Source organism: Candoia aspera, chromosome 6, assembly GCF_035149785.1.
Source record: "Candoia aspera isolate rCanAsp1 chromosome 6, rCanAsp1.hap2, whole genome shotgun sequence".
Lineage (NCBI taxonomy): Eukaryota > Metazoa > Chordata > Lepidosauria > Squamata > Boidae > Candoia > Candoia aspera.
The window spans coordinates 97,740,955-98,029,312 of NC_086158.1; the positions used below are offsets into that span (position 1 = coordinate 97,740,955).

The 288,358-nt window shown below is 42.8% G+C and overlaps 2 protein-coding genes across 8 annotated transcripts in view; one reads left to right on the forward strand and one right to left on the reverse strand.

The window, feature by feature from the left end:
- Positions 1–25,317, reverse strand: part of LDB3 (LIM domain binding 3) — a 128,914-nt gene extending 103,597 nt beyond the window's left edge. For 2 of the 4 annotated variants that reach the window (XM_063307742.1, XM_063307740.1), the window contains exon 1: positions 10,268–10,512. In XM_063307742.1, coding sequence (XP_063163812.1) covers positions 10,268–10,360 — 93 coding nt within the window. In that variant the 5' untranslated portion in view covers positions 10,361–10,512. Of the gene's footprint in view, positions 1–10,267; positions 10,513–25,239 lie in introns of those variants that run through there. The other 2 variants (XM_063307741.1, XM_063307743.1) reach the window with 2 other exon arrangements.
- A 52,478-nt stretch (positions 25,318–77,795) lies between these two features.
- WAPL (WAPL cohesin release factor) lies at positions 77,796–225,962 on the forward strand. 4 transcript variants are annotated; one of them, XR_010068243.1, is made up of 21 exons: positions 79,327–79,427; positions 80,730–81,250; positions 87,735–88,775; positions 93,884–93,952; positions 95,990–96,108; positions 97,352–97,447; positions 99,571–99,720; positions 99,880–100,016; positions 103,448–103,559; positions 104,996–105,220; positions 106,136–106,247; positions 106,453–106,550; positions 107,253–107,329; positions 108,276–108,451; positions 109,110–109,225; positions 109,716–109,877; positions 112,638–112,845; positions 113,673–113,761; positions 115,099–115,194; positions 116,259–118,165; positions 225,949–225,962. XR_010068243.1 is itself a non-coding variant. In XM_063307746.1 (20 exons), the coding sequence occupies exons 2-20, from the start codon at positions 80,752–80,754 to the stop codon at positions 116,322–116,324; spliced, it is 3,648 nt and encodes a 1,215-aa protein (XP_063163816.1). In that variant the 5' UTR covers positions 77,796–78,019; positions 80,730–80,751; the 3' UTR covers positions 116,325–118,680. The 4 variants fall into 4 exon arrangements, 3 of the variants coding, with proteins under 3 accessions (XP_063163816.1, XP_063163814.1, XP_063163815.1); XM_063307746.1 differs by lacking the exons at positions 79,327–79,427; positions 225,949–225,962 and adding an exon at positions 77,796–78,019 and having other exon boundaries at positions 116,259–118,680; XM_063307744.1 differs by lacking the exon at positions 225,949–225,962 and having other exon boundaries at positions 116,259–118,680.
- The last annotated feature ends 62,396 nt before the right edge of the window (positions 225,963–288,358 follow it).

Genomic DNA, 288,358 nt, shown 5'->3' on the forward strand with positions numbered 1-288,358 from the left:
GAGAGACAGAACAAATTGAAAAGCCTGAAGGCAGTGAACCAGCATGTCTCATTGGTAAGGCTGCAATGTGTAATTCATCAGTAGATAGTTCAGTTATATATACTTTTACTGCATAATCCTATTTAGGGCTGAGGAGGGCTGAAGATTCAATCTCTAAAGGTGCTTCAAAGCACACCAGAATGCAAAATTAGCAGCTCTCTGCAGCAGCTTACAGTAGCTGCACATTTTCCTGGGGTATATAAAATTGCAGCGTAACAATGGAAAATGGTGCACCTTCTACTCAGAAGTAAGTCCACAAAGTTAGTCCATGGAAACCAAGACCCAGAATTGCAGTCTTCATCTGTTACCATTTTGGAAATCAACTGATCTCAGAACTTCAAAAATTGAAAATGGCAAAGCTGTATCATGACATCTCCCTTCTAAGGAGGTCCCTGATACACATGCAATATCTGAAAATAAATACTAACTGGACTAGGGGTGGTTTAAATTAGGGGCAGCCTCAATTATCAATTGCCAATTCCATCCTTGGTTAACCTGTGAGTTTTCTAAGGTACAATAGGAAGATGTTTCTTCCCTTTTTTCCATATATGGGACAGCAGAAAAGGTATTTCAAGTCACAAAAAAATGACTTTGTTTTGAGGCCATTGACTTTATAATATTTTTTTCTTTAATTAGAAGCTAGTCAAAGGAATCTATTTGAATAACTGAGCTATATCATCAATAACCTATAATTTATTTTGTACTGCTTTTATTTAGTTATTTATTAGATTTATATCCCAACTTTTCTTCAGGAATTCAAGGCAGTTTAATGGGAGTTTAATTAATCTCCCTTCATTTTACCTCCACAGCAACCACCTTCTCAGGCTGGCTGCGCTGAAAGAAGAATTGGAGCAAAGTTATCCAGCAAATTTTGGAGACTGTGGGTGGACTTAAATCTGAATGGTCCCATTTCAAAACTTCAATTGCTCTATCACCCTGGCCTTCACCCAGGTTTGGTGAAGTACTTGAAAACCTTTTTGCAGTTCCAAACAACTTGATATTATACCTTCAAAATAATATTATAACTTCAAAATCTGAGCATATACAGTAGACTCTCAGTTAACCGGCACCCATGGGGATTGGTAGATGCCGGATAACCTGTATATTGCAGGGGTCAAAAGGAGGGGGGAGAAGATACCTGCAGACCCTTTGCATCCTGGACATAAACAGTTTCAACTTCTACCATCAGGACGGCGCTACAGAATGCCATATGTCAAAACATCTAGACATCGAAACAGTTTTTTCCCTCGTGCCATTGCTCTGTTGAACTCCTATTAATGTAGCCTGATATAATGATTGACAATGTATGGTAAGACACGACTGCTGAGATGTGACCAGTAATGCTCTGTTGGATGTGAACGTACGTTGGACAACAGATGCAGTATGCTGTCCCTTAATTCTCCCTTTAAAGATGAGTGGGTGTTGGTTGACAGCTGTAGTGTTATTTCCTTCAATTTTTTTCTTTCTTGATCGTATGGTTTTAGTACTATACATTATTACTTTACTATTGTTTATTTTTGATATTATGTAAATATATTGAGAGCTCTTCCACCAAAGTCAAATTCCTTGTATGTCCAATCATACTTGGCCAATAAAGCTATTCCATTCCGTTCCGTTCCATTCCATTCCGTTCTATTCTATTCTACATTCCGTTCCATTCCATTCCATTCCATTCCATTCCATTCCATTCCATTCCATTCCATTCTATTCTATTCTATTCTATTCTATTCTAAATGTAGTTTCTGGTTGCTTGAGAGCTACTATTAAACCTTAATGCCCACTAGATGGCAGCAGGGAGATACAGATTTTTTTGCCCCTTGCTTGAGAGTACCGGTTGTTTGAGTTCCAGTTAACTGAGTGTCTACGGTACATCTTAGATTATATAAATAAAAAACTTAAAATGGTATGGTGGGGCAGGGCAAGGTTACCAGCTGCATGGGGCTAAACTACTCTGAGTTCACTTTGGAGAGTGCTAACCATGTCTATATTCTATGGAATGCCAGGACTGGGGGCAGGGGTGAGTGGGATGTACGGTATTGCTGACCATTCATGCCAGGGTTGCCTGGCTCTGCAGTTAATATAAAACTCAGCAAATAAGCCTTTGAAACAACTGTAGCTTAACTATGTGCTCAGCCTGGCTGCAGGTGTAACTTGGCTGATCTTGAAGAAGCTGAACAGGGACAGACCAGATGGGAACCGCACCAGGAAATCTGATGGCTGTAGGCCAGACAGAAAGTTGGAGAAACTTATTGGAAGAAGACAAGGGCTGCAATAAAGGAGGATGTCAGACTTCACACTGTGGACAGGGCAGTAAGCAAGAGCTCTCTAAAAACCCCACCCTGATTTCAGCAGAAGCCGTACACAGTTAATTCAGCCAGATAAGTTGTTTTATGGTGGATGACAAAGATGTCACCTATACGTAGAAAGACCTGCTTACTGCAGAAAACAGGAATCAAGCCAACAGTAATTCTGAGAATTTTTGGTTTCTGCCTCACCAGGTTCAGCCCTTACAAAGGACAACTTCCATGCAATTTACACAAGTTCAAACCATGAAAAATTATTTAGGATCCATAGGTATTCCTCAAACCAGAAGGGGGAAAAAAATGAGAAAACAGATTCCTTTTTCCACTTCTCTTCTGTGTTTGGACTGTTCAGTGCAGAATCACAACCCTCCAAAGAAAGACCGACATTCTAATCTTCTGGCGCAGATTCCAAATGTGGCACACCAGCTCCAGCAAGAATTTCCAGAACATTCAATTAAGTAAATATATATTTGGCCAGAGGTCATAAATAGCCTCTTTTCATTCTCATAACTTACATGCTTCCGGCATATCCAGGACCTTTTCAAAAACAATTGTATTAATGTAAATTGAAACTATTTTCTTCCTATAACTTCCTCAGAAATCCCTTGGGTCATCGTTCACCACTGCTGTTAAAAACATCCGTATTTCATTTTATTCTCACAAAGATCAGAGCCCTTGGAGCTATCTAGTAATAGCTGTAGAGGGAGCATAACATAAGATCAAGCTGCCAGGCCTTTACTCTGGTGTGAAGCCACCGCAAATGCCTCACTGTTCCGACATGATTTTCCCTAGTCCTTCAGGCTTTTCTGCATCAGACAGTACAGTACAGTTTGTGCTGGACTGAGTGACCATAAGTCACTGGCATGAACACCGAAGTGGCCATATCAGCAGGATAGCTTTGCATCCCTCTCTAGTTAAAGGGTATCGCTGTAACTGTGCTCTGCACTTGGCGGCCTGGGGTCAGCTCCCCAGATGTCTACTTAGAAAAGCTCAAGTTGCAAGGTCAGGGGAGCCTGTTGTCAGGCAAAGTGTCTCTTTGTTCTGAGTCTGTATGAAATCGCTGCTTTGTACATAAATTGGACGTGACCGGGAAGTGGAGAGCCTGAAGAACTCGTCATACATGTAACAACAGTTGAAACACCCAGCGTTGTCTCCTGCTTTCAGTCCATCACGGGGCAACTCTTCACCAGCCCCACCCTCAGTTTTATTGCAAGGATAAAATGAATGTAGCCAGGGTGGTACGGACTATACAGTTCTGAGCTCAGCAGAAAAAGGCTGTGAGGAATATAATACATGCACAGATGCTGCCATGAAGCTCATTGGGATAAAGTCTCTCTTGGGTCAGGCAACTCCTGATGACTAGATCAACATACCCCTGTTGTTTTTCTTGCAACAATATCAAAGTGGTTTGACACTGTCTTCTCCCAGCAGAGAGAGAGAGAGAGAGAAAGAGAGAGATTTTCCCCAGTCTTCAGAAAAGAAAAGGGAAAAAGTGTCCATCTGGGACATATCTCTCACTGTCTCACTAAGGGGTGACTCCCCAGTGCCCGTGGATACCTGCAAGGAAACAGGAAACTTTGAATTGTGTGCAATGTATCTGAGGAGAGTCAGGAGCTTCCTTATCATCAGATAAGGTTTATAACAGCTGAAATGTCTCTCCAAAGCCAACTGAGGTGTCAAGAAACTAACTTCTAGATAAGCAGAAGATCTGTTGCATAAGAAACCTCCCAAACACAACTTTAGGCTCATCAGAAACATAAAGGTTATATCTGAAATCATTCCTTGCACTCAAGTGGTTGGTTTTAAAGATCAAATCATTGTTACAATTCACTTCTAAGGGCAAAGCTAATCTCAGAATCATCTTCGCCTTCCAACAGATCTTTGACAGCACTACCTAAGCAGCTTACGATCAAACTGTATCACATTATACCACCCTAAACTCCAAAAAGGCAGGAAGGAGAAACCTCATAGGTCAGCCTGATATCCGTGTTCATCCCTCTTCCTCAAAGGCATCCAAAAGTCCTTACTAAAGAGAACATTTTAATAAGACAGGAATGAAGCAATTGGTAAATACCAGACTGGAGAATAATCTTGTTACCTATATTTAATTTTAAAAGAGGTGCGGGGGGGGGGGGGCGTGAATGCTGTGTTTGTGGCCATGTGTCAAAAGCACTGGGCAAAAGCAAGCATTGAAACTATTTTTCACACCTGCTTGCCATAAGGAAATCTGGAATTCCAGACATAGAAACTGAAGGGTGACCTTAAAAACTTAGCCGCCTGCTTACTTTCCTTACAGCCATTGCTGGTCACTTATTTTTAGATAAATGACAGGGCGTTAAGCACGAAGTTCAGCTTCATGGGAACAGGCAGATGTGCTTTCACCTGTCACCCTCTTGATTGACTGGGGCTCCTGTGCTGGACTTTCTCAGGACCCAGCACAGACATGATCACCTGGACCTCCCAGAAGGGAAGAACCCAAAAGGTCTTCCAGCCTACTTAAACAAAACCAAGAAGTTCATTGTTCTTAGCTTGCTGTGTACTAGGTAATCACAAGTACGCTTTATTCTATTGTAATAAACTTGACAAACTTCCATAAGCTGGGTTTTAAATAAAACTTTGACTGATTACATGTATATATACTGGTTCATTACTAGTATTTTTCAATATTAAGGGAGCATAGAAATGGATCATGTGGTGACAGAAGGGATGCTTATTTTCTGCTTTCTCTCGCTCCTACTCTGTTTCAAAGTCTGCCCTTTAAAAGCAGGTTGAAGAGGGTTTTAAATGTGATGCTACTTAAATGGGTGAGATTTGATTGCTGCCTGACATTTCAGATTTGGTTTCATTCCTTTCTCCACCTCTGTCCTTAAAAGTTTGCTTTCCAGAAAAAGAAAGTAAGAAGATTAAGGGTAAATGGATAAATAGCATACCTCTGGCCTCTGTTTATGTATGTGTGCAGAAGGGGGCAAGTGTGTGGATGGTGGTTACATATTGATTTGCTAATATTTGCAACCACGTTCAAATTCCAAAGCTAGCAGGGAGCCAGGCTAATACCCCAAGTGAAAAACTCAGCTTTGAAGTCATTCTAGCATTGCTTATTTCTCTTACTTCATTGTTCCACAGTTTTGGGGAGATTAAAAGTAGCAAACACCTATCAGAGGCTTTCCTTCTGATAAGAAAAATGGAAACAAGATTTCCCATACTCATCCTTTGTTCGCTCATACACGTTTTCATAACCTGACCATTTGTAATCAAATGTGGAAACATCTCTGTTGAAAAAGCAGTTGACTTCCAGAGTAACAGAAAAGTCCAGCTCTTATTTATATGTGCCCATTCATGGAGGCTCTTTTAGCAGTCCAAACAATGTCCATGAAAATCAGACATCTTTGTGGAGTGAATAAGTGACTTTTTTAATGGTTTAAAATAAAACAGGGCCCTCATCCGAGTCAGAGACATGGCAGAAAGAAGAGAAGAAGGCTGTGCCTCCTTTTTTTTGCCCATGTCACCACGATGCACACCCACAAGGGATGGAAAAAAGGTGAAAATATGGTACAACTGGAACAGTTTCCTTTAGAACTAACATTTTAGTTCCTGGTCTGGAGGCTGGAAGGAAGAGTTGACTGTAACTGATCCAGAGAAGAAGGCACTTAGCTGCAGTTCAAGTGTTACCCATCGACAATCCCTGAGTAAAAAGTATAGCCCTTTTGACCCAAGATACGGTTTCAGACGACATGCTAGGGCTTATCATGACTGGATAGTATGCTGCGCAAAGGAGGCAGAGATTTAAAGCCTTGCCTGGATGCAGTAAGATTGGAATAGTGATATCTAAACAAAGCTGGAACTCATTTGTTCCTCCTTGATTCCTCCTGTAGCCTGTAAGTAGATGGAAACTTTTGCGTTGGTGGTGATTGTTATTAAACTAGCAACAGCTTATGACATTACATTCAACCCATTAGCATTTAGGATCGGCCCTGGGTCAGTGAAGGAAACAGCAACATCCGAAGATGCCTCCAAATGCGAATTCATAGTTCAACAATACTGTGAATAAGACCAGCAAGGGTCTCACTTAAGCCTCTTCTACAAAGGCAGAATGATACAAACCAGTGGCCAAAAGGGAATCCACGTGTACCTGATGGCAAAGGGTCTTCCTAGGACAACACATCCATTGTCTAGATCAGGAGTCAGTAACCTGGTGGCCCCCAAACATTTTAGGATTCAGCTCCCAACATCCCTGAAGGTTGGCCATGCTGGCTAGGGCTACAGAGAAGTTTAATATACCCACAGGACCCTATGTTACATATTCCTGGTTTAGGTGCTACCTTTACTGAGTATGATATAACAAGGAGTTCATAAAACCTCATTCTGGATAAAATTGGTACTGTCTATTTTATGACCATTGTACAGGAAAAATAGAGTGAGATCTGATAAGACTGAAAATTATAGCTCTCTCTGGTATCACCTAAATTCAGAGACAGTAATTTCTGAGCATCTCTCTTCCCTTTTAAGAAAAAAGTCCGTTTTCATGAACAGAGAGGACGATGGGAAAGAAACACTTCCCCAAAGCGCTCAGGAATGTAAGATCATAAAAAAGACACTCTGTTAAACATTTGCTACACAATTTCTTCGTAAAACTGTACAAAAAATTAATTTAAAAAATGACATTATGGATGATTTCATGTATAGTAAGTTCAGCCCTTCTTCTGACATTAGCTTGTCTTGATGCAAATATTGACATTAGCTTAAAGTGCAATTTTTCCCTGATACCAATGCAGCACACTTTCAAATTCTGCCAAGGATTAATTACAAAACTTCAAGGAGGGGTTTCAGAAGTTCATTACTTTGCTTTCTGTCTTGCATAGACTCATATGGCCTGTCACTGATGGCCTCTTTACATAGTAAGAAGCCCCATACTCTGTCAAATATTTGCCAGTGTGGGAGAGCTCTTGTGCCTCATTGCTGGCATATCCATGGTAACCTATATTAATGATGAATGCTTGGCAGATCAAGAACAGATGCCTGACAGATCTGCAAATTATGACATCCTAATAGGAAATCCACAGGCATTTCAACAGCCAGGTGTTCGATGCAGATGCTCATGGAGAAGAAACTTCAGCATGACATGTCTGAGCTGCACAGTAATTGGACGGATTACTGGCCTGTTTCATTCCAAGCAGAGTTGGGAGGAATGTGTTTCAATGTTCTTCTGCTGTGCTGATGTTTGTGTTATTCTCTAATGCATGAACTATAGCATATCAGGGAGAAAGAGCCTAACGTAGCTTGCTCCCTGATATTCCATCTATGGGCAGGAAATACCCCTATCTCTACCTCCTTCTCCTCCTCCTTAAAGAATCATCTGATTACATAAAGACTCCTTCCCCCAACTTCTGGTTTTGCTTATTTGTTCTGCTACTTCCTTCTCCAGCAACTGACTTCGGGGATCCCAAATGGAGAACTCATAATTTAGGTTAGATAGGCATGCTACATCCCTGATCTGACCCCCATGACCTTTCCCCCCGTAAATCAATTCCTTCACTTTTTTCCCTTAATGGAATAAAGCCAGTGGAGGAATGTGGCACAGAAATAATCATCTTACTTTGGAATGAAATTTTTTTGTGAACACAGCACAAGAAAGTCATCAGCATGTTTGGAATCCAAGCTCTTTCCTTCAGATCTTCTGCAAACTGACCTCACAGGTTTTGAATTCCAATGTGAAGTTTCTTGGGCACAATTTCTCCATGGGCATCTGTCAACGTCATTGGGTAAATCAGCACAAGCATTTGAAACCGTCAGAATTAGCAGAAAGGAAAAATGTGACATGATGGGTGAAAGTGTAGCCTGAAAGACTGAAAAGTCACTAAGCGCATTAGAGGAGAAGATATAAGAAGACATTCTCATAGGATGGATATTAGATTACTTTGGGCTAATTTACTGCACCTTTTGTATTCAGAATGATGCGAAATCTTTTGTGACTTCTTAAGAACGGACCCAGGTCCTTTTCAACTCACAGTTTTGGAGAAGGTATTTAAAATTCCACGTAGCTGCACTTACCCAAATTACATTGCCCCTTCTATTTTGACCTCCATTTTCCCATCCTCATGAAGCTTAAGCTCATACTGCCTTATATGCACACAACAGAAAGATCAGCAGGCAAGGCAACCTTTAAGTGTGATGAGGTTAAGAAAGAATTAAGAGATTATTGGGAGAGTAAAGGAAAATAGCCTTGTAGGAACTCCATGGCAGAGAAAATTGCAGGAGTGCAAAGTGGGGGGGGAATTGACAATGATGAGGAAGGAAACACACAGAGAAGCTGGGAGAGGTATCTGCAGAATTGGTAAAGAAAATCAAGATGGTGGCCACGATGGTGCAATCAAAGCTCTGCCTGCTTTTTATTTGTGCTGTGCAACATAGGCATTAAAAACAAGCACAGCATTGATTGTTTGCATTGTGACTATCATCTTGACTTTTTTGACCATAGTCTGCAGACACTCAAGAAGTTGGAGTTGGAAGTTGGAAAAAGAGGCTGAGACCCAACAATATACAAAGATACACACACACACACACACACACACCCCATCTGATTGCCTGGATAGTCATTTTCTGGTCCAGCCTCTAAAGCTGATTTAAAACTTCTCCAAGGACTGGGATGAGAGTTGCGACAGACATAAACCAAGAAGTCAAAAGACTGAATGCAGCTGGACTGTGGCACATGCCCTGATCCCAAAGTTGAGGGAAAGGACTCCCAAAAATGCTTTTGTGCAAGATTCGATTTTATTCTGGATATCTAGCATGCAGTAGAAAGAAAGTTCAGCATCCAGGGCTTCACAGCAGGACAGAGGGGGAAGAGCACATATAAATTTGAAGCCCACCGCCCATCTCACACCCCCTTAGCTAGAAAATCAGCTTGTCAGCCTAACACCCTGATGGTTACAGATAAAGAGTCTACGGCTTCCTCAACCTGATTCTCCTTGACTCTCTTATCTATTTTTGCTTCTCACTGATGCAGCAAAAGTATCCCAAGTGCCCAACAGCAGGAAAGAAGAAAAGGATCCTGTGGGTTGTAGGGACAAAGTTTGGGGTTGATATTTACAACACAGTCTTGTAAGGGTCTTGCAACATCTTCCTTTCAGGAATTCTAGAAAGAAATGAACTACAGAAGCTGGAAAAATGGAAAAGCAATAAAGCAATCGAAGCTAACGACATGGATTCAGTAATTATTACATAATGTATTATTTGAAGCTTAATGCAAACATATTCCAAAATCCAGTCCATTTGCAGGATTTTTCAAATTTCCATTTGAAGGCCAACCAGCATCTTTCTTACATACTGATAATCAAAATTATTTCTGAATAACTTTGGGGCCAGTCACTGCAAAACCCACTTGTAATTGGCTGACCCCAGGAAGAAGAAGGAGGCCTTTCACCTGGGATGTTGAGAGCCTATTGATCAAATGTGGGCAAATGAACACGAATGATCATGATCATCCTGCCCATCACATCCATTTCCTTCCTTTCTCATTCTAGACAAGTCTGTGCTAAGATGGAATTAAGGTTGCACAATATGCAGATGAGAGAGAGGAGAGATCATTTTATTTTTTATTACAGTCATAGACCAGCAAAACTCATACAGATTCCAGCCACTCGATCAAGCTCTCATTCACTTGAGCAGGCAGAAATGTTGGGAGAAGGAGCAAGAGAAGGCATTTCAACCAGCTGCCATAAAGATGAATCCCACTGTCACAACATATATACGTGAGCTGTCCTTTTTTCCTATGAATTAGAGAAGGCAGAAAGACAGCATGTGGCTTCCCTTCCTTGTTCCATAATACTACTTTTCACTCTGCAGTGCTCTGCCCCGTCCTTCCAACACGCACAACTGAGTCAGAAAACCCAAATCTCAAGAAAAACATCTGAATATCTTGCACTTACTCTGGAGATGGTCAAAGGCATGTTGAAGTCCTTCCCCCCTTGCAGGCGGAACCCCCACGGTCCGGCTCCATTGAGAGTGACACTGTAGGACATTTTATCTCTCCTTCACGCCAGGAAGCCCACGGGCTCTGCGAAACAGAGGGGTGGGATACAGGTGGGTATTTCTTGTTTTAAAAAGGAGCACTCTTTTTCCCCCCTTCTCTCAGATCAAAGCCCAAAATAATACTCTTTTTTGTCTCTTGCCTGATCAGTCCAGCCGAAGTGTCATCTAAGAATAGATAGCCCTTATAATACAGATACTGATATCCTTGACGAAGAGGCCATACATGGTTTGCAACCAAACACCAGCTATGCAAAACCACTGTGACTCAGAGGTCTAATATAGGCCCCTGGGAGCTTTGCAGACCTTTCCAAGAGCCTCAGTTCCCCTGTTCAGGCTCAAAGCCACTTTTCTAAGATAAAAGAACAGTTTATTTTAAGGGCAAGCTAACCGTTAAAAATAAGAGTTTAAAGGATCTTTCATTCTCAGATTCTGACTTGTTCGTTGCCTACTCACTCAAGAGGCACTGATGCGTTCTCCTTATATACATCAAGCTTATTTGCACTCAGTACAATTTTATGCAATTTGGATTGGTGTAAGTAAGTTTTTCTTCTACAGTCTGAACTCTCTTTGGAAAAAAAATAATAGGAAGGAAGGCAGGAAGGCAGGAAGGCAGGAAGGCAGGAAGGCAGGAAGGCAGGAAGGAAGGAAGGAAGGAAGGAAGGAAGGAAGGAAGGAAGGAGAAATGTTTGCTAGTTTAAAGCATAACTAGCTTGAATTGGTAAATTACATCACTATATCAATGTGATTAAACCAATTGATTAATGTGTTCTAATTCAGTGACTTCCCTAAGTTTGCAAAGAGGATGAGTAGACACTTAGACTTCGAGATAATCAGGGAAGGCTCCTGTCTTTTCAGAGCTAAGGCTCTGCACACCACATGGGGACGTTCCACAGAGATTTCTTTGATATTGAAAAAGATGAGTTCACTTTTTCTAATACAACTTTATAGGAATACATTTTGATTTGATATAGGCATAAAGGTTATCACCTTTAAAGCCCTACATGGCATGGGGCCAGGCTACCTGAGGGACCGTCTCATCCCCATCACATTGACCTGTCTCACCCGGTCTTGCGGAGAGGGCATGTTATGGACCCCTTCCATAAAGGAATTCCATCTGGCGGGGCCCAGGAAGCGGGCCTTCTCTGCAGCGACGCCCACCCTCTGGAACATTCTTTGCCCAGAGGTGAGGCAAGCCCCCTCTCTCCTGGACTTCCATAAAAAACTGAAGGCCTGATTTTGCCATTGCGCCTGGGGCAGGGAGGGGAATAGTCATTCTTGGAGATGGCTGGCGCCTTAGAATGGCCCCTTATATATTCACGCACTGAAGTAGAACCTTACTGCCATCTGGATTTTATTGCGTTTTATATTTTTATCTTTTATTTATATCTATAGTTACTGTATTATTTATAGTTTGTATCGAATTTCAAATTTTATTTCTATTGTAAATGGCCCAGAGTCCCTCCTTAGGGGGGAGCTGGGCAGTGATAAAAATTTGACAAATAAATTATATAGAGAGAGAGAGAGAGGGAGAGCATGCACCAGTTTTGTCTAGTGCTTAAGGGCTGGAAGCCAGGAGGCCGTGAGTTCTAGTCCCGCCTGAGGCACGAAAGCCGGCTGGGTGACCTTGGGCCAGTCACTCTCTCTCAGCCCAACCCACTCACAGGGCTGTTGTTGTGGGGAAAATAGGAGAAGGAAGGAGCATTAGGTATGTTCACCACCTTGAGTTATTTATAAAAATAATAAAGGTGGGACAATAAATAAATAAATGTGCATATTTTTCTCCCAACACCCTTAACTATGCCTTAAGTGTGCCAGTTGAGGTGGGGTGGAGTTATATTTAGCCTTAACAGATCCAGTTTTGTAAAGGTTAAACTATCTCCTTTGGTCAACTATATTGTGGGCATGGATGATTGTTGACAAACCCTTTCATGTCCAGAGATCGAATGACTCCATAGAGGGGGCTCTGTGGTGGCTTCAGCTTTCACAGTCAGCTGTACCCCCAAAGAGTGGGAGTGAAGTACAAGTATGAGACCCCTCTAATGCAGAGAGGGGAGGGGGGGAGGGAGGGAGGGAGGAAGGAAGGAAGGAAGGAAGGAAGGAAGGAAGGAAGGAAGGAAGGAAGGAAGGAAGGAAGGAAGGGTTCTACTCAGAAGACTAGAAGGTGGCTAGCGTGAAGAGACTCAGCCTCATTCATCCCAAATGAAATTTACTACCACGGGATGTGATGATGGCCACGGATGGCTCTAGGGCAGTGTTTCTCAACCTTGGCCACTTTAAAATGTGTGGACTTCAACTCCCGGAATTCTCTAGCCAGCCAAGGTTGAGAAACACTGACTTAGAATGTAAAAACCAGCTTGTAACTTTTTTAATTTGCAGATTTGGAAGACAGTGAAAATGCATCACTATCCCTCCCATCTTAAGGACATTTGGGGTGTCTTGGTGGGAACTAAGTTTAGTTGTCAGTGTGAGTGGTGGCCCTAAAGATAGCGTGATGTCTACTTCAGCCCTGACGATGTTCATAAAATTTCTATACTTTTTTACATCTTCCAGTGGCCTTTTGAGAAGCCATTACTAAAGTCATAAAACGACTTGAGAAAGCAAGTGAAAAAATAATAATTTGCCCTTTGAATTATAAATTCAGCATAACTAAGAGGAAAATTTTCAATTATTATCTAATGCTGGTTTTTTTTTTAATTTTATGCGAATGTGAATGACCAAAGTAAATCATGACAACTTGGTGATGCTGTGTGTATCATGTAGCAAAGTTTCCTGACCTTCTGAATCTTGAAATGAAAAGGAAAGTTGATAGAAAATTTATTTATTTATCAAATTATTATACGCTTATACACTGAAAGATAGGATTACTGAATTCAGTATTTTACCTACTTGTTCTAGCTATATTAGTATATTTTGCTAAGTTTGTTATTAGAAGTGGATTCGTATTAATCTGATTTTTGCAGAATGTCAGCTAGTTAGGAAACAACTGCTCTTTTGTATTTTATTTGCCAAATTATACATCACAATTTTGTGTTCCTAAAATGACATTGGGATTGCAGATTGGGAAAAGGGGTAAAGTGTGCTTCAAAAACACTACATTTTTTATTCCAGATATTTTCCCCCAAAGTGTCAGTATGCTTCTTGCTTGTTTGTTTTCAAGGAACACGATTTTTCCTAATGGTTTTAAATCCAAACTATTAAAATGACTTGGTTCTTTTGGCAAAGACTAACTAAAACGTTAAAGTTAAATGGACTTTTATTGCAAATGGACTTTTATTTCCCGCAGAAAATAAATAGATACAGCAACAGACAAATGAGACAAACACATGATGAGTTTGGCTGCTTAGCTGTGAAAATATTCACTAACTCGTGAACAGTCACTGAAAATATAAATGGTTGATGGAGCAAGGTTAGAACTTGTTATTTGAGAATGAGAAACTGGCTAGATACAGGAAATAGAAACCGAGAGGGAGAGATCCAAATAGCGAAGATCTTGGCATGTACATTTTATATATATTTTTAGTATGCCTTCTCATACTCAGGATGACTTTCAGTGCTTAAGCATGCAACATTATAACAAAATTATAAGAAACCATTTTTTAAGAAGCCACTACAACCATACCAAAACAGAAGGGGAACAATTAAAAAATGGTAATATGAAAGGCCAACACATGTCTAAAGAGAGATGTGTTTAACTGGCAAAGATGATTACATGCTTCTTGGAAGGCAAAAGAGTTCTACATTCTTGATGGTGCAGTAAAGTTCACAACCACCTCCAAAACATAGAGCTGATTTTTTAAGAGGAAGTCTTGAACCATCAACCAGTTGTTCTAATCATTTGTGTAATTCTGCATTTTCTAAGCTATGTTTGTAGATATATTGACCACACTTGGGAATGACCCCAGATCTCCAGAAAACATCCTCCAGTGGTTTCATGAAGATGTTAAGGAAAAAGGAAGAACTATATAAAGCAATACCTCTCTATTTCAATTCAGTGAGGCAATCCAAAAAGACAATCAAAACTTGTTAAGAGGTCCATTAGAGGGGATGGCTATCATAAATGCAAAATAGCATAAACCCGCCGTGGTAGTCCCAATGGTTATCAGCACACTGGGTGCCATTCCAAAAAACCTTGGGCAGCACTTAGAAAATCAGCACATTGATAAAATTTCCATCTGTCAATTACGAAAGGCCACACTGTTGGATCCACATATATACTACACCCATACATTATGACAGGGTTTCTCAACCAGAGTTCCGTGGCACCCTAGGTTCCGCAAAAGGTCACTAGGGGTTCCCTGGGAGATCATGATTTATTTAAAAAATTACTTCAAATTCGGGCAACTTCACCTTAAAGAGGAAAGTTTCATTCTTTATTTTTAGTTTAAGAACCCTGTGAATGCATATAAACAGGGGTATGCATGAAACAAATATAATAATTTTGTAACTTCTGGCCTCTATTTGAGCCTGAATGTGCAGGGGTTCCCCGAGGCCTGGAAAATGTTTCAAGGGTTCCTCCAGGGTCAGAAGGTTGAGCAAGGCTGCATTATGACTTCCTAGGTTCTTGGGAAGAACACGATGCAAATGAAGACCAACATTAGCTAAAGAACTGGCAGCTCTGATATCATATTGCTGTAAATAACAACAACAACAACAACAACAATAATAATAATAATAGAACCTAATGAGATGTATTCTTCCTCTGCTGTTTTCAGTATGCATCATCAGGCAGAGCAACCAGGGACATTGGCCCTAAACCATTCAAACACACATTGGAATTGCCATTGTTCAATATGAGATTCTGATGAGGGCAGTGCCAGCGAGGTCACATCAGTATAGATTTTATGTAGGCTGGACCTTCTCCTGTTTTATACATTTACCATCCTCACTACTAATTCAGCCTACTCATCTCCTGCTGCTTTTGTCAGGTTGGACACCTTCACAAATTTTGTCTGAATATTCATACTACACAAACTAGCAAGTATTCCAAAGGGACTTGTGATTCTCCCCAAAGTTGATTCAAGGCTGCAATGAACACAAGTTACTTTATGTACAAAAAGTCTTCTAAATAGAAGGTACTGAGAAAAAACTAACCTCGTTCTGCGGGTGGGTCCTGGTATAATAGTCAACCACAGAAAAGATTTAATCAACCATCTCTAAGTGGGGTGCAACAGCACAGTCACCCATTTCCATTGAGAAGTTTTAAAATAGACTCTAATTTAGGTTTGGCCAGGTCTCAAGCTTTCTTCCACTGTGGCTCTAACTGCTTCCTTATTGTTTCATCTCCATTTTATAGCTCCTCACCCACTCAGTCCCATAAACCAAAAATTTAATTTAATTCTCACCAGTCAAAGAATCTTGACAACCATGGCAACTAGATAATCCCCCACCACCTTCAGAAATCCATTTGGATCCAAAAGCCTCTGGAGGTGGATCATCTTACTAAGTCTTCTTATTTCAACAGAGATTAAAAACTTGGCGTATATCCCACCAGGAAGTGCTATTTCCATCCTGTCCAGAACATCCTATCAAATCAAAACTATGTCCAACACAGTGAAGTAGAAGTTCATCTTGCCCATCATTTCCATTGTGAATCTTAATTGTAAAGGAAGGAACTTAACCTATTTATTTCAGTTTAGCTTCTGATGTTTCATAATGCTATATACCCTAATGCTTACGATGTTGTGGAAATGGTAATATTGAATTTATGGGCCTGGATGACCGCAGCTTGCCTAAGAGCCTTCGTTTATAGCCGTGATATTTCATCATGTGTGATGAGCCCTCAGAAGACACTGCGGCACAGGGTAAAATTCTAGCTCTTCCACAATTACCATTTCCTTCACAGTTTCAGATTTTCGTGAAACAGATGATCACTCCCTCTTCCTTTTAAGAGCAACCACACTAAGCCAAGGGAAAAAGAATAAAACAAAATTGGAAGCAGCATTTGTTGAAATAGTTTCAGGAGATGGGATGAGATGCTCTTTCCCAGACAGACACACACCAAACCCACCAAAGTTCTCCATGTTCCAGTGAATTTTACTCTTTGGGCAATGACTAAAAATGGTCCGCTGAAGAAAAAGGTCTCTGGAATGTTAATAGCAGCATTCCCCCAGTGCCAGGACTGGAATGTGCAGGAAGGAATGACCAGCTCAAGGTAACGTCTTAGAATAGAAACATCATCATGCTCTGAAAACTTCGTTTGTCGCCAAACTGGAAACACTTCAGAGCTGAGAAGGTCTGGGGTTGTACCCTTGCTTATGTTAGCTAGACCTTTCCTTGAACCAGTCAGTGCTGAATTATGAGATGTGGGAGCACTGTTGTAAGGCTGTGTGTATGCTACTTCTGCACAAAATTATGGGGAAGGAGTGTATGTGGAGGAAGTGTAGAGAGAGGTAATAATGGGAGCAAAGCATTGCTGTCTAAATCAGTGTTTCTCAACCTTGGCAACTTGAAGACTGTGGACTTCAACTCCCAGAATTCCCCAGCCAGCCATGCTGCTCTTCTCAACCTTTCTCTAGGCTTTCTAGCAAACTTAGTCCTTTTTCTGGGTTAGAATACAAACAGCTGTAATTGAAGTAGCAGTATAAATGGAAGTTAGGTGAAGCTTCTAAAGACCAAGAGGCCTAATGGCAACTCTTTCAACTTGTGGCTGACTTTGAAGATCATGTGGTGGGAAAAATGCCCACTTTAAATAAGGAACCACAATGTTTGGAGATAGATGCGATAAAGTACCTTTTATTGGCACACGTAATACAATGATCTCTGGGCTTTCGGCCACAAGAATGCAAAGAGCCCTGAATTAAGCAAGGTTATGGGTTATATGCCCCCAGAACTGTTTCATAGGAGGAATATAAACCATACTATGACCTTTACTGCCAGAAGGTAACATCTGATAATTCTATAGGATGACCTTACTATGGGCTGACCCAGTGCCTCTAAATTCCACTCTCCTACAAAGGCTACAAGCCCACCCTCTTCTACTGATACTAGTACCTCCTAACATAGACAATGTCCTTTATGGTACCCATGTAGTGTCTTTTCCACACTAGGGAAAGGGCAGCAGTCTGCTTTCTGTTATCTATCTCCTTCCCCTTCAGTGTAATCAGACTGTTTCAGTTTGTCTGCCCTGTCTAATATACATTTCAGAACCATAAGAAAAGGGTGGAATATTATTTGTCTCCCACAATTATCTAGAAAGCAGCTGGAACAGAATGCAGCTGCCTGTTTGATGGGGCTGGGGGAAGAACTTTTTCCAGGAGTATAAGTTCTATTTTATGATACAATTCAAATACCTCTGAAACTCTTCATGACTTACTCCCAGTTATGTCCAGAACTGTTATCTGCTTTGGATATCTCCCCACTCAAGAAATGAGGAAATGGGACCTGGAGTCTCCTGTTCTACTTAACATCTCCATGAAGCCATTGGATAAGGTCATTTGATCACTGATGTCTCTAGTCCATGGATGACCCAGAATCCTTTCTTGTCCATCATATTCCAAAGAGACTGCTGTGATCCTAAGCTGTTGCCTAGATAGCCTGGATGTGAGTTAATAAACTGAGACTGAATTCTGAAAAGTTAGAGAGCTATTGGTAAGTAGACTTTATCTTGGAATTGGGATTCAACTTGTGTTGAATAATATAGCAGTCTCCTTGAAAACATAGGGCAATCCTTTACCCTAGATGTTCAGGTCTTAAAAGTGATAAGTCAGACTGGTCCAACTACATCAATTCATGAATAATGTAGATCTGACCATGGCAGAACCTTTCAGTTATATAACATCTGTTTTATTGCAATGCATTCAACACAGGACTGCCTTCAATGTGTATTCTTAAATTACAACTGACCCAGAATACAACAACCCATTTCTTAACAGGAAACTGCAAGGAAGGAAGCATGTGGCTATTCTGCTGAAAAAGCTGAACAAGTTTTCCACATTCCTGGATACAATTCAAAGTGCCCTTAATGACCTTTACCATGAGATATGCTGCTGGCTACCAGCTTGGTTGGCTTCCAAAAAGGATTGGACCATTTCATCAAAGTCATGGGGATCAGTGGCTATTAGACTTGATGGCAGTGCAATTGCCTCCTAAGGCCATCTGCTGAGGGACTAGTGGGCCTCCATGTGCAGTTGGTTGGCCACTGTGAGAACAGACTGCTGGACTAGATGGGCCAGAGGTCTGATCCAAGAGGGCACTGTTCATGTTCTTATGACTTTAAAACCATTAATTAAGATAAATGAAAAAGCAACAGCTTTGGTATCAGATTTCCTAGTTCCTTGGATCATCAACCACTGTCCCTTCCTTCCATAAGTTGCACATGTAATGATCTGAATCCAACACTATGCCTGGGGAGTGGGACACTGGGCTAGACATGCTCCGTATTCCATGTGCTAAGCACAGATACCCAAGGGGAGCCCTGATGCATATAAGTATACATACTCACGCACTGGAATTGCTCTTCAGATATCTGCACTCAATACATGGAAGCCATCAGGGGTTGGAATGACCCCAAATATGGGCCAGCAGCAATGCCATAATCATTGTATAAATTCCATTCACCTATTTGATCTTTTTATATGCAGCAGAAGGCATGTCATCTAATCACCTTGGTGGATTGGTACAAAATAGTTTCCTGGCCTGGTCTACTGGGTTGTTGGTATCCTCATGAGTTTATTACCAGACTGCGACACCAGTTGAAATTAGTAGAATATTACTTACTTGCCTGCCTTTTCTTATATCACTACTGATTCACAAGGGCCAAGGGCTTAAGAAAGGAAGAATTAACACTGTTGAACATGCAAAGTACAAGGTTAGAATGTCCTTTGAACTTTCCATCATCTCTGAAAACAGGAGACATGTCTGAAAGCTAAGCACTACTAAATAGGAAACCTACCATGTATAGGAACATCCTTATAGTTCTATATTTTCTACAATGAATCTTCTTAGCTGATGCAGAGAATAAAAATAAGGATTCCTCCAAGTTGAGCTCAACTCTTGATAACTACATAAACATACCAAATTTATCAAATTTCTTGGCAAGTGCCTCTTTGTCCTGCCTTCTCCTAGAAGGCATCTTTTTTAAATGTCCCAATCTAGTTTTCAGTGCTGACATTTCCTGGTATTTTGTCCTGAAATATCTACCAGACCTCACCCTGCTAACCTGTTGCCAGATCAGCCCAGCGATTGTATCCAGGGAAATGGTTAGGCAAAACATACGGTCTCCCACTGATGCTAGGGAGAGTGGAGGGCAAAAGGAAGAGGGGCCGACCAAGGGCAAGGTGGATGGATGGTATTCTAGAGGTGACGGACTCGTCCCTGGGGGAGCTGGGGGTGCTGACGACCGACAGGAAGCTCTGGCGTGGGCTGGTCCATGAAGTCACGAAGAGTCGGAAGCGACTAAACGAATAAATAATAAACGGTCTCCCACTGCACATATGGCTGTTCCCTATAATCCTGCATATTATGAGATCTAATGATATAGTTTAATTAGATAAAAATAATAACTGGTCATAAACTGCACTAGTAGACATGCACATTCAGCTGGAAAAAAGGGAGGAAAATGTGGCTAGTTTATTCTTATATTATTAACAAGACTGGACTATGTACAATAGAATAAATCTTATCAATTTTCCTATTATTTCATTTGAGAAATCTCCATTATGGCTTATAAATATTCTTGTATAGCATTTGATGTTTTACTTTTATGGTTAGTTATAATGAAGACTTAGATATAGGAAGACTTAAAAATGCCTTTCTTTTCTATAGAGATTTCTCCAACTAAGCCTTCCAGATGTGGATTGCAAAAATCCTGCTGACCACCAGATGGCAGCAAAGAATGAGCAATTCCTGTAACGACACCCCATCCACCCCCGCCATTAAAAACAGGTCAGAAATTATCAGTCCTGTCCACTGTGCATATATGGAAAAGCTAAAGGGGTTCCACAACCATCAGCAAAAGCTATGGACATTTCAAAATATCAGAAACACAACAATTTACAAGGTCATTTCCTAGCATTTATCTGTAGGCTAGAGATGGGGCAGCATGGTATCATCAAAGGATCTGGCATCACCCATGCAGCAAATGTGGCTCAGTTGTTCCTCTGAGTAAGAGGAGCCCAGTGACTTAGAGGTCCTTGGGAATGCAAGAGCCAATGCCTAAGAGCAGGTGGAAGTGGTGGACTTTAGTATCCCCTTCATTAGATTTCCATGCTTTGAGTTACTTTTAGTATTTACTGTATATTCAGTAGCATCCCTCTGAAGAAGCCATCAGTGTGATGTATATATCAAAATAAAATACCATACAGCAAATAATAACTATTTCATAAAACATTAAGCTACTAAAAACCATTTAAGAGTCCAGATAAAAATGAACAATGCAGCTTTTCTAAAAACTGAGAAAGTGGAAGTCAAACGTAACTATGAAAGGAGTGCACCCCAGAGTTTGGGAAGAAAGCCCTTCACATGTTCATCTCCCATGCATTGAGCTCTGTATAAACAATGAAATCTCCACTTATCTTAGAGAAATACAGGAAGTGTAAATGCTTACCAAATGCTGGAGATGTATAGTTTGGATAAAAATGAAGAACATAAATGAATCTCACACTTAACATAGGTGTGAACACAACCTAGATAGTCTACTTTTCTCCACACCTACATTAATGTAGGACCTTTACTAGTTTACCAGTCATGCATCATCTAGAGATCCATTGGAATTGTAGTAAGACAGTAGATCCAAGAAAGTTCTAGTAGTGATTGTTCTCCTATCCCCATAAAATGACAGTCCCCAAGATATCCGAAGGAGAAGAAAAATTATTATACCAATATGTGGAGTGATGACATGCCCATGATGTATTCTACTAAGAAGCTCAGCATCACCCAAAGGAAAACTCAGCCTTGACAGTCACAAATTTTCCCACTATAAGGCAAGTTTTTGTCATCCTCTACTACATATCCTTAGTATCAGGACAGAACACTTTCCTCAGACCCTAAGATCACTATCTCAGTTTCTGCTGTCCCTCAGATAGGTCCATGAGGCTCTGGAAACAGCCATAGATCCTTCAAGAACTGAACACTACCAAAATTCTGAGTTGCCTGTAGTCCCTTGTTGGACTCATAGTTCTTTTATACAAGGGAACAGGACCTTGGTCATTGTCCAAGGTCCTGAAAGCTCTGAGTGGTGGGACAGCTTTACCAGATGTGGTACAGAACCACCAATGAGCATTTGTGCCATAAACTATTTCCTCTCAAACAAGCCAAAAAATGCCCAGAGAAAGATCAGAAATTAAATCAGATCATTGTTCTGGCTGTAGCTTCAGGTTGCACAACATTTAGGGTGACTAGATTAAGCGATATGACTCAATGAAGCTGACTTGTTTGGGATCAACACAGCCCCATCTACCATTTACTGTAATAAGCAAGGAAGACAAGTAGCCCAGACAGGGAACCAAATTATCTTCAATACATGGAAGTGTTGAATACATTGTTACAGGGGTTCGTTTTAAGGGGTAATATACATTTCTGCTCCTAAAAGCCTTCAGATCACTTCTTAATAGTTTAAGAGAGCCAGTTTGGTCTAGTGGTTAAGGTGTTGGACTAAAAACCAGGAGTCTGTGAGTTCTAGTCCCACCTTAGGCATGAAAGCTGGCTGGGTGACCTTGGGCCAGTCCCTCCCTCTCAGCCCAACTCACCTCACAGGGTTGTTGTTGTGGGGAAAATAGGAGGAGGAAGGAGTATTAGATATGTTTGCCGCCTTGAGTTATTTATAAAAATAATAAAGGTGGGGTAGAAAATAAAATAAATAAATAGTAATTTGGTTTTGATTTAATAATTGTATAACTTTTACAGAGTTGACTTTTATTGTTACATTGCAAAGTGATAGGAAAATAGGAGTAGGGGAAAGGTTTAAATATTAAATAAATCATAGACTTTGATTTCAGTTATCTGGAAATAAGGAACCTCAGCTGCACATATCAGATGACCTTAAATAATTCATTCTCTTTCCATCTCTGGACAGGACTATTTTGAGGAAGGAAATCTATATAATTGATGCAATAATTAAGAAGTCATCCTGGGAAGCCATATTTGGACCCAGCCAATTTTAACTACTATCGGCTGGTGTCCAGTATTCCACATTTGGCCTAGCTGGTGGAGAAGGTGATGGTCCTGCAGGACCAGGAAGTCTTGGATGAAACAAATTATTTTGATCCCTTCCAACTGGATCGAGATCTAGATGTGGTAGAGAAACATCTTGATCATGAGGTGGGGGAGAATGACAGGTGGAGGGTTGCCCTGATGATGCTTCTGGATCCCTTGATATCATAACCATGTTATCTTGGAGCAACTGGTACATCTGGGGTGGAGGTACAGTTTTATCATGGCGCTACTCCTACATTTCCAGGCACTAATAAAAGGTGGTGGTTGAAGACTTCTGCTTGACCTCCTGGGAATTATTTGGGTCAATTGTTCTAGGTCCCTATGTTAATCCACTGGAAATGATTATTCACAGGTGCAGGACTACTTGAACTTGACTTGACTTCTGATGAGACTTTATCTATATCGCTCCTTCCTTGCTTGCTCAGGATTGGTTATCTCCCAGACTTCCATGTCTCCTGACCATAAGATAGCAAAGTTTTGGAGAATAAACCAGTAACCTCACCAGAGAATTACTGTAATGCACTGTTTGTGGGACAGAAATTGAAAATGATCCAGAAATCATCTAGTCCAGAAACCATCATTACTGAATGAGGAATCTCTGAGGTTCCATATTACTTCTGTGCTAAACGGCTTCAGGGGAATTTAGAAGATATTTATTTATCCAGCCCTTCAACTGTTATAGTTGTTATTTTTATTTTAAAAATGGTTTTATGGATATTTTAAAGGATTGTGGTTAGCCACCCAAAGCCACAAAGGGGGTGGGTGGAACGTAAAGCTTTTAAATAAAATAAAAGTAAGTCGCCAGTCCTCTTATATTAAAGGGCTTTTAAATACCACATCCTCCCTCAAAGAATCCTGGGACTTGTAGTTTAGAGAGGTTGCTGAGAGTATCATTAAAAGATTATCTCTAGAGCACCCAGGAATGGATTGTGTAGATAAACAATTATCTAGCAAGTTTAAGAATAACTTGAAATATAGTCATCCTACCTTGAAAAGCTGTTTCTCTTTGTTTTCAGCTGAATTATGAGTTTTGGAGGAAAGCTGCCAAATTAAAAATATAATGCTCCACTGGGGGTGAGGGTGAGGGTGGGGTGGAAATCCAGCAGCAGATGCTTATGGGGTCAGAAATTCTGAGTTTGCTAAATTGAGACTTGTGTTACAATAATGGAAAGCATTTCTCCATGATGCCAGCAAGTCCCTTAAATTACTAAAGAGACACGGTTTAGTTGGATCTGATCCCTTGGCTCTAGTGTATGGAGCTGTTCTCAGCTAAAAAGACAAATAAAAATAGTGTCTGACTTAATCACAGCTGATAATTTCCCTCTTCCTACTCCTCCTTTACACTTTGCATAGTAAGGCTAGCTTACTTGCATCAAGAGCTGGTGCAATACTTCCTATGAGAGTCCAGAGTGAAAGTTGGCAGTCTTAATACCTCCACTTTGATTAAATATGCTCTCAGGCATAGTATTAGGTATTATCAGCTCTTTATAAGGTTATATTTGCTCTTGAGGCATAGAATTATGTTGCACACAAGCCTGCCAAAAGATCTAATTGAGCACAGAATATATATTGCTTGCAATTTAAACAAACAAAAACCTTAAATCTTTGTACGAGGTTATGCAGAAATGGCTTAAGATACTTTTACTGAAAGCTGAGAAATTATTTTGAGGATCAGGTATTTTGGTTTAAAGATCAGGAGTGTACTTGAAGATCTGCCTGTTTGGATAGAAGTCTGGATTTCACTTGGTTCCTATTAAAAAGTTTGTAGAAGCATGGCTTTAAAGTTTGTGATATGGCATGTGCAATTTAAAGTGTATAACACTCTGGTGTAGTGACAGAACACAACCCTTGGTTGTTTGTTTGAGTCTGATCTAGATGGTTTCAAAGAAATGGGGATAAAGCTATTTTGTTAATAACAAAAAATGTTAAAAATGAAGTCTACCATATCTGGGCTGCAAAAACCTGCCACTCTCTCTGCTATTTGGAATTTTGCAGCCCAGATATGGCAGCCCTACTAAACTGTGATTCTCTGCCAGTGAAACAAATTCTACATGTTTATTTTAGACTAAAGATGGAGAAAAATTGGACTGCACATGGACCATCTACACGTCCAGTCGCAAAGGTGAGGGCTGAATCATCCATTCTGGAAAGCTTCTGCTAATGAATATTTTATCGCCTACTTCCAGCTGAACAAAAGCTGTGCCATGATACAGCTGTGCCTTCTTCACTGAAAGGAGGAGAAGAAAAAAGTGCCAAAGAATGGGTCCAAATCATCCCCATCCTCATCTCTTAACCAACCAGTGGGTTTGGGAAGGTTGTGGGAAAGGGGGTTGTAAATATAAAAGTAGTTTTAGGTGCCTGGGAGCAGAGGAGAAGCAGGAGGTGAATGATCTGAGCTGGCTGAAAAGTGGGAGAGGGAAAGAGGATGAAGAGCTGAGCTGGCGGGATTAGTTAGCCAAGGGTCTGCAGTCAACCCCACCGGCCTCAACTGGGTGAGCCCTTTCTCCAAAGCAGGCAAGAAACCCAAGCAGTTTGGGAGGCATTGCGAGAAACACAACCAGCAGTCAGGGACAAGTGGCAAGAAGGGGAGAGGCATCAGCAGATCAATTATTATGCAGTCAGTGCAAAGTAAGTCAGATGGAAAAAGAAGCCATGGGCTCTTAGGAGGAAGGGGGTTAGTGCAGCAGATGGCAATGACATACAGCCGCTGGTCCTCTACCTGGGAGCAGCTCGGGAGATGCACTGCGCTGCACGGACTTGGTCTGCCTTCCTCTGGAGCTCTTCTTGCACATTTACTTGACCTCTGTTATCCCGGTGACGCTGCCCATTCAGGGCAAGGGAGGGGAAGGGCAGGCATTTCCTTAAGGTGGATCTCTTAAAGCCACCGCTGCCCGCTGGCTTTCCTCTGCATCCACAGCCCTGCAGAAAATAGTTGCTCCCCCAAGTCAAGCGTAGTGATAAGGAGGAACTCATCTGATGCAGAAGTTTTAGGACGAATGAGCAAGACTGAAAAAAAGAAGCGAGAGAGGTTGCAAATGGAGAGCAAGTGAAGGATACTGTATTGACCTGAATTTTGAATTGTTTAAAGAAGTAAAGGCAGTCAGTCTCCAGGTTAGTTGCTTTCCAATGGGAGATTGAAAGAGGGACCATTCAGCACAGAAAAGGAATGGCACCCATACAAATTGCAGCAGGGAATGTTTTGCAAACTCGCCCATGGACATTTTCACTGAAAACTCAGGGGTTGATTTTCTGCTTTCAGGCTGTTTCGCGTGGCATCTTGGAGCATCTGTTGAGACAATGGTGGTCAAGATGACCAGAGAGGATCCATAAGGGAATCTCAAATATACCTCCATGGCAAGACAAGCCCATAAAATGTTCACTCAAGACGGTGTGAGGGAACATCTGTGTTTTCCTCCACGTCTGCATAAAGCAATCAGGTTTGCAGTGATGCAAATGGCAGCGCACAAACCTTAAAAAAGCATGTATGCAACTGCAAACGAGAATCCAGATAAACATCCAGATAATCAGAATATGGATTATTTGACAAAAGGACAGAAAATAGAGCCGGGGTTCTTCCATCCTTACTAAAAATGGGTGTATTTACCCAGTGTGGGTAATGTCCCAGATACACAATAGGGTCTAGAATAATGCCCGATGGGCTGAGAAAGTACTTTTCTTTATAACTTGCACTAGTGCTTATCAAATACTGCATCCTTACCATTTTCTGCAGTCACAAATGCACTTGAGGCTGAACATATTGGTGATTTTATTAGATTAGGCATTAAAGCTGTTAGGGATGAGTTCTTCCAATGGAAACAGAGTGCATTAAAGATACAGGGACACACAAATCTCTTTCCTGCTACCTAGCAGATGCCTAGATTTTTGCAGCATGGATGTAGCAGCCCTAATTAAATAAGTGCCTGTACTCCAAAATCCCAATGAATTCAACAGTGTTCACTCCTGGATAAGTGAATACAGACTAACCATGCACTTTTTTGCACATAAGTCTCATAAGACGTAAGTCAGTGGCATTGCCTTCATCTCATCTACATCCCAGGAGTGAGACAGGCTTAGGACATCCTTAGAGGAATCTGTGTCAGACTACCTTCTTTTCTTCCCAGTTCCAAGGCCATCCAAGAGCAGCCACAAGGTGTGTTAAAAAGGTGGAGCTTTGCCACCATGACCTTGGGGGGGACTGCCGTGACTAGGAGAAGGCAAGAAAGGGGGCAGCCAATTCCATGCCAGAATAATTTCCCACCAGCTCACGGATAGGTAGCTAGCCCTTCAGCTCAGCAGGGGGACAGAATAAAAGAAGGGGGAGTGGAAAGGCTGTCTGACACTTTTTTATTGTTATGTGTTGTGTTGTGTTGTTGTGTTGTGGGTGCCTTCAAGTCATTCTTGACTCCTGGTGACTGCCTGAATAGTCCCTGCAGTTGTTGTTTTTTAACTTTCAGAAGTGGTTGGCCCTGGCCTTCTTCTTTCTAGGACTAAGAGAGAGGGACTGGCCCAAGGTCACCCAGCTGGCTTTGTGCCTAAGGCAGGACTAGAACTCATGGTCTTCTTCTAGCCTGGTGCTTTAAGCACTACACAAAACTGGCCCTCAACGCACACTATTGCACAGGACTAAACTCTTGAGTGGGTATACGATAATGGAAGTGCATTGTTGAATCTATATTTATATGATGAGCAAGTGTGTCCTGCGTATCTGAGAAGGTTAATCCATAGGGAGTAGACCAGAGTTGGCATTCTCAGATGTTGTGATAAATTTATAACCATGTGATATTTCTGTAGGGAAAAAGTGTTGAGATAAGCCAGTTTATTCACTGAAGCCCCTCTTTAACAGCAGGTATGGAACCAAGCCTATTAAGAGTCCTTCCGAAATGGATGCTTATGGTCCAAAGCACTTTCTGATTTTTGAGTTGTGTGCCAGGATTGCTCCTGGGGGGAGGACAAATGCATAGTGGATTTCACAACATTTGCATTTAATTAAAATACTTACAGTTTGAATAACATCAGCTATCATGGTCTTTCTCACAGCCCTGTAAGGAAAGACACTGTTGTTGTATTGCCATTTGGAAAAGATGGGGTTCTCCACAAAGTCTTTTTTTTTTCACTCTGTTCTGCTTGTGCATTTGAAAGCAATGTAAATGTGGCTTTCATTCACAAGGAAACTCTAGTGCTTAGCACTCTCTTTCACAAGGAAACTAAAAATGGGGAACTGCTTCTGTGATGCAGACAACCCATACCAGCTGCATGAGGTTGGAAGCCCCCAGCAGCCCCTGCAGTCTCCAAGGTCAAATTACTGCCCTATTAGTTTTGATGCTGCCAGATTTGGAATGTGATATTTGGGATGGTCACTTGACAGCAACAAAGAGATTTGGTAAACTCTTAATTTTGTTGCCATCTAGAGATCCTCTAGATTTCTGCAGCCCAGATAGTGTAGCCCTAATTTGTGTTACCGAGATTTGATTTTGTCTTTTATCAGATGGTGCCTATTAGAAGAGAAGATTGATGGGGTAGGGCTATAAGTGGCAGCAAAAGGACACCAAAACTCTTAGGAGTGGTTGTTCTCTAGTGATTTTCCAGAATTTTGCAGCCCAGATATGGTTGCATTAACTGACATTGAGAGCTGGCATTTCGCTAATACGTATAAAGTTAATCATATTTTTCTTCAAAACCTAGTTAGTCGTTCTAAATTATTTGATTACTCAATTTGTTCTCTTCAGCTGATTGGAAGACAGGTGAAATTCTGCATGCAGGTTTCAGTCTCCAATCCACAACTATCTGTCACCATTGCAGTGTTCCCTTGTCCTTTTGGCACCACCAAATGTCCCAAATTGTAACAGATGCCAGGTGGTTTCTTCTACTTGGGGAAAGACATTTTCACTTCAGCGACCCAGATTGCAGTTTGAACTCAGGGTCTCCAGAGGTGAAAATCCCATATCTTAACTCACTATATCACTTATTAGGAGTCTTCCCCATAGATCGTATCTTGGAAGGACAACTATTTTAGTGCAGAACGACAAGAGGGAGCGTCTAAAGTCATACTCTCTTGTGCCAGAAAACATCCTTTGGGCACAGCAGCAAACTCTCAGCCTCTTATTTGGTCCTGGGGCTCAAGATAGGCCCTGGCTGGGGAATTCTGGAAGTCGAAGTCCACACATCTAAAGGTTGCCAGGGTTAAGAAACACTGGCTCAGACAGTGTTTCTCAACCTTGGCAACTTTAAGGTGTGTGGGTTGATGATGTAGGAAGACCTTCAGGCAGCAGAAAAGGCATATGGAGAGACATAAAAATAATCTCATGGCTGGATTATTGACTGAGCGACCCATGAACTATGTTGAACTCCTCTTCGAGACCATTCAGAAATGGCAACTGATGCCCGTCTTAAATAGGGTGGCAAAATGGGACCCCAACAAGACCACAACAGTCTTGAATGGTTGTACACAGAAGCAAATAAATAAAAATAACCTGAGTAGCTTATATACCCCTGCTGGGCCCAATTCTTGAGCTAACAGCATTTAGAAAGCTGTATATGCTTTTTGCATCAAATGCACAAAACTGGTTTGTGAGAAGGGTTCTCTATGTTGAATTTTAACTGGAATCAGTTTGTCTCAGGCTGAAACCCTGTTCTGTGGAAACACCCCACAGAGAGTGAAGAGGGGAGCTGGGGCTATACGTTGCGCACATGTTTGGAAGAACAAGCTATTTGCTAGTTAATGCCCACATTTCAGCCCTCTTGTAAGCAGACATATTCCAACAGCTGCCCTTCTTTTTATAGTGTCAGAATCTTACCCAGCACACACTGAACATTTCATGCTGGAAACAGAAGGCATTTCTATGGGGGGAAGTATTTCCTCGGTACTTGTAGCAAGAAGTGTGGTAAGAAAATTAAATACGTCAAAATGTTAGAGACAGCAACGAAACGCCTAGTAGGAAGCAGCTACTCGATATCAATTATGCAACTAAGAAGGCACATCTCTCTCACTGCAAGGCACAGACTAGATTAAGCAGTTTCCTTCACAGAATAACGTATTTTCACTTTGCCATTTGCCATTTCTCTACTCTAATGGCCAGAGGATAGTATTATCTCTTGGTGGGAGCCAAGGGAATTATAAAAGATCTCATTCGGCTGTTTTAATTTTGTTACAAGAACTGATCCAGGTTCTTGTAACAACGGATTGTCTCCATTCTTTATTGACCTCGTAGTTTTCTTTTCAGTCTCAGAGTTGTTTATGATTTTATTATGTGGCTTTTAAGTATTGTCGGCTGCCCAGACTCATGAATCTGAGATGGGTGTCCATACAAATTGAATGAATGAATGAATGAATGAATGAATAAATGTCGGCGAGCAGTTGTGTCAGAAACAAACCGACGATCTTAAATAAAATTAACTAGGTGGAATATTGCCACCTATATTCCACAGAGAGCCCCTTCAGGTAGAACATTGCTACTGGGTACATTTGCCATCCCGGTAAATGGAGTACAACAGGTAGGTATTGGGTGATGCAAGCGGGAAACAGATCAGGAATAACCCTCTTTTCCCCCTCATTTTCTTTATTTGAGGAACAGTGTCAGAAGAGGTCCCTCTGGGTCAAAAGACAGCCAGTCTGGTGTAGTGGTTATGGGACTGGCCTAGAAACAGGAGACCGTGCTTTCTAGTCCCACCTTAGGCATGAAGCCAACTGGATAACCTTTGGCCAGCCCCTCTCTCTCAGCCCAAACCAACCCACCTCACAGGATGGTTGTTGTGGAGAAAATAAGAGACAGGACTATTAGGTATGTTTGCTGACTTGAGTATATATATTGGCCCTCCATCTAGCTCTGGAATTTACCAACCGCACTGATAGAACAACAGCCTAGTAATGGAGGTGAGTGACTATACCATCTCTCTGAGGTGACTATACCATGTCATGTAATTTGGGCAACACAGAGATCCCACTAAGAAATTACGTTTTTCATGACAAGTTCATCATCACCACCATCATCCTCAACATCACCATCATCCATGCCTTGAACTTGAGATGAATGTAATATTCTATCTATAAATCACCAAAAACAGAGAAGACAGAGAGCACTAATTTCCAAAACTGCCCTAGGAATTTGGAACAAGTTTGCCCATGTGCTACAGGTGGCAAAATACAGGAAGGAGTCTTGACTCTGCATCTTTCACACTATACATTAAGATGAAGAATGATGCAATGCCATGCAGATGCCTGAAAGCCTTTCCAATGAATTTCATCCCAGCTGAGATAAAAACTAATGATAGGAACAGACTGAGCTTGTCTTAGAAACCTCTCACTAATCCAAAAGCAAGGAAAGAGCACAGTTCTCTTCAAAAGTGCAGGAGAATCTGGGGAAACTCCTGACTCCAGCCAGATCTGCCAAGTCAAACACTACCCAGTGAATAAATCCTATTATGGTACTATCCACATAAGAATTGTCCTTTAATCCCATATCACCAAAGCAAGAGAACAAGAATCCCAGATTAGCATGTATGCCACTCAAGATGCAGGGATGGACATTATAAAAGTTACTATGCTGTAAACAGAAATACAGAATATCTCACTGCAAGGTAATCTATGTCCCTGCTTAATCTGCAGTTTAGGTTCTAATGGTAGGAAAAACTCATCCTCTTTCATTTTTATAATTCTTTCTTTTTAAACTAGACTTGAATTGAGTCATCCTTTCAACAGAGGATGCCTTCAGTTAGAGCTTGTCCTGGGCAAAATAGCACAAAAATCGACATTCTAACTCTACCCCAAAACTGCAGGTTCTCTTCCATTCTGGAGAGCCAGTCCCCTGTTGCTCAAGCCTTCACCCATTTGAGGGATTTTCTGCTATGCAAAATGGTTAAGACAGACCAAACAACCCCTTCCAGATGGCCATGCTGGTTGGAGAGTTTTCGTTCAATGTAGCAGGATGATGAAGGCCATATGTGGGTATCTAGGCTGATTCTTTGCCTCTTGCCTCTCCAAATGCTCTTTGGGTGGCTAGACATGACCCAACAGCATAGACCAGTGTTTCTCCACCTTGGCAACTTTAAGACATGTCGACGTCAACTCCCAGAATTCCCCAGCCAGCCATAGACTGTCCACTGGCATAGACTGTCCTCATAAATATCACACCTGAATCAACTTTCAGGGGAAAAAAATCTGATAACTATCTGTCTTACACATGCCTGTTGAGAAGGAATGTTACGGAGAAAGGGTTAAGTGTGGGCCAAGAAAATAAGAACTACATGGATATGAACAACCAGGGAGTAGAAATGTTCCTCTATTTGCTCATATCTTCAGTTGGTTTTAGATCTATCCCAGCAGTCAAAACAGCAGGAATAGAACTGATCCATGTTTGACAGAAGTTAGAAAGCCCTTCTGCACACTACCACTCAACACAAACCCTTCTGTTTGGCAACTTATTTTTATAGGATCTTTCTCTTTATCTCTCTCTTATCTATATCTATATCTATCTATCATCTATCATCTATCATCATCATCATCATCATCATCATCATCATCTATCTTTTTATCTGAGGAAGGGGTTGCTTGGCCCCCCAGGATTTTAGTCTCCTCTTTCTCAGCCTGAAAAACAACAGTTTTTTCTTATAAACATCTTTGACCCCCATTTGCATGCCAGTCTCTTGGTTCCTGCAGAAATCCTCTCTGTAGGTTTGAATAGGTTGGCTATAGGGCAAAGTAGGGTTGTCCCTTCAGGCAGTAGATACCGGCAGGCAAGAAGTGGCAGCAACTGAAGTACCAAACCCTGTTGTCCATTTCATGTACCTTGTCTGGTAGCCATAAGTTCCCCTGTTTTCCTCAGGGGTAGCTGAGAATCCAGCATCCTCAGTCCAAGCTAAAGTAAAAAGAATCATTGCCAAAGGTGTTGGCTTCTCTACATGGAATTGGTGCATGTGAGAGAGAATAAACAGGTAAATTTTGCTTATCTTTCATCTCAGACAGGATGAAGGATAACCAAAGATCCATTGATCAGACTGCAGATGCTTGTAATCTGATCGTGAGAATAAGATTATAGAACTCCATAAAGTGATAATTATCTTTGTGATTCATAATTCATACCCTGGTGTCTGCTAGTCCTCCATGGTTTCTGCGATCCACACATGCACAATCTCTATGATGAACTGCCACCAAATTGAGTTGTTTCATCAACTATTCCCCTACAGGACTATTACTAAGAGCAGCCAATGAATGTAATCTAGTAATGGCAATCCACGTACATGTGTAACTGAGCAGCCGGATCATGACGCTCATCTGAGCCAAACTGAAATGTTTCAGTTTGCTTTGAATGCAAAGAGGACCAGTTGCCTGAATCCATTATCAGCTGTCCAAAGGACAGGACTGCATTGAACAAATGAAGCCATGCTTGATGGCCCTCTGTGTTCTCTTTCTCTGTCCTCTGTCTTTCTTGGTTTGTGGCTTCACTGAATATCCATACAACAAACTCTGGCCAAGGGGAGCTGTAAGGCTCCCTAATACGATAGGCTCTCTTCAGCAACATAAACACCAAAGGATAAGTCAGATGCAGAAAATAAAATGGAAGCAATAACTGTGTAATCCTACAGTCAGATGAACAGGTTCCTCCACTGATCTTGAGTTTATTAAATGGAATAGTTATTTTAATCAGATATATGTAAAACAAAGACAGTGTGGTGTATTGGTTAAGGGGCTGGACTAGGACAAGGGAGCCCCAGGTTCAGCCTTCTCTCAGCCACAAAAGCTCTCTGCATGACTTGGGCCAGTTCCTCCCTCTCAGCCCCTAGAGCCATTGAGATGTAGTAGTGAAAGAGTTGGATCTGGAGCAGATGGCCCAGGTCCTAGGTCACTCTTAGCCACGGAAGGTCCTGGGTGACTTTGGGCTGGTCTCTCTCGCTTAGCCTCAGGCTGGAAGGCTGAAAAAAAATCTGTCTACCAAACTGCACTGGATCAACGTGATAGAGGATGGTCCATAACCTTCAATGAAGAGGCCTCCATCCTGCGGTGGATTGATTAGGCCTGATAATCATTGTTAACCTATATTAAACAACCAGTCTATTCAGAAAAATTACTACAGGTAGTCCTCGTTTAGTGGTCACAACTGGGACCAGCAACTCAGTCGTTAAGTGAAGTGGTTGCTAAGTGAAACTGCAATGGTACTTAGTCTTACTTCAGCTTTCCTTTGCGCAACAGACCTGCGAAGGACTGGTCACAAAGTTATTTTTTCATCACTGTTGTAACTGTGAACGGTCGCTAAATGAGGCAGTCGCTAAACAAGGACTACCTGCATGTAAGTCCTGAAAGAGATGTAACTTTCAGACCCACTCCTGTACGTATTCAGATACAGTGTGAAAGAGGATGCAACTGTTGTTACATGCAAATATTATACAAACTGAGGCTGATCTGCAAGCAGGATTATTCTTATTTGAAGGGTGTGAAAAGTGACTCTGGAAGAGGGGCTTGTGCTAAGCTTGCAACTTTGCACTTGCTACTCAGCAATTCCAACTATGTGGAATGGAAACTGATCACCAAGGAACAGAGAAAGACAGAGAGTAACTGAAGTTAAGGAGACGAGGAAACCACGGCTCTAATTATGGGAGAACAAAGGGTCAAATTCCTATGCTTCTGTTTCCAATAAAATATTCAGAATGGTGCAACCTACACAGGACTTTTATTTTACACCAAGATGGAAATTCTGAGCTGTGAGTCAGAATAACACAAGGTGATGTACTACATGGCCCTGTATCAGAAACCAGTCTGACGTTCGATCTGCTGTACGGCCACCTCATTCCTCAAAACATCACAGGAACAATTTCATTCTACGGAAAGAAAAGAGGAGCGTTATCCTCTTTCACTGAAACGTCATCTGTATCCAGTGAAGCGTGTAAAAAGGAGGGGGATCAAATCTATTTGTCCTACTCCTTCATCGCATGAGAATAACTGTTCTCTGAGTGCAGGATTCGGCATTCTGTAGACGCAACACAGGTTGCACTCTGCGGGCTCCAACCTTAGGCGCTTCCAGGTGGGGGATTAGATCTCGCAAAGTGAACTGACTCCCCCCCCCCGCCCGCTGATACAGTTGGCTCTCTAGTGGGTGCTATGCCATCAGCTAGCTTGGGTGTTCTTCTCCCTCAAGTCCTAAGTGTTTTTGCAAATAGGGAACATCCCATTGCAAGTTAAGAGGGAGTATTGCTGCTGAAGAATTTGTTTGGGTCTCCATTACAAGGTGACAGCTGAGCCCTGTTTGGCTGCAACCTTTTGTATTTATCTGTTACCCAGGAAAGACACACTCTGACTTGTTATATTTTCTCTACAAGTGCTGTGTTGTGTAGGCAGAGGTAGTCTTAACATCCTGGGAATGATACAGGTCAGTCTCAAATGTGAGAATCAGAAGATTGGGGCTGGAAAGTCTCACCTGGATGCAATTTACCTCCGGCAAGATGCAGCTAAGTTGGGCATTGCATGAAGAGGTGAGACTGCAAGGAAGATCTAGAAGATGTTAGTGCCTGTAATGGGGGCAGTTCTACAGGGGAGGCATGAACACCAAGGGTGTCTGCAGGGAGTGGCTAAAACGAAGTCAGGATGGGGGCTACAGTGGTGCCATTGAAGCTCTGCCCGATTTTTACACACACTCTAAAAATACGCAGAGCTTTGATGACACCACAGTAGCCCCATCTTGACCTTTCCAACATACTCTGCAGACATGCCTATAAATACCAAAGGAGAAGTCTCGCTTCTTCGTCTCCATGGTATCCACACAAACAGGCCAGCATTTATGAAGCCTTTTAACTGATATTATTTTGAAATTTTAACCGTTTACTTTTTCTTTTTAACTCTCTAGCCCAGTGTCTCTCAACCCTGGGAACTTTAAGATGTGTGGACTTCAACTTCCAGAATTCCTCAGCCAGCGTGGGAGTTGAAGTCCACACATCTTAAAGTTCCCAGGGTTGAGAAACACTGGGCTAGCCACTTAGAGAGTCATAAAGCAGAAAGACAAGATAAATGTCTTAAAGATATATCCTTGGGGCCAGTTCCACAGATCAACCTCCCCTACAGCTCTGAGTTGGAAGATAGGAAGGAGACCATTGGTGTCTCTAAGACGCCACAATGACAACACATGTTGTGATGGCCATGTGCAAACATGACCTTCCACTTGATGCTGGACTATATCTCCCAGCCTCTCTTAATTACAAAAAAATTATCCCAGCACATGCACCCGCTTCCCTCAGGAGTTGCTTCTTGTGGCCACTCATGGAGAACACCTAACAAGGGGAAGCAACACTGAGAAAATGCATCACAAAATGGGCAGCACTGTCCACATGGCTCATCTCCGACACGCTCAGCTCATAGCTCAGCTCACAAAGGGAAAAGGAGCAGAACTCACAATTGTGGGATAGGAGAGAGAGAGCTCAAAGCAGCTGCATAAACAGAAGCACCCAATTTGGGGGGGGGAGGAGAATGTAATGTGTATTTTGCATATCGGGTGAGTGAGGGGGGAGAAACAAAGCTGAGGCTGGCTAACAAGTCTGCTTTGTTCCCCGGAGTCACCATTTATAGCAATGCATTATTTATGGGAGACAACTGCAGCGACAGGGAAGAGAAACGGGGCTGTGGATTTTCCAAAACAAAAGCCTCTGTGTGAAATGAAAACACAAGAGGGAAACTGAACAATTAGAACAATTATACCCAGTGTAAACTCTGTCTCTCTCTGTCTTGCTCGTGAGTGCACACACACACACACAAACAGATGAAGCTGCCCTTGTGAAAAGTCCTGGGGAACAGCTACAGTACCGGCAGCTTGAAACCCAACGCTGATTTGCTATCTTTTCTGCATGCCTTTCGGCGTGCAATAATAAGGAGAGGGGCGAGTAAGTTGTGGGAAGAGCCGGCAAAGGTCAGGCTCCTATCCAAAGCACAGGGCTATAAAAAGGTAGCTGCTTAAACATTGGTTATGTCTTTTTTTCTTCTTTTTTAATCTATTCAATTGTGCCCAATTCTCGGAGAGTGCCTGGACTAGTCCCTGCAGTTTTCTTGCAAGGTTTTCGGAAGTGGTTTGCCATTGCCTGCTTCTTCCTAGGGCTGAGAGAGAGTGACTGGCCCAAGGTCCCCCAGCTGGCTTCGTGCCCAAGGCGGGACTAGAACTCATGGCCTCCCGGTTTCTAGCCCAGCACCTTAACCACTTCACCAGACTGGCTTCCTGGTTAAGTCTAATTCCAGTTTAATGTATTTATTATAATTATTCTTTTTATTTATTTATTTTCTGTCCTACCTTTATTATTTTTATAAATAACTCAATGCAGGGAACATACCTAAGACTCCTTCCTCCTCCTATTTTCCCCACAACAGCAACCCTGTGAGGTGGGTTGGGCTGAGTGGGAGGGACTGGCCCAAGGTCACCCAGCCGGTTTTCGTGCCTCAGGCGGGACTAGAACTCACAGCCTCCTGGTTCCTAGCCTGTTGCCTTAACCACTAGCCCAAGATGTGGAACTACAGTATTTATGACAGACCTATAAGCCTGGCTTCCCTGTCTTCCATCACTTGTGTTCACAGATATGTCCATACAGATGATCTTATTTCGGGTTCCTTCTACTGATTCCACCTATAAGATGTTTGGATAATAAGGAGTGTGTTAGGCAGGAGAATATTGTAGAGGAACATGGAGTTCCTCTGCTCTCTGAAAAGCATCATGGTCTGAGGTGTGGGAGCATGTAAGCCCTAATTCCTGTCAAACTCCAGAAACGTAAATGCTCTGATCAGCAATGAATTCCTTACACTTTTGGTCTGTTTTTATATTCAGTGTTTTTTTTTTTAAATTAAGGCTAGAGGAAACCCTGCCTTAATAGTGAAGGAGAAGTGGTCCTTTGGGCTACAAAACTGACCAGAGTAGATGTAAAAAAGTTAAATCACAGTTTTCTCCAACTTTGTATTCTACGGATCTTCCAACTTTGAAGCAAGTACAACTCTTGAAGTTCTGCCTCTCTCCTCCAAGCATCACTTCTTTCCTGGGGACTGGAAAGCCTTAACTGGAACCAAGGTCATATCCACTGGTTCTCCACGCTCCTGTTGTGTGCAAGTCCCCTGGTTCATAAGGGGCCTGAGGCTGGAAATTTTAGCCTCTGTGGATTCCAGTTCAAGAAATCTCAGTTTCAGATGTTCTTGGTTTGGAGGCTCAGACTCTGTGCTGTGTTCTAGCCTCCTTCTCCTAAGTCTGCACTTCTGTACCCGTAACCAGGTTTTATTGGAAGGAAAGAGGAGACCAGCAGTAAGGCGGATGGGCTCAATTACAGTGGAAATGGTGTACCATTGGAAAGCCTGAAGAACAGGTTGGGGACAGATGGTCCTGAAGACAATCTGTTTATGTGATCACGATGAGTAGGCATCAACTCAATGGCACATAAGCAATCACAACAACCAGGTTTTAAATCAGGGTCATAGCACCCTTCTTTCAAGGAGGACGGAATTCCTGAGCATTTACATAACTGCAATGTTTTAGCCCTTTTTTCCCATTTGTACTTGCATTCCCCCAAACACTGTTGCCTTACTTTCTCTCATGGGAGTGAATTGCAACCATACAACGAATAACATGTCTAGCAGGACCATCCCTGTTGAATAGCAATGTCGATCCATGAGATAAATGGAGAAGTAAGTACTTGTTGGTTTTATGGAACACTTACTTCGTCCCACCGAAATTGACGGAACCAGGTATGTAGTCTCATTCACATACGTATGTATGTCCAAGCTCCCTCTTATCTGCGTGATTGCACTGCTATTCATCCCTGAGTACAGGAAAGGGCTAGAGATACCTACCTTGGTAGGAAGAGCCAATTCCGAAAAGCTACAGGGAGCTCTGAAAACAATTCACGAAGCACTGAAATATTCAAGTTCATCTCGTAAACGTTTTTGTTATATGGAAGTGACCTCTCCAAGCTGATTTGTTTTAACTTGATCCGCTTGGGTGGATTATAAATCAGGGATATAAAATATACAGCATTCAGAGCCATCACAGCTGAAAGCACCTATAAGAATTTAAAGCATGCCAGCCTTCCCTAAAAGCACATTAGCTGAAAAACAAGCGGCTTAGAGGACAATAGCATTGTTGAGTGTTTAGACCTTGCCTTTGAAAAAGCTGGAAAACTCCCACATGAATGCGCCTTAATAGCTCAGAGGAACAATCTCAGGTTCCAGAGGGTAGGACACCTCCTGCACAAGAAGCATCTGGCAGTTTTTGGCAGGAAACAGCCATTGGGTCAGAGCTTTGGAGGGAAAGCTGATGATGCTTCCATGGATTTGCCAATTTGTCTGAAACTGCCAGCAAATCCTTGTCTAAAGGCTTCCTTCTTTATCTGCCCTCCATTTAGAAATGTATGCCCTTCTAAACTTGGGTGAGACCTACATGCCACATGGTTGGCAGATTGCTGGGAAAGCCTTTGGCCCAGGAGAGATCAGAAAAGTCACACACCAGGCATTTCTATAAAAATAATTTTATTTACAGAAAGCAAAACAAAAGCAAAACATATTTAAAAGTCTTGGGCTCTCAGTGAGAGCAGCTTGACTCTCTACATGTCTGCACAGAAGAGAAACAGAAACTAAAACAAGTCCAGGCATGTTTCTCCCCCCCAGGTGATGCAACCATTAACACGTGAAAAGGAGACAATTAAATTCAATCTCTTCACCCGGCCAAAATGATTAGTTACCATAGCAACCTTAATCTGTGGTAGGAAACATTAACAGAGACCTACATGCCACATTACCACTGAAGTTAAGAGATGTGCTACTCAATGAAGGCAGCCCTGAAAACATCCAAAAATGAAACTGTGAATTAGAATTGTAAATCTTATATGGAAAAGGTCCAGAGAAAGGGTTTCCAGATCTGAATTAAAACAGTCTGGACAACTGCTAGATGGTGGAGGAGAGCGAGAAATCCTTATTTCTTTGCTCCCGTCTGGTGCTCATCCAACTGGGCAGCCATGCAAGATACAGGAGTGCTGCTGCTGTTCCAGTGCTATGTTCACATTGTTGAAATCAGCCCATTTCAACTATTGTTGGTAACACTTACGCTTCAGACCCAGAGACTTGATTCTAAACTGAGATTACAAGTTGCTTTGCCAGGGGAGGAAGCTTTCTCAGCACAGCCATTATGTTCCATATTGATCTGGCTTACATCTACTGTAACACTGAACGTTCTTTTATAATTGGAATGAATGAAATGCATTTTTTCCCAGTTTTTCATGGTTGCTTCAGGAGAAGAGGGAGGTAAAAAAAGAATACACATCACTTCCAGCTTTCCTTCCCTTCTGTTTATCTCATGCATCAGCATAGCTCTTTCCAGCTCCTACTGAGCCCAAGTTATGTGCTTGAAATCCTAGAAGCCTCCTGCGAGATGAAGCAGAGTGTGCTCTATTTCCCTTCCCCTGGTTTACTGCACACCCCTTGGTTTACCTTGTGTGTTAAGGCAAGCCGGATGAAGAATTCCCTGCAGATTGCATCTGAGGCAGAGGACAGCCTTCCGTTTCGTCCTCTCGTAGCCCATCTATGGGTCTGTCAGGAACAGTGGGGTTCTGATAGAAGGGAACTTTGAGATCTGTTTATCGGAAACCCTTAGCAGGATTCTCATGAAGAGCAGACGAAATTCTGCAGTTGCCATTCCAAGAAAATGAAAGAAGAAATGGAATCCACTGGTTTCTCCTACCCAGCGTCTCCAAAGAATTGCACACTGACATTCAAAATACTCATTTCTACCCTATATAAGCCAAAGAACTGTACAACATTCGTTCCTGGGAGAAAGAGGCAAGTGACCATACAGGTAGTCCCCACTTAATGACCACAATTGGGACTGGAATTTTGGTTGCTAAGCAAAGTTGTCATTAAGTGAATTGGACTTTTTTGCAGCGGTTGTTAAGTGAATCACTGCAGGCGTTAAGTGACCCACATGGTCGTTAAGCGAATCACACAATTCCCCATTAGTTTTGCTTGCAGGAAGCCATTTGGGAAAATCGAAAATGGCAATCATGTGACCACAGGATGCTGCAATGGTTGTAAGTGTGAGTACCGGTCATAAGTCAGTTTTTTCAGCACCATCGTAAGTCCGAACCGTCACTAAATGAATGGTTGTTAATTGAGGACTACCTGTAATGCTTTAGCATTATAAAAGGAAAGTGCAGGAAGATTTGACTAACTCTTATCTAATCTGCTCAACCCTAGAAAACAATTGCAACAATTTAACAAGCTTGCATCTTTCTATTTACCTGTCTTAGCCGTTTAAGAATCAAAATATTTTTGGCTAGTAATGCCCCATGTATATACTTTTCAATGTATGTTTCACCATTAGGTGTGCCCTCGTTTTCATTTCTGGCTGCCATCAGAGCTAGTCTCCCAATCCTCAATTTCTTCTGTGGCCTAACATTTAAAGTGTAGGTTTAGGGTAGGACCACAACCTTTCTCAGTTCAGCCTGCCACAAGGTTCCCGTCAGAATGCCACAACCAACAAGGTGAGAAAACGGCTGGGTTTTCCAATCCTGAAATGAGCACAGCTGCATTTACCTCTGTATGTTGGATTCTGTTTCATGGGTCTCACCACATGGACAGCAAGAAACACAGGACTGAAGGTGTGCATTCCCAAGAATACACAGGAAAGCTGAAAATATATTCACACAGACTGGATTCAGTTGCACCTCCTTCTCAGAGTTAGGATCCTGAAATACTGAAGAAGACTGTAAGACTGTGCCCGTTCCTTTTTCTGCAATAAATTGCACTTCTGCCTATTTCTCCACAAACTTCTTTCCAGCACTGGGAATCCCAAGGGGGTTCAGGTGGGCAAAATCTTCTCTGTGGTGCATTCCCACAGCAAAGCCGCATTATGTAGAAGTCCTCACTGAATGGGCTTTTACTGAGCTGCGTGACAGCGCAATACCCTAAACCCCGCCATTCTTCTCAAACATCCCGGTGAAACGATACTGCTGTTCAGACTGCAAAATTTTAAAAACATTACCAACAATTTAAAACAAAACAAAGAAAAAAGAGCTAACAAAGTCACTTCAACCATGATGATAAGACCAGAGCCTGGAGAATCAAGCTGATCCATGCTGAGAATACTTAGAAAGCCCACGAAAGCCTTCATCTGCTAGGCAAAAAGTCTAGCGCTGAAGATGTTGCCTTGTCAGGCAATGAAATGTCTGCAAGCAAACAACCAGAGAGCATCAAGGACTCCATAAAGTACAGCCTGGTTGGGAAAGAGTTCCCTTTGATGCCATAAGAAAGTGAAGATGGTTCTGCCCTGACCCAGCTGAACTTGGACAAGAGATGAAGCCTATGCAATCCTTCAGGTCTCAAGGGAAGGAGATAGGAAGGCACAAATGAAAGCAGAGATTCACCAAGGGTTTTTGGAACACCAAAGTATGGCCAAAGAATCTAACATCTCTTCAGCACATGGGATCTTCCTTCCTTCCTTCCTTCCTTCCTTCCTTCCTTCCTTCCTTCCTTCCTGTTGGAAGTCCTGGCAAATCCAGCATGCCTCATTAGCATGTGCATTAACATGTAAATTGAGTTCATCCCAGGATGCAACCCTCCTGCTGTTGAGGAAGCTGTTTGTTGCCACTCCCACTTCCTCTTTCTCTCTTTCCCCTTCTTCCACCCAGGGGGAAGCAAGCATGCTGCTCTGCTCTCCATTCATCAGGGCCGTGTGCTCAGGCCTTGATGAAGTATTCTGCCCCTTTCTTCCACACAGCCCTTGGCAGCAAAATAGGGCTGAGGGTTTAGGGCAAAACTAAGTATTTAGAAAGGAAAGAAGAACAATGAACTTCATCTTTTCCACCAAGATGGATGTAACAGAAGCAACAATAAAGTCAGCATGATATTCTTTTACTTATCTTAACCTAATGTGTCTAAGCATGTGATTCTTTATGCTTGGGAGGGCTGAATGTGTAAAATCAATAACCTGTGTTTCTCTGGAGTGCTCATTAAAACTATTTTAAGATAATATTCTTTTTCTGTGGACAGCTTCTAAGCTGTGTTAAGCTCTGCTCCATTTCAGTGGTTCTAGCAGGCCACTAAAATGGCTTCCCTCCCTCCCTCCCTCCTTCCTTTCTTCTTTCCTTCCTTCCTTCCTCTCTGCAGCTCCCAAGCTCTCCAACAGCCCCCACCCAAAGGCGTCTTCCTGAATAGGAAGGGTGAAGAGAATTAGGTGAAACACCTCCCCCACATCACACACATAAGTAAAGGAAAGAGACTTCTGCTTTAGAAAGTGCATGTTACTATTTATTACCTTTCTATTTCTACCTTCCTTTCAGGAGTTCACAGAAGGGTTAGGGTCAACGTCCCCAGCACTGCCCATGATGATAACAATTCCCCTAGGACTTCATGGGATGTGGCCAGTGGCGAGGATTGTAGGAGGCACATTGCAGCATTTCTGGAGGCTATCTGATGGCCTGCTCTACCCCTTGCTCATTACCACCTCCGGGAAGTAGGGTAATTTATCTGAGGGTCTCTGATGAATGATAAATTTCTCCCAACTTATTTCCTAGATGTTATACTTGTTATGAGCAAGTATGAAATGAAATACATTATTAAAGCATTCAGTGAAGCTGCTGGCAGAAGAGTAATTAATTGCATATATATAATTAAGTGTGTGGTTAAATAAATGCATTTTTTTTAAAAAGAAAAAGATGGTCCAAATAGCAATATGCTCTTGAAGGATGGGGCATAGGAATAAAATTAGCTGATGGTGTTGAACTGTTTTTCATTTCAGTAATTGCCAAACTGACTACTGATAAACTCTGCTTTAATAATAATAATAATAATAAGAAGAAGAAGAAGAACACAGCAGATGTTAAGCCCGGCTTTCCCTACTGGTCCTGGGACTACAAGAATATGCATTATGGGTAGAGTGAGAATCTAATTATAACCCAGTAATTCTAACATTTTGTAAATAATTATTTTGCCTCATCCGATTATCTCGTTTTCTCTGTGAAGAGCTTTTTTTTTTGCTCTCTGAAGCACCTCACTAAACCAAAATACATTTTTACAGCATACTACTACTAATAATAATAATAATAATACCCATGCTTCCCACAGTGAGTCTCAGGCTTCTCTGACCATGTAAGAATAATGCTTAGGGTAGATCCAGTGCAGCTGCTCAGATTAGAGCACCCCCATAAAGCAGAGGGCTCCCCCCTCCCACATTACTTCACTCTCCCTGCTTTGCTGGCTTCCTTTGGAAGCTGCATAAAGCTTTTTCTGGTGATTGTGAAGGCGAAACGCAGCCGCCTTACACAGACTGAAATTAGCATCGCATGAGCTGAAGTCCCCAGTATTGGGGAGCTGGTGAGCGTATCTGGAATTCTGAGAACATGTTGGATGGGCTCTCACAAAATGCATACGAGGGGGTCTTGCCCCTTCAGAAAATGTCCAACAGACAGGACATAATCACTTATGAAATAGAGCAGCGTTTCTCAACCTTGACAACTTGAAGAGGTGTGGACTTCAACTCCCAGAATTCCCCAGCCAGGGGAATTCTGGGAGTTGATGTCTAAACCTCTTCAAGTTGTCAAGGTTGAGGAAGATGGTAAAGCAAAATTATTCTGAAGGAAGGCCATAGCCAACCACTTTGTTAAGAAGACTGCTTGGAGATGTCCATGAAGGTGAACTCAGCTTGGGGGAGATGTTCCCTTTTTATACTACAACAATAGAGCCAGGAAAGGCCACTGGAAAGACAAAGAGTATATAAACCTCTACTTCAGTGTTTCTCAACCATGAAAACTTGAAGAGGTGTAGACATCAACTCCCAGAATTGAGCACCGAAATAGAGGTTCACCATCTGGCCAACAACTCTAGTATTCCCTAACAATCATCTCTCAAAGTGCTAACCAGGCCTGACCTTACTTAGCTTCCAAGCCTAGACAAAGTTGGCCAGAAGGCTACCACTTCCTAATACTCTGGTGTCTTCAGATGTGTTGGGGCTATGATGGGCCAAGTTTCTAGTCAGCATGGCCCCTGCTCACTATGAGTTCAGGGAGTCATGGTCCCAAAGCATCTGGAGATCATCAAACTGCTCCAAATTTTTCTGCACCCTGAAGACCTCTGGCTTATTTGAGATGGTAAAGCCCCATCTGGACTGAACACTTCGGACTGCAGATGGGTCCAGATTCGCTTGGTTGAATGTTTCTCCAGGTAAGAACTTAAGGAAAAATGGCTAAGTGAGCACGCTTCTCCCTGAAGTTTGTTTTTTGAAAGTGGAGGCTGTATTACAGTGGAAGATTTTTGTTTGTTTCATTTCAGACAATATGATAATCTGAAAAGATACAGTGCAGAACCAAACTGAATACTTAGTGAAAGTCAGACCTCCGATGCTCCCATATCTAAAAAGCAATAATTTAAACATCTAATCTCTGAAATCTCTCTCACACACACATGCTATATACAGAAAGAGAGGGCGTGCACTTGGATTATTTTTCTCTAGTATGCGCTTCATGGCTTTCTGAGTGTAATGCACCATTTCACAGTTATCACCCAAACACCTATTTTCAGGAGCTGAGAGCCTGGTTCCTTAGTGCTTTCTTAACTGTTTCTCTTTAAAGAAATGCAGCTACAAAGTGTTCCTAAGACCTTATGATAGATAGGTAGATACTTTATTGATTTAGTCTTTTGACCATATCAAATATGAAAAAAAATAAAATAAAAGCCATTATAAACACACGTAAAAATGAATAGATACAAATAAAACTGTAATACAAGTTCATATCAATCCAACACCCCTACAGTCAACTCCAATCTGATCTAAGTAATCTGTCCTCTTTAAGACTGCCTTGGATATGAAGAGCGCAGTCTTGCTGGTAATGAGCTGGTTCTTACCCTGTAAAAAATAAGAATGTTTCTGCTGGCGACTCCAGTAGTTTTCGTTTTTTAAATATAAATCTAAGTGGTCAGTCCTTTCTACCGAGTATAATTTGCAATCAAATAAGATATGTGCAGTATCTTCAACAGCTGGGGCACCACAAATATATAATCTTATGATGCATAACAGTTCAATAAAATACAATAAAAATGAAGTATGGCCTAGAGAATTAGATTATGTTGACTTAACAAAATGCACAAAATGCTTTACAAACCCTTTGAAACAATTATGTTTTTTTCCAATACAGCCAGTGTGGAAAATCTGTCCTCAGGGATATCTGCAATGGCAATTTAAGCCTCAGCCAGAGGACAAAATAAAGTCATCTTCAAAGTATAATCTATAAAGACACATCTGGGTGGCTTTCTTGGCAGTGGCGAAAGTGGTTTGACTTCACCTTCTCCTGCGATATTTATTTTTTCCAACTTTCCGCTCTAGTCCAAGCCCTGGGACTTCTGGTAATTTTCTAAGTAGTCACAATCCTGTTCAGCTTTTGGGGGTTAGGCAAGGTCACCTAGGTGCTGGAACCTAGCTAGGATACCAAAGAAGAAGAAATGCACAGCCATTATTTATTTTTATTTATTTTCTATCCCACCTTTATTATTGTTTTTAATAAATAACTCAAGGCGCCAAACACACCTAATATGCCTTCCTCCTCCTCTTTTCCCTACACCAACAACCCTGTGAGGTGAGCTGGGCTGAGAGAGAGGGACTGGCCCCAGGTCACCCAGCCGGCTTTCAGGCCTAAGGCGGAACTAGAACTCACAGTCTCCTGGTTCCTAGCCTGGTGCCTTAACCACTAGATCATTAAAAGAGGACATTAGATGGTACAAATCTCCATCAAATTTTCTTGTGCTAAATCATATGCTAGAAACTGATTTGGAATTCATGGCTATAATTTAAAAAGAAATGGGATGCAGGTCACTTTAATGGGAGTGGTTGCAACAAGGTGGGATATTGTTAAATCTGCCCTCCTAAATCATACTTCCAGACCTGAAGTATGGAAACTTCCAGGTGATGTTGTCCTTCGTCCGGTTCTTGATCCTTCAGTCAAACTTGAAATACTTCTAGACATTAGGCTCCATTAGAAGAGAAAACTACGTACAACCCAGGCCCCATTCTTTAGACTAAGCTGTTAAAAGCACTGTTTCATCCCCATATTGATATAAAATTAACCCAGCTATGTTTCACACTGCCCTTTTCTAGCCTCCCATTTAGTTGATATCTGATTTTTAATTGCAAAACAAATAAATGAATAAAGTTGTAGAACACAGTACTTAGCTGTGATGTGTAAGCAACATGCCTAGTTTTTCTTCAAAACATCCTTTTTACAGACAAAAATGAATAAATACATTATGACAATCTCCCAAGTCATAACTTCTACTGATCTCAAAATGCTAAGCAGGGTTGGACCTGGCTAGTACTTGGATGGGGGACAACTCAGAAATATCATGAGAACAGAAGAATTCATCCAGGAAGAAGCCAATGGCAAACCACTTCTGCATTACTGTTGAAAAAAAAGTGGGGGGGGCATATTTATAAAGTCACCAGGACCAGAGCTTGACTTGAAGGAGACGGCCTTATTCCCTCAAATTGATTGATTTTGTGCTGTCATTTTGGTCTCAACTCATAAATAGATTTTGTCCATGATGATCTGCCCCCAGTCCTTCAGGTCTTCCATTGGTGCATCCAATGCCATTTTAACTGAATGAATGAATGACTGGATGAATGAATGAATAACTTTATTGATTAGTCAAATGACCATATCAGAAAGTTGGGCATCAGCCACTATAAGATATAAAATATAAAATATGATACCATAAAACAGCTGAAATACAGTAAGATTGGATAAAATATACTATGGTGAGATAAAATACAGTAGGGTAAAATAGGGATAAAATTGTAAGATAAAAAGGCAAGATATAATAAAACGAGTAATAAAATACAGAAACAATGTGAGTTTAAATAAATTCATCCCCTTTACATGCCCCCCTCCCAATGTGTTCTATAAATTGCGTTCCAGGCGCAATGGCTCAGCGGGTAAGACGCCAGGCTTGTCCACCGGAAGGTCACAAGTTTGGCGGTTTGAGACCTGAGCACCACGTGATGGAGTATGCTCCCACGCTCGCCCTGGCTCTTGCCAACCTAGCAATCCAAAAGCACGCAAAGGCGAGTGGATAAATAGGCGCCGCTTCGGCGGGAAGGTAACAGCGTTCTGTGCCTGTCATGCCGGCCACTTCGGACAGCACTGGCTCTTTGGCCATTTTAATGGAGTCTATCCACTTTGCTGCTGGTCATCCTCTTCTTCTTTTTTCCTCCACCTTTCCCAACATTGGAACCTTTGCCATAAAATACCCTTTGGCTCAGAAACTCAAAATGCCTCTTCCAGGCAATGGCAAGCCCTTAACAGCCATTTAGCACCAAGAAAACAAGACTGTCCTAATAGCCAGATTTATTAAAAGTGAAAAGGAGGGTTAGATAACAGAGATCTTAGCAACAGGCTATGTTTACCATTAGCACCCTGTTTATCTTTAGGGTGGGGATACTTTGTTCCTCTTGCTAACCATCTGCTGAGGCGGTGGGGCGGTGACTACCTCTTCTCCTGATAAAGGAGGGATGTGCAGATGCTCCAAACTAGTAATAGAGCCACCACTCCACTACAGATGCCTTGTTCCAATTTCCCATTCCATTTCTATCACAAAAAACTTAAACAAAGAAACCAAACAGAGAACGGAAATTGCCCCAGGCCCTTCCTGGGAATCAACCCCTTTCAAGGGGTGCCTCATACAGCTCTCCGGCTGGTTAAGGAAGCAAGATTTGGCCTTGGAAAGTCTTCACCCTGCTCAGCATGAAGGTCAGTGAACTTCACAAAAGACCTGCAAAATGAATAACATTGTCTGCATCAGAGCTTCCAACCACTTGGTGCCAGTATATCTTCACTATATCGATCAGAAGTTCCACCGCTTCAGCGTACAAATCCAAATTCACCTTTTGCTGTCACAGAAAACAAATGGATATGTTTTTCTGTTCAGAAACCCTGACATACTGTATTTCAGAAGACTCGTGACAACGAAGAGAAAATGTGGACAAATTCCTTTTTCTATAGAATGGTCTTGGGATTCTGACTCTTGCAGGGAGGAGATTTTTTTATCAAGACAGAAGTCTTTTGCTGAGTTCACAGGCAGGTAGACAGAGAAGCACCTTAGCAGAGCTTCAGTGCCTTTATAGAAATGCCCTAACACCATGGTCGCTAAAGAGACTTGGAGGCAGGAAGCAGATGACAGAAAAAAAATCTCAGACTTCCTATCTTATTTAATCAGTCTCCCACGGGAACAGATTAGCAATGCAAATAGAAGCCAGCACTTTGCCTTGTGTCCACGAAGCACAGAGGTCATGTGGCCTTCATTTCTGGTCATCTCATGGACATATCAACAGTACAAAAGTGCATCGCCCCTGTCTTCTTCCAGTTTAGCCTACCGTTCTGGACTCTCATCTGAGGACTAACCAGGATGGATTTCTGCTTAGCTTCCTGAGGTTGGTTGGATGGATTTCTGCTTAGCTCCCTGAGGTTGATAAAGGTCAGGTGGGTTCTACAAAGAAATGCTCCTGTCTCCTGGGTCACCATAAAGCAGTGTTTCTCAACCTTGGCAACTTGAAGATGTGTGGACTTCAACTCCCAGAATTCCCCAGCCAGCATGGGGAACTGACATAAAGGGAGCAGTCTTTTGACTGGCTTCTTAGCAGGAAGCCCCACTGAAACCAGTGGGCCTTACTTCTAAATAGACATGGGGCCACTCTACCTTTTTATCCCCATATGGAGATGTCCAGCTCAATCACATAGCCACAACATGTTCCTCAGCCAATTCTTCTGATTGTTTCTTGTTCAGCTTTGTTTTTCACAGATTACTTTTATGACTTCCTTTTTAAGGATTATTCTTTCCATGGACATCAAGTATGTGTACATTTAGCAAGAGTTCCTAACTCTTCTCTCTTTTTTTCTGAAATACATCTCAGTCCGGTATGGATTTTTCTTCAGAAAACCTGGGCATCTATGTTCTGTAAAATCCTCTTTCTGTCCGTAAGGCAGAAAGCAAAAGAAGGCAGCCTTAAAATAGTTTTGCATTTAAATGTAACAGCCTGTCCATTTTGCACAGGCCCAGAAAGATCCTGTCTATTGATGGCTGATTTGCCTGAATGCCAAGTTTCCAGAAATTCCCTAGCATTTTTGGATTTAGCTTGAGCTAGGATGCTCACAGTTTCCCGGTTGAAACTATGGCTTTCTGCCTTTCCCTCAATCTTGATTGAAGCAGGATAATGTCACCAGAGAAATTGTCTAGAATGTATAAAGGCACTTCAAATTTATGTTGGAAATGTGCACAACAAGAAGTGACATTTTATCACGCTTGGAGGATATATAAAAAAGCTAGAAAATTCTGGATTCAAATACATACACTGATTCAGAGATTTTAAAGATTAATATACAGTTGAGACCAGAGGTCTTTCTTTTGGGATTGATGGACAAGCAGTTGGAAAAAAGTCATGGAACTTTGTTTTTGCACATGATAACTGCAGCGAGATTATTGCATGCTCAAAAGTGGAAAGATTCAGCATTACCCACCACTGAGGAATGGTTGGTGAAGATGGTGGAACTTGCTGAGATGACTAATTTGACTTTTTTGATTAGGGAAAAGACAATATCTATGTTTATTGTTGACTGGAAACCCCCTATGGATTTTTTGTGTAAAACAGAAAAAAAAATAAACTTATGATTTGCGGTTTTGATGATTAGACAGGATAGATTATAGAAAGAAGAGAGTTATGTTAGAACCATAGAGTAAGAGGTAAACTTATAATTGTATTTATAACTGCCGTAAAGAAGATTGGAACCCTAATTCTTTGTATCTTTCCTATTGTTTCATTTTTTCTTGCACTTTTATCTTTCTTTTCCATTTTTTTTTCTTTTCTTGTTCTTACTTTATATTAGTTTGTATTAGATTTTATCTTCCTTTTTAAAAACCTTTAATAAAAATTACCTTAAAGAAAGGAAGAATAACAAGAAGCCTCTCCTCCTAGCAGAGAGCTGTTAAATCTTAGCCTGATCCTGGTCCTAAAAAAGGAAGGACTTTAGAGGCAATTAATGTTTGAGAGTAAAAGCTGGAGCAGGTCTGTCTTGGCTGATTAAGCAGGCAGCAGCTGAGGGAAACATCAAGATTGGTAGATACTGCATAAGCTTTCTTCATTGGCTGCTCTGTGGACTGGTTGGCCTTTGATCAACTTATCTTGCCTGTCGGTTAGACTCAGGTCTGGGGAGGAGAAGACGTTTGAAGAGCCCAGGCTACACAGGTGTAAGTTCTGACTTACCTTCGGTTCCTTGGTTTATGTTTACTAGTGGCTTCTCTTAGCTAACTTCCGTGCTAAGGAATTTACAGCTCTCCCAGCTCTAAAATAGGATGGCGATTTGCTTCATGGTAGATGCCAGGGGAGATGGCTAGGAAAATAATGGTGCATCTAATTCAGAGCAAGGTCTGGTAAATACATTTTGCTTCCTAATGCGAAGCCCCAAATGCTTGACCACTCAAGTGAAAGTGAATGATATCTAAAGGCCCTCGTGTTATTCTGGCAATGAGAGGGAGAGCTAAACACTAGACCTTTTGTTTTGATCAGTGACCAGCCTAAAACAAGATATGAGAGAATCCAGACATAGAAACGTAATGTACTTACGTGTAAGCAAAATGTTAATGCTGGGGCTACAAGCTAAAATGAATGCCTCAAGCTAGACAAGAAAAAACTATAGAATTATATATAAATTGTTCAGTCTATAGTGTAGTAAATTAACAATATGTACATAAATTGTACGGTATAATCTAAGATATTAATGGCAAATGACAATGGATATTCATTCATGCATGACCAAAGATTGATGGAGCCAATGTGGAGATGTTACTCATGTAGACCAGAAGTCAATTGTTTGTGCACATTCACAGCTGCTTTGCAAAATTATACCACATTATGTTTAATAAGGCTTTTCTTATCTGATAAAAGGAAATTAACAGATTCCTCAGGCTGGCCTGGAGCATGTCACAACAAGGGGAGATGAGTCTTTGTCTATCATTACAGAAAGAACAGTGTTAGACCACAAGATGGTTCAGCCAATCCACCCTCCGTGGCTGGTTCAACTAGCTGTGGGAACTTTATTAAATCTCCATTAAAAAGTGCTGAAGGCAAACTCTTGCACCTGGTTCTGAAGAAAAGCCTTTCTTAAAAAGGGGAGATGAGTAAATTGATGGTTTGGGGTGGTGGTTGAATCCCATACTTGGATGGACTTGTAGATGAGAATTCTTGTTCTGAGATTCAGTATCTAAGATCCTTTCTCTGATAAGCCTCTTAGCTTCAGTAAATTCAAGGGAATGTGGGAAATCAAGGAAGAGGGTGCTAGATGAAAACTCTCCAAAAAATGTTTGAGTCCAGGAGGACTGAAAATTATCAGAGAAAAGAAATGGGATCAACCCAGCTGGAGAATAATGACATTGAAGCCTGTACTTGAAAATTAATAACTAGGCTGTTACCTCAGTCCTTACCTGAGGGAGACAGGAAATTTCTCCAGTACCACGAACTAAGGGTGCAGTGGATATTCTACAGGAAGATCTGCTGACCCTGAAGAGGGATCTCCCAACTTTGAAAGAGGTTCTTCAAATGTTGTTGAAGTTCAAAAGAGGAATTCAGTGCCTGGAACACCTGGAATGACCCATTTTGAGGTCAGAATGTTTGGTTATGGGCATGGGTTGACTTTAAGAGGATTATGTGTCATCTAAGACTTTCTTCTTTTCTCCAGCTGCTTCTAGAATGCAGATTACTCAAAAGCACATAGTCAAAATTAGGTTGAAAAGACTTCAATAGAAAGGGACTGACTGGGGGAGAAAAAGGACAACATTGGAGGCCACAAGAGTGTGCAGGGAATTCCCTCTCTGTTCAATCCTTCTTTTGCAAATGCTATTCTATTACTCTAAACTTTCTCCTCATTTGATTGCTTGCCTCAAACTTGATTTTACTTGATGCTTTGCTTATTGTATGCTATTCATTCCAGCACTGAGCATTTCAATTTTAAAGTACATTGGGATTTAAGCTAAAAAGTGAGATATGATTCAGTAAAATAGGGGCTTTTGAGGATATTTCCTGGGGGGGTGGAGTGGAACCAAACAAATACATTGCTACATGTATTTAGCCTTATTGCATTTTGCAAGAAAAAAGTATCACCTGGGGGGAAAAATCCAGGTGATTAACAGAAAAGTTTATGGACTATTGATGCTGGATTCCCCCCCCTCCCAATTTTGGTGAATTAATAACTTTGGAGGATTTATTTGAAAGCTGATGCGCCAAACTATATTGCTGCAGTTCTTGTATCTACTGAGTCACTGCCGAGATACGCAAGAAAATAATAATATTGGTTCAGGGCCAAACCTAATCAGGGCAAAATGATGACTGCCCAGAAAACTATTAACCTGCTTTCATCTTGGATAGAACAAGCCATTAATAGATCAAAGGCTGTCTAAACCACAAGGGCTCCAAGCAAATTAGCAAGAGGAGACCCTAATTATTCTGTCCACAAAGGTTGCAGCTATTTTTATTAAGTGTGACCCTTTTCACAACCTATATTTCATTTGCCAAAAATTGCAGAGTGGTGATATCTTCAGCCAAAATATCCTCTGACCTTTAGATATGGGCTGACAGCCTCAGGTACCTCAAACCCCCATTTCCCCAGTACTAGAGGGTTTAGCATGCTTTCTGTGAAATTCAGGGGAAACCGATAACACCCTTATTTATAATGTGCATAAACAGCTCTTAGAATGCAGTAAATGTTTAGCGTGTGCAACATGTTCAAGAATGGAAGAAGTCATTGAGAAACCCATTGGACTATCCAGCACACAGATTTGGTGCAGAAACATTTTGGCATCTACAGAGTCAAGAAATCCTTTTTTCTTATTCTAAAATAAACTCTCTTCAGTGCCAATAATTATAGAACATGCTTTGAACGTATATAAGGGTCCTTTGTTTTCTACCTAAGGGATAATTGATAATTGTGATTTGTGGGTTCTTTTTCTGGCAGCAAAGCTTTCCCCCCCTTAAATTAATATATTTTCGCGCAGTCATGGAGGAAAAAAAACTGGGTGGTGTTGCTGAAAAAATAAAAATCCAATTGCAGTCTTTTCTGGATTGCATTCTCTTTGCTTTTGAAGTACTGTTGGATAATAATAGCATTGGCACAACTGCAGCATAATCCTCTACAGGGTACGATCAGGCATCTACTGGTTTAGCTTCAGCAAGATGGACCTGTCCTGTCCCTCCCTCTGCCCCGGCGTAACGGCCATGGTCAGCGGCATTGCATAGTCCGGCAGTTACTGAACCCAGTGGGAAGCCGCTAAGAGCAACTACTCCGGATAGCCACAGAGTCCTGAAGTGTAGAATTGGAGCTGCGGCTGAAAACCAGTTCAGACCCAGATGCTTTGCAGTAGTTCCCTCATCCCAGCCACACCAAAGGACACCTCCCCTGTGAGCATTACAAGAAATAATTCATAGGCATCTGTAGCTTTCCTGCAATCACTGAAGAACTCTCTTCGGGTTCTCTCAAATTGTGCTTTTTCTGATTAGGACAATAAGAAGAGAAGCTTTCTGCTCCTAGGAGCAAGGAATGAGTCATCCTAAACACAGCTATATACACCGGGCAATCGTGTCTTTGTACAAGGTCACATATTTTGGGGTCCATGGGTGTAGGATCAGGCTGGACAGAGTTGATTCCAGGAGACTGTAAAGTTGTCAATTAAGTAACAATTCTGGTGAAATATTGTTGGCACTTGACCATCTGGAGAGGCAAGAGACGTTTTGAAGCAAGGGAGATGGAAGAGGACTGGATTCCTTTCCCATCAGTCTCTCTTCTAACTGGCCCAGGAGTTCTCTCTTCACTTATCATTTAGAAGGACCCCAAGACCCATTCTTCACACTCCACCTTTGGGCTGAGTTGAGTTGATCATTCTCAGTTAGATTTTTGGGTTTTTTTTAGATTCATGGACTCTAATGTCTTACTTTGTTAGGTTATGTTGCACTTTTTCTTTTTAATTTTGGAAGGAGTGAACATGGACTGATTTGGAAGACAGTCCATCACTTGTTCTAAATTTGCTTAGGGACAGGTATCACTGGCAGGACCCCAAAATGATGAACTGGAGAACTTACAAGCATGAAGCTACATTAACATGGTTGCCTCCTCCTTTTTGTGGCCATGGTGTGTGCATTGCTATAGCTTGTAATTTACACATGGGTCACATTCTTATCAAACTCTATTAGTTAAAGATTTAAATTATTGTATTGTATCATCAGAGAAAATAGAGGCTCTATAATAAATTTGCTTGATTACAGAACGACTCTTTACCTTTTCAGAAAAGGCTACTGATGTCTGTTTTTAAATTTCTTTTTGCCTTGTGTGACTGTTAAAGACTCTCTTCTTGTATCTTCCCCTCATTCTCTAAATTCCCCAAGATTTCCACCTACTTATCTCACAGTGCCTAATTAATCCTTTAGCCAGCTGGGGAATTCTGGGAGTTGAAGTCCATACATCTTAAAGTTGCCAAAGTTGAGAAACACTGAGTTAAGGCATACTGTACAGATCTGGGCTGAAAAGTGTTGGACAACCATTAGATGGCAGCAAACTCTTATCAGGGTCTTTTAACTGCCATCTGTTAGACATGCAGGGAATTGCAGCGCTACTATCCAACTGCAGTCTAACAGAATGCCAAATAATTACAGGTAGTCCTCACTTAACAACCACTTGGACTTACAACAGTGCTGAAAAAACTGACTTACCACCAGTACTCACATGACCACTGCAGTGTCCCCACGGTCACATGATCATGATTTGGACAATTGGCAACTGGTTCCCATTTATGACCATCGCAGCTTCACATGGTCACATTATCACTATTTTCAACTTTCCCGGCCAGCTTCTGGCAACAAAATCAATGGGGAACCATATGATTCACTTAACGACCACTGCAATAAAGGTAATAAAATCAGGTCAGATTCACTTAATGACTGTTTCACCTAGCAACCAAAATTCTGGTCCCAAGTGTGGTCGTTAAGCAAGGACTACCTGTATTCTATTGCACAGGGATTTGAAATTCTTACAATGAAGATGCTAGGTTTTGCAACCCTGAAACCAAAACCCATGTCCTCTAGAGTCCCCTTCCTAAAGATAATAAGTAAGTAGCATATTTGTTATATATTTCCTTTCCTAAGTCACAAACACTGTAAATTGAGGATGGAGAGATGTGTCTATTTAATGGATTAATGACTTACTTTTAAAATACTTTTGTTGATTGTGTTTTATTATGCTTCTCAAGAGCCCTGAGCAGATTTAAACACACACACAGACTTCGCACCTTCCATCATTTTTATATAACAATCAGAAGGCCCTTATAAGTGAAGATTGTTCAAAGCCTGGCTTTTAAAACAACAAACAGAACATTATGTTCCCATCAGAGTGTCAATATTTTCTTTATCCATGAATGAGCATTTCAAATCCTTAAATTGAAGTTGGTGGTACAAAAATGTCCTCCTCTTTTGCTAAGAGAAGAAGCACACACAAAATGCAAAGTCCAAGTAAGGCAGGAGTTTTCTGCTTAAATGAGAGCAGCAATGTCCCATCCGATCTTGACGATTTACTTCCTGTGAATCCATTAAATTCACCTTCCATAAATAACCAGTTGGAAAAGGAAAACAGATTTAATCAAAGAAAAACAGACAATATTTCCACGGCTTGGAGCAGACAGATGGGGAAAAAAGCATCTACCTTTGGTAACTTATTCTGTTTTATTTCCCTATAATTGTCAGAATAGCAAAATGGAGGACTTTATCTAAAATTATAGATAGATTTTTAATAAAATGTCTCAGCAAGCAAAGAGTTTATCAATAACCCTAGCTTGCCAGTTTGGTTTTTATGATACGCACAACCACACACACTTAGGTTCAGGAAATTAACTCCAGGTAAATAATATATTGCATCCAATTTTCTTCCTTGCTAGAATTCACGCTTAGTCAGTGACAAAGAGGGCTTGTAATAGCTGCTAAATAGCTAGCTGAACATGAGCACATTCCATCCATCTATGTAGCCAAATGCTCCAGCATTCCAGAACACCATTTTTTAAGGCATGTGCCAGCAAATGCTTGAAAAAGGTATCACTGGGGAGTAGACCATAAGCTTTACGTGGAATGGAATTCAGGGGCAGTCACTGAAAATTGTTAATTAAAGTAGGACTTTAAAAACGAACAGCAAGGAGAAAAAAGTGTAACAGTAGAGGCATGGATGTCCACAGGGAATGGCCAAAAAGGTCAAGATGTGTCTTCAAAGGTCCATTTGTTTTTTGTGTGTGTTGCACATGTGATATGCATAAAAACAGACAGAGTTTCAGTTGCATGTCGGGGTTGATAGACCTTCAAACCACTTTTGGTAAATGGCTGTGTGTGAGTGAAGGTGGTTGCAGCATGGAAGAGCTTATACCCCTTTCCTTCAGGATGACACACTTATGCGTACAGACAAACATGCCTGGTGATGTCTATCCCAGAGTTTAGCCAAGATCTGGCTTTTTTTTTTTTTTTTACAGATTTTGGGACTGCTGGTCCATTGAAACCTTGCTTGAAGGAGAGATGGGCACAGCCGATGGAGCACCTGCCTCCTGAAGGGGTTCAGTCCACATCACTCTACAGAATGCAGTTCTCCCCTCTCCCCACCCCCCCAATTCTGTTCTGAACCAGTCTAAAGATGCCACAATGGGTGAAGGATTTTAAGTGGATTCTGAAGTGCACCGTCTATAATATTGCAGAGCATTTAAAGTCCCTGGCCATGATTTACAAGGGCAGAATTAAATTCATCTCGTATGTAGGTTGGTCACATCTACCATTTATTTGCATAAATCCACCAGGAAGAAGGGTGAAAGTGTCAGCACCTGATCATTCGAGCATTCACACAATCACAGGAGGCTGGGTCTCCTTTAACTGTTTTAATGAAGAGTACAGAAGGCAAGCTGTGAATAAAGATTTCCCACTCAAACCTAACTTAAAAACTACATTCCCTTAGTTAGTCCCCTTTCCCATGAAACCATGTCACCCCCCCTCCCATCCAGGTGGTATTCCTGGCATATCTCAACCCCGTGTCCTTGATGTGCTCCATAGCCACAATAAAGCACCTCACCCTCCAACTTCACACCCCCTCCCATCTGGCGACACGGACTCTGTTCCTTGGAGAAGGAAATGATGGGAGATGCTCCAATAAGGGTTTCTGTAAAATCTTTGATCGGGGGGATCTGACAGAAAGAATGCTGTTTTGTTTGACCATGGATCTCAAAGCATTTTTGAATAGATTCATTTCGCATCTGTGTTGCCCTGAATAGCAAAACGTTTTTCCTTTCTGGTTCTCAGTGCAAACATTTACTCCACGGTGTTCTGTCTGCATGTTCAGAAATATAGCCCATCTATTTTTTTTTTTTGGAGGGGGGGAAGACATCTAATGTGCAGGATGGTAGCACGCAGTCTACATCTTAATCACTCTTCCCTTCTAAAGTCTGTCAAATTGTAAAATCTTCTAAGATCTAAAGCATTAATATAATGGAAGAAAGATCAATGTCTGTATCCTATGAAGAAAAATCAATGCATCCATCTATCCATCCATTTTTCTATTCATCTTATTGATCTGCTGAGGAGAATATAGCTAGCCAGGGTATACCCATTGGAGTAGGGAGATATTTGGTGAAACTTCAGGATATGAAGCAAATGTCAGTAGAAATCTTAAAGTAGAATTACTCCAGAATAAAGACCTCATCGCCCAAAGTTGCAAAGAACTTAGGCTCTTTTCTGTGAGTACACTAACACATATTTCACACCCAATGCAATGCGGCTATAGCAGTCTTCAACTGTACATATATATTCGGAAAAAAGTTCAAAGGAAACTATTTCCAAGGAAACACTGTATGTGCAGGATTGCAATGTATTTATTTGCCAACTGTTTGTTTTGCTAATTAAAATGGTGTGTATTTTAATTTATTTGCAAATAAGGGTAAGGAATGCCTCTGGGGAAGCTTGAAATTATTCCCCACCCTCCCCGCTTCGCTCCTGATTGTGGAAACGTCAGACCATCTAATTGAGTTAAATGCTTTCATTTAAGCAGTGGTTGGAGACATGTTTATACCCCACATTTTGCTGGTGGAAGTTTGTGAACATTGCTAGTTTTCAAGTGAAAAGGACTGCAAGAGATTGGAAGTGCATCGTGCAAATCACTCCTTTGAAGCTGCTTCACAAGGGAACTTTGTTTTGCACTGTGCTGCTCCAAATGCCTCTTCTATACATACTCTTCCAACTTTTCCAGCCAGCTCTTAGAAGCACCAGGAGATTCTTCTGCACATGCTCAACACATGCACCAACATCCCTTCTGGCTAAGTGTGTGTGTATGTGTGTGAGAAGCACCTACCAAGGCGACTTTGTGTTGAAAGGATTTTCTGGTGATGTCACCATTGCCCGGGGGATGCCTGAGGGGACTCCTTTCATGTCCCTGTTATTTTCCCACTGAAGTGGTACCTATTTATCTACTTGCATTTGCATGCTTTCAAACTGCTAGGCTAGCAGGAGCTGGGACAAGTTGACGGGAGCTTACTCCGTCACGCGGCTCCTGCTCTTGGGTCTCGAACTGCCGAGCTGCCGACCTTAATGGTCCTCCGACTCAGCATCTTAACCACTGAGCCACCACAACCCCCTTTCTGGCTAATTAAACTGTTGGAAAGCCTTGAGGTGGCCCAGGGCATCTTAGGGTGGGAAACTGCATTGCACCCACCCCTGGAGCAAAGAATTATAATGTGTCTGTGGCATGAAGCACCATTTTGTACCTTCTCCTTAGACTCAGTTGCAGATAAGGCCCGGAGAACGTGGACAGTATATGTGGCTTTCATATTTTTATCATCAAGCGGCAGATGTACCTATTTTAATTCTAGGTTCACCCAGTTCATAGAGGATTTAGGATGAACTTTGCTAACTTGACATTTCTGAGAAATCTCTTCGCAGGGCTCACTTTAACCTCAGTGTAAAATTTTAGCGCAATGCCATCTCAGTATTTATAAAACTCATATTGCAGGCTGACCCAGCTTGCTTCCCTAACCAGCTGGAGGGGCCTCTGGGAAGCAAATTCTCCCCATTTTCATCGTTACAGTCTTTGTTTCTCCTCCTACCCCAAAAGCCCCACATGGTATCACTGAAATTCAGCAGCAAAAACGGCAGTTGATGGGGAAAAACTTGTGTGCTTTGCTCCACACTGCAATTAGCTATGCACAAGGGCAGAACCTGAATGTACCTTGTGTTCTGGGGGGCCTGGTCTATTAGTAATTTTAATAAAACGGGGAAAATAAGAATGCTATTTTGCATGTTTCCTTTAATCAATTTTTCTGAGCCCTTAAAAGCATTCAGTGACTGTGATCAAACATAAAAGCCTTAGTTTGACTGTTATGAAGAAATGTGGAATTGTCCCTTGAAGATACATACAATTGCCTTTTAGACTCCTGGACGTGATGCAGAGGCGTATTTTAGTCCTGTAAACACTTTTCAAAAGCGGGCTTGGGACACTCCCACCGTGCTGATGGCATTCATTAATAATGTGCCCCTTTTGCCTTCCCTCTTTGCTGAGTCTTCTGGTTCACCCTCACATCCTTTGTGGACTGGTGGCCACGCATGACGTCTGGACCCTACAGTAGTACAAACTCCACCACATCCATTTTAGGATCACCAGCCATCCTTTCTCAGCACTAAAGTGCATGGTCCATCTTCAACAGTCACCAGAGGTGTCGAAGTCCGTTTCAGCCATTTGAGCTGCCAGAGGTCCTGTCCATTTCCAACTTCCCCTTCCCATCAACCCCCTGGATGTTTTAAAGCTTGCCCCTTTGTCACCTCCATATCTGCAGCTGTTTCTCCTCCTACCAGCACCACGTCCCACAGGAATCTAAGCTGTCTTCTGCCTCCAGCTCCTTATCAGTACAGCTTTGCAGAGTTAGTACAGAGTGTGCGTTTGGGTGTCTTCATGTATGCACATCATGTAGTCTACCCACTCGTGTTTGCCTTAAGCGATCCAGCCTTCACATCAGGTACCTTCCCTTTTAAGGAGGTTGTGAGACAAGGGGAAAGAAATTAGCATTTCTGTGAGCTGCATTCAATCCCCTGGATCTTTTGTGTTGTCCTTAGGGCTAAATCAAAATGTATTTGGGAGTTGGGAACTGTGGAAATACAAGAGAACCCTTTTACAAAAGCTCAGCATTAAAGACAGTTACGTGTCATGAGTTACACACAATTTTAGAGGAGCAAGGGAAGTAAGACAAGGCAAAACACCCAGATTCTGTAACAAGAAAATATCGGTGGCATTGACTGTACTGCAGCTGCAGAACTAAGGTGGCCACCAGATGGCAGCAAAGAGCGAGTGTCTTCTGTATCTCTTGGCTGTCTAGATTTTCAAGGCCCAGATCGGATAAACCGTTTGGCCCATGTTTGTCAATGGAATGTGAGTTAGCAGGTTCAGAGAAATTCAAACTGCTTATCATGAGCCGTATATTGGCTGCTGTAGTGTAGCCCAGTCCTTGTCAAAGCCAATTTAAAGAATTATTTTGGGGAATCTGTACGAATAGAGTCACGGTAGTCTGTTAAATGGCATGCCAGGATGATTGACATTCGGAGCAACTGCGGTTTATCACGTCAAGCTTAATCTGAACATTTTCTAGATCACAGAATTAGCCACTTAAGATATGTGTGAGTAGCAAAAATATTTTTTGGTAAAGCTTTCGAGAGGGCTAATTACCACAAATAGATTCTGCTGGGTTTTGCATACTGTACTGGATTTTATGGACCGGATTCAGTAGATTTCAGATGGGATGGACAAAATCTCAGTTGGGACTTTCCCTAAACAATGTCCTTTATTTGGGGGGACAATCTGGATGATGGTTGCTTTTGCTGCATGTGCCTAAGCAAGTTCCTTCTGTACACGTGTAAATGAGCACTGTTTCTTAGGGATACTCTGCTCTTTTCCTAACCAGTAGCTGTGATGCTACCACATTCAACCTTTTGACTGAAGAAGCTCATTTTCTTAACGCACACATTACGCAGAACCAAAAGCAAGCCAAATGCATCTAATACATTCAACTCCCCCTTACAAAATCCCAACCCAAATTAGCAGTAGCCAAACGTAGCCGGCCAGATTACTGCATCTGATAGAACTTTACTTTCCATTGTTAAGCACATTAGAGGATCATAGTCTGGGTCTGTCCTCCTCCTGGTCTCCGTATGACCCCAGCCTGTGAATGATGCTGTGGAGAAAGAGCCAATTCATCTTTCTGCATCAGTCCTCAATTTATTCATAGAGCATTTGGGAGCTCCTTGGCACTGCTGGTTCCCATTTATGCAGGTACTTAGTCCAGAGGTCCAGATTCCAGGGCTCGGTGATGAGACACCAATCCTGTTGTGTTGTGGCCTGGACTCTTTGCAGAGACACAGTTCATTTCCTTTTGACAACCCTTGGTTGCCCCACAACTCTTAAGTCTCTAAACTCTTCCAGGCTACTCTTAGCTTTGCCTGGGCAATCTTCACTTGGAGATTACCAGCCACCAGGAGTGTTGCTCCTGCATGTGAGAGATTGCACAGCAATACCTCTCCTATCCCTTTTCCTTCCCCAAATTTCCAGACAACCTAAGACCCAGCATCGTAAATCTTATATCATGGAGATTTTCCCTCCCCTCTCTTAGAGTACTGGAAGCCATAGTCATCCGATGAAGCCAAATGGCAGAAGGTTTAGGAGAGGAGACACTTCTTCAAGGTGTATAATGAGAGAGCTACCACCCTATGAGATACTGAGAAGGGGATTAAAGGCATTCATGGTAGGAAAGTCATTAAGGCTACAGGAATTACTCCCTCGAAATCAGAGGCTGTGTAAGAAGTGATAGAGAACAACATTAAGAGTTAGAAGATCTGGCCATCATAACCTGCTTATAAGATTCCCAAGTAGCACCTGGTTCCCTATGAAACAGCATGCTAGATTTTCTAAGACTTTAGTCAGGTCCAACAAAGCTCTTATGTTCTTAAACCTCACTATCATTTTCTAGAAATCTTATCCAAAAAAGTAATCTCTGACGTCTGTGTGTGTGTGCGTGCGTGTCTGTCTCTCTTTTTCTTTGTTCATCCAACAAGTCAAGGGCATGCTCCTATTTCCAAGAATAATCTAGCAATTTCCAACAATTTATTACCTGCAACAATCCACAATGTTTCCTTTCCCTCCATTAGCACAGAAAACGGCACCTCCATAGCCCCAAATCTTACACGTGGGCTCACCGCTGTGTATAAATAACAAATGTTTAACAGAGACCTTTAAAAGGAACCTGCTTCAAAAATCAATGGCCCAAATGTTTTATTCATGTTTCAAAGACAGCCATTTGTATAATCATTGTCCTTGGCGTTATGTCATTTTGGGCTGATGAAAGGCTTGTTATGTAGAACATGACTCCGCAGCATCCTTCATCCACTCAGCTCTGTCAGGTGAGCGGCTGGGTGGCCTCTGAAAGCAAAGATCTGATCATCACAGAAGGTTTCTATGGATGAAGTTCAACTCTAATCTGAATCCAGCCTTGGACGAGGGAAAAGGAAAAATGTTTTGTAGACAGAAGGTTCCTGAGAGAATAATTGGCATCTAACTTGCCCTCTGATCCATCGGATGGGACTACAACACCCATGCCTGAAACTATAACTATGCTGGCTGGGGATTATGAGGACTGTTGTCCAACTCTATTTGGAGAGCCACAGATTCTCACACCTGCCTTAAAGATCTCAAATTGTTGGGGGGTAGGGGAGAGAAAAGATTTTTGCCTGCGATATCCAGAGGTATGGATCATCTCAACAACAATGGGGCAAATTGAGCAGAAATTTAACTGCTTCATATAACTAAGAGGGGTAACTTGTGTATAACACTTCTGTGCTTATATATTATTTTTTCCTATCTTGTTTGGTCCTATAACTGCAGCAAATCCTAGGGCTGGAAAGGGCAATTTAGGCCATGGAGTTCAGCTGAATGAAAGACTATTCCCACAAGCCTAACCCTTATTTTTGGAGGTTTAATTTATCTAAGCCATCATCATGATGTTAACAGCTTCTAGTTTATATTGCATAAATACTCGGTGCTCATCTCCATTTCAAAGCCGAAGAGCTGGCGTTTGTCCGTAGACACTTCCGTGGTCATGTGGCCGGCATGACTACATGGAATGCCGTTACCTGCCCGCTGAAGCGGTACCTATTAATCTACTCACATTGGCATGTTTTCGAACTGCTAGGTTGGCAGGAGCTGGGACTAGCAACGGGAGCTCACCCCGTCACGCGGATTCGAACCGCCGACCTTCCGATCGGCAAGGTCAACAGCTCAGCGGTTTAAGCCGCAGCTCCACTGCATCCCTATTATTATATGCATATTATAATGCAATAAAACAATTATTTGGGGAAAAAAGGTTCCTCCCAGTTGAAAGAAGGAAGGAAGGAAGGAAGGAAGGAAGGAAGGAAGGAAGGAAGGAAGGAAGGAAGGAAGGAAGGAAGGAAGGAAGGAAGGAAGGAAGGAAGGAAGGAAGGAAGGAAGGAAGGAAGGAAGGAAGGAAGGAAGGAAGGAAGGAAGGAAGGAAGGAAGGAAGGAAGGAAGGAAGGAAGGAAGGAAGGAAGGAAGGAAGGAAGGAAGGAAGGAAGGAAGGAAGGAAGGCCATGCCCCCAAGCTCTCCAGAGATATGAGCCAATGGTGGTACTCAGGTACTCCCAACAGAGAGAGATGAGTTTCTTGTCAAATGTTGCTGTTATTTCAGTAGGGTCCAATTCCTCTTCTATTATCGTACTATTTTCTCAAATCTGTAGTTCACATTCACTGAGAAGGCCAACAGAGGGCTGTAGGATTTCCTATTATGTCTAATTAAGCAAAATACTAATTCATGCACTGCTTTTGTGTGCTAAATTGCATTATGGTTTTGTAATTGGCCTGACTGCTAATTCTAGTTGCTATTGATTTTTTTTTAACCACTGCCTTAGGAAGAAGGAAGGAAAGAAATACTCTTGGAAAGGATTGACTTTAAAAACTCAGACACATGATGAAAGACGAAGACCCGGAGCCGTTGAGGGATCTGGGTTAGGGCCCAAGAAGAGTTGCTGCATGGCTGTGAATCAGGTGGACCGGCCCTGGGCCAGTTGCAGTCATTTTCTTTTAATTTAATCAACCTCGCAGATCTTTTTTCAGATTAATTTGGAAGAGAAGGGAGGATCAGGAGCATATGCACCAGCTTTCCCTGATCTGGTCGTTCTCCAGATGGATTTGAATTCCAAAATAACTTAGGGAGGAAGGAAAGGGTTGCATTTTTGCTTCTTTCACTCCAAACCAAACATTCAACTATAGTGCATTTGCCCACATTGGGGGGTGAGGGCATAGATTTATGCCAGCATACTATAGTTTAATGTTTGGTTTATTACCTTTGAATTGCATTGTGTTTGGCTCTAACTTTCAGTGTCATCTTTGTTCTTATGCTGTTGGGAAATTGCTTCTTGCCTTACATAATTTCATGGGGCTTTTTCCAAACCCACGATCCAAATGCCACAATCAACGTTGGAACAGCGAGCTTGCCGCTTTGCCTTAGCTCTAATTCAGGCACTGGGATCAAGGCATCGCCCTGTATTACCGTAACTTCCTTGTTCATGAACCAAAGGAGAGTGGTGCAAGTTCACATCCCAGCCTTTCTTGGCAGGGTTGTGTTGCTCCCTAGTTCCCGTTCGGTGTCAGTGAAGTTTTGCACAGAGCGAGCGGAAGAAATATGATTCTGGCCTACTTTGTTTATTTTTTAATCGTATGGCACAGCAGTTCTGTGTTCATGCTGCTTTTTCTTGCTGGGAAATCCTGGTGAGGTCCAGCAGCCAGATGTGTAGACTATTTAGCCGTGATGAGTCAGGTTGCCCCGGGTGCACCACGAGGAGGCTAGTCTACATTGCGCCGAGTTGGGCTGAGAGAGAGGGACTGGCCCAAGGTCACCCAGCTGGCTTTCGTGCCTAAGGCGGGACTAGAACTCACAGACTCCTGGTTTCTAGCCCAGCACCTCAACCACTAGGCCAAACTGGCTCTCAGCCTGCTTTATAAAAGGACACCACACAGCTAAGTGTGTTGTACATGAAGATGAGCTGAGCCTATATAATGCAGGTGTTCCATAATGCAAGCTACATCTTCTGTTTGCTGGACTTCAACTTCTGGGAGTTGGAGTCCACACATCTTAAAGTCCCTAAGGTTGAGAAACATGGCTGGAAATCATTCTCAGGGACACGTCAGCAGACCGAAGGTCCAGATCAAGGTTTCGCCCCTCTAAACCTGGGTGTGTCTGTCTACCCTTTCTTATGTTTGTGATTAAAAGCTCTGTTTGGTAATACTCATGGGGTGGGAGTAAGCCTGGACAGCTGCCTCAATAAATTGGTCCTCAGAAATCCATTTATTTTGTTTCATGGAACTAAGCTGGATCCATGGAGCACTGGACTCTCTCTTCTCTTCCATCTTTTTGCCTGGGATCCTTGGTCCCACCACAGCAGAATCCCCTAAAGGGGAAATCCATTTCCACAAATCCAGTTGACATGGACAAAAGCTGTAACGACTGGAGCTTCCAGGAGCCAAAATGCATTCCATGGGGAAGGCTGCTCTGGGGCAAGATTTGGACATCTGTTCATTTATGATCCCCTTATGGTTTAACTTGTAGGAAAAATGAGTAAGTAAAAATGTCCCAATGAATGTTGGGTCCTCTCAAACAGTATGAGGCAGGGTGAATTCCAGGAAAGCTTGAGGTTCCATGGAAACTGGCCAGTAGGTCTTCAGGAGGTCAAAAAGGCTGGATAAGTGCTTTGGGAAACCAGTTTGGTCATTATTAATTTTTACCAGCAACGTGCAGGGATAGTACAGTGTGCAACCTGTTCCAGAAACCTTCTCTAACTAACATCTCTGACTAGTCTATCTCAGCTGAGTATATGTGTGCCAACGCATGAGATAGAGAGACAGACAGACAGACCCCTATGTGTTGGTATAGCACAAAAGTGACATCTAAAATATCTGATCAATCAATCTTATGCCGAGAAGCCTGGATCACATTTCCGTTTTTCCCCTCAGAAAACTCCTCCTACACAAGCCTTTTTATACAACTGGTGGAAATTCATCAATGCTTCTGTCATTTAGCTGGAAAGTTGTTAAGGAGGCTTGTCCATCTGGCTAAACCTACAATACCAGAAATGGAACGCATTGCTTGTCTGAAGAAGCTTCCATTCTGTTTTTCTCAGAACTGGACAGAGAAGCTACAAGGACCAATAATTCCTCAGCTAGTGTCATGCGCTGCCTACTACTGAGTAAGACACAGACACTAATTTAAGGAAAATCAGGTTCTGGTTTATTTCAGCATAGTGCATAGCTAGAAAAAGCTGAGAGTGAAGGGAGCGTGCCGGTACGGGGTTTAAATAGCCCGCGCCGGTCAGCGCCCCCCCACCTCGGGTTGTGTCATCCTCCCCAGCCCTGTATGCTTCGTTGCCGGTAGGTGAGGGGTCGCGGGGCTCCTGCTGGTGCCCCGGGCTTCTCTCGTAATCGTCTTCTTCCTCCGGCCGGTGATTGCTTTCAGCTGGGCGATATCCTTTGCGTTCCTGCTGACAGCTCCAGGCGTGCCTCGTGATCCGCCCTGTCTTTGTCGCTCTTTCTTCCCCCTTTGCGTTCTTTTGACTGGACTTTCCGGCTGGGGTCGTTCCCTTCTCCTCGGGGTCGGTGTCTGTTGTTGTGCGTCGCTTTGCTTATCTTTTAATCCCTTGCTCATGGTTCCGTGGCATTGTTATGTGTGCCGTTGTGCTGACGCATTCAGCTCAACGGTGCTCATGACAGCTAGAGAGTCTAGGAGTGTTAAATTAACTCCCTTCTGACAGAAGGAACCATGGCAAGTCCAGCAAATGTTTCAGAAGTCAACAGATTTCCTGCAAGTATGAAGTCTGAGGACTCTACAACACATGGCTTTTTCTTCTTTCACTCCAAGGCAAGAAAGGTAGAAATCCCTTTAATGAAAAGCTACTGAGAAGGAAGTTCTCCTGTAATTGGCACATTGGCCTGTGCAGGTGGAGCAGCTGAGAAGGAAATCTGGAGCTTGTCATTGTGGAACAGGAAAATAACAATTGGTGAAGGGTGAGTAAATGTCTCACTGTTGACCTGTGGTTGTCTTTGTTCCTAAAAACAAAGAAGGCAAATACACTGACATGTGAGCCAGCTTCCTTTGATGAACAGGTCAACCGCAATTAACTTAGAATAAGCAAGATGGGAGTAAAGCCAAGAAATTATTGAAATGATAGGAACTGCCCTTTGTCAGAAGGATGACCATCCTGAATGGTCTAGCTTCTGGAGTGCCTTTCTCAGAGAGATGAAGAAGAATGTTAACCTTTCCAGATCATTCACCAGTTGAGCTGGAAGATGGGTTAGGCAAGGTAGCTGTCCCTGTTGCCCTTCAAGCACCATTACATTTCTTCGTTGCTCTGCAATCATGTGTGTGTTTTGACTTTCCACACTGACACATATCTGACCTTCTGTTGATGACTGATCTCAAAGATTAACCAAATCTTTAATCTCAAAGATTAACCAACCTTTGAACGATTGTGTAGTTCTTGAATGATTATGAGTTCCATGCATGGAATATGGATGGGATTGATGGACCAGTGGAATGACTTGCTATAGGGCAGCATCCTACAGAAGGCATTTAGATAATGCCTTTCCTGAAATCCAAACTAAGCCAAAACTATGGTAAATGGGAGGAAGAGAAAACAGAAAATAAGAGACAAGGGAAGAAAACTGGCTAAATAGGGGATAGCTGCTCCCTGCAAAAATGAGATTCCTGGTTTGGGATGCTAACAAGCTTTAGCACAGTGCTCTACCTTCTTAGCTCAAAGAAGACTCTGCTATTAGGTATCTCTGGGGGAAATTCTAAGCAAAGGGTCTGATTTTTTTTTCCTCAGAAATCTCCAAATCTCTGAAAGGAGAGTTTCATTCTTGACATCAACCTGCTTGTCTGCCATTCCCCCTCTCCATCCGGCTTTATGTTTACCAAATTGGAGGTTGGGAGGTGGCCAGGCAGGTGATGGAGCAGTCTCCAAGAGATGGAAGGTCTCCCTTGATTTCTAGCTACAAAGCCTTCTCCTGAAGAGTCTAGTTTTTTTTTTTTTTTTAAAAACCCTCCTGTCTAGCAAGTAAGAAGAAATAAAGGCCAATGGCCTCTAAATGCAGGTTTGAGCATGTTAAAAACTTTGGTTGAAGAATGATGTTCTTTGTAGAAACACCTTCCAATCCCCTTTTTCTCCACTCACAGTTACTAAGTTGGGGGAAAGGGGAGGACCACACCCTAGAATTTTATCAGAGTTCCTGCTGGTTAGGAAAGTTTCCTTTGAGTTGAGCTCAGCCTACAGAACACTGGCTTGAAAACAACCTTGTTTTCCCTTCCTCCTCCTGCCACAAACCAAGTCTGCAAAGAAGAGGAAATTGGGGAAAGGAGCAAAATTGGCAGGCTGGGGCTGGGAAGTGGAAAGATTGCAAGCCTGTTCAGTTTTCAGAAGGGGATTTCTCTTTGATTCCAAGGTACTTCTCCATGCCTGTTGTCTACCCATGAATCCAGACAAAAAGTACTACCTTCCCCTTTCATGGGACTTCAGTGCTTTCTTTCCTGGGCTGAAGTCCCTCCTCCTTGAACTTTGCTTATTTCAGGAGAAATGTATTAATTCATGACATCTGTGACATCTTTGGTATGACTCAACAGTCTTACTCAGTGTTTCTCAACCTTGGCAACTTGAAGATGTGTGGACTTCAACTCCTAGAATTCCACAGCCAGCAATTCTGGAAGTTGAAGTCCGCACATCTTCAAGCTGCCAAGGTTGAGAAACAGTGGTACCTAAAATTTTTGGTGAGTTGCTAAGAGGCCAGCATAGATGGAAATCAGCTTTTGTTTTCCCCAACTTTTCCCCTTCAAGGTAGACCAGAGAAGGAAACCAAATATGAATGATATTACTAGTTTTATTATAGGGTTGCAGCAACAGAATCTTGCAAGTCTGAATGTGCCTCCCTCCTTCCAGCCTTTATCCTCAAGAGAACTAGGGAGGGTCAGGTCTGAGATGCCTTCTCAATTCCATTCCTGCTTTGGACTCAGATTTCTCTTATCTGACCATTGACTTGGCTGCGTCTCTTCCTCCTGCTACTCAAGGTTATTCTCACAGCCCATTACAATGAGGGGCATAACTGGGGAAATGACATTGTGCCTTTATCATTCTACTAAGGATCCTCAGAAAGGTGAGTTTAGCTGCTAGATGTATGGATGTGTGCATGCACCCTGCTTGGTCCTTGGGGAGAAAGTCTGCCTCAGTCCATTGCTCAGAAAAAGCAGGGGGAGGGGGAAAATGCCTTCCATGCCCATGGTAATTCCAGATGTCTTGCTCTGCAGGCTTTCCAACCTTGTTTCATTGACAGGAGATGTCTTAGGATCACCCTGCCATCAGTCAGGGTTCAGTGTCGGTCTTCAAAGGACAAGGAGAGGGAAGGGGACATGCAGGAAACCATAAGCACCTCTAGTCTCTCTCATGTCCTGTTCCTGCCCATGTTGATGACTAGCCAATCTATTAGGGCCTATAGTTTGCATCTGGCTTCCTATCAGGCAAATCCTAAAACAGTCTGGTTGGTCTGGCTTACTGCCAGGTGTGTGTATCCAGACTTTGAGATTTCGCCTCTGTGATTCTTGGTTTAGCCTGTACTGTAAACCCAGGGCACTCAATAAACTATGATGGAACCAGCCACAAAACACATTAGCACAATTTTAGAGTGAGACTCCTTAGAACTATTTTTCCAGCAAAGGTTTTCACAGGCAGCCAACATCTCAGTCTTGAAATAACAGTCTTCCTTCTTTTCCTCCCTCTTCGCAATGAATGGCAATACATAATTTCTTTTATTGTGTCTAAATATTGTTGTCGGGTTGTGAAGTCTTTGTTTCAGATGTCCTGATGTTTAATCAATAGTCATATTATTTCACTGGGCTGGTCAACTTTTTACCGTCCCTTTCAAACAGAAGGGTTGCTATCGAGAGCTTCTTCATGGACATTTATCTGGCATATAGGATGATCTTTGATTGCTTAGTCAGCCACTGGCACATACTGGAATCTTGTTAGATTCAAAGTGACCCTGTGCTTAAAAGTCAGTTGCAAAAAATTGCAATTAGCCACCAGATGGCAGCAGAGGGGGTTCTGTGTCCATTCTGCCACCTAGTGGTCATCTGAATTTTTGCACTCTTGACCTGAATAGCTGGGATTTCAAATGCAATGCTCAGCAAAGGTTACAGCTTTCTGGCGATATAATCGAACTGCCTTAGGCGCAAAGCCAGCTAGGTGACCTTGGGCCAGTCACTCTCTCTCAGCCCCAGGAAGCAGGCAAGGGCAAACCACTTCTGAAATCTTGCCAAGAAAACTACAGTGACTTTTCTGGCAGTCGTCAGGAGTCAACGCGGACTCGAAGATGCACACCCACCCACACCTTTTTATGAGTCAGACAGATAATTTATCCACAGCAAATTTTTATCAGGGCTCTAATGAATGGACTGATATTTTTGCAATGCTCTGTCATCTCTTGGTGACAAAATCTAGGGGATCTTTATTCCAACCTACATGCTAGCTGGTTCATTACTCCAGTCCTCTGCTGGGGGGAAATTCTACTCATCCACCCTGAAACCATTAAAAACAGTGGGTTATCAATTGCCTGGCCACTGCAACCCAACATTAACCTGCTTTGTCATCTATTGTGCAGAGGAAAAGAATAGATCAGTGGTTTAAGCTTTTGTGCACGCTGATTGCTTCCTTAATAGCCCACATGGCAGTAAATACTTTCTTATTTCACAAGGTGTTTTGAGTTAACAGGCTGAGCTGCTTTAATTATCTTGATAAAGGTTGGGGACCATTATCTAGTGCTTCTAGGTGTGCTTCTTAGTGTGTCTGTGGTGTTGTGATATCTTTATTTTCAGATTCAATTGTTTAGGCCTCCTTGAAGAGCCTGAATTTAAGCTGAACAAGTACAATAAATCCTTATAGTCAGCTAGGTTGTCTAAACGCTTAAGGATTTGTTGTTGTTGTTGTTGAAAACGTCCCCTTTTTATGATGCGCACAGGGAATGGTCGACCCTGCAGACATGATTCCTAGCATTTAAGCCCTGATTTACTTGAATATTTTTTACTCCACAAATCAGTTGGTTGGATTTGCACAGTGTGCTAGTCAGAATCTGATACCTTTCATTCTTGCTTAGCCTAATGTATGAACCAGGGTTACTCTGGTTTGTAAACCATGGTTTTAATGTTTAGTGTACTTAGGGAATGCTGCCAGTTTATCAGCCTATTACGGTTTAGCACAATGTGTTGCGTATTAGGGCTGAGTCCCAGGTAGCCATGAGAAGAAAAGCTGGCTTAAAGATGAATAAATCGATACACAATTAAACCAATCTCCTTTCTCTTGAGGTTTCATGGCAGCAACATGGAAATGCTTTGCTCGTGATTGTTGTGAGATGTTGCTGGACTTCCCAATCCAGCCTCCAGCTCCAAGATTTCCTTGTAGTCTCCCATCCAATGTCCAACCCCCACCCCCGTCCCCTTGGGGGATCAGCCAAGATCCATTTGGTGCTGCCACCTGCTGTAGACAAGACTGAGCAAATCAGGAGTGCGTGCGTGTGCGTGTGCGTACAGAATATAAAACACCAAGAATTATATACAGTGCCAAGATTTATCATCCTTAACAAAATAACTCTGCTCTGGTTTAGTCTGAAGAAGCTGCTTATGGTTACAGACGGGAACTGGAGCAAACGCCTGGCTTCCCCTTCAATATTTCCCTGCCCACCAACCCCCTTTTCTTAGACTTGGACCTTGCCATATTTGCTTAAAGAGGAAAGTGCTTCAGATACGTGTTAAATGCTCTGTTGGATGTGAACGTATGTTGGACAACAGATGCAGTATGCTGTCCCTTAATTCTCCCTTTAAATATGAGTGGGTGTTGGTTGATAGCTGTAGTGCTATTTCCTTCAATTTTTTTTTCTTTCTTGATTGTATGGTTTTAGTAAATAACATTATTACTTTACTATTGTTTATTTTTGATATTATGTAAATATATTGAGAGCTCTTCCACCGAAGTCCAATTCCTTGTATGTCCAATCATACTTGGCCAATAAAGCTATCCTGTCCTGTCCTATCCTAGGGCCGCAGAGCTGGCTTGATGGGCAATGGCCCCCCTCTACCCCCCGCCCCCCGCATCCTTGTTTCTCTCTGCACCAACAGCCATGGGAGGGCCCTGCTTGCTGGGGCATTTCCTCGTTGAGCTTCCCCTTTTCCCATCTCTCAGGGAAAGATTGCCTAATATCCTTCCGGAGAAGGAACCCACAAATCTGCTTACGTGTGGGTTGGGGAAACAGGGTACTCAGCACATCCCTGATCTGGGCTGTTACCAGGCCTGCAGATTTCCCCTCCAGCAGGGTCCTGGCTGCGGATGTTGTGCGTTGGGAGTCCACCCACCCTGGCTGCAAATTTCCTTTGCCCACGTCCTCCCTGCAGAGAAACGCAACCGGCTTTTTTTAGCTTGCGTCTGCCTGGCATTCCTCCTCCTTGTCCAGGCAAGCGGCGGGGGCAGAGCAGTTTGCACGGCACACCTACCACTGAGGAACTGCTGGGCAGATCCCTGACAGTCCTTGTTGCTTCATCCCGCAGAACCAGATTTTCCAGCCCCATCACTTGCAGGGAGGCTCCTGAAGCTGACCTGATTATAGCAGATGGGAGGGCAGACCTGCCACCCAGAAAGGTCAGGAGGTCTGTGGCTGCTTCCTCTGACTCAGTGCAGAGAGGGAGGGGGGGAGAGGGGGAGAGAGAGAGAGAGAGATGCTCCCTGGTTATCCCAGGATGTTCACATATCGCTTGCAAGATGTGAAATATTCTCCTCCCCCAGTTTTGCAGGCCCTTGTCGTTTTTAGCTTTAGGAAGCTCGATGTCCTCTATCATCAAAGTCTAACCAGCAGGACCAGTTGGGGAAGACTTGCAGATGTCTAGTTAAACAGTGTGCTCCCCAGCAGATTTTGGAAAGCAAGCATATTTCTCAAGAAAGGAGATTGGCTCGGGTTGGTTTCTGCTCTCTGCCACCCGCTTGATCAGGACTGACCTGCATTAGGAGCCCGCAGATTTTATCAAAGGAAATGCAGGGCAGAAAGTCCAGCCGTTGTTTTTCTAGGGGCAGCCATTCATAAAAACTCCGAGGGCGGGCATCCAAGCATTTGGAGCTTAATTAGCCCGCATGGAATAGTTTTTTAAAAATCTCAAGCTGGAGGTGACAAGATGGGACTTCTGCAGTGTTCTTAGAAGGTTTTGTGAGGTTTTTGTTGTTGCTGTTGTTTTGGTCCAGGGATAAATTATTTCCGAAGTGGCAGTGCTTCTCCATCATGTCCTGGACATGAGCACTTTGTGGTGTCCCTTCCTTATCTTGAGCCTTATCTTGGTTGTTTGCCCAGCAACCTTCTCCAACCTGGCATCAAAGCCCATAATCCTCAGTCAAGGTTCCAGCTGGAGAAGATCTCAAAGGAAGGGGAAGGGCTGGTAGAAGGCATTTATAGCCAGCCAAACAAATGAAGCCAATGATGAGAAACCACATCCCCACGGAAAGGTGGAGCCTGCCATATCTCAACTGCAAAACTCTAAAAGACCGATAGTTGGCAGGAGAGAGGCAAGAAACCTAATGCTGCCATCTGGTGATCACCTGCATGTTTGCAGCCCAGCTAGGGCAGCTCTAAAAAGGGAATGAATAATAAGAAATACAGTGGAACTTGGTCACTGCCTGAACAGTGGCATTCATACATTCTTTTGAGGCCGGGTGGCTGAAACCATGGTTTTGCAAACAAGCTATAATGTCCTGGTTAAATATAATGGTAACCGTGTGTGCGCTTGTATAGACAGGGAGGCAGGGCGAGGAGGAAATTGGATACAACAAAGGCTGAGTTCACATACTTTATTCTAACAAGCCAGATCCAAGATCCTCTAGACCAGTGTTTCTCAACCTTGGCAACTTTAATTGAATTTAATAGAATTCCCTAGCATGGCTGGCTAGGGAATTCTGGGAGTTGAAGCTCACGCGTCTTAAAGTTGCCAAGATTGAGAAATACTGTTCTAGACAGTGGGTGGACTAAAAAAAAAGTTAAATACGTACATGAAATAACTCCCTATCCATACTGGACTCACCTTTTCTCTAAGCTCAGTCTCTGATGTAGCCTTTCCTCATTGATAGGAGAGACGCAGCTTCCTCGGATCCTGAACTACATGCCCAGCTAGACCTTCAAGAACAGTTGCAGTAAGAAGCTGGTTTTGCTTCACATCCTCTGTTCAAATCTCAGCTCAGAAATAAACTTGCTAGGCATATCACTCTGTTTCTTCCATTGACAGTACAGTGGTAATAACACTGACTTATTTTACAGAGCTGATGTGAAAACAGCAGCAGTTTAAACATCTGACATGTGCCATATAAATGCAAAGTATTTTTGTTACCATTAAAGCTGCATTTTTGCATTTGTTTTTAGAAATCTCCTGATGCTCAGAAGCACAGCACGTGACCAAGCTTTATTCCCATTTCATCACCAGTCCTCTAAACATGCTACCTTTTAATTAGCTTTGATAGCTCAAGTCCGTTTATTCAGTGTTCTTTATGGCGATATAAAGCCACTTTGAAAAATAAAACAGCTTCTAAATGTAAGCTACTGGATAGGACGGAACAAAGGTTCAAACACAGAGAAAAAAATGAATCCGTAGGAAGAAGAAATTTGCCCTGAATGAACTGCATGATTACCTCCACCTCATTTGATACCAGAATAAAGACACTATTAATTAATTAATTAAATTTCTCGGCTGCCCATCTTGCACACAATGATTCTGGGCTGTCTGGATGGGGAAAAAGAGAAAAACAGGCTTTGTGCAGAATTGGAAGACAATCTAGTTATAAGCTGGCTATACGAACATCCATGCATTGTTCACTTGGCAATCCAATCATTGTTCACTTGGTATGTATTTATTTTGTGCTATTTAATTGTTTTTAATTATTTTAACTGGTTTTCATGACTGTAAGCCACCCAGAGTCACTTGTTGTGATGGGTGGCTATAGAAATTGGATAAATTAATATTATAAATAAATAAGTTATAATAAGACAATGTGAGAGACATAAAACAGGATTTTGGAAAGGTTGATGCCCCATATGTTGATGAACTTCCCTGTTGGCCAAGCTGGGTAGGGCTGATGGGATCTGGAATCAAATGACAGTGTGGTATAGTGGTTACAGAGCACCAGGGAGATCTCGGGTTGAAGTCAACCCTCAATTTAATTATCTGCCAAGACCATTTCTATCCCAAAACCACAAATGAAAGCAGTTTGCAATGAATCCAAGTAATACTTATTCAGGGCTGGTGGAGTTAAGAGGCCACGTGCTCCAAATCCTTCCCTGAAAGAGGTTGATTTATCAGTGGGAGACAACGATCATTAAGCTGGTCGACCTACCACTAAAGGAACTGGAAACCAGCGTCCTTCAAGAGCTCCAGATCCCCAAGTGAGCCCTGGCAGATTTCACAAGGGACTGGAGATGAGAAGACCAAACAAAGCAAGTGGCTTCTATGTTCCAAACAATAAACAAGGAATCTGGGGGTACCTTTTCTGACTAACACGTTTTATTAAAAGGCGTAAGCTTTTGTTTGCTCGTGAAAGCTTATGCCTCTACAAGTAAGTTGGGAGACTCCTGATTTTTTTGCCTCCGTAGACTAACCCGTCTCTCTTCTCTTATCTTCAAAGCAAGCCACCCCCATCCCAAGTCTTCAGGAGCTCTGCAGGTGGTTTGGTTCCACAGATATGCTTGTTGTTTCAGTACACTCTACGGTGGGGTGGTGTTCTTTTTGAGAGTGACAATAAATGAAGCCAGCACCGTGTTGTCTGATTCCAGCCTTCTCAGCCCTTGTCAAAATAATGACGCACATGTCGGCAGAGGAACAAAAACCGATATGCAAATCAGCCATAGGGGCCTTGTGCCATCCCAGGACCCTTGTTACTTGTTTTTTTTTTAATAATTGTTTTTATATATTATTGTACACCGCCCAGAGTCACTTTCTCATGAGATGGGCGGCCATATAAATTTGACGAATAAAGAAAGAAAGAAAATGGTGCACTAGCTAGCCTAATGCCACCCTGGCAGAGAAGCAGGGCTTTGCTGCCAGCAAAGAACACCACAAGTCATTTGCCATATGTTGCCATCAACTCTGCGGGTGACCAAGAGCCTGACCCAATGTTGGGATGCGATTGTGTGGAGATCCAGAAGAGATCAAGGCTTTGTGGACATTGCACTCCTGGGCAGAAGGTCATTTGTTCCCCTTCAACCTTGAAGGCCCCACGAGGCTGTTCAAGGAAGGGTCTGACTCCATCAGAGGAGCTGTTTGCAGGTCAGCAGGGTGGGACCTGGGTTGGGACCTTGGATGGGAGACCACCAGGAAACCCAGAGGAGGAGGCTAGATCCAGAAGGGATGCACCATGCCATAGGGCAGCAATGGCAAGTTGCCCTAGCAAGAAAGGTGGCAATATAAATCAAATCAAGAGAGGTCTAGGGCGCTGTCCAGAAAACTCCAGGCAGAAAATCCAAGATTTGCCTGAGCAGCTCACGCGTCAGCCACAGCTCAAAAGATAAAATAGGTTAGGGTGAACCCCTTTCATGGCCAATCTGAATGCGAGTCTTTGTGAATATTCTCGGTGCTGTTGCTTTGGTCTTTTTTTTAAAAAATGGTTGTTTTATCCCGTTTTTATCTTGTTTTTAATGGCTAAGCACCCAGAGTCATGTATAGGAGACGGGCGGCCATATAAGCTTAAGAAAGCAAGCGGTCTGGGCCCGGGTGGTGATTGGGTGGGAGACCACGAGGAAATCCTAGCGGCGTCGGCTAGTCTGAGGGGTCAAGAATGCTTCCGAAAAGGAGGCCCCGCCGATCAGACCGCCTCGCCGTGCTGCGAAGCCCGACGGGCGCCGCGGAGGAGGGAAAAGCCCCTGCCAAGTCAGCCGCCCCAGCGGCTCGGGGCGCTGAGTCAGCGCGGCTTTGGCCGCCGGGCCGCCCACTACAACTCCCAGCAGCCCCCGGGGCGCGCCTGCGCGCTGGGCCTAGGCCGCGCCCCGCCGCGAGGCGTTGCGCAGGCGCGGCGCGGGCCCGGCGGGCGGGTTGAGTAAGGCGCGCGCGGATTGGCGGCGGCCGGGCCGGGGGGCGGCGCTCCGTGACGGAAGCAGCGGGGGCAAATGGCGGCGCGATGGTCCAGGGCCCTGCTCGCAGCGCCGCCGCCATCGTAGTCGTCCTCCCCCCGGCGCGCAGGAAGCGGCGGCGGCGACGGCGCAGGGGGCGGCGGCGCCGCGTCCTCCCGCCCTAGTCCGGCCGCGGAGGGTCGCTCGGCCCCGGCGGCGGAGGCGGCTCTTCCCGCCGCTCCTCCGGGCCTCCTGAGGTAAGCAGGCGGCGCGGCCCCCTCGGGCCCGGGCTCGGCCTCGGCCGCGCCGCCGTCCCCGGGCCGCCGCAGGAGCGCGGCCGGGCTGCCTTCCCGCGGCCCGGAGGGGACGGGGCGCCGCCGCCCGGGCAGGAGAGAGGCGACGGGGCCGGAAGAGCGCGCCGTCCGCGACAGCCACGCAGGCGCTCCGTGCGGAAATGGCCGGGCTGCGGGCTCGCCCCGGTGGCGGTTCGGCCGTCAGGCGGGGATTTCCTGGTGGCCTCCTCTCCCGAACGCCCCTCCCTGCGCGGCCCCCCCCGCGCTAGAGTCCCCCCCGGCGGGGAGGCGGCCTGGCCGCTGATAAGGCTTCGGAGGGAGGGACGCCCTTGATCTCGGCGCCTTTTCCTGAGACAGCAGCGGGGGGGAGGGGAGGGGAGGGGGGACGGGCTTCTTAGCTGCGGGGAGGAGGGGGGGCTCTCCCGGCCACCATTAGCCGTCTCCTGCTCTCCCCCCGCAACTAAGAGAAAGACACGAGTGCGATGACGGATGTGCCTTTCACGGTTTGATCCGCTGAGATTGTTCTCAGGTCGGGCAGGATTCAGAGGGCACTTCCTGCGGACAACTTTCTTTTCTGTGTGGAGGTTGTTTCCCATGGTGTCTCACTGGCCAGGACTAGACGTGGTGGGCAAAGACAAACTGCAAGTGTCCCGGGCGTGAAAGAGCCGGAAAGAAGAAGTCCCTTTGGGTGCTCGCAGCTTCTCCTAATGGTGGGGAAGGTAGTGATTTCAGACCAGGCTTGTCTAATTTAAGGCTTCGGCTGATCTCCTTGGGAGTGTAAAACTTCCAGCCTAATTAGACATAATTGTAGGGAGAGGAAAGTATAGATAATAAGGCGCTCTATTCCTTAATTCAAAGTCTGCAGAGGCAGTATCTTTCTTTGTTAGGCCAACCAAAGTTTTGCAAGGGCAGGATCTGGGGTTTCTTAGAATCATTCATGCCAAGGAAAAACTGGGAGGGTGGGGTTCTTAGGATTAGGCGTAGTGAGGGAATGCCTCTGGACCTGCGACCCGGATCGTAATCAGGTACGGGATCTGACTGTGTGATGGCTGCCTCACAGCTTGCTGGGAAGAAGGAGCAGATAAATGATTCAGAGCCCTCCCCCTTTTTTAAAAAAAAATGTAAATACTAGTTGTTAGTCAAAATGTCATATCCCATGTGAGATACGTGGCTTCCTTAGCTGTGACAGCAGCCTCTGGTTCACTCTGTCTTGGTGTTTTTTCCCAGAAATACTACACTTGAACTTGTGTCCTGCACTGACTGTAGACTTCCTTTGCAAGTAAAAGCATTTGGCAGCCATCGCTAAAATCTGTTGATGAATGTCACCAGAGTTCCTTTATGCCAGTGGAAGATACGTGAGTGCAGATCACCCGTGAGTTGTCAGTTCTGTTAGCATTTTTTGGGTACAGAACATCTGCCCTAACCCGGTGCTCTCCAGATCACTGGACTACCACTACCTTAACGTCTAGAAAGCTTCCATATATTCCAGTGCATCTGGAGCATTCGGGTTTAGATAAGCTGCTCGTGAACAAGTGGGCGTGTTTGTAGGTGGAAAGATGGTGGACTAACTGGATCTTCTGTATTGTAATATACTGTAATCTGGTAAACATTCAACTATCTAAACGTGCCTGTAGGTTAGGCTTGTTAATATTTGTACTCCTTAGTCAACTATCAGTCGTGGAGTGCTCTCAGGGTGGGTTCTATGCATAGACTGTTTCTGAAGTTGAGACTGGTGAAAAAGTGTGATTCTCTTTGTAGTCTGGCAACAGTCAGTCATAAGTATTGTCTAGACAATTGACTATTATAAGATGCTCTACTTTGGAGATGCCTTGGAGCGTCTGTACGTGATAATGCATTGGCAAATACAGGCTACGTTCACAGGATTTGCTTACCGCAGTTTATCACGTAACAGATTTCCCTGGGTTCACATTACAAGCTGAAGTATACATTATATGGCCTGAATTCATCGAGTATGCTAGGCTAAAATGATGTTAGCTAGTTTATGAGGACATGAGAATAGCCTTCCGGGATCAGGCCTAGTTATTATAAACCTAGCCATAAACTGTTGTCCATGTTGTTTTATCTGTGAAAATATGCTGAATGAAGAGCCAAATTCACCTGTTTTATGTAACACTGTTTACCAAATTCCTCACTGACATCCACAATGTTTGAGGGGCATGTTTTTTTTATCTGTGTACCAGGGCAGATGAAATTTGACAGATAGCACTGGCTTATATTCACTATAAAAAAATTCCACCTGTAAGAGACATTAAAATGTGGAGCACTTCCTTCATCTTCAGCTGTTTTTTCCTCTTCATCTTACAAGATTGCTTTATGTATAAGGTGTGGTTAAAGTTTTCAGCCATAGGTAAAATGATTTTAAGTAAACAAAAAATCATTTACAGTGTTTTCCTAATATCTCATGTCATACTGTTTGTGGGGAAAAAATGCATATGAAGCAAACTTTTTCAAAACAACTCTTGGCATTTTCTGTTTGTGCATGCAACATGTAAAGAATTGTACCTTTATTTTAGGTGGTTTCATCAACCCTTGAGTTGTTTTAGGCGCAGCTTTAAAATACCAGGGATTTTGTTCACTATTTTTAAATACGAAATATACTGATGTCTTTTTATAAAATCAAAATTGTATTTTAAAGCATTTTTTCTTTCCACAGAGAATATGAAACAAGGGTCAAAATGACATCCAGATTTGGGAAGACATATAGCAGGAAAGGTGGTAACGGCAATTCAAAATTCGATGAAGTTTTTTCAAACAAACGGACCACTCTTAGTACAAAATGGGGAGAAACGACCTTTATGGCCAAGCTAGGCCAGAAGCGGCCCAACATCAAGCCAGATATTTCTGAGATCCCTAAGAAACCCAGAGTAGAAGAGGAAGCAATAGAAGATCCGTTTGGATTTGACAGCGATGAAGAATCTTTGCCAGTTTCTTCAAAAAATGTGTCACAGGCTAAAGGTTCCACTCAGCTGGAGTTTGTTGAAGCTTCTCAGCCTGGAGACTTCTCTTCTGTACTTGAGCCTAGTAGCAAAATTCCTCCATCAGTTGGTGAAGATAGTTTGTTCGGGAAATGTGTGTCTTTTGATAATGCAGTGTATGACTTGAAAGAGAAGGATTCAGCCAGAAACACTGCGGATGGAGACTTCAAAAGTAGCAGTGCTAACCCTGTAGCTGCAGGTACGTTGTGCAATATGGTTGTCTTCAGCGCTAACTGTTAGCTCAGGGTTCCAAGCTAGCCATTGTCTTAGCCAAATTGTGGTTTCTTCTCATTCGAATCGCCCCACTTGGCATGCGTTTGGGAGTGGTGGTAGGGAAGGAGGAGGCCGTGGACACTCCTCATATTTTGAAAGTTGAAATCAAAGAGGCAACTGATATTTTGTAACATATGCCTTTGTTTCTGAGAGCTGTAAATACCCAAACATGGACATGCAATTATTTGTAGAACTCTGGAATGGTTATATGATTTGCAGAGGTACAGATGAGTAAAAAAAAACCAAACATTTCCAGCGTAAAATCATTTTTCCAGTTGAAGGATCCCCATAGGTTTCATACACACAGTGATTAGAGAAAGTAATTTTTAGGCCAATTATTTCTTTGTAGAATTGGAAGAGCTAATGCGGCGTAGAGGTATGAGCAACACCTGAATATGCTCACCTGTCTTTTAATCTTATCGTTCTGATGTTGCTGCTATAGGGAATCAGAATCCATCTTCAGAAATAGGTACTTTGCTCCCATGTACGATTTGGTTGTTTGGAGATTTAGCCTAGCTGTTTCTACATCCGTTAAAGCTGGTTTAAAAACAAACAAAACTGATGTCAAATTGTGTTTAGGAAAGGGGAATTGCATTTTATTCAGTGTCGGTCATTTTGCAGACTAGTTTTTCCCTAAGTGTTGGTAAGCTGAACTTTTGTTGAATATGAATATGATTTTTGGAGTGCTGTAGTTCCCACAATAGTCTGAAGTGGCCTGTTTCTGAAGTACACCGGAAGTAGATGAGGATCTTTGCAATTTTCAGCAAGTTAGTCTTCCCAGTCTGTTTCTTACTAACAAAGCGTAAAACCGTTTGTCAAGGCATCAATACAGAATCCTTTTAAAGGTTCTTAAAGGAGAAAAGATAGTACAGTCAAGTGAATACAAGTTACCACTCATAAAAAAAAGCCACATTATCAACCTTACCTCATTTCCTATCATAGTAATGTAACCGAATCAGTGACATCTCCCTATCTTAAACATCCTGTGTTACTTAGAAATATCCATGCTTCCAGTACTGTACTTGATCTGTCAGTTAAGAATTACAGTCGTAGTACAATATCCAAGGATACAATTCTTCATTAATGTGGCAAGCAACTTGGGATGTGCAAAACTGCGGTTGGAACACAACATCCCAGTGAATGCCAGAGTGTTCTCTTTCTCCTCTGGATTGTGCCAGTCTGGTTTCTGGTGGGGAGGGTTGACCGCTAGAAAGCGGAATGGCTAGATCGTCATGGTCTGGGTAAGAAACAAAATATAAGGGGCATCCCTGGCATCTTTAGTTCCTGGAACAGCAAGGTGTAGATACTTATAAACAGTCTGCTGTATTAGTTTATATAGGGGAACACCGGAAGGTCGTTGGATTGACATTAAGCAAGAATAGTTAAGATATTGGCATATTTTTCTCTCACATCTTAAAGAAAGATTCCTTTAAATAGAATAATACATACTGAACAGTGGTAGCTGCAGTACCTCTAAATAATTATTATAATTTCTGTCGGATTATGGCATTTTATCTGTCCATTGTTGTTTATTTCCCAGTCACTTTACTAATCCAAGCCATTGAACCCTCTTCTATAACCTCTAGTACAGTGACTGTTTTTGGAACCATTACCTGCAATGATTTGGGTATGTAGATGATTTCTTTGAAACAGTAATATTCCTATGGATCAATCTGGATCTCTGATCTGAATTATCATAATTCCTTTCAGGAAGTTGCAAGAGGTGCTAGTTAGTCATGCTCTTTTCTACAATGCTTTAATCCATTTCCTATCCTGCTTGCCAGGCTTTTTGCAACTAGAAATACACTCATCAAACTTCATTGCATTCATATGTTAAAGAATTTAAGTGTTGGCATTTGTATAACATTTTCAACAAATCCAAAGCACTTTGCTAAACTTAGCAATCTTTATAAAACTTTATGGTGGTACCTGATTACAAGTTAATGTCTTTCAACACTGCAGTTTGTCGACTTTTCAATCTTGGAACAGTTATCAATCCAATTACTTGTGATCTCTATTTAAATAGTGTTTTAATTCTAAATCTGGCACAATATTGTTTTACTTTTTTTCTCCCTTGATTTCTTATTTTTTAAAGCACCTTTATAAATTCAGATTTTTTAAAAAATAACTGTGTGTGTTATAGAAATGTAATTGAAAAGGCCTTCTGCTGCAACTTGTAAGTGGGAACTTTTCTACCCATGGGGTAGGATAGGAATATAACAAGTACTAAAACCTGTAAATCTCACCTGCATATAAAAGCGTGTTAATGCAGGAATAAGTGAAAAAAAGAAAGCGGCATGCTTTGTTCTCTTGCCATAATGTCCAACTGTTTTAAATTTCATATGAAGTGTTATTGTACAACTGTGGTGCAGTGTGTGTACGTGTGTGTGTGTGTGTGTGTGTATGAAGAAGTAGTTGCTTTCTGAAAATACTGAGCTTTTAAAAATGGATACAAAATTGAAGGTTTTAATAGGACTCAAGCTTCGGGTGAAAATCATAGGGTAATAATACTATTCATTAGCCAAATCCACCTGCTCAAGAATTGAAAGAAAAACATATGGTGTTTACTTACTCAGATGAAATCCCACAGAGTAATAGTCATCTGGATTCCTGAAATCCTTGGTAAAATAACAACTCTTTATTCACTAGGCATGTGCCTGCATATATAGTACAATTACGGTAACATACACATATATTTATATAATTAAAGTTCAGATTTGGTATTTTACAGCTGTGAATGAAGAAACTGTTGTCTTGGTTTCTTTCTAGGTTTTGCATTCTGACTCATTGAAAGCAAAATTGTGTCCTCATCAATTTACATTTCAACTAGTGATCCTAATACCATTTGAGTATTAAGAATTTTATTGGCAGGCTTTTACTGGATTTTCTTTATCTTCAGCATTGAGTCGTTTTGTGAGAGTTAAAGGAATTTTGCTTGACTGTCAGATTGGATGTATCTGTATGTTGTATTAGACCATAGTTTATTGCCACACAAATGAGCCACAGTGAACTTCAAGGTTGGCTGCCTCTCCCTTCTGTGCTGCTGGGAGATTAAAAGCTTAAATTATGGTCAGTGTCTGTACAGATAAAAGATTAACATGTTAAGTATGTGTTATTTAGTTTGTTAATCCAAACAAGTTGAAAAATTACTAAAGCTTTTAAGATGAACTATAGCTAACTTTGCACAAAATAACGATCTGTAATTTAATTTTAAAAAAGAAGCAAAACCTACTGAAGAAAATGGATGATGCAGAATTTGTGGCTTATCCAAGTGATGTGTAGATTCTGCTATGTGTATCAGTCTTTTTATCATGCAAATGATGCAGCTATTATAATTTGCAATACTGTACTGTACTGTATTGATGGCCAGCACTGCCAGATATATCATTTTATCTATCCATGGCAGATATTCCTCCTTAAAAAGTATTTTTTAAAGTCGAGGTTGTGGTCTGCTCTGTCTCTAAGTTCTGGAGATATCTAATGTTTAAAGACATCAAAGTTATATCATGCCTTCTGTCTTTATTGATAGTACTCTAGTGCATGTAGTCTGGAGTTGTAGTTGGGAGGTGTTTACTTAATGTTTCTCTTCTGATAGAAATATAAGTTCTATCAGTACAATAACATGCTGCCATAAATAATGTAGTTGTAATATTTGAATTGCCTTCTGTATTTTCCTACTCTCCAAATCTGGGGTTAAACATGAAAAATGTTAGGAAGGAGCTATACTGGGCCCAGTATTTTTTAACTTACTCATAAGTGACCTGGAGTTATAAGTGAGAAGTGAAACAGATATCAAATGATTTACTGTAGTTAAGCCCCCCCCCCTCAAAAAAAAAGGAATCAAGAACTTCAGCAGGAATTTTCAGACTTGGAAAATTGAGATTATAATGGCAAATGCAGCTCAATATAAGCAAAAGTAAGTTAGAACTGTTGGGGCAAAAAACAGTCCAAACTAGATGTATTTGCTGATAGGATCAGTGTTGGTAGTGACTTACCACCAGGAAAAGACTTCAGAGTAATAGTAGACAGCTTAATGAAAATACTTTTCCATTGCATGGTTCTTGATAAAAAGAAAGAAGAAATTGCATGTTGAGGATCATTAGAAAAGGAATTGGAAATAAAAATACAACTGCTAGTAACATACAGCCATTATGTTGATCTCTTCAATACATCATACAGTTCAGGTCACTACATCTCAAAAAGAATGTTATGAAATTACAGAAAGGGCACAAAAGGGGAACATGCCTCCAAATATGTTACATTAGCGCCTTGAAGAGGCTCCCATGAATTAAATGAATTTAACCTAAGAGCTTTTTAACATCTCTTATCTTGGATTTTATATTTATATTGTTATTTAAGAATATTGTTTTTATTGTATTTTAATATTTATTTATTCCAGTTTTATTGTAAACTGCCCAGAGTCGCTCTTTGATTGAGATGGGTGGTGACACAATTTAACAAACAAATAAATAAAACCCAGAGAATGTTCTTGCATTCGGGTCTTTTGTGCAGTCTTAAGATTGGCTTCTATAGGAAAAGAAAGCAGAACTAGGTTTAATCTTGATTCAGGATTCCCAACCTTACTTTATTATAAAGCTTGTGTCCTCCATACCCAGCTGAAATGGAATTATATAAATGGCATATCAAATTAAGAGGCATGAAAGGGGAGCAATCTAGGTTTATCTTTGCCTCTTTTCAGAACATGGGGTTTCTGCAAGGAATGATTAGATCAAACTCTTAAAAATCAGAGAATTAGCCAACTCTCATCAGTGCCAGACCTGATGGTGTGAACTTTTGAAATAGAATAAACGTTAGGCAAGTCCATTAGTTAAGATAAGATTTAGCTTGCAATTGTATCTACTCAGAAGCAGATTCCACTGAATTCAGTATGAATCACATTAATAAATTGGATCTGTTGTTTCAAAAGTGTGCTTTGAAAAGGAGGCTTATGGGAAGTCTTTTTCCTTAAATAAAAAGTTACCATTTGTAGTGTTTCTCTGGTAACTGCTGCAAGTGACACTTTCAACAAATCATTAAATAGTTGTTGCTGTACAATTTTTTCTCAAACCTACATATAATCAGAAAGAGGACACTAGAAGGCAGTGTTTAAATAGGGCCATGCAGCACTCTGAATCTAAGAGCTTGGGTACACACACAGCATCTCTGTGCGGCTCTTTAAAGCAGTTGCCTCTTTTCCCAACATGATAAGGAGGCCGCCTGCGTCTGTAGTGTAACTTCAGGAAAAGGTGCATTTGTTTAGGAGTTGCTGGCGAGCACAAGTACATGCTGCTGAGCAATCCGAAGCCACAGATGCAGCCCTAATAGAAAACATCTTGGGAAAATAAGAGGCAGCAACGTATAAGCATCTGTGCTTGCTCCATTCGTTATTCTAGGATGTTTCATCTCTGTATTCCACTCCCTAAGTTGCGACCGATTTCGCAGCTAATGTTTATGCATGTAGAGCTGCTTCAGGTTTTTATCCACTCATGAAATGACCCACAGGTAGTTCTTAGTTTCCCTCTCTTTCAAAAGGAAACATGGTGAAACTGAAATAAAATGCCTCCTGCTACTGGCTTCTCCCAAACGCATACAAGAATTCCTCCTCCCTGTTTCTGCTGTTTCTGTGTACTTCCCTTTGTGCCACCCCGGTTAATTAATTTGTGTTTTTATGGTGCATCACCCTCAGAGCTGTTAGCTGTACAGTGGTTAATTAATCTTAGAAATAAGCGAATGGATAAAATAGCTGTTAGATTCCAATATATCACAAAATATAGTGGGCCACAGTGATTGTAATTATTTCTTATATACCTAATTAAGCTTGTTTACAGGAACTAGGCTGCTGTTAGTTTGTCTAGTAGTCAGATTATATTTGTATTTAAATATTGAAGGGAGCAATATCTAGTGTGAAGCAGGAGAAACCCCTGTGTTGCTTTCAGTGAGATATGAACTGACACATTGGATGGCTCACAAATCTACACTGTTGGTATTAGTACTTTTATGTGGTATGTACTTATATCTAGGAGCGGTCCAACAATCTCCCACAGCCACTATCCTGTGAGGTAGGCTGAGCTGAGACAGGGTGATTGCGTGGCCCCTGTTCCTAGTCCAGCATCAACCTTTGCTGGCTCATACACAGAAGTTAGAGTAATTTTATTCAGGTACTTTTCCCTAAATTTCCCTCTTGCATGGGCAGAAGTGTTTTTCTTCCTTGATCTGACTGTTTCCTTCACTGAAGGATACAGAAAACACTGTAAACAAGATACTTAGTATTTCAGTCAAACATGCCAAAATAGGGAAGATGCTATTTATCGAAAACATCTGCTTTCATGATCTGTTGATGAAAAATACAGTTAAACTAATTTCAGTTTGTGGTGTCAGGTATATTCATTTCACTGGTGTTTGTTTTGTAGATACTGAACTGAATTATCCTGAGGACAATGAGAACAGCCATTTCTTCTACAAGAATGCTGAAGACAACACAGTTAATGCTCAGATAGCAGAAATTCCTGGATACAACATTGAAATCAAGGACTCTCATGATTCTTGGGATTCCCATCTTGCAAATAGAGACTCTCCATCAGATGTATCCCATACTAAAGGATCACTTATAACTGGCTTATATGATTGGGAAGATGAAAATGAGGACGCCCAAAGAGGAGAATATGTGTTAGGATTTAATGATGAACCACTTTCAGAGATAAAAAACAAGGATGAAGATCTATTCAGAGAAGAAATGGAAAGTCCAAAGGAAGCCATTAATGAAGAACTGATGCAAACTGTTCTCAGGCCGAGTAATTGTCGGACATACTGTAGATCAAACAAAACAAAATTGCAGGGAATGACAAATTTTGATAAGTTACTGGACGGCACGCTTCAACCTCTAGCCAAAGCCAACAGTGATTCAAATACTGATGGTGTGAACCCAATAAGAAAAGTTGCTTTAAGTAGCGGGACCAGTTTTAAAGGGACAGTGGGAAGGACTAGAGACTACACTGTTCTCCACCCATCATGCTTATCAGTTTGTAACGTTACCATTCAAGATACCATGGACCGTATCGATGAATTTGCCACAGCGACGCCTACTGATCTGGGGGAGGCGGGGCGTCTGAGAAAGAAGGCCGACATAGCCACAGCCAAGACCACAACCAGATTCCGGCCTAGCAATACCAAATCCAAGAAAGATGTCAAGTTAGAATTCTTTGGCTTTGATGACCACGATGAAGGAGGGGGTGGTGAAGGTGGATCTAGAACCTCTGGAAGCTCCAATTACAAAATTAAATACTTTGGTTTTGATGACTTAAGTGAAAGTGAGGATGACGATGAAGAACGACTGTTGGAAAGGAAAGTCAATAAAAAAAGAAGTCAAATGACAGCCACCTCTTCCTCGCAGCAATCCACTTCTGAAGGAAATGAGAGCTATTCCCAGGACAGCCAGTCGAGCGCCAATTCAGGTAAGTTAACATCTCCGCAGACGTTTAAAAAATGTGGTTTGCTCACTCGGGTATAGTGAACTAACTCATTAAACTCTGGTTTACTTATGCTGAGAATAAGCAGCAGATTTTCATCTTTATTTTTTTGAAGAAAATCTGGAGAAGTAGAATAAATTATTACTGAACAGAGATCCGTTGAGTTTTCTTTATGAGTAATTTAAATCATGAGTTTTATCATTTAAATTGAGACAGTCTGACTACCATCTTAAATTATAATATAAATCTAATCTATTTTAGTAGAATCAACCTTGTAGGGAGAAATTTGCTCCTGTGGTCCAATAGACCATGATGTAATCTGTTTATTTTTTAAAGTTTCTGCTTGTTAACACAAATTTGACTGTAACTTCACATCCTAATAAATAATACTGAGACCTTGCTATATCAAGATGTCTTGAAAATAGATCAGTAAATTCTCAACTGCCCCTTCTTGTCCCCTCCCGAAAGCAAACTTTGTCGAAAAACTGAATATCTGAATCTTTAGAAGCACTTTTCCATTCTGACATGTTTAATGTTGAAAGTGTAGAATGACACTAATTTTGAATATGCAGAATTATATTATTTTAGAACTCTTCCAACACAAAGATATAACGAAAAAAGGAATAGTAAACTGAAAGCATCCTTGGATTCTGTGTAAGTGTTGAAGTGATTCAGGTAATAGGAAACTGAAGCAGCCTGAAGAATTTCTAACGATGTCGTGATTATCTGTCCTGCATCTTGTTTAACTTGATATTTGATAGAGGAGAAGTAGCTTGGAACTTTATAAAGGTAATGAGTGGGTCTAAACAATGGCAGGTAACATATATTTGATTCTAGAATCTTTATTTGTGAAAATTTGTTAAAGTGGTACAATGAATTGCTTGGGAAACAATTGGAAGTACATGCTGTAATTTATTTCATCTGTTGAAAAGATGCACAATCCACAGAAAAGAAACTTTCATCAACTTACCAAGGAAGTTAAACTATTTAAGTAAAATGCTTGAAATATTTCAGTAACAAGACAGACTGGCTAAACGTTTAAAGGTTGTAAAAATGGATGATTTAGCTGCAGTGTAAATAATTTAATCACAGAGTAGGAGAGAGTTACATTTGAGCTGGGTAGTGAAGAAATTCTTCTATTAAAAATAAATATTTAAAAAAATTACAGAACTCTCCAGTACAAAGATAATTTCTTTTCTTTGCATATATTTCAAAAGACACTCCTCTGATACTTAATTGGGTCTCTAAATTAGCTTAAAAAGAACTAGAAAGAATCTAATTTCAATCAGATAGCTATTCATAATGTGCCAGAATAAATACTGTTTTATGATCTCATACTATGTAAGATTGGTTGGATTTCTTCAATGAAAATTGTGTTTAATTTCTTTGGCCAGTTGATATACTTTATTTATTTATACATGCATGCATATTTATATAGCCGCCCATCTCACAGATTTGTGACTCTGGGCAGTGTACAGTAAAAAAGGCAGTCATAAAAACTAACAATTAAAAATTCAACAATTAAAACACAATCCAAGTTACATTAGAAAGTGGCTTGCTTGTGTTTCAGTAAGGATGGGGAAGGGGTTGGGGCAGAGGGTTGGCCGTGAGAGCATACTTTTCAGATGACCGTAGAATATCTGAGTTGACGTTGCTATGAAGCTGCTACTTATCCTTGGAAGGAGCTGCCACAGAGCAACAGAAATGGAAGTACGTATTCATTTAGACCAGCGTTTCTCAAACGTGGCAACTTTAAGACCTTCCACCCCTCTGCTTCATGTAGGAATCTGATTTAGGGCATTCACAACGGGTGCAATGATTCGGTCCCTACAAAGAGGTTTGAAGGAACCTGGCAACCAAATCAGTAGATCACTATTACTCCATCTATATTATATTCTGTGGAAACACACCTAAAGGTACTGCTAGTGGAGGTCTTTCTCCATTTGTCCCCACTTTAGTCAAATGGGTGTATCCTTGCCCCCCTTTTATTAAATATTTATGTTACTTCCATGCTACAGGCTCTACCCTAGGGCATAATCCTCTTTCCACATCCCTTTGGGTTGACAATGCTTTCATTCTAGATTGGCTGATGTCGGAGGCTTCAGGCTCAGGCAACGTTCTGCCGTGGCAGTCAATTGCAACTTAATTACTCTAAAGTGAAGGAAGTCTTGTTCACCAAGAGACTTGCCAACTGCCACCATATTTGGGAAATCAATGGTATCCAGCTTGAGCAGACAAGATTTACAAATACTTAGGAATCTGTTTTCAGTCTTTCATAATCTGATAATGACAAGACTGAGAAATGGCAATACGTGTCCACAAGCCCTCCAGTGCTGGTTGAAGTGTAATAAATAATTTGGAGCCAGGGCGCTAAGACTTTCTGTGCACGGCACACAAAAGCTACGTTTTTCGCTCTATGCCAAACACCCTTCTTTTGCTGGAACGCAGTGGGGCTTCTGTGGTGGGCCGTGGGAGAATTTGTCATTTGAAATACCGGTCGAAACCACTTTTCAGGGATGGGTCCCTAACTCAGTCTATCCTCACTAACACCTTTATTTCATCTTGAAAAAAGACGTAGCCTTTGACTTGTTCTGTTGCAGCCTTTCAGCCCCTCCCTTGTTAACATTTGGAGCAGAGAAAGCTGTGTTAGAGGTGAACAAAAGTTACTAAATTCTGCCCATTGCCATTAGAAGGTGCTGGGTGTGAATTATGTTTGGGCAATTTGAATGGTTTGGTTACATATTTCACCCTCAGGAGATTTATGATGCTTAATATTGGCAACAGTCTCCTTCTGTCTAAACTGTTAATTTATCACTTTAATTTATATTGTATATGTATTCTCTTTTGGTCTTTGTTTGCTTCCAATCTCCTTCTCCCCAATATCTTTCTTCCCCACCTTGGCTTGTTGATCCATACTGTATCTGTGCTTTTAAAGAAAAGTCCAGCTTCTGTTTAACCATATTCAGTGAAGAGGAGTCTAGTATCTCTCTGGCTAATTGGTGCCACTGTCAAATTGCTATCTATCTATCTATCTATCTATCTATCTATCTATCTATCTATCTATCTATCTATCTATCTATCTATCTATCTATCTATCTATTTTCTATCCTGCCTTTATTATTTTTGGGATTTTTTCCCTAACGTTCGAACAGAATTAGTCTTCCTGTTTTGCCTTCTACATTATTAACCACAAGAGTTGCTTTAAAAACAAATATTGTTTTGCTGTTCAACTTTATTGTTATTTCTCATTACATTTTATAAAATATTCCTTTGTGCAAGTGGTGCTAGTTTCTGTTTATCTACTTGGAAGGGCCTGTCTGTTAGGAATGGATCCATGCAGCTTTTTTTCAGTAGCAGGCCTCCTGCTTTGCAGCCAGCCCCACATTGAAGCAATATGGCCTAGTGTTTTTACTGCCCTTACACTAAAGCTGGAGGCTGTGAAGATGAATAATCACAATAGTGATTTATGTATAATTATATTTATAATTCTAAAGTGTTGAACGATGTTTAGTAATTAGCATAACATCCTGGTTTTTGTCCTCTCCTGGCTAATTTGACTTATTGGTTATCAAATGTCAGAATCTTTAAAGGTACAAGTAGCTACATGTGGTCTATTTGCAGATGTGTATTTTAACTTCCACTCTTAAAAAGACGTACCGATCTTAATCTTAAGGCCTCCAGATGGAGGTGCTGCCAGTGAATGATACTTGTCCTTCCATATAAGAACAGTATTTCTGAATCCATGGCAAGAGGAATGCGTTGGGGGGTGTTGCGTGGGGTGAACTCAGATACCAACCTTGTGATCCTTTCTTGGTAAGGCTGTTTTCAAGTTAAACATTTTAGCAAACATGTAGTTCCTGTTTCTAATTTCTTGCAAAGTGGAAGTGTGGGAAAGGATGAAAGTTATTAAGAGCCAGATTACTTGGAGGAAGCACACGCCTTTTAAAAAGCCGTATAATCAAAACTACAGATGCATTAAATATTAAAATAGAGTCAGTTTCTATAGGGAAATGAAAAGAGTTATCAAAGCATCTTTATGACTGCGGCTTCAAATCCTCATCTATGTTTGAATGGGGGGGTTGCAGTTAAGCTCCTTTCTAGGTAGTAATTAAAGAACCAGTGTTGTTATATGGAACGAGATTTCAGCTCATCAGGAAGTTTCATTGGGATTTTGAGGCTATTCTTAATTTTTTAAATTTTACTTTGTGTTACTATTTTTTGATTGTCCCTTGCTTCCATAGAAGTCTGGTAGTTTTATTGATTAGTAAGCTGTAGACAGTTATGTTGGATATTAATTCTGAACTTCTTATTAGTTGAGGAAAGAGTATTTTTCTAAATACATAAGCTTTTGGGGTAGATAGATGTTGAAACAGTTCTGCCTGTTTCTATATAGGCATGCATATGGTGACAGTTTCTATTGTGTTTTGCATTAATTAATTCAGCTTTTATGTCCATGAAGCCATTTTGAAGCTGATGTTAATTGGACTCACCATTTAGCTAGTGTTAAATTAAGTAGCAGGTTACATCAACACTGTAGTTGTTCTAAAGAACTGTTAATTCTGATGAAATACCAGTTAAGGATAGTCTACTGACCCATGTAGATTTTCCTTTTAAACAGATAGATATCAAGGTTAAGGCAGAATATATTTCTTGAAACAGACATGTATATTAGTAGTGGGCAAGAAATACTTTCTTTTTATTAGCTTATGAGAAGAAACTGAAAATTGCTTGATAGAACTGTTACCTGTTGCATGGGTATTTGCTATTCACCAGCATTTTATTTAGCATGCATCTAAAGCTCTTCTTTTCACAGTAGGATGGTTTGTGAAGTTCCTCTCAGCCTCATCAAACACACTGCTACTTCAAAAGAAAGTTTCCAGCCTTCAAAAAAATTGAAAGATGTAGTAGTTTATTTCCTCTTTAGTTGTATTTTATGTATTCCCCCCCCCCCGCGCGCATCCCTCAGTGGATCCTTTTTACATGACTGATTTTCACAACGCTTCCTTCCCTTTTTATTTTTATCATTGTGGGGAATGTTAAATACCCACCTATAGTTGTAATCTGGAGTCCTCTGTTCCTCTTTTAAAATACAGAAGAGCCTAAAGCTACTGTGATTTTAAGTCAAAAGAAGGTGGCTGTACGTTTTTCTGGAGATAAAATAGGTAAATTTTGCTGCCACTTTTTTGTTTAGCACACTTGTCTCAAAGCTACTGCTGCTTTTTCAAGCAGATTTTCTTAGTATATGTTTAATCTTTTCACCTTTGAAACAAATTCCTCTCTTTTGAGTGAGGTTTGTTATTTGTTAACCATATGATCTTTATTCTTGTAGGAATAACTTTATTGATCAGTCAAAAGTTGGGCATCAGCCATTATAAAATATAAAATGTGATACCATAAAACAGCTAAAAACAGTAAAATTAACTAGAATATACTATGGTGAGATAAAATATGATAAAATATGGTAAGATAAAATAGAGATAAAATTGTAAGATAAAAATGCAGGATGTGATAAAACAAGTGATAAAATACAGAAACAATGTGAGTTTAAATGAATTTGTCACCTTTACATGCCACCCCAATGTGTTCTATAAATTGTGTTCTCAGTTGGACAGCCCTGGCTATAAACTTAACAGTTCTATTGACCACATACGTATTTGTGCCTGGAGGAAGTAACATAGTCTTTTGTTGCGGTCCCAGTATGTGGTTCTGTCAATTAGTGTCTGAAGGTACTGAGCCCTTGCTGGGGCATATAGTTGGCAGTTAAACAGGACACGTGCAATGTCTTCTACTTCGGGTGCTCCACAAACACATGTCCGCTCAAGGTAAGGCACTTGGTGAAATCGTCCGTATTTGACCATAGAATCTAGTTGCTCAAATCTTGCTCTAGTAAGAGCTATCCTGTGGTATTGCGTCAGACCCATTGTCAGGTACTTTTCTATTTGAAAGGACAATTTATTCTTGGCCAGCTATTTCGACGACCTATGGTGTGCAAGTGACTCAGTGTCTGTTTGGGCATTAACACCCAAGACTCTTTGTTTGAATATTGCCTTGGCCTGGTCTCCGGCTGAAAGTAAGTATTGTGATGAAAAGCCGAGGAATGCGATAGTTTGGAGGAGTTGGTTGATCCATGTGGAGAGTTGAGGTGTGCCCATCTGTTCTTCAAGGCACATTTTTGGTAGTCTATCATGTTCCATTGGGAGAATCCTCCACCCATAGTTGAAGACTTTGATTACGGATAGACTGTAAATAGAATGGGTGCCTGTTTCAGCTCTTACTGCTGCTGCAGGTGTATTCCTGTCGGTCCCCGGAATAGTTCTTAAGAAGCGTGCTTGATTTTGTTCAAGTAAGGAGGCCTTTGATAGGCCTCAGAGTTCGGCACCATATGTTAGCACGGGTACAACTTTTGCCTTATGGACCTTCAGAATGGAGAGCAGAGAGCAAGGATGGTTGTAACTAAGTAGTTTAATTAGTGTTTTAGAACTTGCTGTGGCCTTTGCAGAACTTTGCTTGTAATGATTAGCCCAAGGCCCTGTATCTGTGAAAACCACCCCTAGATATGAAAAAGAGTCTATTTGTTTTATAGGCTCTCCATCCAAGTGCCAATTGTATTTGGCCCATCTTTTCCCAAAAACCACCACTTTGGATTTGGACTTGTTAATGTTTAAGAAGTTTGCAGCGCAGTAAGCACCAAATTTCCCCATCAGTCTTCTCAGACCTACTTGGGAATGTGCCATCAAAACCATGTCATCTGCATACAAGAGGATATTGATATGTCTGTTGAGGATCTTTGGCATGTGGACATCCGTAGAACGGAGAAATCCTGGGATGTCGTTAACATAGAGATTAAACAACATCAGGGCCAAGATACATCCTTGTCTGACACCTTTGTGGGTGGGTATGCTCTGTGTAAAAGAGAGCCATTGACTCCAGTACGGACTTTCAAGCATGTATTTGTGTAGAGGGCCTTTATCAAATATAAAAGTCTAGGTTCCATATTTAACTTGGCCAGCTTTTTCCATAAGATATCTCTATTTATGGAGTCAAATGCCGCGCTAAGATCAATAAAAGATGTAAACAGGTGCCTTCCATCAGTTGTATATTTAGTGATGAGATAGTGTAAAACAAAGCAGTTGTCTATTGTGGAGTGCCCATGTCTAAACCTGGCCTGTTCTTCCTCTAGTATATTTTTATTCTTGTAGAGCTGCTGGAGTTTGCAGAAGATTCATCCAGTGTTCCTGAAAGCAATAAGAAATCTACCAATCCACAAGGTGATAAGTCTAAAGAAAATACACGAAAGATATTTAGCGGACCAAAGAGGGTAAGTAGTAACACTGAAATTAGCATCATAAATTAATTGCCTTTTTAGAGGTAGTGTTAAGACATAGCGGAGTCTCTTTAACCATAATATGTAAGTCCATAAAGAATATGATATGAGCATGAAATCCCTCTCTGTACTTCATAGTACATCACAAACGCAGAGGTAGTCCTTGCTTAACAATGGTAATTGGGTCTGGAATTTCCGTCGCTAAGCAACGTGGTTGTAAAGCATGACGTCACATGACCGCACTGCTTAGTGACAGTAGTTCTGGCAGTCCCCAGTTACTGTTGTTAAGTGAGGACCTCACATGACTGTGACTTCCTGCCAGCTTCCCCATTGACTTTGCTTGTGGGAAGTCTGCAGGGAAGGTTGCAAAATGCAATCACATGACCAAAGGGACTCTGTGACAGCCCGAACTTCGAGGACTGGCCGTAAGTACACTCAGCACCATCACAGGTTCAAGCAGTCGCTGAACGAGTGGTCGTTAAGCGAGACCCACCTGTACTGGATACAATTCACATTCTTTACACTTTAGCATGATGTCATCTTCTCTTGAACATACTCAATTTTTTTGTATAGTATAATGCAGGTTTGGTCATCCCATGGATTACGTGCAGCTCCCCAACACTGTTTTCTCTTCCCCAGCGTTATGTCCAGATTGCACTGTCAAAATTGGATTAAGATTTGTGTTTATTGCATTCATCAACCTAGCTAACTGTCATTATTTGGGATCTGATAGGCGCTCAGAAGTTTTGTTTCATCTGTGTGACACTGTATGGCTACGTAAAACTGGAGAGCTATAAAGTGTGTTTAATTAATAGAAGGACTTGCATGTTCAGTGATTTTGTAGTTCTCATATATTGTGTTGTGGCTGGTTATATTAATTTAAAAGTGTAAGCTGTGGGACTTTTAAAAATTGCTTTAAACATTTACTCTCTGTTGGAATAATTTTGAAAATACTTCCCTATCTCTCTAACACCGTTTTCACTAGAGTCTAAAAAACAAATGACGTATTCTCAGAACTTGAAGCAGTGAAATGGGATTTCAGTTTTGATGTTGGAGGATTATCTTTAAAACTAAAATTAAAAAATAGAAAATATTTTAAGGAAATATTCCTTAATATATTTTAAGGAAAGAAGCCTGTCCGTTACAAAGTCTCTTATTAACCGGTCACTTTAACATGCGGTATTACAAAGCACGAACTGGCTACTTTCGGATCCTAATGCTCTGTTCTGGTTTTCAGTCACCAACGAAGGCTGTGTACAATGCTAGACATTGGAATCAGCCAGAATCTGAGGTTCTCCCAGCACCACAAGGGCTGAGCAATCCAAGTGTTCCAGTGAGTATGGTGTTTTTTATGCCACCTTCCTTTAAAAATGCTAGGGCTAAGATCATCCACGTTCACCAGTAGAAATATTCTGAACAATTGTTGCAGATTCTAGTGGTTAAGTTCTGGGACAGAATTTCCGATTCCACAACACAGAAGAGTTATTTAAAAATGCAGAGTTGTGTCATACATACTTTGTGCAGAAGGAGAGGTATAGCTGCCTTGAATTTAATTAGAAACCATAATACCTTAAGTTGATTTTTTGGGGATGACTTTTCAAGATTGCACAAAGTACTGTCAGTTGACATTTGCTTCTTAGCTTTGCCTGTTTTGTACCTTGCTATGCAGTTGGACCCAAACATTAATTTAAACATCTTTATATCTGCATTGGTTATGTGATTTAACCTAAGCGACACTGTGCGTCACATGAATCATGTATTGCTTTAAAATTAATTTCAAATATTGCTGATCCATAAAAAAACATGAGGGTAGGGAATTAAGTATCATGCAACTCATCAGAACTTTCCTTTCTGTCTGTCCTACTGCCAGGGTCAAGTTTTATAAATATCCATTCCTCGGCCATTCTGAGGAAAAGCTTTTACAGGTCAGATAGGAGGACACACAAAACAGAAAATGTGTTTTGTTTCACGTTTGAAATAAAACAAACCCACTCAAAATGTTCTAAATAGGCTGGGTTCCATTGGAACAAAACTTCGAATGCTTTGAGTATTCTGGCCAACAGAACAGCAGGAAAATGTTAGCTGCTGTTCCCAGCACCAAAGGAGTAGGTGGGCGGTAGTCCATGTTGAATGCTACCTTCTACTTAAATTGCAGAAAATTTGGGCAAGGGCGTGATTTAAAAAAAAAATAAAATGAAAACAAATGAATTCCTGTGGGAAACAATGGAATAGACCTCTGCTCTTACCAAAGATTAGCATTTTTTACCCTTAAAAAAGCCCCTGCCCCACAGAAGGTGTAGAAGCCTTTTCAGTTTTTTTTAAATAAAATTTTGTGGTCTCTTAGAATAAAGAGAGTGGCTAAACTCTTTAATACGCCTTCCAGTTATAACATGTATTTCAAGTATATCTCCTTTTTGAGATTTTCTTAATAGTTTTTTTCCCCTGACCAATTTCTGCCAAGCTCAAAAATAGCAATTATGTGAAGGAAATTAGTGTATACCCCCCTTTGTATTACCTGTGTGCAAGATAAAATACTGCTCAACACTCATCCATCCATCCAAGTAATTGATTTAAAGTATCTATTCCTGATTCCTCCCATAGTTTCTAATGGAATGCTTTGCTGCCAATTTTTAAAGAATTCTTCCATAATGTTAAACATCAAAATCCAGTCTACAACCCAACGGAGTTCAGATGGGTCTAGCTGATCCCAATCCTAGAAATGAATCATCCTTTTACATATAATAATATTGACCCAAATATTTTCTAAGACCTTAGTAGAGATAAATAAAAACCTTCCAATGAAGCCCAGAATGGTTGGTAATCTGTTAAATTTTCTTTCCACATAAATATGGCCAATAGAATATAAGCCCAGTACTATTTTTGAAAATCTGGTAAATTAAAACCAACGTCCTCAAAATATAAATCTCAATCAATGAAATCCTTGTTTTCTTCAATAATTTGTCTATCTGAAGAAAATACCTATGCAGGATTAACGTTGGAGTACCTCTTAAAATGCAGATAAATTGTGGAGCAATATTCATTTTAATAACATTACTTTCACCCCACAGTTTAATGGAACTTGGAGCCCGAAACTGTTCCGTTAAATACCAACAAAAGTACAGAAAGTGTGTGATTTCTTTTTGAAAGATCAGCACTGCAGTTTTCTTAGTGTGGAGTAAACATACTGAAACCATTAGGACTTCCTTCTGAGTTGAGCTATATAGGACTGCAAATGTGAGATGTAAATGTGACTGCATTACTTTGGACAGGAAGAAAGTTTGCTTCAGTCAGGACCTGTCAGAATGACCAGTTCAAAAGCATAACATTATCTTGCTTAGGCAATCTGTTTGTGTTGGGCCTCTTTGAATGGTTGAAATCACTTCTCCCAAAGTCTTGTGGAAAGGGGTTGTGTATCCCGCCTTGTGCTTCAACATCTCCTGTACTTTTCATCAATAGGCGAGGTCTTCAAAAGAGGCAATTCCTAAAGATGATGGGGTGTTCAAAGCTCCAGCACCACCTCCCAAAGTAATAAAAACTGTGACTCTACCAACTCAGCCCTATCAGGAGATAGTAACTGCCTTGAAATGTAGGAAAGAAGACAAAGAAGTAAGTGGAACAACTAACATCTGATTTTTCCATAATATACTTCTTTTTTAAGATAAGCATCTGGGTATATTCAATCATAGTAGAGAAACCTCTGTTAAAAATGAGTGAACTGAGCTAGCTGTTTAACCTCTGATCACATATTGTCTGCTTGTTTTCCAGCTATATACTGTTGTGCAACATGTGAAACACTTCAATGATGTAGTAGAATTTGGAGAAAATCAAGAATTCACAGATGATATTGAGTATTTATTAAGTGGACTGAAGAGCAGTCAGCCCCTAAACACCCGTTGCCTTAGGTAAGCTATTTCTCTTTGGATATTTTCCTCCTTACCTCCGCAGATGGTTGCTTCGTGGTGGGGTGGCACCAGGAGGTAAGGTCAGGAAGGCAGCTGCTGGTTAATTGAAACAGGCAACTTTGAGACCGGGAGAAGTTTTATATTGGTGCAGTTGTGCAGAAGTCCTACTGGTGTTACATCAAACTGGTTTTGGTTAAGAGGCATAGCTGGCTCTACCTTTAGGCAGAATCAAGCAACTGTCAGCCCTTCCGGTAAACCAGGCAGGAAACACGACTAGATGAGCTAAATCTACCTTATTGTAAGGCTCCATTAACAGAATCTTGCAAGTCTGAAAGTACAAATCTCCCGCCCTCTCTATTTATCGCTTGAGTGGTCAGGGTGGGTCTTTCCTAAGTTTCTTCTTCAGACCATCACCCTCTCTTGGACTCCCTTTCCTTTCATCTGATCTTCCCCTAGGCAGCACCTCTTTCCTCTGTTCCCCAAGATCACCCTCACTTCCCTCTCAGCTACGGACCTGCCACCTTTCTGACCTACTTCCCACAGCAGCTCCTTCCTTGGGCCTCGCGTTCCTCCTGTCTGGTGTGGCTTGCTGTTCCTGCTATTTTTACTGTGCCACTCTGGGGGGACCCTCCAGAGTTGTAAGCCATGATCCTGTAAGTGTCAGGGAAGGAAAGGAGCCACCGTGTCTTCTTTCCTTCCCAAGCCATAGGCTCTCCCTAATGGGGCTGATAGTTGGGAACAATAATTTTATGTAGATTGTCACTCATCTCCATCGCAGTCACCCGAAGAAACGTGATTTCCAACGGCAGTGAATGCTGGAGCAGAGAGAACGGCTGTTCCTTGTATTCAGTTCCTCTCTGCTTTTCAACCCTTCAGAGCTACCTAATTCCACTGTAGTCTTGTTCATCCTCACTATGTGAAGTTTTGTGAGTGACTTGGCATGCAGGGGTGCCTCCAAAAATGTCCCGTGCTTTGGTTCTTTCAGGGAGTAAGCTGCATATGACACTAGGGTTGTGATGTCGCTCAGTGGACAAATCTTGCTAAACCAGAAGGTAGTTGATTTGGCCTTGGCTTAGTTTGATGGTTGAAGCTAGACACTAGGGCTTGTGAAATCAACCATGATTAACACAAGCCATGGCTTAGCATGATAGGTGGGAGCAGTTTGTGTGTGTGAAGAACTTGCTTTACTGAAGCTGACATTCTTCCTTTCATTAAAGAAGCAGTAATGATCATTTCCATAAATGTCTTCTGTTTCCCTTGTACTGCTCTTAACTAGTCATAATGGACATGAAATTATGCTCCATGTGATTGTCAGGATCTTCCTGCTGCTTTACAGCCCCTGATCTGATTAGCTAATTGAGCACGCAGCTGCCTTGGGAGGCTCTTGTGATCTTGCTGATGTCTGTCTGTGAGCCTCTCAGCTCCACTCTACATCAGGGGACAGAAAATGAAGGGAAATGGATGGCGGGTGGGAAGCGATGCTGAAGATGGGAGAGGTAGCCAGGGAATAGGAGGCCAGCTGCTTCCAAATGTCTGTAAGCTGGCCCAGCTACAGTTTGGAAGGTCTGTCCTGGCGTTCCCCAGCCTGGTCCCGTCCAGGTGAATTGGAACTGCAGTTCCCAGAATTCGGTATTGCCAAACACCACGAGAGCTGAAAACCGCAAGTCGCAGTCCCAGCATATTTGGGGGAACGCTGGGATGTATGATCCAAGAGTGTAGCTATCCATTTGTGTTTCTGGTCTCATTCCTGGCTCACCTACTGCCTGCTAAAAGAGGGGAGTTGAAGGTAAGTGGCCAGTCCTGGCCATAGGATTGTGTGGTAAGAATGGCGTTCTCCTCAGACTGCTTCCTAAGATGCATTTGACTAAGGATCGTGCTAATTTTCTTTTTTCTTTTTAATAAAACTTTATTAAGTTTCGACAAGGGATAAAATACAAAGAAACAGGGGGCAAAAAAAGAATCAAGATCAGAAAAAGCAAAATTAAGAGTGTAGAAAAGAAAGAGAATAGAATAAGAATAAGGATAGCTTCTGACTTTCTTTGGTACAGATACAGATATAAGATATACATTAACCTCTTACTCTAAAATTAACAATAGTACACAATATTTCTGTAATCATAAACAATTCTAACCATCAAATCCCAAAATGAAGTTTCATTACTTTCAGTTTCAAACATAAAGGTCCAAAAGTGGTTTCCAAGTGGAGACATAGCTAGACAAAGTCTCTTCTTTAATCAAAGTAGTCAGTTTCGCCATCTTGGCCAACTCCGTTAACTTTACCATCTGTTCTTCCATGGTAGGAATCTGTAAGTCCTTCCACCTCTGTGCGTATAGAAGTCTTGCTGCTGTTATCATATATGGAAACAAAGTCCCACGTTTTCTTTCAGTCTGTTTATCCATCACACCTAAAAGGAAAACCTCAAAGGATAATATAGCCCAAACTACTAGGAGAAGGCGCAATTGATGGCACCTTCCTTGTAGACGCGTTTTCTCTTTTGTACCATTCCAGTACAGTTAACTGCCTTTCATATTTATAGGTAAATTATAGAATAAAAAGTATGATTCCTTTTCTTGCAGTGTATATTTTAGCAGGTTAAAATGTTTTCATAGCATCAGCTTCCTGGGATGGGAATGGCAGTCGTTCTTCCTAGGGGGTGGCTGGCGCCGTAGCGCCCTCCCTATTGAATGACATCTTATCACTCCTTGGCTTTTATATCTATTCTTTATTGATTGATTGTTTGCATTATAATTTATGTGTTTATGGTTTTAACTGTTAATTTTATGGTAAACTGCCCAGAGTCCCCCATTTGGGGGAGATGGGTGGTGATAGAAATTTGAAAAAATGAATGAATGAATGAATGAATGAATGAATGAATGAGAACATTGAACCCAAGATACTTTGAAACCAACTGAGAAAATCCAAAGACTAAGCAAGGTGCCCATTAGCCTCTCTGGACGGTCTCCCTTGTTTCAGTAGAACATGGTGCCTTTGAAGGTTGCATGTTAGCAGAGAAACCGGACCTTCTGCTTTTGCCATAGGTGTGCTAAACGATGTGGAGTCATTGCCATCCCTGCTGCTGATCTTGCTATAGTCCTCCAGTTTTCTGCACTGTGTGGGAAGGAAAGATCTTTGTCCTTTCCAAGTTACTTGTACCACAAAAACATTTTGTGCTATGGCCCCATTCCCACAGTACTCCCATTTCCTTTGACCAAACTGGGGAAACGTTGCCCTATGATCCTCATCTCGTTCTCTGAGTTAGAAGTTGTTTGGTGCAAAGACATTCTGCTGTTTTCTGTGCTGTATCCATCTTTGGTTACCGAGTGTCCCATGTTCCGTTTGGGCTGTGAAGCTTGGGCATTCATTCATTCATCTGTTCATTCTGTGGCAGACTTGGTTTACCAGACTTGTTTTTCCTGCCTTGTTTTTTTAGTGTTATCAGTCTGGCGACCAAGTGCGCCATGCCCAGTTTCCGAATGCATTTGAGAGCACATGGAATGGTTGCAATGGTCTTCAAAACACTGGATGACTCACAGCATCACCAGGTATATCTGCCTTACGGCGTTGGCGATAGTTCGAAACTATGTTTTATGTTGTCTGTAGTTCGAAGGAAAATGTTTCTGCGTGTATTACGGGACTATAACTAGAAGCTTAAAATACAGTTTTATTTTGCTTTTTACCCATTTCTGCTGCTGATGTCATCACTCTTAAAATATACGAAGATACTGCTTGCAGAGTTTCCTGACTTTTAACGCTGCATGATTTAATAATAATTTAATGCTGCCTGACTCTCAGTGACTCTGGGCAATTTACAAATTGTTAAAAACATTTAAAAATAAAAAAGAAACGCACACGCACACACCACACCTTCCCCCAAAAACAGGACAACAAAAGAAACGAAGATGCAGAGAAAACAAACTCAGATGAAACAAAGAAAAAGAAGAAAATGGGCCTCTATCACTCTTGCTAAAGGCCTGGGTGAAGAGCTACACTTTCAGGGCTCTTTGAAATACCAATAGGGTGGGGGCCGTTCAAGTCTCAAACCTTTTGAGCAAAGTAGGAAAGCAAAATATTTCCTCCCCAAGGAAATGCTAGGCTTTGTCGTTATATGTTACCAAGAACAGCACAGTTGGAAGCTTTCTATCTCTAAATTCCATAGTGACTGTTTGGAAACTGTTTATATCATAGTGGTTGAAAGAATTGGCCTGCTAGCAATGTGGACCTCTAGGGGTGTACAAAGGATTCGAGCTACTCTGAATTCTGAGTGCCTGGCCTCAAGTCCAGAACAGTCGTTTTGAGTACAAAACAGCTGTTTTGCATGGGGAACTGGGCACTTCGATCATATTGGAAGTGTTTCAGATGTCCAGATGATTGAAACCACCAGTTTTGAATTCAAGACCTTTCAAATTAGAAATGTTTGGCATACCACTGTTGAACAGTTTGATTTGAATTTTTGAAGGGGAAGAAAGGATGCCACTTTCAGTATATGCTCCATGCTTCAAATGCAGTGTTATGGCGTTAAACTGAGCATAAAAAGATCCATGGTGTAGATTTTTTTTTCTTTTTTGTAATATTGCTGTTATCTATACACATTTGGACCAAAGGCAAATATAGACTATTGACCTTTAGTTTGTATGTCTGTGTACACAATCATGTGCTATAATAGACACATGCCCACGCACACACATATATGCATGCATATCTATGACAGAGTCCAAGTCACCTCTGCTGTGCTTGCTAAACATAAGGAGAAGTTGTGTATTTTAAGTGAAATGTATTTTAAGTGAAATAGAACAATTTAATTGTAAAGTTCCCTAGTCAGTAAAACTAGCCTTCATTTTGAGTTGTGAATTTACTACAATGAATTGCAACCATTTCTAACCATATCCGGCTCTTCTAAAGCTCAAACGTGAAGCCTTGTTTCAGTTTCTACCACTGAAATTTTTACTCCTTTTTCCTGTTCTTTTCTTTTTTGCTGAAGAACTTATCGCTTTGTACAGCAGCTTTAATGTATATCTTGAGCAGAGACCGCTTAAACATGGATCTAGATAGAGCCAGCTTAGATTTAATGATTCGACTTCTGGAACTTGAGCAGGATTCTTCATCCAAGTTGTTTAACGAAAAAGACATGAACAAAATAAAGGAAAAAATCAGAAGACTCTGTGAAACTGTTCATAATAAACACCTTGATTTGGAAAATATAACGGTGAGCACTGTTATTTTTACCTACTTTATTTTTCTAATGTGAAAATATAGAGAAGTGGTAGTTACATTTATATAGAGCATTTTTTTAGGTAGCATTGATAGCATATGGGGGTAACCTGTCTTGAAACGCATGTTTCATGTAGTTCTTCCTTGTTGCAGTTGAGAAGGGCTGCTGTTTGTTGAGATTTCTTTCTGTCTTCTCAAGGTTCAGCCCCTCCCCACAGTGTTCCTCAGCATTTCATGCTTCCTGAGCACACACAGCTCTTGTTTGGACTGTCGCAATATTCCTGCGTAGAGGTTTTCCTTGAATTTGGGTTTCTACAAGCTTATTAATGGCTCTGTTTTGTGAGCTGATCATGCCTTTGCAGCTATATTTACATGCAGATTTCACTTGTTCCTGGAATGTTCAAATAAAGGGATTAATATCTACAGAAAAACAAAACCATCCCCAAACAAAGAAGTAATAGTAGAATCCCAGGGCATTTCTTGGTAGAATGCAAATCTCCCTAACACAGGGCATGTGCCATACTTTTTCCAAGTGATGTCATCACGTGCATTAGATGGGAGACATTGCAATAAAAATATCACTTTGGTGCAGTTCTGGCCCTTTAAACCTGTGTTCTGAAGTACAGGGATATTGGTGCAGTTTGGGGAGCTAGTTTAGGAAATGTAATGAGAGATTTAGATTTACAGTTTCTAATGTTTTGTTTGTGAAGAAGAAAATAAGCCAGGATGCTGAGCAACGTTATTTGTTTTCCTAAATTATACCCGTAAAGTAGAAAACACAGAGCAGAGAAGCATTTTCTTGGCTTTATGACTTGAACTTTAAACACAACGACGCACGCAGTTGATGCCCAGGTTTCAGAAGTAACGGAGCTTTACTGTGATTCACAAATGAATTTTGTGTGTTTTCTAGACTGGTCATTTGGCAATGGAGACCCTGCTCTCTCTCACTTCGAAGCGGGCAGGGGACTGGTTTAAAGAAGAGCTGCGGCTTCTTGGTGGTCTGGATCATATTGTAGATAAAGGTATTAATTTTGCGCTAAAAGGTACTCAGGCACATACAGTAAGTTTTATAACTGGAACATAATGATCTGTTGACAGCTCGCTGCGCTAGTATCTGCATAACGGAGATTACTGTTAATCTCTTAAATGCCTTTTTTGGAAAGTAATAAAAAGTTCTTACGAAATGTCTTACCAGCTTAATCATCATAGTTATCCTTTGTTTCTTAGTTAAGGAATGTGTGGATCATTTAAGCAGCGATGAAAATGAAGAGAAATTGGTCGCTTCACTCTGGGGAGCAGAAAGATGTTTACGGGTTTTAGAAAGCGTAAGTATGAAATATCCTAAAGGAAATGGACGTTGAACCAGAATTGGGAGAAGCTTGTAAGTAAGCTTGTGCTGGGCATCCCAGAAATAGTCTAAGCCAGCCTTTCTTAACTTCTTGACCCTGGAGGAACCCTTGAAATATTTTCCAGGCCTCGGGGAACCTCTCCTGCACATTCAGGCTCAAAGATAGGCCAGAAGTTACAAAATTATTATATTCGTTTCATGCGTAGGCCTGTCTGTAGGCATTAACGGTGTCCTGAAACTAAAAATAAAGAAGGAAACTTACCTCTTTAATGTGAAGTTGCCCGAATTTGAAATAATTTTTTAAATAAATTGTGACCTCTCATGGAACTCTACAGTTGCACAGAACTGTGGTTTAGAAACCCTGGTCTAAGCCAAATCCTCACTCTTTGACTTAAAGGACTCCCATGGCCCCAAGAGATAGATCCTGTGCTTCCCTTTCTCCCTCCCTGAGATACTGCCATGCTGGTTTTGTAACCTTAAATTTCCAGAACATAAAAAAACATTAACTTTGATAATTCCTTATCATGCAATACAAATACTGAGTTAGAGGCTGGTCACTATCTGTTTATAAGGCTGGTGGAAGTTAGGCTGCTAAATCATGCTGAAATGCAAGCAGTGCCCATTTAAAAAAGACTAAAAGAGTTAGTCTTTTGACTGTATGTTTTCTTTTCTTTTTTAGGTAACAGTTCACAATCCAGAGAATCAAAGCTATTTAATAGCATATAAGGATTCACAGCTCATAGTCTCTTCAGCTAAGTAAGTTCTAAAGTGTATTTTCTTTAATAGTATAATACTTCTTTAAAAAACCCATCAACATGGCTCAGTGCGTATTTAAAGTTTGAAAATTTTTAATGCCTTGAAACTTTTCTGTGCTAGCTTTTCTCTGGCTTTTCAGAGAAAAAGTAAAAAGTGAGCTGGGTTTTTGATGATACGCTTGATATTATATCAGTATCTATTGACTGTAACTATTTTGCTAATAATTTCTGCTATAGAAATGTTTGGGACAAGCAGGTTGGCCTTATACGAACATTTTTAATATTTGGATAATATTTTTTTCAGTAAATGAATCTCAAACTTAATTGTGTGCGTGTGTTGGAAAGTGGTGTGTATGATGTAATTAGAACCACCAAGGAGAAAAAAAGACAGAAACCCTCTCCTTTGTTTTATAATTCAGTAATGTTTAAATGTAATGCATGCATTCTGATGAGAAGAATTTGTTGGAAATACTGTATACCTTTCTCCCATTTATATTTATCTGCATTTCTTCTGCTTGCATGTTTGATGTTTAGGTTAATTCATATACATTGACCCAGATTCCTAGTCTTTGTGGTTAGAGAGAAAAGCTTAGTCTGCAAGACCTCTTAAGTGGTACGCCACGTTGTGCTGGGTCTGGACGGAACACTGTGTGTATGAAGGAGCTAAGATTCCAGATTTTTCTTACATCGCTCTTGCTGCTAGTTCTGTAGATCGTGTTCCCGTAACAGTTATACACGGTGGCCCGTTCAAAGGTGATGTTGGAAGCTGTGCTAACAATGTGGGCTCTGAGATTGTGTATCAGTCCTTGCTGGGCCTCACTCTGTTAAGACAATGCGATAGGTGATGTTCAGTTTTCTGGTTGGGACTTGTCGGTAGAAACATGTCCTTAAGGAATGTGACACAGAGGTTATTTGTGTTGTGAGTTCTTGACTTTTTAAACTTTCAGAGCATTACAGCATTGTGAGGAGCTAATCCAGAGATACAACCGAGCAGAAGACACCATCTGTCTTCCAGACAGTAAGCCACTGCCTCACCAGAATGTAACAAACCATGTGGGTAAGGCAGTAGAAGACTGTATGAGAGCCATCATTGGTGTCTTACTCAATTTGACAAATGATAATGGTAAGTAACTCTCAAGCGTGTCAAGAAGCACAGAAGGAGGCCACTGGTGGTCCAGACAGGTGGATCTGTCTAGAGAAAATATTCTCATATCATTGCTCGAGTGGTAATTGTGTGTCCAGTAAGGAAATCAACAAAAGATTAGCTTAGTCACTAAGAATCATCATTGTATGGCAAATACTAAAGATGCTCTGATTACAGAATGCTTTGTATGCATACTGGTATGGAGGGTCGCTAAGTGGAACGGTGGAAAGTAACCTATGAAAGCAGTATCTTTGAGGATTGACAGGTCAAAAGCCAGTCAGGCACCATGGAAGAAAAGAAATTAGATGAATGTCCGTCTCAGTTGAATGCGAGGCGATCCATCAGTTGATGTGATCTGTCACCACTTTTAATCCTTCTTGACCTATCAACGTCTCAACGTTCAGCTTTGCTCATTTCTCAGCTGTAGCATTTTTGTCAGAAATCTGGTTGCAGTCTTTTCATAGTGGGCCGAAGGAGCTGCTCTGACGCTTTGGGAGAGCAAAGCATCTCTTCACCTGTAGGGACAAAATGGACGACGAGTGACATTTAAATGAAAAGAGGGACTTTGATAACACCTTAGGAACATTTCCGACTTTAAAATGTCCAATCAGTTTCTCCCCGCTTTTAATGTTCACAGAGTGGGGGAGCACCAAGACCGGGGAGCAAGATGGCCTTATTGGCACAGCTCTGAATTGTGTGCTGCAGGTTCCAAAGTTCCTACCTCAAGAACAGAGATTTGATATTCGGGTTCTGGTAAGGAAAAAATAGTCTTCCCTTAAGTGCATTCAGAAGACAAACAAATAGTGAAATGTTTCTATGGTTGCCTTGCATGATAGACCCTGAAGGCAACCATCTTGAACGTTCTGCTGGTTCATATGATGCCAGCTGGGTCACATCCTGCATTGAAAGATTTCCACAGTCCTTGGTAGCTTTTTCCCTCAGTGCAGTAAACGGTTCGGGTTTAACTTTCAGTCCGCTCAGTGGCTTGTGACCGAATCACTTGCAAAACCGAAGGACCAATTTCAGTTACCGGCTTCCTCACTAGATTTGGGACAGCCGCGCGTAGTGTGATTATGTTACGTGCTAATGCAAATCTAATAGGCAAGATTTCTGAGGCGCGCAACTGCTCGTCAGAAGAGCCCTTACAAATGTGTGATCCATTTGAACAAATGACGTCTAAGTTGGGAATAACATAGCATTTTGTAATTCTTCTCCCCCACCTTTTTTTTTTTTAAATCTTAAGGGTTTGGGTCTTTTGATCAATCTGGTTGAATACAGTGCAAGAAACAGACATTGCCTTGTGAATATGGAAACATCGTGTTCCTTTGATTCCTTCTGCTTGGGAGAAGCTGATGACAGCTTTAGCACATCTGGACAAATAGCAGCTGTTCAGGCTCTAGTACAGGTGAATTAACCTTTTGCATCCAAAGTATGTGCGGTGTGGCGATAATTAAGGCAGATGATTGAAAACTGCCTGTCAAAGAGAAGGCAAGCGGTGCCGATTCTCCTCCTTTACCGTCCCTTCTTAACTTTCGATCCCTCGCTTGCCTGGAATCAGCGCACTGATGCCCTGATGACGCCCCTGGTGCCTGAGGTCCATCTGCAGGTGTTTGCTGTGGCTAAACAGAAGACCTTGAGTCACGCTGAGCCATACTGGAAAGCAGTGAAGGGTTTGGGAACCGTGAGGATTGGCCAGCCCCCGTTGGGTGGTGCCATCAGGGAATATCTGTTTTGTTGTCCTGGTTCTAGTTGAATGTCTTCTGTTGCCGGATGTGAGATGCCCAGAGCCATTTCAGATTGACTGGGATGTAAGCCACAGCGAATGAATGAATGAGTGAGTGAATGAATGAATGAATGATTGAATGAGTGGATGATTGAATGAGTGAGCACGCAAGCAAGCATCTAGCTCAATTGCTGACATTCAGCCACCAAAAGCACTTGCTTGTGGATTTTGCTAGGTCTGTGGGCACATTCCTCTCTCTCTGGCCCACCTTAAGGTTCTTTTCATTAAAAAAAAAAATGATATATCAGAGTAACGTAGCGTACTCCAAAGTAAAATGTCAGCCTCTAACATTATCTTTATAATTACTTGTTAATGCGGTTTGTGTTTTTATATGTTGCGTTGTTCTTATATTTATTGTTTTAGTGGACTACTTTTGTTGTAAAGCGCCCGGAGTCCCTCTGGGGGAAGGAGATGGGCGGTGCCGCGATTGATAGATAAATGAAATTGATGATCTTTACTGACAGACTTGCCTTAGGACTCACGGTGGGCCGCCTAAGCGCTCCTAGAAAGTAAAAAGGGTGGAGCGCTGCGGGGTGGCGCTTTGTACCGCCTGCCCAGAAATAAAAGCCGGGATGGCCGCCTCCTGGGAGAGGGAGCAGCCTCGCCTCTCTGCCTTCTGGGAAGAGCGAGGCTCCTGTTCCTGGCTGCACCCGCCAGGCTGGGATCCTGGGCTGCTGCTCCCTCTTCACTCTGCTCATCTGAGCGCAACGTCAGTGTCAAGAGGCAGTCAGGCTGCGAGCCGATTCAAGCGCACCAGCCCGCAGGGGAGGAGCACGCGTGAGCCGCTTGGCTCGCATACTGCATCAACTGCAGACTTGCTAGTGAAGCTAAGGCGCGTTCTCGGCAGAACGCAGCAGTTTGTTTACTTAAACAATTTCTGTGGCCGCCCCTCTAGTTAAACTGTGCAGGAAGTAGGGATCCACGCCGGGCCGTAATTCAGGATTTAATCCCTTGCCTAAAATTATCATCCCCTCCAATGGCTGTTTTCTGTGTAGGAGAACATAACTGGTACTTGAAAGCAGCTGCTCTGTGGTCCAAATAGCTTCTCTCCTAGACTCTGGTTGGGTTGTGAGCTGGGGCTGCACAGGGGCTGGTTCAGCATGCCCCCTCCCACGCAGGGGGAATGTTTTTTTCCTGGCTGCAAAGAGTAGGAAAGGGAAACAGCAGCCTGGGCAGGATTATTGGGGTAGAAACCAAAACTTGCCTCTTGTCACCTCTCCTTGGCAACTTTTCCCAGAAGTATTTTTTTCTAATAATAATAATGGGGTATTGCAGTTCTGGTTACTGTTGGAAAGCCTGAAAGGTATTTCCCCAGCCACCATTTTGATGAAGTAGCTGGCATGGGAGTGACCCTTTTTATGCCCTTTTCTTCAGCTCAGTTTTATCCTGCCAACCTTCCAGACAGGCAAAGGGTGCGTAAGGAGAGTCATTCCTCCTTCACACCCTCTTCCTCAGCACAGCCACAGAGGTAAGCATGCAAAACCTCAGATTCCAGGCCGATTTGGAAAGGTTCCAGAGCAGGGTTTCTCAACCATGGCCACTTGAAAATTTATGGACTTCAAATCCCAGAATTCCCCAGCCAGCAGGCTGGCTGGGGAATTCTGGGAGTTGAAGTCCACACATCTTCAAGTTGCTGAGGTTGAGAAACCCTGCTCTAGAGTGTCTGCTGAACCTTTTCAAACCAGCCTGGAATCCATAGAATGGAAACCTAGAGTGGTTTGGTTATCCCAAGTTTCAGATGAAACAGATCTGAAGGATAGGATGAGTAGCTCAGGGGCCTTCCCTAACCCTCCTCTCAGCAGCTCTGAATTCACCGTATCCCGCAGGCTTGCCTGCAGCAAAGCGTTGGCCTGTGCCGCTGTTCCTTAGGGCGACAGTGCCAGCTGCGCTCAGCAGCCCGCCTGTCCGATGCACTTCCCAACACTTTCCCCCCCATTGCCTGCTGCCCCCCAGCTGCCAGCGTTCCGCCCCCACAACCCTTGGTTCCGTTTCATTTTGTACATGGAGCAGAACACCCCTGAAATTGCTTTGGTTTGGACCTGGCACATGGAGCATTTTGCACAACCTTGGCGTAACACAGTAGCACTTTGCTTAGCACAGCAGGACACCCAATGAAAAGATTTCTGAATTGTCAGCTGTTGGAGGCCGAGTTTCAACCACATTTGAGTGTTATTTTGTGCAAAATTTCGGCATTGGAACTGAAACAGTCATCCTGCTGTATCCCAAATCTGTTAACGCAATACACAAATTACAGCATGTTGTGAAATGTTGAGTGAGAAGGGAGCTGGGAAGAGGAGGGCAGCTGAGACATTGGGCAGTGCCAGTTAGTTATTGTGGCGTCCTCAGCTTTCCAACTCACTGTGGCTGGATTTTGCCTCTCAGTTGTTCCTCGAGCGAGAGCGAGCCGCACAGTTGGCCGAGAGCCAGACCGACGAGCTGATCAAGGAGGCTCCCACCGCCCAACAAGACCATAGTGGGGAGTGGCAGGAGACGAGTGGGGAGATCCAGTGGGTCTCCACGGAAAAGCCAGAAAACGCAGAGGAGAAGGATAAGAAGGAAGAAGACGAAGAAGAGCTTGATCTGAACAAAGGTGGGTGGCAGCCGCTGGACCCAAGCCGGGGGAGGGCAGCCAACAAAATAGGTGTCTAAAGAATGAAGAACGGGGTGCAATTCCCAAATGCCCTGGCCGCTTTCCTGTTCTTTAAACCTCTTGCCTCTGCTGTCTCTTTCCTGGAAATCTTTGCTTCCTTCATGAAATGAAAAACCAACTTCCTGGTGCTGTGTCAGAAGGAGTCTGGTGGCCCCCTTTCTGGCTAACAGATTTTATTAGGAGAACCAAGCTTTTGTCAGCGGCGCCAGTTTTGTTAGTCAGAAAAGGGGGCTATCAGGCCCTTTTGGATTTTTTTGCTCCCATAGACCGAGAGGGCTCTCCTCCTGCAGGGACGATGTGTCCGTGTCTGGTCTTAAGCTTGCCTGTTCGTATCCAGCGTCCTGGTTTCTTTTAAACCCCATCTCTCTTCCTTCTCTTGCATCTTCGTACCAATTTTTGTTTTTTAAAATGCCTTTTTTTCTGCAATATCTTTCCCTACTTTTAAGCTACTTTTCTCCGATTTCCTCTCACACCCACCCCAACGGATGTTACTAGTTTTCTTGAGCACCAGAGTGTCCGTTGAACCCCGTAACATATTTATTGGGGAAAGAACGGATTAGTGATCATCCTTTGGATCAGGATTGTGTTCCAGGAAATCTAGAGTTCAGCAGTGAGTTCAAGTCGCAGACTCCAGGTGTCTGGGTGGAAGCTGCTGCTTTGCTACTGTTTGGGATTACTCAGTATTGCTCTGTGGTGAGAATAACCAGGAAAGTTGTGTGGAATGCACAAGGAGTGTATTTGTGTGAAACCTTCTTGTTTGTTTACAGCCCTTCAGCATGCGGGGAAGCACATGGAAGACTGCATTGTGGCCTCTTACACAGCCCTGCTGCTGGGCTGCCTCTGCCAGGAGAGTCCAGTAAGGAAACCCATCGTTGCGTAACTGTTAGCTGGATCTGTAGGGATTAGACTGGCTTGAAGTGGTGAAGTGGGTGATGTACAATTTGAAACAGCGCTGGTATTCTTAAGGTAGAGACAAGCTCCCAGAAGTGTGGTTTTCTCAAATGCTGGGTTTTATCCCCTCTGCTATGGAAGTACGACGGTCTCGGACGAGTAATTTATTTATTTTTATTTATTTCTCAAATTTGTCGTACCGCCCATCTCCCCCCAAAGAGGGACTCTGAGCGGTTAATACTCGAGCTGTTAATCTACCAGTCAGGCTGCTTTTCAAATTTAAAGTACAAAGCCTCTAATGTTTGGTAGGGTATAGTCTAATAGCAATTCTAAAGTGTTTGTGAAACACACTTGAGGCTGCTCAGCATTGTTTGCTCTGACTGCTGGAAGCTCCCCAAGATAATTCCCAGCCCTAGCTCACCCAATCCAAGATCAGTCTTGCTTAATTCAAGGGCGGGTGCTTTGTTTAGCACACATGCTGTGCTTCTGGATTCGTCCTCCCTGCAGCTGCACGAGGCCCGTTACCGTCACCGTTGCCTGCTGAGCAGGGCTAAATGTTTGAGATGGGGAATTCTAGAATTAAAACAGTTGGAAGGGAATGAAGTTTGGCATGCGCACCTAGCAAAGAAACCCTGTAGTTTCCCCACTCCAGGTTGCCCGCTGTGCTGCCAAGTTTACAGAGTGTCTGTTGGGGGCTGGGGACTAGAGTGGCCCACCCAAGTCCTTGGCGCCGCCTGCTGACAGGCTGGAATCCCAGCCCAAACAATGAGGGTGTAAAACATTTTGATTCTTGGTTCTTTTCCTTACAGAATAGATGGTCTGTTGTTGAAACAAGGATTTTCTCTCTTTAGACTCTGTTCCAGCAGTCTAAACTGGAACAATGCTTAGTCATTTGGGATAATAGGTAGCCAGAGAAAATTTTAAAATGGCAAAGATTTTGGAAGGGGCTTCATAGCTCTTAGCTGTCCTACTTGATTTATTTATTAATTTTCTGTCCATTAAAACAGTTGATGTGGAAAAGAGGGGGGGCAGTTTCTGACCAGGGACAGCTTCCTACCTTTATGAAATGCTAGAATTTCTGTATATGAAAGGGAAAAAAGCTGCTAATGGCTGAGAAGCATCATTCTGTCAAGATACTACAGGTGTGCAGATCAATATTTGGACATTTGTCCCGTGTTGGGAAAGGGGTGTAAGTGGCACAGGTTAATGTGTGAGCACTTATTTAGTCCAGTGTCATGTTTTGCCAATTATTTTTTTCTCTACAAGTTTGGTAATGTTCTGATTCAGAATTTATTTCCTTAGATCAATGTGACTACTGTAAGGACATACTTACCTGAAGGGGACTTCTCAATCATGACAGAAATGCTCAAAAAGTTTCTTAGTTTCATGAACCTTACTGTAAGTAGATCATAAGGGGTTGTAATTATTTATTACCTGACTAGCTTCAGTAGGCTTGTCTGCATTATTTTTTTGCAGCACAGGGGTGGGCAGGTTTCTAGCTTACCTCTGGTAGAGGTTGACCCACAAACCACATGTCAGACGTTGGCTTTGGCAGTTGGGCACCAGCAGGCTTCTGAGTATTCTGCCTGTTAGCGGCAGGATGGCTGCGAATGCCAGGATTTTATTCCCCAGTGCCACTTCGTAGAAACTCCTGGTTTCCTGCCTGTAAAAATCCTCCACCCAGACTTGCTTTTTTGTCTGAGAAGCATTAGCTGTACCCCACATTTTAAAAACAGCTTCTCCTAAGCAATAACTGGATTGTTGTGGCAGATTTTATATGAATAGCAAATTATATCAAACCACTGGTACTTGTTTCCCTTGAAAATGTGAACTGCCAGTCTAATTGAACTTGTTCCAAATTTGTTTGGTAGTAACACAAACAAACTGGGACGCGGTGGCGCTGCGGGTTAAACCGCTGAGCTGTCGATCGGAAGGTCGGCGGTTCGAAACCGCGCAGCGGGGTGAGCTCCCGTTGCTCGTCCCAGCTCCTGCACACCAAGCAGTTTGAAAACATGCAAATGTGAGTAGATTAATTGGTACCGCTTCGGCGGGAAGGTAATGGCGTTCCATGAGTCATGCTGGCCACATGACCCGGAAGTGTCCTATGGACAACGCCGGCTCCAAGGCTTTGAAACGGAGATGAGCACCGCCCCCTAGAGTCGGACACGACTGGACTTTACGTCAAGGGAAACCTTTACCTTTACCTTTAACACAAACAAGGATGTGCAACCTCCGCCGGTCTGGGAACATTCTGGAGAACGTTGCATTTTTCTTCCAAACGGCACCTCGCTTGTCATTCCAGTGTTTTTCTGGAAGGAAGGAACGAGCAGCCTTGCTTCCAGAAAACTGCCAGACCGGTGCAGTTCAGCAGAAAAACGAAGCGGTCCAGCGTCCCCCAGAAGGGAGAATGCATCTTAAAGATGTGCTAACGTTTCCCTGTTTTTATTTCCTTGCTCACCCAGTGCGCAGTTGGAACTACAGGCCAGAAATCTATCTCTAGAGTGATTGAATACTTGGAACACTGCTAGTTACGCACGCCGGGCCACAGGCACTCAAACGCTGGAGCTCTTTCGTTCGGGCGAAGCAAGCAGTTGTGACGGAAGCCCTCGAGGATGCAGCAAGAGCACTCACGAGTCTCATTTTGTGTTTGGATTTTTAAGGCTACCTGGTCTCTCAACCCCGCATGGCATTTTCTGAAAGACAGTCACCACTTCAATCTGCAACTATCAAAAATGAGAGGGAGAACATCCGTGGAAAGTCAGCTGAGAATTCCCGATGTTTATAGCAACTCAGTGCAGTCTGTCCGTATCTTTGGCCTCTTTCTCCTTCTGGCTTTCTTTGTGGCAGCGTTCAAAGGGGGAACCGTGCGGCTGGTAACGCAACTGCTGTTTACTGTTGAGCCAACTGTTCTTTTCGTGCCAGCCGGGGGCAAAGGCAGCTCTAGCTCCTGCGGTATCGACAAAATCTAATAAAAGTGCTCTGGGCAGCAGCCTAGCCCTGATTTGAGTTTAATTTGCTCTTGCTTTTGAAAGAGATTGTTCCAAACTGATAAAAGCAGAAAAAGTTTTTTAAAATACTTTTTGTGATCTTAACTACTGTCTATATTTAAAATGTGTTGGAATCCAAAGAGGCTGAGGCTCGGATAGTTTATTTTTTTATACTGTTTTGATTGAAAATTGGGTTGTTGGAAGCTGCTTCTCAGTTTTTAAAATTGTTGTGGCCTACGTACTGTAAACTGATTGACCGTAAGACATCATCGCTCTGAGAGAGGCATGCAGGAAAAAAAAATCCCCTCCCAGCTGGTGTCTATATCTATATTTTTTTAAAAATGCAGTAAAATATGCCCTCCTAAAAGGCTAGTGTGAAACCATGTTCAATTCCAGGGTCGTTTACACTGCAGAATAAGCAAAAACTTTTAAATGCTGTCAGTTTGTTTCAAGGAAACGTGGAGCTAAATCACCAGTGGGGACGGATATTTCCAGTTAACGCAATCTTTCTATTTCTTCTTGAGCATTGAGCAGGTAAATGCATACAATACAAAGCCTTAAATAGCTGAATATAGCAAAAATTTTGTTCAGTGTAGAGTCTAGTTCACAGCAAAGGATTGTGTTGAGACTTCTGTGGAACAAAAATCCCTGCAAAATACTCCTGTTTCATTTTGTTGTGTTCTGAACCTTAGGGACTCTCTTGCACTCATTGTTCTGACTGACAGAATTGCTCATGATTTTTATTAAGCTGGTCTTGAACATTCACAGAGTTTCTTGGGACATTTGTGTCACAGACACTTTTCACATTACCTGTGTAGGTAGTTGCATCATATTACTTTGAATTTGTAAAACTTGAAGCCATAAAAATATTCGTTCTGTGTATAATGAGGGAAGGGAGAAATAACAGAAAATCTAACCTGCTTTTTAGATCTTGTTATCTCCATGTATAAAGTTACAAACGTGCTTTTGTATCAGTGCAAGCTGTACATTTTTTTACACACAGTGGCTGCCTTCTATGTCTTCCTATTTTTGATAATGCAGATTGTTGGAAATCCAGTATGGAAGTAAGTGATTAGAAACAAAAGCTTATCCTCTTCTCTTTTTTTTTTTTCTCCCTTTGTTCTCACCACCTTAAGAAAACCGGACTCCCCCCCCCCCACCAGCGTACCAGTGTAACTTAGAAAAGACAGCGGAGGCTGTGTTTGCCCTTGGATGAAGGACAAGGGAGGACACCTTAATAAAGCTGGACTTGTAAATTATTTTTGAGATGCAGGATTTTCTGGATATACTTTTGGCATTTTAGTTTTAACAATGTAGAGCAAACGGCTTCCAGTTTGAGTTTGATTTCATGTAGCTTTAAGTTAGGCTTTTGTGTATGCATCGTGGCGAAGGATGATTAAAATAGACACAATTATGGGGAAATCAGGAACCACCCTTCTCTGTTACACTGGTAATGAACCGAATGGGAACTGATTAAACTCTTGTGTTGACAGTTTTAAATTAACAGGCACTGAAACATGCAGATGGTTTGGGGGATGTTTTGCAAGGGTCAGGGGAAACGCCCCCTGCAGAGCTGCGGTGTATTTTCTTGTCAAACCCTCATCAAACTCTGCATTTCAATGGGTACTTGAGGCCAACCTTCAAATCTAAAGTTTTAAAATAACTTTTTTTTTCCCACTGTAAATATGTGTGTAAATAAGCGCAATTGGAAACTAGAACAGTAGAGTACTTTTCTGAATCCAATCCTATTTTTATTTTATACAGTATTTCTCAGCTGTGATCTTTGGAGCAAAAGCCAACGGCAGGAATAATAGTTTGTACCAGTTTCATGAAGTATGTCTTTTGGTTTTTGTAAATAATTTTAACTCGAATAAAAATTGCTACTTTCAATACATAACACACACGTAACGAGCATAGTTTCTTGATATTGGAGACTCTTACCTACCCCATTTAAACCTGAAAGAGGAAGTAGTGTGGCTACCATCCTGAAATTATTCTAGTTTTCATACCGAAAACAGGTGCCATTCTGCAGCACGATGATTTTTCCTTCTTGATAACGCTAAACTCCAGAGCATAAATTAGGCTGCAACACGGGGATTCGATCCCCTTCCAGGTTATAAAGTTTAAATTATAGATTTTAACTCATAGAATTGAGCTGTGGAGTCAATCCCCCAAATCATGGTATCCTTGACTGATGGCCGTTTAAGCCAGCACTGAATGAAGAGGGCCCTGCTACCTCTCTGGATCATGGCTTCCAGTATCAAGCTGCTTGGCTGCTGGGAGGTTTTTCCTAAGATGCAGCTGGAACCTGCCCACCTGTAATTCAAGTTCATTATTCCGTGCCCTGGAAGTGGAGCATCCTTTCGTGTGTTTGAAAAATGCTTTCAAACACACACACACACACACACACACCCATTGGACATGCCCATCTCCTTCAGCAAAAAGGACTTCTGCCACGGCACTTAAGTTGCAGATTTCTGCTCCTCAGTCCTGTTGGGTAATGGAAGATGCCCTGCGAAGTAGGAAACGTTGCTTTGGTCACCCATTATCTACCATGTAGATGACATGCTAATCTAAGATGCATTTGTCTTGGTCTGACCTTACAACCGAAGACACTAAATGTTATTGCCTGCGAACATTTGCAGCATACATGCTTCAGCCATTGTTACATTCGGATGTTATGGCCATTGGTAAAAGAATAACAGTTCATGTTTGGAATGCAAAGGACCGCAGACTCATCTTTCTTTCCCAACTACCGCTCTGAGTCACATTTTTTCAACCCCATTGCATCCCTGAGATAACCCCCAGGTCCCTAGGTTGTGGTAGTCTTTTTATAAACAGTTTTGAGAGAGGAGAACCAGTACTGCTGAGCAAAGGGCAGTCTAATGCGAGATCTTCATGGTCCTGCTTTTGTGGGTGAAGAACTGCCTTGCCTACATGAGATTGCTGGACTAGCTCTGATCATCCCCCCCCCCCCCCCGTGGGTGTTACCGGGTAGGGCTGACGGACCTTGAGGTCAAGGTCAGGCAACTTCCACTTTCTCAGTTGCTCAGCGGTTTCCACCTCGAGGAACTTGGCTATTCCTATGTTTGCCTAACACACAGTTTTCTCATACGTGAAGGACTTTAGGCCAATGCTGACGAGAAGTTGCATATCGGAGAACGTAGCAGAGTTGGATGTTTGTGTAGGCTCACGTTGCTCCTCCATGATGCAGTGGCTGATACGGTTGACCAGGTAGCAAGCTCTTAGCAGGGGTATCCTGGCATGCTTTAACTCCCCCCGTTAATGCATAATTGAGGTAACAAAAGGGCTGCTATGAACTGCTTGTGAATTTCAGTTCATTAATTGGAGAGCTATGACTGGGACTATTTCCCCCCTTTTCTGTTGCAGAGTAAAGACCCAGCGCTCCTAAATGATGGGGTCAGCCCCAATAGCTCTTTGGTGTAGATACTGGTACTACTATCAGGGGAAAAAAATGTGCGCCTGTCAAATATTTAAGCATGTCCCTTAAAATTCTGAGTAAACTAGTAGCAGTTTCCCCCTTCAAATAACTTTCTGGAAAAGAGACGCCACCACTATCTGCCAGACACAGACAGAGATGCAGACAGGTCCTCCCCAGAAGAGGCCAAAGCTCTAAATAAAGAACTTAAAGAAGGGTAATTATGAGAGTGAAAAATCTGGGTTTCCCTTCAATTTTGAGACGACAAAGGCAACAGCAGCCAGCCCAGCGCACATAGGCTTGAGGGCGCTTTGGGTTTTAACGAGCTCAGGCCTGAAGTTCGGGTCCTGGTCCTAAGCCGGAGCTGATGAGCCTGGAGACCAGGGGAGGATGGAGGGGCTGAAGAGGCTGGCACCTTATGGGAGGGGGCTCTTCCTGGGCAGGAATGGCTTCACTGGAGCAGCCTTGAGAATGCCCCAAGGGAGACCAGCAAGGTTTGGGTCAGCCCGCCCTGCATTCATGCCTCCTCCGTGGATCAGGCTCGCCCTTCCGGATCTCAGCATTGCACATTCTGGTTTCACCTCTGTTCCTTTCTGTTTCAGGAGATGATGCCTTTGACTAAGTCAGAGGTATTTCCTCCCCCCCGCCATGAGATTCTTGATAAAACAGTGCTTGGCAGCATGAGTTGCCTTCCAACCTAGTCTAATACTGTAACCACTGCGCTGTCTCTTGCTGTTGAAAAGGCCGTGGTATACGGACCATGCCGACATATGCAACTACTGTAAACTGAGTTGTTTTTAGACCAGCAGTTGGGCTCCTGTTTCAATGCACACAGATAACACTGGATTTATTTATTTTTTTCCCTTAGGCTGTATCTGATTGCATGACACCCCACCCCAAATGTCATTGTTGAAGAAAACGGGCCTTTGTTGTACATATTGCCATTTTCTTTACTAAGCCTTTCAGAAATCCAAAGGCCGTGGCCATCTCTGCCTCTTGGTTCCAAATTCAAAAAAATCACGTGCTCTGAGAACAAACTAGGTGCCGAAAACGAGAAGCTTGCGTTGTTCAAAACCTAAGCATGTCTCCCAAACCCCGCGTCTTGACGACGTCGCTGCTGTACGAGGGACCGGTACTGATAAACCGCGCGCAGGCTGAAGGCTTCCCCTACCAGCCTCTTCAGCGGTTATTGTATTGATATCTTAGGGGCACAAACCCGCGGGGCGAGGGGACCCCCGTCCACACGGCCGCCCCCGCCGCCGCCAAGGTCGGCTCGCATACCGGGCTTCAGGACTGAAAGCAGGAGGGGCCCACCCGGGTCTCGCGCGGGCCTGCCGGAGCTGCAAACCGGCTTAGTCGCCCTTCGGGGTCCCTGTCCCGCCCACCGGAGCGAGGCCCCCTCTCCCGCGAGGAGAGGCCAGGCGCCCGCCGGCACCCCGCCCAGGCCCGGGCCCGCGCCCCCGCCACGCGCGACGCCTCGGCGAGCGGAATCCGGACGGCCCCCGGCGGCTCTCCGCGATCGCCCGTCCCCCGCAGCGCCGCCCCGCTCGGCCAGGGCCGCGCGGGCGGGCGGCCGGGCGGAGGCGAGCGCGTCCCCTCCGGCCCCCTCGCGTCGTCGTGGCTCGGCCCCGCGGCAGCCCCATCTTCGGACGCGGCGCCTGGCTCGCTCCCAGCCTGGCTCGCTCCCTTCTCCTGGAGAGCACGTGTGGATGGCCCGGCCCTGGAGGCGGGGGCGGGGGGCGAGCAGACACGTGAACCGCCGCTGAGAAGCTGAGCCTGCCGCGTTGCCCTCCCGGCCCGGCCCGGCCCGGGGGGAGGAGGAAGGCGAGAAGCCGCGCGAGGAAGGGCGCCCGCGCGAGTCATTCCGCGGGCATTCGTCGCTCTCCGGCGATCCTCTGAGCCCCCCCCCCCCCGCCGGGAATCAGAGAGGCCTTAATCCTCTTTCTGAGATCTAAGTCGATCGCGCGCTCTCTCGGATGGCGCGCGCTTCTGCGTTTGTAAAAGCCGCACCGCAAAGGTCCTTTCCCAAGGCTGGGGCGATACAGGAGCCACAACGAGGGCAGGGATGCCCGGCCCAGATAAGGATCCGCAGCTCGGCGGGCTCTGATCTCAGAACTGGGCTGCAAAGCGCACGCGCACACGCACCCCCATGCAAGGATGGAAGTTGGGAGCCTAATTCTGGACGCTAAGGAGCCAAGCCTGTAGTTTGACGCACGTCAGGAAGGCAAGCCACGTGCGGGTTTCCCAAGGTTCACGTTTATACTTGGAAAACCGGCACTGATAAAGCTGTTGTGGGCTGGGCGCTGAACCCCCGTTCTTGAAGAGCGGGCCCTGGGTGGCAGGAGCTAGGGCTTTTCGGTAGGTGGGAAATCTGCTTTGGACACGGGTCCCTGGTCATGGGAGACCCCAGCAGCGCCCCCACACCACACAGCCCGGCTTGTGCCCCAGACTCTGAACAGCTTGACTTGCAGAGTGTTCCCAGCAAAGTTTATGCGGGAAGCCTTCTGATGCATCCTGGGGCGAAATAGTGTCCTGGAATTGTACAGACCCAAATCCAGCTTTCCTTCAGACCACCTCAGGGTGACTCCAAAGCAAGAGGGGAGGTAGCAGCCCCCTGCCCAATGTCATCCTTTGTGCCTAAGGGGCCCATGCAAACGTGTCTGTTGTGCTCGAGTTTTGCCACAAGGAATCAAGACCAATGGCCTGTTCCTCCTCCGTTGGAATCCCAACATGACCACTTACCCTTGTCATCATCAGTGTTTCCATTCTCTTTGAAACCAGAATTTTTCTTGCTGGGACTGACAGACCATTACAAAAGAGCCAGGGAAGATCATGTTATGTATGATCACTCCTGCAAAATTGACTTGTTTGATTAGAGAACGATCAACTACTACATTTATTAGTGACTGGAAACCCCATAAAAAAATAAAAAGTTCATAAGACTTTTTGCTGAAAAAAAATGAATTGGTGATTTATGGATTTGATGATTAGAAAGGGTAGATTATGGAAAGAGGGATATTATGATGTAACCTTAGAGGGAGAGGGTAAAATACACAGGTAGTCCTCGCTTAACAACCATTCATTTATTGATGGTTTGGACTTAGACAGTGCTGAAAAACTGCCTTATAGCCAATCCTCACACTTATGACTGTCACAGTGTCCCTCTGGTCACCTGATTACGATCTGGGCACTCTGCAACCAGAGTTACATTTATGACCTTTGCAGCATCCCATGGTCATGTGATTGCCATTTTTGACTTTCCTGGAAAAATCACTGGGGGACTGTTGACACAACCACATGGTTCATTTAACGCCCATGGTGATTCACTTAACGACTGCCATGAAAATGGTCATAAAATCAGGTTGGATTTGCTTAATGACCACTTTGCTTAGCAGCCAAAAATCCAGTCCCAATTGGGGTCATTAAGCAAGGACTACCTGCAAGTGTACTTATAACTGCTGTTAAGAAGATCAGAAGCCACTTCTTTATTACTTTTTCATTTTTTTTCATTTTTTTCTATTTCTATTTTTTTCTTTTTCACTTTCTTATTACTTTTCCCTATTCTTCTTATCTTCAGTTCAAAATGTGTATTGTTTTTATTCTGCTCAACACTTCTTTAACAAGAAATATTTTTTTTAAAAGTATTTTCATTTTCTTGTATTTGGGTCTTCCTTGCCGCATAGAGGATGGAGAACGGAGAATGTCCATGGAGATAACAGCTCTCCCTTTAGCAGGGAATGGGGAAGGTGTTAGGGGGTGAGCTGGCGAATAATGTGGCAGTGGGTTTGTTTGTAGGCCATAGATCCAGAAGTCTTGACTCGGCACAAGTTTAAATCGGCGTGAAGGATGGAAGAGCAGCAGATGCAGTTATGAGTAGGGGATGGGTGGGCTGCATGTGAGGAATGTCTGCATGCTGCAAAATGTAAAACTAACAACCCCCATCATCCTCAGACCACAAAGCAGATTAAAGGCAGAATGAATGTAATGAACTGTGTGGAGTGAGATTGGAAATTGGAGGGTGGGGGGCTCTCTGGCCCCACCCAGAGGGCAGTTGCAAGAGATTTTGCTTGGGGGAATGCAGCCCAGAGTGCCAGGCGCTTTTGTGGCACATTTCCGGCAAAATCATGCTGCTGTCACTTGTGTGAGTTACAAAGGATGAGAATTCTTTGCCAGAAGAGACAAGACCCCGGGCCTGAGAGCTGCACTCCCAGAGAGGGACAGGCCCCTTTGAGAGCTTCCCTTTTCCCTTGCTAAGAACCAGGTAAGTTGTGCCCTCCGTAGGGCAGCACAGCAGAAGCCCCTGCCCTGCCCAAGCAAAGAGACTAAATTAACTCCAGTTCCCAATCAAGCGCCTTTAATAAAGAACCCAGCAGAGAAGGGTCAGAAACGGGCAGGTGCAGTTTCAGATCAAGCCCCAAAGAGATGTTATTCTTGTCAGGGACCTTCACCTTTCAGGGAGATTCCCAGGGTCTGCACAGCCTTCATTCTCTGCCTGTTGCTTGAGTGCAAAGAGGCTCACCTGTTCCTAAGGGGTGGGAGCAGTTTCCAAGGAGGGCCTTTCAAACTGGCCTATCAGCACCCTGGACAGCATGCAGAGGTATCTTCCAGGTGGTTCCCCCAGAGCTCGATTAGCAGAAGGTGCAGCCACAGGAAATCAGCGGGGAGAGGCCGGATTGTGCTTTAGGCTGGATGCAGCCTTGGTGGGGGGAATGGCCTAACCTGGATGCCTTAAGCTCTTGCTCCTCTTCCAAGGTTCCAGGTGGAAGGCTGGGCCCACCTCCTGACACCTTGCTGTGGGCCTTCTTGCTCAAGCGGCTGGCGTTCAAAATGGAGGCCCCTCTGCAATATGGACCTGGTGGGCCTCTGGGTTTTGGTAAAGCTGCTTTTTGGCTTCGCTTATCCTGTGCCAGGCTGGCCAGCCTTCTCTGGCACATGCTGACCTCCTGAAGTTTGAGGTTTTGAGGTTCAGCTCTATCACCAGGAGACTTCTGGGAGCAGAGGTTTGGGTGCCTTTCATGGTGGTGCAGAAGAAGCCACCTCAGGATGGAAAGCAGAGACAAGCTGGAATGTCTGCAATCACAAGTAAGGCTATTTAATGGATGTATTTTTGGGGGGTGGGGGGGAGTTCTTCTCCTTTTGGTACTTCCACCACAGCAAGGCTGGTGCAGCTGTTGCAGGTAAATAGTTGGAAGGAAGCCAGCCCTTGTAAGTTCATGGTTGCTTTCAGAATGCAAGATGGGGGGTGCACTGATAAGAGAGGAAACCGCCCCTCCCCATTTCTGTGTTTTCTGTAGAGCTCTTTCCTAAAGTCCAAGGCCTGACATCCTAGAAAATAGAAGTTTAGGACTTCTATCAGAGAGGAGTTTAGGACTTCTATCAGAGAGGAGCACCAGTCAAGAAAAGATAAATTTTGCACTTCCCCTGTTTTACACCCCCTTTTCCCAATTCCTACCATTTGGAAGCAGCCCCAAGATTTTCCCCTGGGCATCAGGTGAGAGAAGCATTTCTCAGCCTGGCATCTTCCATGTCTGTTGGGACTCAAGCCATCAGAATCCCAGAGCCTGTGTGGTCAGGATGCTGTAATCCTAATGCATCTGGAGGTGGAGAACAGAGGGAGGAGGGCACCATGTTGGGGACCCTGGGCAACACCCCTGCAAGAGCACATTTAATGGGCTCTTTCATTTTCTCGTTTCCTGACTCAGCTTGCGAAGAGCATGTTTGTAACGGCAGTTGCAGAGAACTAACCCATTTTCTTGCCTCATGCTTTCATTTTGCAGCACCCTGCCCCAAATCAGGCATCACTGCATGAATGAAAGGACTCTGTATGAGTCACTCCCCCCATGCATGGGTCCCTTTCAACTGAGATTAAAAATTAACAGCATGCAGGGATAAAGTTTCAGGGCTGCTAAACCCTTCTCATTAACAGGGGTATCTGACAGCAAATACTAGGCCTCTGAGGTTAGCCAATGCACAGAGCGCACCTTGCTAAATCTCAGGCAGTTGGCCGGAGGAAGTGGTGTGTTTTCTGTACAGTGGAGTCTAGGAATTGCCACCTCATGTGAGATGAAGGTTGGTTTCCTCTAACATCTCCAATAGCCATCGGTTCCATCTATCGTGGTTATGGCCCTTCTCTTGAAGGTAGCTTGATGTCTCTGTTTTGGGGTTCTGCTTTGTTTTGGCTGAGGAGCTGCTGCTGGTCTCAACTGCTGTGAAAGTGTCTGGTGCAGTTATGGAAGTAGCAACTTAAGGCTGTTACTCGCCTATGTTGCTGACAAAGCTGTAAGCACTGTGTTTTGTTCAGGCAGAAGAGCTGGGCACATGGGCAGACACATTCAAACTTACAAAGGGGTACCATTTACTCCTGTGTCTTTGGCACAGCTGTGCAAATTCACATGTGGAGGATGGACAGCTCTCTGTGAGGGATGCTTAAGTTTGCCTTCTTTACCAGGTAGCAGGTTGGACTGAAAGGTCTCGGGAGCTGTTTCCAATCTAAGATTTGAAGTCCTAAGTTGTCATCTCTACTCTATGCATTGACAAGCATGTATATTGTAGAAGCATGGCAGAGCATGTGGAGGAATGTGCAGTTCAAAGGGTTGGGGGGCCTGGGGAAAAGATTCTGGGGACTGCTTAGAAATATACCAGGAAGGATGTGGCATGTTGCTACATTTGGCATATAAAAACACAAAGACGCTGAAGGACAAATTTGTGATTTCAGGGCTAGCAATGTTCCATCGAACGGAAGTCCATGGAAACAACCACTTTGTGTTTATTGCAAGGGCATAACCTTTTATGCTCCCCTACACCCATCTAATGCTCCTACCCCTTCTTTTAGATTCCTTTAGATTCTTGGTTTTTATATATACGTTTAGTTTTTAATTCATATGTCTTTTTCGTAATTTTTTTAGATTTTTATTTTTACTCTTGATGTACCCTTTATGCTTTTTTTAATGACTGTGCCCCACCTTCCTTATGCTGGTCTATGACTGTAATAAAGATTTCATTTGATGTAAAAGGGTGTTTTCATCAATCCAGGGGACAGCAGAGATAGCAGTTATGCAGATCATTGTGAGTCAAGGTACAAATGCTGTTTTCTCTCTCTCTTCTCCCCTCATCCCCAATGTCCCAACTTTTCCATCCACTAGAAGTTAAAGCATTTGCTCTTTCTCCAGAAAAAGCTTGTGAGGGACTTCTAATCAAAATGATTTTAGCCAGAAAGCATAGATAAATAGAAGGAACATTTATCTTTATCAATTTGATTTCAATTTTTTTTGATGCATTACAACATACAATATACATAACAAAAGCAGCATTGTTATTTAAGTTGAGAACAAAAATAGCAAGATACCACTGAGGACCTGTGGTGTGTCTATTTTGTTTTCCATGAGAACACAAAGAAAAAATTAAAGTAACAAAAAAAAAGATGAACCAATAGGATATTTTTAACCCTACATTTAATCTGTGGAGTCATCTTCTCCAAGGGCTGAGAGTTTTCAAGGACTTGTGTTCCTAGCTCCAGGTCACTGGGTATGTTGCTGTCGTTATTTTAAGATTTCTTCATCTAATTGGTTTTCAGTATCAAAGCAAGACAAAGACTATCAACAAAATATTTTGAAATCTTTCTTCTGTTGGAAGTTTTAAAGATTATTTTGTATTGCATGTTGTCATTTGTGTTATACATGAATAGTTTTAAATAATAAAATAATACACATTGCTTATATCTCTTTGCTTTGTAGTGCCCTTGATAAAGGAATTTCTGAAACAAATTTGGTTGTTATACAATATTCTCCCTCCCTTTGAGATAGGGGTGTGTGTGTGTGTATCAGTGTTTCTCAACCTCAGCAACTTTAAGATGTGTGGACTTCAACTCCCCAAATTCCCCAGCCAGCATGCTGGCTATGGGGATTCTGGGAGTTGAAGTCCACACATCTTAAAGACAAAATTAAAGACATCTTAAACACAAAATAATCTTTAAACCTTTCAATGGAGGAAGTTCACACGTCTTAAAATTGCTAAGGTTGAGAAACGCTGGTGTACATATTTCAGTGTATGTTTTCTTTTTCTTTCAAAAATCAGCATTTGCCAAATAAGGTTTGGAAAGAACTGTTGTTGAGAGTTGGGCAGGGCTTCCTGTATTCAACAAAAGTTCAGATTGTGTTCCTCAGGGGTGAAAGGAATAAGAATAGGGAGGATGGGAAATAATGAAATGATTGTAGTTAAACGGTCTGATTAAAAAAAAGTTCATTTTGTGATTCACAAGAAATCTGTACCTCTGGCAAATTTTCTTATCTATTGTTTAGCCTCTCGTTTTTTAGTTACGAAGTCAGAGGAGGGGAAAGACCCACAAGTTACTTTGATTATCTTGAAGTTGTGATGTCGGGGAAATAGTTAAATGGACTGGTGTAGCAAGTTCTCATAACAACAGCTATTAATAAGAAGCTGCAAAATAGATAAGCTCTACAAATCGTTCATTTGACCATCATTGTTGGCCTTAAAACTAGCAATTTATACAGAAGACTGTGCTGAAGGAAAAACACCAGCTTCCTTTTGAGTGAACCACAGATGCACCAAAAATGCAAAAGGAAGAATAGTTTTGTTCTGTGTTTAGATGTAAGAACATGCCAATTAAAACTATTTGGTACAAAAATGCATTGGGCATTATGAATTCCCTCCTGTTCTCCTGTGACCCAGTATGGGCTGTGAGACAGGCTCTCCAAGGTGAGAGGGCTGCCAGCATTAGGGGAGGGAATTTGAAGCCTTCTTGAGAGTGATGGGAAGCCCCTCTTTAGAACAGCTTGGCCATGCCCTTGGTGGCCTGATGCATGGAGAGAAGAAGATCCAGAGAGTTAAGAGATAACCCCAGAGTTTGAAATAAAGCACAACAGGGGAAAAATCAGCAGGGCCTTGGAACAATATTGAATATTGACACACAAGGCAGACTTGAAAAATAACATGAATTACCCAGGCCATCTATCCATGCCATCTTCTCACCGTGGGAATCTTGTGACCTCTAATGGCTTTCTGGACAAGCTTTTCAGAGGGTGTTTTCTAAGCATCCAGAACTTCTGCAGCGGTTCTGTGCTGGGCTGTTCTAATTTCTCAGTGTAACAGCAGAGGTAGAAGCCTGTATTCTGGGGTATTGTTTTTCCTTCCCCAATGGTTACAGCTTCATGCCCCGATATTAAAGAGAGAGACCTCTAATAACATTTTCTACTTGATGCCTGTCTTCTTCTGGCTTAATCGGATTCTTCTGAAAGAAAGCAAAACAGAATTTTGGTTGAATCTGAGGATTCTTAAGATCTCGTTCTGCCAGCCAGACCCCAATCTGCTAGATTCTGGACAAATCTCGTGGTGGTTTATTGGACACCTGAAGAACGCTTCATCCTTGTTGGTGTGAGTAGAAGCGTGGTGTATTACAGAATCTGTTCATACAAGGAGTGCCTACAGAGAGGCCTTGCTGAAAGTCTCCGCTGCTGGGCAGATGCTGTAAGAGGGCATTTTAGGGCAAGTTCTCCTCCTGGGGAACTCCCTCCCACCAGCTATAAGAACCACACACTCCCTTGTAGGATTGAGGAAGCTTTTAAGAAGGCGGCTCCTTCAACATGCATTTGGGGACTGGGGAGAGAGGGGTGGGGGTACCTGGGTACAGGATGAATCTGTCATTTTCTCTGATGACATACCACCCATGATTTTATAATGATAAATTAGGGTTGCTGGTTGTATTATTTCTGACCCACTGATGATTTTGTTGGCTATTGTGCTGCCCTGGGTTTCTCTATTGCTCGTAAGCCACTGAGACTCAGGTGACTGAAGTGGCATTCAAGTATTTGTCATGTGCACGATGTGCATAGGTACCTGCCATAAATTCATGCAGTATTAATAGTTTTGTACAATACTGTTCTAGCAATTACTCTTGCTCATTTGGGTTAGTTTTCTCTTCGGCATAGCATGGAGAATCCATAAAGGTAAATGCAGTAATGTGTTCGTCCTCTAAGATTGATTCTGCTTCTGTGACAAAAATAACTTCTTTTGGAAAATCTGATTTCTTTTGCTTTTGTTCGGCTTTCCTGGTCCTGATACCATCTCTCTCTTTCTTGGCAGCTACCCACTGTTTGGTCATTGCCCTTTTCCGTGGGTCTGTTGTAATTCCCCAGTCTAGCCTACAGTACTGATATTCCTTGATTGTCTTCTGTGCAAGAACCAACCTGGTCCACCTCTGCATGGCTTTGGAGGGATCAGCCGTGGTTAACTCGGCACCTGCTGCAAACTTTTTTAGCTGCTTCTCAACAAGCTTGAAGTTAGGAGATGCGCTCCATGGAACGCCTGCTGGCTCACTCCAGATCACACGGGACAAGGCGACATTTGGTCTTGCCATCTTTGCCTTGGACCCCCTGGGCACAACTTCTGGCAGAGATCCTTTCTTCCTTTGCATTTGGTCTATAATGATAATTTAGCAAGACATGCTTTTTTTTTTACTTAGATGACATAAAAAAAATACAATACAATACACAATAAAACATGCAATAAACTACAACAATAAAAAGCACAGGACACAGAATATAAACACTCCCCCCTCATTCTGCTCAGATTATTAAACCGAACTGTCTATAAAATTGGTCTAAATCATTAACACTCAAGCTGTGCTCTCCACCCACTTCCAAACTGTCTCCATCAGTTTCCACTGACTTTTTTGTAATTATTAAGATTACATTTTACCTGTTTCATCGGGATAAGTCCAGATATGATGGATAGGGGGAAAAACGGATGTGGTTTTCTATTAGGACTGTTCTGGACCCAGACAGATAGTCCATTCCTTTGTTCACGCATGAGCTGTGATGTTCCCGAAGTTTCCAGGAGTAGGTTATGGGGTAGGGAAACTGGGATAGGTTATGGGTGGAAATCTGTCTCTCTCTCTCTCTCTCTCCACACACACACACACACACACACACACACACGGGTTTCTCAACCAGGGTTCCGTGGAACCCTAGGGTGCCATGAGAGGTCAATAGGGGTTCCCTGGGAGATCACAATTTATTTAAAAAAATATTTCAAATTCAGTCAACTTCACGTTGAAGACTTAAGTTTCCTTCTTTATTTCTAGTTTAAGAACGCTGTCCACGCATATTTATTTATCTATCCAATTTGTCCCCACCCATCTCCTCCCTTCGGGGGACTCTGGGCAGTTTACAGTAATCAATTAAAACAACGATTATAAAAACCACACTATAAAATTACAATAATAAATAATATAAATAAAAGTAAAAAATAAAGACAAGCCTTCACATGAAACAAATATAATAATTCTGTAACTTCTGGCCTTTATTTGAGCCTGAATGTGCAGGGGTTCTCCGAGGCCTGAGATATATTTCAAGGGTTCCTCCAGGGTCAAAAGTTTGGGAAAGGCTGGTCTATACACTTTCTCTTCCCCCTCAGACACACACGCACGCACGCACATGAAATATACATAAATAATGTATAAAAAGTTTTCAACCCACAACGTAACCGGACTTTCTTCTAGAACACAGGGGACGAGGTGATGGCTTTTCCATGGGAATGTGCTCAAAAGCTCGCGATCAGTCGAGAGCCGGCAGTCCTTGGACCAAAGTTTGCATTTATGTAAACATTCAATAACTGCTCTGCTTCAGGCCATCAAGTGCCACTCAGAGGGCCCATAACTTCAAAAGAAAGGCAGGAAGAAAAAGCTGTGGGCAATATTCACAACTGCCATTATGGCCATATGAGGAATTTGCAGACTCGCAGTGATCAACTTTAATGTGGCATTCTTTTGTTTTGCAACAGAGACTCTTATTTATCTGAGCCATGTCTGTAAAACTTCTGCCAAGACTTAGCATAGGAAACCAGCGAAGCCATGAAAAGGAGGTTTGTGTTTTACTGCCGAGTCTTGGTTCGGGGGAACTTGACAGCTTGCAAGGAAGGAGCGTTAATTCTAAGAGGCTGAGAAATTAAAAGGTAATCAACCGATTTGACAGGGATGATGAAGGTGGGTCTCTACAAGCTGATGAGATACAAGAATCAACTCACCTGGATAGGCCTTCACTCTCCATGAAGTACCAGATCTCTGGACCTTTGAAAGCCCTGCCAGCCCGAGAGAACCCCTGCTCCCATGGATGTGAGATGTGTTTTTTGTGCTTTGCACAGATGAGATTTATGGAGTATGGAGCCAGGCATTCTTCACCATAGCACACCATGGAATGTACCACCGTGGCCTCAGTTGAAGTGCTTTGATGCCGGTAGTTCAAGCCCGTAACACAGTGGCAAGAAATCTCAGTGCCATGGATCACACCTGGTCCACACCAACTTCTTCTCTGGCCCAACTTCCCCTCAGTGGATTTGGGTGTTCCTCTCCAAAAATGCTCCATGCAGCTAATTATAAGCCACACTACCCTTTAGCCGAACTTCCCCTTAGGAAAGACCTCAAGGGATGTGGAGTATCTTGCAGAAGGGGCATCTGCTCCTTTGGAATCTGCACCCTTCACTCCTGCCATTGCTGAGCAGTACTCAAACCAACATTACTGACAAGTTCCGGATATTTTTTTCTGTAGTTCTCCAGTCATTTGAAAGGATGCGGCAAACTTCATCACAATTGTACTAGCCTGTCATGGGTGGACTAATAAAGTATTGCAAAGGAGTAACTGGTGTAGCTTCAGCAAAGGATCGTTACCTTGTCGTGGTGCTGGAGCTTGAGCACCTCAATGATGCCATGAGCTAAACCGTGAAGGGCCACCCAAGACGGGAAGGTCATGACAGAGAGGTCAGACTAAATGCGACCCCTGGGGAAGGTAAGGGCAACCCACCCCAGTATTCTTGCCGTGAAAACTAAATGGATCAGCACAACCAGAGATATGTCGGTATACCATCGGAAGGTGACACCCCCAGGTCGGAAGATGGTCAAAATGCTACTGGGGAGGAACAGAGGATGAGCTCAACTAGCCCCAGATGTGATGACGCAGCTAGCTCAAAGCCGAAAGGACGGCTAGCAGCCGACGGTGCTGGTGGTGAACGGCGAATCCGATGTTCTAAGGATCAACACACCATTGGAACCTGGAATGTAAGATCTATGAGCCAGGGCACATTGGATGTGGTTATTGGTGAGATGTCAAGATTAAAGATAGACATTCTGGGCGTCAGTGAACTGAAATGGACTGGAATGGGCCACTTCACATCAAATGACCACCAGATCTACTACTGTGGACAAGAGGACCACAGAAGAAATGGAGTAGCCTTCATAATTAATAGTAAAGTGGCTAAAGCAGTGCTTGGATACAACCCAAAAAATGACAGAATGATCTCAATTCGAATTCAGGGCAAGCCATCTAACATCACAGTGATCCAAATATATGCCCCAACCACAAATGCTGAAGAAGCTGAAGTAGAGCAGTTCTATGAGGATCTGCAGCACCTACTGGACAACACACCTAAAAGAGATGTTATTTTCATCACAGGAGACTGGAATGCTAAGGTGGGCAGTCAAATGACACCTCGAATTACAGGTAAGTATGGCCTGGGAGAACAAAATGAAGCAGGACATAGGCTGATAGAATTTTGCCAAGACAATTCACTCTGCATAACAAACACTCTCTTCCAACAACCTAAGAGACGGCTTTATACATGGACTTCACCAGATGGACAACACCGAAATCAGATTGATTACATCCTTTGCAGCCAAAGGTGGCGGACATCTGTACAGTCGGTAAAAACAAGGCCTGGAGCTGACTGTAGTTCAGATCATGAACTTCTTCTTGCACAATTTAGGATCAGACTAAAGAGATTAGGGAAGACCCACAGATCAGCTAGATATGAGCTCACTAATATTCCTAAGGAATATGCAGTGGAGGTGAAGAATAGATTTAAGGGACTGGACTTAGTAGATAGGGTCCCGGAAGAACTCTGGACAGAAGTTGGCAGCATTGTTCAGGAGGCAGCAACAAAATACATCCCAAAGAAAGAGAAAACCAAGAAGGCAAAATGGCTGTCTGCTGAGACACTAGAAGTAGCCCAAGAAAGAAGGAAAGCAAAAGGCAACAGTGATAGGGGGAGATATGCCCAATTAAATGCAAAATTCCAGAGGTTAGCCAGAAGAGATAAGGAATTATTTTTAAACAAGCAATGCGCGGAAGTGGAAGAAGACAATAGAACAGGAAGGACAAGAGACCTCTTCCAGAAAATTAGAAACATTGGAGGTAAATTCCAAGCAAAAATGGGTATGATCAAAAACAAAGATGGCAAGGACCTAACAGAAGAAGAAGAGATCAAGAAAAGGTGGCAAGAATATACAGAAGACCTGTATAGGAAGGATAACAATATCGGGGATAGCTTTGACGGTGTGGTCAGTGAGCTAGAGCCAGACATCCTGAAGAGTGAGGTTGAGTGGGCCTTAAGAAGCATTGCTAATAACAAGGCAACAGGAGACGACGGCATCCCAGCTGAACTGTTCAAAATCTTGCAAGATGATGCTGTCAAGGTAATGCATGCTATATGCCAGCAAATTTGGAAAACACAAGAATGGCCATCAGACTGGAAAAAATCAACTTATATCCCCATACCAAAAAAGGGAAACACTAAAGAATGTTCAAACTATCAAACAGTGGCACTCATTTCACATGCCAGTAAGGTAATGCTCAAGATCCTGCAAGGTAGACTTCAGCAGTTCATGGAGCGAGAATTGCCAGATGTACAAGCTGGGTTTAGAAAAGGCAGAGGAACTAGAGACCAAATTGCCAATATCCGCTGGATAATGGAAAAAGCCAGGGAGTTTCAGAAAAACATCTATTTCTGTTTTATTGACTATTCTAAAGCCTTTGACTGTGTGGACCATAACAAATTGTGGCAAGTTCTTAGTGGTATGGGGATACCAAGTCATCTTGTCTGCCTCCTGAAGAATCTGTATAACGACCAAGTAGCAACAGTAAGAACAGATCACGGAACAACGGACTGGTTTACGATTGGGAAAGGAGTACGGCAGGGCTGTATCCTCTCACCCTACCTATTCAACTTGTATGCAGAACACATCATGCGACAAGCTGGCCTTGAGGAATCCAAGGCTGGAGTTAAAATCTCTGGAAGAAACATTAACAATCTCAGATATGCAGATGATACCACTTTGATGGCTGAAAGCGAAGAGGAACTGAGGAGCCTTATGATGAAGGTGAAAGAAGAAAGTGCAAAAGCTGGTTTGCAGCTAAACCTCAAAAAAACCAAGATTATGGCAACCAGCTTGATTGATAACTGGCAAATAGAGGGAGAAAATGTAGAAGCAGTGAAAGACTTTGTATTCCTAGGTGCAAAGATTACTGCAGATGCTGACTGCAGTCAGGAAATCAGAAGACGCTTAATCCTTGGAAGAAGAGCAATGACAAATCTCGATAAAATAGTTAAGAGCAGAGACATCACACTGACAACAAAGGCCCGCATAGTTAAAGCAATGGTGTTCCCCGTAGTAACATATGGCTGCGAGAGCTGGACCATAAGGAAGGCTGAGCGAAGGAAGATAGATGCTTTTGAACTGTGGTGTTGGAGGAAAATTCTGAGAGTGCCTTGGACTGCACGAAGATCAAACCAGTCCATCCTCCAGGAAATAAAGCCAGACTGCTCACTTGAGGGAATGATATTAAAGGCCAAACTGAAATACTTTGGCCACATAATGAGAAGACAGGACACCCTGGAGAAGATGCTGATGCTCGGGAGAGTGGAGGGCAAAAGGAAGAGGGGCCGACCAAGGGCAAGGTGGATGGATGATATTCTAGAGGTGACGGACTCATCCCTGGGGGAGCTGGGGGTGTTGACGACCGACAGGAAGCTCTGGCGTGGGCTGGTCCATGAAGTCACGAAGAGTCGGAAGCGACTAAACGAATAAACAACAAAACTGGTGTAGCCATTGATGTTGTCTTGTCCTGTATTGCTTGTTAAACTGGTTTCTGCCACTCCTCGATTTAATTATATCTTGCTCGCTGGTAGCAGTGGTGTTACTGAATTGAGCTTCATCAGGACTTCCTATATTCCTTTTAATTTGTTTTTCAAGAATTTGGGGAAGAGATCTTTCCCATCAAATGGCTCCTTAAAACCTTCTATGTGGCTTTGCTGGGACTTTTTTTACCTAAAATGTCTTCTTAAAAACCTGCCTGAAACAATAGAGATAAGAGTTTTGGGAAGGGATACAAGGATGGGAAGGACAGAGTTCAGCGCCCCTTTCTTGCTCCCCAAATACCTTGCCCAGCCCCAAATAAATGAGTTAGATATCATGGAAATGATAAACCTTAAACAAAGGCCCCTCAGGAGATTTCTTGACTTTTTGGGGACCAGTTCTTTGCTTCCTGTCAATATCATCATCATCCGTACTCAGGAATGTCAAATTTATGAGATTTGTGGCCTGCTCGTGTATTTGAAACTCTAGGAGAAGACAGGGTTTCATTTATATTTTCCCCGCTTAAAAAGAACCACCACCAGAAGGAAGCTGTTTAATAAAAAATTGTATGTCTCCCACTAAATACATCACCTCTCTTTACCTTCTGTTTCTCTACAGTTATACATAATCTTCTGTTCACAAAATGGTTTGAATTTATTCCACCATGTCTTCACACTCTGTGTGCATGAATTTAGTCATGCTCTGTCACAGAGTGTCAGTCTTCTCCTAACATGGACCATTAGTGGAAAGTTCATCTTCAGAGAAAGGAAGTCCCTGCTTTCTTTGGAAAGAGTTAATTGAGGGGAAAAGAGTCAATTAAATTTTCTATCACGTTAGTTGACCAGTATTGTGAAAAATATTATTCCAATAAGCTTTGATAATCATCTTTTTATGATCGAAGTAATGATCTCTTTTTAGATTAGATTCTTTCACTACAAAACAATGAAGACATTGTTTTCAAATGAAGATCTCCCATCTCCCTCCTTTTTAGGGGGAGGTGGGCGGTGATATAAATTGGAATAATAAAAATAAATAAATGAAATGCTGAGAGCGTAAGCTTTACAGGCATTACTAATTGCAGATGAAGAGCCTTCAAGTGAAATAGGTGGTGAAAAAGATTTGAAATAAAACCAGAGCATCTTGCTTTAAGTTTAAGGGGTCCATTTTATAGTTTTTAAGATTTGTTTGGGTATTACCGATGTATTGACTTTGCCCATCATCAGATATAATTTTAAGGAATGAGAGTGGCTGTGTTTTAATGTGTATCTCTTGAAAGAAAGATAGACAGATAACTTTCCAGATTAAAAGAAATGTTCAGTGTTGTTTTAATCTTGTTCTGTAGGCTACCCAGATGCTCTGTTCAGAGATGGGCAGCCATATAAATAATTTAAATTAACAAAATAAAATTCATTTCCTACCATACCTTTTTGGATGCTTTGTTGTTGTTGTTGTTGTTATTATTATTATTATTATTATTTTGAAATGGAGGCTAAAGTGGGATGCTAGATGCTGGTTTCAGTAACACGGTGATGCTGGAGAAAGCTGTGAGAGGATGGGTTGTGTATCCATGTTGCTCTTGGGGAAAATAACACTTGTTTACAAGCTAAAAAATTGTGCTTCCCTCCTCTCTCACTCTCAGCTTGGATGTTAGTAAATGAGCTGATATTTCAGAAATGTTTACAAGACTTCAATGTATTCTGCTCATAATAAAGATGAGGATATATCTTGGATCTTCAAACTACCTGGGATGATCAGGCAGCCTGAAAACCCGAAGAGTCCTCAAAGTTGGTTTTCTTGGCTGTATCGGGGTCTGAAATTCTTTAGACTATCAACACTCAACGATTGTCCTGTGATTTCTTTTGTTCTTTTCCAGCCAGTGTTGGGAATGGCATATCGGGGTTTGAGGTGCTTCTGGTTTAGAAAGACATGTTTTTACCAAAATGCGGGTCCCCTTCCAGCTCCCTTGAATGTTAAGTAGCCAGTTAAGAAAATAGTTCAGAATCCATTCTTTGCCAGTGCTAATGAAGCTCAGGAATGTGTCCGACACCTTTTGGGCAGGAATGCCTCCTTTCTGGTCCTTGCACCTCTACAAAAAATAGACCTCCAATTCTAGGCCCTTTGGTGCAAGGCAGTGCTATATTGGCTGCACGTTTGTAAACGGCCCAGAGTCCCTTTTGGGAGACGGGTGGTGATAAATTTGATTAATAAATAAATAAAAGGTGTAAAGATCCATCTTACCCAAGCCTAGGACATCCAGAATAAAATCTGCTCCAGGTTATTGGAAGAACGGGTGGTGCAGGAATCTGCACCTGCACTCCAGTTCATGAGCAAGGAAGTCTGCTTCCCTTCATTTTCCCTGCACGAGGTTCTTGCAAACAGTTATTGGTATATGTGGCTTCGTGCCTTGCTCTTCACTCTGATTCAAACTCCCCTCTCCCCCAAATCAGCTGCAAGAAATAGTAGGGAAGAGAAGCAGATTGGGTAACGTTCCTCTGAGTGGTAAATGTTCTGTGCTATGAAAAAGATGCATCCCATGCGTACCTCGTTCAAGATCCTGGAAGTGGATCAGCCCACTATCTAGAGCAGTGTTTCTCAACCTTGGCAGCTTGAAGATGGGTGGACTTCAGCTCCCAGAATTCCCCAGCCAGCATGGAGTTGAAGTCCACCCGTCTTCAAGCTGCCAAGGTTGAGAAACACTGCTCTAGAGGTTAATAATAAGAGAAGCTGCTTTTGATTAAAGAAGGCTGCTTCTGCATCCTCACAGAAGGGAATCTGTAAGCTGTTAAAGCTGCTTCTCCTGTGGCGTTGTCAACACAAGCCCTCAGTTGCAGTGTTTGCAGGAAACAAAGACTGTTTTTCAAGAGGGATTCTTGTTTATCCCATAGGAAGTAGGAAGATTACTGGGACTCAGACTTAAAAAGCAGGGAGAGGCAAGGTGGTGGTTTAAAGTTTTAAAAGGATGGATTTTATTATACCGATCTGTTGTCACACCACCTGCAAAACTTCCTGTCTCTCTCCAGGGTGGGTATCATGGCTTATCTCCACCAATCTTCTAACCAATCAAGTAGATAGTGAGGATTTTGAAAAAAAAAGGCCATTTCTGGGAATATTTCATGCTATGGAAAGTGGATAGCCCCCTTTTTTGAGGTGGCCTTTGGGTGAAGCGCTGTCCAGTCTAAGTCTGGTTTGAGATACCCAACTCCTAACAAAGAGAAAATAAGAGTTAATTATCAGCAATAGGAACCTGTTCAGCAAAGAGTCCAACTTGATCACAGACTTATAGCAAGAACTATTGTATTGTTTTTTTTAAACTGATATCTGCACATGTGTATGTCTACCTCTGTAAATAAAAGCAGGTGCACAATTAATATAAATCTGTATCCTCTTCTATGCTTTTTTCCTGCAAGTTGGCATTTGGCATAAGCCTTCCCCTTACTGGTTTATCATTTTTGTGCCATGCTTCTCAATATTAGAAATCTCTTCAGTGGTTTGCAGCCAATAACTAAAATAGAAAATACAAACATGTGATTTAAAAAAAAAGGTATGAAACAATATAAAACAGTATATCAATTTTTAAAAGGGAGGGCAAAATGAGAACAAAGCATGAACCAGGCCAGTGTATCCTCAGGAAAGGCTGGACCAAGAGTTAGGCTTTTAACAGACAGCCAAAAGATGTCTTCATATGCAGCTCACGAATTTCAGGAGAGAGAGGGGCCACCGCTGAGGAGGTCTGCAGGCAAGTAACTGCAAGATGGCATGCTTTATTTCTCAGGTGGACTTTCTCAGGTGACCTTAGCGTTCAACCTAGTCTCCAGTGGCGGAGAAGTCCATCAGGTACCTTGACGGCAAATTAATAATGGCCTTATTATTACTATTAATAATGGCAAGCAAAACCTTGAATCCGGCTCAATAACTCATTGGCTGTCAATGCTAAGGCTCCAGGGGTGGTGCAGCAGGTGCGCAGTTAGGACCTCCACCCAGAGACCTGGTCACTGCATTCTGCACCACCAGCAGCTCCTGGATAGTGACACTCCTAGCCAGGGAAGTCACTTGGGCCTCCAGTGTCTGTGACAGGGATGGCTCTGAGACACCCAAAGTGCAATCTTGTTCTTTCTAAGAGTACCATCGCACTGAAAATAGGGAAGCACCCCATTTCCTGCACCAGGTCTACATCTTGTGAGGATTCTATTTTAATGCATTGGCCCTCATCCATAATGCCAGTTAATCCAGATACTCTTTCAAAATAGGTTCATGTGTCTTGGACATGCAGAGTGTCATCAGTATACTGATGTACCCAAAGATCTGATGACCCCATGACTTCATATATATCTTCTAAACTTGGGACCAAAGGGTGCCCTGTGACACACCACAGTCAGTCTAGAGGAACATGCTCATGATGCTTATTCCTTGGAACCACAGAATGCAGTCTCTGCAAACCTTAATTTATCTCCTCTAATCTGGAGCCCTGAGAAGAAGGCTTAAGAGGCATGGAAGAGGTTATGAAACATCAGAGGCAAGAGGTCTCTGGACTGCTAGCTGAAAGGGGGCAGGTGAAGCAGAACATCAAAGAGATGTGGCATCCTAAAGAATCTAACTTTCTATTTTTATTTTAATTTGCAAATTCCAGCCGTGCATCTTGGGAAATTATCTCAGTCCTATGGGTGGACTGAAGAAGAGGTTCTTGGATTCCCTTGAAATAGTAGCTCAGCTTCCGCCAGGCACAAGCAATTTTCCTTGCTTCCGTCTTGCGACCTTAGTTCATGTTACTTTGAGTTATGATGGATTTAGAAAAAGCTCAGAGTGTGTTCATGCTGTGTTGCGTCCTCTAGAGGGCAAATGGAGAACAGAATCTCCTTTGGAACATCAGAAAAGGAACAGTTGGGCAGAAAATTAATGCAAACCATAAGAAAACACCAACTATTTTGCACAAGAAATATGCAGTCAAGTTTACAAGCCAATGAAATGAATTATTCATTTGTCGGAGTACATTTAGAGTGTGCTAATGAATATGCATGAGAAAACTGGTTCGCTAGGACAATTTTGTAAATAAGTCTAAGGCTCTTCTACAATTTGGTAAGCCATGCAGATCATGCACAATTTAGCATGAGTTTTTACTGTTGGTAGGTAACAGCCAGCAATTCTGTTTTCTATTTTGCATAGCAATTCCCTTCTATCTGAGGATGCATAATCTGTTTTTAAAGGAAATCCAGAATGTTGTCTGGTGTCTTCTACCTGTCTGAAATTTCCTGAAAAAAAACAACTGTGTAGCCTTCATAGTTAGAAGATCAGAACATGTCTCACCCCCATCACATCAACCTGTCCCACCCAGTCAGGTGCAGAGGGCATGTTATGGACCCCGTTCATGAAAGGCTGTTGATTGGTGGGGCCCAGGAGGCGGGCCTTCTCTGCTGTGGCCCCTGCCCTGTGGAACACTCTTCCCCCAGAGGTGAGGAGGGCCCCTTCTCTCCCGGCCTTCTGGAAGGGAATGAAGACCTGTCTGCCATCTCGCGTGAGGAGGGGTAACCAATCCTGGGGGTGGTTAGCGCCTTGCAGAGGCTCCCGTGAACTGAACTGAATTAAATTAAGAGCTTTTTAACATCCCTATCTTGGATTTTATATCTTTACTTAAGAATATTGTTTTTTGTTGTTTTTATTTGTTTTAAACTTTATTTATTGTAAACCACCCAGAGTTGCTCTTTGAGTGAGATGGATTCAAAATATAAATAAATAAATAAACTAAATCCGAAATATAAATAAATAAATAAATAAATAAAATGTCTGATCAACATTGTTTATTTGAGACATAGCTTTAATTTTATTGTGAGTTAAAGGTTGGATTTGCTCGGCTTCTGCAATCACTGACTTAATGCTTTAGATATGATTTCCTGATTTTGTGCCTCCCAGGAGGGGTCCACCATCCCCAGACACGTTGGTCAAATGAGCAAGGTTGATGGGAGTCGGAATCCCATGCTTACGGACAGCAACAGTCCAGGAAGGCCTTGGCTCCAGTTCACAGGGCAGGCCGCTCATAGATTCTCTGATTCACTGAGATTCTGCTGCTGAATTTTGGCAGCAAAATGGTTGACTTTCATCAGCAGGGCTGGGGCCAAGTTTGGGGGATGGATGGTTCTGATGTTGGGAATAGGAGCAGTTGACCTCTGGAAGACCTGCTACATTCACTGCCATCACTAGCATCTCCCCTGGTCAGAAGACAGGCTGAAGAATATCACCTGCACCATCTTCCATTGCGAGCATCCTGGTTATGTATGTCTTGGTATGGCACTTGGTACTCGTAAGCCAGGGAAGGCTGAAAGTGTACAGCAACACATCTTTTAAAGCTCCTTTGCAAGTAATTAAAAAGTTTGCCTTTTGCTCTGTGTGAAGGATGCCTGTATACAAACTGTTACCTAATTCATTTGGCTCTGTCTTAGCATGTTGTGAGAACATGTGTCATCAGCACAGTGCAGGTTATTGATGTTTCTTCCTCCAGTTTTTAAAACCACACTCATCTTCTTCCAATCCAGCTTCCCTTAATATATATTCAGCGTATAGTTGAATAATTAAGGGGAGAAGATGCAGCCTTTTCACACTCCTTTACCAACCTGGAGCCAGTTTGTTTTGCCATGTTCTGTCCATACTGTGGCTTCTTGGCCTATGTACCATATAGGAGTCACATGAGGACCACAAGGTGTTCTGGGATTCCCATTTTTCTGACATGATCGACACAATCAAAGACCTTTCTATAATCAGTGAAACATGTAGTGCTTACCATGTACAAAGCCTTACAGCAATTTGTAAAACAACTTAGAACAAATATCTATTCCCCTAATAAACTGGGGGTAGTTTTCTAATTCCATGACGCAGAAGGGTGAGATTTTTTTCCTTTTCTTCCCCACTGCGTTTTTTGTCTGCCATCTCGCGTGGGGTGTGAGGAGGGGTGACCAATCCTGGGGGTGGTTAGCGCCTTGCAGAGGCTCCCATGAACTGAACTGAATTAAATTAAGAGCCTTTTAACATCCCTAGCTTGGATTTTATATCTTTACTTAAGAATATTGTTTTCATTGCTTTATTGTGTTTTAAACTTTATTTATTGTAAACTGCCCAGAGTCACTCTTTGAGTGAGACGGACAGTGACTAAATTCGAAATATACACAAACGAACAAACAAACAAATAAAATGTCTGATCAACATTGTTTATTTGGGACATGGCTTTAATTTTATTGTGAAAGTTCTAAAAAACAAAGCATCTTCTAAAGCTGCTTTGCAAGTAATTAAAAAGTTTGCCTTTTGCTGTGTGAGAAGGATGCGTGTGTACAAACGGTGATCTAATTTATTTGGCTCTGTTTTAGCATGTTGTGAGAACTGACCGATCTGTGAATTGTTTAAGTAACCAAGTCTTGACAGGAGATCAGTGGAGAGAGATTGTGCCCACAGCCCCTTATTTTTGGGATGCTTAGAAGATGCTGTGCTAATGCAATAAGCCGATTCATGGTTTCCTCAGCTGTACGGCAGGAAGCTGACTCAAATGCCTGAGTTCATCTAATATACAGAGCTGGAAACTATGTCAGCCACATTTTAAGCCAGCATCCAATGCAAACCCTGCCAGTCTTGGTGAACAGAAAGTAGGATTTTTCTTTCTTTCTTTCTTTTATTGTATGGCATAGCGGTTCAGTGTTCATGCTGCTTTTTTCTTGCTGGGAAATCCTTGTGAAGTCCAGCAGCCAGATGTGTGGACTATTTAGCCGTGACAAGTCACATTGCCCGGGGTGCACCACGAGGAGGCTGGTCTACATTGCACTGAGTTGGGCTGAGAGAGAGGGACTGGCCCAGGTCACCCCGCCGGCTTTCGTGCCTCAGGCGGGACTAGAACTCACCGTCTCCTGCTTTCTAGCCCAGCACTGTGAGAAAGGGGGGATAGTGATGTTGTTTTTGCAAGGCCTACAATAGAACAGGACTTGCTTTCTCAGTAACTTGCTAACTGAAGCTTGCTTTCTAGTAGCTAGAATTGCTTGACCGTATATTAAGGATGTGGAATATGTGGTCAGGGGAACAGAAGATAATATCTCTATGCTGACAGGTGTTAAGGAAAGAAGCTGCCCAACTGATGCTGAAAACATGCTCAACACCAGTGCTAGCGAACTTTGTGGTCAGACACGACCCCGACCTACTTACTCCAAGGGGGCTAGCTGCCTTATAAGGAAAAGAATAAATAGGGGACTGGGGGAGGTAAAAAGTGAGGAATGGGAGATATAAACAAAGGCGGGACTTCCTGCAAAATCTAAGGGGTCTCGGATAGGCTGTGAACTCCCAAGTGCCTATCCAATGGGGAACAGGAGGGGGGATTTCACCGGCCGGGGGTAGGGAATAAAACTGCATGCTTTGTGTGAAGGGGTGGGCCTATCTTGGCTGGGCACCCGTCCTTGCAAGAACGTCAATAAAATCTTCTTGCTGCTTCTCAAGACTTTGTCAAATTTATTCCGTGAGTACGATTCTCACAGCACCTTAGCCGCTAGACCAAACTGGCTCTCAGCAGGATTTCTGACAATCTGACATTGAAAGCCGCCCATCTGTAGAATTTCCCAAAGCATAGTACAGTATAACTCATACCAAATTTCCCACAAACTCAGGGGTATGTTTTATCTGGCTGAACTGACAATGAAGAAGAACAGTTCCAGTCATCTAGTGAGCACAACTAAATATTGCTCTGAGCTAAGTTTTTGTTGGCTGAAAATGCCATTATGGTGTGGTTTTGCACTCAACAGTAAGCCACCTTTTAGAGTAGATGCCGGTCACTACTCTTGCCTGAATCTGGGGAAGGAAAGAATTCTTAGCTGCTATTGGGGATTCTCTTCTCCACTGCCTAACATCGTATCTCATGGATTAAACCATTCCGAACTGGAAGTTGTTGTGGATTTTGGTAATCCTTGGTTATAATTAGGGAGGAAGAGGCTGCCTTGTGAGCATGTCCCAATTCTGAATCTTGCTCTCAATGAGAGAGGAAGTAGGAAGGAAGGCAGAGAGATGAAAAGGGAAGGAACAATTCACTACAGCAAAGGTCTTGATCAAATGTGTCATTGTCATCCTGGATTAAACATGAAAGTAACATCTCATTCAAGGTGAGCTAGATTCCTGGTGACATCGTAAAGACTTCCATGATGCGCTGTTGCTTTCCCCCTTAAATAACACATGCTTGCCATTGGTTCTTCTGGGATGTTTTTGGACTTTCCAATGTAGCCTACAGCACTGAGGTTTCCTGGTGATTCCCCATCCAGATACAAACTAGGATTTACATTGTTTAGTTTATAAATGCAGATAAGGTCAGTCGTGTGGGGGAAGAAAACACAGAAGGTGTCACACAACCTAGCTTGCTTCCTAGTAGTCTGAAACCAAGACGCTGAGCTTTTACTTGTCAAACTTTACCTTAACAACCTCTGAAATGTTGTTAAGATCACAAGCTACCCTTAATGGCTTAATGAATTTAGGGCATAACGAATGTGAAGTCAAAATAGGACTGACAGTAAAATAGAACCTTGATTTTTTAATTTAAGTATTTATTATTCCATTGCAGTACTGTATTTATTGTTACATGTTTATACAGCCAATTACCAGATCAATCACAGTATGGTAGAATAAAAACAATCCTGTTTCAGAAACAGATTAAGAAGAAACTGGCTGAATATTTTCTTTGGCCCAGAATCCCCCCCATCTGTAGATGTTTTCAACCATCTGTAGTTTCTGTTTAGATCCTCTGACTAACAAGGTTATATTTAGACTCGGCTTAAAACATCGTGCACGCTCCTATCCTTGCTACAGTCAGAGGAGGGAAGCCGGGGAAATAACGCAATCCATCATGCGGCATCATTAAGGGAATAGGCTGATAAAATGTGCCATTCAGGTGCCAGACAGGTATGTAGATAAATAGATGTTGACCTTGAATCACCTTTAGCGCACCATCCTTCTTCTGGAAGGGAAATGACTAGCTATAATTTCTCCTTCTAGAAAGATAGATTATCATTGGGAGTATGGCCTGAGAAAATGGGAAGTAGTTTATTGCTATTTATTTCCTGGTCACTTTCAATTCCAACACTTGTCCGTATTTGAAATCTTCTTCCTAACCAAGAATTTGCTCCTCTCTCCATTGCAGGCTTTCACTGAAATAGCATTCAACCAATGTTTGGGATATATCAGTGACAAGACTCTGGAGGGGTGGGAGTAGGACTTGTGTCATCCTGTCTCTCTTTTCTGGTGGGTCACTCCCACCTCCATTTTGTGTGTTGGGGTCTACATTTTCAGAGAATCGTATCTCCCCTTGGTCTAATGTTGACAGGCTCAAACATGCAAAGCTGCGTGATTGGATAGCAAAATCCCAGAAGAAGTTTGGTGGTACCTGTTCCATCTAAACAAATTTTATTGAAAAGCAGAAGATTTCAGAAGCTGTTGCAAACTCCATCAGATGCATGGAAGGAGTAGACTGGTGTAGGATTTAAATGGGGGTGAGGTGTTGGTGGGGAAAGGTGTAGGGGAAGACAGGTTGGTTAATCAGATACAGGTTACATGTGAGAAAGATGACAAGTATTTTATCAATTAACACTCGTAACGTGTTAAAACCCCATTGTGTTTGTTGAGAACTTCTGAGATTGCCTGGAACCGTTTGATGCAAGTGAGTTCAGTGATGCTGTTAAAATCTCTTTTTCCAAAATGTTCTCTTTGAGGTCTGCCATAGATTGTCCAGGGAGGGCGAAGTGCTCTGATATTCCTTTGTCCTCATTTTGAGTCAAGTCCTGATGTGTCCATTCTTTTGCGCAACATTTGTTCCGTTTGTCCTACATGGAATCCAGAGGGGCATTGCTGGCAGGTGATGGCATTTGAAGAAGAGCAGGTGAAGGGGCCTCTAATCTTGTGTGTGTCCTTGCTGAGGCTTGTGAACATGCTGCTGGAGAAGAAGAGGGGGCAAAGTAGATATCTGGGTTTATTGCAGGGTCTGGTGCTGTCAGCTCTATGAGGCAGACCAGACTAAGAAATAAACTCTGCAGAGGACTAAAAACTTACTTTATGTAGATCGGCTATAGTAACATAATCTTGCAAGTCTGGTTGTGCTTCCCTCATTCCTCTTTTATATTCATGTGTATTACGGGGCTGTCTGAGACATTTTCATGATCCTCCCCCATCATTTGGAGCTCTTAATGTTTCCCTTTTTGTTGGTTTGGTAATGGACCTCCCCTCTCTCTGTCAAGGTCATCGTCTTTACTTTCTACAGCGGTGTTTCTCAACGTTGGCCACTTGAAGATGGGTGGACTTCAATCCCCATAATTCCCCAGCCAGCATGGGTTCCCATATTAGCATCCTTTTCCTGTTGTTTCTTGTTTCTTGTGAGAATCTGAGAGTTTACAGTATCCATAGGGCCATAGCAGTCCCTGTTCAGTCATGAAGGTCGCTTGGGCATGAAGCTCATTCTGATCCATCAGTATCTCAGTCTAACTGATTTCCAGGTTTGGGGACATAAAAACAGCCTTGAATGATCAGGCCACATCCCATCCTAATATGGCATTTTGCTTCTCCCACCAATGTTCTCTTGCTACTGATTTTGGGAAATACGCTGCCTTCAACTCAAAGGTAATAATGAGTCTTCAAGACTGATAGATCTTGATAGACCTATTCTCCATGAAAATATCCAATCCCCTTTTACAGCCATCCACGTCAGAGGCCATCGTGTTATGTGATAATAAATCCAACTGGTTAATTATGCTGTGTATGAAGAAGTACTTTCTTTTGTCTGTTCTAAATCTCTTTCCAATCAGTTTCACCGGTATTTATTGAATACCAGTCCTAGTTTTTTGGGAGAGGGAGATGTCAACAATCTTCAGTCAGGTCCTCCTTCAGTCATCATTTCTCCAAGTGCCCCAAACTCTTTACGATGATATAGCTTTTCCAGTCCTATATGGCGATGCCACAGATGAAACCTGTAAGATACTGTGCATTAGAGATGTTTTGGAAGGTAGTGAAAAATAACACTGCAAATTGCAAATGAGGAACAAGTAGCTTTATTGCATGTCTGCCTGCCTGCCTGCCTGCCTGCCTGCCTGCCTGCCTGCCTGCCTGCCTGCCTGCCTGCCTGCCTGCCTGCCTGCCTGCCTGCCTGCCTGCCTATCTATCTATCTATCTATCTATCTATCTATCTATCTATCTATCTATCTATCTATCTATCTATCTCTGGCTAACATGTTTATAGCAGACTTTTGAAACATGAAACTCTTCAGATACATTGGACCATTTCCCAAAATGGTTAAGTAAGAATTCAGGATTGGGGAAGGATGGTTGGTCTGTTAAAATATCTGGATTATCATGTTCTAATATCTAACAGAAAGAGTATCAAATATATGGCTTTTTTTTGGTCTTCCCTGTGTCTCAGATATCATTGCAACAAACCTCTGTTCCAACTTCCATTTTTATACATTACGAATCACACCAGAAACACAATTTAAATCAAAACTACGAGGTAACATTTGCTTTGATGGACGTTTCTGCTAGAAAGCAAACAAGCTCTGATAAATTAGCCAATAAATTGTATTTCACAGTCTCTCATCAATTCTCTCTGCCTCTGGTAATAGGGCTGGGATAGAGACTTTCAGGAGAGTTTTCCAGAACAAATGGATCTGTTGCATTTATATTTGTTTTCTGTTCTTTATGTCACCCATTTGACAGAAGGCGGCAATGGTTTAGGACTCCGTTTTTCTGTGCAGTCAGCTGGATAATGAGGTAATTTAAAGTGCTTCTTGATTATGTAACTCCCCCCCCCCAAAGTATGAACTGAAAGTGGGATCGATGAAGAAAACCCAGTAGAGGCAATTTTAGATTCATAAAGATTGCTGATCCCAATAGCTAAAATCCAGCTTGATATGATGTCACTTTTTTAAAATGGGTCATTTCATTAAATGTCCTGGACTTTGTATGCCCTTTCCTCTAAATGATGGCGAACTGCTTCACAGCCTAGTTAGACCCGCCAACTTGATTTGAGATGAGATGGGGTTATTCTTCCAATTTTGTCCCCCTCACCAGCTCCATGTGCTGCAGTGACGGTGCCGATTCATCAGTACCTCTCCCCGAAAATTAGAGACCCATATTTGGCTGTTGACAAAAGTGGGGAGCAGAGGATTATTTTACAGATTGTCTACTCATCGCTTCCTACAAATATCTGGAGGAATGCCAACATTTCAGGAAGTCCTCAAGTTGCCTATTTCTCCAGCTACGCATTTCAGTTCCCTTTTCCTGGTTCTCCAGTAGAGGGTAGATGTATCTTGAGGGCAATCCTGGATGGGTAGATGGAGATACTTCATAGGAGCTCCTGTCTCTTTCCATCTTCTGCTCTGAGCTTCTGCCATGACAGGCAGACTTCTAGGCAACCAGGCAGTTCTTGGGTCCAAGGTAGAGATGTCCATAATTCCCATAGGTTCCTTTGCCATCCGATCACCAAGGGTGCAAACTCTTCCCAGAAGCTGCAGAGCTGTGCAGGGAAGTTGTTGGTGAATGACCATTGTGTGTCAAATGCTTCCCATGGCAGCAGAAGAATTCCCGTGTGCAGAATCATAACCGTTCTTCCTGATGCCCATAAGTGCAATTCCAGTAATAAAATATCAGTAGGATACACTCTGTCTCATCGCTGCCGAAGCTGCTAAGCTCTCCTTTGCCTTTGGAATAAAGTAACCCAGAACAGCTTTCCCTAACCCCAAACCTTTCTAACGTGTTAGATTACTGCTCTATGGTGGGATGGGTTGCTGAGGATGGTGCCCAACAGCTCTAACGAGTGTAAGAGGTAACAGGCAGGGAAGCCCTTTCAAGTGTTATGGCGCTGGTTCTCTTGAACAGCAGGAATCCACCAATCCTGAGTGGACTTTGTTTAGACATTTCCCTTACAAATGTGGATGATTAAGAGTATAAGGCAGTGTTTCTCAACCTTGGCCACTTGAAGATGGGTGGGGAATTCCTTGCTGGCTGGGGAATTCTGGGAGTTGAAGTCCACCCATCTTCAAGTGGCCAAGGTTGAGAAACACTGGTGTAAGGGGAGGGATTTTAACAACCCTTAACAATTCAGAATCTCTCCCTAGGATTGGGAAGGTGGCATCCATCAGAATTTGAAGGAGGGAGGAAGGGATGACAGCGTGACTGCCGATAGAGGGAAGAAGCCAGGGATTAAAGCTCTTAATTGGAATGAATTTGTCATCTGCATGGCTACAGGGGTCTACACTGCCACTTTGGAGACCATCTGATGCCGGCTCAATCCTCTTGTTGACGTTATCTGCTGCCGCTATGCTTTATTTGTTTCACTGGGGAAAAGCAGGTGCTACAAAGACTGTGCAGCTGGTGTTATCTCATCCAAAGGGAACTAAATCTTGGCTTGCCTCGGGCTTCTCCTTTGCCTGAGTAAGTGGGAAGTAATTAACAGAACAGTGTTTGGGTGAGTGTTAACCACAGAGAAAGCGGTCCCTGTCTGCACTGGAGGAACGTAGCAAAGCATTTGGTCCAGTGCCCTCTGCAGGCACTTGCACGCTGCAGGAAACCCTGGGTGTGAGTTCCTCTGGCTTTGGAGAATGAGTTTGGAGGATTTTCAGTGGGGAAGAGACCACAACACTCCTGAGCAGGCTGGTTCCATGGAGGTGTTTACTTTCCCTGCTCAGAAATCCCAATGTAGTTGAAATACTAGGGTAGGCGAGTTTTTAACTGTCTCCCACATGTGTTTGTGTGTTTGTATGCTGACTCACTCTTTGCACATTACCCACTGTTCTATACACGGAGTGACTACTGGTAGTCCTTGCTTAATGACCATTCGGTCAGTGATGGTTCAGACTTACGACGCTGACGTGTGACCAGTCCTCACACTTACGACTGTCACAGTGTCTCCGTGGTCATGTGATCACAATCTGGATGCTTGGCAGCTGGTTTGCATTTACGACCATTGCAGCATCCTGCAGTCACGTGACTGCCATTTTTGACCTTCCCAACCAGCTTCTGGCAAGCAAAATCAATGGGGAGCCACGTGATTCACTTAACCATGTGGTCTGCTTAATGACCACGGTGATTTGCTTAACGACTGCTGCAAAAAAGGTCATAAAATTGGGTCAGGTTTGCTTAATGACTGCTTCACTTAGCAACCAAAATTCCGGTCCCACGTGTGGTTGTTAAGCAAGGACTATCTGTAAATATTTGAAACTCCATGCAGACAAGTGGGTGTCTTTGAAATGTTTTGGACTACAATCTCCATCTTTTGCCTTGGCCATGCTGAATGGGATGGATGGGAATGAGTTCAGAACATCTTGGGGGCACCAGATTGCCTGTCGTCGTTATCAGCACTGAATCTGAGCCTAAGAATTGAGCAGGCTAAAGGTGCTTCAAAAAAAAAAGTAGTTAGTTGATGTGTAAAAGGACTGGGCAGAGCTTCAGATTCAAAGGCAAGAGATATTTTGAAGCACGTGGGGTGTGTGTGTGTGTGTGCATGTATGCATACAGAACCTGTCTACAATTCTTTATACCAAATGTGCTATTTCCCAGGATCACACTGCAGCTGGGGGTGCGGTGGGGGGCATGTAATCCTAGGAGATGGATCACTCAAAATACCCTTTTGCCTTCCAGTTGGATGTACTGCCCAAGTCTGGTAAACAACAGTGTGATAACTTAACACTGAAATATAGTTGCGTCTAAATATTTTCAAATAAACTGGCAAGGATCCATAAAATAACCAGACTAATGCTATCTGTGCAAGGGAGATTTGGATCTGTTTCATGAATATGCCAAGCCACGTGGGCTAACCTTTTGAAAGGAGCAGGATTTCAAAAGTAATTTATAATGCATTTGCCAGTCAAAGGCGATAGCCAGGAATCAAACAACACTTTGCATCCATGCTGAAGTCCTTGGCCACTCATGGGCTCCAGCACCTCTGGAGATTTGTGAACTTTGCCAGCAAGGCTAACCAGTTGCCCATCTGTGATCTCTTTCTCTATCTTGCTGAAACTGTGCTGCCCGGAGTACCATCAACCCAGAAGTGGCAAGTGAATGCCACAATGAAATATTCAATGATTGTTTAGGATTAAATGCAGCCCCTGCTCCCAGTGGGATCAATTAGGAAGGGAACAGCCGTTCGAAACTTGCCAAACGGATGAGCAGTCAATGAGGCATAGAGATGGGAGTATCAGCCGACCGCCAGGTCTGGGGCCGCATCCCATTTCAACCGCTCTTTCGTTGAAATAGCCAATTACTTCTTTTCTTTGCCATGGATAGCTACTGTGTGTTTGGTTGTCCTTTAATGACCTCACAATTGAGCCGGCTCTTTGATCTCAAGTAGCTGGCCAAGAAGAAGCTGTCCTTCCCCCCTCTGACTACACTGGTTGATTTCGGCTGTTTAAATATAATTTCCTCCAGTCCATTGTCGCTCACTTTGGTGGGTGGGGTTTAAATTAGCAGATCAGAAGGCACAATTGCATCCCAGCCCTCATTGGCAATTAAGGGGAGGCGAGAGAGGGATGAGTGGCTTTTGCAGGGCTCCTGTAAAAGGCGTAACAAATTCTGCCACAGAATAATAGGCACTTTAAAAACAGGCTATTATCATAAATAGCCGGAAATAAATTCCAGGCAAGGGTAGTTTGTGGAATTCTTTTGAATTAAAGCAGTGTTAAAAGGAATAAATATGAAGGAAGAGTAGCAATTAAAATTTTGAACCAGAAGAATGTAATGAATTGGGCACAAGATGTGCAGTGCACCAGCTGTGGTTGAACTGGTCTGCCTTTTCAATGCTTTTATAGAAAAGTGAATCTCACTGAAGTTGGGGGATTCTGTGCCAGGGAACCTAGATTAGACTGGCAAAGTGTTGGAGTTAAAAAGTGTTCCTTGCCAGGTCACAGGGACGCACCAAAGCAGTGGAACCATAAATGTGAAGAAATAGATCTAGATGGGAATGGTGCACCTGAACCTCAATAGCCTCATCAAGTGTTCTCCCAAAATGCACGAGGACTGACGTGCTGTATATCTGGAGAGCCTTCTTTTACATCCTCTTGCCATCCCAATGTACCTGCTGGTCTGCCCTGACAGTGCACAACTTGTCCATGTTGAGAATTCCACTTGTGTTCACATGAATAATGGAATGCAAGTAGCATTCTCGGAGGATAATGGAATGCAAGTAGCAATCTCTTCGCATTTGTATTACAAGGCCCTGCAAAGCGCAGTCCTGTTCCCACCTGTTGTGTGAAATGTGTACGATGTGCCATTGGTCAGTGTCAGTAACACCGAATTAGATGACCCAGTTGTGTGGCTCTATGTAAGCCAGTCCTCTGTGTTCTTGCAGGGGAGATTAAGTACCATCAGTTTTTTCTTCTCTAGGAGACTATGAAAGCACTGAATTGGTTTAAGAGTTGGGCTACATGACAGCCAATAAACGGAAGTTTCATCTCGATAAAATGAAGATCTGCGGGGTAGATGTTTCACCAGGTTGGTGTGCAGCTAATTCTGTAGGGAGTCACCCTCTTTCTGAAGGGCTTTGCAGTGTGATTGTCTCCTAATCTGGCTTCCTTGAAGCCTACCTGAGCTTTATAGCTTGGAGCATCTATTGCATGTCCGATGACTACAGTAGTGCAACCTCTTCTAGCTGGTCAGGTTGAACTGCCCCGGCTTTGACCGCATCCCATCTGGGCTGTTGCTCTGCAAATGCTCAACTCACCACTGCCCTTTCCCATCTATATGTTTATTCTTTTCCTTTCCAACAAAGCTTTAAGACCTCCTGCAACTAGGGAATTTCCACGAACGGTTTCAAATTCTGGTCTTGCTCAGTCCCAGCCACCCAGTCAGAACAGAATGTGATAAAACGCTTTCCGTTGTCTCTAGTTTCTAGGGAGGCTCATCCTCTTTTTCTTTTCTTTTTGCAAAGCTATTTGAGTCATATATCCTTCTGGAAAGCTTAGCTTACCGAGCTCTTCTGCATACTTCAAGCGTCGTCGTTTTTTGGTATGCAGCTTGCTGTACCTTCAACCTCTAGCAGGTTTTGCCCAGACCTGCAGGCTTGAATCCTCTCCCAGTCCTGAGCTTTCCTTGGTTTTCCTCTAGAACAACCCACTCTGTCTTCAGACTCAACTACTAAACTGATACATTCCAAGCTGCTGCTGCTGCTTTAGACGTCCTCAATAGGAGTGAGTGAATCTTCTCGTGGCAATAATCAACTCGTAATCTCTAAATATTGGGGGTGGGGAGGGGGCTCACATAAACAGCAGAGCTTTGATCACACCACTGTGGCCTCCATCTTGACTTTTTTACCCATACCCTGCCGATACCCATACCCCAACAACAGGCCAGAGTCAGCCGGACCTCGGCCTGATCTTCTATCCTTATGTATGCATTTCTTGATTGATTGACTATGTGCCATCAAGTCATTGTTGACTCTTAGCAACCACCTAATTAGAGTTTCTCCATGAGGCTCTGTCCCTAACCTGGTCTTTTAGGTCTTCCAATGGTGTACTCAATGCCACTGTTTCTGAGTCTATGCGCCTTGCTGCTGGTTGTGCCCTTCTTCTCTTTCTTTCCATGTTTCCCAGCATTCGAGCCTTTTCCAGAGAGCTGGGTCTTCACATGTCCCAATGCAAGGGCTACTGATAAAACTTTGAGGCAGAAAAATTAAGGGAAGACCCAGAATCACCCCAGAAAACTGAGAATGCTCAAGGTTCATGTCTTTTTTAGGAGGGCAGAGTGGAATTACACCTCCTCAATGAAAGCACAACTGACTGGACCATTTACTATTTCATCTTTTCCCAGTCTAAGACCTTCAAGATGCATGAGGTTTCAACTGCTACAGTCTCTTAGCACTGGCTAGGAATTGTGGGTGGCGATGCCCATCGTCTCTTAAAGCACCAGGTTGACGAAGTCTGGGAAAATGGGAAGCTTTGAGCTCCTGGGGCTGATGGTAGTTTTCATGGGTTTAATCACTACCTCCCTGTCTTCCCCCCATTTACCCACCACCACAGCTTGTGTGATTAGAGTCATACAAGCAAAACTATTAGTCAGCAAATCCGGATGGGACAAACTGAAGTTCGCTTGTTCTTTTTAAATGTCCACAGGTTCTCTGCTTAGGCATAAAACACGCCACACGAAAGAAATGCACTGGGAAATTTCAAGCGCTATCTATCTATCATAGGAAAACAAATAAATTAAGCAAAAAAAAATAAAAGCATTTAGTTCCATACATGGACTTTTTAAAATTGGAGCACCACCAGATGGCACTGAAGAGTTACTGAAAAATACTAAGCCTGTGCTGCCATCCAGTGGTCGTTTGGGTGTTTGCAGCCCAGATACATGAGCAACTCATTTTGCCAGTCCCCCTTAACTCAGAAGGAAAGTAGGAGAAGAACCTGACATCGGGGTTTTTTTTTTTTTTTTAATTTATTTATTTAACAAATTTATATAGCTGCCCAACTCACACACAGTAACTCTGGGTGGCTTACTGATATCTTATGTGGATGGGTAGTGGAGAAGTCGTGTCTGGCCCTAAGCCATTTTGAGGCTTAAAGGTCAGTACTGAGACCTTAATGTTTGCTCAGTTAGCAATTGGCAACCAGGACAGGTATTTCAGAACAGTCATAATATTATCCCTGGGTGGCTGTTTTTGTTTTTTTTTGTTTTTTTTTGTTTTTTGTTTTTGTTTGTTTGTTTTTTGCACTGTCTGCAACTTCTACCCACTTCCCAAGAGAAACCTCTGATAGAATCCTTGCAGCAGCAAGGGCAGGAGGTAACCAAAGTCTGGAAAACAATAGCCAAATCTGACCAGCTCAGGAAGGTGGAATCATGTGGAACATCATAGGTTAGTAGCCTGAGTGTCAAATAGTAGTCCTCCAGCATCCTTTTTGAACAATGCTCCCATAGCACCTGGACATGGCCCAACAGGAAAAGCCAGGACCATTGTTAAACATGTCCTCAGCCCCTAACCCACCAGAAGAATCTGGAAGTCCAAGAAAACTAGCAGGACTCCACTCTTCTAATCCAATGTCTGATTTAGGCTATCTCCAAGGAAATCAAAGAGTTTCACTCCCTTATTCCCACAGCCTGGAGGAGAACATCTTCTAGAAATTGAATATTTGAGGTTGGCCTGTAACTGAACAGATCTTCTAGGTCAAAGGAGGCCCTCTCCCTCCCCCAATATTGCTTTCCTTACTGTCTCCTTTAGGAGCTGCTCAACCTGGTTAACCATGGGAATGGTCCCTTAATCAGACAGGAGGAACAAGGTCAACTAAGGAAGTATCTGCATTTTTAGGCTGTGAAAATGATGGTAGTGGGTGGCCATGCTTTTCCTATCTCTGATGCCGTCTGTCTGTCTGTCTGTCTGTCTGTCTGTCTATCTATCTATCTATCTATCTATCTATCTATCTATCTATCTATCTATCTATCTAGGGACGCGGTGGCGCTGTGCGTTAAACCGCTGAGCTGCCAATCGGAAGGTCGGCGGTTCAAAACCGCGCGGCGGGGTGAGCTCCCGTTGCTAGTCCCAGCTCCTGCTCACCTAGCAGTTCGAAAACATGCAAATGTGAGTAGATCAATAGGTACCGCTTCGGCGGGAAGGTAACGGCGTTCCGTGAGTCATGCTGGCCACATGACCCAGAAGTGTCTACGGACAACGCCGGCTCTAACGGCTTAGAAACGGAGATGAGCACCGCCCCCTAGAGTCGGACACGACTGGACTTTACGTCAAAGGAAACCTTTACCTTTACTATCTATCTATCTATCTATCTATCTATCTATCTATCTATCTATCTCTATCTATCTATCTATCTATCTATCTATCTATCTATCTATCTATCTATCTATCTATCTATCTATCTTATACCCCATTGCCATCTAACAACTCATGGTGGCTTGCATAGTGTAGAACAAAGATTGTAACTTCCAAGATATGGTTAAAATGACAACGGATAAACTTGTAAAACCCACCCACCAGAAGAACAGCATAAACAACTATTGGAAAACAAAAATAAAGAGGTGAAATCTGGTGCAGAGCTTCATCTTAAGAGAAAGGCTTCTGAAATAACTCTGGGTTGAATGTTCTTCCAAAGACAAGCAAGAGGCTAGCTGGCCTCTGCCTGGAGGCTCTTCCAAAGCATTGGCATTGCCCCATAAAAGCAGCATCTTCTAGCTTCAGCCACCCCCACCGCTTGGAAATTTGGGACTAGAAGCGGGTTCTCCCTACAAAATTGAGCGAGTCAGGCCGCTTTAGTCTGCATGGGTATGAACCTGCCAGTGTTTTAGCTTTAAGAGAAAGAGCCTTTACAGTTCCAGTCCCTGCTGTACTAGCATCTAGTATCTGCGAGGTCCTGTCAAAGGTGTGGCCCCAAAGATGTGAGCGATGCTCTGCCTTGCATGTAAAAACAGGTGGATCTTCGGTTGCCCTGTCCCAACTGCCATACTGACTTTTGTGACCATTCCTTGCAGACACCCCAGTCTACCAGTTCCCTCCCACCTATGATGAAGCCTTAAATTAAAAAAAATAACTGTGTCTAGCTTTATTGGAGTGTAATTTCATTAAACCCAGTGTTATTTAACATGGTTTCTTTGCTGGGATATAGTTACCTATCTCAGAGATCTAAAAATGTATAGGTATGTAAAAATAAAGGCACATTTGTTTAACATCTCAGAAAGCTGTTATTCTCATGTCTTTGCAGTCCTTCCTTTCAAACAAGGAAAGATGGCTGGGCTGACTTGAATGCTACAGTTCATTAAACCTTTCCTTCTGCCACCCTCTCTATTTTTCCCAAAATTTTCATCTCGGTGGTGCTTTTCTTTGAAATAATATTCTGCCACAACGTAGTCATTTGATGGGGGCCATTTATCATTCTTTGCCTTGAGCAAAATCTGTATGATTATCTTTGTTCTTAAGTTTACCAATGTTGTAAACTTGGTATCTTAAGGCATCTAGGATTTTAACAAATAGCTAAAGAAGGAACACATATTACAGCAGATACACCATTGCTCCTAAACAATTTCTCCTCTTGAAGTCACACCCCTTTAAATTCAGTCACATCCTCTTATTCCCTGCCCCCCCCAGGTAACTTATTCATTTTATTTCTTTATTAGATGTATATCTTGCCCGACTCCCAACAACTCTGGGCAGTTTATAGTGCCATCTAGATACTTGGATATAATTGCAGTTCATATGAACATGGAAGCTTTCCGTCTCCTTCCCTGCTTTGAAAGGGTTCATTCACACATTCTGGGGAAGAAGGAACTTTATAATTGTCTTAGTGTGATTGTTGCAGTCATGGAGTAAAAGTTGGCAATCTGGGAGTTGCATTCATGCATCTTATGTTTGGGAGTACACTTATTCATCACCTTGTTTGAGTCTGGTCCTGATTTTCATTCGGGGAGCTTGAGATGACATATGGCTACCCCTGCTATCTATCGCTCTCTTTTCCTTTGAGGTTGATGCTTTGCTTTCCAGCATGTTTGCCTTTCCTTCCATTTTTTAAAATTAACAACATTAAATCAAGCAGGGCAAAGAATTTGGCAAAAGGCAGGGGAAGTGTTGGTGGGTATATTGGTATTCACCAGTCCAAAAATATCTCTTAGAATTTTTGTCCAAGTGAGGAAGATCACATATTGCCAGGTATGACTGTTACTTCTGTGCTCTGGTGTTGGATGCACTTTTTAAAAAATCCATATAGATTATACACAGGGATTGGCAGAAGGTCTTCCTGAATCAGATCTCTGAAACAGATCCCTGGGATTTCTGACAAACGTTAAGAACAACCCCAAAGACCTCTCACAGACTTTTTGCATGAAACAGAAAAAAAATGCACTTATGATTTGTGGTTTTGATGCTTAGGAAAAAAAAATGGATAATAGAAAAAAGTGAGCTTTTTTCCATAACCTTAGAATAAGAGATAATGTTGTAATCAGGCTTATATTTGCTGCAAAGGAAATTCGAAGCTTCTTTCTACTTCTTTCTATTCCTTTTTTTCTGCACTTTTCTTTTTTCTTTCTTTCTTCTTTCTCTCTCTCTTTGTTCTTTTTATTCAGTATTAGTTTGTGTTAGTTTTTATGTTCTTTAAACCTTTTAATAAAATGTATTATTGGGTTTTCTCCCAAGGATTTCTTTGAGGTTGTTCTTCAGATAGAGAGATAGAGAGATACAAATATATAGATACAGATATAGATAGAGAGAGAGAGATAGAGAACAACCTCAAAGAAATCCTTGGGAGAAAACCAGGGCTGGAGTTTTGTGCAAAGGGATGTATAAGCACAATTCTTGCACCAGTCACAAATGCTTTATTTCTTAGCACAGGTCTGCCTCTCTGGGCCACGTTATGGCACCTGAACTCTGGCTGGTAGACTTAGGGATGTGGAATAAAACCCTCAGCCAGGATCCTGTTCCCCTGTGCACCATTCTTATAAAGCAGAGCTCTTGCTGACGGAGGCCTTGGGCATTAGATGGAGCTGTTGCTCTGGAGCAACTGGTCCCATTCAAAGCAATTTTGGCTTCAGTTCAAATTCAAAGCAATCCCTTTTGGCTTCTGTGTCTGCGACAGGTCTGTGAGGTCAAGGGAAGCCAGTGGGTAGATCAGTGCATGGAGGAAATTCTAGAGTGGGAAGATTGGTGAGAGATAAGTTCATGGAATTGTGGAATGTCAGAGTTGGAAGTAGAGGTCGTCTACTCCAGTTTTTTTTCAAACTCGGCAACTTGAAGGTGGGTGGACTTCAACTCCCAGAATTCCCCAGCCAGCTTGGCTGGCTGGGGAATTCTGGGAGTTGAAGTCCACCCACCTTCAAGTTGCCGAGTTTGAAAAACACTGATCTAGTCCAACCCCTGCCCAGGGCAGGAACTTATTCTATTGGGAGAGGTGGAGCTTTCTGTAAAGAATGAAAAATGGTTTAGGATGCTTGACTAATCAGGTTATAACACAGACTTCAAATCTGCCTGTGCTATTTTTATGGTTGCAAATACTGAGATATAAGCACTTCTGCTTCAGAATAGCAATTTGTATCGCCTACCGAGTCTTGAAGAGGGCTTGATTAATTACATGGTGGCAAATTGGATTCATTTAGCAGCAGACTTTATCTCTGAGTTGAACTGCAGAATTATTAGCTGCATAACAGGCAGCAATAATGGAGTCCCTAGGAAGCGGTCAAGATTTTAGTATTTCAATGTGCCTTATTCTGAAAGAATATAGACATATTTTTCTGGTTATGGAAGACGGAGTTTTAAATTCTTATGTAGTCTTGCCACTTAATTATGGATGTTAAGGCACTTGACTAATAATGTTTAATGGTGATACTATAACAAATCTCTGGTTATACCCCCATCCATGTGTTTTGAATTTAGTTAGAAACTGTTCTGTAGTGGAGAAAGTTATTGATATATTGAAATAGCCTCTGAAAAGTTAGACAGGTTCATTCCATACGCAAAGTCTGAATTTCTCATAATATCAGATAACTTTTAGCTTTTTTTTTTCTGATTTGCTAAATTAGTTAAATTGTTCAGACCAGGCAGAACTTACTGTATTTTGTCCCCCTTTCCCCCCCTTAGTTTATAATTTCTAAATCAAATTGTACTAGTTAAAGCTGCCAATTCCTGTACAATTGTCTGATTCTGATATTGATTTATTTGAAAACTGATTCTAACTTTCAAATCGAGGTAAGATATTTTAATATGTAGATTTATATCATTGTCATTTCAATTTTTTTCTCATCAATTTTACAGGGCTTGCAAGCTTTATTTACACTTTGCTTTCTCTGTATTTCTCCTTGCCTTTTCTGATTGTATTCATAGACTTAATAAACACATATAAACAATAATGATGATTATATTGGTAGACTTAATAAATACATTTTTTTAGAAATGCTAGTGAGCTGGACTGAAACTAGATTAGTGCTAGTGTTGTTTTGTTATCAGAGATGCTTATCTTGTTTATCTGTAATTGGGAATTACCCTGGTGGGATTCTTGGATGGTCCCAGAGCTTTTTGCCAGCAGTACACTGATGATACTCAGCTGTTGTCAACCTTCCCAGGTAGACCAGACAGGCAACACAACCAGATGAGCTACTTCTACTTTACTGTTACATTAACAGAATCTTGCAAGTCTGAAAGTACAGTTCTCCCGCTGTCACCTTCACAGCCCGATAACTTCGGGAGGGTCCCTCCTGAGCCTCTTGCTCCACCCACTATGCAGCTGTGGGCTATGCTCCCTCATATCTGACCGTTCCCTAGGCAGCATCTCTTTGCCTGGTCTCCCAAGGTCATTCCCACATACCATTACATCTGTGCTCCTCCTTTCCTGTGTAAGGTAGGGTATCTTAAGAGCTTCTGTGGATCTTGGTATAGGAAAGACAGCTGAAACTGAATCCTGACAAGACAGATTATCAGGTCCCACAACGGATCAAGGAAGCAAGAATGACACAGAGTTCAGAAAGGGATCTTTAATGCTATTCTTTCAGTAAATACAGAAACTGCAAGGGGAATTTCCAGTCCTTGTTTATAGTGAGTTCATTAAGATGGAGTCTCTTCGAATGTTGTGAAATGCTTCTTCCCAGATTTCTGGCCACCTGGACTGAGTTGCTGTTTATAAGATGAACTATCAGTAGACTTCTGTTCCTTGAATATTTATGTCTAATTTTCCTTCCATTATTTCCCCAGCCTTCCCATGATCTCCTACAGAGTTTTTGCTGGTTCTAGGTGATGCACTCCAGTATTTGAGAGCTATCTGGAATCCTGCTAGAATTCTGGATGGGATTGTACATCCTCTAAAGGGTGAAGGTGTCATCCTTCTGAATCTGGCACTGGCCCTGTTGCAGGATATGGTGCTTGTATGAGTTTTGGTTGTGTCTCTTCCTGTAAGAGAGAGATTTGGTACTCTTGGTGCATGTACTGATGTTCTCAGAATTGGATGAGTGCAATGTACTCTTTATAAAAGGCTCTAGAGCTGGCCTAGAATGCAATGGCATAGTTGGTGAGTGGTGTAATGGGGTTATCAGAGTCTGGGAAAGAGGATGGTGGTTTACAAGTATTGCAAGCACATTCTTCCATTATCAAGAAAATGGGTAGCTACCTCCCCAGTGCATGAACTGACTGGTTATCAAGTAGATCAATAAATCTCTGCCTCTGAACTGGGCTACAGGAAACAAACAGTTGCCAAGATATCCATAACCCTTTCCATTTCAATAAATCTGGTTAAAGAAGACTCTGTGAGAATCTTGGCTATTTGGTTGCAAGCAGCTGCCAAGAGCTTGACAAGTAGCATGTTCATCCTCTGCAGAATCAGCTATGCTGGTTTTCAGTTGCTCTTAAAGCCCAAAACAAGATGCTCATTGTAGTGTCCAAAGCTTTATGAGCCTGAGCCAGCCTAAGTTATCTGTCGGCAATTCACCAAAATACAAACTTAAGCTTGAATTGCTTAATTAGTTAAATAGATTTGGGATGCATAGAATTGCCCTGAATAATGGATTTTTCTTCAGTCAATTGAAAGGAAAATTAGATTTCCTCATTTTTGGAATACAAATAAATCAGAATTATCCTGCTCCATAGAAGTCTATCAATGAAGCAAGGAATCTGTGATGCTGTTGGCCTCTTGTTGGCAGCAGTAACAAATCTTTCATCACCTTTACTGCACAGTGTGCGTGTCTGTGTGTGTGTCAGCATACATGTGTGTGAAGGTCAGGGCAGGCAAAGCATAGAGTGAAGTCCATGATTGGCCAACCTGCAACAGAGCTCTAAATAAGCAAATGAAGATCTCCGACTTCAACCTGAGCCTTGTAACATCAATAAGACAATGCATTTAGATTTTGTGCCAGATTTTCCAACAGGTAAAAATCTCCTGGCATTCGCATCTTTACCAAATTTTGTAATGTCTTCCTTGGCCCAGAAAGTCTATATATTTCAAAGTTAGTGTAATCAGGTCTGCAGGAAAAGGACCCCCCTCCCCACAAAAAGCCACTGTAATATAATAGCTTTATTAGGAGCAATTAAAATATAACAAAGGAAGTGAACAGGACATTGTATCAAAAGGGAGAAATCTGGCTGGAAATTAAACAAGGTTTTTGTTTTTGTTTAAAAAAAACGCTAGTCTCATCTCAATTTCTTCACACATGAGCACAGTCTGATTGAATTAAATGACTAATTAGCCATGCATGAGGGAGATAGAGAAAATAGCCACAGATGGGAATGGCCATTTGCACATCACCTAAAAAAGAGAAGGCACGTTTACATCACATTTACACATGCTAATTTATTTTTACAGGGGCTTATCTTGAAAAAGTCCTACAACATTAGTAGAATTACAGCACAGTTCTAGATAGTGGGGAAGGCTGCAATCAGGCAACCTGTACACCACCTCATTTTGCTACCTACTGGTAGGCAGCTCAAGCTTCTCTCTTTCTTATGATATCCTGAAACCATGGATGGGCTGGGCAGCCCTTCAGTGCAGGATGGTCTTCAGTAAAATAAGACACCAGGCCACCATAAAGTCAGGCATTCTGTCTTCTTGGCAAGGATGACCTCGCTGCATCAATCAGTGCATTGCTGGGTTGATAGCTTGGTTCAAACAGGTTATAGGATTTAGCACGGTGAGGGAGCAACACTTCCAAAAGTCCATAAGGGGTTTCCAGTCACTAATAAATGTGGTAATTGCCCTTTCTCTAATCAGACAGGTTAATTTTGCCATCTCTGCTAATTCTGTCATCTTCACCAGCCATTCCTCCACTGTGGGTATTTCAGAGTCTTTCCATTTTTGCGCATATAATAATCTTGCAGCAGTTACTGTATTATATATAAAAACAATCTTCCATAACTCTTTTCTAATTGTCTATCCATTTGTCCCAACAAGAAAAGTTTTGGTTTCAATTAAAAATCAGTCTTCAAAATTCTTTGTACTGCTGTGTGTATTTGAACCCATTTATCGTTATAAATCTTATTTATTAATTTATTATTTATATTTCGAATTTCATCACTGCCCATCTCACTCAAAGAGTGTACTCAAATCTTGATACATTATTACATCAAAGCATTTGTTGAGGCCTCATTCTGAAGGCCATTCCTTCTGCAGATTCTCCAATGTGCAATCTTGGGAAAAGGCAACAGTCCACCAGCTCAAGATCTGCTATTTCTCTTCTCAGTCAGGATCTGCCTGCCAAGTTGGGTTATCCATAAAGGAGAGTAATGCTCAAATATGAATTCTTTTCAGTGAGCCCAGTTGCAATGTGACTTCTGCATTGCATGCTTTATCATATACCAGCCTTGATTATCAGAAGGCCTGTAAGTAAATACTGGAACAAGGGTATTCAATACCAAAGATTCCAGGTTCAGCTCTTTGCCTGCCAAAAATCCTGGGAAGCTTCAGGGTTGGTGAGACTAATGGTTTGGCTCGTTCTGAAATAATTTCCTATGCTTATTTTCAGGTAGTGGTGCCAGTCCAAATGTTTATTTTATGAAACACTGTGATTTGGTTTAAGTTTGCTTAGCAAAGTAAGTACCTTCCTACCTTCCCCCATGCTTTGTCTTCAGCTCACAAATTCTCTTGGGGAGAAAGGACACAGGTACCTTCTACGCTTGGTCTTATGAGCATGCTGAGATTATTTCAGTGAGTGTAGAAGCCCCATATGCCAACACCAAGCATGGAGGAAAATTCTGATTCAATCTAATTTGTAGCCTGGTCATCTCCTCATTTTTCTGGGAAATGAGAAAACAGCAAACACAATTTTCTGAGAGATTAAAGTTCCTTGTGTCTCTGAAGATACTGGTGATAAAACAGTGCTTTTCGCTTGAGGATTGTATAAGTTATAAAATACAGTAAAAGGTGGGAGGAGAAATACTGTGATCACCACAAATCATTTTGTTTTGCGGTTGTTTTAATGAAGAGGCTATAGGCTGCACAACACTTTTCTCCTGTTGCTTTATATATGAGTTACACTGAATTTCAAGGAGGATGCTGTTTGAGTTGTGATAAATTGTGTGTGTGTGTGGTTTCCATCCCTATGAATAATTGATGCTTAAGGATTTAACATGCCAAATGCTCAGGAACAATCTGTTTTAGCCTATTTGTCGTACATGTATCTAAAAGTTGTTCCCTCAAGGTCTGGCAAGTAAAAACGATGTTTTTTTTTCCCATGCGGATGAAATTTTTTTCCAGTGACAAACTCATGATCAGCATGACAGTGTACAAATGTTGAACTGCAGGAAAGACTCTAGAATAATCTGTATTTTTAAACACAATTTTGTACCTCAGGAAGAGACTGATGGAGGTGCAGTGTTAGACGTCTATCAACAAACATGCACAAATATTTGCAAGATACTTCATATAAATTTGGTAAATATCTCCTGACTGAATGATGGAAATGCCCACTGGACCTGGTCCCTTCAATTCTTTAAACTGTCCTGCCAACAAGCGCACTTGGTCCTCCAGTGATGGATCCAAGAATACCTTCAAGCTACATTCGCTCAAGGGAGGGCAACCTGAACTGAAAGGCTAGCAGCAAGAAATTCTTGGACATAACTTTTTGCTAAGCTAGTTTTATTATAGATAATAGATAATAGAAATAAATAAAACCATCTCCAGGCTGAAATTTTATTACTCCTTTTTCTGCCTGTGCTCCCACTCTACATCTAACTCCATACAGCTTAGTCACTGCCTGTAAAATGAAAGAAAAATAGACTTCTCTTTGTCCTTCCAAGACAAAACCTTTCTTGGGGCCAAGAACAGCTTAATGGCATAGGATAGACCAGTGTTTCTCAACCTTGGCCACTTTAAGATGTGTGGCCTTCAACTACCAGAATTCTCCAGCCAGCACAGCTGGCTGGGGAATTCTGGGAGTTGAAGGCCACACATCTGAAAGTGGCCAAGGTTGAGAAACACTGGTATAGACTATCCTGGCCACAGGAAGAGGAACTGCAAGGATCTTCCCCACCCCTTCAAGAAAGATGATTTCAGTAGTCCTGGATTGCAAAGGTGGTAGTGCTATCCATCAAAGGGAGGCTGAGTTTTTGCTTGCTTAGTTTGGTACCCTTGAAGCAAGACACCTTGAAGTTAATTCAGGTGAAAGATATGGTGAATATTTTCAAAAGTAGCTAACAAGGGGACCAAGATTAGGAGATTTATCATCTGAGTAGAGGGGAGACCTCAAAAACTCAAGTGGTCATGCCTGGTGAATCATAGTCCCTAAGTTCTCATTGTGTCTGTAAAGCTTCAGAATAAAGGGATTTATAAAGCCGCTAGCTATGTTTCATGGCTTCAGGCAATTTATAAAGAACAATCAGTGTGGGTATTTCTCAGGGCCTGACCAAAGTAGTTAATTAAAAGTTGGTAATAAACCTAAAAGTTACAGTACAAGGTTGAAAATAACTGACTTACATTCTTCCCAGTAACTGAGAAGAGGCAAGTGAGGATTGTGTACAATGACTTTACTTTCTGCAGACAATCATGATAATTTGGGCTTCCCTAATAATCTGGTGGAAAATAGGAATTTGCTGAAATGTTAATGTTGTGAATCCCGCTACTATATTATGTTCCACCTGTAAATAAACCTTAAAGTGAAGAAATGTCTTCAGTCTCCTGTGATTTCCTTCCATGGAAATGTAATTCTTGGTGAACAACACAACAGCAGCAAAGGCCGAGGAACTGGTGAGTAGATCAGTTCCTTGGAATCTCTCTGGGTAAGGAGAGGATAGGAGATCACCCACATGTGCTCCGGACAGCTACTCCTTGTGAGGAGACCATTGGACAGCAGTTTTCCATGCGTTTGAGTGCTGGGAGATGATGGGGTCAGCCAACTTGCTCACAACTGTGGAGAAGCCTTTTAAAGGACACTAAGTTCACAAACCGCACTTTCTAATCACTTTTGGAAATTGCCTATTCACCATTTTAAAGCTATTAGAGACAACAAGTTTGAAAAGTCTTTATCGCACCAGTTTATCTTCAACTCTGAATACAAGAAAAGTTAATTACAAGCTTAAGAACTTAAAGAATTTGAAATAAACAGCACAAATCTAAGAAAGGTATAAACAGATTAAGGGTCCAGATAAATTTGGAAAATTGACTTTTACTGTAAGATTTTGGAATTAACTATAAGAAATAAACAACTTCTCCTGGGAAACAGATTTATTTTGGCTATTCTGGCTGTTGCAAGTCATAACAAAAAATAAGTGATGATTTTAGAACCTGGACATTAGAGGCGACTAAAGATTTTAAGCATAAGCAAATAATAAAAAAAAAACAAGCCTGTTTTTTATAACAGTTAATACTGGGACTACCACAATGACACAAAATGATGTAACATCGGAAACATTAAAGGAGATCTTTGAAGAATAGAACCAGAAATTAGTAACTACAATATCAACACTGTCAATCATGATGTCTGCTTCTATAGATAGACTATGTCTAAAAGATGTTAATGAAGGAACGACAGATGTGAAACTTTATCTGACAAGACAGAGGAAGTACAGAACTTGGAACTACAAATGACAGGCCAAGAGAATGATTTGGAAAAGGATGCTTTACTGGATATACAAAATAAACTGGCTGAAGTTTTAAGAATTAAAAAGGAAATACAAATGATAAACCAAGAGAATGACCTGTAAAATGTTTTCTTATTGGACCTACAAAAGAGGCTTGTTAAAGACTTGAAGAAATGGGATAAAATAGAATTGAAGAGAAATCAAATCCTATGACAATATTTGGTTGAATTAAAAATTAAGACTGTTAGAAGTAAAAGGAAGGAATATAAATCTGGTTTATTTGATTAAGGTTAAACTAAAATATTTTTGGCAATGTTCTGGCAACCCTTTACAGACTTTTTGCTGACACTAGGATTGAAAACTTGATGTTTTATGGATTTGCTTATAGATAAAGGATGGGATATGGGTTGAAGAGATACCTGTTTAACCTTATAAAGGGTAAAAAGTTATTCAGTTTGTTATACTTGTTGTGATGAAGTTTGGAAGTCACTTCTTTATGTATTTCTTTTCTTTTTCTTTTTCTATATTATATTATATTATATTATATTATATTATATTATATTATATTATTTTCTTTTCTTTTCTTTTCTTTTCTTTTCTTTTCTTTTCTTTTCTTTTCTTTTCTTTTCTTTTCTTTTCTTTTCTTTTCTTTTTCTTTTTCTTTTTTCCTGCATTTTTCTTTTTTCTTTCCATTCTCTTTCTCTAAGTTTAGTTTGTAATAGGTTTTACTATTGTAATTAAAATTCTTAATCAAAATTATATCCCTCCCCCCAAAAAAGGAATGCTGAAAAGCCAAGGAGGGGCTTTTCTTCCTCTTTTAGCTCCCCACCCCTGAGAAATGAGTTGGAAAGTAGATGGCACTAGAATCCAGTGTCCTGTTGAATCAGCTGTAAGCCATCCTAGAAGTGATCTGTCAAAAAACAGCTACCAGTTAGAATAAATAAAACAATGCAGAATTAAGGAATCCGTTCCTTATAATTTGTTCATGAGACAATTTGAGGAAACAATGGGTGTCGCTTTTAGTAAACATTAAAAAAAATATCTGAATCAAAATTTTGGAATCAGTTGATGTGGCTTGAAATCCTCCTCCTCCTCCTCCTCCTCCTCCCATTATTGTCTGTTTTTGCTTTTATTGCTCTAAGTGACCTTATGGCTGTTCTATGTATTTCATATTGTTCTGGGTTCATGCTTAAGATGTTAACTGCCAGGAGTTCTTGGTGATGACAGCAGCATACCAAACTAAGAAACAGGTAAAACTGTGTGAGGGCAGGAGATCTGTGTTCTTAGATAAACCTCGCAGTAGCACCCTGATGTTGTTTGCTTACACGTGCAGGAAATGGTAAGAAAGCAATTTAAGTAATGCTGGTGAAGATGGTTCTTCTGGGGAAAAAAAGTCGAGTTGAGATTCAGAAGAAAGCCAAAGGAGGAATTCAATCACATCAGCCATAAAGCATTTCACTTGCTAGGGGTCTTACGCGCGGAGCTTTCTCAAACCGGAAGTATTCCGAGATCTAACCATTCTTCCGCCCTGAAAAATCCTACCTTCCCTCCTGCTTATACTCATTCTAAGTAATGAAAGTCTTTCTCTAAGGACTCATTTCACTCAACATCCAGCCTGTTCCCATTAGCAAACATATTGCATCACTGATCTTACAGTTAATAGGACAATAGTCTTCTAGATGCTTGTGACATATCGAGGACATCTCAAGCACTCTTAATATCAGGTTGGTGGAGGGCGATGCACGCGCCCAGTTGCAGTTGTCATATTTTTAAATTATGAATGCCTGTTCCCCAGATGAATTCACTTAATATTGTTTATGCATGTTGATAGGAGTTGATTGATTGCACTCAGCAATTGCTTTTCTTTCTTTTCTGATTTGTCCCATCCACTTTCCCTGCAAGTTTGTTGCTTTGAACTTGCACCTCAGTGCTGTTTTCTTGGAGCTCTAGCGCTTCAGGACTCCGAGTTATTTTGCCTGCAGGGGCAACAGTTGGGAAAGGTTGGTGCTGATTTTCCAAGGGAAATCTTGGAAAATATTTTCTTTCTTTCTTCTCGTTGGTAGGGATCGGTAAGGCTGAGCAATTGCTGAGGCCCAGATCCATCTGTCATCTCACCAACTGAGAGATATCAGTGATAGTTTGACCCTCAGTGCTGAGTTGAAGGAGGCAGGCCTGCAGCCTTCCACAGTGGCACCAAGGACCCCAAAAACCTAGAAATGTGGCAAGACCCTTTTCTTACCTACCTGAAAATCTTGGCACATTTGAACAGGATGGGTGAATGCTTATTAATCATTTGTATACAAGGGAAAGTCTGCGAAGGGAGGAGGAACGTTCAAAAAGCAGAAAAACTTTCTAAATGAATGCTGTCATTACTTGCCCCATCTCCCAGGAAAAAAATTCCCCAAACCTCAGACTCATTCTCACAACCCCCACAATTGTTCTCATGCAACTGCCCCAAATGCCCACTGCCCTCTAGCAGACTGGGGGAGGGAACCCTTTCCATATCCCCACCCCTATCTTCATCCTTTCTCTGCCTCATTTGTCTTTATGGCAATGTAAGAAGCTGGTCATTAGCTGCCAAACAGACCCTGGGCTGTACTAAAGTCAGATGCCAGGACCCTGTGGCATCATGCCAGCCCTGGGTCTGGGAAAAAAAGAACCCAGCAATGGGGAAAGAGCCCAAGCTCCATGGAGCTTGAGTGTTGCAAAGCAGAAGAACTGCCCACACAAACCCTAGATGGGTTCTCTTCCCACCTGAAGACACCCTTATTTCTATAACCCATCACTCACCCTGATGCAAATGGTGCATCTGTGGCTTGGCTGTCTTGAACCCTCCCCTCAATAATAATAGCCTTCCAACTGTAGCAGATTCAACTCAAGCCCTTCTCTTTCCTCCCCCTATCAAGTCATACAGGAGCATCGGCTAATTCCTAATTGATTTCTTAGGGAATCATCACGGCTGCAGATTGAAAATCAAACAGAAATTTTGGCGGTGCTGCTGTTTTAAATGCATGGATTCACACAAGGCCCATTAAGTTCTGTTTCCCCCATTCTTTAGCTCTGCCTTACAGAATCAATTAAGTGAATATGATTGTATCCTAGGAAGTAAACACTGTTTGAAGCCACCCAGATTCTTGGGAGGTTCTATGCTTATCCTTTTTCTATTGATATTTAGGTTTAATGGTGCCCTCAACACAAGACTGACTGTCAGAATTGCTGATTCTGTGACCTTTACCTTCATCCTAGATAACAAGTCAGGCCGTGACTGACTGAAAAAAACTTTATAATACATGGTCTGTTTTAGGACTCTGAGGTCTTAGAATTTGTGATGGGTTGAATCAAAGTTGTCCCAACTTTTTCCCTAAAAGGGTTGTCCCTGGTACTTTGGCTCATCTGCTCAGCCATCTGCAAAGGCACATTAACTCTTTCAACAGGGAGGTAGGCTGCCAGCCCATCTCTCAACCTTCATGTCTTTTGTCTGTACTTCCCTGTCTTTTTGCATGGGTGTCTGTAGGAGGAAGCAAGTGATGGCACCTCACTGACATACAGTATCATGCAGTGACATGAACTGTGTAATTTGCATCATTTGGGCAATCTAGCAGACGCCTTTGCACATGGCTGAGCAGATGAGCCAAAGTACCAGGGACAACCCTTTTAGGGAAAAAGTTGGGACAACTTTGATTCACCCCATCACAAATTCTAAGACCTCAGAGTCCTAAAACAGACCATGTAGGTTATAAAGTTTTCTTCAGTCAGTCATAACCCTCAAGTTTCAAATCACTAGGATTTGTCTAGACTTCAACAGTTCAATGATATTTACAGTTCCTCTTATATAGCCTAGGTTCTTAGACTGTGCTCAATCATTAAGTGGTTTCTCTCTGACAACTCTGACTGTTGAATGAACCAGCTATGGTAGTTTGTAAACCATGGTTTATAGCAAATCCCAGAAGTTCCATCACTAGATCTTTGGTATGAAAAACTAGGGAAAATTGTTGTAATGGAAAAATTGACATATAAAAAATGGGAGATGTTGGGATATACCAGAAAAGTTTTGGTTCAATTTGGGGAAATGGAATCCTTTTTGCAAAGCATAATAGGCCAAATTCCCTTTTATTGTTTATCCTAGTATATACAAAAGTTGCTACTGAATATTGACTTGTTTTTGGACCTGTCTGCTGGCTTTTAAATCAATAAAGAAACTAGAATTTGGAAACAAGGATTTGCCCATGATTTCTGGGGTGAGGCCCATTTTACCCAAAGTCTACTATATCAAGGTCCATTGACCCAGGGTTTCCCTTTATTGTCCTCACCAGGTTTTGCAAAGCTGTTTCCCTTGGCCACACTTCCAAATGGCAGGAATCAATCCATGGAAAGCATGCATGCTCAACCTTCAACTAAGAGCTACTTCTCAATAAACAGACTCTGTACATCTCCAAGCTAAGAAATGCATTTGTTTTATCTGACAGGTCTCTCTGAAGTATATAGCCAAACAATATTTGGAAATGTGTTCGGTATCTCCCTAGATCCTTTGAAATGCAGAATCCCTCTGCCCTTAGATGCCCATACCAGGCCCAGATTCCAGTGCCATGTTTTTTTGGCCTTCAGTGCTCAAACTATTTTTCTTTCATAAACTGAGTCTTTCCCATCTGTTTATCTAATCTATCACGAAGAATTTATAGCCATCACAAACTTTATGCTTGAGTTCTAGTGTATTAAGGTAGGACAGTAATATATTTCTTCCTCCGTTTTTCTGCTGTTTGACATGCGAAGTCACAGCTATGTATTTACTCCCCAACAATGCTCCTTCCTCCTCCAGATGTCTTGCATGGCTCCTGCATATTCCACACCGGCTTTCTCCAGTCTAGTGTCTCCAATTCTCGGTATTATCTAAATACTTTGCAGACAGAATTGTATGCTCAGTCTGCCCTCTCAGGCCTCCATTTGAAAAAAGTTATTATGAGAGTAATATAGTTAGAGACTGCCTGGTGTTGGAGGGAGGAATACGTGATCACATTTGTTAAGTTGCTGCCCTTATTTTATTTTATTTATTTATATTTCAAATTTCCATCACCTCCCATCTCCCCAAAAAAGGGGACTCTGGACGGTTTACAATCAAAGTTAAAACACATAAATTACAATAGAAATACTCTATAAAATAAAATAAATATACAGTAGAAAATATAAAATCCAGCAGATTTCCACACATTGCCCAAATGAAACCTATTGATCAAGTCTTGAAAATATGAGTTGAGTTTCCTGTATTTGGAAAGATTTTAAGGTAAGATCTGTCCATCAACTGATGGGCTTCCTTCATGGAACTTTGTTCTAACATCTATTCCACCTGATTAAATAACCTAGTAACTCCAAATTTGCCTCTTCTGCTTTCTGTGCAAAGTCTTAAAAATGTAAATTAGCACTCCCGAACCAGTTCTTAGGTTCCTGCCTTGGAAAGTTCTTGATTCTCTTGCATTTTTTGAGAGTGGGTATCTGGAAGGTTCACTATTGGTGAGCGATTCAGGGTTGTGGCTGTGATTTTTGTTGGGAGGTTTGGAGGGCAGAGAATGAGAGGAAGAAGACTCGAGGAAATGTTGGGCATGTTGGGAGATCTGGCCCCAGCCTCATCTGTTTCTAAGTGGGCTGTGTGAATGGTGGCAGAGCAAGAGATGTCAGGGAGACAAGAAGACGATATGGAGGCCAGTGTTGGTGCGGCAAGGCTTACACCCCAGGCCACTTGAGTGGTGACATGTGGTTGGGTACCAGCCTCCTTGAGGGAGAGGTGGTTTCACCTGTCTTGAAGGAGGTGTGATGTAGCTCTCCCCACAGTCCTAACTAATTTTCATTCAGTCTCCAACTTTTCCTCTTTAGGAAAGGGTTTTGAGAAGATGGGTGGGCTGCAGTTCCAGAAGGCCCTGCAGGAAAGGAATTAAAGCCCATCCTTTTTGGTTGGGTTTGAGACCAGTGCATAGCGGTGAGCCAGCATTGATCATACTTGTGGATGACTTCTGGTGGACCTGGGACAGGGGTTGTGCTGTCATGCTGGTTCCCCTTGATGTCAGTGAGGAGGAAGATTTGTGGAAGTGTTGGAAATGCTGGGAGCAGCTACAGGGCTGGCAGTGGGGGACACCAGGATGTGGTGGCTATCCTTTCTTTGTGGTTGGTTTCAGTGGGTGTTGGCAGAAGGAGAGAGTTTGAGCACAAAGCCCCTAACTTGTGGGACCCTTCAAAGCTCAGTGCTCTCACCCCTTCTGTTCAACATCTACATGAGGTCATCTGTTGGTTCAGGTCAGGAATCATCAGCATGCTGCTGACATCCAGTTGTACATCTCAACCCTGGCTATCTCAGTGATGCTGCCAAAGGTCTGTCCCAGTGACTGGAGTCTGTGTGGGTCTAGATGAGGAAGAACAGAGGGAGGCTCAGCCTTAGCAAGACTGAATGGCTGTGGGTAGTTGGATCCCACAATCCTGGAGATTTTCCATCTTCAGTCCTGGATAGAGTTGCGTTTTCCCATTTGGGACTGGTGCACAATCTGGGGGTCTTTCTGGACTTGCAGCTCCTGCTTGAAGAGCAGGTGGCAGCTGTGGCCAGGAAGACCTTTGCATAGATCAGTTTTTGAGCATGCTTGTACCCATTCCTGGACTGGGAGCACTAATTTACATTTTAAAGACTTTTCACACAGCCCCTCATGCTCTAACCACCTCATGTGCAGACTACATGAATTTTAGATTTTTCTTTGAACAGCAGACCCACATACTCTATTGCAAATTTGTCCTCTGTTGTAGATAATAGTTTGCCAAATATACAACTCTTTGGATCTTTACCAGGTTTTCTGCATATTGTAACCCCCAAACTGGATTAAACCAAAATGGCTTTCAAGAATATTTTTTTCACCAACTCAAAAATGAGTTTCCATTATCTGTTTTTATGCATCTCACAAATACAGTGGTTTGCTATAGTATTATTGGTAGAAGTTGTGCTCAAATTATTAACCTTGAGTTGTGAATGTGTGTAAATTACAATTATATAGAGAAAGAAAAAGGGAGGAAAGGTCTTTTTTGAAAGCAGGAAAAGAGTTCCCCCTAAATCCCATTCACTTGCTTTGGCAGCTATCGTGCTAATAACCATCCTGTAACAGAAAATTGTTTCTAAAAATATTATTTCAGGATGGCACTTATATTTTCAAGAGGACATAAATGTCTATATTACTGACAAGGCTGTGAAGAAGCATTTGTACAACTAGTCTTTCCTACAGTTTGGTTGATGATGAAATTCTCTGTCTCTCTGTCTTCTGTCTCTAAAGCCTTAGCATCTATTTCCAACATGAGGGCTGGAAATTGGGTATCTTATTAGTACCAAGCTGATGCTAGGGAGAGTGGAGGGCAAAAGGAAGAGGGGCCGACCAAGGGCAAGGTGGATGGATGATATTCTAGAGGTGACGGACTCGTCCCTGGGGGAGCTGGGGGTGTTGACGACCGACAGGAAGCTCTGGCGTGGGCTGGTCCATGAAGTCACAAAGAGTCAGAAGTGACTACACGAATAAACAACAACAACAAATTAGTACCAAAAGTGCTTGCAGAAGGAATAATGTTTGGGATGGGGATAAGACACGATATTGACAAGATAGAAGGTCAGAGTAAGCCATTTTTATCATCAGATTGTCTAGGTAGTTCATTTTCTTAATGAACATAAGAAGGCTTGAGTAGACCATCCTTGGTTCCACCATATCCATACACCTCTCCAACATAATCATTTGTTCTTTAAACTTCTCATCAATTTCATTTTGAGGATCTTACCCACTCTATGACTTTCTCAGTCTTTCCTTCCTCTCAACATGTTCATGCTCATCCCATATATTTGTTTTGCAATTTGATATTCGTACTCTCTGTTTGACCAAACCACTTCACTGTGTACTTCCTTCATTACTGGCCACTCACTCTTGTATTCAGTCAGTCCACATTCATGCAGCATCTGTTTCTTCTTGGCTGTGTCACTTCTTGTGACGCATATCCAAGTTTTACTTCCATGCCTGCTTCCTACAGTAAATAACTTAGTTCCACTACATTCATTTTACTTTTAAGTTTCTTATGACATATCCAAGTTTCACTTCCATGAGACAGAGTGGGTAAAAGCGTGCTGTGACGCACAACCATTTTCACTTATTTTGACAAACATTCATTCCTTGTCCACACATATTTTCTATTAGCATTTGTGCATCTTAAAATGCTTCCATCCATTTTCCTCTTTTTGCTAACTATTTTACCAAGCAACACAAATTCATCTCAATGCCCTATTTTTTCTTCATTTATGTATAACTTGCAGTTACTCACTCCATTTTTTCCTGTCAAACACAACTAGCTTCGTTTTCAGTATATTAGTTTTCAGTTGCATTATAATACCCATCACTCCCTGTAAAGGTTTCAGATTCTCAGCCAACAACACAATCATCTTCATGGACTTCTGGAGAAAGAAGTTGTGGGCTGAAGATGGAGTCAATGACTGCAGCGAAGAACCAAGAGCCAATGAGTAGACCGGCTCATTGAAACTCTTCAGATAAGGAGAGGACTTGAGATCACCCACAAGTGCTCCAGACAGCTGCTCCTCATGAGGAGACCACAAAACAACAGTCTCCAGTGAGTTTAATGCTCTGGGAGATGGGGTAATAGCCATCTTCCTCAAGCCACAGTCAGCACCTTTGAAAGGACACTAAGTTCGCACACTTCCTTTTCTAATCATTTCCAAAATTGCTTCTTAACTGCTTTTCAGCTATTAGAAAACTTTGGATTGATAAGTTTGACAGAACCAGGCGAGTTTCCTTCATTCCTTAGGAAAAGATAGTTCTAACTATAAGTTTAAGAACTTTTTTTTTGGAATAAACAGCAAAAGAGTGATTAAAACTTTGATTTTAGAAAGTTACAAATAGACTAAGGGTCCAGATAAATTTGAAATAAGATTTTGGAATTAATAATAATTCTTCCTGTGGGAAAATGCTTTTGTTTTGATTTTTTTAAAAAGAACATCCGATTTTAAAAATTGGACACTTTTTTTTAATCGGTTCAATCGTGTCTGATTCTTGGAGACTGCGTGGAGAAGTCCCTGCAGTTTCCTTGGCAAGATTCCAGAAGTGGTTTGCCATTGCCTCCTCCCTAGAGCTGAGAGAAAGTGACTGGCCCAACATCAACCCACTGGCTTTGTGCCTAAGGCGGGACTAGAACTTCCGGTTTCTAGCCTGATGCCTTCACCACTGCACCAGGCTGGCTGTCTAATTGGACACTAGAGGAAACTAAGGGTTATAATTAAAGGAGAAGAACACATAAACTTGAACTATAATTACAGAATGGAACAAAATATTCTAACATTGGGCATATTGAAGGATATTTTTGAAAAATGGACTCAGAAGTTAATACTAAGAATGTCAACAGGGACATCTGCCTCTATGGAGAGACTGTGTCTAAAAGATGATACGGAAGAGGAACAGGTTCTACTTGACAAGACTGAGACTGAGTTGAAGGTGGATTTATAAATGACAGGCTACAAGAATAAGATGGAAAAAGATGTTACACTGGACATACAAAAGAAACCGGCTGATGTTTTCATAATTAAAAGGGATATACAAACAATAAACCAAGAGAGTGACCTGGATAATTTTCCTATATTGGATTTACAAAGAGGCTTGTTAATGTTTTGAAGAATCTTGCATCAAAGGAAAAATGAAAAGAAATTCCTTGTTAGGCATATGGAACAAACTAACCCCTGGTTGTTTCTGCATGCATTCTTGTGGCCTTTCTCTTTACATAAGGACACAATAATGGCATTTTCTGCTTTGGGGAGAGAAACAGTCTTCAGAAAGGCATTGGAGCCACTCAATAAGCAAACAAGGAAATGTCCATCCAGGTGGACTATCCACACCTGCGGCCTTAAAATTTTTCAACATTCTGGCAGCATTTATGGCATCCTTTTTTTCAGCACCAACATTTATAGCGTTTGTTTCAACTCTCCTCTTCCACGTATCAAGTCATTCCAATATAAATCTCCAAAACGCTCCTTCTGAATTCGATTTCATTCCCATATAATTTCATTCAGTTTCAGGCAGCACCTGTCTTTTTTATGTCCACTCATTTTGCTGAGTGATTAACCTTTTTTCTAATACTTTTAGAATGCAGGGCCACAAAATGGTCTGTCCTGTATCAAAAAAAACCTGTCATGATTCTTGTTTCCCTCACTAATTTGGTCAGTCTCTCACTATAAGGCATCAGATCAGTTGTGCTTTTAGATTCATTCCTTTTCTAGGTGTCTGCATGACACTGTAGACTAAAACTTAAACCACATGTTCAAAACAGACATTTTCCAGGCTGCTCTTGAGTCTCTGAATGTCCCAGTGGCTTTTTCTGTATTTTTAAAAAATCTTATTCCCATCCATCCATTCATGTAATCTAAGCAAATGATCCCCCCCCCACCCCGGATTTTATTCATTCAAAATATTGCACATTTTCTCCCAAACCCGTCTCTTTTTCTGTTGTCACTTTCCATTGGAGTGTACCTTGCAGGTGCCACCAACTTATGAATTCCTATGTTTATGTGCAACCCAGATTTACCTCAAATATGCTCACCTTATTTTATGCAAACTAGGACTTTTAATCTAGAAGCAACCTTGCAAGCCAGCCTCTTGCAATTTTAGAGGTACTTGCATTGTACTGACACATTCAGGATAAAATTCTGGATAAATATTACATATTTAAGACCAACTTTCGTTCAGGTCTTATGTGATGTCTGTCTGTCTGTCTGTCTGTCTGTCTGTCTGTCTATCTATCTATCAAATTTCTGTCACTGCCCATCTCCCCCAAAAAGGGGGACTCTGGGTGGTCTACAATAGAATCAACAATTAAAACCTTTGCCAATTCTTTCTATTTTCGCCCTTTTAGTTCAACTTTTGGCTGAAGCAAAACTATTTATTCAGACCAGACATAAGTAAAAAGAATTTGAATTGGCCATTTTAGATAGCTCAAATGTTTTCAGTGTAAGTTGTTCCTTTTATGCTCTTCCTAATCTCATATTTTAATGGTTCATAGCTCATATTCTACAGATGTTTATGGCAAAATAACCTGAGGTAACACCAACTTTTCTCCCAGATTGTAAAATACTCTTGCGTCAAGCATAGTAATGTATATTTTCCAGGGATGTACAGTTTATGTGTAAAATCATACTCCCAGGACTTGAAGTATCAGTGTAATGACTTGTTTAACAACTTTTCTGTCTTTCCAGAGAATTAAAGATGCTATCTAGGATCAAAAGTGTAGGTGATGTTCTGTTACATTGATTTTTAGCTCCTTCTTTTCAGAAGCCTTTTATTTCTTTGGCCTGCGCCCAAATGCCTTTTCTTCTTATCCAAGTTGTGCAGAGTTATACACCTGTGGCAGGTACTGATAGTCAGCATGGTGTAGTGGTGAAGGTGTTGGACTAGAAGCAGCCCAACCCGCGTCACAGAGCTGTGGCTGTGAGGACAAGTAAGAGGAGGAAACACTGTGTACGCTGCCTTGAGCTCCTGTAGAAATAAGAAAATAGTTCGATTAGAATTAGATCCTGTACATTTAATAAATACATTCCTTACTTATCTTTTTCTAAACAGAAAAGCTCAAACACTGAAATCCTTCTTGCAGATGAGTTGCTTTTGTCCTCTGATGATTGTTTTCCCAGCATCTTTTCCAGCTTTACTATCTTTAGCTTTTTCGTGGGGGAAAGTATATCATTCATAGTACAGAATCTAGAAAATGTAACCGCACAATGAGGATGACACAGGGATATGTCCTGGGTCACAGATGTTCCTTGAAAAGTCTCTCATAAGGGAGACTGAGCTCCAGATCATTCCTCACATGACCTGCAGGTCAGCAGAATCACAGAGGTTGGACAAGGCTGGTCCCGTAAGATCCTCATCCCAAAATCTATTTTGCAGTTGGTGCTGCAAGTTAAACATTAAGTGCCTTAAAGTGATGGAGTCTCTTTTTGTGACTGGGGATGGGCTGGAGTATTATAGATGGTCAGCTTTTCGTGACTGAAGCTGGTCCTAAACAAGAGATGAATTCACCTGGACTATTTCACCAGTGCAAGTAAAAAGCTTACTAAATAATTCCTGCAGGAAGATGGTTGTTCTAAATCTCAGCTTTCTTGAAGAAGATTCGTCCTCTTCTTCAAGGTGAACATTCAGTGTTTTTTTCCTGACACTGAATGTAGGTCCGGTAGGGCAGAGTTCCTTCTGGTAGATGGGTGGCTGTATAAGTTTGTTTGATTAAAATAAATAAAATAAAATAAAGTAAATTGTGTTCCCTCTCCAGTTTGATAGCAGTCTCCCATTTAAATAATAATTTCCAAATAATAGAACAAGGAGAAAGTGGTGAGATTGAGAAGTCATGGCCTTCCCAGAAGGTACATGTCAAAAACACAGATCAGAAAGAATTATCCACATACTTTTCTTTTCCTGGAGAACACTCCTGATCCAGATCCTAAATTTCAGTTAAATGCTGCTTGAAGATTTGAATCCTAGTAATAGGCAAGAAAGAAGGCAGCAAAAGTTTGAGCTGCCTATCTGAGAGAGCTTTATATTGCATGCTTTCCACTCTCCTGAATTTCTTCTGTATTTCCTCCACAAAAGTAACAGAGAGTCCTTGATCTCCTCCAATGTGGACAGAAGACATGAGGACAGAAGTCTATGAGGTATCTTGACTGCTCAGGCAGCTGTTTCTTTACATTCCTCTCCTTTAACTTCAACAATATCCAATATGTCGGCATGTGTAGCTGAAGGCCAAGTGATAAGATGGTGGGCCTTTGATGCAGGTCCTTCAAATGTTGATCATCAATAGCAGAAGGTAGAATTACAGGAACTACAGGAAGCTAAGTGTGGGGAGACAGTCCGGACTTCTCTTCCCAGGCCTCTTTTCCTGTTACAACTGGATCTTCTTTTTCTATATGGTTGGTGTTTTTCCTTCCTTCCTTCCTTGTTGAGTTTATTGTAAAGCTTATGCATTTCTCATGGCAAAAAACGGAAGGAAACAATTCTGTTTTTATTTTTAAAAAACTTTTTTTGCAGTTGTGGTTAGAAAGATCTCTGGGGACACAACAAAAGGTTTTAGATCTCTCCTTACATAAAGGAAGAAGAAAAGATTATCAATGGATTCGGGTTTTTTTGGCCTGTGCTCAACCAGTCAGTAAGAAAAACCAATATGTGTTCCATGTTAAAAACAACTTGTCAACTACATTTGTGTAGGCAACTTATCCCGATACAACCCATCACTCACCCCTTTTTAAAAAAGGTGATGTGTGACTGCTGTGACTGAATGAATAACGTTGCCATTTCAGGGTTGTTTTTTTGCTGAAGGATTCTGCAAAGTAAAAGATTTGGGTACTGACTCAGCTGCTTGGGCAATATAAAAAAATGATGAAGAAGATTTGCCCTGACTTTGTTCCTCTTTCTGTCTCCATGATGGTGAAGTGGGTGACTGATTCCCAATTCCTCATTCGCATGGACCTTTGAAAGACAGTTGATCAGGAGAGTGGATATAAAATTGACGTAATTCTTGAGCTACAATGAAGATTGCAGAATTATGATGTCTTTCCATAACTGGGATACTCTGTCCTTCAAGAGAAGCAATGGTTCAGCATAATAAAAATAGCCATGTAATAGTCTTCTTCCTTCTTGAAGGGTGATCAAAATTTTGTGTACTTCCTCCACAACTCCATCCCTCTTATCTTCTGGAAAGTAGTAAAGAACTGGCTTTTCCTCCAGGCACTGGGATAATAGGGTTGGATCCCAGAGATTCTATAGAAGAATGGATGGAGGCGCTTGGTTTTTCTTGTTTTTTAAAATTGTTTTTACTGCTGTGGTTTTATTATTGTTGTGAGCTGCCCAGAGTTGGGTTTTACCAGATAGGTGGCCATATAAATATTTTAAGTAAATAAAATAAACATTGGAAGTCCTGGGCTTTGTTTCTTCCCTTAGGGGAGTAAATGGACCTGGCTGGGCAGCAAAGCTCTCTTTCTGAAGAGCAAACTTATTTCAGCACCTCTCCTTCTTTCAGGGACCAGCTGCAAAACAGTAAACCAGGTTTCAAAGGCAATGGTGGCTCGTCTCCCTCTTGTCAACACAGGTCACTCTGAATCAAAGGACAGATGGATGATGAATGTGATGGAGTGTTTAAACGTTAATAAAAGAACTCCAAGCAGCTAACAGCAATCTTGCAGAGTAGAAGCATGAACCAAAAAAGAGAACTTGCACATTAAGCTTAATTGCATTCAGAAATAAATTCAGCCTTCACACTGTAGTTAGATGAACAAAAATAGAGATAGCTTACTTTTATTCAGTAAATCTGGATACAGGCAGGTTCTGGAATGTATGTGTGGGGAGGGGAAAATGATCTGCTATTTTTAATGTTCCTCCTGGGGGGACCTCCTTAGCAATAGGCCAAGATTGCAGGCATACATTCTCATGCTGCTCAGACAGTGGGAACAGAAAGCTGCTTGGAACTACCAGTTTGGGTCAAACAAGATGTATTTGCTAACTGAGAACAAGGGAAGACACACCTAGTGTAATAATAGTGCAGACAAACACTCCCTTAAGGCAGTGTCTCTCAACCTTGGTGACTTTAAGATGTGTGGACTTCAACTCCCAGAATTCATGCTGGCTGGGGATTTCTGGGAGTTGAAGTCCACACGTCTTAAAGTCGCCAAGGTTGAGAGACACTGCCTTAAGGTTTTGCTTTTTAGTCTCCTGTAGTAAGCCTGGGGAATGCTAAGAGATGTTTCTGCAGAACTGGCAAAATCTGCTCTGTCCCTGTGAGTCATACCGACATGCTTAGACCTCCCCAAACATCCTTGTCCTCTTTACTCCCCATTTGAAAGAAGGATAATTTCTCTGGCTCTACCTTGGTCATTAGGAACAGTTCACTGTTAGAACTGTTAGTCCTCTTACGTTTAAAAAAAAAATTGGTGAATTTTTTTTAAAAAGGTATTTTTCATTCCTGATCCCTGTCAGTTGATAAGCTTTTCCTTTCTCCCTGGGGGAAGTATTTTAGTATATAATGGGTAGTATATAATGGGTAGTATTTTCGTATATAATCTGCTCTGTGAATGCTATTGCTCTGCAAAATACCTGGATGTTTCCCTGTGTGTGGAGGTATGAGCTTGAATGCATACCTGTATGAGGACTTTCACTACCCCCTCTTCCTATTAGGAGCACAGTGGCATTTTACCTGCAGGTCTGTTGGGTTAAATCTTACACAGGCAGGTAAGTTCATCAAGGGCTTGGATTTAGCCATGATGTGCTATAACTATATATCAGTGCTTAAGACGCCAGGCTTGGCAACCAGAAGGTTGCAAGTTTGGGAGTTTGAGACCCAAGCATATTTATAAAGTCACCAGGACCAGAGCTTGACTTGAAGGAGACGGCCTTATTCCCTCAAATTGATTGATTTTGTGCTGTCATTTTGGTCTCAACTCATAAATAGATTTTGTCCATGATGATCTGCCCCCAGTCCTTCAGGTCTTCCATTGGTGCATCCAATGCCATTTTAACTGAATGAATGAATGACTGGATGAATGAATGAATAACTTTATTGATTAGTCAAATGACCATATCAGAAAGTTGGGCATCAGCCACTATAAGATATAAAATATAAAATATGATACCATAAAACAGCTGAAATACAGTAAGATTAGATAAAATATACTATGGTGAGATAAAATACAGTAGGGTAAAATAGGGATAAAATTGCAAGATAAAAAGGCAAGATATAATAAAACGAGTAATAAAATACAGAAACAATGTGAGTTTAAATAAATTCATCCCCTTTACATGCCCCCCCCCCAATGTGTTCTATAAATTGCATTGTGGGCACAATGGCTCAGCGGGTAAGATGCCAGGCTTGTCCACCGGAAGGTCACAAGTTAGGCGGTTCGAGACCCGAGCACCATGTGATGGAGTGAGCTCCCGCACTCGCCCTGGCTCTTGCCAACCTAACAATCCAAAAGCACGCAAAGGCGAGTGGATAAATAGGCACCGCTTCGGTGGGAAGGTAACAGCGTTCCGTGCCTGTCATGCCGGCCACATGACCGCGGAAGTGTCTTCAGACAACGCTGGCTCTTCGGCCGTGAAATGGAGATGAGATGAGCACTGCCCCCTAGTGTCGGGCACGACTAAACGGGAACCTGTATGTAATAAAATTGATTGTCTATTTTGGGGGCGTAAGGGCTGAGGTGAGATACTTTACAGATTGGTACCAATCTATATATATTCACTGCCTCTTGCCTACTCACTCATCCTGGCTTTAATAAAACCTCATGTTAGGAAACTAACTTGTCCTCCCTTTATTTATTTATTTATTTATTTATTTATTTAGTCCCTGCCCATCTCCTCCCATTGGGGGACTCTGGGCGGTTTACAATAAACAATCAGTTAAAACAACAAACATACAATATAAAATACAATATAAAAGAGATTGATAGTTATCTGACAGGAGCAGTTATGGATGCAGCCCTAAACTCATTAGTAGGCTTTTCTTGAGTTCAGGGATATTTATTTCTTAATAAATAAATGTTGTACAGGTCAGGCGACTCTCCTGAAGGAAAGATGGCTAAACTTCGTAGTGCTAGTAGCTCATAACTTGGAAGATCCCCCAAATCCATAAGTGATATGTCTTTAATGCTAAAGGTAAAGGTAAAGTTTCCCTTGACGTAAAGTCCAGTCGTGTCCGACTCTAGGGGGCGGTGCTCATCTCCGTTTCTAAGCCTTAGAGCCGGCGTCCTTAGGGACGCTTCCGGGTCATGTGGCTAGCATGACTCACGGAACGCCGTTACCTTCCCACCGAAGCAGTACCTATTGATCTACTCACATTTGCATGTTTTCGAACTGCTAGGTGAGCAGGAGCTGGGACTAGCAACGGGAGCTCACCCCGTTGGTCTTTAATGCTACTCCCCTCTTAACTGTTCTCTGGAGAAATTAAGATGCTGAGCACAATTGTGAAGGAGAGGGAAAAGTAAAGTCTCCTTCAAGTTGAACTCAACTCCTGATTGCTATCTGGAGAAATGTAGTTTTCTTGGCAACAATATGAAAGTAGGGAGCTTTTTTTTTTAATACAAAAAAATCCCAGCCTAATTTACAGGCCTGGGATTTCCTGATGTCTCCTAACCCAGTAGCATCTGAGCTCACACAAGTTCAGCTTGCTATTTATTTTATTTCAGTTTGTACCTTACATTTCATTCGTCAAAGTCTAGGTAAGTTATCAGGAAGGTCTGGCTGAGAAGGAGGCCTTAGCTCAGTATTTATCCCTCCTGATAACTTGAGTGTCCAGACAGGATCATCGTTCGTTAGAAGGTCCCCATATGGCCAGACCCTAGCTGATTTAGGGTTTAAAGCTGAAAACAATCCCTCAAACTGAAACTGGAAACCAGCTGGCAAATAATGCACCTTTCACAATGTGGCATAATGGAAGTCCAGTCTTGTAGCTTGGAGTTCGCAGTCGAGCAATTCTAATCTGCTGAACCTTATTCAGGGGAACGCTATGAAGGCACTTTGAGGTAGACTAAGTGTGGTGCAATCAAGGCATGAGGAGCTGTGGTGCCAGCTCAGAGGAAGCCCCATCTGGGGCACTACGCAGAGTAGTGCAAATATACCTCCTGGAAAACCAGGGTTAACAGCAGCCGCAGGCTTGTGCTTCATCAGGACAACTCCATCACATTCTGAGTGGCTCTAAATGCGTGATGGCTTCTTGCTGTATATACGGTGAAAAAGGGAAATGCTTTGGAGATTACCTTTCAAGGAGAAACTTGAGTGCAAAGAGAAACTGGAAAATGTATTGCAGGTTTCAGGTCTGAATTACCACGCTTTGGTAGGAAGGGAAGGCAGAAAGTTTATGGAAGGGTTCCTTTTTGCTAACAGTAGGAACAATCAATGATTTTTGCAAACAGGGGATGGCACTGTTGTTCTTTTTCCAGTCCTCCATTTTAAGATGCCTGTTTACTAAAAAGAGCTTCCTATTTAATACCAGGAAGAAAACAGGCAAACCACTGTTGTTACAGGTTCTTTTGTTTTGGTGCTGCATTGTGTTAAATAGGTTATTCAAACACCTCGGTCACCGGCGAGGCTGTATTTTGATCCGTGTGGTAAATGAAGGCGTTAATGGGCTTTGTGGAAGGATTTGGGATTTATGCTCCTACCCTGTTAATTAATAACACTAATCCCTGTGGAGGCTGCATGTGGGAAACTATTTAAAAACAATTTTTGTTTGTATTAGCGGCCTTATCATAGTGGGAAATAGTACTAGGGATGTTCTTGGTCATGAAGTATACTGTGATAATTATTTCTGATGAGAAGCCATACCCATCTGTTGTGGCACAAAGAAGGGGATATTTTCCCCTCTTCCCTACACAGAAATGCAGGGTGGATTGTGATGGCTTCCTGAGTAAAACAGAGAAGATCATTTAAGAGCAGTAGCCTTTAAACATCTGTTAGCTTCATAGCTCCACTGTTTCTCCCAGGTACAACTTCTCTTCTCCTTAGATCTTGGCATAGACAAGGGAAACAAGGATTTCTAGAAGTTGATGGAATACTTAAGGACATATCTTCCATTTAGATATATAATCAGTGTGTTAAAAGTATTAAAACATTATTAAATCATTTTTTAAAATTCAATTTCCCTCCCTCCCCCTTTTCTTAAATAAACACTCATAAGTATTATTTTAAAAAAGATTGTTTGGTATTTGGTGGTCTGGAAAAGTTTACAACATCTTAGTCCATACATGGGGGGGGGGGGGGATTCTATATCTGCTCTGTATTTTACCTCACCAACATCTACCCGCCTTACGTCAAAACCCTGAGAATAAGGAACAAAAAATCATTCCTGTTTCCTGAGCTGTAACATAGCAGGTCTAAGTGAACCCCCCACCCCGTAACAATTCCCTAACCTTCCCATCCTCCCCACTAACTTGAGATAACCCTCTCACTCCACATTCTTACTTCATTTTGTGTGCATTTGACTGGCTGTACGGGGGAAAAAAAATCCAGCATTTGCTATGACGATGAGCTGAGAAACCATCCAGCGACCTTTCCCCTTCAAAGACCTGAAGCCCTAGAGTTGGAAGGCATGGTAACAGAAGAGATCCTGCAAATGGGAAAAGAAATTGTCCACAAGCTCCAAGGAGCCCCAGCGTTTCAGAGAGAGAACCGGTGGACTTTCCTTGGTTGCACCTAACCATGGCACAAAAATGCCCTGGGCAACATCATTGCTCTTCTCTGTCTCTATGCTGTTGTCTTCATCTCATCCTCAGCCTGTGAGTTGAACAGGATTAGAATATCCCCACCTCATTCCATCACTGTCCATGGAAAGCCTCAAGATGTATAAAATCTGTTAGGTTCTGTCACTTGTTATCTCAGAGAGAATTCAGATGAATGGCAAGAGAAGCAGGACAGAAACCAGTGATTGTGGCAGAAGATTTCAAGCTGTTATGGTTTTCTAGTCACTCCAGGATGGGTGGAGAATACCAATTTAGAATGAGGAAAGGACTAATGTACTAGTCCACAAATAAGTATGTAGATGGTATAGGCTAGATTAGGAGGTGCAACTTGGTGCCCTTCAGATGCTTGGGATTTCAGCTTCCAGAATGGTCAATAGAAAAGGGTTGTGAAACTGGTAGACCAGCACTGGGGGAGGAAGAACCAAGTTGCCCACCCCTGTGCTAGATATTACCCCTGCTTGCTTATCAGAAAGTGCTAATAACTTCAACGGAATTTGCATGGGTATGTTACCTAGGAGTAAACTTCAGTGGAGCCAGTAGACTATACTTGTGAGTAAACATCCAATGCACTGTATCTCTTTTCTGTACTGGCCATTTAAAAGGTACCTGAATACAGGTGCCATCTCTGAAAGGTTCTGTCAAAAATAAGCTTGGAGCATCTCATACAGGTCTTTTAATGTAACAACAGATGATGGATCTCCTGTCTGAAGCTAATCTAGTCTGTGTGCCATTTATACGCTCAGCACTGTGGAAATTGGGCTCTGAGTCAAAGCAGTGATGACCTGCTGAAATGAGACTAATGTTGCTTAAAGTGGAAAAATGTTTATTTCCATACTTAGCTGATGATGCACAATTTATTTTAAGGCTTTTGAACTGGGTAATAGTTATGCAGTTTACGAAAGACAGTTATCAACCACCGTAGCTGCCTACCATCCACTTAAAACCCTTGCTTGCTGAAGTCAAAGCTTTGGAGCAGCACACCACTGGACCCGTTTCAAAGGTAGATGTGTCAGTCAGTCCAGTCCTGATGGTTCATACCCCATCAGCACCGCAAGCATGAAGAAACTGGGCAGGATAAGATGTGAGTGTGTTGCGTAACCCAGTACTTCTCAACCTTGGGAACTTTAAGATGTGTGGGTGAGGAATTCTGGGAACTGAAGTCCACACATCTTAAAGTTGTCAGGGTTGAGAAACAATGGTGTGACCCATTCAGGCCTGTTTACGGAGCAAGAACAGATGAACAGATCAGAAGCTTATAGCTGAAAGGTTGATTCTAGTCCGCTGTGAGGCTGCTTGTGAGAGAGAAACTGCAGGGCAGGGGACAGGAATGCATCTTGTCATCTCTGCTCTGGAAAGGATTACATAAAATAAATAATCCAGAGTAATGAGCCTACACACTCTTGTGCTGTTACGGTGGCAATTTTCACACATGTGTTTGAAGTCTCATTATCTTCCTCTATGCATGGTCCTGTAATGTAGGTCCCTGCTATTTCTATTCATCGTTCAGTTCAAAAAGGACTGTCTCTGCACAAAGCCGCTGTCTAACACAAATAGAAATGCTTTTGGACCACTTTTGGTGCTGCTGGCATGAATTACTTCAAGTGAATGTCAGCGAACAGCACGGCCCTTCTCTCTCTCTTTCTATCAGGCCAGTAAGAAGAATTTCTGGGCTGGAGACCGAGTTTTGACTGCATTTGATCAAGTCTTGAGCGTTCTGGAAAGTGCTTACTTTGCAGTGCATCCCCATGAAAGGGCCAGAAGGGAAGCTGAGGCTCCTGCATAATGTTCATTAGCTTCCCCAGACTGGCACCTTCTATTACAACTTCCATCATCGACAGCCAGCACGGCCCTCTTGGCTGGAGATGTTAGCAACTGTAGTCCATCAGTTTTGAAAGGTGCACAGTTGGGTGGCATGGCTAATTCAGAAATAGCTTACAAGTTCACGCATTCTACAGATGCGTGAACTTCAACTCCCAGAATTCCCCTGCCAGCACGCTGGCTGAGGAATTCTGGGAGTTGAAGTCCATGCAACTTCAAGTTGCTGAGATTGAGAAACAGTGGTTTATATCAACCAGACTATTAGGCATGAAAGCTGGCTGGGTAACCTTGGGCCAGCCCCTCTCTCTGAGGCCAACTTACCTCACAGGGTTGTTGTTGTGGGGAAAGAGGAGGAGGAAGGAGTATCAGGTATGTTCACCGCCTTGAGTTATTTATAAAAAAATAATAAAGGGATAAAAATAAATAAAATGTAATATTTCAGGATACTCATTTTAGACTTAAGGTCCCTGTTTAAGGTCCCTATTTCCCAGCACTGAACAGCCTTGACACATTGGTCCAAGGCCATAGTGTGGGCTAATATGGAAGAATGTGGAAGGCTGTGCTGCAGATGCTATTACAAGAATGCAGTAGAGCATACAACCCTTTTTGATTTGTTTTATTAAACACAGGAAAAAAATAGTTACAACTTAATAGGAACTAAAATGTCAAATTAAATTTTTAAGTCATACAAATATTAACAAACCATGTTCTGAATTACTAGTCGGCACCATATAAAATTGACATTTTTAAAAAAGGGGATGTGTGTGTCCTAGACAAAACAATTCAAGAAAAATTGGCTGATATTACAAGAATGCACCAGAATGCAGACTGTGCCTCAGCCTTTGTGGAATAATATAACTCCATCTGCTTACAACAAATGACTTGAGGATAGAAGCAGAAATCTTTCCAAATTTATTTTATTTTATTTATTGTTTTGCTTCAGGACAGACTTAGTACTACCCAAGTTCTTTCTTAACCTTATAGGACCAATTTCAGGCATTTGGCGTCTGGAATGAACCAACTTTTAATCCGTATGGAGAGTCTAGAAGAAGATTTGGCCCTTCCCATAATCTGGTGCTGTACGTGAAGTAATAAATCAGAATTCTTTGTATAAACAGATTGCACGGCAGCAAATGAGTTGTCTAACTGTATCTGATACTAGTATTCCTCCTCTCAATTAAAGCAATGCTTGAGGGAGTCCATAACTGGACGGAAGAACACTTGGGAACTCTATTTTTACAACTGTGGGGTCCTTAGAGGGTGGGCACGATAAACATAATAAATAGGGATGTTCTGTAATTGAACAGATGTTCTTGTGTTTTTTTCTCCTACTGATGTCTGTAGGAAAAAAAATGCGATGTGAAAGTAATATTCCCCCAGTATTCCGGCATTGATTTCCTCCTGCAAATATATCAACTTTGGGGAGATTCTTCAGGATTGTTGGGTTGTGCATGTTCAAGAATTTATATCTGAATTTTAAACCATAAATATATGTAATTTATTTTCTGATTAACATCAATATGCAGGCTACGAAAATCAATGCCACCACCAGGGGGTAGCAAAGAGATACATAAACTCCTAAACCTTTAGTGCCCTCTAGCGTTGTATTTGAGTCCAGCAGCCCAGATACGGCAGTGTTAATTGTGGGTGTATGCTTTCAAGTCAGTGTTGACTCCAAGCAACTGCCCGGACAAGTTCCTGCAGTTTTCTTGGCAAGGTTTCTCAGAAGTGGTTTGCCATTGCCTCCTTCCTGGGGCTGAGGGAAAGTGACTGGCCCAAAGTCCCCCAGCTGGCTTCATGCCTAAAGTGGGACTAGAACTCACAGTCTCCCAGTTTCTAGCTTGATGCCTTCACCACTACACCAAACTGGCTCTGGGACAGCTATACAAGTTGAATGGTCTTGTTTCTTTGGACCTCAGACCCAGTACATTCATGTGGTACTCCCACCATCGTTAACTTCTGGCTCCACAGTCTGGGACACATCCCTGGCTTCTCTGAGCATCTTTGTTCTAAAAATTCATTTGCTAACCCATCTCTGTCCTCCACTATTGGAACCCAGTATTCAAAAATCCCAGAATATACATTCCAATTGCTGCAGGCATTTTAAAGTGAAGGGTTCACACTGGGACACGAAGTGGAGAAGTGAATGTTAAACTCTTACTTAGATTAGAAGAGTTGCAGAAAATAGGACTTTCATTGTGCCGTGGATATACCCTGACAGAAATATTTAATGCTTATAGAAAGCATGAGCACAATTATGTTCATTTGATCAGTTTTGGCCCATTTGATCCTTGCCCAGATTTTATTAGTTGTAAAAAAACAGTGGAGTTTTGGTTGTTTGTTGGTTTTAAAGCTGTTGTCATCACGAGAACAAAATGCCCAGCATCCCAGTGTCCTGCCCATTGAAATCTGCACCAAATGGAACATGTCGTAGATCCTTCAGAAAGGGAAAAAAGGAATTCTTTTTCAAAAAAGGAAAAATTGGTAGGGCGGGGAGCCTGGTAGAGCCCAAAGAAGCTTCCACAGGCTGGCTTCTGCCCCTCTTTTTTGGATTCTAATGTTAGAGTATGATGCCTACAGAACCTGGTCAAGATGTTCTTAGTTTAGCTTAATTTTGCAGTATTATTATTTATTATCACCACAAAATGAAAAACAAACAGTATTATTTTTATGGGCCAGAAACTCAAAGATAACTCTGTTGTGTCCTAGTTATCTTGCTGGTCTATCATTTCTCATCAAGTAATTTTACCTATATTAGGGAACTAATAAGGAAAATATGTACCAGTAAAATGTACCATCTTGTAAAACTCAAGTGATGTCCATTAATATATTTGGCAGTCACTCCCCATAGACAAAACATTGTTTCATTTGTTTGACTTAATGAGTTTTTATTTTATTTTAAATTAATTTTAAGTGTTTCTGGCAAATCTATTCTACATATTAATTCTGAGCAACCTCTTTCCCAGTTTGGCAGTGGTAATAGCCTCCACACAAAAAATTGTTTTTATTTCCCCTGTCTTTCACATTTCTGGAAAAAAAAAAGGTTGAATATGCCTGAAAAAAATACGTAAAATTAGAAAGTATGTTACAACCAAGGTTTGCACAATAAGGAAAACCCACAGAGAGAAAAATCTGAACAACATAATCTTCTAATGGTTTTAAGGATTACAGAGTAAATACTCACAACTCTTTGTCCAAATGCCGTCATAGTATTGAAATTCAAATGGTAGATGTGAGATTTCAAATGCTTATGAAGCACAAAATCTTCAGTAGACTTCAATCTTAAGGAGATTCTTTGATGGCTTTAATTTGGACTGGTATCAGACTGAAAATTGGCAAAAATTAAATTCCATTGCAGCTCAGCTACTGAGACCATCAAAGACTTCCCATCAAAGAAAATGTTGACTATGGAGTTAAGCGCTCAACTATACCATTAAGTATGGATTGGTAGATGTTCTGGCAATGTTGTCAATTGTCCATCATCATCCATAAAACAGGAACAGCCAAGTTATCAATGGACACCTATTACAGTATCTGAATATTCTGGAAACATCTGGTGATTCTCAAGTGTCATCATCAGCAAAGGAGAATTTGCGGAGCAGGAATGTCTTTAAACTCTGCTAGTTGCACCGTTTTCTGTGTTTTGATCAGTATTCTAGCAGATTTTCATTCTCCACTCCATGCAAAAGGGGTTATACAATCCACACCCAAATTGTACTTACCTGGCACTTCAATAGCAATTATTTATTTTTCCTAAAATGTATATTGAAGTTAATTGCCAGTTGCTGCCTCGCCTGTCAGAAAAAAACAGAAAGCCTGCTGTTTAACAGTATGAAATCCAGCTTTAGACATAAAGTCATAGAGAAACAATATCTTAGAACTGTGCAGACATTAAAGAATTAGGAACATGTTCTGCAGAGGGCAAAAATAGGGGCATTGTTGATATTCCTGATGCCCACGTTGAGATGCATAAGCTGCTCTTCCATACAGCTCTGTAGTAATATTGAGTGTGTCAAAAACTGCAGAGTAGAAAAGTATTCGTTGCCTAGTAATAGAATATGAATATATATATATATATATATATATATATATATATATATATATATATATTCTATCTTGAGCAAGTATGCAGATATATATATCTTGAGCAATTATGATTCTTTTAATGTGTTCCCTATGCTTTTAGTAATCTCTGTAGGACAAAAAGGAAGAAGGTTTAGGAGAAACATAAACCTCTAGTCCCTTTTCAAGGTACAAGTATTTTGATCACTGGAGCTGTAGTTTATTAATTAGCATATTCTGACATACAATTCAGATTACTTCATTAGTTATGAAGGGTGGCATTATGACCCACTGAGAGATTTGTTAGACACAGAACTTAGGGCAGCCTTTCTCAACTTGTTGACCCTGGAAGAACCCTTGAAATATTTTCCAGGCCTCGGGGAACCCCTGCACATTCAGGCTCAAAGATAGGCCAGAGGATACAACATTATTATATTCATTTCATGGGTGGGCTGCATATATGCACCAAGAGTGTTCTTCAACTCAGAATAAAGAATGAAGCTTACCTCTTTAATGTGAAGTTGCCCAAATTTGAAATAATTTTTTAAATAAATTGTGATCTCCCAGGGAACCCCTAGTGACCTCTTGAGGAACCCAAGGGTGCCATGGAACCCTGGCTGAGAAACTCTGGCTTAGAGTAATGTCTGAACACAACTATATAAAAACTAGGACTGCTATATCTGGGTGCAAAAATCCAGATGACCACTAGGTCATAGAAGCTCAGAATCGAAGCTCTATAGAATTGAAAGGTACATCCCCAGGATCACCTAGTTCAACCTTCTGCAATAGGTAGGAAAACCAATTAAATATTCCATGAGAGGTGACTGCCCAGCCTCTTTTTAAAATTTCCAGAGATGGGAAATTAACAAGCTCCATAGGTACACTGTTTACTGTTGCAGAGATCTAACTTTCTGACTTACCAGGAAGGTGTTGCTGTGGTTGCTGTTATATTTAAATGAAATCCAGGAAGTAACAGCAATCTAGATGGTAGCAAAGTTACAGTTTGGAGTCTGTGCTGGAAAAAAACTTGTTTAAAAGAAGAGTGGAGTTCAGACTGGGTCAGGAATCTCAGAGAATGTCTCCAGATTCAGTATTCTGTCTCAATCAATACAAGCCCACAAGGAGGTTGGTTTGAGAAAGAGCTGTGTGAACTTTTTTGGAGGAAAGACATTCTGAGAAATCCAATAAATATGGTACAATAAAGTCAAGGTTGATGTGGATTTTAAAAATTATGATGTTAGATCTGCCATATGGAGCATGCGGAATACATACAAACCCAGGTTGTGGCCGAAAACGCCTTTGTCGATCTCAGCACAAGAAGCATTTTATAGACGAGGAATAACAAGCAAACACAAGTGGCTAACTTTTGGGAGATGCTAGAATTTTGTCAAGGGGAATGGGCGGTAATAGAAATCTGAATAGTAAATAAGATAATAAATAAAATAAAAGCAAGAGAACTGGTGGCAGAGCGATACAGTTTGTTAATGGTTCTCTTATTTACAATTATTAGAAAGATTTAAAATAGGGAAAAGAATTTATGGTTTTGAACGTTGTAAGACTGAGTTTGAAATAGAATTGTGTGCAAACGATGAACATGTAATTGCTAAAATGTATAAGCTTTTATTGAAATTTGAAACAAGAAGTGAAAGAATGTGTGATAAAGTGGGCTAAAAAAATTGGTTATAATATACAGATGGAACAATGGGAAAGTCCTGTATGTGGCTGAAAGACTGAAATTTATACTATGTTATAATCTTTCGAGACAATTTTATAAAATGATGTGCCGTTGGTATATGACACCAGAGAAGTTGTCAAGAATGTAGAAAGGCACTTCAAATTTATGTTCAAAGTATGAACAACAAGAAGGGACATTTTATCACATTTGATGGACCCGTAAAAAAGCTAGAAAATTCCAGACTTTTTGTGTATAACAGAAAAAAAAATGAACTTACGATTTATGGTTTTGATGATTAGGGTAGATTACAGAAAGAAGAGAGTTATGTTGTAACCAAAGAGTGAGAGGTAAATTTATAATTGTATTTATAACTACTGTAAAGAAAATCGGAAGCTGCTTCACTGTATCTTTTTTATTTCTTTTCTATTTTTTCTATTACTTTTTTTCCTTTTCTTGCACTTTTAGCTTTCTTTTTTTTACTTTATATTAGTTTGTATTAGTTTTTACCTTCCTTTTTAAAAAAAAAATCTTTAATAAAAATTTATATGGAGTAGCCTTCATAATTAATAGTAAAGTGGCTAAAGCAGTGCTTGGATACAATCCAAAAAACGATAGAATGATCTCAATTCGAATTCAGGGCAAGCCATCGAACATCACAGTGATCCAATTATATGCCCCAACCACAGATGCTGAAGAAGCTGAAGTAGAGCAGTTCTATGAGGATCTGCAGCACCTACTGGACAACACGCCTAAAAGAGATGTTATTTTCATCACGGCAGACTGGAATGCTAAGGTGGGCAGTCAAATGACACCTGGAATTACAGGTAAGCATGGCCTGGGAGAACAAAATGAAGCAGGACATAGGCTGATAGAATTTTGCCAAGACAAGTCACTCTGCATAACAAACACTCTCTTCCAACAACCTAAGAGACGGCTTTATACATGGACTTCACCAGATGGACAACACCGAAATCAGATTGACTACATCCTTTGCAGCCAAAGGTGGCGCACATCTATACAGTCGGTAAAAACAAGACCTGGAGCTGACTGTAGTTCCGATCACGAACTTCTTATTGCACAATTTAGGATCAGACTAAAGAGATTAGGGAAGACCCACAGATCAGCTAGATATGAGCTCACTAATATCCCTAAGGAATATGCAGTGGAGGTGAAGAATAGATTTAAGGGACTGGACTTAGTAGATAGGGTCCCGGAAGAACTCTGGACAGAAGTCCGCAACATTGTTCAAGAGGCGGCAACAAAATACATCCCAAAGAAAGAGAAATCCAAGAAGGCAAAATGGCTGTCTGCTGAGACACTAGAAGTAGCCCAAGAAAGAAGGAAAGCAAAAGGCAACAGTGATAGGGGGAGATATGCCCAATTAAATGCAAAATTCCAGAGGTTAGCCAGAAGAGATAAGGAATTATTTTTAAACAAGCAATGCATGGAAGTGGAAGAAGACAATAGAATAGGAAGGACAAGAGACCTCTTCCAGAAAATTAGAAACATTGGAGATAAATTCCAGGCAAAAATGAGTATGATCAAAAAGAAGGACGGCAAGGACCTAACAGAAGAAGAAGAGATCAAGAAAAGGTGGCAAGAATATACAGAAGACCTGTATAGGAAGGATAACAATATCGGGGATAGCTTTGACGGTGGGGTCAGTGAGCTAGAGCCAGACATCCTGAAGAGTGATGTTGAGTGGGCCTTAAGAAGCATTGCTAATAACAAGGCAGCAGGAGACGACGGCATCCCAGCTGAACTGTTCAAAATCTTGCGAGATGATTCGGTCAAGGTAATACATGCTATATGCCAGCAAATTTGGAAAACACAAGGATGGCCATCAGACTGGAAAAAATCAACTTATATCCCCATACCAAAAAAGGGAAACACTAAAGAATGTTCAAACTATCGAACAGTGGCACTCATTTCACATGCCAGTAAGGTAATGCTCAAGATCCTGCAAGGTAGACTTCAGCAGTTCATGGAGCGAGAAGTGCCAGATGTACAAGCTGGGTTTAGAAAAGGCAGAGGAACTAGGGACCAAATTGCCAATATCCGCTGGATGATGGAAAAAGCCAGGGAGTTTCAGAAAAACATCTATTTCTGTTTTATTGACTATTCTAAAGCCTTTGACTGTGTGGACCATAACAAATTGTGGCAAGTTCTTAGTGGTATGGGGATACCAAGTCATCTTGTCTGCCTCCTGAAGAATCTGTATAACGACCAAGTAGCAACAGTAAGAACAGACCACGGAACAACGGACTGGTTTAAGATTGGGAAAGGAGTACGGCAGGGCTGTATACTCTCACCCTACCTATTCAACTTGTATGCAGAACACATCATGCGACAAGCTGGGCTTGAGGAATCCAAGGCTGGAGTTAAAATCACTGGAAGGAACATTAACAATCTCAGATATGCAGATGATACCACTTTGATGGCTGAAAGTGAAGAGGAACTGAGGAGCCTTATGATGAAGGTGAAAGAAGAAAGTGCAAAAGCTGGCTTGCAGCTAAACCTGAAAAAAACCAAGATTATGGCAACCAGCTTGATTGATAACTGGCAAATAGAGGGAGAAAATGTAGAAGCAGTGAAAGACTTTGTATTCCTAGGTGCAAAGATTACTGCAGATGCTGACTGCAGTCAGGAAATCAGAAGACGCTTAATCCTTGGGAGAAGAGCAATGACCAATCTTGATAAAATAGTTAAGAGCAGAGACATCACACTGACAACAAAGGTCCGCATAGTTAAAGCAATGGTGTTCCCTGTAGTAACATATGGCTGCGAGAGCTGGACCATAAGGAAGGCTGAGCGAAGGAAGATCGATGCTTTTGAACTGTGGAGTTGGAGGAAAATTCTGAGAGTGCCTTGGACTGCAAGAAGATCAAACCAGTCCATCCTCCAGGAAATCAAGCCAGACTGCTCACTTGAGGGGACGATATTCAAGGCAAAACTGAAACACTTTGGCCACATAAGGAGAAGACAGGACACCCTGGAGAAGATGCTGATGCTAGGGAGAGTGGAGGGCAAAAGGAAGAGGGGCCGACCGAGGGCAAGATGGATGGATGATATTCTAGAGGTGACGGACTCATCCCTGGGGGAGCTGGGGGTGTTGACGACCGACAGGAAGCTCTGGCATGGGCTGGTCCATGAAGTCACGAAGAGTCGGAAGCAACTAAACGAATAAACAACGTATGTATGTATGTATGTATGTATGTATGTATATGTATATATACGTATATATAAAATAAATGTAATAAATAGACTTGGCCTTGTTTGTTTGCATTATGGACAGAAGTATATTGGTTTAACACTTGAAAAAAGTGCTGAATGAATCTATAATGTGCTGAGCATTGGAAATGTGTTGCATTAATGCTAAATATTATTGTCTTCTCTCTATACTGTGAAACCAATAACTTCAAAACTATTTTCTTGTTACACTGGAAATAATGTAGCCATGATTCTGCTTAACTTTATTAATTTTATTTGTTTACTCTCATATCCTTTGTCAAATTAAAGTGCAGGAGCTAAAGCTGAATGCTCTGGAAGCACAGCTGGAATATTTGCTTGGTTTTCAATTAAGTGAGTTGAGCATTATTAGACAATATTTCACAGATCTGGTTTTTGTTTCATGTATCCTGGCTGTGGAGAATAATTCTTCCACAGCTTCTACCCAGGAGACATTTAAAAAGAGATGGAGATTTCTTAAATTATTTGCTGGGCTTCACTTAGAACCTGTTACATGGATTGCTTTTAAAGTTCTTGAACCTGAATTGTGGCTGAAAGTGAAGTAAGAGTCTCATTTTCCCTCCCACCCTCCCTCTCTCCCTCCCTTCCTTGAAACATTTCTCATTCCTATATGCACACATAATTACATTACTGAACTTCTGTGTTAGGAAAAGGATTTGAAGTGACAATAAAAAGCAAGCTGATTTGGCACCAGTAATAGGTAACCTGGGAAAAGCAATTCAGTCTGGGTACTACTAGTAAGAAAGGCCTTTTTTGGTGTTTATAAATCCACACAGAGGCAGATCCCCTACTATTTCGTGTAGCAAATAGTACCAACCACAGATTTATTTAAAGATGGTAATCCAAGATGCGTGGTATGTAAGTGCTGGTGACATACAGGTCCAGTGACCATATTTCCTTGGAAAAAATAAAGGACAAACCTGAAAAAGAGGAAAATCTGAAAGAGGTTCATAAGGATAAGGAAGAAGAAGAAATGAATTATGTTTATAACTTTCCTTTACAAAGAAAAATTCAAGAGCAAAACCAAGAAAATAAATAATTAAGTATATCTAAAGGACAGCTTTCTGAAATAAAGACTGTCCTTCATAATAAAGGATGTATGGTCACTCTACACCAGTGTTTCTCAACCTTGGCAACTTCAAGCTGTGGGGACTTCAGCTCCCAGAATTCCCCAGCCAGTTGTCTGGGGAATTCTGGGAGTTGAAGCCCACACAGCTTGAAGTTGCCAAGGTTGAGAAACACTGCTGTACACATAGATTTACTGCCATGTGCTGTAAGTCTTGAAAATGGCTTGTGAACCACAACTGATCCAAACTCCCGGGACTCTTCTATCCAACTGCCCCGGCTGTTCCTTTCTGGACCCTAAGCAGCTCCTGAAAAGGTGGTAGACTCTGGCCATTAAGAATCTGCTGGCTTTGTTGAATCACTCTTATTTATTTATTTATCCAATTTATCACCGCCCATCTCCCCAGAAAAGGGACTCTGGGCGGTTTACAATAAAACATAAATAAAAGACATATAAAACTATAGAATAAATATAATATATATAACTTTTTGCATGGGGTCAATATGGAATATGAAATGGCCTCTTGGGAATAAAGGAGGCACAAAGTGAGAACAGGAAATGCCACAGCTTTCAACTTAATGAATGTGCCGAATGGAATGGAATAGAGGGAGTATTTCTGAGATCTAAAAGGCTGTTCTGTCCCCAAAGCAGCAGCCAGACGTATATTTTGCTCCTACCCACATGCGTGGTCAGGTGCCACGAAGTCCCTGCTATGTAGCAAAAAGGGCTTCCCTTTATGAAGCACATAGCATCCCATGCAGGTCTTTGTACAGTAACATACCTGCTAAATTAAAGCTCAGTTTAAGTTTTATTGGCTGAAAAACCAGCAGGGTGTTGCAAAAATAGCTTTGGATACCAGTTCTAGTTCTCATTATTCCTACAAGTAGTCCTCACTTAACGACCACAATTGAGATCAGAATTTTGGTTGCTAAGAGAAGTGGTCATTAAGCGAATCTGACCTGATTTTCCGATCCTTTTCTGCAGTGGTCATTAAGCAAATCACCATGGTTGTTAAGCGAATCACATGGCTCCCCATTGATTTTGCTTGCCAGAAGCCGGCCGGAAAGGTAAAAAATGGTGATCATGTGACCACGGGATATTGCGACGGTCATAGATGCAAACTGTTTGCCAAGCGCCCAAAATCATGATCACATAACTGTGGGGACGCTGCAATGGTTGTAAGCGTGAGCACCAGTTGTAAGTGGTTTTTTTAGCACCACTGTAAATCTGAACCATCATGAAACAAATGGTCATTAAGTGAGGACTAGCTTCATTGCCCTCAGTGCTCCTATTCCAGAAAAAAGGAGGACTTTGAAGATGACTAGGGAAGAGGGAACCATTGCAGGAAGAAGGGAATAAAACTAAGAATGCTTTTGTTGAAAAGAATCTGAATTCTCCTTTTTTGGAGCCTAACAACTTATGGATCAACCCATGCAAGAAAGCCACAGTCAACTCTTCTGTGCATCCTCAGCAAATAGAAGACCCATCTGTGCATGTTGAGTTGAAATAACAACGGTTAGGTGAAATCCAGATGTCATTCCCATGAGGGTCCTATCTTGGCCTCTGAGCTGAGCCTCATCCTGGTACTGGTGGGGGAAAGAGAGAGACTTTTACAACTGGTAGATCCCTCCTTTACCAAGAGAGTCTCTCTCCTGTTCCAAGCAATTACTGATGTTCTAGACCAGCCTTTCCCAACCTTCTAACCCTGGAGGAACCCTAGAACTCTTTCTCAGGAACCCCTGCACATTCAGGCTCATGATAGCCCAGAATTTACAAAATTATTATATTTGTTTCATGGGTAGGCCTGTCTATATGCATTCACAGTGTTCTTAAACTAGAAATAAAGAATGCAACTTACCTCTTTAATGTGAAGTCGCCTGAATTTGAAATAATTTTTTAAATAAATCGTGATCTCCCAGGGAGCCCCTAGGGACCTCTCGCAGAACCCTGGGGTTTCGCAGAACCCTGGCTTAGGAACCCTGGTCTAGCCGACCCAGCTGTTCGAAGAATTGCTGATCCCTAGTTCCAAGCACTCTTTCCAAAGGAAAGAAAAATCCAGCTGTGGGTTTCCTTGTTATGGAAACCTTGTGAAGTATCCTTAGAGCACAAGGGTTGGTGTGGAAACCGCAGAGGATGTGGAGTCCAGTTAGCGGCTGAAAACTTCCAACCTAACTTGGGAGACGCGTCTGGACAAAAGCAGTATCTCTTTCAATGGCTACTTCCGGTACTCAAGAGAAAAGGAAACGTGGGAATTTCCTTCACAGAGGGCCGCATTGCAATGTCTGACATATAAATTCTGGACTAACTTTCTTGCTTAATTGGAAACTGTTGACCGTCATGGCTCCTTTTCCTGAAGCACAATTCATAGTTTGGTCCCCTGATGGGAGGAGATGGGTGGGGATCAATTGGATAAACAAATACAAATAGTTTCTAACTGTATTTATTCAGTTGTCTCCTGAGCCTACTCCTGAGTTTGTCTTGAGGAAGCTTGACAGACCCATCTACATGGGGAGAAGGGAATTTGGTTAGAAATTTCCTTTTTGAAAAATATAGCTAACTGCACAGATTGATTTTTTTAAAGTTTATTTGGGGATTAACTATGAGGAAGACTAGCCATGAGATCAAGTATCACTTTTATAGCTGGGTCCAGTAAATGCTAACCCCATGGCAGAAATTGGCTTGTTCTACCCAATGGTGTGATGCTTCCATTAGTGGTATCGGTGGGCTACCCAGCAAGTCAGAAACTTTAGTGGCTAACCCCGTCTCCATCATAATTAAACGTAGATCACAAAATTGCATCTGGATCCAGTCAACCAGTCTGAAAAGCAACTTGTGCAAGTGTTTGCTGGAAAACAACAGATAAAATCTAACCTATTCAGGGTTGCAGGCAAGGTATCAACTAATCAGAGGCCCAGAGAGCTGTGCTAGAATATAGATAATTTATCACACTTTCTGTATCATGGGGGAGAACAGGGGTTATTGCAGGATAGTGCTGTTCTGCCAGCTGTCGCCAGCCTGCTCTTCAAACAAAGGATGGAATACGATATTAACTAGTAAATGAAGAGCCTGTGTTTTGACCAATATATTCAAGTCCTACAGTAATTTAAAATGTACAGTTAATTGGAAGCTGGCAATAGAAGGCCCTTGTTTCAAGAGTTTGCTGTCCATTATTAAGAAAGAGTGGAAAGGAGGCTAACATGAAAAAGAGCTTGAATGCTGTATTGCCTACTCTCCTTTTCATGAGGATGTTTGAATGGCAGTGTGGATCCTTCCCCTTTGGAACTGGATTCTCTGTTCGTTTCATTTAATTACCTTTTCTATTGCTTTCAAGAGCGCATAGTACCATTTCTAAGCTGAAATGCATCCACTTGGTGGAGTCTGCTGTGTATTAGAGCGCGCATGAAATCTGTGCACTCTTCATACTGGGTGGTTTCTCATGCAGTGCTTGCACTTACATCTGTCGCCGGATTTTGCCTAAAGGGACATTTCAAATTAAATCTGTAGACTTTTTGACGGAGGCAAAACTCATTTTGAGGAGATGGAGCAGGTTTTTTGTGAGACTAACATTCTTCCTTATGTGGGACCCCCAGGAGTCTTGAAGATAGGTGGCTAGGCATCAAGGACTGCATTATTCTACAGGGAGTCCATGGCAGGGAAGACACATTCTGTATAATGGCCTGGAATTAGTCATTAACAGTAGTGATCTCTAACTACATGTAGTCCTCACTTAACAACCGTTCCTTTAGTGATGGTTCGGACTTACAACGGTGCTGAAAAACCCGACTTACAACCAGTACTCACACTTACGACCATTGCAGTGTCCCCATGGTCACATGGTCACAATTTGGATGCTTGCCAACCAGTTTGCATTTATGACCATCACAACATCCCATAGTCACATGGTTGCCATTTTTGACCTTCCCAGCCGGCTTCCGGCAAGCAAAATCAACGGGGAACCATGTGGTTCACTTAACCCCTGTGGTGATTCGCTTAATGACCACCGCAAAAAAGGTAAATAAAATCAGGTCAGATTCTCTTAAAGACTGCTTTGCTTAGCAACCAAAATTCTGGTCCCAATTACAGTTGTTAAGCACACCTGTCTGTAAATCAAATGCATCTTTTCCTGTGATCACTTCTTCTGTGAACTGAAGGATGGTCTTGTAAAACCAAGAGTGTCCTCTGTCCATGGAAGTCTCTTGCATGATTCGAACCCAGTGTAAATCAAGGTATGAAATTACATGACATGGGCCCAGGTTACCTGATGACCTGTCTTGTCCTAATTACATCGGCCCCTCCCCACCCAGTCCGGCAGGAAGGGCACATTTCAGACCCCGTCAGTGAAAGAATTCTGACTGGCGGGGTCCAGGGGGAGAGCTTCTTCTGCCGTTGCCCCCGCCCTGTGGAACACCTTGCCCCTGGAGGTGAGGTCGGCCCCCATTCTTCAAGCCTTCTGGTAGAGCATCAAGACCTGGCTGTGCCACCTCGCATGGGGATCCAAGAGGGGTCTGTGGCCCTGGGCGTGGTTGGTGGCTTGAGTATGCTCTCTCTCTCTCTTTAACTTTGTATATTTTTGTAGATTTTTAACTCTCTTTTTACCTGTAAGCCTCCATACAGTGAGATGGGCGGCGTATAAATTTAGTGAATAAATGAATATGAGGAGGCGGGATAAATGCAAGTGAGAAGATGGGGCTTCCAGCAGGCTCCCATTCAATCCTCCTTAGCAGCTGCAGACTTCCTGAGCGTCACCTCCCCTTTGGGGAGAGAAGGCCAGGAGAAAAAGGCTTAAAGTCTCTACTGAGAGCTGAGATATATTAGTTCTGCACTGAAAATCAGTGTGCTTGATGGATTTCTTACATCACTTCTCTGTCATCTTAATGAATCTTGTTAAAAAGAACTCTGTAAAATATATAAAAATCTGGATTCCTGCCCCGAGCAAGAGGTTGGACACCAAGACCTAACTGCTTTTTCCAACTATGATTCAATGAATTGATGAGGGACCTTCTCAGTGGTATCCATCATGATCTAAGTCCTCCTCCTTTTATGCACACATACCAAAGGGGAAGGGCTCAGATCGCAACACCATGCCTGCCTTCAATCTTGCAGATTTTAGCCCCTCTGCAGACACTGACGGATCTGTGTTGTAATCTGTTGATTTCAGAACACGGATTTAGGTAGAAGCTCTCTGACCCCACCCGTTTTGGCCGACTATTGAGCTGACTTCACTAAGATAAATATGGCCATTCCCTTATTTAAGATTGAACCATGGCTGCCTTTCAGATTGAAGCCATGGTATTTGAAACCGCAAGTATGTCTTAGCTCATATCCCAGCTAATTAAAATTTGTTCCCCATCATTGAAATTGGGTTCATATTGTTTAATTGGTGAAAACTGTAATTGCCTTAATCTGCTAGTCAAAGCGGTCAAAGCTCATAGTCCTAAATGTGGCTGATTTGTAGACCTTATCACCTCCTTTCCACCTTTTGCATTTGGCTGAAACAAGCAGCATCTATGACAACCCACAATGAGATCCCAGTGATGGCACAGACAGCCCAACGAACGTCGCCCATTATATACTTGGCTCATTCCATCTACCATGACTATATACCGTAAGCCACATCACAGGTTCCATATTATCTGAAACAATCCTAGTTGCTGAAATTGTATCTGAAAGTAATCTTGTATTTGCTGAGAGGAAGTACTCTCTGATCTTTGTAAAGGGTATTTCTATGGGAAAAGAAACTGGGATGGTCCCTGTTTAAGACCAGGCTGGGTTGGATCTAACAATATGTGAATGAAAGAAATTCTGAGGCTGGTGTATGTTGGCAAACAGTTAAGCTAGATTCAGGGAAAGTCTCCTTGCAAATATAGTGGGAGGGCACATCTTAAGGAACTAGTGGAGGTGATGCCACAGAACGGGCAATGCTTCACGTCGTAGATACCCAGTACAAGCCAAGAAAACAGTGTGTGTGTTATCATGCAGGTAACAAGGACTATATAATTTGTGTCAGTTGCGTTATGATGTTCATTGGTATTGGCTCTGCCTGATAGATGCCACTGCTGAATATTATTTATTCAGCTGCACCCAACCCTTTCTCTCTGAAAGTCACTGTGGAGACTACAATGTGCTTCCAGTTTGTCTCAAATAACCCCCATGAAAAAGCACACCATGAGTCTGTTTACTGAACCTCATACTTAGGGCTGGACCACCAGGGCACTCATCGAATGCTCCACTCTTCCGAACCAGAAGGCCTAAGTACGTTTCTTAAAATTTGGGAGGGAGCACGTGGGTAAGACACAGCATAGACTGGATTTTTTCCCAGAAAGAGAAACACAAAATCCCACTGTTTTTTTTCTCCGCACCTCTGAGATATACTCTGAAGTGAGACACAAGCCACAAGTGAAGTTAATGCTTCCATTATCAAGCCTTCACTGCGTCTATTATTGAAAGCAGTGGTGCGCATGGTGAGCTTGCTGAAGAGTGACCTCACCCAGAAGGAAACAAAAACCCCTTGAGGAATGTTTTTGGTATTCTCCATATACCCAGCCCTGGGCCTGGCAACCACTGTGGTTAATGTGCTGAAATGCAGCAGAACCTTCCCTGGGAAAAAGGATTTTGCAGGATCTTTCCCCTTTTCGAAAGACTGGAAGCGTCCATGACCTTAAAACTGGAATTCCGGAGAATGTTGGCATTATGGGGTAATTTGGGTGGTGGTGGTGGTGGGAGTCCTGTCAAACCCCACCTAGCTGCAGGCCAAAGGAGCAAGAACCCCACAGATTTTCAAAAGGCATCTCAGCGCTAGTCTTGAAAACTAGCAGTAAATTTGCAGCCAGAGATACAGCAAGTTAACCAAGGAGAAGTCTCTTTGAAATGCTTCTTTCTTGCAGCCTCTCCCAGGTCCAGATTGAGAACAGCAGTTCTGGCTTCAGCGCCTGGCATCTGAAGACACATCTGGAAGGATTCTGGTCTGGCGGAAACCCTGAAAAATCACTGCCAGGCAATAGATCAATGGGTTACTTGAGAAGGCAACTTTCTGTGCTCAGAGAGAATAGATAATGATCAAATGCGTGCCCCTAAGCATATACTCAGAGATGAAAGCTGACTACCAGTTCTTGTTTTGCTGTGTTTTTTTCGAAAGAAGAGTTGCAGCAGGAGGTCTCAAAAAAGGCTGCCATGTCAGGGAAAAATGGACGATACAGAAGAGGCGTCCAGCTCTGGCACAAATGTGCGTGACCCAAAGGAAGAGTGATCTGAAACACCCTTGTCCTCACAAGAGCAATGGTACAGGCATGTCGACAGAAGGAAAACTTTAGAATGCGACTTTAATGGAGGGAAGAAGCAGAAAAAATCCTGAACCTATTCAAATTAGGATCGACTAGGACAGAGAAGAGCTGCAGATACACTAAAACAGAAACGAGTCCACAACAAGTGGACCTGTTTTGCTGGAGTCAGCCTGTCCTCCTGCTTCCTTAGTACCTAGGATTTTATGGCTTATCCTTCCTGACTCTTAAATGCTTGGCTGTGCTGAACCTCTTTCCTTGACCTCTGGCTCTCTTTACCTCTTCCATGTGCTGGTGCTGCTAGCAGTTTCTGACCTTCAGCAGAAGATCCAGGGGTGTTCTCAGTTCATGGGCAAGAGAATAATGCCACTCAGGAACAGTCAGCATGACTTGACTATGCATGTGGGAATCTAGCTTAGCACTGTCTTCAATATCGGTTGTGGTGGTGGTGGTTAGTTGCCGTCGAGTCGTGTATGACTCATGGCGACCCTACGTATAAGAGAATGAAATGCTGTTCAGTCTTGCGCCATGTGCCTGACCTTTCCAATGTTTGCATCTGTTGTTGTGGTGATTGCATCAATCCATCGCATTGAAGGTCCTCCTCTTGTCCACCGCCCTCAACTTCACCAAACATGGTGTCCTTTTCGAGTGATCGGTCTTTCCTGACGATGTGCCCAAAGTATGGGAGTCTGAGCCTAGGTATCTTCGCCTCCAGGAAACAGTCTGGTTGTATTTCTTCTAAAACTGATTTGTTTGTTCTTCTGGCAGTCCATGCTTAACCACCACAACTGAGACTGGAATTTCAATTGCTAAGCAAAGCAGTCATTAAGTGAATCCAACCCGATTTTACAACCTTTTTTCTGGTGGTCATTATGTGAATCATGTGTTCCCCATTGATTTTGCTTGCCAGAAGCTGGCTGGGAAGGTCGAAAATGGTGATCATGTGACTGCTGGATGCTGCAATGGTCGCAAATGTGAACCGATTGCCAAGTGCCCAAATCATGATCACATGACCGTGGAGACACTGTGATGGTCATAAGTGTGAGGATTGGCTGCAAGTTGTTTTTTTCAGTGCTGTTGTAAGTCTGAACCATCACTATGTGAATGGCCGTTAATTGAGGACTACCTGTATATGAGAGCGCCATGTCATTTATTGAAGAGTTCCTTCTGGATGGAGAGCTTGAACACCACTACTGAAAGCCAAGGTGTGCAGACCTTATGGCTGTACATCTGTCACATGCTGTTTTAAGGGCAAAGTAGTAGAATGACAAGAACTAAGACGGATAGGTAATTTTTTCAGAGCTGTGTGAAGGGCATTATTTGTAAAGATTTCCAGTGTCTATAGCAACACTTCATTTAGGGTTGGGTATATTCCCCTACCCAGCTTGGAAGCAACAATGTCAAACTGTGCCAAGATAATCCTGTTGTCAGAAGTTGCACTGTTTCTGATTCATCTTTCTTCACCTACAATTCATCCCCATACATTTCAACATAAAAATTAGCTCCATTGTGTTCAGTTGGAATTATCTCACAGGGAAGAGTACCTATGCAGGGTTTTTTTATAATTCTATATTTTGTTTTTAATTCAGCCAAGCCACCTTGGCAGGTATAAACCAAATTATTATTTATGGAGGAGGAGGAGGAGGAGGAGGAGGAGGAGGAGGAGGAGGAGGAGGAGGAGGAGGAGGAGGGGGGGAACATAATGGTACAGCAGCAGCTATAACGTTGAGGGTATTTTCTACTGCATTTTGCCTTACTTCTAAAAATTTAGTGCATGTTGCCTGCACGCTTTGATGTACATCTTCAGAACCAGGCTTGGATTGAAGGGACAGAAATACTGCAGTCTAATGCAGTGAAGTTCATCTGGCCTGCTCAGGACATGGATCACCTTGAACTTCTAGAAGAGAAAGATAAAATATGTATAATAGATAAGAAAAAAGGGAAGGGCTAGAAACTTGCTTTTATGAGAGCTCAGATTATTCAGAAGTTAGATTATATTTGTTCAGTTCTACAGAATATTCTGTCATATCTATCTATCTATCTATCTATCTATCTATCTATCTATCTATCTATCTATCTATCTATCTTTTTTTTTACACAGCCCCAAGTATACACACTCTATAAAAAATGTCATGCTGGAATAGTTTTCTGTCGATTCAAGAAAGTGGAAAGAAATCAGCAACAGGGAAAGGCCTGTAGTTTGCATGTTTTCACAGACAACGTGTGTTTACTGCTGCGATAAATAACTTTTAAAATAGTTGGACAGATTTTAAATTATTTGAGCTGTCTCTTTTTGAAATAGCTTTTTAGGTGGATTTATGCATCCGGTTCAAACATTAGGGAAGAATTTAGCATAAGCAGTTCATGTCTGAAGTGATGTGAAAGTTCTACCTGTGGTCTGTAATGGCTCGGGGCCAAACTACATGCTACACACCAGACACATTTACACCCTTCAAATGCTGCTTCTGCTAATCAGCTTGAGAATGGTGGAGGGTTTCTTAGGACTGTCCCTTCCTTCCTTCTTCTCTTTATCCACAGTGCCTCCCAGGAACTTAAGCAACTTTGGAAATTTAGTGAAGTGTCTACTCGGAACTCTTTGAGACAGAAAGTATGAGGCAGAGGAAAAAAAGCTTTTGGTGGTAATGGGGCACACTCTCAATTTGCTTGCTTCTGGGGACTGAAGGGGACAGGTGATGGCCTAATGATGTATTGCAAGCAAGTCAGGCTGAGTTTTCAGAGTGAAGGCTTGGAGTGTTTTGGTATCTCTGTGACCAGGCAAAGGAGCAAGCTAAGGTGTGTTGAGATGATAGCAAAGCCCACGTGTTTATTTTCCCACCAAACACAGTGAGCAATCATCCTACTGACATCCAAATATTTCTTCCAAATTGGGCGACAGAATCGTGGGGTCTCTTAGGGCCCCTAACTTGGTTTGGGGAGCAACATTTTGTCTGCCTATTCTTTATTTAGGGCTATGATTGCTCAACGTCTGCTTGTTGTTGTTGTTTTAAATAGAACTTAACTGATTTTTCAAAGTATAGTTAAAGCACAAAAGATAGAATACAGAAAAGATAGAATACAGAGCTAAAGAAAAACAAAAAATTATAAAGCAGAAACAGATAGAGTAAGAAGAAGGGGACTTCCAACCTCTTCCAACACAGATATAAATGCATATTATACAAATCTAATCTCTTACCATCAGTTAAACTTTAGTATCATTATTTCTATCAAATCAAACTGTTTAATCATCAAAACCCAAAATCAGAACTTCGTTTTTTTTCAGATACAGGCAAATAGTCCCAAAGCGGTTTCCAAGTAGAATCAAATCCAGTCATGGTATTTTCTCTTATCAATGCTGTCAACTTAGCCATTTGCGCCAATTCCATTAATTTAACCATCCATTCTTCCCTTGAGGGAACTGTGCAGCTTTCCATCTTTGAGCATATAAAAGTCTTGCTGCTATTATTGTATATAAAAGCAAAGCCCCATGTTGCTTCTCGAGCTGTTTATCCGTCAAACCCAGGAGGAGCAGTTCTGGTTTCAACTGTACTGTATATCCACATTAAAAATCTTTTGGACCATGTTTTGCCCCCAAATTTCTTAGCTTCCCCTCAACTTCTGCTTGTTGGTCACACATCACTCCCTCTCAGACCGACATTTTACTAAAAGTAGGCATCCCCTATGTGATCTTGGCGGATCTCAAAATGCCGAGCAGGATGGGACCTGGTTAGGATTTGGATGGGAGGCCACCAGGATATCCAAAGGCTGTAGACCGACTGATGAGAGGAAAATGACAGATCACCTCTGTCGCGCTGCCCAGAAAACTGAGATTTAATATCACCTGGAGCCAGCTTGAGAGAGTCTCTTAATAGAGCAGCTGAGACCTCGCCCCATGACGCTTCATGTCCAGGTAAGGCCCTTTGGCCCTCTTTCAGACGCGGGGAATTCTCCTGCTGCTTCCGTGCCTCCTGCATCTACAAAGAGCAACGTTCACGGAGTTGCCTGCATTTCTTGCTGGTTCTTTCGAGCTAAGAATGTATGAAGCCAGGCTGTTTTCCTTCCTTCTTACAACGTCCTTCTGCTCCCTCCCTCTCTTCCCCAGCTTGTTTTCTTCCTAGGTCAGATTTTTAGACTGTAGACTGCGATTTTTCTTTGTTGTCATTTGTGCCTGATAAATTCTGCTGCGGGCCTGGGCAGATCTGTACAGAGGTGACATGCTGACCGTCGTGAGACTTCCTCCCGAAAAGATGACAGCCCCAAACACTTTACGAGTAAAAAGCGTTGCGCTTGAGGATTCGAACCCCGTTGGAAGGGGTGCCCCCCAAGCCAGGTGCCTCGGCTTTTTCTGACATTTGGCAAACAAAGCCTCCCCTCCCCTTACATCAGAGTAAACTCCACTGAATTCACAGGCACTTCTTTGAGTAGACCCATAGAGGATTCCTCAAATCTTTTCTCTTGAGCTGGGAAGACAATTGTGACAAAATGACATAGATATGCTCATCTCTCTCTCTCTCTCTTTATATAGATATATCTCTGTCTGTGCATGCCTATGTTGCTACAGGTAGTCCTTGCTTAATGACCACAATGGGGACCGGAATTTAGGTTGCTAAACAAAGCGGTCATTAAGTGAATCTGACCCAATTTTACCACCTTTTTTGTGGCAGTTGTTAAGTGAATCTCAGCGGCCACGTGGCTGTTAAGCAAATCACATGGTTCTCCATTGATTTTGCTTGCCAGAAGCCAGCTGGGAAGGTTGAAAATGGCGATCACATGACCACGGGACACTGCGACAGTCATAAATGAGAACCAGTTGCCAAGCGCCCAAAGCATGACCACGTGACTGTGGGGATGCTGCGACGGTTGTAAGTGTGAGGACTGATCGTAAGTTGTTTTTCCCAGAACCATCTTCAGTCTGAACCATCAGTAAATGAATGGTTGTTAAGCAAGGACTCCCTGTATATCTATAGACAGATACGAGCACTTTTCGAAGCATCAAACGCCACTTCAGATAAGCTTGTTATAGCAGGAATCTGCTAGTCCCTTAAGACCTATATTTCTCAGAGTGACTAAAATACTGAAAGATTAAAACTTGGAAGGAAAATGTTTCAGCTCCTGCTTTTCTCAGTTGATTGGATATGAAATATATGAAATTATATTAGGCCTGAAAGCCGGTTGGGTGACCTTGGGCCAGTCCCTCTCTCTCAGCCCAACTCACCTCACAGGGTTGTTGTTGTGGGGAAAAGAGGAGGAGTCTTAGGTATGTTCGCCACCTTAAGTTATTTATAAAAATAATAAAGGCGGGATTCAAATAAATAAAGTATCTGGGGCTACCGCTTCTAGGCTGCAAAAATTTGGATGGTCACTAGATGGCAGCAAAAGCTGCAGAAAACTCTTGCTGGCATGTAGGGATTGCCTGGATGATGTCAGCGCAGATATAATAGTCCTGACCTACTTATTGCACAGCATCTCTATCACCTGGTGCTGGTTTTGGGCTGTCTAGATTGATGTCAGCCCTGTAAGGTAGACCAGATCAGGAAAGTGACTCCGCAGGAAGGCTAGAATTACTCTATTGAGATTGTCTGGAGTAACAGAATCTTGCAAGTCTATCTGTGTTTTCTCTCCCTTCCCTCTGATGCCCTGGAAGTCAGGGGAGAACCATTCTTTCCAAAATTCACCTGCCTCCCTGGGCTTAACACATGCTTCTGCGCATGTTGTTATCTTAATGGCTTCAGAATGGATTCTCCAAAGCAGCCTTGCTCAACCTTTTCACCCTGGAAGAACCCTTGAAATATTTTTCAGGCCTTGGGGAACCCCTGCCCATTCAGGCTCAAATAGAGGACAGAAGTTACAATATATTATTATATTTGTTTCATGTGCAGGCCTGTATAGATGCATTCACAGGAGTCTTAAACTAAAAATAAAGAATGAAACTTAACTCTTTCATGTGAAGTTGCCGGAATTTGAAATAATTTTTTAAATAAATAGTGATCTCGCAGGGAACCCCTAGTGGCCTCTTGCAGAATGCTAGGATTCCATGGAACCCTGGTGGGGAAACCCTGCTCCAAAGTCATCTCCATGGCTCCCTACAACTCCCCTGTTCCAGACTGCGTAATCCCACAGTAACAAGTTGCAGCAGGTTCAGTGCTAATTCAGACAGCCCAGCAGGCAGGTAGAATGTTTGGCTGAGCAGTTGCACACAAGTTCCTGGAGAAATAGAAGGAAGGGGAGATCTTACCTGATAGTCAGGGTGCAGTAGTGGTGGTGCCAATGCAGGCTGAAGCTGAGAGTCCAGGGATCCAGGGCAAGAAGTCCACAGAGTCCAGTCCACAGTCATAGTTGTAAGACACAGGAGGCAGAGCTAGAACATAAGTAGCTGATTGGGTGCTAGGGTGCAGTAAAATGGGGTGAGGCAGCCATAAAAACCAAGAGTGGTCTGCATCAGTCCAGGATTCAAATGCCAAACAGTTCCAGAGGCTGGTCCGAGTTGTCAAGCCTTGTCTGAAAGCAGAGGAAGAACGATGGACACAGACGTGGTGTCAGAGAGTTGTTTCAGTGGAGACAATTATGGCAGCAAGGAGGGTTTTTTTTGGAGCAAACTAGTAGTATATTGGGGAGTATTGCATCTTCCTTGGGATTTTCTCTGTTTGGTTAAATCAAGCTTGTGCTTTCCCGTGGTCCAAACCACTTTGTCATTGCTGTTCAGCATAGGAAGTTTGCATTCTGGAAATTTAAAACATTTTTTAATAGGGCGTCTTTTTAAAAAACAAAAAATAAAATTTGATTTTGTTTATCTTTTGTGAGATTGGTCTATTTTCCAAGCCTTAGGGCAGGGGAGAAGAAGGTCTGAATCCTCTAGCCACACGCCTAAGCACTATAGAGTCAGGATGTAGCACTCTAGAAAATTGTTTAACTCTTTACTTTTTGGCTGTTAAATTTTGGCAGTTAAATTTTGGAAGGGAAAATGGAAATATTTTTTTTAAGTTGATAACAAATGGATGCAGGACGCAGTGGCGCTGCGGGTTAAACCGCTGAGCTGCTGAACTTGCCGATTGGAAGGTCGGCGGTTCAAATCCGCGTGATGGGGTGAGCTCCCGTTGCTAGTCCCAGCTCCTGCCAACCTAGCAGTTCGAAAACATGCCAATGGGAGTAGATTAATAGGTACTGCTTCAGTGGGCAGGTAACAGCGTTCCGTGTAGTCATGCCGGCCACATGACCAGGGAAGTGTCTACGGACAAACGCCGGCTCTTCGGCTTTGAAACGGAGATGAGCACCGCCCCCTAGAGTCGGACACGACTGGACTTAATGTCAAGGGAAACCTTTACCTTTACTAACAAATGGATGCAGATTTTTTTCACGAGTATTTTTTTTAACCTGTAAAAATAAACAATAGAATGAAAGAATACAGATACAATTCCGAGAGAGCTGGGTTCAAGTCCACAAAATGCTACTGAGAAGGTTTGCGAAAAACCTCAATATTCCTGAATCTCTGACATATTCTCCAGTCAGGATTTTGTCACTGTAAGTGTTGGAGAAGGAGCGCAAATGTTGCACCAGCTGCAGAAAGCCAGCAAAAAGTCTTTCTCTGCAGGGATGGATTCTTCCCTCTGCCTGCCTGTAGCAGATGCCCTGCAGTTACATTGGAGTTAAAATTCAGTTTGAAATTACAGAGCCCAAAATGGATCTGTCCTGCATTTCCACTGAAGATAAATATAAGTTACAAAACAACAGCCACACTTAAGAAAAGCGGAGCAACCAAAACAGGAGGGTTTCCTTTCCCTGACCCTACCTTGAAGGTCCACGGATGGACCTCACCAACTGAGCGGACCAAGCCACTCTGATGGAACTTTGGGACTGAGTTCAAACACTGCCTTAGCCATCAAGGGTTTAGCGTGGCTTTGGCTTGTGCCTGATTCAGCGGGCCATCATGGCTTAGCACATTCTGTGAATTTAATCAGTCTGTGTGTAGATTTCCTGCTCCAGAGGAAACATGCACATAGAAGTCCATGTGCCAGGGTAGGGCGGTGGAGTGCTTCATACCGGAACGCAAACAAGTCCTTCAGAGCACTCAAGGGCAAATGTAGCATCTGTTGGCCACTCCTTAAAGCGGCTGTGTCCTTACTCTCTGCAGGGCTGCACCATCCCAGTAAAAGATGCTTTCAGGATAATGGATGACGTCATCCTCAAACTCAGCTTCTTTTAATGCAAGTGGTTCTCACACACACGAGCCATTCCTACCCCCAGATATCCTACTAGGCATATAGCTTGCCCGGCGGAAACCTCCCCTTCAAGACCCTCCATTGCAATCCTCGGGTGTCAAGGATGGTGTCTGCGATTATCCACATAGCAGTGCTGGGGGCAATGCCACAGATCCATGTATACATGAGCATTCACAGCAAAGAACAAGGAGGAGAGTCAAGTGGAGAGTGGGTGTGGTGACATCACACGAATGGGATGCCACCAGCTATGCACTTTTCTCAGGATGGAAGTGTGCAATGGTGATACATAGGTGAAAATATAGATGATATTCTGCAGGTCATCCTGGCACCCTTGTAGATGAGGCCACCTATACCGCTATCCTCTGGGTAGACCCCTTCCATCTGAGCAACGTGCAAAGGGCGCATTAATGTTCTTCCTTGCTTTACAAGTTGCTTTTAGGGAAAACAGAGCCATGCCCTCTTCCTCTGTCGTATTAAACTATGGTTCAGTAGCCAGACTTCCAGCTCCTTCAGAGGATTCCTGCTCTAAGTGCCGAAACAGGCCCAGCCAGAGCAAATTCTGTTCAGCATTCATCAGCCGTAGGCCCCCCATGGCATTTGAAACAATAGCCTTCCAGTTGTTGCTGAATTAAGGCACCCATTATTCTATAGCTGGGGAGCAGTTGTATAATAACAGTGGAGCTCCACGTGTGTAGCTGGGGTAAGGAGTCTTTGGGTAGATGCCTCAGTTTTTGAATGTATTGTTTTTTAATTATATTGTCATTTTTAAATTTGGGTCTTGTATTGTTAGAGTTATTTCCTTAAGATGGGTGTCTCTATAAATTCTCTTAATGCATGAAACATCTGGGCTATTGTTCCTAGGAATACCTGCTTCTTTCACTCATGGTTTCAAAGGACTCTGCTCTCCTCCACTGAAGCTTCATGAAGAAATTTGTTAGTGTGTGATGTTATCACCAACTAAAAATAGGCTTCCCGTCTCTTGTTCTGAAGCCTAATACAACTGTAATTTTTGTGGCAATTATGCCTTTACTTCCTGCTGATTGCAGAAATAAAAAAAAGGTATCTAAGTGTTGTAAACACGATAATTTTGATTTTAATTGCCAGAGACTTAAAAGGATACTGTACACTAAAGGCTGAGTAGCTAATAAGTAAAAATGCTTGATGCATATTACAGAGGGAATAAGGGAGAAAGGAAGGAGATCCTGTCTCTTTTGACAGCTCTTAAACACAGTTCTTGAGAAATTGTTTAGGAAGACCAAATAGAATTGATATTATTCTGAGTCGGATTCTGAGCGGAGGAAGGCAGGAATCCTTCTCTGGGGCAGCATGGCCCCACAAAGGATCATCATCTTAGAAGAATGTGTCTTCAGCAGAATTATGGAGGTGCCTTTATGGAATCTTTTATTCCATTAGAGCTAAGTTACAACTGAGGCTCATGCCAAGGCCCGTTGATAGGAATGGGCTGTCCTAGATCTAATGCCAGGGATGAAACGCAGCATCTTTGAATGAAGGTGGCTTGGACATCAATTCCCATTTCCAGTTGAGAAATCCAAGGAAAACTTAGAACAGTATGTTTCAGGGTAGAGAGCTGTTGTTCAATCTGCCAACCAGTTGGACATGCTGCCTCCTTGAAAAATTGTTCTACTCTAATCTCTGATTTTCTCTCTCCATCCTTCCTTGTTCACCGAGCCTTCAATAGCCACTAAGCACCCTCAGTCTTCAGGATGTTTGGTGGTTTTTCACCCTAAGCATTTTAAAAGTATTGTTAAATGTTTGTGTTAACCCCAAAACAATATATCTTTGTGCATAAATGTTGTCATTCTGGTGACAGAAAAATTATCCCTTCTGAGTTACCGTAATTGAGGGAAGAATAGACATGTGCAGTTTATCAGCCCACCTTTCTAGCAGGTCAGATATTTGTACTGCTGTAATATGCATCAAGCATTTTTACTTATTAGCTACTCAGCCTTTAGCGTACAGTATCTGGCAATTTGTGGGCTCCATATAACTGCTCCTCTCCTGATAATGCCACATATTAAGCTTTCAGCTATACATACAAGCTTCCTCTCTTGCAAAAATAGCAAATTGGATTTGGAGCTAGGTAAGTCCACGAAGATTGAATGGTGGCAACTTCCCATCATCCCTGCACAATAATGTATTTATGACTGCTTGAATCCTGGGGGAAAATATATATATATATATATATATATATTCATTCATTCATTCATTCATTCATTCATTCATTCATATTCTTAGCTTAAAATTGGAATAAGGATTCCAAAAGCCCAGTCATGGCAGGTGACCAGCTTTGTCTGATCTGGAGTGCAGAGTAGACTGGAGATTTTACGATGCACTGGCTGCCGTTTTTAAGTGAGTTCTGTGGTTGTTGTTACTCAAAGTTTTGAAGATTACGTTTTGAACCCCATATAGCTTTCCGAACTCTGTGTGGCTTTCGCTTCTTAGGCTTGACAGCTGCATGAGCCCGGACAGTCATAAATAAATGGGACATCTGGAAAATTCACCCCCAAGTGAATGAATTAGCCCCTCAGGCTGACAGAAGCCACCCATCCCAACTTTGATTGTGTTGGAATGGGGCCTCTTCATCCGTACAACCACTTCCGTCTTCCAGGAAATCCTAGTTAAGAGAGCTACAAAGAATGCATGCAGTTCTCAGCTTCCCACATTCTATGGGATGTCATGAGCAAAACATAAATACAAAACTATAGTATCCAAAACCATACGCTGTGTGTGAGGTAAGAGCCAATGAAGTCTGTTTTGAGCTGCTTCTAACTAGATACATAAATAGAAAAATAATACGCTTGAGCTGGCTCAGGTGGTGACATACCTGATGGACTTCCGTGTCTCCCCAGGTGAAATCCCTTCGGTGCACTCTTTCAAAGGCATCCAGGAATTTGAAGAGTGAATTTTTCAGTCAACCTGCCTTATGCAGAAGCAGAGTCTATTGGATACAGGTGGAACTTCTCATTTCCTGTTTATGCTGAAAATAGAAATCTGGACTAGAGGATTGCACTAAGAAGGTAAGCCATCCAATTTCTGCATCACCTTTGCAAGGAGTGGAATGGCGGCAAAGTGATGCTGAGCTCTCCAAGGTCAAACTGCAAAAAAAGAGGCTGATGCACAATTATTGCTCCCCTGTTGTGTGTCCGTAAGGTTGTGCTAGATAGCCATTTACCTATCAGTTCCAATGGGCTTTGCGTGTGCCAGGTCTCAGTGTTGCCTAGAAGCCAAAGAGGAGGTGGCATGTAAATTACTGTAAATGAAGAAATGTTTTTTCTACTTAACAGAAACAATAAGATTTTTTATATCCCGCCTTTATTATTTTTACAAACAACTCAAGTTGGGGAACGTAACTAATACTCCTTCATCCTCCTATTTTCCCCACAACAACAACCTTGTGAGGTGGGCTGGGCTGAGAGACAGCGACTAGCCCAAGGTCACCTGGCTTTCATGCCTAAGGCAGGACTAGAACTCTCCTACCATGCCTGATTGGCTCTTGGGCTGAGAGAGAGGGACTGGTCCAAAGTCACCCAGCTGGCTTTCATGCCTAAGGCGGGACTAGAACTCTCCTACCACGCCTGATTGGCTCTTGGGCTGAGAGGGAGGGACTGGTCCAAAGTCACCCAGCTGGCTTTCGTGCCTAAGGCGGGACTAGAACTCTCATACCACGCCTGATTGGCTCTTGGGCTGAGAGAGAGGGACTGGTCCAAAGCCACCCAGCTGGCTTTCGTGCCTAAGGCGGGACTAGAACTCTCCTACCACGCCTGATTGGCTCTTGGGCTGAGAGAGAGGGACTGGTCCAAAGTCACCCAGCAGGCTTTCGTGCCTAAGGTGGGACTAGAACTCTCCTACCACGCCTGAATGGCTCTTGGGCTGAGAGGGAGGGACTGGTCCAAAGTCACCCAGCTGGCTTTCATGCCTAAGGCGGGACTAGAACTCTCCTACCACGCCTGAATGGCTCTTGGGCTGAGAGAGAGGGACTGGTCCAAAGTAACCCAGCTGGCTTTCATGCCTAAGGCGGGACTAGAACTCTCATACCACGCCTGATTGGCTCTTGGGCTGAGAGAGAGGGACTGGTCCAAAGTCACCCAGCTGGCTTTCGTGCCTAAGGCGGGACTAGAACTCTCATACCACGCCTGATTGGCTCTTGGGCTGAGAGAGAGGGACTGGTCCAAAGTCACCCAGCTGGCTTTCGTGCCTAAGGCGGGACTAGAACTCTCCTACCACGCCTGAATGGCTCTTGGGCTGAGAGGGAGGGACTGGTCCAAAGTCACCCAGCTGGCTTTCGTGCCTAAGGCGGGACTAGAACTCTCCTACCACGCCTGAATGGCTCTTGGGCTGAGAGGGAGGGACTGGTCCAAAGTCACCCAGCTGGCTTTCATGCCTAAGGCAGGACTAGAACTCTCCTACCACGCCTGAATGGCTCTTGGGCTGAGAGGGAGGGACTGGTCCAAGGTCACCCAGCTGGCTTTCGTGCCTAAGGCGGGACTAGAACTCTCCTACGACGCCTGAATGGCTCTTGGGCTGAGAGGGAGGGACTGGTCCAAAGTCACCCAGCTGGCTTTCGTGCCTAAGGCGGGACTAGAACTCTCCTACCACGCCTGAATGGCTCTTGGGCTGAGAGGGAGGGACTGGTCCAAAGTCACCCAGCTGGCTTTCGTGCCTAAGGCGGGACTAGAACTCTCCTACGACGCCTGAATGGCTCTTGGGCTGAGAGGGAGGGACTGGTCCAAAGTCACCCAGCTGGCTTTCGTGCCTAAGGCGGGACTAGAACTCTCCTACCACGCCTGAATGGCTCTTGGGCTGAGAGGGAGGGACTGGTCCAAAGTCACCCAGCTGGCTTTCGTGCCTAAGGCTGGACTAGAACTCTCCTACCACGCCTGAATGGCTCTTGGGCTGAGAGGGAGGGACTGGCCCAAGGTCACCCAGCTGGCTTTCGTGCCTAAGGCGGGACTAGAACTCTCCTACCACGCCTGATTGGCTCTTGGGCTGAGAGGGAGGGACTGGCCCAAGGTCACCCAGCTGGCTTTCATGCCTAAGGCGGGACTAGAACTCTCCTACCACACCTGATTGGCTCTTGGGCTGAGAGGGAGGGACAGGCCCAAGGTCACCCAGCTGGCTTTCATGCCTAAGGCAGGACTAGAACTCTCCTACCACGCCTGATTGGCTCTTGGGCTGAGAGGGAGGGACTGGTCCAAGGTCACCCAGCTGGCTTTCGTGCCTAAGGCGGGACTAGAACTCTCCTACCACGCCTGATTGGCTCTTGGGCTGAGAGGGAGGGACTGGCCCAAGGTCACCCAGCTGGCTTTCGTGCCTAAGGCGGGACTAGAACTCTCCTACCACGCCTGAATGGCTCTTGGGCTGACAGGGAGGGACTGGTCCAAAGTCACCCAGCTGGCTTTCATGCCTAAGGCAGGACTAGAACTCTCCTACCACGCCTGAATGGCTCTTGGGCTGAGAGGGAGGGACTGGTCCAAGGTCACCCAGCTGGCTTTCGTGCCTAAGGCAGGACTAGAACTCTCCTACCATGCCTGATTGGCTCTTGGGCTGAGAGGGAGGGACTGGCCCAAGGTCACCCAGCTGGCTTTCGTGCCTAAGGCGGGACTAGAACTCTCCTACCACGCCTGAATGGCTCTTGGGCTGAGAGGGAGGGACTGGTCCAAAGTCACCCAGCTGGCTTTCGTGCCTAAGGCGGGACTAGAACTCTCCTACCACGCCTGAATGGCTCTTGGGCTGAGAGGGAGGGACTGGTCCAAAGTCACCCAGCTGGCTTTCGTGCCTAAGGCAGGACTAGAACTCTCCTACCACGCCTGAATGGCTCTTGGGCTGAGAGGGAGGGACTGGTCCAAGGTCACCCAGCTGGCTTTCGTGCCTAAGGCGGGACTAGAACTCTCCTACCACGCCTGAATGGCTCTTGGGCTGAGAGGGAGGGACTGGTCCAAAGTCACCCAGCTGGCTTTCGTGCCTAAGGCGGGACTAGAACTCTCCTACCACGCCTGAATGGCTCTTGGGCTGAGAGGGGGACTGGTCCAAAGTCACCCAGCTGGCTTTCGTGCCTAAGGCGGGACTAGAACTCTCCTACCACGCCTGAATGGCTCTTGGGCTGAGAGGGAGGGACTGGTCCAAGGTCACCCAGCTGGCTTTCGTGCCTAAGGCGGGACTAGAACTCTCCTACCACGCCTGATTGGCTCTTGGGCTGAGAGGGAGGGACTGGCCCAAGGTCACCCAGCTGGCTTTCGTGCCGAAGGCGGGACTAGAACTCTCCTACCACGCCTGAATGGCTCTTGGGCTGAGAGGGAGGGACTGGTCCAAGGTCACCCAGCTGGCTTTCGTGCCTAAGGCGGGACTAGAACTCTCCTACCACGCCTGATTGGCTCTTGGGCTGAGAGGGAGGGACTGGCCCAAGGTCACCCAGCTGGCTTTCGTGCCTAAGGCGGGACTAGAATTCTCCTACCACGCCTGATTGGCTCTGGAGCTGAGAGAGAGGGACTGGCTCAAGGCCACCCAGCCAGCTTTCGTGCCTCAGGTGGGACTAGAACTCTCCTACCACGCCTGATTGGCTCTGGGGCTGAGAGGGAGGGACTGGCCCAAGGTCACCCAGCTGGCTTTCATGCCTAAGGTGGAACTAGAATTCTCCTACCATGCCTGACTGGCTCTTGGGCTGAGAGAGAGGGACTGGCCCAAGGTCACCCAGCCAGCTTCCATGCCTAAGGTAGGACTAGAACTCCCGGTCTCCTGGTTTCTAGCCCGGCACCTTAACCACCAGACCAAACCGTCAAGGTTGTACCTTTTTGAGGTGTGGGAAACAATGGGCCAATTCTCCCAGGTCTCATACATAGAGAGAAGTCCATCTGAGGTATAATCCAATGCCTGAAATAATGAGATGGATTGATTTTAGCAATTCTTTTTGTCTTTCCTCCAAAACAGTGGAGGAAAAATGCATTGCTATAGGACTATGTTGGAGGTTCAGAAGAACATTCCACCATCAGCCCTCTCTGAGTCTTCTCAAGGTCCTGGATAGACACAAGTCAAATTACTTGTACAGTAAAGTAGTTGCCGCATCAATGGATTAACTTAGTGTGCTCAGTTGGAATACAGTTTATTGTTTATGAAGGAACAAGTGCAGTGATTTCTTCAACACTGTTGCACAATGTTGGGAACCAAGTTGCGTCTGAGCTGGTAGGAGGTGATGGAGAGATGGGGAGCAACCTGTTGCTCCGTACAGCCAGAGCCTACACCAGAACTGGGCAAATCGTGGCTCTAAAATGGCATGTGGCCATGGACACTTTTTTTTTATTCTTGGACCGTCTCTGACCACTGAGATTTACAGGTAGTCCTCAACTTACGACCACTATTGGGACTGGAATTTCCATTGTAAGTTGTTGTGGTGATAAGTCAAGTCACCACATGACTGGACCCGATTTTATTACCACTTTTATGGTGGTCGTTAAGTGAATCCAGCTTCCCCAGTGGGCATTTTTTGCTGGAAAATGGCAAAGAAGTCACAAAACTCAGTCAAGTGACTGTGGGATGCTGCAACCGGTCATAAATGCGAGTTGGTTGCCAAGTGCCCGATATGTGATGATGTGACCGCGGGGTATGCGTGTGATGTTTTGTGATACTTGGAAGTGCTTTGCAAGCCATAAAGCACCCATTCGTAATTTTGGACCGTCGTAAGTTGAGGGCTACCTGTACAGGTTCTGCTGAGAAAGCAACTGTCAGAGAGTTGGAGAAGGATAGCTCCCTAGATTGTAAAATGGTGCAAAGCAACAGTTCAGAAGTTACATGGTGGTGATTCAGAATGATTTGATTGGTTATGTGCCATCAAGTCCTTTTCGACTGCTAGTGACCACATCCATGTGGTTTTCTTGTTAAAAATACAGGAATGGTTTACCATGGCCTTCTCCTGTGCAGTAGGAATTGATGCCTTTGCCATTGTCACCAAAGTGATCACCTGGCATCTTCCTACCGTGCCTGCTAGCTTCAGCCTTGGGTGACCCTGCTGGGAATACCCACACTTGGCATAAAGTCCCTGCATTCTTCACTCCTCCTTCCCAGGAGCACCCCTTGCTGCAATGGGGCAGCACAGGAGGACTTGTTATGGGGGGGGGATCCAAAGTGAACTGGGCATTTATTTTAGTGGCACCAAGCTTGCTTAATTTGGTGGGGCTGCCTGTCTTCCATCTGTTCTCTTCATCCCACCAGATCCAACAGAGTTGGCATGCTCCAACTCCTGCCAAGCAAAGCCATCTGATGGGACCTGGCATGCAGGCCTTCTCTGGGGTGGCACCTGCCCTGTAGAACAGCTTGCCCCAGAGATGCCAATGGCCCCAACCTACAGGCCTTTGGCCAGCTCTGAAGACCGGGTTGTTCCCTCAGGCGTTAAGCTGGCCAGGGTGAATCCATCTCTAGGGGCACAGCCATGGGCATCCATGGTTGGCAATTAGTTTTGCTTGTCTTTTATATTCACCATTTTAATGATTGCTTTTGTTTGTGACTGCCCAGAGTTTTTTGTGAGTGAGGCTGCTATTTGTGTGTGTGTGTGCCTTCAGGTCAGTTTTTGACTCCTGGCAACTGCCTGGACAAGTCCCTGCAGTTTCCTTGGCAAGATTTTTTGGAAGCGGTTTGCTGTTGCTTGCTTCTAAGGGCTGAGAGCAAGTGACTGGCCCAAGGTCACTGACCTGGCTTCGTGCCTAAGGCAGGACTAGAACTCACGGCCTCCCGGTTTCTAGCTTGGTGCCTTAACCTCTACACCAAACTGGCTCTGGGGCAGCTGTACAAGTTGAATAAATAAATACATCTGGGCTGAGCACCTCCTTCAGATGCTGCTTTAAGTTGTCAAAGGGCAGACTTAACTCTTAGCTCCCTATCTGTAATACTCACAGAGATCAACCCCCCCCACCCCCCAAATCACAGACTCTGACTGCAGCACTAGGGAGGAAATGCAGGTGGCCCAGAGCAGCTCCCTTCCTTCCAGCTGCATAGCTTCTTTTTTTTTTTAAAGGTGGTGGTGGTGTGTGCCACATTTCCTAATTAACATTCTTAGTTGCTTGGAAATCTGAAGTGGCACCTCTGGCTTCTGAAGCATCTCTTTCAAGTTTTGGTGCTGAGAAGCAAGAGACTCTGTGGCTGTATCCACAAAGAATATTCAGCAGCAGAAACCACCATCGAAGGGGGAAAGGCGGAAAAGGCCGGAGGACCGCCCTTGTGGGGAAACTTTGGGAAAGGGAGAATTGCAGGGTGGGGTTTTGGACCCCTCATCTGAAGGTGTGACTTACATTTTAAAAGAGAAAGAGGCAGAAGATTTGAGCCAGCCACAATTAAGGAACCTCAAATCCCATCGGTTTTAACAGATGGGGAGGAAGAACTTCATTCTCTGCCCCTGAAATATTGTGTGGCTAGACCGCCTGATTGCTTTTATTCTCTGGCTGTTTTTCTTCCGAGATGAAAGGGGAAATCTGTAGGCAGTTTCCTATCCAATTGTTCTGTAAGGAATAAACATGACTCCGGTATCATAATTTCATATATTATGTGGCAGCAAACTTGGATTTATTCTAAAATATAGGTGGGATGGAAGCGTCAGCCAAAGATCTGCCTGATGCGTTTATCCCTCTTTGACACTGGAATAGGTACCCCAGACGAGGAAATGCGTGAGGCTCGCCCGGGCACTTCTGGACGGGGTCCAGCAGGGATTATTCCGCCCATACAAAGGATGATTTCATATCACCCCCAGCACATGGATTAAACTCTGCGGGGGGAGGGTCGTGCTGATTGTTTCCACGGATCGGCCACGGGCACGGCGTTTCCCACGCCAAGAGATCCCGGGCCAGTCTTTCCACTCGCGGATCCGACCACCGGGGCTGCCCCCCCCCCCCCCCGCTTTCCAGAGGCTGCCACTTAATCATGTGAACATCCCGCGCCTCCCCTCATTTCTCCTGGCAGCGCCTCGGGTTAGTCTCTCCCGGCTCCTGAATGAATGTGTTTTCTCGGGATCCCGGTGGCGTATTTAAAGGCTTCTCACGTTCGGGGGCCTGCAATCACTGGCGTGTTTGTTTTACGGGGATGAATCGGCCTTCTGAAGTCTAAGCATGTCCAATGGAGGACGCAGGCGTTCATTTACCAGGCGGCGGCGGCGGCGGCAGCAACTTTGCACGTCTCGCCCTCCCTGGAGTTGCGCGGTGTCTGTTCATCTGACTTCGGGAAGGGGGCGGAAAGCGCCGAGGGACGACGATGGGGCGCAAGCCGGGCAGGGGGCGCAGTGGGGGGGGTGCTTTCGTCGGGAAGAATCCGGGACGGCCTCGGGGTCGCCCCTTCCGCGTTTGTTCCGGGGGACCTGACAGGACCGCAATTCCGCCCCAATGGGGGTTCCCCGCGCCCCGAGAAGGCCTCCCGGGCCCCGCCACTCCGAGGCCACCGCCGGACGCGGCCAGGCACCACCGGCTGGGCTCGAGGAGGGTGGCCAACTTCTGCCCGAGTCTGGGGGTGGCTGCGGCCCGACCCCCGCCGCCCCGGGCGCAGCGGAGGGGCGAGACCCACTGCCCGAAGGAGGGCTCCGGCCCGAGCCTCGCTTCCCCGGCGCGGCGCCGCCGGTGCCTCCGCTGCTTCGCCGCCGCCGCCGGTCGGAAGCCCAGCTCGATGTCGCCGCCGGGGAGGGAGAGGGGCGCCGTCCCCGCAGCCCCGGGCTGGGCTGGCTTCTCCCTCTCTCTTCTGGAGAGGGGCGTCAAGCCCGGGGGTGGGATTCGCCGAGGGGCTCCTGCGCTGGCATCCAGCCGCCTCGCGTCCACTTGGAAGCTCTGCTCGCCCGCCTGGCTCCCCAGCAGCCGGGAGGTCGGGCCCGAGCCTCCACTCCAGCCCCCTCCCCTCTCCGGGCTGTTCCTGCCGCTGCCTCCTCTTCCTCCTCCCCCCGCCCTCTCCGGGAGCTGCTACTTCCTCGCCTCTCCGCTGCTTTTGCGCCCAGACTATAACGAGTAGTGAGGCTCTGCAATCACGTGGTCCGCGGGAGGGGGGCCGCGGAGGATGGGGGTGCCTCCGCAGTTTGCTGGGGCCCAGGGACGCGCGCGCGCACGGGCACATACACGCGCGCGCGCGCCGGCACGCGCACACACTCACACTCAGAGACACACGAGAGCTCAAGAGCTGCTGCCGAAGTCGAGGGCTCACCGCCGGTCACCGCCGCCTCCTACCCAAGCGGGATCTAATCGTTCGCGAATGCCTTTTCCAGCCTGATCCTCCCCGCCGCTCCGAAAAAGCGGTCCCCGGCATTCTTGTTTACAGCCGCTTCCTCGCTGGTTGAATGTTTTTTCTTCCTCCTCCTCCACTTTTTTCTCTAATCCTGAGCTTGGAGATTACTTAGGCTGGGGAGAGGTGGACGTTCCCTTTGATTTTTTTTTTAAACCCCCAAACCTTACGTTTCTTTCTCGCGCTCACCCCCCTCCCACGCCTCCCTCCCTCCCTCCCGTCATCTCCGTGGCTGTTCTCAGACCAAATCCGGGCTGATGTGCTTCGACAGAGCTTGGAAATGGAAGTACTGATGGTCTGGCTTTTCCCATGGATCTTTCACTGTGTTTCCGTGCGAGCCGACTCGATCATCCACATCGGTAAGAGAAATAGAAAAAGAAAAAAAAAAAGGAAAGAAAGAAAGAAAAGCCGAAGAACCGCCGCCGGGGTGTTGCTGGCGTGCGTGCGTGCGCGGAGAGGCAGGCTAGCGAAGGATCAATTAATAAAAGGTTGACGCGGGGGGGGGTGGCTGGGGGCGATCGGATCTGGTTAAGGCGCAAGGCGAGGATAATCGCGCCGGAGTGGGGAGGGAGCTGGAGGGGCCCCGAAAAAGGAGAGCGAGGTTCCCTTCCCCACCCGCAAATCAAGTGCACCTTATGGCAAAGTTAGGGGAGGAATAAAATCTGCGCTGAGTCTCAGCCGCGCGGGAGGGTCGCCCGTCTCTCCGGAGACGATCCTAAGTTCCTCCGGCCGCAGTCGCTTCCCCTCCCGCAATGCCAGCGGGCGCCTGGAGACCTGTTTGCGCGCGGTCGCCCCGCTGGCTTCTCCGCCTCCCGGAGAGGAGAGCGCCGCCGAGCTCCCGAACGCCTCCAACTTTGGAGTTGAATCTCCCCCGCCTGGCCGAGGTGGGAGGGAAAGTGTTCGTGGGTGGCTGGGGGGGGGCTCGGCTCGGCCGTTGGGGGATCCCTCCACGCCACTTCCGGCGCCGAGGCACCGGCCCAGGGCGAAGAGAGGCAGGTGGGCGCCTATCGCAGCCAGGGCAGCTCCCGGAATGACTCTCGGCTAGCCATCCCTCTCAGCCCAGCCTACCTCTCAGGGTTGTTGTGCTGAGTCCCCCGTGTCCCTCAAGAAAAGACGCATCATCAATCACCATTCACATACACTGGGTGGGAAACATATTACCGGTCGTGCCAAGGTGCTGGATTAGGGTTGCGGGTTCAAGCCCATCCTCAGCCATGAAAACTCCCTGGATGATTGGGGGCCGTCGTTCTCTCTCAGCCCACCTACTCCACAGGGTTGTTGTGAGGAAGGCAGATCCCCTTGAAAGGCAGGATATAAGCCTAGTACCGAAGCGGGGCTTTGGGGAGAACTGGGAGGTGCCAAGGCGAAGGGAGAAAAGAGCGAACTGTTGAGATTTAAAATGAACCCAAGGACGGATAAACTCCCAGAGGCGGATCACCACTCCCACCATCTCTCGGTTGTGCTACCCGCAGCAGCGCCGGACATCCCCGGGCCTTCCTCCGCGTCGGTAGAAAGTGGGGAGCGCGTGGGTCAGCTTCAGGAAAACTCTCCCACTCCGGACTCCCCGCAGGGCTCGGGAGCCTCCCCTGGATGCCTCCGCGCACGGAGGAGTCCCGGCGGGCTCCCGCTTGCTCCCGAGCGGCAGAAGCCAGCTCAGCTAGGCGCTGTGCGAGGCAGGGAGCGGGCGGGAGCAGCCTTTTCGGGGCAATCGGCTCCCGGTGTTGGCCTGGAGGCCCGGCCTTGCGGGCTGAGGGAAGGCGGGAGGGGTCGGGCTCCCCCGCGCCGTTCGCCGTAGGCTCGTGATCCCGGGCTGCAGTCCTCCGGAGGGGCCGGGGAGGGCAGCAGGGAGGCGCGGAACCTCCCCGGGCTTTGCTGCCATCTAGCTGTCGCCTGTCTCGAGGTGGCGTTCTGCACGGTCCCGCTCAGCCTCGACTTCGGGGGAAGGGCTGGGTCCCGGGCAGATTCCCCCGCCCGCCCTTCCCTCGCCTTCTCCCGGGGGCCGAAGAGGTTGGGAGAGCGCGCGAGGAGGAGGAGGGCAGAATTGCGCCCCGCATTTCAGCGTCGGAGTGGCCGTTCCAAGCCCCCCAGAAATAAGATGGGGCGGCCGGACGCGGGGAGGCGATTGGTCCTCAAGGCCCGGGATCCTCGAGGGCAGGACCCGCCAGATCTCTGAGAAAGCCTCGCTTCCCTCCCCTCCCCGGATCAATGGGTGCCAGGGCGTCAGGCTGAACCAGGCGTCCAGGTTGCAGCCGGTGCCGGCGGGCGGGGACGGGGCCACAACTCCGAAGTTCCTGCAAGCGCGCGTCCCTCCTCCCATCCCGGAGCGGGTCCCGTTGAGAAAGGCTCTCTCTCGCCTCCCCGCTCGTCTTCGCCCGAGCCGCTTCAGTTCAGCACCAGCCCCGTCCCGGAGCCCTGCCCTTTCCCACCTGGGGGCCCTTCTGGGATTACGGGAGTCAGGATCCAAAGCGTGAAAGGGCCCCGCTGGAAGAGTCCCTCCGTCCTTCCCGCCACCACGGGGGCCGCCCCTGCTCTCCCCGGCCTCCAGAGGGGTCGGGAGCTTCGTTGCCGAGGACAGCCCCGACCCAGGCTTCCGGGTCTCTCGCCCGCGCGGGCCGAAAAAATCGCCTCGGAAACCTGGTCCCGGGCTGCAAGACCCAGGACGGGCGCCAGGAGGCAACAACGCGGGGGTCCAGCAGCGTTCGCCGCTGTTTCGTGGCCGTTCGGGGTTTTGCGGTCCCGACTGGGTCGTGCGAACTGCCCACAGGGGTTCCCTTAACACGGTTTATGGAGGGAATCCAGTTTAGCCCGTCCTCACCAGAGGCTGGCTGAAGTCACGCAGTGTTTTTAACCCAGTTGCTGAATCCACTCGTGGTCTGGATGGGCAGACCATCAGAAGGGCCGAGTTTGCGAGTCTGGATAAGAAAGCCGCCGCCGTAGTACGACGGGGGGGTCCCCGTGCCCGACGGCTGGGGGAAGAGAGAGGGGAGACGGGGAGAGGGCCCGGCGTGGGGACCGGTCCCTTAAGGTCAGGAGGGGGAGGGGCGGGGAGGGCGCCGATCCAGCTGGGGCCACTGCCGGAGAGGAGAAGGAGATCTGAGGGACAGAAGGGGCCGGGGGTGGGGGGCTCGCCTCCCTTTCTCTGCGGGACTCTTGCGTTCCCACGGAAGATGCTGACGGTGACCGGGACGTTTCTCTCTCTTCTCTCCTGCCCTCCCCCCCCCCCCCCAAAAAAAAAAAACACTCAGGGGCGATCTTCGAAGGCAACGCGGCCAAGGACGACGAGATCTTCAAGCAGGCGGTGGCGGACCTCAGTCTGAACGATGACATTCTGCAGAGCGAGAAGATCACTTACACCATCAAGCTCATAGAAGCCAACAATCCCTTCCACGCCGTGCAGGAAGGTACGCGCCGCCGCCGCCGACAGAGGGGAGCGGAAGGGAGGGCCGTCCGCGTGCGCCGCCGCCGCCGTCGCCGCCGTGCAGGAGCCCCGGGCAGGGGCCGGGCTGAGCTCGCTTCCCCGGGTGCGCTGCCGCGCCGGGCGCGGGGGAAGGCGCCCCGGTGGTCTCCTTGCAGCGGGCGCTCCTGCGACGCCCGGCCCGGGTCGCCCGCGTGGCGCAAGCGGTGGGACGCCCCCCACGACCTTTCCCCGGTTCTTTCCCGAGCTCCTCCCAGCCCCCCGGTTCTGGTTTTGCGCCTGGGAAAGTTTCCTTTCGGCCAAAGGTGGGCGCTGTTTCCCCAGGAAAGGCCCGCGGAGATCGGAGCGAAGCGGGGCTGGGGGCGGGGCGGTCTCCCGCGCAGCCCCTGGAGTGGGCAGAAGGGGGACCCGCGGGGTTGGCCGGTGGCCTGGGGGGGTTGCAGCAGCCGGGGGAGGGGAGAGGACCCCGGCCTCACAGCGATGCAGCGCCCCGCTGAGCCGCAGCGCTGCGCGTCTTTTTCTGCGACGGTTCTGTTCCAGGAAGGGGGCAGGTGAGGGGGGCTGCAGACTAACAGGAGGGCGAAGCAGCGAAGAGATGAGGAGGGCAGTGCGAGGAGGCCCTCGGTTGGGGGACCTGCTGAAAAGACTGCGGTGCGAGTGCTTTGGCCCCAAGAAGGGAAGGTGGTGGGCCCCTGCCTGGTGGGCTTGCTTTGAGGTCGTTCAAGGGGTTCCCCCTGGGACCTCCGTTTCCCAGAGCCGGGCTGCCTTGCAATTAAAGTCGAGGGTGGCCTGGCCGGTGGGAACTGTTGGGTTGGCATCTGGAGAGAAGAGACCTTCGGGAGAGAGGACAGTCACCTGCAAGTGTTCACTCTGGTTGGTTGTCTTCAGAAAGGGTTGCCTGCAGGTTTATGTGGTTTCTGTGCCTTCAGCATAGCTTTTGACCAGTCCCTGTTTTGGACACCCAGCAGGGTGAGGAAGCCTGGACTTTATCGTGGTCTGTGGCATTTGGCCCCCTTCTGCCCGCCCTCACCTTCCCTGGTGTGGCTTCTGCAGAACAAGGTCATGAGATGTTTTGAATGACTGATGGAGATATTATTTTAAAAGTATGTGTATGGGGTGGGGGAAGAAAGTGGAAACCAGTCTACAGCTTTGTGCTCTAAATCTTTCCTCTGATCACTGTCCTGCTTTGGGGATCTGTCAATCTGTCTTTCTGTTGGCAAGGGGGAAAGAGAGCCCGAGGGATCTGTTAAAGGGAGGCACACAAAGGAGGACTGTTTCGGTGAAGCGACTCTGTATTCTCTCTGCCCCGGACGTGCTTCTGGTGGTGATGAATGAACAGGACGCTTTGTGGTGGGAATGGCCACCTAGAAGAGTGAGTTCTGGTGGTCTGATTAAAGAGGGCATGCAGGGATGAAAGATAGGAGGAATGGCAGCTTTGAAAAAAGAGGAATGGGCCTGTACTTTGGTGGGGAAGAAACAGGTCGCAAACCAATTTTTCTGGAGCCTGGCTAGGGAGATAATGTGCATGAATGATCCAGACATAGAGCAGCAGTCTGGATTTGTCTGTGCTGCTGCAGAATACAGCAAACGGGAAAGGCAAAATATGATAGATATAAGTGTCCTCTTCACACTTCCGCTTCATCTGTCCATTCCCACTAATTAACTGGAAGTCAAATGCATACGAGCTGGTGGGACAACCAGGCCTGGTCAGTTGGCAACCTAAGGTGACGGAAGAAGGAAAGCGTTAAGAAAATGCCGATTTATTATCTATTACTACTCTTGCTTAATCAGATGCGCTCTGTAATTCCATGCCGATTTAAAATGGATTAAATATCCTGCACTAATGATTGGTTGCAAACTATTCTTGGATTTACAGGAGTTGACAACTAGCTCCATAGATAAATGGTTCCAAATTAGATTTTTTACAATAGAAAACAATCCTAAATTAATTGACTTGCTTTTACAAACAGAAGACTTCTTCGTTATGGGCAAACTTTGATGACTAAGTCAAGATTGATTATCACCTGCATTATTCCAGCAGCAGTGTATTTCCGAAGTAATTACTGTAGAAAAGGAAACCTATTTATATGTCTTGGCAATTTTATTATTTTCTCCTAAGAATGATTCATCAACATATGATGCATTGGAAAAAAAATGTGGGGGGGGTGAGCTGCCATGTCAAAATTCATGTATGTTTGAGTGCATTGTTCCCAGTTTGACCCAGTTCTAGCCAAGATTCATTTTTTATGAAGATGGGGCATTTCTAGATCTGTCCTTCCACGTTCAGCTATATTAATAGGAATCCGAGATCCGAGCTGCAAAAATTGAAGCGATTGCTAGAGGACAGGGAAGAGGTACCAAAACCTAACTCTCTGCTGCCATCTAGTGGTTGAACCAATTGATTCAGGTGAGATGTGGAGATGTCATGAGTAGGGATGGTGAGTGGGAGGGGGCCCCTATCCTGGGGGGGGGGGACCCATGCATAGTTTAGAGGCTTTGAACCTTCCTTCAAAGAAACCCAGAGCAGACCCGCCTTGAGTTTTGGGGTTTATCTGTCTGGGTTTTCCCACGCTCCTTCAGTTTGGTAGGATTTCCTGACTACTATAGCGGTTAATAAACACTAAAGACTAATTTCTTGTCTCAGTGTGGTTTTTTGCTTAAATTAAGACAGGAAACCTGTTTATTAAAGGTGCATTATTTACAACCTCTTCAATTTAAACCTGAGAAAGAGGTCCACCTTCAGGGACTTCTGGAACATTGTCAGGGAGGGCACCTGCCATTTGAATCGTCAGAGTCTCCCATAACACAGGGACACCTGCCGTTGTTGCTCCTTCCCTTCTATCTCAACAACCTCATTCCAGCTGGACGACCGGGTGGGTTAGTCTTACAGGTGGTGCAGGTGCACACAGGTGCCAAGCCAAGACCCTTGGAGTCATCCTTGGAAGCCTGTTGGTAGCCCCAGATAAAGCACGCTGCAACAGATGATGTGAGAGGGGACTCTGACAGCAAGGTCGAAGGATTTTTTTGTCCCCCATCCCCAAACAAGCAGTGATTATCAGAATGTGAGATATTTAACAAACATTTCATTTGATTTCACTCTGTTTTGGAACTGGGGGACGTTAAGGATGAAAATGGAAAGATTTGGGGAGATCAGCTATTCCTTCCCACCCTTCCTACACCATAAACCATTGAGAAGGCTCAAAATGGAAAATTTCCAGCATTTTTTCATGGGGGCGAGGCTAAGGAGGAGACAGGATCACTCCCCATGTCAGCCTTGACCTTCTGATGTCACTTTTCTTTCTGGTACCCACAGGACCCCCACCCTGTTTCGTATTATAAAAGCTGGAGATCCCGTTGGCTATGACACTTCCTGAACCTTGTCCTTCTGGGTGGGGTGTCACTGCTGGGTGGCTCAATTCAGCGTTTCCTGAGTCCCATGGACAGCAATACTAAGTATGTTGGCATGGAAGAAAGAAAAATCCCAAAGTCATAGAGAAAAATGCCTTTAAAAAAAAATCTTAGGATGAGAGGGGCTTTGCAAAGTATTTCTGGATTTTTGAGTTTCCAGGGTTTTTTCATTGGGCACGATGGTTAGAAGCCAGGGGAGGGGGAAAAAAAGGGGGTTCTCTTGCATTAAGGAAGCTGAGAATAGCAGGGCTGATTATTGGCGAAATCCTGGATTGCAAATAGAGGCTCATACAGCTAGAAAGCCTCCGTAGCTGGTATCAAAATTTATTCCTATTCATCAAGGATAGCAGTATTTGGGTAGTTAAATTAACGTTTCATGAAGCAGCTTCTCTTTTTTCTTTTTGCAGCCTTACAGTAGCCCCTCTTCCATTTTGTTCTCCCTGGGATTTAAAATAAGCAGAACATGCATCCAAAACACGGGAGCTCTGCTGTTCTCTTTGGTATACAATTATATACATTTAATTATGTTGTTTTTCTTCTACATTGGAGAGAGAAGCTATTAGAAAGCTAGACCGGGAGGCAGGCTGTGGAAAGCCTCCGAAAAGATCTGAGACCTCCTCCTTAATCTGTTTTGGGACAGCTCATTAGGCATTGCAAAATTTTCTGCAGGACCCTTATAAGAGTTGTTTTAAACTGTCCACTCATGGGTGGTCGTCCTCTAAATTTAGACTCTCTCCTTGAATGGAAGCTTTTAAGCTGGAAGACAGATGGCAGGTTAGGAAAATGCGACTTTTCCAAGAAGGAAAGAAATCTCTGGGGTGTATGCTTGTTGGTTCTGTTTTTATGTGGTAGGAAGGATCTGTGATGGGGCTGTGAAAGGGTCATCTGAGACCCAAGGATGATCAGAGTTTGGACCCAGTGCTTAGCTGAGAGGAGAGAGAGTTGCTTTATCATAGTTTCTTCTTTGGTGTGGGGCAATGTCTGGGCCAGATAACATTTCTCTTTTCCTTCTGGTTTCTTTTCTGCTGTTGTACAGAGGGTGGACAGCATGATCCATCAGAAACCATACTGTAGTTCTAACGTTCTTTCCATCCATTGTCATAGTGGTGTTGGGGTTCTCCTTCCCCCATGAACTAAGAACTGTCAAAGTAATAGTAGTAGTAGTGAATCTACTGAGCTCGTGAAGGCGTCCTTGGCTTTTGCTACTCTAATAAACCTCTGAAGGGTGCTTTAGCTTCAGCTTCCCAGTCCTGGTGCCTTTCTAAGTGACATCAGACCACACAACAGAATCATAATTATGGAGGCATTTGTGATCTGATCCTATAGCTTCTTCTGTCCATGGATATCTCTCTGTGTGGCAGATGCTTGGGTGTAGCTTCTTCCGTAAGTTGTAGATGCTGAAGCTCAGGGAGTGCCATGGCTTTTAATTCTGATTAGGTTGGGAGGGGATGTGTGTGGAAATCGGAGAAGGGCGATAATTGCAAGAGATGGTGGGGTTGATCTGTGCAGCTCTTGGTGGGAACCAGAAAGATCTGTGTAGAGCCCTGCTGCTGGTTGATGTTGATGATTCTGAGGTGCACAAGCTGATGTTCAAGGCTGTCTGTGCTCGGCAGTTCCTGGGTTTCTCAGTAGCATATCTTCTGGAGAAGTTCTGGAAAGTGCCACAGCTGTAGGGCCTGGGATGTCTTACCAGTAGAATATGCATGGGATTGCAGGTTCCAGAAGGCCCAGCTGGTGTGGCTAAAGGATTGTTCCCAGTTCAGGATGGCTGTTCTGCAGACCGGCCCTCAAAGTGTCATTCTTTTCAGCTGATTTTGCTTGTATTTGGAACTGCAGCGCTCTCTGTCCTTGCAAAATGATCTTTCTTGCCTCTCAGAAGTCCAGAGCAAATACACAGAGAATTCATAACCTTCACTCTCTATGTTATGCATCTGAAGAAATGGGCGTGCCTACAAATGCTCATGTCCCGAAAACCTTTTAGTGGCAAAGAAGCATTTTAAGTGCATGCACACCCACACACCTGTGTGTGCATGCTTAAACAATACTGAAAAGAGAATGAAGCATTTGCTAATTAGTACGGATTTTCCACTACTGAACTCTTGAATATCTGGAATGTGTTTTGACATCCCAAGTCTTTGGAATGCTATGTTGCTGATTCATTTGTCATTTGGTTTACTGTGTTGTCTGAACCCAGAACCACGGTCATTTTATGATTAGATCCTAGATTTTTAACTATGCTTTGGAGCCAGTGTTTGCTTTGCTGAAGATGCACCATTGGGTGGCTTACCTCTATGCTTAACTGAATCTCATGACTAGTTTGGAATTAGTCCTCCAGGAAAATCTGAGGACAAGCAAAGCCACTTCAGCAGCTCTTTCTCCTTCCCTTTAAATTTGTTTCTCATTCCCTGCAGGGACATGGAGACTTGGTTTAAGAAATGAAAGGCATGGGAAGAATTAATTTCCCTCCACCTCATCCACTTAAGTTTCTAAAGCAACATTAAAAACAAAACAAAACAGGAAGTGCTTGGATATCGATTAAAAATGTTTTGTGTTGTTTGGGGCACATTTGCTGAGGGACTACCTTAATCATGATTAGATCTAACTCATGCTTGACATGTATTGGAAACCCAGTTATTGTAAGCAGTGACATGATTCCTCTGCTGATGGTTGTTGGTAAAGATCAAGCTTTCTTCCAGGAACATTTGGCCATTGTTTTCAGCTGACAAGGCAGTGATGGATTCCTGAGAACCCCCAAGGGCTCTTTTGGCACAACTGAAAAACAATTGAGTCATAGGGGGTCAAGGATGAGTTGAGTATATATATAATAAAATTGCACACTGATTCTGAAAGACCTGGATACATTCATTTAATTTTCAGATGGCTTTAGTGTATTACCTTGGAATAGCTGCAGCATGATGAAATCGTAAGAGATGTATTTTTAAAGGGTTTAATCATTTCAGCATCTGGCTAGCTCAGAAGCAAACCTCTCTGCCTTTAATGGGGTTTACTCCCAAGTAAGTTTGCATTGATAGGCACTTAATCATCTCCTTTCCTCTGGGGTTCTTTGCTATTTGACTGTTGGTTTCATACATTTGGTTATATTATGCTGCGTCCAGATTTTTCTCTATGGAAAGAACATATGGTTGCATATATCACTCATACTTTTAATCTGTTTTATTTTTCTAATATTTTCCAAGCACCTGCCAGAAACAGCAGAAAGCAGGAGATTCTGTCCTGTCTTTCTAGACAACTGACTATGTTCTTGATTGTTTTGCTAACCAGGATGGGACCATTGAAGCTGATACTCAGTGGGGGGAATGAATGTTTTTACCTCCTGGTGACTTCTGAGATCCAGCTCAGACTTGTTAAAAGGACCACCACGGTGAAGACATCTGTAGCACTTTCATTTTGTCCTGCTCTTGCTTTGATGTGGCTTATGAGTGGCTTAATACTCCTTTTTGAGGAAATAGGTTACGTTGTCTAGATGTCCACTCAGAATTAAACCCCATTGAACTACCAGGGGTTGACTTAAAGGTAAGTGACTAGTGTTGCCATCAAAGCTGCTTCTAATGTTTCCATGATATACTGTTGAATTTCCTGATACATTTTTAAATTGTAGTATGTTACCCCAAACTCCTGTGCTGGAAGCTAATGGTGCCACGTTCTGTGTGCTGCACAAAAGTGTGCTAATTCATAGGTAGGCAACAAGCTGTCTTTCTGCAAGTAAATGGGTGAGAAGAATTAATCTGGGTCACCTGGAAAGTTTATTAAAAGGACATAGTACATTTATTGCCTCAATGCCCACAAAATTCATAGTACAGTAGAATTTGCTCCATTGCTTTGACCAGCCGTGAGCCACAAAGACCTATAAAGTCCTCTAAAGGGGTCCTGGTAAATCTGCCTTCCTGAAGAAAAGATGGAAGGACATTAAAGGGTGTGTGTGAGAGAAAAGGCTCTGTGGTGAGGTATAGCTCGCTGCAAACTCAGATTCCATCTCACCCAAAATTGTTAGAGACTTAACTCATTTTGCCATTCAACATTCTGGAATGCTTAGGAAACATCCTAACATTATTATAGCCCATAGACTGCAAAAATTCTGGACAGAGGCCCAGATCCAGCAGTTGATCTAATAGGGTCCTCTTGTAGGCTGAATGAAATTTATCAAGGATTAGTAGAGGAACCAAGCCTATTGCACAGAGCAAGCTTTCCTGTGCTCTCTTGAGGCCAGCTGGTGTCTGTGATAAAAGTACAGCCTCACCTAATTAAAGTAGTGTTCCTAAACTTTCCCCAGCTGTCTTAGCGGATCCAGAAGTAAAAAATAAAAGGGGAAAAGCAAGAGGGCTAATAGACAGCTCTGCCGAACCTCTTTCTGGATTGGGATACCATTTGTGAACTGTGCTGATGAACTCAGAGCTTCTATAGAAGCAGGAGCAGATCTTTATATATGATGGAAACCTTCCAGAAAATGTCTTTGGAGATTGAATCAAAGAGGTATTTAAAAGATAAATGCCATTTATCGTGCTGCTTTCAGCCACATGTTGTAATATCTACATATTAAAGCCTGCTTTTTCCTAATACAGATGCCTAGTACGTGATTCTCTTCTTCTTGGGGGTTTACGGGCTGGTAATCATCAGGATCTGTCCTACTGCCACTTAGGTATGGAGATAATATCTACAGATAGCAGCTGCTGGGAAGAACATCAGATTTTTTGAACCCATCATTCAATGTTTGCTAGAGTCCGATCAGGTGGAATATGAAGGCTGATTCAAATTCTTGGCAGCAGAATAATTTGGGTGTAAACCTAATGGAGCTTCCATTCTGCAGATGGAAAAATTTCCCAGTGCTTATCTTGCAAATTAGAGTGCTGTGCATATTTTCTCTAGGACGGTCGTAATGCAGAAATAAGTGCCAGTGTGTCCTTCATGAATCTTGGGGAGGCTGTATTTGGTGGGTCAGATGCTTCACACTGGCATTTTGCATGGTTTGATTCATCTTTCTGTCACAGCCCTGGTGTAGATAAGGTATGGACAAGTTGAGAAGACAGATGTGAGTATATTGAACCTTATGCCTAGTTGGTACTATATCATCTACTCCATACTTTCTTTCATCTGGCTCCCACAGTGTCCAACCTTGCAGGAAAGCAGAAAGATCTCTCCCCAGGGCTGGAGAAGCCATGTTTTGATCCTCCCTTTGCTTATTGGAGAGGACATGAGCATTTGTTTTAAATATCTGAGCCAACCAGGTTAAAGTTTTCACTGAGATCTTCAGGGAGTCTTTGATTTAGGTGCTTATATGAAATCACCTCCTGTATTTTCTCCAAAGGATCTTCGGTCAGTCCACTCTGTCCCATTATCACACTGACTTATCTAAGCTTGTACAGAAATTCAGTGCTCCAGGGGCCCAAAGTCGTGTAAGAGTTTACATATGGGAGCTTTCCATTCTCCTGATCTAACAGAAGGTGCTAACAGTAGCCGCTGGACTCACCAAACTGGGGGGAGGGGGTCGTTTCTCCCTCTGCATATACAGAGATGTTTTATCTGACTATAGATCTCCTTGAGTTCTGGCTGAAAAGAAGATAAATCCACCCCACTCCACAAATAATTTACCTTGAAAATGTGAAGGTCATTTGCAGAAAATACATTGATGGAAGCAGGTGATTTTTCTTCTCCTGCCTAATACACTTTTTCTTTTGAAGGCTGTTGTCTTAAATTCAGGATATCTTCCTTTGGGGAAACACGATGCACTCTTTTTATAAGTAGCCCTTGAGCCACTTTCTTAGGCTACCATTTGCATTTTCTAGAAGTCCAGGTTCCATGTCGTCTAAAACAATCCACGTTACTGAAACTGTGTATCTGAAGAGTGTTTTAGCAGTTGAGGGGAAAGATTCCCTGATTGTTTTGAGAGGGCATTTCTGTAGCAAAGTGACCTAAGAAAGAAGTCAGAATGGTCCTATTTTGCTTTGTGTTCTCTGAGCTTGGTTGTTTTCCTGTAGACATTTTGTTATTGGTTTAGGTAACATCTTTAGGGCATGGGAGAAGAAAGTTTACTGGCTGCTAACTGTCTCCCTAGCAGACAACACCCAGATAATCAGGAAACAGCAGCAGATGAACAAACAGGGAGGAAACAATACAGTACTCTAATCAAGGAACCATCAAGGAAAATCCCCATTGCCACCAAGATTGGCAGGACAAGCTACTATATATAAACAGCCAGCACACCCCACCCTCCCTTGCTCTGATGTTGTTATCTAGTCTGGTAACGAAACATCTGCAGGAAAACAACCAAGCTCAGAGGACACCAAGAACTCAACAGTTCAACCCTGAGCCACATGCATTCTCTACTGTTGGTCCTTTTTTAAAACCTGGGTTGGATCTAGAGGTACATGAACAAAAGAAGTTCTGTGGCTGGTGTACGTCGGTGAACAATTAGGCGAGGACCAGGGAAAAGATTCTTGTGAATTGAGTGTGAGTGTGCATCTTAAGGTCCTACTGGAATTTATGCCATAGAATGGAAACCACCTCATGTTATAATCATCAAGCACAAACCACCATGACATCTTGTGTATGGTAAGTTGTTCTGCCTTTGTCCTTCACTGGATGTGCATGATGTTGCACAAAGGATCTGCACAGCACCTTCATTGTTCTACCATATTTAGAGGGCTTACTTTATGCATTTTTGTGTCATGCTAAGATCTTGTGCTAAGAGGAATGGGATTTCTGTTTGCTGTAGAGGGTTTCTTTGGATCAATTTCAGTGTTGATTTCCATTTTTATTCTCGTAACACATGATGTACCCCTGAAGCAATGCAACACTTCAAAAGTACCAAATACAGTATCTCTGTTTTAATTTCATTACAGTTTTACAGCCCCATCTTATTTTTCTTCATAAGAACCTGGGAAAATTGACTATAGAGGATTCCTGGTCATGTACTCTTGTGAAAGTAACCATCATAATTATATATGTCAAGCTAAACTAATCTGACACCATAAGCAGAGTTACAAGTGTGTCTGATCTTTTTCTTCTTCTTTTCTACATTGTCAAGATCTGACGATGTGACCGTACACTTGAGTACTCCAATTATTATTATTATTATTATTATTATTATTATTATTATTATTATTATTATTATTATTTCTGAAGATCAGTATGTTCAGTGCTTGGATTTTTTCCTCCTCTTTTAGAAGCAGTGATAGAACCTGCATTAAGCAGAGATGGAAAAACCAATTATCTGACAAATTGAGAAATTGCAGTGCTCCTGGCTTTGATTGCCAAGTTTCAAATTCCTTTTTACAGGGGATGAATGGTGGGATATGAAGGCTTGGTGGTTGCACATGCTCAGGTCCAGATAATAAGACTTGGTGCTGGTAGACAGTCCATCCAGTGTGTTTCATCTTAAAAGAACATTGAAGTATGCCTTTGTTTCCTATACTTTTGATAGTAGGCCTTGATTTTGAGGCTCACAAAAAGCTGCAGATGAATAGTTATGGAACTTTTTCCCTCTATGTTTCTAGAGCAGTTGTCGTCAGACACTGCTAAAGGAAAACAGCTTGAGTAGGAGACAATAATTATTATATAGGCAAAACTTGTCATGCCCCAAATGTTGGTGCTAACCACCAAGGGCCCCTGCCTTGAAAACGAGTAATGCTGCTCCCTGGTTAGCTTAACTTGTTGTTTCCTCCATGTAGGGATCCATCTCTACTGAGGGTGGCACCATTTTTTTGTGATGTCTCTCTTTTCCACTAAGGAGACACAGGAAGCCCTTAATTAGCAAAGCCCGTTTTGAAAGTTTACTGATTGTCTATTTAAAACATTTATATGCCACTTCCCATTAAGTCATCTCAGAGTGGTTTAACAATAACAACAACCAAACAGCTGTAAGTTGAAAAAAACTGATGTGTGACATGCACATTAAAAATAGGTAAGAGAAAAAAAAATCACAAAACACAAATGAAATGAAATAAATCATGAAATCTGTCTCGAGCGCACACAGGAAAAAAGCCAGGTTGAAAAGATGGGCCTTAAGGGGACACTGAAGTACGAATGGCTACTTCTCAATCTCGGGGACAATTCCAAAGAGTTGGCATCATCACCATTGTGAAGGCCATTTGTGAGTAACCACAAGGTGACAATCCAGAATTTGTGGTCCTTGTAGGATATCCCTGAACGATCCAAGCTGTTTCAGAGTTGTATTTTTCAAGGCAAGGCTCTGATGCTTCTATCATTATTTTCCCCATCTCCTTGTTTATATAACTTTAATGCTATTTATTTATTTATTTATTTATTTATTTATTTATTTATTTATTTATTTATTTAGGAACTGGTATTGAACTTACTTTATATTTACATGGTGTCTCAGCCTTGAAGCCATCAATACCAAATGACTTCCGTACCACTGCCAAGAAAACTCCATAGATGTCTCCCTGAGGAATCGTCAAGCTTGGCTCAAAGGGAGCTTCCTTGTAATATCTTGTCCTTAATCAGACTTCTGGAATCATGTTGACTGCTGTTACTTGAAATGCTAGATTTAGGCTAGTGGGCTTTGAATAGCTGGCAAATTGCCTTCTGTTCAATGCTCAATTTTCCCACAGAAGTCCCTGTTTTCCACCTCAGTGAGCCCTATTGTATAGTCTGGTTCTTCTCTGCCTCTGATCTCTTGGTTGCTACAGTCTCTAATTCTTCTCCCTTTGCATTAAAATTAAATTAAATATGCACCAAGAAATTGGAATGCTAATGATCTCCAGTTAAGGATAAGAAGAATGAAGAGGTATTAATCTAAAAATTGCAATTTGGGCTGCATGACATCTCCCAGATGGGTTTCTTCAGCTCAACTTTATCCAGAGTCATTCCTTTAGCAACCTTTTAAAATTATCCCCCCTTTTTATTTTCATCTGAATGAACTTGAAGGGAGAAAATTAAGGAAACCAAACATACTGGGCACTTGGATTCCAATGCTGTTGTTGAGGCATCTGTTTGAACTTAGATATTTTTAAAATTAATTTTAGCCAGATAGGTGGCAGTCCACAGCACACCGTGGCTCATCTAAAAAGTTAAGCTGGACCAGACTTGGAGGGAAGACCACCAGGGAATGTTAAGTCTGTAGGTTAGATTGGGAGGTCCAAAATAGTTGCTGGAGAAGCCACTGGCCAACCATTTCCCATACGAGAACCAAGAAGAACTACAGGAACGTGACCACGAAGTAATTAGGAGTTGAGCTAAACTCAAGGAAGGCTTTATCTCAGTTTAATTATGGAATCCTGGGAAGATCTAAGTGCTTCATTCTACCCACTGGATTGTAGTGTAAGAAGCATCGAAATGGGATTGCTGGTGGCATGCAGAATTCTTTGAGTTAATTCCTCTGTCAGGAACGGTTTCATTTACATTTTGCAAAGGTCAAATTCTATTCTGCACCCCCCCTCAAAAGGGGGGAGGGAAAGCAGATATATGGGAGCCACTTATATAAAAGTCACCTTGTGTGTTGAATTTGCATTACAGTAAAGTTATTCTGCTGATAGTCTGCCTGTTGCTTAGCTGATATTTTGCCCTTCCCTTGAAGAGGCACTCAATGGGATTGTCTCCTTTTAGCCTCATCTCTTTGCTGTTAGCATGCAGCAGAGAGAACCGCCTCCCCGTTTCCTGAACAGGCCATCTGTGGTATAACATAGTCAGTTAAAATGTTGTATTATCTTGATTGCAAAGCTTTTTGGTGTTGCAGTAATAAGAATCGTGTTAATTGGGTAAAGATAGAAACAGGTAGAGATGGGGAGGCTGCAAAATGCAGTGGTCCTTTGGAGATGACCTCAGACAGATCTCTCTCCCCCTTGGTGGTGGCACTCTCAGCTCACCACAAAACATCAAACACAGCCTGTTCATTGGGCGGGGAAGAGTTGCCATTTGCACATTATACCTGGGTGTTGGTTCCTTTTTGGACTATTAATGATGTAGTGTTGTAGGTAACTGTTGTGGTTGGTTTTAAGGGTCAACCACCATGAGACTTGGTAGCGTAATGGTATTTTAAAAAAAGTAAATTAAAAACTGAGAAGAATGGACTTTACCATTGGAATTCTTCCTTCCTTGCTATCTAATAACAGAAAATTCCATCCCCAGTTGTTTATATTTAAAAGAGTGTAAAACCTGTACAATCTACTTTGTAGTTTTAAGAAAGCAGCTATATTGGGACTTTTGGAACTAAAGAAGAGGTACTATTATACTTGTTTAATAAACATGGGTCAGATCTGCTTCCAGAGATCACCTATCTCTGGAAATTTTAACGGAGGAGGGAATCAAGCCATCTGAGCCATCAGTTAGTGATGGCTTTTTTTTATGAGCAAAGAGTTTAATCTTCATGGCATCTTTGACTCTCTTAAAAAATTCAGAGTCTATAGATCTGGAAGAAGTTGGAGAAGACTGCCTTTGATTAACACTTACATTTCAAGTATGCGAGCCTTTAGCACACTTTATCAGAGGCTAAAAAAGTTATTAAAAATTATACAAGATTAAATCCCTCTCAGAATCTGGCAAGATGACAGTTAATTATAATATAAAATATTGGCAGGTTGAACACCTCTTCGGGATTTAGTCTTGAGCACTTTCTATTAAAAATACCTGACAGTAGATGATAGGAAAGACCTCCATATGAAACCTGGAAGCCAGTGCTGTAAACCCTGGTTTAATTAGATAGACTGGGATCACACAGCACCCAGATCTCCAAAAAGGAAACTGATCAGGTGGGTTAGTTCACTGTGTAAACTCATCCATACGTTCAGGCAGCAGAAATCAGCTTTTTGATGATGTTCAGGATCCTACATGGACATTTTGGTGAATGGCCATAAATGCTCAATAGATGTTTTTTTTTTCCTCTCTTTTTTTCCTCCAGCTGGGATTTTGGAGAGGATGTCTTGGGAAGGGAAAGAATAGCCGACTAGTATTCCCCTCTTATGTGTTTCACTTGGGGTGCCAACTAAACCCAAGAAGAACCCACTTTATTTAGTTATTTTCCTAGGAGAATACTCTGGGAAGCAAACTCAAGGGGGAATGGCTAACCCTTCTTTTTTCATTCTGAACATCTCTAAAGATCATCCCACACCTGGAAGATGTTGACTGAGGTTGGCAAGCCATCAAAAAGTGCCACATAGCTGCATTCAAGGAAAATATCTCTAGCATCACTTCAGAGGTTGTGCGCAGAAACCAGTTTTAACTTAAATCTTCAGATGGTGCAGGAAGTGGAGAGAGGATGCAAAGAGATTAGGAGGAGATTCCCCACTTCTACCCCTTTCCTGAGTATTTGGACACTAAACATTAATGCCTCCTAACAGTCTACAATAATGATTAAGGGGTCTGGCTTAAGGAACGTTCTTTTTGCCATCTTTTACTCCGTTCTCTAGCACATTGTTTCTCAACCTTGGTGGCTTCAAGATGTGTGGACTTCAACTCCCAGAATTCCCCAGCCAGCATGGCTGGCAGCTGGGGAATTCTGGGAGTTGAAGTCCACACATCTTGAAGCCACCATGGTTGGGAAACACTGCTCCAGCAGCCCTTTTTCTCAGCAGCCCTCTGCTTTTCATGCTTGCAATCTTTCTGCCTCTTTTCACAGTCCCTGCAAATCAATTTTAATTAAAGAAGTACTACTGACTTGGTATCCTCTGGGGTGTGGTGTAAGTGAGATTTGAAGGGGAAATGTTCTGGATTTGCCTTCTGTGAAACCAACATAAATCATAGCAATAATTTCTTAATGCACTTATATAGATAGAAATGAGTGTACATGTATGCTTTATGTCAACAGAGGCCAGAAGTTACCCACCACATATCTTCCCATATTGTGTAGTCCTTCCAGCTGTGTCTTAATTATTAGTTGCTCCTCTCATCTAGTATGAAAAGGCCTTGCTTTTTGCTCTTCGTTCAGTTTTACTGTTCAGAGCAAATGAATTTACTAACATGACTTACTGGATTAGTATAATTTCTGTAGCATTTTAATCATAATTACAATAACATCTGCTGGCAGCCGTGCACAGATGCCCGACAGAGCACAACATTTGTAAATGGGTTCCTGTCTCTCTGCATCCAAGAAAATGTATCTTTTTGCTTATTCCCCATCTGCCCAGAAGCAAATGGAATTGAACAGATATGGATGGAGGATAAAATGCAACAATTGGAAAGCCTTGAAAAATCCTTGACTGCCTTCACTTTCCATATTACTCCCCCCTCTTTTTTTTTTTTTCTGCCTCCCCGTTTATTAGCAGTTCATACTTCTTGGGCTATTGTGTGATACCTTGTTATGGTGGGGTTTCTCGTTCCGTGGATTATCAACCTTGCTTAATATATTTGGATAGAAAGGCGGAGTACCAGTGTTTTCAATAAAATAATTACTGGGCCTAGCAGTGGGTGCTAAGCTAAGGGCCAGTGGTTAGGGTAGAGACGCCAATTCTATCAACAGCCAATAACTTCTTGCCTCCAAGGCCACGAAGCACCAAGCAGAGTCCATACAGCAAATGGAGAGAGAAATGAATTTAAAGTACAGTCAGTGTAAGAAGGGTTCATTCCAGTTTGTAATACCAGTTTTTATTACGGTATGTCATATTGAGCATCCAGACGTTTTCTGCTATGTTCAAGCCCAGCTGCCCAGTTAAGCCATGTGAAGTTGGAAGTTTGTGACTTACAGCCAGGTCCTGGACAGAATTATGCCCTTTCTTCCTGCTCTGGAGGATTTGCAATTCTTTGTGATTGACAGTTTAGATTTCAATATGTGGGGCTGCACCATGTCCCTGCCTGCTGGGGACTCCTCATAACAACTGTTCTCTTATGATGGAGGTGATTTACAGCTCTTGTATGTGAAGAATGAATTGTAATCCTAGGAGATAATTTTCGCCAATGTTGAATGTCTAGTTGAATGATCTAGATGTCTAGATGTAAGATCTAGATCTAGCTGAATGTCTAGATGTCAGCAGTGTGTCTTCAGCACAGATGTTGGGAAAGTGGTTATTTCTGGGAATATCTCAGCTGAGATTAGCACAGTGTGATGTGGAAGCAGGTAGGGTGAGGATCTGCACAAAGAACTTGCATGGACATTTTGAGTGGTATGTGTGCGTGTGCGCACACATGTGTATGCAACCCTTATGTGCGTATTTGACTTGTGCCCCTTTGTAATTCTGTTCTTCACATCCAGCGAATTTCTTTTTTTCAGTAGCAAAAATCACCTCGTGATAACCTACTGTGATTTCTTTTTTTAAAAAAAGCAACTCTATGGAATTAAATCTTGATAGATGTTAAAAGTTTAAGTTATTCATGGCAATGTTATTGTTTGGCGAGAAACATCAGTTAGTTATCTCAGTGTTTGGTTTAAATTACTTGAAGAAATAGTAGAACTAAACAATAAGATACTATTGTTATCCTATGTAATGTTGGATAAAAAGTAATGCTTTCTTAACTTTTGATGGTAACTACAGGAGAAATCCAAACTTCTTCAGTATTCCTGCAGAAATAAATACATTCTTGAATAAATAGTGAAATGCAGTCTCGGACTTTTGGGAGCTAGGAAAGCAGCAAGATTTTTTTTATTATTGTATTCTATAGAATTGTTTTCTTAGAGGGAACTTTAGTTTCAAAATTTCCATGTATTGTCAAGCACCTAAATTGGCAGTAATAGTTATTTATTTATTTCAATTTATATGGCTGCCAATCTCAACATAATGACTCTGGGCTGCTAAGAACAGTTAAAAAGTGGCGCCTTAAAGTGGTCCCCGTGTATTTATAAATCTGAATTAGAACTTTTAATTGCCATCTTGGATACTATTTTATATTTTATATTTCTATTTATACGTCGGGTAATGTATCTTGTTTTTTATTGTATTTTAATCTTTTCAGCTTCATTGTAAACCACCCAGACTCCCTCTTTTGGGGGAGATGGGCGGTGATGAAATTTGATAAATAAATAACTAAATAAATAAAAAACAGGATATCACAACTACGTCCCAACCCCCATGCCCAGTAACAGAACCAAATATTTAAGGCCTTACAAAAGACCACCAGGGTCGGGGCTAATCTGATCCCCGGGGGATGATGTTCACCTCCTGGGAAACCTTAGTCCACCTGGTGGGATGTGGATATGATATACAGATGACCAAGCTCGTAGTCCCAAGAACACTGTCCTCTTCCTCAAGGCGAATAGGATGAAACTCCTCCCAAATATCCAAGCCAGACTGAGCCTCAGTTACTTCCATAGGATCTGCTTCAAGGTTTTAGAATCCAACCTGGAGTAAGTCCGAGCAACTTTATCCAACAGATGTCTAGTGTATTCCTCACAGTGACCTTGCAGGTGACCCTCTAAACCAAGAGGGTCCAGGTTACCCCAAACAAGGCTGGTGGGTAGCTAAAAGGGCGGAGAAATGCTGACATTTTGCCACCCTTACAAAGGTAGGCCCTAAGAGTGACCCTAGCTCATGCTTGGTCAGCTTCACTGCTTGTCGTCCTCCGGTGGCACTCTAGGCTCCTCTTTGGCTGTTTCATCTCCCTCAACTCATCTGTAAATCAGGAGCAGTTTTGGGATCCATGGGAGGACAGAGGCTGCGTGGGCATGATCTGATCCAGAGCCCTCACTTCCCTCGCATTTGAGACAGTGACCAGGTCTTCAGTTGGGCCATGCAGCAGACCCTCAGGAACAACCACTGATATAATGTTAATGTTTTGCTTTGAGAAAATATTATTTTAAAAGTGTGATATGAAATTTAATAGAATTGGATATCTAGTGGCTATTTAGGACAGAAAATGGTGACATTTTCATGTTGAGAATTGCCATTATTAATGTGTTGCTAATGTGTTGTATTATAGCATCATTAAAATGATTTTTTTTTTCTATGAGGGAGCAGTTATTGTAGGATATAAGCCACCTTTACTAATTTTTGTTTTAAGATAAACCAAGTAGTAATATTCTCAGATAGGATTAAAATCTACATTCAGGATTGGTAGTAATTAAATATATTTTTAAGGATTGATTAGATATGTCCTTTGTTTACAAATCTGAAGGTATCTTCAAAGAAAAATTAGGAATAGGTCTCCTCAGTGTAATGAGGAGGTGGCTAGTTAGAAATCATGCTGTATCTACAGAATAAATTATGGCTAGTTCAGAGAAAATAATTTGTTTATGGTACTGTATTAGTGACCTTTTATTTCTTGTAGATAAAAGTACAGGATAATAGCTGGAGATTTAATATTAATCTGTATTGTGGCTGATATCATATCTGGCCTTATCCTGAGATCAAAAGTATTTTGAAAACTATTCTAAATCCCATTACAGTTCATAGAGTTGTATTATCTGGAAATTGTCCTCTTAGGTTATTCATCAGTGGTATTCAGGAATCAGATGTAATTAATTGTATCCTGATTATCAAATGGAAGGAAATTAGTTCACTGGAATATTTTGAATTATTTAAAAGAATTTGAGACCCAGCAAGCATGCATCCTGAAATTAGTTTATCTATTTAATTTCAGCACAAGTATTGCTCTGAAACCCATCTAGGTGGCCAGCACCTTGTCTGGGCTGAGAAGCTAATCAGGATCAGGACTGGTTAGTACTTGGATGGGAGATTACCAAGATGGTATGTTAGACTGGGAAGTTAAAAAAAGGAAAACTTCCTAGGAGAAAGCAGTCTCCAACTTTCTGTAATTTGCTGAGAAAATTACATGGATGTGTCCATGAAGTCCCCATGAAGTTCAAGAGTTGAACTTGACTCAAAGAGAATTTGCCTTATATTGCATTCCAACTTTTTATGGGAAACCCAGTAGCCGTGTGACCAGTCAGGAGTGTATGGGGTAAAATGAAGAGGTCCCCAGGGCAGCCTACTCAAGTTCTTGAAGGAGCAAGGTGGGAGATACATCTAACAAATAATAAAATATATAGAAATAACTTGCTTCCTTTTTCACAAAGGAGCTGAGGAAGCGCCTGATTTTTATTTGGGCCAGTCTATTATAAATCTAGAGATGATGAGCATTTTTTTTTGGTTCTTGTGTGATGTTTCTGTTTACTTCTCCAGTCTGTGTATTCATTCTGGTATGCAGCTTCTTTACAATGTTTGTGGCAGAGCCTTTTTATTTGATAAAAAGAGGTGGAGAGTGTTTGGCCTGTGACTCTTCACCAGGAGATGAATAATGAGGGGGAGTGCACAGAAAAAACACCCCCCCCTCGTTTGAAGACTGTGGGTAAAGAATCGTAGCAGATGGATGGAAGGAAGAAAGCTGAGTGAAGGTGGGACGCATTAACGAAATGGTTCTGCGAATACAGGAGGGTGGGCTTTTAAGTGCGGCCAGTGGGACTCCTTTGGTTGCTGCATTTCTCAAATGGTCCGAAAATACAGTCATTGAGCCAGCCCTATTTCTAATATCGATCTGTGCCCGTGATGTGCTAACCGTCTGTCTGCCCTGTCTTAAAATGCCTTGCTGGCAGGAAAGGAAGGTGAGAGAAAGACAATGAATAGCTTGGGAAAACTCAGCTGGCAGGGAACCTTCTTTCTAAAAATTACAGCCCTTCCTTCCCTGATTGGGAGGAGGCATGCTCAGGGCAGACCTGTTTTCACAGCTAGCAATCAGCATACAGGTAGTCCTCGCTTAACAACCATTCGTTTACTGATGGTTTGGACTTTCGACGGTGCTGAAAAAGAAAACCTGCAGCTGGTCTCACAACCATCTCCCTTGGTCATGTGACCATGATTTGGGCGCTTGGCAACAGGTTTGCATTTATGACCATTGCAGCGTCATGTGGCCATGTGATTACCATTTTCTACCTTTCCAGCTTTCTGGCAAGCAAAATCAATGGGGGACCGCATGATTCGCTTAACAACCATGTGGTTCACTTAATGCCTGCTGTGATTCACTTAATGACTGCTGCAAAAGTTGTAAAATCAGGTTGGATTCATTTAATGACCGCTTTGCTTAGCAACCAAAATCCTGGTCTCAAGTATGGTCATTAAACGAGGACTACCTGTACCCATATTAAGGAGGGGAACTAAGATGGACCTGCCTAACAGGGTTAGGAGCAATGGGGTCAAAAATGAAGGTCTGTGTCACCAAGCCAAGCAACAGCCCACACTTCTATCATCTGCACACCCTCAGCATTTCCTGAGCTTTTTGCTAGATGCTGCTGCCTCTTCAGATAAAACCAAGATATTGAAAGGACTTCAGCAAGAGGATTCTCTGCCAGTTTGAAAGCAAGCGCTGTTCCATATGGCTTTATGATACACCTGATGTTGGAGAGCTGAAGTTGTTATTTTCTTTCCTGAGAGTAAAATTGAAAACTTGTCTGTGTGTGTGTGTATGTGATGCTATAACTCCATTTCCCCATTAGAGGGAATACCTTATCCATCTCCTGGTTCCTGACTTTTTGGTCTTCTAAGAGGAATATTAGCTTGATGACTTTGCATCTCCCTCTTCAGCAACCCAGGTCAACTAAAGAGGGATGAAGTTGATGAGGGTTTGTGTGTGTGTGTGAGAGAGAGAGTGCGTGTGCAGTGCGAGAGAATCTTCAAGGTGTCTCTGTGAACACAAGAAAACTCAGAAATGGAAATGGAGGTATTTCTTGGCACGTCTAGAGCCCAAGGAATTCTTTATGCCATAGGGCAGTCCCAAACAGTTCTCAAAATATAGGAAAGATTTTGAAGACGAAAATGAGAGCAGAGGAGGGTTCAGATTTGCCATCAACACACAGCATCTGGGCAGCAATCCCACCAGTTCTCTGTCAGTCTTTCCTAAGAGTGGAAATCTTTCCTAAGATACAACCATAATTTTCTAAGTATGTATCTATACAAAAGCAGCATACAGCATACAGAGGGTGATACAGTCCCTTTTTGATACAATTTGGTAACGGCCCCAATAGGTACTGCTTTAGATTACAGACACAGGAATTGTATGCTTGGATGCTTCCCCAGGCAGGGAGAAAACATGCTTGAACAAAATCAGCATGTTAGTGAGAAGACTGACTAGAACGCTTCTGTCAGATGGTGACCTCCTGTTCTGTAGGATATTATTCTACTACATTGATTACTGGCATTTTGAATTGATAAGAGTCTTAAAATAATCCATCACCTGAGGATCTGTTTGTTCAGACTGGGTTTTGGCATACCTGAGCAAATGTCTTGGCCACAAAATCTGAGACCATCAAGATTACACCTGTTTGATCTGTGTAAGCCAACTCTGAACAAGGAGGTGAATGTTTCTATGAATTTATAATGGGATCTTGAGTATAAACGTGCTTGGCTAATTTGCCGTGGACACCTGGAGTGTGAAAGGCCTCTGTCATACGTTTAGTAGTCACATCAGCACCATGATGGGTGTTTTCATGGAGAGGGGAAGAAAAACTTCCCAACCTGGGACCTGGGAATGGAAAACTCTTCTCCACTTGCTGGCTTCCAGATCTGACAGATAATGCAACATGTGAGTTGAAGCAATAACCATTTACCTCCTCAGAGGTAATGGGTCTCAAAGGAAGGAACTAGATGTAAGGATTTGAAAAATGACACAATTTTATCCTCTAATGCCATCCTGTTTACAAAGTGCAGCTGCTATATTCCCATTATGCAGAGAAAGTGTGTGTGTGGTGATTTTGTTGTAAGCTAGTAAGTACCTCTCTTTCTTGCAGCTGCTACTTTTGGTGGTACAATAAGAATTTTCTGGAGCCTTTTCAGTTGTTGACTTGAAAGATGTTTTGTACTAATGGCCCTAACCCTTTTTGATTTCAGATTTGTGGCTTTCACTTAAAGTATAGGTAGTCCTTGACTTATCACCATTGGTTTGGTGACCGTTTGAAGTTATGATGGCGCTGAAAAAAGTGACTTATGACCAGTCCTTGCACTTATGACCATTGCAGCATCCTACAGTCATGTGATCAAAATTCAGATGCTTGGCAACTGGTATGTACTTACAATGCTTGCAGCATCCTAGAGTCACATAATCACCATTTGTGACCTTCCCAGCTAGCTTCCAACAGGCAAAGTCAATGGGGAAGTCATATTCACTTAATGACCATGCAATTTGCTTAATGACCATGGCAAAAGGTCATAAAATTGGGTATGACTCACTTAATGACCATCTTGCTTAGTGACAAGTTCCAGTCCCAATTGTGGTCATAAGTCGAGGACTACCTGGGATGCAGAGCTTTTGGTTTTGTGACATTTTCCTGGGATGTTACTTAATGAATGGCTCTCCTATTCTGTCCCTGGATTCCCTCTCTTCCAGACACCAATATTTGCATTTGAAAACAAACCACTGGAAAGATTTTGGCTTCCCCCACAGATCTGGGGCAGCAGGCTCCAACTGCTTTCTAGAATCCTTCAGAGCTCCCCAAAGAAATAAGAAATTAGGAAGGGTGTATACAGGGACACACCGAGGGTAAACATTAAAAAAACAACAACCATACAGCTGCTTTTCTGCACATATGCTAAATGGCTGGGGATAAAAGAATGTAAGTTCCTTTTTGCTTCAAAGTAATAAAAAAAGGTTCAAAAGAACGTGGGATGTGGTAGGCATTTCAGTGCCATTTGGGACATGTTCGGGCCATTGCTGAAGAAAATGAAACAAAACAGTATTCCTGCCACATGCTTATTAAGCACTCCGGACAAATTATCTTGGGAACTATGAATAAATAACAGCATGCAATAATTGTGCACAATGATCGGGACTTCAGTATTTCATTATTAACTTTTTTTTTGCAACCCCCCAAACTCCCCCCCCAAGTCTAAATCCCAAGCAAAGCAACCCCCCCAAAAAAACTTGTACCCATGAAGGTTTTCTGTTATCTATGGTGCTTAGTCTACCCACTGCCAAATCGGCTTTTCTAAGTGAATGCAAGAAGTTTAGATCAATTTGCTGCAGAGAATTAGGAAGCAGTGCTTAGGAAGATGTTCTCCATCTTACAGCTCCCTGGAATATAATATTGCCTTGTATCAATGCTCTTTCCCAAGTTTAAATCCTGGGGATCTTCTGCATTTTTGAAATACTGGCCATGTAGCTGCTTGTTTTAGTTCCTTCAAGGTTTCCACTCTTGGGCCTTTATTTACAAAATGGCTTCAGCCCTTTCAGCATCCATCTTAATTTGTTGAGTAAGGGACATAATACGTTTCTGTGCTTTTTGGCATTATAGGGGGTTTAGAAACAATAAATGGCTTGCTTTGACTTACAGAAGCTAAGCTAAAAGTGAAAGGGTGGACCCTTGTTTTCTAAACAGTCGCAGTTGACAAGAATTCAACCCCTTTCGTCTTCTAGCCCAAGTGACTGGAGAAATGAAAAATGGTGTTTTCCTTTTTTACTGGCCTAGGGTGGGATCCTGCACATGCTGATGTTCCCTTTTGCCCTTGACTCCTACAGATCTTTCCTAGCCATAACGTGTGATAATACAAGTCCTTGACTGCACACTTTTCTAAAGAGGCTGAGTTACACACTTCCAAAGGAACAATCACTTTGGAAGCTTGGTGTGCAGAAAGTTCTTCAAATATTCTATGACCTTTCGATTAGAGTCTCTCACAAAACCGTGCTGGAGGGATTTTAATTTATGAGAGTTTTAAATCCTGTCATTTCAATGGTTTGATTAAAAAAAACTAAATTGAATATATTTATTTTGGAATAAGTATGTATGTATAAGTTTTTATACATATTTGCTAAGAACCAAGGAAATATGATGTAATATTGTTCATTCTTAGCAGTACTAAAGTCTGTATTTCAGGGTGGTTTTTTTTGTTTTTTTGTTAGTTTACAGTCCTAAGGCCAGCTCATTTCCATGTTTCACAAAGTAGGGATTTGTTTTCCTATTGAGGTCAGGAGGACTGTTATGCATTTTCATTTCCTGATGAAAAAGTGAAAGGCTGGACCTTTGTGTCCTAAACAGTCACAGTTGACAAGAATTCAGCCCCTTTCCTTTTCTAGCCCAAGTGACTGGAAAAATGAAAAATGGGTGTTTTCTTTTTTTACTGGCCTGGGAACAGTAAAGACACAGAGGGACCCACCAGTTGGGGGCCATGGCATAGATGAGCATCAGGCCACTGCTACATCCGAAGGAGAGGATGCTTCAGCTTCGCTTACAACTTGGTTCATGCAAGGGAATCAAGCAGCTGAAGGCTGCAGTGCAAAAAGCCCTGAATAAGAGGTTAACATTTCCCTCCTTAAACAAAAGTTGCACTGCAGAATTCCAGGTTTTTCTGGAGTTTTGGAACACTTTTTAACAGCCTTCCATGAAGAGTGTCTTGCTGCAGTCCAAAGAGGATGCTAATTACAGGAGCCCAGAGGGGATGCAAATAAGGCAGGTGTTACCATGGCACAGTCCACTGCCTCGCAAATAGGCCCATTTGGCACCCCAGTCTTGGCTGTGCAAGCGCACACTTCTCTCCACTGCTAAAACCTCAGCATCCAGGTGCAGGACTGAATCCGGCAGACGATCCAAGCTGTGGACCTCTAAGGAGAACGAAATCATCAAACTGGGCTTCTAGCCAACGGTCTGGCTGGCAACAGATCTGATCTGCATTTGTGCAAAATTACTAGTGCTGTGTTTTGTTCTATGAAAATAATTTGTCCCCTTTTAGTGCGCAGAGTTGCACATTCCCTCTATCCTCCTTTGCTTTATGATTGGCAGGTCCTTCCGTTGGGGAAGAAGATGTGCTTATATCACAGTTTTTATCCCAGGTGGTGGTTCCTTCCTCCTCCTTTTACGTAATAATAATGGTTTCCATTTATTTTCAGTGAATCCAAAAAGGCATTAGTCAAAAGAGAGTTAAATGAATATTGAAAGGTGAGGTGATATCATTTCCCATGCCTTCCCCTTGTTTTCTTGGTCATTTTAGCAGTGCTGAAGTTTATGACAGTGCAAATGTTTCATGGAGAGAGAAATAAGCAGACGCAGCAATGAGCTGAAGTAGTTACACATTTGAAACTTGTCAGTTTATTTTTAAACATCAATCTTTATTTCAGGCAGCCAACAGAATTTTATTCCCCTAAAATCTGCACTGGCATGCACTGAAATGTGTATTAATCACTAGATTGTGTTTGATTTATCCAGACATAAACAGGTTACAGGTTTGTAATCAGGACTGGATCTTTCAAGAACTAATTACTAAGAACTGTGTGCGACAATCAGAGGAAACAAAATGATGGAGAAACCCCCCCCCATCTGATTTCTTAGTGAACTCATCAAAATAACTAATTTGTTTTCATTTTTAGGAAGATGCCATGCTTGTGCTTATTGCCTTCCTGTCCCAGCAATGCAGAAGATGGGCTGGACTTCAGAATTGCATTTATTTGCAAATTACATTTTGAGTCTCTAAAGTTAAGCACATAAGTAGGTCACATGTAAGATGACAAATTTGCTTTTTATGCAAAAAGAGTGTGGATTTTCCTTGTCTTACCTTCAAGCTGCAATGGTAGGAATTCTGGGAGCTGAAGTCCACACATCTTAAAGTTGCCAAGTTTAAAAAACACTGCTCCAGAGCATTTGAAAGATATTCCTTCTCAGGGGACAAGAATATTTTAGCTCAGTGATGTGTGATGGCCACATGAAAGTTTGAGCCCATCAACCATGAAGAGTTGTTAGCAAATTGTAGTTTCAGATCACAATGCTTGTAAAAAGGGGGTGGGACTTTGTCCATATGGTCATGGCTGCGATCTTGCCTTTTTTGACACTGCCCCCCCACCCCACCAAACAGATAATTTTTAATGTAGTGATCAACAGCCTTTTTTGACCTGGAAAGCAACACTGAGGACATGCTGGTATCCATGCAGTGGATGGAGCTGAAGGTTTCTTGTGGGGAATTAAGGGTTGAAATGGGTCCTTAGGTTGTTCAGAACATTTAGGCATCCACTGTATTCTTTAAAAATGTGCATACTCCCCTTACAGGAATTAATTTCCCTGTTTCTGAGGGTATAAAGGAATAAATAAGCTTTTTAAGCTAAGATGGAGGCACTTTTCTCCCCTTAATATATACACATACACACCCAGGCACAGAGTTATATATGTGTTCTGAGATAGTATTTTTGCTTCCCTTTCTGGTTTTCAGCAGGTCCTGTTCCCTGGTTGGTAGTCACCAACTGTTTATCAGGGTTGGGCAGGGAAATGAAGTAGCAGAAAGAGAAATTTGTAACAAGGAAGAGCTGCTCCTGTGTTGTCTACAGAGGGTGAAAGCCAAATTATGCTTCAAGCCAAGATTATGCCTGTCTTCCTCTCTTTCCCATTAATCATTTTCTGGCACCCTCGTTGCAACATGCATTTTCTCTTGTTTGTGTCTGGTCAGCTGCTACACTCAGATGTTGTTTGGTAGTTGGTAGCTTGCTGGAGGCCACCGAAGTCAGGCCATCAAACCAAGGAAAGAAGAAGACCCCCCAAGTAGTGGCTGAGCTATCTGTTAAGTCTTGGGGAGGGTGACCTGATTTTATTACACTGCCTTTAAATAAACACAATCTCCGTAGAACCTCACCGTTTTCAAAACACGTACAGTATGACTCACTGGATCATGGACAATATTTTTAAGTTTTTGCTTAGATAAACATTTTGCAACAGGTCACGTGGCAAGTGGCAGCTGTTGGCCAATTCTGGTTCAGCTCAAAAATTAAGCAGGATCAGGGCCTGGATGGGGGAGAGGAAGAGGAAGAGGAGGAGGAAATAGAGGAGGAAGAGGAGACGGCAGTGGCAATATTCTGTATTGTTCTCAAGAAAACAATATGGACGTGTCCATGCAGTCTTTAGGAGCTGAGTTTGATTCAAGGGAGACTACCAGAGGCTAGCAAAGCCAAGCCAGTCCTGGAAGCTGCTATGAAACTGCCTGTCCAGCACAATAGAGCGGTGTGTGTGTGTGTGTTTTCTCACAGCTGTTGATTCTTGACTTGTTTTCCTCCGGACACGCATCCTTTGGGCTCCTTTATTTGTTTATTATATTTCTTACATCACTTTACATACCCACCCATCGCAGCAAGAACAATGACGAAATGCTGGCAGCTGAAGGCAAAGCCAACTCCAGTCATAAAAAGCACAAAAGCACATTGGTGGGTTCACTGAACCTCCAGGTCTTCAAGGACTTGCTAGGAATGCCTGCAGGGTTGAGGCCCCGTGGATCTCCCAGGGCAGGGTATTCTGGAGGGCAGGCAACGCAGCAGAGAAGGCCTGTTTCCAGGGTCCTGCAATGTGGCATTGTTTAATAAACAGGACCCAGAGCATGCCCGCCCTGCTGGATCCAGTGGGACAGACAGAAGCAATGAGAGAGAGACTGTCCTGTAAATCACCTTGGCAAGGCCCACTGTACTATCAATTCACCCTAACTCTGAAAGCTTTCCAGGATTGTGGGTGCTTGGTGCAGCTGGCCATGAATGACTCCTGAATTTCACAGAATGTCATGGACTTGCAACTTTCCCAGCCCCTTGCTTTCCTTCCAGTTTCCTTGTACTTTCCAGAGTGAGTTTTGTTCAGTGAATAGATTGGACAGTTGCCAGAATGTACTCTTGGTTACTCTGGTCCTTGAGCACTTCTCCCTCTAGATCTCATTATGTGTTGAAAAGTCTGCTGCCACAAGTCCATTCTCTTCCACCTTATTATCCCATCTCCTTCTGGAGTTATTTCTCCTTCCCTTTCCTTACATCTGCCAGAAGGTCTGTCACTGTCAGGTGGATATCTGCTCAGTTACTTTTAAATGCAGTAGGCCCAGGAATTGGATAATGAAGGAAGAGTGAATTGATAGTAACATCAAAAATATAATCTGTTTTTCTTTGTAAAGAAATCTGGTGTCCATTTTCTTAAAATAACATGTTGAAGAAGAGGCTGGACAGCCACCTCTCAAGGATGGTTTAATTGGTTTTCCAGAAGAATTGGACTAGACAGTCCTTGTGGTCCCTTTCGATTTTGTAATTCCATGATTCTATAAATATGGAAAGTTCCTAGTGGGTGTCCCCCCTTTCATTGTCATGTCCACTTTTGGAGGGGGTCAGTTCCTAGCCCCTCTCTGCGCCGTCTGTGCAAGAATTGTTTTTTTAACATTCATTCTTGCTTCTGTCCAGTCCCAGCCTTATGGTGAGGTACACTGGGGTAGTCAATGTGGACAGCAAGCTTTGAGCATTCAATGGACTTGCAAAATTGTGTGGTTTATCATGGACCTGGAAGGGGGAGACCAGTTGCATGGTTCACCTCTAACTGCAAAGGATCTAGCCCAGCCTTCATTAAGATGGCCCCTTTCAAATAAACATGGACTTTTAGCTGTACTGGCTTTAGAATTTCAGTCTGTCAGATGTGGGAATGCAAACTGTAACGTAAGATTTCCCATCTCTGATTTAAAGAAGAATATAATTGAGAAGGAACTGGAAGGGAAAAAAATCTAAGGGCATTTCTCCCAGATAACAACTTGCATGGAATAGGATTTTCCATTTCTTTAGATGAAGGACTAGGTGGGCAACCTTCAGTTCAAAGTGGAGAGATCCATGTCTAGAACAGGACACTTTTCTTCAGAATTCTTTTATTTTTCTCTCAGAATGGCCCAAGTTGGGGTAGACCATGTCTGGAACATCTGAACCATTTTCCTCTTCTGAACAATGCCTTTCTATAAATTACGAGCCCTCCTTAGAATGCTTAGATCAGTCTGTTCCAAAGGAAAAATGAGTTGTTTGGGAAGAGAAACGGAATATTTTGCAGTTGGTTCACTTTCTTTTACACACTGTATTATCAACAAAGTACAGAATTCTAGATTTGAATTTAGCCCATTGTGAACATTCTCTTGATAAGTGTAGGGATCCAAATTGAAATTTCCCCTTTGAGGGGTTGCCTGCTACTGCTCTGAGTCATTGGTTCCTCTGCTCTTATCCTTTGGATTAAACAAACAAACAAAAACACATTAAATCAGAATCTGCTTTTTGGTAACTTGATCCTGAACTTTGGAACAACAGATGAGCAAACTCTGAAACCTTAAAAAGGTGTGTGATGCTGTCTTGGTAGTGTCCTTATCTGAGAGGAGATTAAGGTCCTTCTCTTGAGCATCAAGAAGTTGGACCTCCAGACTCTGGAAGACTTTGCTTTGCCTCTTCTTGTGGTAATTATTTGTTAGGGGAGGGGTTATTTTGTTTGGGGTGTGGATGAAGGGATAGACTGCATTAATTAATGCTAGCTGGGAAGAGGAGGCCCTGTTTGTTCAGGGCAATGAAAATGCAAAGCATTAGAACATAACTGAAACAAAGCCCAGCATCTCATAAACTTTTGCCAGACATATTCAGCAGTCCATGATTTGCCTCTTCTTTGCTTCCAAGGAGGAACAACCTACCTGATTGTTTAGTTTTCATTTTTATTAGATCAGTGTCAGTCTGACAAAAGTTGCTAAGATCTGCTTCCTTTATGAGGGTAGCTCTGTTCTACTATGTCCCTTTCTACTGGGGCTGGATTACAAAGAGCAGAGTGCCCAGTTTGTAATCTATCCCATCTGGTAAGTGCCACATTGGGGGATGCGGATTGTGCTCTTAGGCTGTTGCCCTGCAAATGGAAGTGGAGGCTGAAGAAAAGAGTCCTGGTGTTCCCTACCCTGTTTTTAATTAAAACACCCTCCCCACTTCTCTCTTGTTGGAACTGTGGTGTTGGCTTTTCGGGGTACTTCCGTAAATTCGATTTTTCAGTTGCATTGGCTTTCCTTGTAAAAAGAAGCTGGTTTTAATTTGATTTTATGATCCTGATGAGGAGACCGTTGCCAACCGAAGTTGGTTTCTACCTAATTGGGATGTTGGTTGGTTGGGACTTAGCGAGCTGATTTGCAAGCCTCCAGCTATGCCATCCCTTTTTCCTTTTTTCCTACCAACTGATTTCCAGTCCTGTTCCTTCCTTCCCCAGGGAGGCCCTTAAATCTACCTGCTAGAAAAGAGGCTTGTGGTTTTCTATTGAAAGGTAGTAATAAATGGAATTTGGTACTGAAGAAGCACTGTGAAAAGTCTGAAAGAGTTTCACATTTGCTAGCTGATAAATCCCTGTTGCCTTTAAAGGTTCGTGCGGCCCCTCTGTTCTCCCTTGTCAGAAGATTTTGTATATTGACTGAACTCAGCAGCAGCTGCCCGAGGGGAGCCAAGGCAATCTGCCAAGGTTTCCTTGTATTGATAGAGGTCTTTAGAGGAGGTGACATCTGGGAGGGAAGAAATGAGGAGGAAGTGGGAGAATGAAACACATCTGTGTTGCCACGGCGAGATGGGAATGCCAACTGCATGTGGCACTTTAGCCCCTTCTGTTGTTCCCTGGGCAGGGCTTCTCCATATAGACGGATCAGAGGGCAGAAAGTTGAGAGCCGTAGTATCTTCCACCTCCTTCCTAATTGCACTGGAGCCTCAAGCATAGCATGAAGGTTTGATTCAGTCTAGCAAAGGTTGGAAGGCAAACTCCCACTGGTCTTGGGTTTTGGACAACCTAGAAGGTTCATGCTACTTATTATTTACAGGGGCTGGTGGCACAGACCTCTATTTTTGTATTCATCTAAAGAGGTCCAACAGCTGAGTTCAAGCATCTATGGTGGATTGCAATTCTAAGCTCTTGCTGCAGGCTGTGAAATGTCTAGTCTTCAAATCTCTATTGCCACTCCTAATCTGGTCTCCTAAATCCCCACTCAAGCGCATTTCCACATTTGCCAACTGTCCAAGTATCAGTTGCAGAAGCATCGGCTAATCTCGGAAAAGGGCTGAAATAGCACCGTCCGCTATTGCTGGAAATGGTGACTGACCACCACAATCTATTAGCAAGCAATTGAGTGGGCAAAATAGACTCACCTCATTGCTTGACACCACCGGCAGTAGCGTTTTTCCTTTGCTATTGAGTAGAAAGCAAGAACTTTTGGAAATGGGTGTTATACAGCATTCTGTGCTGTGCTTAACATTTGTCTTAGATATTCATTAGGCTGGCTTTTGATAATCTCATTTTAATTTATCTTTTTGGCTGGTATTCTGGACTGGCTGAGGTCACTGATAATGGAAATCATTTGCATAGCATCTTACTTCACAGAAGGGCTCATTCAAATTCAGGATGGATCCTCCATGCCATTGACATTCAGACAGCTAAGCTCTGGGCTGCATTCTGTGGCTTGAATAAACACGGAGGGAGAATCTGATGGCATTGTAATACTTAGACTTATTTCATGCTTTACTTGCAATGCCTTCTTCTGGCTTTCCAGAAGGCTGAAATCAGTCACAAAAGGGATGATTCCTCTCAGCTTGGAAGGGGCAATTTACATTGGAAATATGTTGGATTCCTCCACCCCCCCCCAAAAAAAAGTTTGCTTCCTGTCATATTCCAGAATTTATCACTGGGGGCATGAAAGTTCTTGGTGGTGTTCTTCCTTTGGTGCATCTTGCAGCTCTCCTTTCTGATGTCCCCCACCCTCCAGTAGGAGGGAAAGTGTGACCAACCACAGTGACCCCTTCTAAAAATCAGGTGCCACGGTGGCATTTCTTCTAAATGCAGTGGTTGCTCAAATGCAAATAACTTGGGAAATAACAAACATCACCTCTTTTTTTGCCCTCTGTAGCCATCTAGTTCCAGATACCAATGGCTGTTCTGGCTTTGTAAGATCATTCATCTTCTCTGAGCCTACAGCAGGTGGCAACACCTAGCTGGCCTTGGCCGATACTGGAAGCTGAGTGCGGTTAACCTGGTAAAAACTTGGCTGGGAGCCTGCAAGGCTGTCAGCTGAATGTGGAAACTGGAAAAAGATCCCAGAAGAAAGCAGAGGCCAACTGCTAAAATACTGTTGCCAAGAAAACATCATGGACACTTCCCACCCCATAGTTCACAGGAATTGAATTTGAATTGAATTGAACTGGCTATAAAGATGTTGGTCTGTGTAGAAACAAATTTTAAAAATCAAGAACCATCATGTGATTGTTAGCAGTTCCACATTTCTCTAAGAAAGCACTCGATATGGATTTATTGTTTAAAGCAAAGACCCGTTCCCCATCTGCGGCTTGATGAGGGGAAGGTGTGCTTTCTCCCCCCCAGTCTTCCTCTCTCGACAGTGTCTCTTCCACAACTTCACCCCACATAAGTTTTGCTCATGTTCCTCATCCCTCAACCCATCCCCCCCAAATAAAGATTGAAGCATGTTTTACTGAGTGGGGTACCAAGTCATTCAAAAGACACTTTGTAAAACAACCAGGGAAAAAACAAAATACCGGTGAGAATTGTGTCAGGAGGATGAATTAGGAAGCATGTCATGGACCTCATGACTCAGATTTTATGGTGATAAGATAAAACACTCCTGTAGATTGGCCATTCTTTAGTCACTGCATAGAAAATGCTCTGCTCAGCAGATGTGTTGTATTCCAACTATCACCATCCATAGCTAGCACTTCCAATAACCAATAACTTCCAATAAGTGGGTTGAATGTTTTAGACCAACACATCTGGAGGTGGTCAAATTGGAATGCTGCAGTGCAACCCTTCCCAATGTTTGTGCAGCCATATTTATCTTAAGTAAAGTAAAGTTTTCCCTTGACGTAAAGTCCAGTCGAATCCAACTCTAGGGGGCGGTGCTCATCTCCGTTTCTAAGCCATGGAGCCGGCGTTGTCATAGACACTTCCGGGTCATGTGGCCAGCATGACGACTCGGAACGCCGTTACCTTCCCGCCGAAGCGGTACCTATTGATCTACTCACATTTGCATGTTTTCGAACTGCTAGGTGAGCAGGAGCTGGGACGAGCAACGGGAGCTCACCCCGCCGCGCAGTTTCGAACCGCCAACCTTCTGATCGGCAGCTCAGCGGTTTAACCCGCAGCGCCACACAAAAACAAAGGATATTCTTGCTTGGAAGGGAAATCAAACACATTAAAACTCTATGCCACCATTCGACATTGCTGTTTCTCAGGACAGCTTACAAGAAGGTGCAGTTAACGATGTTCTGAATGGAAGCATGGAGAAAAAGCAATCACTTTGAACTCTTAAAAAAAAACAAACGTTGTGGGTGTTGGGAAGAAGGTAAACCAACTGAGATTCTGGGGTAATGGAGAGCTATTTATCTCATTTTGTGGCAATAAGCAGAAGCTGAGATTACTCCCAGCACAGAGGTAGAATCCTGGAGTTTTAGCATCTTACTTAATCTACAACCTTCATATTTCACTGCGTTTGAGTGGGTTCACCCATCATCGTACTAAGTGGAAATAAATTTGTAAGCACGATGAAGGACTTAGCATGGTGTGTTAAGGTTTTTGTTCAGTATTTAAAGGTCTGCTCCTCAGAGGACAATCTTTCCAAACAGTGCCTTCTACTTTGGAAGGTATGTCTATAATTTGGTCTCTTGGGAGATGTGGGGGGCAAACACCACAAAGGCAAATCTTCTCCAGAGCTGCCCCTGCCCCTCAGAATCTCTTCCCCCTGACATTTGGAATGTTTAGTTCTCTGTATTATTGTATTCTGGAAAGAGGTGAAGACTATTATTTTTCATGAGGTCTCTGGAGAATAGTTCAGCAGGGACAATGATACCAGGACAGACCCTGTTGTCTATGGTTTAATGCCTGCTGGTAATTTATTCTGTTTCTATGTTTTTGCAGCTCATGATGTTTTTATGATTTTATAGTTACGATGCCTTGATTATGCATTTATAGCTGTTAGATGCCCAGAATCTTGTGAAATGGCAGCATACTAATAATGTAAAATAAAAATAAATTTCAAAAATGTTGAAGCCCCGTTGTGGTTTGCTCATGGTGAAGCAATGTGTGAATTGGGTAATTAATGAGCCATGTGGATTTCAGTTGGACACGATGCCTGGGAGAGGACACTCCAAGCTGTTTGTGTCTTGTCTGGCCCCATCCTATAAACAATGAAATGGGTCAGATTCATGAAGATACAAAAAATTAACCAAGCTTGGCAAATTGTGCAAATGTAGCTGCTAGATCTTGGCTTGGTTTGGTAAGAGTGTTATCTGAACACATCCCAAATCTTTGTGTCTTTGGCTGTGTGCATTTGTATGGAGAAAATACAAGCTTTGTAATTTATTGAATATTCAATCCACATTTATGATTAACTCCAGATGGATTTGGTTTTAAGTTACAGAAATGGACAACAATACTTCTGCAAGTGTTCTTCATTTCTGTAACATCCATCCATCCATCCATCCATCCATCCATCCATCCATCCATCCACATACATACAGACAAACCCTATATATTTTTTCCTGATCTTTCTTTATAAAGAAGTGTGTTTTTACATTTCTGTGGAATGAATACATTTAACATGAGAAAGGGGTTTCTAGTGGCCCAGCAATAGTAAATCAAAGGTTTCTCATGCTTCTAGAGAGAACTCTGAATGCCTGATCACAGGTTATGAGAATTTAACTACTGGAGTGATTATTACCTCGATTGGGTACCAATAGAATACAGGAATCATGCAGTTTGCACAACAGAATGAGAGACTAAAGTACTTGCAGTTTTATGCATTTCATAAGCTTACCTGATCTTATTCAGACCTTTGAAGCATTCACCAGAAACCCTTTTCCTCTTAGGAATATAATAAAAATATGTATCATGGTATATGATATACTTGTTGCAAACCTTTTCACCAGAGCACAGAAGCATTTGTTTCTGAGCAATTTTTCCCATTGTTTTGGAAAAGCCTTCTGGGAGTTGAAGTCCGCGCATCTTGAGGTTGCCAAGGTTGGGAAACTCTGCTGTTGATTGCCCTCTGGCTGCAGAGCTGTAGATGACCACTAGATGGCAGCAACACAGCAGTCTAGGCTGCTCTCTAGTGGCTACCTAGAGTTTAGCCATACAAATTTGGTAGCCATAATATAGCCAAATTTGGGGGAAGCTGCTTATGTGGCCCCCATTTTAAGATCAGATTGGTTTTTACATGGTTAGCATAACATAAATAAGAGAAGACGGCCTCAGAGATAAAGTTAATTTGGTTGTTACCAAATCCTGTTTTGTTTTGGATGATGGGAAACAAAAGTAAATATTGAATTTGCTGACTGTGCAAATTCCTATGGAATGGATGAAGTTTGAGTATGCTTCCTTAGCCCCAGTCAGTGGCCTGGCTTATCCATTGTACCATCTTGTGGTTAGCATGATATATGAAGTCAATTAGTGTAAGATTTAAGCCATGGCTGATCACTTAGCGCTGGTATGTTCAACAAACCATGGTTCAACAAATGATGGCTTTGTGCAGTAGGTGAACCCAGTTGACGTTAGCACCAAAACTGCACTGAAATGCTTCTGTTTTCTTCACATGCAGTAGCTGCTTGAGCCAATGGGCATCACTGCTGAAAATGATTTCATGCATTGTCCAGTTGTAACATCCCCTGTAGCAAGGCTCACTAATATTGCAGGAATCTGGCCTGGGATTCTAGGAACTTCTTTGCTATGAGGAGAATAAATTATGCAAGAGTTAACATTAAAGAATCAGCTATGGAAAAGCATACATCTCTACAGTCAGGAAATTCTCTTCAAAGAACAACCACCACGGCCAGCACCACAGTTCAGGTATCTAAAACTCTAGCAATCCCTAAACTACTTAGTTGCAGACTGGTGCTCCCTCTTAGCAATGATAAACAGTGCTAGCTCTTGTTTCAGTTATTGATATGATTGTAAATATCAGATGGCTACAAGAAGTGTCTTGGCAATAAGTAGTGGACCCAAGTCTTAATTATAGAAATAGTTTAATTACTTGAAAAACTAGGAAATGGAAAATATTCATGATCTGGAAGAGAGATGTCTCAGCAAAACAAATCAGCTGCAAGCTATTTGTTTTGAGATCACCGCAAGGAAAGATGAAATAAGTCCATGCATCATTACTTTGCCAGTAGGATTTGTTCTTAAAACAACATACCGTATGGGGGTTTCAGAATTTTATATGTTGGACTATGGGTGGTTGAAATGGGGCTCTCACGAAAACCAAAATTCAGTTTTGATTTGAAAAATACAGCTTTACAGAGCAGTTTCTAAAAATACCCCAACACTTCAAACTAATAAGCCTCAGAAAATAATTTTGTCAGTTACTGCTATCCTGTGCTTTTTGTAAGTTGAATATTCAGGTAAATGCAGAAGGGAGGTAACTGCCAGTTGGGGTGGACTGTAGCAGAGAAGTTCTATTAGGAAAGTAGAATATCAGGAATGGGCTTCATAAGAGGAAAGGAGTGGAGGATTATCTCTGTCTGTCTGTTTTTAGGAGGGTTGCTATTGTCATAAGGGTTATAATTGAACCTTGTATTGGTCATGGAAAAGGGCAAGCATATTGAAGGACCATCTCCTGTCAAGACAGTCCCTGGAAATCCTGGTTAACTAGATTTCAGGCAGTGCTGTGTTCTCTTGACCAGAATTGTCTCATATAAAATGTTAAGTCATGGTTGGGTTTTAAAGGAATGGGCTTCAGGCTGAAGTGCTGTATCTTGCTAATTCCTTCTCTAACCATGGTTCTTGGCAAACCATAGCTGGTCAGCCAAGGGTGCATGCACTTGGCTAGAATTGGCCTTGGAGACATGGTGGTTTGTTTGCTGCTTTGCCATAGCTATTGTTCAGGAAACCATGAATAAAATATGTAGTAAATGTGAAGTCAGCAAACCACAATTAGTTGACTGAAAAGTCATGAGAATCTGACTTGCAATGAATTGGGAAATTAAGGTCGGAATCAAAGAAGGGGAGTACTGACTCAGAGGTTGCTCATCCCAGGTTCTTGCACGTGAACCAAAACTTGGTAAGAGCCTGCCTTAGCAACTGTAACAGCTAGATTTTTGAAAAAAATTAAAACAAAAAGTGAAAGACCCAGGATGCCTCAATTCTGCATCTTCCATCAAATGTTGTACTTGGCACCCCTGTGGAAGGGCCCTTAATAGTTAATACCCAATGCAGAAGAAAAAGAATTACAGTAGGGGAGGGGAAAGGGTTAAATTCCTTCCCAAACCCTGTTTTGCTTCTATCATCTTTCCACTCCTACAGTTTTCATTTAAAAAAAAAAATCAGCTTGTTGGATACAAAGACACTTTTCAGATGTGGTTTGGCATTCAGACAAATGTGTTACTCTTGCAAAGATAAGGGCTCTTAAGAATTCAGCAGGTTATGATGGAAATAAAACTGAAATAATAATGCAAAAGGTTCGTGTTTTAAGATCTGTGTTCTTTCAAGATCTCTGTGTTCTTCCCCTGGGTGGGAAGAAGCCAGAGAATCTGTAGAAAGCCCTTGGGAGCAGAACTGAAGAATTGTGCTGGCCCAGAGAGAGCTGGAGGTGAACCAATGACTGTTACTGCCCCCACAATCGGCTCACAAGTGGTGGTGATGAGGAAGTGAAATTTCCGTCCGCAGTTAAGGCAGAAAAAAATGGGATCTCTCTAAACGTAGAAGTTATTTTTGTAGCTGGAGGGAGGACGATGCTATGGGGACAATGCCGTTATCTGTCATCTCAGCAGCAGGAATGTTGTAAAATATATTCCCTGGGTGTTCTGGGACTTCCAGTTTCCTCCGACATGAACGATGAGGTCCAGGGTGGGAAAGGTGATTTAAAGAGTAATTATTACTCTAGGCTGGGCTATTTGTGCTGGTCTTAAAGAAATGATGGTTTCCAGTTCTTTCGGTCCCTGGTGGAAGTTGCTACTATACATAACTGAGATCCCTAGAAGGTGTGAAATAGAAAGGTTTTCTAGAGAGATGAAAGTCTTCTGAGCAAGGTCTTTAAAAAGTTGGCATGTGAACTTGAGGACTGATGAGGTTTACTCACAAGAATCCAGGAGCAAGCATGGCAAATATCTATTTCTTCCTTCAATGGTATCATTACCTTGTCAACCTGTAACATCTCCCATATAGACACTGGCTACAGAGATCTTTGCTCCAGGGGTGAGGTATTGATGGCAGCTGACTATGTGTTCAAAGCTGCCATCTTGACTTTTTTGACAGACCCTCCCCTGCTGCTTTGCTCCATTTACTGATAGGGCGGGCTTGTTCAGAAGCCTAACCTTCTTCAAAGATCAGAGTAAGAATGCTAGATAGAGATGGAAGGCTGGTTCCTTATTTTACTGCATAAACAAAAACTGGGGCACGACTGTACAAATGGGACAGCAAAAGAGAAATTACATTGGCAGCTGAGATCACTGGAACAAGGTGTGGTCTCTTGCTTCTCCCCAGTTATGGCTCCAAAAGCACCCTACTACTTACTTATTTTCCTGGGTAGGTGAATGAATGAAGGATCTATTTCTGCCTAGTCACACATGGCAAATTGCAGAACTTCGAAACAATTGCAGAATAGGGGCCATGAAGAATCTTGTGGTACGCTTGTGAATCTTTTCTGCTACACAAGATCTCCTCCCTTAACTACCCCACGTAATTATATATATTTAATTACTCATACCCCTTGTTTTTCTCCAAGGAGGTAGTAGTGGTCTGACTTTTACATCTCTTATACCCTTCATATATTTTAATGACTCTGCATTTGGATTCACATCCAACTTCTTCAACCTGGTGCTCACCAGACAGTTTGCAGTACAAATGTTATTATCCCCAGCCGTCATGACTCAGGTAGGAACAGTTTAGCTGTTAGGAGATTTGCCATGGATTTCTTCAATGTCATCAAAGCAGAGCAAAATCAGTAAAAAATAAGAGCATAAAACATTGGCTTGGGAAGGCCTGGAGCTGACAAGTAAAGTCCTCTGCCCTTACGTTTTGGACAAATTCTTCAAACTTTGGCTCTTGATTCTTATATTTGCTTGTTTTTGTGCTTGGGCTGATGTGTTTTGAGATGTTCAACAATGAACTCCTAATTAAATAGCATGCAATGATTCAGAACTATGCAACATAAATTGCCCTTTGTGATCCTCAGCAAGAGCTTGCAAATTCAAAAAGATCCATGGGGTTAATGCACGATAAAAAATTAACCTTTGTGGATGAATCTTCTTTTTCTCATGAAGTCATGATGTACTGAACATGGGATGCAATAACAGTTCTGAATGAAACCTTCTATTACGAGCGAATCAGTTACGAAGTGAAGCAATCTGCAAGTCAAATCTGCTTGCTATGCATACATTTCTGCTCCAAGCAAACCTGCTAGAGAGTTTAGACATCTTTTTTGCTATAGATAAGAAATCGTCTTGGGGTGCTGCTGAATCAGATCAGTGATTCGGACTACACCCTGTCCTAATTGGCAACTGTTTTCCAAGGTCTGGGCACAGGGGAGACTTCCTCACCTGTTAGACACCATCCTTCAACTCCTGACTGGCCTTGCGCATTCCCGTCACAAAGCAATGGATCTGTCACTGAAGCACAAGTTCAGCCCAGTGGCTCTCCTTTTCCTCCTGGATTGAAACTTCTAATTTTTCCAATGGTTTCGTGAAGGCCATATATCCACACACACACACACACACCCCGCCCTCAGCCAGAGACATTGGAAATACAAAGGGATTGCTACAGAAGCCACCAAAATGAACACACCCTTGTCTTAAGTAATGATCCGTTAATGGTACTCATCAGATCAGACCTGAAGAATGTTGCTTATATTTAGCATGAAAATGCGCAGAGGAATTTAACAAAATCTGAACAAGGTAAAATAAGTTTCATTATGACTAAGTGTCAGGGTCAGTCTCACTTCGCAATAAGACACAGACTCACTTAATGGGTATTAAGGATTTCTGGTTTATTGGAATGATGGCTGACAGAACGAAAAACGGGAACGGGGTGTGTGGTGCGGAGGTGCCCCTTTTATACCCTCTCGTAGGGCCCCGGGCTCCTCCACCCTTCATTGTCCCAATCCCTCTTGATGGGATCCTTGATGGCTGCATGGGCGTTTTCCCGGTGTCTTCCTTTGTCCCCTCGAATCGGGAGTGTCCTCCAGGGCACCAGGTGCGGCTTATCTCTGTTCGTCCGATGTCCTCCTTTTCAGCCGTCTATGGGTCCATGGGTGTGGGTGCTTTGGGTGCTTGGTTTAATCCTGGTTTAATTATCTTCTTCCTCTATTCCTTAATGATCATGATCTACATTGTGAGGCTCTTTTGTGCCTTGCAACGAGGTCATGACACTAAGGTAGTGTAGCATGCCAGGAAGAATATGGACAGAAAAAGAAAGGCATGCTTCCTGCTTCTAACAAGCAAATTTTGTACTCTGGGAAACTGTACAAGTGTGTGCTCTGAGACCCAAATAACTTTTTAAATTTTATGAGCAAACAATGCATATTTTGCACCTGACCATCTGCAGTCGGTGTAAATTTGATGGCATACAGACCATTGATTTTCCAGGAGCACTGATAAAATCAGTGCGCGTAGTGTTTGAAATGCAAGTATGGCTTCCGTGAATCTTAGTAGCAGTATCAGAAGAAAGCGGCCAAAATCTGGCCAATACAGTACTTCCAAGGCAGCAGCAGAATTTAAATAGTACATACAGTAATTGTGATTACAAAGGGTTTAGGTTTGACTCACTCTTTTACAATGTCTATTAGAGCGCTCCTCCCACATATCGACCGTATTAGACCCTCCTGCCGCTTGGATTTTATTCCCATGTTTATTTTATTTTTATACCTGTCTACCAAGGGCAATGATCTATTTATATATTGTGTTTATATTTCACGCTTGGTTTTTTAATTGACTATTTTATTGTAAACTGCCCAGAGTTCCTCCGACAGGAGGAGATGGGTGGGGATAAATTTAATAAATAGACAAACAAAATAAATTAGGGCATGTAATAATTCAAATGAATATAACATTTCTTTGATATGGTAGAAAAGTGATCGATTTATTTACAAGAATCAGATCGCTTGTACCACTGTGTTTTTTTTAAGCATTTCTAGTTTTTTTTCCCTGTCCTTTTCCATCTTCTTTCTTTTTCTCTGTTTTTTTTCCCAGTAGTCTCCCCCCCTCTCCTTTAGTTTGTATTGCAAAGCTGATGGGGACTAAGTGAGTTCCCTGCCATGCACCTTTCCCCCTTTGCACAGAAATCTTTTCTGAAATTCCTCCTTAATGGTTCAGTCCTTCCTTCCTCCCTGTTTCCCAAGCCTAGGTCTTCATTCTGTCGCATCCATGCAGGTTTAGGTGAGGTCTCTACAAGCTGACATCTTTACAGGAATTCAGCCTTTTCATACCGGCAGTGACTATATGGCTAGTAACAGTGTGCAGGGCTTTGGATCACCAACCTCTCACCACCCAGGGGGCTGCCATTGCTGCTCTGCTATACCGCTAGGAAGACTGTTTCCTATCACTAGCCCACATCTTGATGGACATCCCACCTATGTGGGCAGTCAAATATAAAATGGGATCGAACAAACACTGAAGGATGGGACATTCTATGCCCCCGTAAGACATTCCCTTTTTTCTTCTACCAGTAAGTTTGCACCGAGTGGCTCCTGACCATGTCCATTCCTTATTGGCTGCTATGTTCTGTTTTGGTTTTCTGGAGCAGGCATTCCTCAAGAAAACTTTTTAAAGTATTTTGATTCTCTTAGGCTAACTGTAAACTTTTACATATGGCTGTTGTCTTGGCCGATAAGAACAAATCCACTGTTAGATTATAGCAGCCTTTCTCGACTGGAGCCCTTGGAGAAACCCTTGACCCTGGAGAAACCCTTGACCCTGGAGAAACCCTTGACCCTGGAGAAACCCTTGAAATATTTTTCAGACCTCAGGGAATCCCTGCACATTCAGGCTCAAATACAGACCAGAAGGTCCAAAACTATTGCATTTATTTATTGTATTGTATTTTTTTATTTATCATATTTCTTCACTGCCCATCTCATATCGCAAAGACTTTGGGCTGTTTCATGTGTAGGCCTGTATATTTGCATTAACCATGTCCTTAAACTAAAGAATGAAACTTACCTTTTTAATGTGAAGTTGCCCAAATCTGAAATAATCTTTTAAATAAATCATGATCTCCCAGGGAACCCCTAGGGACCTCTCGCAGAACCCTAGGGTGCCACGGAACCCTGGTTGAGAAACCCTGGATTATAGGATCGTATTGGTAGTCATAGTTCAAAAATACCATGTCTGTTCTTAAAATCTACATAATAAATGATCAAATGAGTTTAAGGCTCAGTTGTTTTTCCGAGCATTACCATTGTAACATGTATACTTCCTGTGGGTGGAAGGATGCTTAAAATTCATTTCTTTCATTTTTCCAGGGAAAGTTCCATAAAATGAAAATGTCCCTTTTGTATCCATGGCGATGAACTGCTAGGCATTAATTTTGCAGTACTTGTCTAATGTAGCAGGTGGGAAGTGAATCTGATTATGGTCAGTGAGTATTTTGCCCAAGTGAGAACTGATTTCAACCTCTAATTATTTGATTAAGATCTAATATAGGATGTATGGCATTAGAAATCCATGATGAGTATTTAACTTGGGTAAAATCTCATCATTACCTTAGATTCCCTTGGGAGAACATCTGTATTCAATGGCTAGGGAGTGAAATAGGTTTCCAGCAAATCAGGCCTAGTGCAAGAAACTAAACAAACTCAGCATTAGCTTTTCTTAACTTGATGTCTCCATAGTAGGTGACAGTGCACATTCTGGGAAGATTTTGTCAACTGGTCACAGATATATAGGGCAATTCATAACAATAGACATAGAAGCCTGCTGGATCAAATACGGATCCAGACTACCTTTCTGTTTCCTGCAAAAATTCTCCATGAGGAGTCTTCAACAAGACTTGGGGGCAGCAGTTCTCTTCATCAGGAATTGCTATTTTGAGATATTTGATTCAAATATTTTTTACTCTTATTCCAGGAAGAAAATGTTCTCCATTGATCTGCACAGGCCTTGGAGAACTGATAGGAGGTTCTACTTCACGTCCAAAGTGGTTTTTGGTGGAATGTAAACATGTAACATTTGTGGGACGGGAAACACTGAAGATTAATTACACTAAAGCTAAGATGATGTTGTCCAAACTGCCCAAAAATCTGCAACAACCGTATAATCCTTTTATGACTCCAGAAGTACATTATTTACAGCAACTGCACTAAAAATGATTTCTGCCAAAGCTTGTTTAGAGCTCTTATTTGGAGCCCAGTCAGGCCTAGAGAGCTTTTTTGTTCCCTTAGAGAAGGTACAATCTAAATTGCTAAGGACCATCTTCCAGATGGCACATTGTGTGCCCAATGTGGTCATCCTCTGGGAAGCGGCTGAGAGCAGAGTGGAGAGCTGTGCCCAGCTGTGTATTTTTTCGTATGGGTTAAAGCTATTGTTCTTTCTGGTGGGTCTGGCCTCCTGATCTTGGATGGCAGTTCTGAATTGTCTTGACGAAGAACGCTCCACTGGAAATTGCAGTGTTACGGCTTCTCACAGATGCAGTTTTGATGATGAGCTATAAGCAGCTGGTGTCAGGCTAAAGCAACATGTTATGGTGTTTAGCTCTGATGGCCCTCCCTAGAGAGTGTTTCTTTAGACAAACAAGATATTTAAATAACCATCTCCAAATTCAGATGAGCATTTACCTGGCACATTTTAATGTACTCCCAGTGACTGTTCTTGAGGGGGAATCCAGAAAAAAATTCCTGATGTATTAAGACTACATTTGGGGCAAAGGAGTGATTGAAAATATGGCCCGTATTTTGTTGCACTGTCCATTTCAGGGTTCCTCAACCAGGGTTCTGTGGCACCCTCAGGTTCCGCGAGAGGTCACTAGGGGTTCCCTGGGAGATCCTGATTTATTTAAAACATTATTTCAAATTCAGGCAACTTCACATTAAAGCGGTAAGTTTCATTCTTTATTTTGAGTTGAAGAATACTGTTCATGCAACTATACAGTGTTAATAAATTGTTTTCTACTACAGATTAAGGTTACTATGGTAACTAATCATTTTGGCCAGGTGAAGAGGTTGAATTTAATTGTCCCCTTTTCATGTGTTAATGGTTGCATTGCCTCAGGGAGGAACTTGCGTGAACTTGTTTTAGTTTCAGTTTCCCTTCTGTGTAGGCTTGCAGAGAATATGCAGCTGAGAGAAATCTCTCCTCTCAGCAAACAGCCTTTAAATATGTTTACTTTCTGTAAATAAAATTATTTTTATAGAAATGCCATGGTGTGTGACTTTTCTGATCTCTTCTGGGCCAAATGCTTTCTTAGCACTCTGCCAACAGGTTATGGGCCCAGTAAGCAGCCCAGTAAACCCAGTAAGCCCAGTAAAACCCAGAGAGAATAGAGAGATCAGCTCCACACCTCATGCACAATTTAAAGGCAGGTAGCAAAGACCTGTGAAGATTTTCTTTGGAGCCACCTGGAGATTTTCCAGCAACTGCTGGTCTACAGGACAAAGAAGCCAGCTGAGGTGACTTGCAAAAGAAGGAAGAAGCCATGGCTACCTCCCAGCCCTCAGTGATGCCTCTGGAGCACCTATCAGAGACCAACTATTTGAATTGGGCCCTGAAGATGGAGATGTATCTTTGCAGAGAGTATCTTTGGTTGCCAATTGGTGAGCAACCCCCCACAAACCCCAGTGCTGAATGGCTTAGACAGGATAAGCAGGCAAGAGCCACCATTATCCTGGGAGTTGAGGACAATCAGCTAGTCCACGCATGAGGTATGCAGTCTGCAAAGCAACTTTGGGACGCTTTGCGAGACTTGTATGTAAAGGCAACAGCAGGGAGTAAAGTTACCCTGACAAAAAAGCTGTACAAAGCCTACCTTGCAGAAGGAGATAGCCTTCCTGAGCATCTGCATCATATTTAGCAGCTGTTTGTTGAGTTGCAGGAGAGAGGAATGGAATTTACACCTCTCACAAAATCCTATATCTTCCTGTCCTCACTGAATGAAATGTGGGACACGCTGGTTTGTACCCTGGAGGCTATGCCTGAAGCTGACTTCACCCCATCGTATGTTACACAGCGCTTACTTGCTGAATGGGAGAAGAGAGAGGAAAGATCCCCCCATCTCTTCTGGAAAGCTGCAGTACCAGAAAACAAGGGAAAAGAAGGAAAAGGAAGCTGAGGCCACAGCACTAGCCAGCCAGCGATGCTTCACCTGTGGTTCAGCTGGACATTTGCAGAAAGACTGTGCCTTGAGACCCAAGAGTAGAAAGACAGAGAAGAAGAACACAAGGGCAACACAGAAGAAGGCTCTTCAGACAACCCAAATTGCACAGGTTGCTGAGAAGGGTAATTCTGATGTATGGGTGTTAGATTCTGGGGCCAAGTGTCATTTATGTAATTGTAAAAGCTCTTTTGTGTCACTGTCTAAAACTGAAAGACAAAGTGTATCTTTGGCTGATGGGTCTGTGACCAAAATTATGGGACAAAGTGACTTGTATTTATCCTGCTTGGGAGAAACTGTAAAAGGTGTGTTGTATGTGCCAAATTTACAATCAAACCTTTTATCTGTGGCACAATTGGCTACAACAGGGTATGTCATAACATTTAAGGAAAATGGTTGTGAGATACGTAAAAATGGAAAATTGTGTGCTACTGGTATATTAAAAGACTCCTTGTACATTGTGCAAAATGCAAGGAAGCCAAGCTGCAAGGCTGCAGTTGGCAACACACCATATCATGACCAATGTGTACACCTGATGCACAGGAGATTTGGTCATGCTAATTTCAAGTATATAGCACAAATGCCACAGCTGTGTGCTGACCTAAAGATAAAACCCTGTGATAAATACTTAGATTGTATAGTTTGCAAAGAATCCAAAACACTGAAAGCTCCTGTGAGTAAGCACAGTGACAGAGTTACAACTAGATCTTTGGAAATTGTACACTCTGACATTATTGGTCCTTTTGCTCCAAGTCTTGGTCAAGCAAGGTATGCAATGACCATCACTGATGATTTCTCGAGATACACCTTTATCTACATCTTAAAACATAAAGATGAGGCATTTGAGAAATTTAAAAGTTTTGTGACATGGGCAAATGGAAAATTCCCTAGGCCTGTATCTGCACTCTAATGTGATAGAGGAGGAGAATACCTTTCTCACAAATTCAGAAGGTTCCTAGTGGAAAAAGGGATAGAACAAATTCTTTCTAACCCTTACACCCCTCAGCAAAATGGTGTTGCTGAAAGAAAGGGCAGAACCTTGCAAAATGCGATGGAATGCATGCTTAAAGATTCACATTTATCGTTTAAGTATTGGGGAGCGGCAATATCTACTGCCTGTTATGTACAAAACAGATTGTATAACTCTGTGATTCAGGACACTCCATTCCATTTGTTTTATGGTGTGAAACCAAAGGTAAACCATCTTAGAGTGTTTGGTAGCACTGCTTGGGTTCATATTCCAAAACAACAGAGAAGGAAAGGAGGCCCCACAACAAAGAAAGCCATCTTTGTTGGCTATGAACAAAGCCAGAGGAGCTACAGGTTCATAATGGGAGAGAAATTAATAATTAGCAAAAGTGCTTCTTTTGCTGAACAAAACTGGGGGAGATTAAATTCTAGCTCTCCAGTTGATCTGACCACCACAAGAGAACAGCAAGGACTTGCTGATGGTGATCTTTTGCCTGATGAGGATATTAAACCAGAAAAGCAAACTGAAGATCTGTCTGATGAGACAGATGCTTCTCAGGAAAGTGATAGGAGTCAAAATTTAAGCCTTGTATTACCTCGTGGATCTCAGAGGAGTAATAAAGGCATTCCTCCATCACGTTTTCAGGCTGAAACAGTAAAGGCTTTTCACATATTCACAGAGCCTGAGTCTTTAGAACAAGTGAATGCTTTACCACCAGAGATTGCACAAAATTGGCATTCTGCCATGCAACAGGAGTTAGCATCCTTGAAAGAAAATAAAACATGGAAACTGGTAAATCTACCTCCCAAATGAACGCTGTCTAGGTTGTAGGTGGTTTTTCAGACTGAAAAGGGATGCTGATGGCAAAATCCAAAAATATAAAGCAAGGTTGGTTGCAAAAGGGTTCACTCAAAGGAAAGATTTAGACTTTGACAAGACTTTTGCACCAGTTACTAAAGGTGAATCAATTAGATTACTGTTAAAAATTGCTGCACTCAAAGGAATGTCAGTTAACCACTATGACATTCAAACTGCATTTCTCTATGGTGATTTAGACCACAGATTATACATGCAGCAACCCCCTGGCTATGAAAAAGGGAAGAATCTAGTCTGTGAACTACAGAAGTCAATCTATGGGTTAAAACAAGCTGCTAGATCCTGGAACCAAAAATTAGATGAAAAACTGCAGAATTTTGGTTTTGAAAAAGGAAAAGCAGATCCATGTGTATATATGAAGAAAGACAAACAAGGCTGTATGTATCTGTGCATTTATGTTGATGATTTGCTGCTGTTCACATCAACAAAAAAAACAAAGGCTTGATTTTGAAGCCTGCATGAAAAGCCATTTCACATTAAAAAGCCTTGGAACTGTAACAAATTAACTAGGTTTGGAAATACAAAGGGAGAAGGATGGTAGCTTTCTGTTAAACCAAAGGGGAGATAATGTTAAAATATTGTGAATGGAAAGACATACAGAGTTGTCAAAGAAAATTGGTTTGCATCTTATTCTGTAGTATAAAAAGGGGAGTGTTAATATATGTTTTCTACTACAGATTAAGGTTACTATGGTAACTAATCATTTTGGCCAGGTGAAGAGGTTGAATTTGATTGTCCCCTTTTCACGGGTTAATGGTTGCACTGCCTAAGGGAGGAACTTGCGTGAACTTGTTTTAGTTTCAGTTTCCCTTCTGTGTAGGCTTGCAGAGAATATGCAGCTGAGAGAAATCTCTCCTCTCAGCAAACAGCCTTTAAATATGTTTACTTTCTGTAAATAAAATTATTTTTATAGAAATGCCGTGGTGTGTGACTTTTCTGATCTCTCCTGGGCCAAAGGCTTTTTAGCACTCTGCCAACATACAGGCCTACACAGGAAATGAAGATGATAATTTTGTAACTTCTGGCCTACCTTTGAGCCTGCATGTGCAGGGGTTCCCCGAGGCCTGAAAAATATTTCAAGGGTTCCTCCAGGGTCAAAGTTTGAGGAGTACTGGTCCATCTTATAAAGATGCATGGCTCTGTTTTATAAATCCCATTTTAACTAAATTCTTAGGCCATTCAGATCTAGTCTATGTACGGCTGCTGTTAGCTGACCAGCAAAGCCAAGTTTCTTTGAACCTGGCCAAATTCTGTTTTACTGTATATAAAATTCACCATGGTTTAATCACATCAACTATGTAGTTATTTCTGTTTTCTTTTTAATTTTACTTCCTATGTTTTAAAATTTTATATTCTTTTAGTGGAACTTTGGCCAAACACTGCAACAGAGTTTGTTCTGCCCTGTGCATTAGTAGGATTTCTTGTCTTGCCAACTCAGGAGTCTGGAAATCCAGGTTGCAGCATCTTTTGCAGCATTACTTTGAGGTGGCACTTGAAAGGGTGAAGTTTCTAACGATTGGGAAAAAGGCTTTATTTGCTGTACATTTCTTCCCATCTGCCAATTCTTCACTTCTTTGTGGAACCTATATAGGGGTAAACTGCCTTAGGATTCCCCAAGGGAAGATAGAAGTGGCTGAACACCCCTTCTTTCACATTTCTTGACACATTTTTTCTCACAGACTTCAATGCTTTACTTTTCTTTTTGGTATAGCATCATCTGGGTTTATTGGGGAATGCAGCTTCTTTTCTCCACAGTCTCTTTGGCTTGAGGTTCATGGTTTATAAAATTTAGGATTATTTAGGCATTGCAATTGCTCAGGAGATTTGTGCCTGAATGGTAGAGGCATGAAACCTGCTTTTACGGAGCTTTGTAAGATCATTCTGTGTGTATCTCTGAAATTTCCTTCTTGATGCATTAAAGGTCTGTTAAATAGCCCATCATTTTATTGCAGACTAAATTCACATTTGTGAAAATAGTCATTGGGTTCAAAGTAAGCTTTGTCATAAAATCAAACATGATCTCCCTGCTCAAAGTTTACTTAGCACTGGATCAAGGCAGAAGGCCCCTACATTTGTCAGCCTTATGAGGTAGACCAGGCAGGAAACATGACCAGGTGAGCTAATTCTACTTTATTGTAAAGCTACATTAACAGATTCTTTCAAGTCTGAAAATACATCTCTCCCCACCTCCCCCATCTCCTTTACAGCCCAAGAAACTAGGGAGGGTCTCTTCTGAGCCTCTTGCCCTGACCACATTCCTGCTGCGGGCTCAGCTGCCTTTTATCTGACCATTCCTTTGATTGTGCCTCTTTGCCCTGTCTCCCAAGGTCATTCCACATGCCATTTCAACATTGTATATTGTGTTAGAAGATATGGCTGTGTTCAGTGAGACATACCATTCTCCTTTTTCTAGCAAGTTTTTAAAAAACCCACAGATCTATTTCAGAGGATCTCCCAACCTTCTGGAGACCTTTGAAGAGGCTCAGGTTGGAGAAAGGATCCAGTCCATTAGGACTTGCCATTGTATCAGCAGGCTGAACCAGAAGAACCAGGGATCAATCAAAGAAGTGATCACTACTAATACAATTAGATGAGTTTTAAGGAAAGAAACATATGGAAAGAGAGAACAGTAACTGAAATCTGTAAAACCACAATTCACAGAAAGCAGGGAAGGAACAAGTTTCTGTTAAGGTAAATGGCCTTTGAATAGCACCTGGTAGTTGCTTGATAGGTAGGAAGTTGATTTTTAGTGTAGAGACTATAACAAAAGAAGTTTGAATTCCTGAGATCTCTTTGCTAAGTTTCTCACTCTGTTGCAACTGAAGTTCTCCAGCTCATCAGTCTTGAGGTACAAAGGGGTTGATGTAAGATCTCACACCTTCGCTATATTGCTAACTCACATACCCATTTTTCTCAATCCCCAAATATTTTACTCTATTCATGCACCTTTATACCATTGAATTGGCCCACTTAAATGCTCTGCCATCAAAGGTGGTCAATAATAACCCCTGTCAAGACCATTGGTGCATATACCCAGCACTGAAATTGAAATAATTGTACATGTAGTTCTGAAATGCCCTATTGATTATCCTTGGGCGGTGGATTTAATTACTCCTCTAATCAGAGATTATCCAGATCAGTTCTAACACTCACTAGTGCCTTTTTTTTATTCAAGACCAAAAAGTCTCTAGAAAGGTGGGTTAACTCTAACCCTAACCCTAATTCTGCATCATAAAGATGATGATCCAAGAATTGATCTGGACATAGTCTGGACATGCTTAGTTTCAGCTTTGAATGGGCCTCTATGCCTGATGTTTTGTATCTTCATTTTTCTTTTGGTCTGTGCCTGTTTATTCTTTAATAAATGGCAAAATAAGACTCAAAAATGAGAATGAGAAGTGGAAACCAAGTTAAAAAAATGAGGTGGGGAAGGTGTGTTCTCGAAATATGAACTATCACACTCTGTGACATTTTGTAGGTGGAAATGGAGACAAGCTGGTTTCATTCCAGTTCCAGTTTGGAGCATCCTTGCCTCCAGATACAGTCCCTTGCCCATTGTGCACTACTGAAAGTCCTGCTGGTTGAATTTGCTGGACACTGAAACAGATTGTTTGCTCCTGATTAAGAAGCAAGAAGTTTGTTCTTTCTGGATAAGATACATCTAATCAGTCCAATAATCTACACTATGTTATCAGCAGTTCCTGCTGTTCCTAATGGAAGGAAATTAATCTTACAGGCCAGGACAGATGAGAAAGTACTAAAGGCAGCCCTTCCCAATATGAGAACCTTGTGTCTGTGTAAAATGAAGAAGATTTTAGCACCGCAGTGAGACAGGCAGCACTTTCCCCCTCCAGAAATGAAAGGGAGTTGAGCTTAAAGTCTGGGAATCTTGGCAGAAATTGCCAAGGTTGTGCTCTGCCCTTTGCCCATGTAGGAGGATCATAACTTAAGGAGAGAAATTGTTTCTGCTTCCGTGGAAATCCGGGCTGGGAATGTATGACGAGTTCTTTGTTCTGTAGCAACGGCCTATATTTGATTTTATGTCCGCCAACGAGCCACCACATTCTGCTAGGACTTCATAGCCAGCTCATTTTTATTCCAAGAAATCAAAACAAAAACAAACAGAAAAACAAACACCCCCCACCCCCCACCCCCAAATCCTTTGCATGGAGGAATTGGTTTAATGGTACAAACATAATCCTTTGGAAGCACCTTGCTTGCATGTTTGGTATCATTTTGTTTAAAAGCAATCATGCGCTGTGCCTTTTTCCCCAGTCAGTCAACACAAAATGTCACTTATGATTATCAGTCTGGCCAGATGCAGATGCTGAGGGCTTGCTGTTCAGAATGCTTGATACCATTCATTATCATTTAGTCAAAAATCTGACGTTTTGACCATCTGGTCTGCAAAATGTGATCCCTACCAAGCTGATTGCATCACAACAGGATGGAGTGAACAAGTCAGTCCTTCTGAAATGCGGTAGAGGCCAGACTGGACCATGTAGCTGGGTAGAAAAGATAGTGTTCCGGCAACTATAGTGTTCATTTGCCTTTTTAAATTACTGTTTCCTACCCTGCTGTTTAGGACAGGCTCTGACAACAAATCTTGCAGAAGGAAGCCAGCAACAGAATTAATAATTTGTGCCTGTCTGGTTTCCTCCAGAGGTGTTGCCCGTGTTGATAGGAAATCTGGGAATTGCAACCCTAACTCCTCTGCAGGGGCACAAGCTGTGCCATGGTCAGCTTATGCAGTCCTGCTGACACAATGCTATTTCCAGCTCTGTTCCCTCTGAGCTCTTGTCAGTGTCAGCCCTTCAAGGTAGGCCAGGTCAGGAAACAGACTCCAGAAGAAATACTGGACCTCTACTTTATTGATGTAGACTATCTTGAAATCCCTCCCTCTTCTACCAAAGAGATTCAAGGCAGGATCACTTTACATTTTTTTCTAATGCTTTCGTCCCTTCTCGGGCTTGATTCATGTTTTGCTAATGGTCTCCACTTGTCTTCTCCAAGGTCATCTCTATGTTCTCTACCGTAAGTGGTGGAACATTAGAAATGCTGAGTGGTCTAAAGAGCCTTTGATATCAAACAATAGGGAGGAGTTATCTCTTCTGGTTGCACAGGTAAAAGGACTGTTGAAAATTATCTGGGGTGGGATGCTGCTATCTCAAGATGATTCCTGAATCCTTTCTTCTCCCTCCATGAAACACTTGTCAGGTGAGAAGAGGTCGATTTCTAAGCCTGACCAGATAAGGAGCTAGAAAAGTGAGTTATTTCCACTGGGGTTGGAGAGGGAGGCTGTGTAGCTGGGAAGACCATCACGCATAGCTGGTGGCCGTTGTGGGTGTGATAAAGGACAACGGCCCCTACCTGTTGGGCATTACTAGAAGTTCAGGGCATTTATCTGTTGGTGGTTAATGCTGGCTAGAATACTCACTTCATCTTCAAAAGCTTCAAAATGAAATGCGAGGAACACGAACCATTCTTTTTCAGAAAGATCTAAAAAAAATAAAATAAAAAAAAATTGGAGACATCCCCAAAACAAGGTATGCCTATGTCGTCCAAAACCAGATTGCTTGGCAGGAATACACTAGGTTCATAAATAAATGGATGAGCTATCTCAGCTTATTTTATAGATAGCCACTGAGATTTCAAATGGGAAAATAAGGATTAAATTTTCTTGATGTAGGGAATACTCAGTCTTTTTGAACACTTTCAGTGCTTGTGAAGCAGTATTGTTGTATCCCAGTGTGAAACACACTTTCTTTCCCTTTTTCTTCCAAGCTTAAGCAGTTTTGTTAACTTTTTCTTTGCAGTAGATGGCGTCCCTTATTCATATTTTAAAAGTTGGGAATCGAGGATTGCACAAGTTTTGGCTTGTGCCTTTCTTGTGTGAGTTCCCTTATAGATATTGCTGGTTTCTTCTTGCATTGTATGTATGTATATATTTATTTTACACTTTTTATAGCTGTCACAAAACTAGGAAGGTCTGAAATAAAATGGAAGTGGATTGGATGAACTTCCAAATGATTTCAGTGTATGGTTGGTTCTCCGACTGGTCCCTTAAAGATTCAGGAGAGCATTGCGTAAACCACCACCTTCAGTTTTCTCCATTGTGAAGAGACCTGTCTCCTTGCTGGTTCATCCTTTTCATCTTAATAAATCTTGCTAAAGAGAACTTTGTGAGAACCTTGCTGGAAAAGAATCATTTTCAATTTGGGGGGGGGGGATTGCCTAATAAGGACAGATGGCCCAGACTATAGTAAGCACAAAAATACATAATTATTGGTGTTAGGTTGCCCACTGTAAATCCAGGCCATCACAATTGTCAGTTACAAGAACTGCAAGACATGTCTGGGAAGTAGTCATTTTATGGCGGGGGAAATGAGGGATGTTGTTCGATAATTTCGTCACCATTAAAAAAGGTGTCCTAATAGCTCAGCTTCTCTCCACAAGGAAGGGAAACCGGCAGAGGTAAGATCAGCCAAAGAAATGGCTTTTGTTGAGTGCTTTTCTTTTCTCCCCGATTCAGAACAATCTAGCAGAAAGAGTGTGTAGGTCTGTTTCCAATTGAACCATTGTGTCAGTGTTTGACAAATAGGCCTGATGTGGCATGAAATGGCCAGCAAGAGAGAAAGGAAAACAGAAAACCTTTATCGCTTGATTCTGCTGATCTCCTAAATTGGTCCCTGGAGGGGAGGAGCTATGAGCTGGAAAGTCTCAGTAAAAATCTCACCCCTTTAAAATTTACTGAGGTGGCCTTGGGTGAGGAGGGATGCTTCAAGCCTTGAGTCTTTCTCTCTCTCTCCCCCCATGCAGACTAAGGGCTCCTGGGCAAAATTCCAGGCTTAATATAATGTCAGACAGTGGAAACAATTCATTCAAATTATTCTGCAAAATCCTGCTGCACTTTCAAATGTTTTGTGCAGTTTTTATAATAGCGGTGTTGTTTTTTCTTTTACAGTGGGTACACAAATATGTGTGAAATAATGTATTTGTCATTACAGCAGAAAATAAGCAGGGTGGGGTTTGCTGCTGGTGACAGATGCCTGACTGATCAGGAGCGTGTGAGAAGACTCTGTATCAGAGACCTAAATAGGGACTGTTTAGGGCAGAGTTAGACTTGTGCCATAATGCTTTAGCCTTCAATTTCCATCAGTCCTGCAAATATGGCAAGAGGATTGTGGGGATTCTGGTCCCAACCTTGTACCAGCACTCTTCGACTGGAAGAGGGACATCAGAATGTACAGGTTTTTAATAGATGCTAGTTCCACTGGAATGACCATCATCCTTTTCCATGTTTTCTATCCTTGCTATACAATGTCCAGAGTCATTGAAGAGGTGGGTGGCCTTATAAATGTGAATTATAAATAAATACAGGAGTGATGGGGAACATTAGTCTACAACTCATTAAAACAGCTGCATCTGTTTCAAGAACGCCCCTCTTCCAGAAGGAAACTGAAGCATCACCCAGCCCTATTGCTTACATTTATTGGAGCTCTAAGTGGAAAGCACATCCCATTGGACCATCCACATTAAATATACCATTCCAATTAATAAAAGGCACAGTTTTGGCGTTATTTGATAATGGGCAAGTCACAGAGCTAAACAAAACTGTGGATAGACAGCCACATCAAGGATGTGATACTGCCTGTTTTTGATCCATGGTTTTATTTCAGCAAACTTGGAAACCTGCTTTTTACCTTTGGAAGTGAAATGAAGAGGCAGAAGGGAATTCAGCATTATAGGATAAATGTTTATATTCAGCTCTCAAAATCTATCACTTGCCTATAAAATTGTCCATAAACCTTTGTAATTTCACATCAAGTAACATCTGAAAAGCTTTCTGTCTTGGTGACAGTTGTTTTGGCTTCTGTACATACAAAATGAAATGCATATTGGATATTCAAGGCCATCCTCAAACACTGCCTCTGTTCCCTGAAATCACTAATGTATGAATTCTCCGGTCATTTAGAAGAACAAATAAAAGAAACAGCACACTGCTGTGCTCTACCTGTGAATTCTCTTTTGACAGGTTTGTGTGGGGATGATGCTACTTGTATTTGCAATAGCCATTTCTCTACTCTGGTCCGTCTTTCAAAACTTGGAATTTGACAGTCCAGAAGGAGGCGGGAAGCTGGTTCGAGGGAAGAACTGGCAGGCTGTACCAAGCAACTCAGTTCACTTATTTATTTATTAAATTTATACACTGCCCATCTCACTATAAAATGACTCCAGGCGGCTTACAAATATAACTTATAAAAACCATTATAAAAATTCAAAAACAGAAGAAGATAAAAGAGGGAAACTAAAAGGTGAAGAGAGCATTGTTAAGCCACCAGTGATAGGTGGTCACTCTTGGACCCCCAAGCTAGTTGGCAGAGCCAGGTCTTGACACTCTTCCTGAAGGCCAGAAGAGTGGGGGACAACCTCCACTCAGGGGGCAAGATGTTCCACAGGGTGGGGGCAATGGCAGAGAAGGAATTCTTTAGCTGACGGGGTCCGTAACATGCCCTTCCTGCTGGACCGCGTGGGATGGGTCAATGGGATTGGGATGAGACTGTTCCACAGGTACCCTATGATAACATATGATGCTAAAGTAAGTTTTGTTTTCTCTTGGCTTAATTGAGCAACTCTTAGTGGACAAGTTCACATTTCATTGAAGTTCTTAATTATGCTTTACACACAGTAGTAAGTTAGGGTATTTCTATAGGGCTATTTAGAATGACTGTCTCTACTGCTGTGCTATGCATAAGGGAAATTTAGTGCAGATCCATAAATCAGAAATGAAGGAGGAAGAAGGAAAGGTGTCTCTTGACAGCCCTGCCATCACCCCCTCCCCTTCAGCATCTGGGCAAACTTCTTACCCCACATTACTGAAAAGGTGACAGCACATGGGCAAGAAATGAAGTAGTGACTTTTGTCATAAAAGAGTGAAAAGGCCAAGACTTTATCTGGTTCTGGCACTTAGGTCCCCATGGAAAAGCGAATGATTGCTCGCAGTTTTCTGGAGAAAAAAAGATTTGGCTCGTTTCTGTCTTGAGCAGCCTGTCTTTGTGGGCTCCTAAGATCCCAGTGGAGTCAGAGATCAGGGACTTGTTGAAATGGGACAGCATGGACTGCATGTTCTTTCTCTGGACAGTTGCCAGCTGTCACTGTGAAAAATGTGCTCCGTTGTTTCCATTGTAATTGTGATCGTGTCTTCTTTCCCTCCAACAGGCTGTCCACCATATTGGTCAAGTCATCCTTTGTGGAGGAAAGCATTGGTATAACCTTCCTCATGTCCATCCCTCCCTCCCTCCATCTCTCTCCCCCTCTCTGTATAAATCTATTTCACACAACTGATGCTGGCAGTAGTTTTGTCAAAAAGCTTTAATTGCATGTGGATCAAATGTTGACTGGCTATTTCTAAATCCATTGCATCAATACAATGTTAAGGAACAAAACTTTATATTGAAATATATCTGGAACTTCACAGGAGATGCAACTTTTCAAATGATAGTTCAAGTGATATATATACTCATTTCCATGACTATCAAGATACCACGCTATCAGAATTTCCCCAAGCATAGGAAATATATTTACTCATGAGAAAACATACATACCCAAATTATTTATAAAGGTATCAATAATTAGAACAAGGTAGAACTGACAAAAAAACTGATTTTTTGGGGAAAAAAACTTTAGAAGTCGTACTTCAGAAATGCATTTTCCAAAGATGGTTCTGAGTTTATTATTCATAAAACCAGACTTGAAAAAGCTCCTGACTCTGAGCTTTGCAAAGTCTGAGGCTAGCCTAAAGATTAGCATAAAGACATTTACAGTATATTCCATATCTAACCATGTTATATAGGCAGGTACACTGATGGGTCTAGGGACACAGAGCAAGAATCTCCAAGGTGTCCTCCCGTGTCTTCTAAACCCATCAGAGTTATACAGCATGTTAGGTTTGATTCTTAAAAGTGACTTCAGATTGTGGGGAGCATGACTGTATGCAACGCTTTAAAGCAACAACTTTTCGGAAGTTTATATGGCTGCCACACCAAGGAATGGTGAGATTGCTAAAAAAGAGATGCAGACAAGTGCTGTGTCCACGCAGAGAGCCAGTTTGGTGTTAAGGCAGTGTTTCTCAACCTTGGCCACTTTAAGACAAGTGGACTTCAACTCCCAGAATTCCCCAGCCAGCAAGGGAATTGCAGTCCCTTCTGGGAGTTGAAGTCCACATGTCTTGAAGTTGCTGAGGTTGAGAAACGCTGGGTTAAAGCATCAGGCTAGAAATGGGGAGACTGAGAGTTCTAGTCCCATTTTAGGCATGAAGCCAGCTGGGTGACCTTGGGCCAGTCCCTCTCTCTCAGCCCCAGGAAGGAGGCAATGGCAAACCACTTCTGAAAAACCATGCCAAGAAAACTGCAGGGAATTGTCCAGACAGTCTCCGAGAATGGGGCACAATTGAATGGATTAAAAAACAACAACTCTGTCCATGCTGCCCTGCACGCTGACACACTCCATTCTGCCACTGTTTTGGGAATCAGGCCCAAAACATCGTACAACCCTAGCACGTATATCAGCCAACATGCTGTGAGCATGTGCATGTCATGCGCTGCCTACCTCTGAATAACGTTCAGACACTGGGTTGCGAAGCAGGCTCTGGTTTATTTCAGGATAGGTACAACGTTGTTAGAAAAAAGCTGAGAGTGACAGGAGCGCGCCGGTGCGGGGTTTAAATACCCCGCGCCGGTCAGCGCCCCCTCGCTCTCGATCACGTCACCCCCCTTTGTCCCATGTGTTGCCCTGCCATTGGTTGAGGGTTTCCAGGATCGCCCATCCTCCGGTTTTCAATCTTCTGCTGATTGCTTTCAGCTGGGCGATCCCCGTTGCAATTGCCGCTGATGGCTTGGGTGGCTCCGTGATCCGTTTATCTATTGTCTATTAGCCGTTAGTCGTTGTGGGTTGATGGCTACTTAACTTGTCCCCCTTCACCTATTTCCTTGTCATTGTCATGAGTGCCATTGCGCTGATGACTTTAGCTCAACGGCACTCATGACATACTGCCCCCTTTCCGAATAGTGTTCTCCCCCGGGTTTCTGGGTTTTCCCCTTAGAGCTGTCAAAACGCCACATTTTTTTTTTTTTTTTTTTTTTTTTTTTTTTTTTCAAAAGTTCCCGCCGGAGTAGTTGTCGCCCCTCCCTTTGCTCTTCCCTCTACCACGTGCCTTCCCAGGGTGTGTCCATGGTGCGCATGCTCGGGTTCTGACCTGGCGTGCGCATGCTCCAACCACACCCTGTTTGTTTGGCTCAGTTCGGCGAGGCGAGAGGCGTGGCTGGTCGGGTGCTGCTCAGCTCCAGGTAGGGCCCTTTTTTGCTTATTTGGAGTGCGTCGCCTTTGTTGTGTCTCCTGGGCGTTGCCCCCAGGTTGCCCTGTTGACTTGCTTGCCACTCCCCCGCGGCCAGGGGGCGGGGGGAGGGTGCTGGCGATCGTTTGTCACCACCCCGTGGGCCCGGGGCGGGGGGAGTGAGTCCCGGGGGGAGGAAGGTCCACCCAAGTCGCGGGCTTGGGGGGGGCCCTTTCCCTTGGGGCACGGGAGGCGGGGGGAGGCCTGCGGGGGGGGGGGTTGGTTTTGCTGACCTTGATTGCGGTTTGTCGGGGTATGCCCGGTGAAATGCTCTGGTCAGGTCAGGCGCGTTAACGTTGTGCGCCGCCACCCATTCCGGGTGGGGGAAATGTTTCCACCTGACCAGATAGTGTAGAGTTCCTCGTTGCTTACGGGAGTCGAGGATGTCCCTGATCTCGAAGTGGTGTTGCCCGTCGATCATTAGCGGTGCGGGCTGTGGCATGCTTGGGTGCCATCGGGAGGAGGTCGCCGGTTTTAGGAGGCTGGTATGGAACACCGGGTGGAGTCTCCGGAGGTTGTGTGGCAGGTCCAGCCGTATTGCTACCGGGTTCACTATTTGCGTGACTCGGAACGGCCCGATGTACTTAGGCCCCAGTTTTTTCGAGGGTTGGGTTGACTTTAGGAACTTGGTGGAGAGATAGGCCATATCCCCCGCCTGGAACGTCGGTTGTTGTCGCCGGTGCTTGTCGGCCTGCTCTTTGTAAGCAGCCTGTGCCTCCTTCAGCGCCGCCGTGATTACTGGCCATGCTTCCGCGATCTTCCGTCCCCAGTCGCTGGCGTCCACCTGGGGTTCCGGGGGTTGAGGTAGCTCCGGTATGGGGACGAAGTCGCGCCCCGAGACTACTTCGAACGGGGTTTTTCCCGTGCTCGTGTGGACGGCGTTGTTGTATGCGACTTCGGCGAACGGGAGCAGTTCAGCCCAGTCGTCCTGGT

Coding starts and splice junctions, on each gene's coding strand:
- WAPL (XM_063307744.1), top strand. CDS start 79,375: ATGTCACCAGAGTTCCTTTATGCCAGTGGAAGATACGTGAGTGCAGAT. Junction 112,846..113,672: donor AGAGCTTGATCTGAACAAAG/GTGGGTGGCAGC, acceptor GTTTGTTTACAG/CCCTTCAGCATGCGGGGAAG. Junction 113,762..115,098: donor GCCTCTGCCAGGAGAGTCCA/GTAAGGAAACCC, acceptor TTATTTCCTTAG/ATCAATGTGACTACTGTAAG.